A 232242-nucleotide genomic window follows, 5' to 3' on the forward strand; every position below is an offset into this window, starting at 1 on the left:
ACCAGTCAGTGTTCTGGGTTTCCTCTCCTGCTTGCCTACTCTCATTGCCTGAGCCTGGAGCTGGTCCACTTCCCTTCCGTCCCCTTCTTGCCTGTCTCCATGCTTGTATTTCCAGCTCAGGTTCCTGGCTTGGCTCCTGCTTCCCTTTGCCTAGCCCTTATCTGGTTTTCTCCCCTGGAGATCTGCTTCCCTCTGGCTGAACCTTTTCCCACAAGCAGCTCCAGAGCAGTGTGTTCCCCTGGGAAGAGAGACCGACTGCAGGGCACGATTCTGCCTCTCTGCAGCCCCCAGCTGGTAAACCGGGCAAACTGACGTCTGCAAGCCCTTCTGGCTGCTTGGTCCTGCCTTGACTGGGGATGAGACGTAAGGTGACAAGACAAAGGTTTGAGTGTAGATGATAGCATTCCCTTAGGCTGAAAAAACAGAGGTCAAAGTTTTTCCTTTCCTGGAATGGTTAGAAGGCTATGTATCAAGTCCCTGGTCCTCGAAATCCTCCTGCCTCATCCTCCCTATTGTTGGGATTAAAGAGTCCACCGCTGTACCAGGGAAAGTGAATACTTTTTCCTCTGTCAGTACTGGGATGACAGTGAGCTTTCCAGACCTTGCGAAGGTTTGTGTATGTTCGACCCGGGAGTGGCATGACTAGGAGGTGGGGCCCTGTTGGAGTGGGTGTGGTCTTGCTGGAGGAGGTGTGGCCTTGTTGGAGTGGGCATGGCACTGTAGGCGTGGGCTTTAAGACCCTCACCCTAGCTGCCTGGAAGCCAGTATTCTGCTAGCAGCCTTCAGATGGAGATGTAGAACTCTCAGCTCCTCCTGCACCATGCCTGCCTGGACCCTGCTGTGTTCTCACCTGCTGTGTTGATGATGATGATGGGCTGAACCTCTGAACTTGTAAGCCAGCCCCAATTAAATGTCCTTTCTAAGACTTGCCTTGGTCATGGTGTCTGTTCCAGCAGTAAACCTCTTAAGACAATCCTTCTTTACCACTGAGCTACATTCACAGCCCCATGGCAATTCCTTTGTAGCTGTGGTATGTGGGTGTGTGTGTGCACTTGTGGGTGCGCTCACCAGGGAGAACACTTGAGGCCAGAGGCTGATGTGAGGATGTCTCCAATTGATCTTCACAAACAGGGCTGCTCACTGAACCTGGAGCTTACAGTTCTCGATAGGCTGGCCAACCAGCTAGTTCTAGGATTCCAATGCCTGGCACCGGGGTAGAGGCACAAGGCCATGTCTGATTTTTGATGGAGGTGTGGGCAATCCAAAGACAGGTCCTCACACTTGAGCAGCAAGCGCCTTACCCACTGAGCATCTCCCCAGCCCTCAGCAACTTTGTTTATCCCTGTGCTCACTATTCTGAGCAGCCAGGGCAGGGCCATCTACACTCTGTCTGACAAACATTGAGCTGTGTACCTGTACACACTTCATAGCATGTCTCTGACCCCAGCCTGGGACCAGGGACAGACTCAGCCACACCTTGCAGACATGGGGCACATAATTTGGCAAATAAGGGAGGGTTGGGACCCCCAAGACCCTAGGGGTCTTATGGAACACATGTGGCCGGAGGTTATCTCCAAGAGTATATCAAGACACTGAAAATTCCTCCCCCCCAGGGCAGACCCTTTTCTGGGCCTAGAGGAGGGAAAGATTCCATCCACCAAGATTTCGACTCAGAGCCCCAGGGAAGTAGATTTGTGGTGAAACCAGGCAAAGGCTGCTTGCGAAAGTCAGGAAAGCAGGACCCTGTGGGCAGGCTCTAAGAAACACAGATGGTTCCGCTTTGGTCTAACTTCAGGTTGCCTGTGTACTGATTGGTTCCAGATCATGTAAAGGCCCCAGGAATGGAGATCGAGGGGCAGTTGATCAGTATGGGGCAGTAGGAAGTTGGAGTCCAGCTCTGCCCTTGTGTTACCAATTCCTCTGCACCCCGGAGCCCATCAGTAAAGCCAGCAGCTAGGGCATAGAGGAGGACCTGACAATTCTCAGTTCAGCCGCCAGGGGACTTGGTGTTCACAGCTCTGGCCAGTGAACCACCCTTGCAGGAAGGCCAGAGAAACCAGGACACACAAGCCTGTCTATACTGAAAGCAGGTACCCATCACACCTACCTCCAGGCCTCCACACCGGAGTGGAGGGGCCATGCCTAAGAGCATGCCTCTGGGTGTACTCAGGAAGTGCCACTACAGCTAAAATGCTAGCCACGGCTGGAATTCAAAGCCCAGGGTTCCATCAGATTCCAGCTGTGGCCTAGATGCACCTGGATGCCTGGTCCCTTGGCTGTGAACTCAAGTCTCCTAACTCACACCCAATAGTTCCATCCCTAGTCATGTCATACCTTAGTCGCTTGCCAGTGGGTTTCAAAGGCCACCTAGGTGTGCTCTCTGGAAGAGTGGGATGGGGAATACTTAGGGCCCCTCATAGGCAGCCCAGAGCAGGCCATATAGCTCCTGGCTGTGAAGGCCATGCACCAGATCTAAAACACCTTGTGATACCGTGGCTTTGCCCTTAAGTACTAGAGATGAAACCCAGGGTCATTTGTAGGCCAGACAGGCAGTCTATCACTAAGCCACTCCCCCAGCCTGGGACTGGTCACGTAGGTCAGCTGACTTTAGAGATCTCCCTCAAGTGCTGGGATTAAAGGCAGGTACCTGGCTTTCTTTTACTTTTAGAGGCAGGGTCTCACTATGTAGCCTTGGATGTCCCAGAACTCAATATGTAGACCAGGTTGGCTTCAAACTCAGATCCACTGTCTGGGCCTCCTACACGCTGAGATTTAAGGCACGTGCCACCATGCTCAGCTTATTTTTACTAAGAAGAAAATTCTTTTATGAGACAGTCTCTCATCAACCTGCTGTACCCATCCCTGGGTTGGTCAACTCTCTACTTCACCGCTTCCACCCACTTCCCGGTCAGGTCCTCACTGCAGACTGCTGAGCAGACAGCAGACTCCATGCGATCCTGGCTCCTTGAAGCTTTTTGTCACCACACCCACTACTGTTGTTGTAACCATTGCCCGCCCTGGACTGAACACAAGTAAGCCACACACCACTGGCAGGTTGGAGGCTGGTTTTTATACAGAGGTAACTCACAGGGTGGATCACCAGCCTGCTGCTGCAGGGCACCAGTCTGGCAGAAGTCCCATCAGGGATGGCTGTGGGAAGACGATGTTACACAGACTGCCCGGTACACAGTCACACCAGACACAAGCAAGGACCCATGGGCACTGAGCAGGATGGGATGGGTAGGACGGCAAGTCTCTGGCAGCCGATGACAACAGCGCCTTCTCAGGACATTGGATTAGGAACCAAGAAACCGAGCAGTATCGTTGGATCCTTCGAGAATATCTAATTCTCACATTTGTTGAGGGGCTAGCCTCAAACCCACGGTGTAGCTGAGATTCCAGGCATGTCTCACCATGCCGAGCTTTACCGTTTGCTTCTGAAAGCTGGGCCAGTAACCTTTACTTTCTAGAGCTGCCTGGAGGGGAAATGCCACAGAGAGCGACACTTACCAAAGTACTCAACAGAGCTGGCACATAGAGGTATCTAATTAGTAACTCTTTTTTGTTTTTGTGGAGCTGAGGACTCAGGCCTTAATTATGCTAAGTAAGCACTCTACCACAGAGCCCCAGTCAGTCCCAGCCAGTGTTACTAATTCTGAGACAGGGTCTTGTTATACATAGCCTAGGCTGGCCTTGCACTTGCTCTGGAGCCCACACAGGCCTTGACCTTTTGACATAACTCAACCCCCTACCCAGCTGGGATGACAGGCCGGCATGCCCTGGCTTCAATAAATAATTCTTAACTTCTCAGATAGGACTTTTCTCTGTCCAACATGGTGGAAGCCCCCTCTGCAGATTGGTTAGGGCATGGCTACCTTAGAAGACTCCTTGGAGCCTGTAGCCCCTGGAGTGCCCAGGACCCCGGAATACACAGAGCCAGGACAGCTGATGGGGGAGGGAGGCTGCAGCCCCTGGGAGGTCCCTGCAGATGCTGGGTACACGCTGGAGGCATTGGGGTTAGGACCAAAGTGGTTCTGCACATAACAGAGGCCAGAAGCAGGCTGGTACGGAGGTAGGCTGGGCATGTGTCCGGGAGGCCAGGAGGCCAGGTTCTGGCCACTAGCATGCTGCATCTGGGTGACAGGATGACTTGGAGTCAGATGAGTGTGGCAACCCTGTGTGGGGTAGGAGCCAGGTGGAGGGTTCAGCCTGGAAAGGAATAAGAGAGAAGACAGTGACTCTGCTAGGGACAAGGTACGCAGTGCCATTTCCTGAGATAGCATGGGTGGGATCATAGCCAGACTAGGTTTCAAGGGAGAAGAAAGACTGACTTTGGTGGTTGGGGAACAGGGTTTCATGTCGTTTAGGCTTCCTTGAATTCTCAGTGTAGAGAAAGATGACCGTGAACTGTGGCTCCTACCTGTATCCTCAGAACATTTAGATTACAGACATGGTGGGGCATTGCAGGAGAGAGCCACTGCGCCTGCAGTGCAGCGCTCAGGGTGACATCTAGGAATTCGTGCATACTGGGCACGAGTGCGCACGTCAGAGCAACGTCTAAGAATGGAGTCCTGTGAGGGTTCTCAGCGCTTGTGAGAAAATTCTGAGAAAACAAGGTCAGAGTCTTGTGACCTCAGTTTCTTCAAAACAGAACTGCTCTTGCATGTGTTTCCACGTTCCTCCTGGAAGTGCCTTTACTTCAGCAGTCGTCAGTCTCATGCCTGTGTGTAACATGCTTTCACCACGTGCGGCCTGTCCTTGTGTTGAACACCTTACTCGTGTGACTCGTCTTAACCCCCAGGGTATAAACTGATGCTCTGAATGAAGTCGACTGTGGCATGAGACTAGTCCTTCTCATCTTCAGGCGCTACTCCCCAGGTTCACATCACCAACTAGAGAGGTAAACACCCACCCACACCCACAAACAAACAAACAAAATTGAAAATACAGAAAAATTTACTTTCCCCTTGGGGCTGGAGAATGGTTCAGTGGTGAAGCATTTGCTTAGTATATGCCAAGCCCTAATTTCTACCCCAGCCCACTAGCCCAACTCCTGCTTCTGGGAGCACTTTTCTCCTTTTTTCTGGAACTCTCTATGTAGACCAGGCTAGCCTGGAACTAACAGAGATCTGTCTCCCTAAAAGATGTGTATTACAATGATATCCTCCAGCCTTTTAAAATTATTTCCCATTTGTGGTGTGTGTGTGTGTGTGTGTGTGTGTGTGTGTGTGTGTGTGTGTGTGTGTGTGTGTGTGTGTGTGTGTGTGTGTGTGTGTGTGTGTGTGTGTGTGTGTGTGTGTGTGTGTGTGTGTGTGTGTGTGTGTGTGTGTGTGTTCAGAGAACTTTCCAGGGAAGTCCCTCAGGCTCTCACACTTGGAAGCAGATGTCTTTATCCACTAAGCCATCTTGCGGGCACCTTTTCAATTTTTAATTTTTAACTGTCTCTAATTTTTATTATACAGCAAACCACTCAAACTCTAAGCCAAGCCAATCTTCTAAACAAGGTCGATTTAGACAGAACAACCCACAAGGCAGCTTCCTAAAATAAACACACATGTTCTGTTATAATGCTCTCCGGTGACTGTTCGCACACCTGAAACATCATGTTCTGTTCTGATTCCTGCAGCCAATCTTGGCAGTCACCGACCATCAGCCACGTGAGGAACACAAGGAACACTAGGCGCTATCCGGCCCACGTGTCCAGGGTCGGACCTGGGACCAGGTGACCAAGCTTCCCAGTGAGCAAGTGTAACTCAGAGTAGAACTTTCCTCTGGGTCCCAGGGCAGCTCCATTCACCAGGAGAGTGTAAGCTGGGGCTTGTGACCCTACCCCATCACTGTTCAACAAAGCTTGCTGCAGACATTGGGAACGGAGGGAAACAGCCCACAGCTAGGAGAGGGTGTAAAAGACAGAGCCCGCTCATTTCTCACAAGGGTCTTCTCTGGGAGGCAGCACAGAAGGGAAGTGCTGTAACTGTGGAGGGGGCACAGGCTGGCATAACACAAGCAGCAGAGGCAGTATGGGAAAGGGGACTTGTAGGCTGGAGACCCATGTTATCTGGGAACATGTCCTCCCTGGCCTCTTCTATAAAGGTGTGAAGCCCCATAAGTTCTGGTGGCTCGCCTATTAGTTTTTAAGGGCAAACAAGCCCAGACAGGAAAAAGTCAGCCTCACTTGCTTTTATACAGAGGCCAAGAAACTCTCCTTTCAAGTCTTCTGCCCTATCACCTACTGAGCAGACTGTTTAAACATGGCTAACTGCCACAGCCCAGTGCTACCCCACAGTGTTTGCCGACTAAGCAGTGTTAAGACTATTACCTACCCACAAATCACTCAAAATTACATACAAGTGTCTTTGGCCATATAGGCTCATCCTCTCCCCCTCCCCGCCCCCATGGGGCAGCAGCCATGTTCAGAAGATATTTGTGCAGATTTCCTTTCCTTACTTGAAGTGCTGGAACCCAGGTGTTCCTGTGAATTAGGCAGGGGCTCTGCCACTGAGCCACACCCCAAGCCCCTCCCTGGGGGATTCTAGGCAGGGGCTCTGCCACTGAGCCATGCCCCCAGTCCTTCACTGGGGGATTCTAGGCAGGGGCTCTCCCACTTAGCCACGCCCCCAGCCCCTCCCTGGGGGATTCTAGGCAGGGGCTCTCCCACTGAGCCACGCCCCCAGTCCCTCACTGGGGGATTCTAGGCAGGGGCTCTACCACTGAGCCACGCCCCCAGTCCCTCACTGGGGGATTCTAGGCAGGTGCTCTACCACTGAGCCACGCCCCCAGCCCCTCCCTGGGGGATTCTAGGCAGGGGCTCTACCACTGAGCCACGCCCCCAGTCCCTCACTGGGGGATTCTATGCTGAACTAGAACTACAACCTTTAGTTGGACAAAGCTGAGAAACTGTGTTCCCTCCCGTATCCACAGTGAACCAGCCACACCCTCACTGACTCTGTAGTTGCTCTTGGACAATTGAGAGCCTTTGTGGGATTCTACCTACAGCTTGGTATCAGAAAGGTACAGATGGGAGTTCAAAACCAACCCTGACTATCTATTACATTGAGTTACCAAAGGCAAGGGTGCCTGACACGTGTCAAAGGCCTTGGGTCCTGCCCCATCACTGAAACTGACCATGCAACCAAAAAGGGGAGGGAATCCATCACTCACCTACGGCTCTGGGCTGCTCTTCTTTCGGCAGAAGAACCTGAGATGTACTTGAACAAGGGAATCCTCCTCATAACACTGAAGGGAAACTTCTGATCAAGCTTCAGGGCTACTCGCTCAGAGAGGTCGAGGGAGTAGCAGTAGGTGAGGCCATCTGAGGTAGGTTATTAAGTAAAACTGAAGGCAGCAGGAGGGAGGGAGGCCGCTGACACCTCCCCCACCCCAGGCCCAGCCCCTGGGGGGTACAGGTGTCAGTCTCTGCAGAGTCCAACATTCCCATCCATGTACCCCACAGGGAACAATGCCATGTGGGATGTGTGTTTGAATTCACATGTACCTGAGCCTTGCAACACAGCCACCAGTCACAAGACAGTCTTAATCTAATGCACAGACTGGTACAGTCCTAGACTTTTGCTCCAGGTCAAAGGTGCCCTGCCTCAGTGTATACTTCATGTGGTCTTTTGTTGAGGGAGGAGGGAGCCTTGTCTGGCCTCAAACCCCTGAGTGCTGAGATCTGAGGGCTGCACCACCACCAAGTTTCATTGTGGCTTCTCCAGAAGCATCTTCTCAATGTGGTCATCATCTCTGCTGTGGCCGATCACTGCTTGCAGAGCTATAAAAGTACAACCGTCTCATATGCCCTTCAACAAATATTAATTACACTTCTTTTGTAAGTATGTATATGCTCATGGGTATGAGTGTGCCACAGTGTGTATGTGTTTGTGTGAGTGAGGAGGCTTGGAGAATAACTGTGCAATTGGAATTAATTCTCCTTCCACCATGAAGGTCCCAGGGATCACACTCTACAGGTAGTCAGGTCTAGCAGCAGTCACTTTTACCCACTGGGCCACCTCAGTAGCCATGCTGCACCAAACATTAAGCATCTGTCTTATGCTTGCACCAAAAGGTAAGCAAAGGTCGAATAGACTATTTCTTGTACAAAACAGTTGGGGTGAAATAGCTCAGGTCTTATGGGTTATTCGAATGCTTGCATACGCATGGCAAATTCCACAGGTTTTACCTGTGCCTCAGCAGCCTGAGATGACGTCACATGGACTCCGGGTGCATCTACTTACTCCCATTTGTACAGTCAGCTCAGGAGCAGTGTTCTGTGTCATGTTAACACATGAGGTGTTTCAGACTTTGAAGCATTCTGGATCTCGGAATTCCTCATTAGGGAGGCTCAGTCCCTAATAAATGCCAGAGAAGGCAGTGCTGGCCATGTAGCTAAGTGGGTGATGACCAGGCTGATGTACTAGAGGGCCTATGTTGGATCCCTAGTCCTGCCTAAACAGATGGTTAAGGTAATGGGCTGTAATCCCAGCTACTCCTCTGCCTCAGGCAGTTCCAGGCCCAACTAGGCTACCTTACACCTTACCTCAGAACTACAAGAGGCAAGCTGGGTGTGGTGCATATACCTGCCACTTTAATCCAGAATGCAGGAGGAGGCAGGCAGATTGATATGAGCTTCAGGACATTGTGGACTACAGAGTGAGTTTCAGGTCATCCAAGGTTACATAGCGAGACCCCCATCTCAAGAAGGAGTTACCTTTTGAGGATAGGGGATCTAAAGATGGCTCCACACTTAAAAGTGCAAATTGCCAATCTAGACGATCCAAGTTCAGTCCCCATCACCCACAGGGCAGCTCACCACCACCTGTAACTCCAAATCCAGGGGAACCTGTCACCCTTTCCTGTCCTCCTCAACTATCAGCATGCAGGTGCACATAACCATAGACTTACTCATCAATAAAAACAAGTCTTAAAACAAAGGAAAGCACACACCAGAAAGTTATAAATGGGGTGTGGCACCAGGTGTGGCAGTGAGCCAGCAATCCTGCACTCAGGAGACTGAGGTGGGTCTTGAGCTTGAGGCCTTCTAGCAAGGCCCAGTTACAGAGACTTTCCCTCGGAGCTAAAGAAAAGCAAGGGCTGAGATGTAGCTCAGTGGTAGAGTGCCTGTGACTCACACACTATGCCCGAGCTTCATGCTCCTCACCCTGCAAAGACAGAAGAGAATATCAACAAGCCCAGTCAGTTTCTTAACCCTTCCACTAACATCAAGGCGATGGGCATCTCAGATCCGTCCAACACTGTGTGTGTGGAGGCCAGCGGCCCACCTTGGTGTTCATCCTCAGAAGTATTAGGGTCTCTCACTTCATCTGGAACCCAACTAGGCTAGGCTGGTGGCCCCGTGAGCACTAGGGACACCTGTCTCTATCTCCACAGTGCAGGGATTATGGTTTAAGGTCCAGGGATATGGCTGCGTCCTCAAGTTCTCACAAGTGCCTTACTGAGGAAGCCATTTTCCTAGCCCTCTTCCAGTGAAACCTTACACTACGGTTAGTTGAGTAGATTACACCTCAGTTTACAAGGAAAAAAAAAAAAAAAAAAAACAGTCACACTGGTGCAATTAAGCCTAAACTGCTAACTAGCTGAGCTGAGGTGGCCTGGGCAGGCAGCCATATTTGTATTTTCCAGATGAGTTCTGGTCCAGAGAGCTGCCCAAGGCTCTCAGGTTTTCCAAGCTGGAGCGCAAGCCCAGGCTGCTTGTGTAGGAGCCTAAGGCTGTGTACCTGGCACCCCACAGCGTCCACGTGGGTTTGCCCTCTGCTGCAGCTCCCCTCTGCAGCTCCCTCCCAGGAAGGATACATGATAGGCCTATCAAAAGGCCAGAGACGTTACTGAGGAAGGAGGTCTGAGGGATAAGCCAGGAGGCACACAGCAGCAGCCACGGTACAAGGACAGAAGGCACCACCACACCGAACACCAGGGCCCGCCTCATGCGAGAGCGGACTGAGGTGACTCCCAGCATGGCGAAAGCTACTGGGGTGAAGCCTCTGGCATCCTCCACCTCCCCTAGCTTAGACAGCGACGACACGGACTCGAATGACAGGTAGATGATGGCGGAGAAGACGGTAAAGATCAAGGTGAAGAAGCAATGGCGAACGGTGCCCACGCTCTTCTCGAAGTTGCCAGCAAAGCGCCAGATGATGATGGCGCCACAGAGCAGGGAGACTGGGTTCTCGTAGACGAAGATGTAGGTCACCAGCCTGTAAACTGAAGATGGTCCGGTTAGTGGTCCAAGGCAGTGCTGCTCCCACCAGGGGAAGCCAGGTCCCAAGCCAGCGGGGAGGCAGCATTGACGCTGGGCTGTAGCTCAGTGGGTCAGGAGCTTGGCAGGATGCACAAAGCCCTGGCTTCCATTGCTAGCACTGCAGACACCTCGCACAGGAAGTGGTGGTGCACACTTATGCCAGCGCTTAGGAGCTAGACAGACAGGTCACAAGTTCAAGGTCGTTCTCGGCTATACTGTGAATTTAAAGCCGGCTTGGACTACCTGGAATCCTGTCTCAACAATAAAAAAACAAAAAAACACAACAGGAAAGTGTCCATGATTCAAGGCATAAGTATATAATATAGTTTCTGTTCCTTCCTGGCCCTGAAGCCCTGGCTATCAAAACCAGTTCCCATGATTCAAAGCATGAACATACGACGTCTCCATTCTTTCCCAGCCCTGGAGCGGAGGTTATGGAGACCAACGTCTATGTGTGAAAAAGATAACTTGAAAACTGGGAGTGGTTTCTGAACACGTCCAGTGCTGTATAACAACACTCTTTCAGGTTTTCTTTTAAAGATGTGTTTTGTTGTTGTGTTTTGTTGTTGTGTGTCTGTGTATACTACTTGCATGCAGGTATCTGTGGAGGCCAGACGAGGGTGTGGGATCTCCTGGAACTGGAGTTACGGGCACTGTGACCATGTGGAATGCTGAGAACCAAACTTGGGTCCTCTGCAAGAGCAGCCATCTCTCCAGCCCTCCTCCTTTGGGATTTTAATAGTGACCTACCTCACTAGGCAGTGTGAGGGCTAATTAATTGTGACAGCTTCAGGGTCTACTGAATGGGGTCTCACTTAACACTCTGAGGGCCAGTCAACTCAGCTGGGATTCTGGCTTCTCCATCCATAGAGGCTGTTCGGGAGAAAAAAGGAAGGAGGAATTTTAACGACCATAAAATTATCATTACTAATAGACATAGATTAAGTAAGTCTTCTTAGAGAGTGTTTTTCCAGCTTTACAGGTGCAGCCAAGATTTATAGGCCATAAAATAGCAAGGAAAGCCCTTCTCTCTCTCTGTAGTGAGACAAGGTCTCACTCCGCAGCCCTGTCCGGGGTATGCACTGCTGTATAAACCAGGTTGGTTCCGGCTTCCTGAGGGCTGGGATCATTTGGCCTTCCTTTAGGATGCAAGGTTTAAATGTGGAGCCCAGACCAGCTGCGAACTCACGATCCTCCTGCCTCAGCCTTTTGAGTGCTGGGACTACAAGTGTCTGCCATATTTGGTTTCCACACTCCCTTCAAATATAAGTTATTGCTAACGTACATAGTTTTTAAAAATTATGTCTATTTATTTGTGGGTATATGAGAGTACATGATCAGAGGAAAACCTTCGGAAGTTCTACCACGAAAGTTCCAGAGATCAAACCCCAGTTCTCACACTTGGCAGCAAGGTACTCGCTGAGCCACCTTCCAGGGCTCTAATTTCCTTTTTTGTTTGTTTTTTGAGACAGGGTCTTATTCTATAGCCCTGCTTGGCCTGGAACTCCCTATGGAGACCAGGCTGGCCTCAAACTCATAGAGATCTGTCCGCCCAGTGCTGGGATTAAAGGTAAATATCACCACACCTGACCCTCTCGTGTACTTATTTATTTCTGAGGGCTGGAACCCTAACATGCCAGAGGGAGATGGATGAAGTGATGGTGTCATCCTTAGGGCCGTAAGACTTAGAGTGGTGTGTGTGTGCGCGCGCATGTGTGTGTGTTGGCGTTATCATAACCAGGCTGCCTGAGTTAAGTCCAAGGTCCATGGCCTCACAGCTTTAATTTCCTAATTATAAAATAACACGGTCAGACTTGAGGCCTTCAAAGGTCCCTTATGTAACCGTATCTCTACCTGTTCATGGACACCATGCTCAGACAAATAAGGTTAAGTAAGCACGGTGATGCATGTCTCTGTTCTAGTAGTCAGAAGGGTGAGGCAGGAGGATCACAGGCTTGGAGCCACCCTGGACTGCATAATGAGTTCTGGGGTAAATAAATGGCAAGTCCTTTGTTTCAAAGTGAAAACAACACACACACACACACACACACACACACACACACACACACACACACAAAACCAGGCAGAGGTTGTGTGCCTATCTACACTGGCATTTAGCTCACCGTAAGAACTGCTTCATGCATTACAACAGGAGAGAAGTTCCAGCTTTAAGCAGGAAACCATAACACCCTTGTGAGACTAGCTCCAGTTTATTTGCTGGATACATCCCAAATTGAAATTTCATGGTAACTAGGAAAAGACTCTACATGCAACTCTGTAAGATTTAGGGAGCTGATGGGATGGCTCAACAGGTAGAAGTGCTTGCTGCCAATCCCAAAGACCTGAGTTTGATTCCCAGGACCTATATGGGAGAAGAAGAGAAAGACTCCTGCCAGGCTGTCTTCTGACCTCCACATGTGTACACACAAGCATATAAATAAATGCATACGTATCCATCTGTCTAAAGGTATGGAAATTATGCTCAAAGCCTTAGTTCTAAATCACCATACTAGAAACAAAATGCGGGGTTCCTATCTTAATATTATGATGTATTAGCTTTGCGATTCTCTGTATTCAACCACAGCTTCTGGTAAACAGGCAATTTAATATGGCCTGTCATGAAATCGCAGTGAGGATTACCTGAAATGAATGCGCAGGCCTCTGTTAACGTTAGAAAAGCAACAGGGATTTCCCAGGAAAGAATTAGGAAGAAACAAAGACTAGGAATCTTGTCTTTTACAAAAGGATAATTACAGACTTCATTGGTCTGAGAAATTTCTCTCCCCTGAGAAAACAAACACTTTACCAGGGGCTTCTTCTGTGGGCTGGAATTTAGAGTCAGGATTAAGTTAAAGACGCAGCAGAGAATTCCCGGGAGTCAAGAGGAAAAGCCATTCATTGGGGTGGCAAGAGACGAGGTTCAATTGTCACGATGAAGGTGAGAGAGGTTTGATTTGTTCCTGTGCGGCTCGGGCCTTCAGCAGATGGGGTTTGTGTTTATAAAACGTGTTTATAAAGCTCAGGAAGTGTATTCACCCTGGAGACTAAAGAATGAATGGACCTGGGGTAACACGGAAGGGGGCGATTCTGGGTAGGGAAAGAGTTGGCGGAAATGATACGGCTTTGGACAAGACATGCGGGAGCTCCAAGTGGGGAGAATGATGGTGGGCACGGATGGTGGGGTTGGCTGGCAGTGAGGCTGGAGAGCTGAGACCCGGGAGTCTGCGGGCTGAGGAAGCGCGCCATCCCCGCCCCGCCTCTGCTCACCTTGCCAGTTGCGCAGGGCCTCGGAGCGCAGAGACAGCCCCGAGGGCGCCAGAGGCGGCTGCAACAGGAACAGGCGGGGGCCCGACACCAGCAGCGAGAGCAGGGCGGTGAAGAATGTGGCGGAGGGCACCTCCGGACACGAGCACCAGAAGCGACTCGCGGGCCCCGAGGCCGCCATGGCCGCGAGACCTTCCCGCGTGCCGCCTCGGCACTCCCCGCCTTCCTCGGCAATTTCCGCCTCCTTGCGGCGGTCTCCCATGGCAACAGCGGAAGACTGGCCTCTCCTCAAACCCCGCCCTCTTGGGGGGATGCCCAATCCTGTGGAGTCATCCACCCTTACTCGCCTAAAGGAGGCCGGGAGTTGTAGTTCCAGCTCACCCACGGGGGCTGCGCAGGCTGCCTCCTCAGGAGTATTCTTGCCCAGACTTCAGCTTCTTTCTTCATCTTTAATTAAAACAAACAAACAAACAAACAAACAAACAAAACACCCCCATAACCATTTAATTACATCTATTTTTTTGTTTGCGTGTGGAGAGAGGCATGCAACGCGTGTGGAGGGTGGATGACAACTTAAGGGAGTTTGTTCTCTTCTTCCACCAGTGGCTCCAGGGTATTGGATTTGGGTAATCAGGCTTGGCAGCAAGTGCCTTTACCCACTGAGCCATTTCTCTAGCCCTTTTTAATTTTTTCGCTTTTATTTTTTAGATTTTATTGGCTTTTGCCTCAGTAAGAGAGTGTTGTAGGTGTGCACACAAGCACCTTTACTCTCAGCCTTCTCGAAGGCTCCCTTTAAAGTTTTTTTCAGTATACATTTGTAATAATAATTCATTTGTAATAATAACAATGGCTTCATTATGACATTTTCTTACATGTGTATGATGTATTTTGATCATATTTGATTACAGCTCCATTACTCTCTCTTGCCTTCCTACCTTAATTTCTCTTATGCTTCCATGTTTTTTTTTTTTTTGTTTGTTTTGTTTTGTTTTTTTTTTTTTTTCCGGAGCTGGGGATCAAACCCAGGGCCTTGCGCTTCCTAGGCAAGCGCTAACCACTGAGCTAAATCCCCACCCCCGGTGTTTTTTTTTTTTTTTTCTTTTCTTTTCTTTTTTTCAGAGCTGGGGACCAAACCCAAGGCCTTGCGCTTGCTAGGCAAGCACTCTACCGCTGAGCTAAATCCCCAACCCCCTTCTAACTTCTTTTTAAAAAAAGATTTACTTATTTATTTATTTAACGTATGTGAGTACACTGTAGCTGTCTGTAGTCACACCGGAAGAGGGCATCAGATCCCATTACAGATGGTTGTGAGCCACCATGTAGTTGCTGGGAATTGAACTCAGGACCTCTGGAAGAGCAGGCGGATGGCTCTTAACCACTGAGCCATCTAGCCCCTCTTATTTCTTTTTAATTTTTGCGACCCAGTGAGTTTCATTAAAGTCACTTGGTGGAGCACAGGTGACTACTTGGTGGAGCACCAGTAGCTACACCACTGAAGGAAATGTCTTTCCTGCCGACAACCATAAATTACTAGTAGATCCCCAGAGAGGGAGTGGGACCTTGAAAGTCTTCCTCTTGCTAAAACATTGACTCTGAACTCTGGTTCTCCACCTCCTGCAGGAATTTTTGATGCGCACCGCCTCCCTCAGGGGCTCGAACCCATGGACTCCAGCATGCTACCAACTGAATTACATTTTCTTTTTTCTTTTCTTTTCTTTTTTTCAGAGCTAGGGACCGAACCCAGGGCCTTGCGCTTGCTAGGCAAGCGCTCTACCACTGAGCTAAATCCCCAACCCCTGAATACATTTTCAGTCGATTCCTTCCCACTGTAATGATATGACGTCTTGCGGACCATGGAACCCAATTCTCAAACACACTTGTCTCTGCTATGCCAAAGAGGAGACTGAGTCTAGGAGGATCCCTAAATGGTACAAGAAAGGATTAGAACTTGGTTCTTCCTGCCTGAATTGGCCGAGAAGCCAGTTCCAGCACTTTCTGGAGCTGAATTGGACATAAAGATGAGGAAGCAGAGGAGTCTACTTTAACTACGCATGCGCTATGACTTTTTTTTTTTTTTTTTTTTTTTTTTTTTTACTAAGCTCTGCCTTAGCCTTTTGCAGTTTGAAAAGAGCTTCCGGCAGAGAAAAGGTATTTACGGTGGACAACTGGAGCACCTTTTCTGAGCTACAAGTGCTTTAGCAGGTGAGGTCGCTCGCCGACAAAGTAACGGGTGGGACGAGAGTCAGGGATTGAATCCCAGTCCGCTGGGTCCCAGGAGGCGACGACAAGATATTCCTTTTTCAATGTTTTGTTTTGGCAGTACTGGTCATTGAGCCTACAGCCAAGTGCATGGAAGGTTAAGACGTCTATCACTGAGCTACAGTCCCATTCCTCCTCCCCAGTACTTATATATGCACTGTATACATTTATACAGTATTTACATATACTCCTGAAAAATAATCATATGTAATCAAGAAGCCATCCATTTTATAAGCCCAATAAATGAATCCGCCCCCCTAAGGAACAATAGCTTTGCTCACAAAACATCTACCACTAGGGGGCAGCAGGGGTTATAGACACAAGCTAGACATAATGAGTTTTTTTTTTTTTTTTTTTTTTTTGGTTCTTTTTTCGGGCTGGGGACCGAACCCAGGGCCTTGCGCTTCCTAGGTACATACCACTGAGCTAAATCCCCAGCCCTTAATGAGTTTTAAAAAGGGAGGAATACGGGAAGGTATGCAGCTTGGGGACCTGAGTTTGACCCCATGGATCCACATGGTGGATGGGGAGAGCCAGAGAGCCGACTTCTGTAATCTGTCCTCTGACCTCCACGAAAGCACCCACATAGATGCAAAGAAATAAATGACGTAATAGAATGGAAAACCAAAAGAGAGCCGGATAGAAATAGTTTTTCTTTCAACACAAACCACAGCTCTTGTTCTGAAGAGTTTATCCCAGAGCTAAATATAGAAATGGTTTCATCAAGACCCTTGTAGGTCTTAGGGATCAAACTCAGCTCAGCAGGCTTGGCAGCAAGCTCCTTTATACCCTGGAGGACACCCCCTCCCACCGCCACCACCCTCATATGTTAATCCTGTGTTCTCTGCCTACTCTCCTGATGCATGTTCCTGGCCTGCTATTTTCAGTCGCGGTGTCGGGAAGAGAGCCTTGAAGGGTAGTCTATTCATGTTATCCTTGGGTTACCTCGTCCAACAAAGAACTTGCTTCCACAGAGGGTGGAGTAGAGTCCCATGCCAAGGTTGAGACTGTAAAGGAGTTAGAGGTAGTATGAAGAGAAGTAGGCCAGTTATCTCACTCCATTAGGTCTTCAATGAGACATCTGCTGACCCAAGGCCTTCTGGTTCCTAACTTAAGGATTTGTATCATGACCTGCAAGGCAGGTGTCATCTACTGCAAAGCTGGTGGCGCTCTATTCCTTACTTTTATTTCATTCTGTTTGTCTGTTTGTTTGGTTTTTTCCAAACAGGGTTTCTCTGTGTAGACCTGGCCTCCCTGGAATTTGTTCTGTAAAAGAGTCTGGCCTCCAACACACACAGAGATCTGCCTGCCTCTGCCTCTGGAAGGCTGGAACTTAAGGCGTGCATCACCACCGACAGGCCGTTCCTTACTTTTTTTTGATGCTGTGACAGTAACAACCTAAGGAAGGAGGAAGGGGTTTGTTTCCATTCGTGGAGTGTGGAAACACTCACAGCCCCCAGGGCAGGGGTGAAGAGGAGTAGTAGCTAAGCTGTAGCTGTCAGTTTGGGAAAGACACAGACACAACTCCTTTCAACAGGGCTCATTAGCATGAGAAGGATGCAGAGTGATGATTGGGCCTCGAGGTGGGAGGGAGAGCATTAGAAAGAAATAGCTTCACCAGGACTAAGAGAGAGAGGAGAGGGAGAGACAGACAGACAGACAGACAGACAGACAGACAGACAGACAGACACAGGTACACAGAGAGAGACAGAGACACAGACAAAGACACACACAGACGGAGACACACACATGTACAGGAAGACACAGAAACAGAAAGAAAGAGACACAGAGAGAGAGAGAGAGAGACAGATACAGACAGGCTGGCACACAGGGTGGGGCATGAGGAAAGGAGAAACCGTGGAGGTTGGAGGGGAGAGACCAGAAGAGCCTCTTCAAAGCGTAGTAGCCTTCGGAGTGATTTCCCAGCAACGCCCGTGTGCGAGTCTCTTTGGACTAATTCCCTAGACATGGGAAAGGTCTTTATAGCTTTTTAGGAGTGGCAGCAAGGAGTTGACAGTGATTTGAGTGGGTGACTGGGAGTGTGAAGAAGCCAGTTTCCTAAACTGAGAGCTGTCTCCAGAGCACAGCCTGCCTCTCACCTGTTTGAGAGAGAGGGGGTGGAGGTAGAAGGAGAGAGAGGGAGAGAGAGAGCACTGCAGGGAGGTAGGTAGGGCTTGACTCAGCCTCTGAGATCCGTGGCCTAACTTCAGATCAGAGAAGGCGTGTATGCCAAAGGTGAAGCAGTTGTCACATTACACCCCCACAGTCAGAAAGTGACGATGAAAGCTGGGCTCAGCTTGCTGTCTGACCGTGTCCACTTTTCCTTCAGTCTGGGACTCCTGGTCCATGGGATGGTGCTGCCCGCATTCAGAGTGCTCTCCCTTGCTCAGATGAGCCTTGTACACAGATGTCCCCAGAAGCGTGTCTCCTAGGCGTGACCTCCAAAGTCAGTAACTTGAAGCCAACTAAGGTACAGGTACAGGGTTACCGCAGGCCTCTCCTCTGTAATACAAATGCTTCCCTGTCTTCTGCATGCCAGACACGTAGACATTGCCTGTTTACCTTGGAGATGTAACGGCGTCCCGCTGTGGCTGTGCCGACTAGCTCCCACAGCGTCTGGGATCAGATCCTACCACGCAGTCTCCTTCCTCAGCTCCAGGGCGGCGGCATTAGGCGCCACCATTCCTGTTCTTTGTTCTCCAGGCCAGGGTTGCTTTGTGGCTCCCGAATCAACGAATCAACGCCAGTCTCTGAATTCGTGGCTCTTGCTTCTTCACTGTTCTTACTCTTGCCTCACGCCTCGTTCTCTTCTCTCTGACTCATTTCCCCGACTCTGGCACCTCTGCCCGGGATACCTCCACCTAACATCCGGGGGCTTTTTTGTGCCTCCGGCTGGTCTCAGCCTCATGCCTCTGCCGAGCTGCTGCACCCACGGCGAGGCAGTTCCTGTGGGTTCTGGAGGAGCGAGGGATCAGACCCCGTTCGGAGAAAGAACTTCTACCAAACTCCTGTGAGGTTAGCACTGGACCATGAGCAAAGCCCGTCAGCTGCGTTCAGAACACTGACGCCACGGTGCCCTTTTGTTTGTTTGTTTGGTTGGTTGGTTTGGTTTTGGATGAAATCTTTTGTAGCCCAGTATGGCCTCGAACTCACTACGTAGCCAAAGACAACCTTTGCACCCCTGACCTCTTCTCTCCGTCTTCGTGGTATTGGGATCCCAGGTGTGCCCCACCACACCCAGTTTTCCTGGTGCTGGAGGTAAAACTCAGGGCTTCTGGGTACAAAAAGACTCTGTCAACTGAGCCACATTCCCAGCCCCCCCAACTAAAAACACGGCGCACGGCGCACGCTTTAAAAAAGACTTATTTTTATTTTATGTGTATGATGTTTTGCCTGCCTGAATGTCTGTGTGCCTCGTGTGTGTCAGTGGCTCCCCTGGGAAAAGGGGCATTTGTGAGGTTCCGTGTGGTTGCTGGGAATTGACACCAGGTTCCTCTGGAAGAACACACAGTGCTCATGACCACTGAGCCATCTCTCTAGGCACTCCACAATTTTTTCCATGTGTGTGACTGTGTGTGTGCAATTGTGAGCATGTGTGTGTGTGTGTGTGTGTGCGCGCACGCGCGCACGCGTGCATACGCGTGTATGAGCATGTGTATGCATGTGAGTGCATGTGAGTGTGTGTGTGTGTAATGGGGTTTCACTGCCATCAAGCTGATTGGCCTCTAACTCTTTGGGTTAAGTGCCCCATCCTCTATGCTAGGACTACATGTATTGATTTAGATCCTTTCCCCCTTTTTTGGTGGTACTGGGATTGAACCCAGAACCTCACACGTGCTCGGCCATGCTCTACACGGAGACACACCTCTAGTCCTCAGGTTATAGTTGATATTTTTCTTAGTTAGCATTTTTTCCTTTGAGGTAAGTTCTGGCCTCGTAGTCCTGATCCTTGTCCCCAGTATCCACCCGAGTGCTGGGATTTCAAGCGCGTGCCCACCATGTCTGGCTTAAGGTTGTGTCTTGACAAGACAGTTAGTTCTCCAGCATGTTTCTGCCTCACACTACACTTCTGTCACAATCCTCATGTTCGTTTCTCTGACTCTGAGTCAGCACGTTGGGCAGGGCGCAGTTGGCCTGGCTGCTTTCTTATGTTGGCATCTCGAGGAGTCAGTCACGGATCTGCTGTCAGCTAGTGGGTGAGTGGGTGGATGGAGACCGTGGGGATAGACGGGGCTCTGCTACTTCTGTTCCACAAGGCTCCAACCTTCTTCATCAGGGAAGAGTGGAAAGAGCCAAGGTGAGAGAACTGTAACTTTAATTTATTTATTTATTTATTTATTTATTTATTTATTTTTTTTGGAGCTGGGGACCCGAACCCAGGGCCTTGGCGCTCCACCCGACGCGGCACCACTGAGCTAAATCCCCCAACCCCTTTAATTTTTTCAAATCCTATTTTTAATGATGGTTCTTTTTTTTTTTTTTTTTTTTTATATTTTTTTATTTTATGTACTGCATTCTGCCTGCATATGTGACTGCAGGCCAGAAGAGGGCACCAGATCTCATTACAGATGGTTGTGAGCCACCATGTGGTTGCTGGGAATTGAACTCCTGACCTCTGGAAGAGCAGTCAGTGCTCTTAACCACTGAGCCATCTCTCCAGCCCTTAATGATGGTTCTTAAATGCTTTAATCTTCCTTGTAATCCACCACCCACCTGAGGTAGTAGAAAAGAAAGGATACGGGGAAGTGGACCTGTTTAGAAAGATTCTTTGGAGCAACTCCAGACTGCATTGTCTGGAAATCAGCCGTTCAGTTCGCAAGTTAGCAGGCAGCAGCATGATCCACTCGAAAACATCTCCTGAAAACACCAGCAGGCGAGTTTGGTAAACTCAGGTTAGCAACAGCGGTGGCACAACCCAGCAGAGACAGCCAGGCCTCAGCCTTGGCTCGCGTCAGCAGGAGGGACCGGCAGGAACACCAGGAGAAGTTCTCAGCTGTGCCTCTCTCCGGGAAACGAAGATCAGTGAAGATTGGAGACCTACAGCACTGTACAGCGAGCTGTACCAGCAAGCCAAGCTCTGTCTCTGTTCGAGTCCTATTGACACCCTCCAAACATCACGTGTCCTCCACGTGACTTGCCTCAGGACGTGCATTCAATCAACCCAAGTCCTTGGAAGCGGCGAGAAACGGCAGCACACCGCCAGAAGATTTTTGGTGCATTTCTTTCTGTGGAGTCCCAACAAATGCAGCTCAACTACACAATGCAAGGCAGACCAATATATTCGTGCAAAGAATCCTTCACCACGCATCCTTTCACATGCTTGCTTTAGCAGAACATCCTCTCTCCTGGGTCTGCCTCAGTGAAACGTTCCTTCACGAGTCGGCCTGAACCTTTCACACCCGTGTCCACTTCAACGAAACGTTCCTTCCCGTGTTCGCCCCAGCAAAACACCATCCAACTGACTTTCCAGAGAACCCTTAGGTCTCCTCTTCAGAGGACTTTCCACACCTCCAGCTGCTGCTGTAACCATGGCAGCTTATATTCACAGGGCTCATGCTGCGTGACCATTGTTACTTACGGGCACAATCCCACAAGGGTCCTCCAGGGACCTAGCAATGGCTTATGTCATTGCCTGCCACCTGCCAGGTACAACAGGTATGGGCTGTGTATAAAAGGACTGCCCACCTCTCTCTCTCTCTCTCTCTCTCTCCTCTTCTTTTCTGTCCTTCTCTGTGCACCCCTCCTTCTCTGCCCATCTGTCTACCTGTCTACATGTCCACTCCTCTGCCTCAACCCCCTTCCCAGGCTCTCACTTCTCCCCCACCCCCATAGCCCCCTTTATACCAGACCTGTTGCATGGTGTGATTACTCAGGGCCATACCTTGGCAGCCCCCCATGCCCCAATCCCCTTAACTCATTATATTCCATAGCAGTCATTCTTCAGGATCCATGGGGATTGTTCTAGGATCCTCCAACTACCCTAACCCCAAGGTTTCATATAAAACAATGTAGCATTAGCCCAGAACCTGCCGACTTCCTCATATGCTCTCAATGTTATCCAGATTTAGTGTAACAGCTAATGGGGTGTCACTGCAGGGGAGTGGCCGTTACATAGGGTTATTAAGGGGATAATGATCAGACGAGATGGAGCAGCTGGAGGCTGACACAAGTGAGGGCTTTTGCTCTTGCCGAGGACCCTACTTCAGTTCTCAATACCACATCAGATGGCTCACGACCACATGTAATTTCAGATCTAGAGGATCCGATGCCCCTTTCTGGATTCTGTGGGCACCTGTGCTCGTATGCACATACCCAGTATGCTCACGTGTGTATGCTCGTGCACGCACACAAACACACCCATACACATACACACACACACACACACACACACACACACACACACACACACACACCACATATACCAATAAAAATAAGATCATTTTTTGTTTGTTTTTCAAGACAGGGTTTCTCTGTGTAATAACCCTGACTGTCCTGGAACTACTTTGTAAACCAGGCTGGCCTCAAACTCATTATGTAAGGATGACCTAGAAGTCCTGATTCTCCTGCTTCCACCTCCTAAGTCCTGGGATGACCGGGTACCACCAGCCTCAGTCATCACAGATAGCAAGCTAACACTGGGAAGCAGGGTGATACAGGGCTAAACCTGAATGGTGATTAAGGTTTTACTTAACAGGAAGCAAAACATGAGTCAGGAGGCATGGAGAGACCGGAAACAGACACAAGAACCTGGGCTGCTGCTGTCTGAGTCCAGGGGTGAAAAGGGGGAAGCAGGTCCCTCTTTGTGCTTGTCTACCTACTCTGTGTTCCCAGGCTACTTGTAGACACACTCAGAGAAAACATCTTCTTTGTTTTGTGTGCATGCGCACAGGAGCTCTCAAGCCACAGCACAAACGTGGAGTCAGAGGACGGCTGGCAGGAGTCAGTCCTCTCGTTCCACAGTGTGAGTCCTGGGGCTGGAACTCGGGTCCTCAGACTTGGCAGCGAGTGCCTTAACCCACTGGGCCATCTTACCAGCAAATGTGCACATGTACGTGATTGTGCATTCACACTAGTGTGCATGCACACACACACTCTGACACACACACACGCACACTCAACTTTGGTATTGTGTTTTTGTTTTTCAAGAGAGAGTTTCTTTATGTAGCCCTCGATGTCCTGGAACTAGCTCTATAGACCAGGCTGATCCTGAACTCCCAGAGATCCACCTGCTTCTGCCTTCCTAGTGCTGAGATTAAAGTGCACCACCGCTGCCCCATGGGTCTTCTTACTTTCAAAAAACCACTTTATCAGCTGAGTTATCTCCCTAGTTCATTTTCAGACAAAATTCTTTTGTATATCTCTGGCTAGCTAGCCTCAGACTTGTGGCAGTCCTCCTGCCTCTGCCCCCAGGGCTGCTGGGCCTGTGGAGGTTAGAGAACAACTTACAGGAGGCAGTGCTATCCTGGTGTGGGTCTCCAGCATGGCTTGGCGGCAAGCCCCTTTACCCAATAAGCCATCTCACCAGCCCATTGAACATAGTTTTATTATTTATATGTATAGGTGTTTTGCCTGCTTATATGTCTGTGTACCTTGTGCTTTTGGGGTCCAGAAGAGAATGTTGGATTCCTTGGAACTGGAGTTATATACAGTGTGAGTCCATCGTGTGGGTGCTGGGAATTGAACTTGGGTCCTCTGAAAGAGGAGCCAGGGCTCCTAAACACTGAGCCACAATTCATATTTGTGTCATGATGGCTTTAAGTTTACTTCCTGGAGAGTTGAAGATCACCCCCCCTGCCCTCCCCCACCCTCCACCCTATCCCCATCCCTCCATGCTCCCCCAGCCCCCAGCCCCCCCCCCCCACCCCCCCCCCCCCCCACCCCCCCCACACCCCACCTCTTTGTATCCTAGGTTTGGTTTGAACTCACTGTGTTGCCAAAGATGGCTTTGAACTCCTGATCCTCCTGCCTCAACCTCCCAGGTGCTGGAATTGTAGGTGTGTGCCACCATGCCTGGCTTCCAAAACAACTTAAAAACTTTTTTTTTTTTGAGACAGCGTCCCACTCCGTAGCTCTTGTTGGCCTGTGAGTCACTATGTAACCCAGACTGGCTTCTAACTCAGAGGGGTCCACCTGGTTCTGCTGCCTCTTGAAGTGTTTCAAAATTGTTAACCTTTTAAATTTTCTCTCTCTCTCTCTCTCTCTTTCTCTCTCTCTCTCTCTCTCTCTCTCTCTCTGTGTACCACAGCAAGTACATGGCAGTCAAAAGGCAGCTTGAGGGAGTCACTTTTCTCCTTCCATCACGAGGGTCCCAGGAGCCTTTACCCACCGACTCATTTCACTGTCCCCAGAACGAATGACTTTTGAAGAGAAGAGGCTTCTGTATGAATTGTCACAATTGCAGAGAGGGCTAAACTAGCCGTCCACTCCCAACTAAATCATCAGACAGGCACATAAACAGCAAACTGTAATAAACAAAACAAAACACAGCATGGCTAGCACCACAGCTAGCTGCTGGTGGTGGCAGTGCAGACTGGTAATCCCAGCACTTGGGAAGCCGAGGCAGGAGGATCTAGAGTTCAAGGCCAGCCTGGACAGTGAGAGCTTGTCTAAAAAGAAACATGCAAATAAACACCCAGTCACAACAAAACCCATCCAAACAAAAGGCATGGGAGGGGGCTGGGAATGGGCTGGGTTGGCAAAGTGGTCACCTAGTCTGTAGAAAGCTCTAGGTTCCATTCCCAGCCCCATATAAACTGGGCCCAGTGATGGAACTTTGTAAGCTCAGAACTCTGGAGGTAGAGACAGTGGGAGATCTCTGTGAATTCAAAACCGCTTTGGAGTACATAGAGAGTTCCAGGCCAGCAAGGGGCTTCATAGCCAGACCCTGTCTTATTAAGTTAATACATCAGTAAATCAATAAAACAAAGCCGTTTTTGGTGGTTCCTCTATAGTGCTCTATTTGAGATGGGGAAGAGGGCGGTGGGATGTGAGTTGTACCAGATGATCTGCGGCTGTAACTAATGACCACCAGATGTCACACTTCACATAGCCTGCGCTGGTTTCTCAGTTGATCCACTTTGACCCCCTCCCTGCATGTCTCTGGGTCCTCAGGGAAGTCACGGAATGACTACCAGGCCTGAGAGAATATGGAGGACAGTAGGGCTTAGATTTCTTCACTTTACTGTGGGTGCCCGGGGTGCACAAGATATCAGGACCCTATGGCGCCCCCTGGTGGTCGCAGTCTCTCCAGTCCCGGCTCCTGGAGCTAAATCTTGGACCGTTGCTGGGTCTTTACTGCCACCTAGCGGCTAACTCCTTGAGGCTCTCCCAGGCTAGAAGGACAAATGGTCCAGCCCTTCCCTGGCCCTCCTGGCCCGTGTCCAGAGATCTGCAGTGATCTTGGAACTGCTCAACGCTTGATTCCAGGGAAGCAGCAGAAAGCAGACAAGAGCACAAGAGAACAATGTGGTTATTCCTAAGAACCCCAGGAAACCGAGGTTAGGGGTCAGCTCCTGTGGAGTCAGGACCTATTGATGGTTTAGAAAGTGTGGGGGAAACAAACCCAATCAGATGTTGCTGACAGGGCTGAAATTCCATTCTTGTCTTTCCCTTCCCTGCACTTCCCCTGATGTTGCTCCTCTTTCTTTCCCTCTCCCTCTCCCTCTCCCTTTCTCTCTTTTCTCAATTTCTTTCCTTTCTCTTTTCCTTAAACTTGCTGAGGCAAATAAACTGAGGGTGACCTTGAACTCCTAGTCTTCTTGCTTCTGCGTCCCCAGTGCGTGCACCGTCACGTCCAACTGAGACAGTCTCGTTTTATAGCTGGAGTTACATGCTCTGCTTGCTATGTGGGTGCAGGGATCTGAACTCTGGTCCTCATGGTTATTCAGTCTTAACCACTGAGCCATCTCCCCATGAAGACATCTTTTATGATGCAGTTAACTGAGGAGTAAGTGGTAACGTGAGTGTGTGTGTGTGTGTGTGTGTGTGTGTGTGTGTGTTGTGTTGTGTATGCACACGCTTGCATGTAGGAATTGTCAGGAGGTTGGAAGATAACTTCAGGAAACCATCAACTTGGCCTTTTCTCTCCCTCCCTCTTTCTGTCTCTGTCTGTCTCTGTCTGTCTGTCTCTGTCTCTGTCTCTCTCTCTCTCCAATAATGTCTCACTATTTATTCCTGGCTAGCCTAGAACTCAAAATGTAGGCCAGGCTCACAGAGAGCCACTGGCTCCACTCCCAGATGCTAGGATTAAAGATGTATGCAGGCCTTGTGCTCTGAGATAGGATCTCTCACTTTGACCTGGAACAGCAGTCAGGTGACGCTGCCTGGCCAGTGAACCCAGGGATTTTCCTACACACACACCCAGTGCTGACATTATAACTGCATGTCACTATGCCAGAGCCTTTTTACGTGGGTTCTGGGGGTCAGACCCAGGTCGCCATGTGGCTTGGCAAGCACTTTGCCCTCTGAGCTTTCTCTGTAGCTGACACTTTTTTCTGAGTCACAGGAATTGCGTTTTCCTTCCTGTCCTAAGTGAGAATGTTTGTGGAGTAGCTAGGTTCATCTGAAGTTGACCAAATCTTGCCCAGAATGGAGTCTTTCGAATAGAAAATGGGGGCCTGGAAGTCACTTGCAGGACACCCTTGCCAACAAGAGAAGACCATGTGGGTTTCCCAAGGGCCCATGGGATACTCTCCAGGATAGACAGGACACATACCAACCGATGGGGAAGGATGAACATCCAAGTGTGGGCTCTGACCACAGTGGAGTAGAAATAAATAACAAGAACCTTGGGGGAATTTGTAGACATATGGAAATGAAAGAACAGGCTTCATGTGTGTGTGTATGTGTGTGTGTGTGTGTCCCCTCGTGTGCTCATGCATGTATTTGTACCTTTGTGTGTGCCTGAGAGAGAGAGAGAGAGAGAGAGAGAGAGAGAGAGTTCATGCATGTATTTGTACCCTTGTGTGTGCCTGGAGGGTGTGTGTGTGTGTGTGTGTGTGTGTGTGTGTGTGTGTGTGTGTGTCCTGCTCCTCACTGTTCCCTCCATACCAGGTCTCTCACTGAATTTGGAACTAGAATTAACCAGCAACCCAGTGAATCTCCTGCCTCTGTCCTCTCCCAGAGGTTACTGGTGCGTGTGGCTACATTCACAGTTTTTACACCAGTGTTGGGCATTTGAACATAGGCGCACATGTGAACACACACACACACACACACACACATGCACACACGCGCAGACACACACACTTAGTTCCAAAATTCAGATCTGTTTAAACAGAGTAAGAGCTTTGTAGATTAATACACAAGCCTGAGTGTTCTTTTGAGGCCATTGCATAAGTAATGAAATCCTGAGGGTTCAGATCCAGCGAATGGATTACTCAAGAGAATTAAAAGCATATGTTTGAACAGAAAGACGGACAGAAAAATGCATAGGAATTATGTCCCCCTTCATCCACCTTTAAAAATTGCTATCAGGGAGTACCAGAGATGAGGGAGTTGATTTTTTTTTTTTTTGGTTTTTTTTTTTTTTTGTTTTTTTTTTTTTTTTTAGGAGCTGAGGACCGAACCCAGGGCCTTGCACTTGCTAGGCAAGCGCTCTACCCCTGAGCTAAATCCCCAACCCCAGAGGGAGTTGATTTTTAAGAAGATGTGCTTCAGCCCACTGTTCAGAAGCTCAGAATCACCAGGGAGCGGTGTCAGAGACTTAGCTTCTGATGAGGACCCAGTGTGAGCAAGCGTTGGCACCTCTTGGGCAGTGGCTTCTTCATTCCCACACCTCCGAGCTGACAAGGTTCCCATTTCTCAGTGCACATCAATTGCCTAATCGTCGCTAGAACGCTGCGCCCTAGATGATCGTGTTTTGAAATGTCATCTGCCGCTGACCCAGGTCACTGTCCTCTATGCTTTCCAGAGAAACCTCCATCGGGTCTAGCAGCCTCCACCCACAGTGTCTAGGCAGTCTTATCTAACTTCCTCTGTCCCCTGCAAGCAAGTTCCACAGTTGTGCCTTTCCTTTTGTCAGGGGTTGAGGGTGGAGTAGCATAGGAACAAAAAAAATAAAACACACACACACACACACACACACACACACACACACACACACACGGGTTGGGGAAAGACACAGAGACACAGAGAGAGTGTGTAATGGTAACCAGAATTATAGTCTAGGCTCCTTCACTTGTCCCAGTATCCCAATTGCAGGGATAAATAATGTTGGGGTTGGGGATTTAGCTCAGTGGTAGAGCGCTTGCCTAGGAAGCGCAAGGCCCTGGGTTCGGTCCCCAGCTCCAAAAAAAAAAAGAACCAAAAGAAAATGTTGAAAACTGGAGCAAAGATTTACTCTTCATTTATTTGTGTTTGTTTATATCACATCTGAGGCAGCATGCGTGTGTGCATACATATGGAGGCTGAGGGTCCCAAGTAACTCGCCAGCGCACGTTGGTGCAGTGCCTGCAGAGGCCACAAGAGGGCATCAGATCTCCTAGCGTTGGAGGTACGGGTGGTTCTGAGCCAGCCGATGTGGCAGAGTATGGAGAGCTCTTAACCACTAAGCTGTCTCTCCAGTCCCACCATCCACCATCCATCTTAATTTATTTTTTACATATCTATCTATCTATCTATCTATCTATCTATCTATCTATCTATCTATCTATCTATCTATCTATCTATCTATCTATCTATCTATCATGACGCGTGTGTTTGTGTGTGTCTCTGTGTACTGTGCTGTGTTGCTACACACACTATTATGTGGCTATGGAGACCAGAGGACAATTTCAGGAGTAACTGCTTTCCTTCCAGGGGATGGACCTTCCATTGTCAAGCTTGATGGCCGAATTATGTTCTCAGACCACTTTAAAAAAAAAAAAAAAAGCAACATGCAAACTTTATTTAACAATGTTAACAGTTAAAGTCCGAAGCGTATTTATAAAAAAAAGAAAAACAAACTAGGGCTGAGAATATGATTCACTATCCAGAGGGCGGGGTTTCGATTCCCACGTGGTGACTCACAGCCATCTCTAACTCCAGTTCCAGGGCATCCGATACCTCTTCTGCCTCCTTAGGCGTCAGGGTCCACATGATGCACGGACGTAACCGTTACAAAACACACAATAGAATAAAATAAAGTTAAAAAAGAAGGAGTGTGTATAAGATATCTGAGAAGACAGGTGATTTGTCGACGAGAGCTGTTATTATTAACCATCTGCCCGCTTGTGACGCAGAGCGCGCTAGTTAGTGGGAGGAGCTAAAGCTGGGGCGCTCTTTGTTCATCAGAAGATCCTGCCTCGGTAAATGTTCTAATCTCCTTTCTGTCTCTGTGATAAAAAACATTCTGAACAAAAGCAACTTTAGCTGGTGTTCTCTGAAGAAACAGAACTGGTAGAATGAAGACGCGTTTAAAGAGGGATTTATTCGAGCCGCTTACAGGATGTGGTCCAGGTACAGCAGTGGCTGTCCCACCGAAAAGGCCATGAATCTGGTAGTGTCTCATTGCATGACCTTGTCCCAATCTGGTGCTGGAAGGCTGAAATCCTGACGGTGATTCTAATCCCAATGAAAGAACGACTCACCAACAGCATGGATGACTGCCAGCCAGAGTGAGGGTGAACAAGCAAACGTCCTTCTTACGTGGGCTGCCACCAGGAGGTGTTCCCCAGATTTAGGGTGGTTCTTCGTCTGATAATCAAATAATCTGATTAACAAAATCCCTCTCAGAAGTACCCAGCAGCCTGGGCCTTGGTTGATCTCAAAATGCAGTTTTAGTAATGCACGGTCAACTACAATGTAAAAATATTAAATGCGGAATTCTAGAAATAAAAATTTATAATTTAGCTGGGCAGTGATGATGCCCACTTTTAATCCCAGTCCTCGGGAGGCAGAGGCAGAGGCAGGCAGACCTCTTAGTTCAAGGCCAACCTGGTCTACAGAGAGAGTTCCAAGACAGCCAGGGCTATACAGAGAAACCCTGTCTAGAAAAACAAACAAACAAACAACAATAACAAAAGAAAACAGGCTGGGAAGGCAGTAAGGAGCAAGTCAAAAAAGCAAGCCAGGAAGCAGCACTCCTCCATGGCCTCAGAAGATTCCGGCCTCTGGTTTCCTTCCCTGCTCGAGGCCCTGCTGTGACCTTCCTCAGTGGTGGAGCATGGACTGAGGGTTACAAGGTGAAATCAACCCTTTCCTTCCCAGATGCTCTTGGTCACGGTGTTTATCCACCGAAGCCTAAGGCCGAGTCAGAGTATCCACAGTGTATATGCTATCTACCCTTTAATATTCATCTGTCTGCGACTTACAGTCTCTGTAGTAGTAACTGCTCTCATTAGCGTACAAGACACCACCGAGAGCAAGAGAGGGAGGATGCGTTCTGCCTCAGAGCTTTAGAGGTTTCAGATCGTGGTCACTTGACCTCACAGGAACGTGTGGCAGAGGGGACCTGACCAGGAGCAGAAAGGAGAATTCTGGCTTTCTCCTTCTTTTTTCTTTTCTTTTCTTTTTTTCATTTTCTTTCTTTTACATTTTAATTGTCTCATAGATACATTTTACATTTAAACTAAAAGGATTTTTTTTGAGATAAGATCTTACTTTGTAGTCCTGTCTAGCCTGGAATTTATTGTATACCAGTCTGGCCTCGAACTCACGAAGATCTGTTGGGAGTACAAGGTGCATTGTGTGAAGGTGTGTCTCTATCCTTCCTCACCTAAGGCCTTCTCTGATTGGCTTTAATAAAGAGCTGACGGCCTATAGCTAGGCAGGAGAGGGAAGGCAAGACTTCGGGCCAGAGGGTCCCTGGGAGAAGTATCAGGCAGGGGTGGGGATTCGCCAGCTCGACAGGGAAGAAGTCATTCACACCAGGACTGAGTGGGAGGTAATTAGTCACATGGCAAACATGGGTTAGAGTAAACAGGTTAATTAATTAAGTTACATGAGCTAGTTAGGAGGTAGCAAGCTACGGCCTAAACTTTCATAAAGAAATCCAAGTCTCCGTGTCATTATTTAGGAGCTAGTAGGCGGGGACAGCCAAGTGACATCGATCCTCCTGCCTCTGCCTTCTGGGATTAAAGGCGTATGCCATCATGGCTGGAGATTTTTTTTTTCTTTCTTTTTTTCGGAGCTTCGAACCCAGGGCCTTGCGCTTGCTAGACAAGCGCTCTACCACTGAGCTAAATCCCCAACCCCTGGAGATGTTTTTAAAACAGTTATTGCATTTATTTATTTTGGGTGCATATACACATGCGTGAATGTTCATATATGTGTGTGCATGTGCGCGTGCACGAGTGTGTGCATGAATGTCTGTGTATACCACAATGCACATATGGAGTTCAGAGAACCACCTTCTGGAGTCAGTTCTCCCCTTTCACCACATGGAATTGAACTCCGTTCTTCACACGTGTCTTCACGTGCCAGCACGTGTCTTCACACTCCGGGCTGCCTCACCAGCATTTCTTTCTTTAACTCTGTCCCTACTTGCAGCTGGTAGGATGAGGCCATGGGTGCTCGTGGGGTTGAGGGGGGTCTCCTCACTTCAGTCAGTTCTCTCTGGCGTCTCTCACAGACACACCGCAGGTGAGCCTCGCCAGTCTCCCGGGTGACAGAGAAGATTCACCGTCATGCTTTCGCAACTCCTGTGTTCACGTAACCTTTATGGTACTTAATGTGTCCCGAAATACCAAAGTAGTGACACCGAGCTTTATCACAATGCATTGTCATAATAATGTTTCTATTTTTGCTAATAACGTGACTGATCTCCTTCGGTGCTGAGGAAAAGAGGAAGTCAGACAGGTACTGTGCACTGTGCTAGTCAACCTGACAGCCAAGGTAAATATTAAAGAATGGCCAGTGGCTCCGGGCTCTGGTTAAGAGAACTGGCTGCTCTTTCAGGGGCTTAATTCCCAGTTCCCATACGGTGGCTCACAACCACCCGTGATGCTGGTTCCCTGGGATCTGATGCCTGATGGCTTATGCTGGCACTGCATGCCTGTGACGTGTATACATGCAGGCAAAACATACATGTAAAGTTTAAATATATATTTTAAAAAGACATGTTTTTCTTCTGGATTTGGGCTTGTTTGGTTTATTTTTTGTTTGTTTTTTTTTTGTTTTGTTTTGTTTTGCTTTGCTTTGAGACAGGGTTTCTCTGTAGCCCTGAGTATCCTGGAGCTAGCTCCATAGACCAGGCTAGCCTCCAACCTCAGAGATCGCCTGCCTCTGCCTCCTGAGTGCTTGAATTAAAGGTGTGCACCATCACCACCTCCTCCTCCACCACCACCACCAGGTGAACATTTTTAGTTTTAATAAAAAGGGTTCTTGGGCTGGAGGTGTAGCTCATTGGTTGAGTGTTTGTCCCCCACTGTTGCATAAATTAGGTGTGGCACAGTCCTGGAATCTCAGCACTCAGGTGGTTGAGGTGGGAGGCTCTGATGTCCAAGACCATCCTTGGTTATATAGCAAGGTCCAAGCTAGGCTACGCTACATGACACTCTGCCTCAAAAAGAAAGGAAGGAAGGAAGGAAGGAAGGAAGGAAGGAAGGAAGAAAGAAAGAAAGAAAGAAAGAAAGAAAGAAAGAAAGAAAGAGGGGGGTTGGGGATTTAGGCAGTGGAGGGAGCTTGCCTAGCACGAACAAAGCCCTGGGTTCGGTCCCCCAGAACAAAAAAAAAAAAAAAGAAAAAAAAAAAAAAGAAAGAAAGGAAGGAAGGAAGGAAGGAAAATGGACAAGCTCATGATAATTAAATTCAAATTCCTGTTCTTAAGTTGGTCATGGTTGTCCACATCCTTAATCCCAGCACTTGGGAGGCAGAGGCAGGAGGATCTCTGTGACTTTGAGGCCAGGACTACATAGCATTTCAGGATTATATAGAGAGACCCTGTCTTAAAAGGTGCTTTTTTGTTTGTTTGTTTGTTTGTTTGTTTGTTTTGTCTTTTAAAATCATGTTCTCTGGGCAGACAGGAGCAGCTTTACCTCAGCATTTCTTCTCTTCCCATGACCCAAGAGGTTCCCGTTTCTCTGCGATCAGATGGGTATTGTGGCTTGGAAAGTCATATTGGACTTGATAGAGAATCCACCGTGGCTCAGTGCAATTCATGACTTCCAGAGAAACAGTCCTCAGATGCTCATCCAACCACAACTTCTATGCAGCTGAATTTCACTTCCCCAAACTCTTCCTGTAACCGGGATTTAGAAGCTATTTCTACTGAAAATACTTTCAGATCTTCACTCGGATCTTCAGGTGCCTGCCTGATGGGTAACCGGAACACAAGATGCAACCGTGGCATCTCACCTCCACGTTCATACCTTCCCCTTTCCTACTTCACACTCTGGATCAGATTCCAGTGTGACTTAGGAAAAGGGAGATTTGCCTGAGTTACAGAGACATTCAAGAGCATCGGCCACTAGCGTTTGCAATGTTCACTTCAAGACCGTCAATGTGCCACGTGGAAGGCACCACCATTGCCAACACAATAAATGTGGGCCCCAGGCATTGCTCCCAAATCACCCCAGTTTATCCTGGTAACATGTTCACTTCCCTGGTCATCCAACCTGATGATTGTTCCCACTCTAGGAACCTGAACACACACGCACACACATACATACACTCACATACTCGCTCACAACTCACTCACACACTCACACGTACACGCACACACACACACATTCACACATGCACAAACTCACACTCACTTACCCTCACACTCACACTTACATGCACACACTCTCACACATACACACACTCACACACATTTACACATACACACTCACACAGAAACATAGATGCACACACCCTCATACACTCACACACTCAAACACTCACACGTTCACATACTCACACAGCATGCTCACACACACTCACTCGCACACTCACACTTATGTGCACACACTCACACACAAACACACACACATTCACACATACATGCTCACACACACTAACACTCACACACAAACACACAAACACACACACATTCACACATATACTCACATACATATACTCACACACACTCACGTGCATACACTCACACACATACATTCACTCACACATACACTCACACACACATAACACACACTCACACATACACTCACACACACATACACACACGCCCAGAAGTCATCTCCCTGGCATCGTCAAGGGTAGACTTGAGAAAGTGATCAGTCAGGGCTGGAAAAATGGCTCAGTCAATAAAGTGCCTGCCTCTCCAGCATAGAAACCCTAGTTTGATCCCCAGAACTGACATTAAGAAGTTGGGTATGAGTCAGACACAGTGGTGCTCGCCTTTAATTCCAGCACTTGGGAGACAGAGGCAGGCAGATCTCTGGTCTACATAGTGAGTTCCAGGACAGCCTGAGACCCTATCCTGAAACAAACAAAACAGGGCAAACCAATGAAAAGCTGTGTATGGGGGCGAGGGCTTGTAAGTCCAGAGCTGGGAGGCAGAGGCAGGCAAATACATTCCTGAGGCTGATTTATCAGTTAGCCTAAACGAATTGCTGAGTTCCAGGTCAGTAAGGGACCTTGGCTCAAAGAAAGAAAGAAAGAAAGAAAGAGAGAGCGAGAGAGAGAGAGAGAGAGAGAGAGAGAGAGAGAGAGAAAAAGAAAGAAAGAGAGTAAGACAGAGAAGGAAAGAGAGAGAGAGAGAGAGAGAGAGAGAGAGAGAGAGAGAGAGAGAGAGAGAGAGAGGGGGGGGATGCGTGGAGAGAGAGAGAGAGGATGCGTGGTATCTATGGTATCTAAGCTGTAATGGCCTCTGACTGGGTAGTGCACACCTTGAATCCCAGCACTTGGGAAGCAGAGGCAGGCAGATCTCTGTGAGTTCAAGGCCAACCTGGTCTACAGAGTGAGTTCCAAGACAGCTAAAGGTACACAGAGAATCCCTGTCTGGAAAAGCAAACAAGCAAAAAAGATATGATATCATGCATGCACGCATGCACACACACACACACACACACACACACACACACACACACACACACACACCACACCCCTGAGCTGGTATGAATCTGCACACACCTGCACCTATGTAGGCACATATGAGATCAGTCAGACCATGTGCTGGTGAAGACTGCTTGGGCGGGAAAGGTGGTTTGATGGGGAAGCGGTTATCATTCGAGTATAAGACCTTGTGTTTGAGTCCCCTGAACCTGTGCAGCCCAGGCTTGTGACCCTTGACCTCTCACGGTAAGATGGGAGGCAGACATAGAAGAATTCTCAGAAGCTGTCAGGCCAGCTGGTATAAGAGACCCTGCCTCAAACGAGGCAGAAGGGAGACCTGATATCAAAGGTGACCGTTTGACCTCCGCCGTAAACGTTTGACGTGTGCCTGTAAACTCACGGGACATAGGCCAAAGACGAAAAGACAGTCCGAGTGTGCTGGCTCCTTGCTTTCTAGATTCCTGTCATTCAACCCTTCTACAGATCCTCTGCCGGGAGGGCGTGGACCTGGTCCATTGGAAACCTAGGGCCAGGCACTCAGCTCCACTGGGCGATTCTACACAGTGCCACCAATCGGAGCTGTCCCCCGGCCAGGTTCTTTGTTTGTTTGTTTTTGTTTTGTTTATTTTTTGAGACGGGGTTTCTCTGTGTAGCCCTTGTCCTAGAACTTTCTCTGTAGACCAGACTGGCCTTAAACACACAAAAAATCCACCTACCTCTGTGTCTTGAGAGCCTGGGATTAAAGGTGTTCACCACAATCGCCCCAGGTCCCAGTCTTCTTTCTTCCTTCCTTCCTTCCTTCCTTCCTTCCTTCCTTCCTTCCTTCCTTCCTTCCTTTCTTTCTTTCTTTCTTTCTTCTAATGGTAAATAGACAAGAAAGCAAGCAGATTTGTTAAAGATGTATGTATGTATGTATGTATGTATGTGTATGTTGTATGTATGTGCGTATGTGTGTGTATGTATGTGTATGTATGTATGTGTGTATGTATGCGTATGTATATATGTGCGTATGTGTGTATATACGTGTGTGTATGTATGTGTGTATGGATGTATGTGTGTATGTATGTGTGTATGGATGTATGTGTGTATGGATGTGCATATGTGTGTATGTATGTATATATGTGTGTGTATATATGTGTGTATGTATGTATGTATGTATGTACATGTGTATTTATTTATTTTGTGTATGTGAGTACACTGTAGCTGTCTTCAGACACACCAGAAGAAGGCATCATATCCCATTACAGATGGTTGTGAGCTACCATGTGGTTGCTGGGATTTGAACTCAGGACCTTATGTCAGGGTGAGTTGGTCTCTACACCAACTTTTCATCTATGTTGTTAACTGTTTTGTTACGTTTCTGTGTAAACATGAGAACATCTTTTGAGAGTCAATTCTCCTTCCAGAATGTCATTCCCAGAGATGGGACTCAGGCTGTCAAGCTTGGTGACAGGTACTTTTACTTGCCAACCCCCTCTCTGGGCCCTTATCACTGTTTTCTCAGTTACAGGGGGAGCTGCACTCATGTCTCCAGCTATAATGTAGAATGTCTATTTCTCTCTCTTTTTAAAGATTAAATTTAAGCTGGGTGTGGTGGCACACACCTTTGATCTCAGCTCTTGGGAGGCAGAGGCAGGTGGATCTCTGCAAACGCAAGGCCGGTCTGGGCTACAGAGTGAGTTCTAGGACAGCTAGGGCCACACAGAGAAACCCTGTCTCAAAAACAAAAAACAAAATACTCCATCCCCCAAATTAGGTGAATGTGTGTATGTGTGTGTGTTTTGTGTGTGGTGTGTGTGTGTGGTGTGCTGTGTGTGTGTGTGGTATGTGGTGTGTGTGTGTGTGTGCGTGTGTGTGGTGTGGTGTGGTGTGGTGTGTGTGGTGTGTGTGTGTGTGTGTGTGTGTGGTGTGTGTATGTGGTGTGTGTGTGGTGTGTGTATGTGTGTCTGTGTCTGTGTATGTGTCTGTGTATGTGCATGTGTGCATGTGTGTATACCTCAGGATCCTTCTTCAAATGCTATTTTGTTGTTTTTTAAAAATTCTCTCTCTGTCTCCGTCTCCATCTCTCTGTCTCTCTCTCTGTCTCTCTCTCTGTCTCTCTCTCTGTCTCTCTCTGTCTCTCTCTCTCTCTGTCTCTCTCTCTCTCTCTCTCTCTCTCTCTCTCTGTCTCTCTCTCTTCCTTCCTTCCTTTGAAAATGGGGATGTTTGCCAGTTTATCCATCGTGTTAGGCTATCCGGACATTGAGCCCAGGGATCTACCTACTTCTGCCTCCCAGTGCTATGACTACAAGTGCGTGCCCCCATGCTCAGGAAGAAGCTGAGAGGAGGCTGGGAAGTGGTGTGAGGCTATAAACCCCAAAGCCCTCCTACTTCCCAGTGATGTTTTTGCCCCAGCAAGATTCCATCTCCTAAAGGTTCTAGAACCCTCCCAACAGGGGGATCAAGTGTTCAAATACAGGAGCCTATGAGAGATGTTTCTCATTCAAAACTCTATCATGCCTGTAGAGGAATATTGATCCAGCAACATGGCTGCTCTGGCAAGAGGTCACAACCAAAGATATGATCTAGCTGGAATACAGGTTTACCCTTAATACACACCTTGGATCCCTTTGGCTAGAAGACAGACAGGCCTTTAGTATATACCTATAACCCCAAACAGTGACATCTAATAAAGGGGCAAAGTGATGAATCAGAGAAAGATTTGACAGAATTAGTCAGAGATAGGATATGCCCAAGTCTCATGAAGACAGACAGGAAAAGGAAGGCTATTTAAGCACAGTGAGGGAGAGAGGGGTGAAATCTGTTCAGAGCTGAGCAGTTCAGTTCATGGAGTTCAGAGACTGTTCTTCCAAGCAGAACAATTCAGTCAGAAGCTGAGAGGAGCCAATTTGAACCAGTCAGCTTATAGAGGAGTTTGGGCCAGAAACGCTGAGTTGAACCAGCCAGCCAAAGTTCAGAAAGAGCTTGAAATAGTGAGTTTATTTAGCAGTTAGTCTTGGAGGCTGAAACATTCTAGGTTCAGGTTAGCAGACAGAGGCTGGAAGCTGAAATCTTCAAGGTCTAAGTTTGCAGAAGATTAGATTTTATGGAAGTTAGAAGTGTCTAGGTTTATGTCTAGGGATAGTTAGATAGAAATGCTCTGGGCTTGGCCCAAGCCATCTATTCACACATTCATCTCTGCATTTGAAGAAATAAAAGCCACATTAATCTTTTCCCTTTTCACCATGATGTGAGCAGCAGCCTCCTTCTCCACCTACTCCAACAGCCCTGGTCTGCTTTACTTCAGGCTCAGCAAAGCCTTCTGTAGCGTTAGCTCCAGTCTTAGCTTTTCTTATCTTAGAAAAGAGACACAAGCAGGGCGTCCAGTACCTCAGAGACCAGGCATGGTAGTCTCAACAATCCTGAGAAAAACGAGAATTAGGGTCAGCTTGCCCCAGAAGCAGGGTGGCCTAGAGTTGAACTGAGCCCAAGTTACAAACCAGTGAAATTGCTTTGTATGACTGTTGCCAACTGCCTATGTAATTTTCCCTATAAATCCCTTCCCCTAATTGGGCTTGGGGTCGACTCCTCTGTCTCCTGTGTGAGATACGTGTCGTCCCCAGAGCTCTGGTTCCTCAAATACACCTCTTATTCATTACATCAAGACCGGTTTCTCGTGAGTTCTTGGGGATTGCGTTGTCTCGAGATTTGAGTGGGGGTCTTCCCCACACTGGTGGTCTTTCACTGGCACTTGGGAAGTGGAGACAGGAGGATTAGAAGTTCAGGTTTGAGGACAGTTTCATGCTCACTCTGAGCAACTCTTTCCAAATCCCATTGAAGACTTCAAATCTGTAACTGGGCATCATGCTAGAAATATTGTCACCATGGGAATGGGTGAATACTACTCCCAGGAGAGCTTTCTTTATAAAGCCAGTTGGGAAACATTTATCATCACCCCACCAGCCCATTTCATCTTTCTGTCAACTAAGACCTGCCAGTAATTTTTCGCGGTGTAGTGTAAAAGTAACTCTTGTTCACCAGATGTAATTGTTGTCTCAGAGGCTCACTGCTGAATAAGCTCACCCTTTGGAGTTCTTTCTGTGCTCTGGCTGTCTGGTTTAGCTCAGCTGTTCTGACCCAAAGTCCTCTCAAAGCTGACGGATTCAAACTGGCTTCTCTCAGCTTCTGACTGAATTGCTCTGCATGGCCTCAAACTAACTCTGGCAATCTGTTCTAATCTTCTGACTCCTCCTCATTTTCTGGCTTGTTCTGTCTTCACTTGCAACCTTTCTCTGTAAAACTTTCTGGTAAAAGTCCCCCCCCCCCTCTCTCCCTCCAGGGTGCCTCTCTCTCTCTCTCTCTCTCCCTCTCTCTCTCTCTCTCTCTCTCTCTCTCTCTGTTTATTAACTTGAGTATTTCTTATTTACATTTTGATTGTTATTTCCCCTTCGCGGTTTCTGGGCCAACATCCCCCTAACCCCTCACCCTCCCCTTCTATATGGGCTTCCCCTCCCCCTCCTCCCCCCATTACCACCCTCCCCCCAACAATCACGTTCACTGAGGGTTCAGTCTTGGCAGGACCCAGGGCTTCCCCTTCCACTGGTGCTCTTACTAGGCTATTCATTGCTACCTATGAGGTTGGAGCCCAGGGTCAGTCCATGTATAGTCTTTGGGTAGTGGCTTAGTCCCTGGTGGGTGCTACTCTCTTAAGTTACCTCTCCCTCCTGTGCTGTTGTTGTGTGAGTTGGGTAAATCCTATCTGTGACTCATTCTGTCAAATCTTTCTCTGACTCATCACTTTGTCTGCCACTCAATTAACTATCACTTTCAAACATGGCTACTTCTTTCTACAAACTAACTTTACCTTCATTGTTTGGGGTTAAAGGTATGGGCTCATGGTGTGGCCTATACTATAGCTAGGGGGATTAAAAGTGTGCCATTCCAGCTAGATCTCACAGACCTAGAACATCTTTGGATGTGATCCCTTGCAAGAGAGGTCATGTTGCTGGATGAAAATTCCTCGACAGTATTGTAATTGTTTTGTGTTTCCCGACAGGGTCTCACTGACCCTCGCATTGCCTTGAACTTAGTGTGTAGCTACATATGACCTTGAACTCCTGACCATCTTGTTTCTGCTTCTAAATTGCTAGGATTATGGATACTCAAATGTTGAAGAACTTCAATGATATTCCAGTTGCTTTTGGAGCAGACAGTGTGGGGCACTGGGTGATGAAGGACACTTTCATCCTGTAATTTCCCAAATGCCTCTCTTTTCTCACCTCCTAGAAGCTCTATTCTCTAGGCTTTTCTGCCATGCCTGTCTCAAGGTACCCTGATTACCTGCTAGCTCTTGCTCATCCCTTCCTGAAGCTTCTCGGATCTCTCCCTGCTTCCAAAGAGTCCTTTGCACTTGGAGGTACATGGTACCCTAATTAATGTTTACTGCACCCAGGCATAGAGCCATGAACTTATCGAACAACAGTGTATTCTTTGCCCCTCTGGGCACCCCTCATGGATAATGATAACACCAAGTCTGGCAGACCCGGGATCCGGAGCGGCCCTGTTTGACCCTGCTGTGTAGACTTTATCAAGCGTTGCGTCCAGCGCTTATGTATGTGTTTGTTTGCCCAGTGGACCATCAAGGTCTCGCTACGGTATTGTGTCTGAAATGGGTGCTTCAGGACCAGGCTTCATGGGGAGCGCTTGCAATCCTAGCATTTAGGAGGCTGAGGTGGAGGGTTGTGAGTTCCAGGCCAGGCTGGGTTATACAATGAGACCCTGTATCAAAGATAGAAGGGAGAGGGAGGGAGGGGAAAGGAGAGGAACAGAGAGAACTGGAAGGAAGGAGAAAGGAAACAAAAGAATGAAAGCTTTTCTGTCCGCCATCTTCAGTGCAACTGCTGCTAAAAAGCAGACTTTGTGTAATGACCCCCATGAGGAAGATCGTTGTGCTCAAGGGACATTATAGAAAATGTAATGACAGAAGTCCAGGGTGAAGGAGAAATTCCTCATGAGAGTGAGGCATGGACTTTGCTTGTAAACAATTGGAAGATGACTACGCTTTGACTACAACATTCATAAGGAGCCTACCCTTCTTCATCTTGCACTGAGACTTCCTGCTAAGAAAAGGGAGAAGTGGCTGGGCAGTATGGGGCCCACTTTTAATCCCAGAACTTGGGAGCCAGAGGCAGGTGGCTCTCTGAATTCAAGGTCAGCCTGGCCTACAGAGAGAGAGAGAGAGAGAGAGAGAGAGAGAGAGAGAGAGAGAGAGAGAGAGAGAGAGAGATAAAGGAAGGGAAGGGGGAAGGGTCCGGTAAAATGACTCAACAGGTGGACCCTGATGACCTAAGTTTGATCCTCAGGATCCCAAGGATAGGAGAAGAAAATTGATTCATTGGTTCCTCTAAGTTGTCCTCTGATCTCCACATGCTTGCCAGGGAATGTGTATGTGCAAACACATGCGCATACATAAATGTAATTTAAAAATATAATGAATGAGGACTGGAGAGCACAGTGGTTAAGAGTACTGGCTGTTCTTCCAGAGGACCTGAGCTCAATTCCCAGCAACCACATGGTGGCTCACCACCATCTGTAACGGGATCTGACGCCCTCTTCTGACAGTTATGGTCTACTTACATAAAAATAAATAAAATTTTAAAAAAGAAGGAGGAGGAAGGGGAGGAAGAAGAAGAGGAGGAGGAGAAACAGAGGGAGATTGGAAGAAGTGAGGGGAAACAAAGAAATGCACCCTCATGAGAAGGCTGAGATTCTGTCCTCTGAAGCTTGAATTGCCTTCGTGGACGCCTACCAAGTGTGGGGCCAGGGAGACAGCTCACTTTGTAAACCACTTGTCATTAGAACTCAAGTCTGATCCCAGATCTATGTAGGAAATCCTGGCTGCATGAGCCACCGTGTACACCCTTGTAATCCAAGCACTGGAGAGAAGGACACAGGTACACCCCAGCAGGTAAAGGAACTTGCAGCTAAGCCTGATGACCCAAGTTCAATCACGGAGACCCACATGGTGGAAGGAGAGACCTGACTCTCATGAGTTGTTCTTCGATCCCCTCATATGCATTGTGGCATGCATTTGAGAGAGACTGCACACATTCATGCATGTGCACATATGTACACATACTCATGCACAAAGTAAATACATACATACATGCATATGTACACACACATACATGCATATGTACATACACACATACATGCATATGTACATACATACATACATACATACAGAAATTAAAACAAAACCAGGTGGATGCTCCCTGAGGCTGACCTTGATTTCTGTATCCACCCCGAAACACACATACAATCCCAAACATACAAGTACACACACATGCACAGATGGACACACGCATTGCTTTGGATTGGGCTCGCCCAGTGTTGCTCCTCCTGTCTCTAGATGACTTTGCTCTCCCCAGTTGTTTTCCTTCTCTTTCTTTGAACTTGATCTCCATAGCTCTGTTGTTTGCTTGGACCTCCAAGGAGAGATGGAATCATGATACTGAAATGAACAACAGTCCATCGGGGCTGCAGCTGTCTCTGAATAGCCTGCCTGGGCTAGGCAGTTAAAGATATCACTAAATTTGCTCGCTATCTGGGCTTCTTGTTCATGTTCAAAGTGAGCCCTTCACAATCCTCTCATAGAAAGGCCAAAGGGCAAAGCATGATAGCTGCTGCTGCCTGGGCCTCCTCCCTGCCTCTCTCTGGGGCCACGCCCCTTCCTGGATTGGGTTTGGGGTATGTGGGGTAGAAGATCATCTCCAGAGTGCCTCAGTGTGCACCCTGTGGTGAGGGTAGCTCTCACTCCATGCAGCCATTTCTGTCTAAGTCTTTACTGAGGGCCAGCCAACCTCCTGCAGGTCTTTGCAAACTCCTGAGTTTCTGCACCTTCTGGAGGAGGCCCCACCCCTTCTCCTGGACCTCTGGATCTAAGTCAAGGAGAAGGCCACTTCTGAACTTGGTGTGTAAGCTGTCACGGAGTCACTTCCAGGTAAGTGGTTTTCCCCTTGTGCCCAGTACCTTTGGAGTGTGTGTGTGTGTGTGTGTGTGTGTGTGTGTGTGTGTGCACATGTGCACGAGCTCGTGTGTTTGTCTGTCTGTCTAATAGCAAGGAAAGGATGTCACACGCTGTTGTGACACCTGCCTGTCTTCCTCCATCAGACCTCCTTCCTTCAGCCCCCGTGCCTCCTACCTCAGTCTTGATTATGTCCCTAGCACCTTCCTGTGAGTTTCTCTTACTTCAAACCCCAGATGTCCTTCCCAGCTTGGGATTGCATGCTGGGTCGAGGGACGAAAAGGGACCTGAGGATAGTGCCTAGCTGTGCTCTCTGAAGCCCGAGATCCCCATGGGGTGCCATCCTTCATGGTGAGCCTGATCCCTGCTGGTTGGTCTGGGCTTACATGTGAGTTCCTTGGCTCCTCCCACCTATGAGCTCGCACTGCCCTACTCTCTTTCTCTCTCGTTCCCTCCATTTATTCAGATGTAAGGTTAGCGCATCTGTTTGGTTTTTTTTGTTGTTGTTGTATTTGTGTTTGGGGGTGGGGTGGCAGGTTCAAGAAAGGATCTCTTTGTGTAGTCCCGGTTGTCCTGAAATTCGATCTGTAGACCAGGATGGCCTCAAACTCATAGCTCCACCTGCCTCTGCCGATGATGTGCCAGGGTTAAATGTGTGCACCACTTCTGCCTGGTTGTTTGTTTGCTTTGTTTTATTGGGTTTTTTTTTGTTTTGTTTTGTTTTTAATCGTGGATAGAGACACATACCACAGCCTGACCTCAGATTCAACAATGTAGCCTAGGATGGCCCTGAACTCCCTGCCTCCATCTCCTAAGTGTTGGAGTGACAGGTGAGCACCACCACACCCAGTGTTTGCAGTGCTGGGGAGGGAATCCAGGGCTTCTCACAGGCGAGGCAAGACCTCTACCAACCCAGCTATATTTCCACTCTGGTTATTTTGTTTGTTTGTTTTGTTTTGCTTTGAGGTAGGGTGTCTCTCACTCAGGTTATTGTCAAATTCACAGAAATCCTCTTGCTTCAATATTCCCATCCCAAACTCCCACCCCCACCCCCGAGTGCTAGGATTACAGGCATGAACCACCATACTGGAATTGCTTGCTTGTTTGTTTGTTTTGTTTTGTTTTTTTTTCAAGATAGACTTTCCCTGTTCTAGCTGTCCCAGAACTTACTTTGTAGCCAGGCTCCAACTCACAAGAGATCCTCCTGCCTCTGCCTTCATTCAGAATGCTGGGATTAAAGGCGTGGACCACCACTGGCTGGCTTTAGTTTTTTGTTTTTGAGACAGTGTTTCCCTCTGAAGCAGCGCCTAGCACCCCCAGGGCTAGGATTACAGACAGCCCTGCAGACCCTGGGTCACACTAGGTCTCTGTGCCTGGCTTGAGCAGCCGTTGAAGATCTCCTAACTCATTTCTCCTGTGTCGGCTGACATTCTGTGGATGGCACTGAGTCCATCTACTGGGCTGCCGTTATACAGGACGTCAGTGACTTCCACAGCTGCATTCATTGTCTCCTAGGCTTAGGAGCTGGAGGACGACACTGAAGTTGGATGGTTTCTTCCAAGGGCCGAATAAAGGGCTCTGCTCCAGGCCAGGCCCCTCCGATGTAAATGACCTTTTCATTTCCACATCTTCACATCTTTCTTCTATGTCTAAATCTGTCTATATGTTCCAATTCCCTCCCCCCCTTTTAAATAAGAAAACTAGTGATTAGGTTGAGTAATATAATTCAGCAGAGAGCTTGCTTAGAATCCCCTAGTGAGGAGCTGGGGGTGTGGCTCGGTGGTAGAGCTCTTGCCTAGAATCCTCCAGTGAAGGGCTGGGGGTGTGGCTCAGTGGTAGAGCCTCTGCCTAGAATCCCCCAGTGAGGGGCTGGGGGCGTGGCTCAGTGGTAGAGCCCCTGCCTAGAATCCCCCAGTGAGGGGCTGGGGGCGTGGCTCAGTGGTAGAGCCCCTGCCTAGAATCCCCCAGTGAGGGGCTGGGGGCGTGGCTCCCAATAGCTAAAGTCCTGGGTGCCAGCATTACATTTTGTGCATAGTTAGAGAAAACAGATCATTTCATTCTCAACCCATCTGTCCCTTCTTTCATTTGTCAGGACATCTAGGAACACGTTTTTATTCAGTGCGTCTCTGACCTACTGCTGGCCAAATCAGTTCCGGATTTGAGCAGTGTATACTCCTAGGAACTGAATCTTGGAACTCTTGTGTCATCTTCTTATGGGTCTTTCGTTCTAGCATAAAAAGCTATTTCAGTTCTACTTTCCCCACCGGAGGGCTGAGTTGGCTATTTCTTTTTAAAATTTTTCTCTTTTGTTTTATTTTTTGAGTCAAGGCCCGGATTGACTTGGAACTCTCTGTAACTCATGGATCTGAAAACCACTGGGGGATTCTAGGCAGGGGCTTTCCCACTGAGCCACGCCCTCAGCCCCTCACTGGGGGATTCTAGGCAGGGGCTCTACCACTGAGCCACACCCCCAGCCCCTCACTGGGGGATTCTAGGCAGGGGCTCTACCACTGAGCCACGCCCCCAGCCCCTCACTGTGGGATTCTAGGCAGGGGCTCTACCACTGAGCCACACCCCCAGCCCCTCACTGGGGGATTCTAGGCAGGGGCTCTACCACTGAGCCACGCCCCCAGCCCCTCACTGTGGGATTCTAGGCAGGGGCTCTACCACTGAGCTAGACTTCATCTTCATTTTCTTTCATAGGGTGGGGTTTGCGATAAGATTGGCCAGAGAGAATAAGAGGGCCCTGTGGCATGAAGAAGTCCACAAAGGACTCAAAAGAAGAGGGCCAGATGGGACACTGGCATATTTGTCGTCCTAGCAATCAGTAAGCTGAGGCAGGAGGATCATAAGCTGGACTGGGTATAGAGACTCCATCTCATAAAACAGAGAGAAAAAGAGAGGGAGCAGGAGAGAAGGAGACAGACGAAGAGAGGATGGTGACTGGAACTAGCATCCCAAGGACTCTGCCACAGTATCTTTTGCTAGACGCCTCCTCCTCTGCCAAGAGCCCTGCTTGTGCTCTGGGAAGGAGGAGGGGAGCTCCCCATGCTTCCCACCTTCATGGGCCATGCCAGGTTCCAACCTGATGCGACTGTTGGGTAAACGCTGGGCTACCTTGGTGACCGACCAGGGCTTTGGCTTTGGGTGTGGCCTGAATAAAGTCTTTAAGCCTTGGCTGTTTACATAAATATCTTGTTAAAAAACAACCTTAACATCCCGTCGTTTCTATTTCCTTTACAAACGCCTACAAAGATAGAGTTCGCTGTTTTATCCCTTTACAGTAAAAGTTGAGGGATGCAGTTAAAGCTTGGTGACAGAGAACTGCCCTGGGTTTACTCCCCAGCACCATTACCACCAATGGAAAGGACTTTCTTTCTTTCTTTTTTTTTTTTTTTTTTTTTTTTTTTTCCAAGCTGGGGGCGGAACCCAGGGCCTTGCGTTTGCTGGGCAAGCGCTCTACCGCTGAGCTAAATCCCCAACCTGGAAAGGACTTTCTAAAAGGGTAGGTCGAGGCCAATAAGCTGGCTTGGCAGGCAAAGGCACTTGCCACCAAGCCTGAGAACCAGAATTTAGTCCTCCAGCCCCACAAGGTAGAAGGAGAGAATTGAGGAGCTGAGCTTAGTGGCGCCCGCCTTTAATCTTAGCACTCGGGAGGCAGAGGCTGGTTATCTCTGTGTGTTTGAATCTAGCCTGGACTACAGAGTGAGCTCTGGGACAGCCAGGGCTACCAAGTGAGACCCTGTACAAACAAACAAACAAACAAACAAACGGGGGAATAAAAGGAGAGGAGAGAATTGTTTTTGTTCAGTTCTTCAAGTTGCCTTCTGAGCTCCACGCCTGTGATACGGCATGCATTGGCTCTCCCCACCCCCCTGGCACACATACAACATAAATAAATTAAATAAATAAATAAATAAATAAATAAATGAAAAAATCTCAAAAGATAAAATAGTGTATATTGAATGGAATAGTCACAAATGGTGAACATGTTATAACCATAGTCTAATTCCAGAATATTCTATCACCCCTAAAAAAAAAAAAAAAAAAACACTGCCCCCAGTTCATCCCTATGGACTTTCCTGTTCTAATTCTTCACTTGACCAAAAGGCTGAGAAGTGTGCCCTCCAATTATCTCTTTCAGATGGAATAGTGTGGCCCTCATGCCTGACTCTTGTCACTGAGGGCGATGGTCCCCAAGGCCTACCCACTGGGTAGCATCGATCGATCAGCACCTTGGGCCTTTTTGCAGCTCAGTAATATTCCGCTGCGTGTCAATCTTGCACAGTTTTTTCCTACTCCCTTTTCAGCAGTTACGAAACTGCAGCTGAGAATATTAATGTGCAAGTTTTCGGGGGAGTTCGCGTTTTGTTTTATTTGCTCGGTAGCGAGTTGGAGTAAGACTGAGTCATATCAAAACTCTATTCTTAACTTTGAGGAACTGCGAAGTGTTTCCATATTGTTATGACATTCGTATTCTAGTTCCATACTCATTGCCGGTTGGCAGTGAATGGAAGTTGCCAGTTTCCGTGACACACTTGTTATTTCCATTTTTTTTTTTTTCCGTTTAATTGTAGTCACCAAACCAAACTCCATGTAAACTTGCCTTCCGCCCAGCTCGGTAGGCTCCATACTCTCCCACTGCTCCATAACAAAGGACCTCCTACTCTCTAGAAAGCTCCCACGAGGCAAAAGGATTCCGTGTCCCCGCAAACAGCTTCCCCACCCCCAGCCCCTAACGATCAGAATTCCACTGTTGGATTATTCGCGGATATTTCACGTAAATGGAAGACTGGGGCTGTAGCTCAGGTGTAGAATCACTGAGGGACCAGTTGTTGAGTAGAGGGGTCAGCAAGATGGATCCGTAAATAAAGGTGTTGGTTGATGAGCCTGACCCACGTGGTGGAAGGACAGAATAGACACACGTTGTCCTCCACATGCACGCCATGGAGTGTGTGCGAAGAATGCCAATGCAAACTAACTAAGTAAACGTATAAAGAGCTCCAACACACTAACTAACTACATAACTAACTAACTACATAACTAACTAACTAACTAACTAACTAACTAACTAACTAAGCATTTAAAAGAAAGAATAAAGCTGGGTGTAGTGTTGTATAACTTTAATTCTGGCACTGGGATGCAGAGGCAGGGGGTTCTCTGAGTGTAAGGCCAGCCTGGTCTACAGAGTGGATTCCAGGACAGCCATGGCTACACAGTGAGACCCTGTCTTTAATAAAAACAAAAGCAAAAACCTTCAAAAAACAAAAACGAGAAAAGGTTCCAGTAGACCCTTGGGAGGTGGTGACCCAGGGACCACGGGGCCTGCTTGGAGTGAGTAGGTCTCTGCGGGCCTGCCATTCAACTGGCCTCTGACCTTCGGCCCCTCCTGTGTTCCTCTACTTGCTGATGAACATGAAGTGAGTTCCACTGCACGATTCCTCAGCCATGTTTAACCTCACCTCAGACCTAAAGCTCTGGGACCAAGAGACCATGGAGGGCAACTCCTGAATCTGTGAGCAAAGTAACCCTTCCTTTTTTTATTTGTGTGTGTGTGTGTGTGTGTGTGTGTGTGTGTGTGTGTGTGTGTGTGTGTGGCCCAGAACCTCAGGAGTTGGAATATTCTAGTTCTTTGCCAAGGTGGTAAGCACTCTTTAACTCTGAGCCGTCTTTCCAGTCGCCCTCCTGCCCCCCTATTTTTCAGAGATAGTGTCTCCCCACTGAGGCCTGGGACAGCCCAGGATTCATTCTGAAACCTAGCTGACCTCAGACTTTAATCAGTCCTCCTGCCCCGGGTGCTGACGTTACAAGCGTGAGTCACCACACCCGACTCCGTACTTGATAAAGAGAAATTTGCTTCTTACAGTTCAAGAGGCTGGGAAGCCTCAGGTCAAGGGACTACATCTCAGAAGGGCCTTCTTGCTGTACCATCCTATGGCGGAGGGCAGAAGGGAAAACAAGAGACGAGGGAGAGAGGCCAGTTCACCCTGCGTGTACGTGTGTCTGTGTGTGTACGCTTACATGCACATGTATGTGGAGGCCAGAGGACTGCCTCAGCTGTCATGCCTCAGGTGCCGGCACATATCTTCTTATCTTTATTTCTGAGATAAGAGCTCATTACCTGGAGCTCACTGTGACATCTAGGCTTGCTGTCCAGCAAGCGTTAGCCTCCTGCCTCCCTGCTTCTGGGGCTTCTGGGCTTACTCTGCACCACCCCACCAGCCTTAATTTTTATTTATATTTTTTTAGACCTAGTCTCACTATGTGATCCTAGCAAGTCTGGAATTTTTATGTAGACCAAATTAGTCTTGAACTTAGAGACCAGCCTTGCCTCTGCCTCCTGAGTGCTGGGACTAAACTAAAGATGTGTACCCCAGAGTCCAGCAAGCTGGCTTTTCTGTTTGTTTGTTTAAACGTGGGTCCTCAGGAGGCAAGCATGTTATCCACCAAACCATCAGTCCTAGTCCCATTCTGTGTCTCCCACAGCAGCTCTCATCTATCCTTCAGGGCAGGGCTCAGAAAGAGCGTAATGACTCACAAAGGTCCTATCTCTCTGTCTGTGTGCCTGTCTGTCTCGGTCTCTCTCACTGTTTCTCTTCCTCTGTATCTCTTGTTTGTTTCTCCATTTCTCTCTCTGTGGCACGTGTGTGTCTGTCTGTGTCTGTCTGTCTGTCTCTGTGTGTCTGTCTTCCCCCCGGTATGTGCGTGTGTGTCTGTCTGTCTTCCCTTATGGAGTGTGTCTGTGTCTGTCTGTCTGTCCCCCCATGGTGTGGTATGTGTCTGTCTGTCTGTCTTCCCCCATGGAGTGAGTGTGTGTCTGTCTGTCTGTCTGTCTTCCCCCCATGGAGTGAGTGCGTGTGTGTCTGTCTGTCTGTCTGTCTTCCCCCAAGGAGTGAGTGTGTGTGTCTGTCTCTCTGTCCCCCCATGGTGTGGTATGTGTCTGTCTGTCTGTCTGTCTTCCCCATGGAGTGAGTGTGTGTGTGTGTCTGTCTGTCTGTCTGTCCCCCATGGTGTGGTATGTGTCTGTCTGTCTGTCTGTCTTCCCCCATGGAGAGTGTGTGTGTGTGTGTGTGGTAGGGAGGAGAGTATGCATTCTTGTTGTTGTGTGCATGTCTAACTTTGACTTCTGTTGCTGGAACAGACATCCCAACCAAAAGCAACTTTGGAGAGAGAGGGTTTATCTGGTTCACAGTTCCCGGTTCCAGTCCATCACAGCAGGGAAGGCCAGACAGCAGGAACCAAAAGCTTCGGTCACATCATCCCTACCCACAGTCAGGAGCCAGAGCAATGAGCACACCCATGTTTGGTGCTGTCCCTATGTAAATATAGCCCAAGGCTCCAAACAAAAGAATAATGTCTCCCCTTCCAGGTCTTCTCACATCAGTTAAGACAATTAAGAAAAATCCCTCACAGTCTCTCAGTGAGACCCTTCCCAGGCGATTCTACACTGTGGCTAGTTGAGGTGACAGACCATCACAGTGCCTGTGTGGATGCTGGGGTGTGTGTGTGTGTGTGTGTGTGTGTGTGTGTGTGTGTGTGTGTGTTTGGGAGAAGGAGTGAAATGAGCCAATTCAAGTCATATTAAGGTATAAAGGCAGGTTTGGTGGTGGAAGCAGGGTATGGGGGGGTGGGGGGTGGGGACTCTCAGGCGGTTTCACTGACCTTAAAAGAACCAGTCAGTGAAGTTGACATGCAGACAGGGAGACGGAAAAAAGTGGGGGGGGGGGGTGGGGTGAGGAATTGCCCTGGGCTGGAAAGTTTAAGGTAGATGGTGGGCAGTGCTAGCCTTGCTAACAGGTAGGGACTGAGGGATGCTGGGAGAACCTGGGGGCCATGTCTGCTCACCATTCTTTTTTTTTTTTTTTTGGTTCTTTTTTTTCCGGAGCTGGGGACCGAACCCAGGGCCTTGCGCTTCCTAGGCAAGCGCTCTACCACTGAGCTAAATCCCCAACCCCATGCTCACCATTCTTTATCTAGGCTGACTGGCCAAAGAGTACTCATGGTCCCCCTGTCTCCCTATCACGCCCCCCCCCAGGAGCTGGGTTCACACACCTATGCACAGCCACACCCTTCTCCTTTTTATGTGGACACTGGCATTCATGCTTGTACTCTTAGCCATTAAGTCCAGTCCCCTGCCTCTCAACACTGTGCATTTGAGTTTATTATATTGAAACATGTTAACACTGGAACAGATTTCCCCACAGCACATGGGAATAGGATCCTGAGCAGGGCCTCTCAGATTTTGCAACTCCCTCTTCCGTGTGTTTTTCAAGGTATATTCCCTCTAGAGCAGTGGTTCTCAACCTTCCTGATTCTGGGGCCCTTTAATACAGTTCGTCAGATACCGTGAAGGTATTTTTGTTGCTACTTTATAACCATACTGTCCATACTGTTATGAGTTGTAATGTAAATTTCTGTTTTCTGGTGGCCTTAGATGGCCCTGTGAAAGGGCTGTTTAACGTCCAAAAGGGCTGCGCCACACAGGTTGAGAACCACTGCTCTAGAGAAGACAGATGGGACTTTTCTTGTCCCCATCCAAGTCTGTCCCCAACTCCTTCCCTTCACAGCTGCCCATGGATCTACTGAGTTACCAGATCACGGAGATCGGAGATCTGACCTCATTAACCCGATGTGGTTGCCTCCAATATCAAGGCCTAGTCTCACTCGTGGGAGACATTCACAGCTCATTCCACAAAGGAGCCCCACCCTTCCTGGTTGTTGCAAGCCTCCCCTCCCGCCCATCAGTAATGATGGGGATGAATGGAAATGAGCTTCTAAGGAATCTAGGAGTTTCCTAGGCAACCAGGGCTCTCCTCCAACCCTGCTTCCCCCCCAACCCCCAGTCTAAGAGCCCACATCCCTGCCTGAGTGTTCTGAGAGGTCTGAGAGCCGTCTACGACGGCCATCCTTTTGGCTTGGAATGGGTGGCTTTATTGACTCTGTGTACAAGCATAAGAGAAGAGAAAGAGGAAACACAAACTCGCCGGCAGGTGCTCAAATCATCCAGCAGAAACCAACCGGGGAAGTCCATCGAGGCAGCAGGCTGGAGTTTCCGAGCAAGAGTCCAGGGAAGAACAGAGCTTCCCATAAAGTAGAGTTTCCAGATTAGAGAACTATTAGCTGGAGCTGGAGAGATGGCTCAGTGGTTAGGACTACGAACCATCTATGTAGAGGACACGCGTTCATATCTAATCCTCCTCATGGCGGCGGCTCATGTCCTGTAACTCCAACTTCTGGGGCTCTAACGCTGTCGTCTGGCCTCATGCACTCACGGGAGCGCTCGCACATTAACACACAGTTAATTTAGAATCCAAAGACTTATGTGTGCATGCGGGGTGCCCCGCAGAATCTAAAGAGGGCATTGGACCCCACCCACCCAGACCTGGAGTTACAGATAGTTCTGAGCTGCCATGTGGGTGCTGGGGATTGAACCTGGGTCCTCTGTGAGAGCAGCCAGTGCTCTAAACCACTGAGCCATCTCTTAGAAACTGGTTGGGGAGGCCGAGGCAGTTGGACGGGCTTCCCCATTGAACTTTCTTTTCGTGGCTGAACTTCCAGATTCTGTCTCCCACTTCCGCACTTTCAGTGTGGTGTGAACATCCGTGGCCTCTGTTGGGAATGGGTCACCTTCCAGCTGTCCTCAAGAGCACAGTGTTTTCCCTTGGAGGGATGCTGAGAGAAACATGCTTGGGTCTAAAATGGGGGAAGGGAAGCCCTGCTTCCTGAGCCGGCCTTTGAGTGAGCTCTGACAGCGCATGACAGGGTAAATAAGATGTACACGGTGCCACGCCCTGCTTTTGTGGCATTGCGCCTGTCAGTGCCAGTGTCCCTCCTGTGGCTGCAATGTGAATGGCCGCACACACCTGTGCTTGAACATCCGTCCCCTTGCCGGTGGCTCTGATCTGGGAGGCTGTGAAATCTTTGGCATGGAACCTCCTATCCCCTCAGGGGTGGTAATGGATCATTAAAGGTGGGTTCTGAGGGCTCTGCTTTAGCTCTTTGCTCCTAGAAGTGCCATGTCCCTGTCAATGTGGACTGCGCCTCTCCCGCCCCCATACCTTCCTTGCCATGAAAGCTATGACCCAAAAGAAACTCTTCTTCTCTTACACTGCTTCTGTCGGATGCTGAGAAAAATTAATACAGTTCTCTTCCTGGGACATGTCTTGAGATATGATGAATTGATTTCCTTTTCTTCTCATTTCTTTCTGTTTCTTCAGTACAGGTTCATGTACATGCTAGGCAGGGGCTCTACCACTGAGCCACGCCCCCAGCCCCTCACTGGGGGTTTCTAGGCAGGGGCTCTACCACTGAGCCACGCCCCCAACCCCTCACTGGGGGATTCTAGGCAGGGGCTCTACCACTGAGCCACGCCCCCAGCCCCTCACTGGGGGATTCTAGGCAGGTGCTCTACCACTGAGCCACGCCCCCAGCCCCTCCCTGGGGGATTCTAGGCAGGGGCTCTACCACTGAGCCACGCCCCCAACCCCTCACTGGGGGATTCTAGGCAGGGGCTCTACCACTGAGCCACGCCCCCAGACCCTCCCTGGGGGATTCTAGGCAGGGGCTCTACCACTGAGCCACGCCCCCAGCCCCTCCCTGGGGGATTCTAGGCAGGTGCTCTACCACTGAGCCACGCCCCCAGACCCTCACTGGAGGATTCTAGGCAGGTGCTCTACCACTGAGCCACGCCCCAGCCCCTCACTGGAGGATTCTAGGCAGGTGCTCTACCACTGAGCCACGCCCCCAGCCCCTCACTGGAGGATTCTAGGCAGGTGCTCTACCACTGAGCCACGCCCCCAGCCCTTCACTGGAGGATTCTAGGCAGGTGCTCTACCACTGAGCCACGCCCCCAGCCCCCTCCCTGAGGGATTCTAGGCAGGGGCTCTGCCACTGAGCCAAGCCCCCAGCCCCTCACTGGGGGATTCTAGGCAGGTGCTTTACCACTGAGCCACGCCCCCAGCCCCTCACTGGGAGATTCTAAGCAGGGGCTCTACCACTGAGCCACGCCCCCAGCCTCTCACTGGGAGATTCTAGGCAGGTGCTCTACCACTGAGCCACGCCCCCAGCCCCTCACTGGGGGATTCTAGACACCGGCTTTACCTACAAGTTATACCCCAGTCCCTTATTTAAAGACTCTAGGCAGATGTTCTACTGAAAAGTCATACCCCCAGGATTGAAGTACTCCAATCCTCTTTTCTTATTTTATTTCAAGACAGAGTCACATTCAGTTGCCCAGGCTGGCCTTGAACTCATCATGTTGCCCTGTGTTGGCCTGGTACTTGTGGTTCTCCTGCCTCAGCCTCAGCTGGGTCTGTGCTACCAGACCTGGTTCAACTCACATCTGACCTTAGAGAAATCTAGCATCATCTGTGTAAGCTGTCACCTTAAGCAGAGTGTGGCAGCACACAACTGTAACCCTAGAGCTGTCCTCTGACCTCCACACATTTTCTATGGTTTGTGAACACACACATAACAGTAGTAAACAAAATTTTAAAACTTCCAACAATACAGCTGACATTTCAAGAACTATACTAGAAAAAAAAGAACAAAATAAAACAACATAAAGCAGAATAAATAAAATAAATTTAAGAATTAAATATAGGTTTCAGTTTTAGCTGACAGAACAAGGTCTATTTTGGGTACAAGGTGATGGTGTCCATTCTTTTGTGGAGAATAGTGTTTCCCACTGAGTCACACTCAGGCCCACAGAGGTGGGGAGTCTGAGCTGGACCTGAGGCTAGACCCGGGGCCCTACAGGTCTGAGATGCTTCCTCCCATACCGTCATCTGTCATCTGCCTCCTGCCCATCCCCCCTTCTAGAAGCTTCTCAGGGCCTGTTGCCTTCCTCATGCCTGCTGGCATCTATCTTCTCTTTTTTAGAACCTCCACTACTAACTGCTCTATAGCAGGGGTGAGCCTGAGCTCAAGGTCTGCCTGCCTCAGTGTCCGGGACCATGTCACACCAGGCTTCCAGCCCTCCCCTCCCCTCTCCTCCCCTCCCCTCCTCTCTTCCTCTCCCCTCCCCTCCCCTCCCCTTCCTTCCTCTTCTGTTATCTTTTCCTCACTTCTTCTCTTTTCCTCTCTCCCTTCCATCCACCGACCTCCTTGAGACGTTTCATTAAACAGCCCAGGCTGAACTGTAGCCCTCCATGTAGCCCAGGCTAGCCCTGAACTTGCCCAGGCTAGCCCTGAACTTTCAATCTTACCGTGTCAGCTTCCCAAGGCTCGATTATAAGCATGTGTCACCTGGTTCCGCTCCTCACTCTCCCTTTAAACCCTCCTCCTCTGCCTGCCACATCCCAGCCCTTCAAGAGAAAGGACACAGGTTCCCATCTGGGGAACCAGGATGACTGGCCTGGCGATGTCTTTGTTCATCTCCCTGCATAGGATTCCCATTTCCCCTTGTAACGACGGATGCAGGAGCCATCAACGCATCATCAATGCATGTGCAAGCAAGCATGAGAACCCGAGTTCAAATCCCAAGCACCCACATGTATGCTGTGTGTGGGCGGTGGCCCATCTACAATCCCAGCACTTGGGAAGTGGACACGGGGGTCCCTGAGGCAAGCTGGCCAGTGAGAATAACTGTTGAACCAGTTAGTTCCGGGTGCAGTGAGGAATCCTGCCACATAATAGAACATGGAGAGTGATTGAGGAAGGAACTCTCGGCGTCTGGCCTCCATAGACATACATGCATGCATGTACACGTGCGTGTGCATGTGTGAGTGTGTGCGCTTATGTGTGTGGGTACGCACGCATGTGCACGTGCACATGAGAACACACAGGTACAAACATAACACATTCGCACACCACACATACTCGTACAGGCAAAAACAAGCCAACAACCAGGGTTGGGAACCTCCAACCTACACCTCTTGATCAACTATAAACAGGATGGGGTGGGTGGCATTTTAAGGCCTTGGAAAACCCCCTCAAGGTGTTAGTAATCGGGGATGCACCATCCACAGCAAGGCCTCCCACTGATGACCTTTTGCCAGCCTACTCAGGTTACAACATTAGGCCCTGAGCATCCCTGCCCTGCCTTGTACTTCTCTCCCCAGACATCGCTGATTTTCCACTTCCTCTTTCTGCCGTGTGTTACTACATCAGGATCCAGAGTGACAATGGGCTTCCCCTTTAAATTGCTAAGCAGCAAAGTCTGGGGTGGACACTAGAAAATGAAATTATTTGGAGCTGTGGCTGTGGCTTTGGCTGTGGCTGTGACTGTGGCTAGGGCTGGAGCTGAGGCTGGGGCTGGAGCTGAGGCTGGGGCTGGGGCTGGGGCTGGGGCTGGGGCTGGGGCTGGGGCTGGGGCTGGGGCTGGGGCTGGGGCTAGGGCTGGGAGATAGCTTAGAAAGTAAGCACTTGCTATCCTAGCATGAAGACCAGAGTCCACCCCTGGGACCTAGACAAAGGCAGAAAGTGAGAACCAGTCCCACAGAATCCTCCTCTGACCTCTTCACCTGCATCATAGCACACAGGTTCCTCCCTCCCCCCATCACCTGCAGAATCGATCAATCTGTTTTTTAAGCTGGGCTTTAGCGATGCAGGTTTATAACCCCAGCGCTGGAACAGAGAGTAATCCCTGAAGTTCTTTGGCCAAGCAGTCTAGCCAAACCAGTGACCTCCAGGGTCTGTGAGAAACCCTGTCTCAAAAACCGAGGTGCCCTGAGATGGCTCAGCTGTGAAGAGTGCCTACTGCTCTCACCAGGGACTCTAGTTCAGTTCCAATTCTCCAAGCTCGGCAGTGCACAACTGTCTCTAACTCCACCTCCAGGCAATCTGACACCCTCTTCTGGTCTCTGTTGGTACCTGCACCTGCACACATTTAAAATAAAAATAAAATCTAAATAAATAAATGTGGAGAGAAATAAGAGAAAAAGATTCCTGACATCAGCCTTTCCAGCTTCCATACCCATAAGTACTCACTTGAATGCGTTTACATGTTCATATACACACAGGGTACCTGTAACACACACTTCACATGGTATACATTGACAGAAAGGTAATGATCAGGGAGGGGGAGATGGCTCAGTGGTTAAGAACACTGACAGCTGTTCTAGAGGTCCTGAGTTCAAATCCCAGCAACCACTTGGTGGCTCACAACCATCTGATGTCTGAAGACAGCTACAGTGTACTCATAGAAATAAATAAATCTTAAAAAAAAAAGTAATGATTAAATAGATTGTAGACACTCTAGTTACTGTCCTGCCCACTGGTCTCATGTAGTATATTCAACAAACTTTTTCCTATCCCAAAAAGAAAATGAAAGTTGACACACAGCCCTAACTAAATCACTAAGCACTAAGCAAACCTAAAACATTTTAAAGCCAAGACTGGAAAATGTCTCCGCAGGCAACAGGGCTTAGGGCTCTTCCAGAGGACCCAAGTCCAGTTCCCAGCACTCATATCAAGTGGACCTGCCTGGGACTCCGCTTCCAGTTATAATTCTAGTTCCATGGGGTCTGACGCCCTCTTGTGGCCTTCTCCGGTACTTACATGTGTGTGTGTGTGTGTGTGTGTGTATGTGTGTGTGTGTGTGTGTGTGTGTGTGTGTGTGTGTGTGTGTGTGTGTGTGTGTATGTGTGTGTGTGTGTGTGTGTGTGTGTGTGTGTGTGTGTGTGTGTGTGTGTGTGTGTGTGTGTGTGTGTGTGTGTGTGTGTGTGTGTGTGTGTGTGTGTGTGTGTGTGTGTGTGTGTGTGTGTGTGTGTGTGTGTGTGTGTGTGTGTGTGTGTGTGTGTGTGTGTGTGTGTGTGTGTGTGTGTATGTGTGTGTATGTGTGTGTGTGTGTGTGTGTGTGTGTGTGTGTGTCTTCTTTCCCTCTCACACAAATACTCTCTTTTTCTTTTCTCTCTCTCACACACACTTTCTCACTCACACTCTCTCTTTGTCTCTCATACACTCTCTTCTCACACATGCTTTCTCTTTTCTCTCTCATACTCTTTCTCTTTTACACTCATGCACACCCCCCCCACACACACACGGTTCCGAGCGTATGATGGGTATCTCTGTGACTTCCTCGTCGTGCCAGGTTTCTCCCTGCTGGCTGAGGCAGAGACGGGGTGAGGCAGGTCGGTGTGAAGACAAGGAAAGCTGACTCTTTCGCCCTCTCATGACAGGCAGTGACAGTGTGTGTCATCCCTGGGGGTGTGGCTCAGTTGGGAGAGTACTTGCCTAGCATGCATGAGGTCATGGGTTTGGTCCCCAGAGTGGAATAAAGCAAGGTGTGGTGGTGAGCCCTGTAGTTCACGTCCTGAGGAGGGGAGGCAGGAGAATCAGGAGCTCAGGTCATCTTGGGCTGCATGAGACTCGTCTTAAAACAAAGCAAAGCAAACACAACAATGATGACAACAACAACCACACCAGGGAGGACCAAGGGCAGAGAGGGGAGGACGCGCACTGAGCATCTGGATTCCTTGATGTCCATCTTGCTTTCTGGACTCGGTCTTCTGAGCTTCCGGTGCTCCTGCCCTAGCTCTGGTCATTCCAGTCACCAGTCTCTGAGATCTCTGGCCCAGAGGAAATTGTCTCTGAGCTGATCAACTTCCTATTTATTCTAAAAGGGCTGGGCACAGGACTGGGGACTCGGTGGGCTCAGAAATAAAACATGTATCTCTATATGCTTGCCCACCATGACACGTGCTTAATAAAGTTTGATGGGTGGATGACTAGTGGATGGATCCATAATGGGTAGGTGAATGGATGGATGGAGCGGTAGGTGGACAGATGGACAAGTACATGGATGAATGACACATGGACCAGTCATGGAGGTACTGGTAGTTGTCTAGAGGATTGCTGTTTGGTTACCCACATGGAGAAAGAATTGAACTTCTGGGAACTACAGAAACCCACAGAGAAAGAGAGAAAGTAAGATCACTTTATCCTTTCAGGGTATGAAGGGCCCTAAGGTTCAAAGTCCTTAAATGGATGCAGTCTTGGGTAATTCATTGGTTCCCAGAGTCCTCCTCTCCCCTCCCTCCTACTGGTCCTGCTTAGATACCTACCCCTGTGTCCTCTTACCATCTCTCATCCCTATGTCTTCTGGGAACAAGCAGCCTTCTCAGACCCCTTTAGATGGGTAGATGGATAGGCAGGTAGAGTGAGGGATGGATAGATGGATGGATGGATGGATGGATGGATGGATGGACAGATGGACAGATAGATCAATGGATGAATGGGTAAAAAGATGGAAGGACATGTAGATGTATGTATGTATGTATGTATATAATTATGTATGTATGAACAGGCAGACCAATGGGTAGATGGATAGATAGAGCAATATATGAAAGGATGGATTAATGGATAGACAGGTAGATGGACAGATAGATGGGTGAACAGATAGATGTATGTGTAGATGTATGTATACTGTATGTATAGGCAGATGAATGGATGGATGGATGGATGGATGGATGGACAGGTAGATCAATGGATGAATGAGTAGACAGAAGGCAGGCAGATAGAGAGGACCCCCTCTCATTATGCATCTACAAAACCCAAGGCTCAGGGAATCAAGTAACTGACCCAGGATCCCACACAAGGAGCCGCAGAGCCAAGTCATCTCAAACATTTTCCCTTGGCCCTAGTCCAGGCAGGATGACAGCCCTCCCCCAGCTCCCCCCCCCCCAGAGCCCCAGATAATCGCTGACTTAGCTGGATAAGAAATGGGTAACAACTTCCTCATTTTTTTGGATCACAGAATGCTCAACTATTTTCGAGGAAGTCCGTGGGGGAGAAGGCGGGAGGGACACCAGAGCTTCTAACCCCTGAGCTGTCATATAAAGGCCAGTGGGAGGGAGATTGGGGTGTCCTGAAGGGAACATCCTCATACCTCCAGGCTCTCTTTCCTGCACCCCAGCTTTGAACTCTGAGCTGTACCTGACCTCCAGGACATGGCAGGCTCCGCCACGGTCATTGCCAGCCTTCTACTCCTGATAGCCTGCACGTGCTGCATCTGCCCCACAGGTTAGACTTCTGGGCCAGCGCGAGGGCTGCTGGTAGCAAAAGCTTCTAAGTCCATGGCTGGTTTGGCCCAAGGGAGGGTGAGGGAACCAAGAAACCTGGGGCTGGGGGAGGCACTAAGTGACCTGGGTCTGACAGGCTCTGTGTCTGCAGCTAAGAGCAAGCCTATGGTAGAAAGGATGCTGACGCGGCCTTTCCCTTTTCTTTTAGGCTCTGTGACCATCCCCTCATCTTGCTGCGTGACCTTTATTTCCAAGAAGATTCCAGTAAACCGAGTGATTAGCTACCAGTTAGCCAATGGCAGCATCTGTCCCAAGGCAGGGGTCATGTGAGTATCTAATGTAAAGCTCCAGGGTTCCCGAGGAAGTCCAGTTCTAGGTATCTCTGAAGAAGGCACTAGACGTCTATGGACTTCAGCTTCCTCACCCAGGAAACTAGCAAAGCAGGGCAGGGAGGGAGGTCAGTTCATAGCGTGCTTGCTTAGGATACATGAAACCCCGGGTGGTTCCATCCCCAACATCACATAACAACTAGGACAGGATGGTATAGGCCAGTAATCCCAACACTCAGGAGGCTAAGAACATCCAGGAAGTACCAAATGTAGGCAAGACACTGTGCACGGAGGGAAATACATGATATGCCATTAGCCTAACTAGTCTTCTCAACAATTTCGTAAGACAATACAGAAAGCTTGCTTGAAATCCCCCAGTGAGGCCTGCGGACCGTGGCTCACTGGTGCAGCACCTGCCTAGAATCCCCCAGTGAGGGGCTGGGGGCGTGGCTCAGTGGTAGAGCCCCTGCCTAGAATCCCCAGTGAGGGGCTGGGGGCGTGGCTCAGTGGTAGAGCACCTGCCTAGAATCCCCCAGTGAGGGGCTGGGGGTGTGGCTCAGTGGTAGAGCCCCTGCCTAGAATCCCCCATTGAGGGGCTGGGGGCATGGCTCAGCAATAGTGTACTTTCCTAAAATGTGCAAAACCTTGGGTTTCATCCCCAGCATGGCAAAAACAATCTCACAGAGAACACAGGATTTTTTCCATTTTACTGAAGGCACTTAAGCCTCAGTAAGACCACTGGCTCACATGACCAACCAGGCCTCGATTCCACGTTGCTTTAGAGCCACCTTTTCACCTGGGGTAAAAAGCATGACCTTGTATCTTAATCTAAGCTTCACATTGGGAATGACATATTAATATCCCCCAGCTGACATCAGAGTGTCCCTGAGAGCTGGCACCGAAGTGGGCATCCCAGGCTCCCTCTCAGGTATAGCATGCCCAGGAGCCATGTTTCCATACCTAGTGTGATCTGGTGACATTTACCTTTAAAAAAAATGGGTATGTGTGTAGATGGGCTGGGCATAAGAGTGTCCGTGTCCATGTGCGTGCATGCCTGTGGAGACCAGAGGCCAGTCTTGGGTGTCACCGACTATGCTACGTACCTCCTTCAAAATAAGTCTTAAAAAAATACATTTTAGGTTTTGTATGTGTGCACGTATGTGTGCATGCCCACATGCATGCATGCCCCAGGACATGTGTGGGGGTTCTCCTATTCCATCCCGTGGGTCCCTGAAATAGAACTCAGGTTCTCAGGCTTGGCCACCAGGCTTGAGTCCTGACAACCGAACTTGGGTCTTTACAATTGGAAGGCAGACATTTTTACCAACTAAGCTGTCTTCTCGGATCTGTTTTCCTGCTACAGAGCGAGACCATTTCTCTTCCATCGCAGCCAGCATTATACTTCAAAGGCAGGGCTTCCTTGTCTCTCAGGGAGGCCACAGAATGAGTGTGGCATCCCTACACTCCACCGTCAGGTCCCCCAGTGGTAAACGCAGAAGGAGCAGAGAGAAGTCTCATGTCCGGGGCTTCCTAGCGCCAAGGGCGAGCAGCTGAGACTCGCTCATGCTCACTTCCTCATGAAGGGAAGGCTAGCCTCCACACCTTGCCAGACTTCAAACTAACCCCCTGCCCTTCCTTCCTGTAGCTTCATCACTAAAAAGGGCCATAAGATCTGTACGGATCCCAAGTTGCCGTGGGTTCAGAGGCACATAAAGAACCTGGATGCCAAGAGAAACCAGCCTTCTGAAGGTGCCAAGGCCCTGGGTCCCAAGTTCGCCGTCCAGAGACGCCGAGGCAACAGCACCAAGGTTTAGTCACCTCTCCTCTGTCCCCGAACTTGGACATAGGTATTGACGCTTTAACCGGCTGCCTTGGCCTTGCCGCACCAGCTGGGATGAGGCCTGAGTTCGTTTCCCCTTTCTCAGCATTTCTTTTAGAAAGTGTTTATTCTGTGGGAACCGGAGGGAACTCCAAGCGTGCCAGTGTTCTGGTGTTTCCTGTGCTGAGTGAGAAGGTTTCAGAAGAATGACATCTGTCCTCCTGTGTGCTCTTGTGTGTCTCCAAGGCTTCATCAGAGCCTAGGTGCATAAGACCCAAGTACCTGCAGCTGTGCCTGGCATGCAGCTGGCTTCGATGGGATTCTTGTCTTGGGGTGGGGCCTGAGGGCTGTTTGTCTGTCCACCTCTGGGTGAAGATCTGTCGGTAGTAACTTCCGAGAGTGTTGGCGGGTATTCTAGGCCGGTCCCTCCTCCAGACCTTGGAGCAAATAAAAACTCGGCTGAAATGGAGGATTTCAACGGCAGCATTTTCAAACCCTTCAGCCTTCGTAAAGCCGGGATGCAGCTCAGTTGGTGAGGTGATTGCCTAACGCGCACAGGACATTGGGTTTCAGTCACAGCACTGCAAAAACTAGGCATGATGGTGCACACCTGCAATCCTAGCACTCAGGAGGGACAGGCAGGAAGAGCAGGGTTCAGAAGGCAGAGGCAGGAGGATCTCTGTGAGTTGAATGCCACCCTGGATTACATAGAGAGACCTCCTCTCAAACGTCCGTCTCTAAGAAGCAGTTCAAGGCTACATAGCCACATAGAAAGTTTGAGGTCAGCCTGACCTCGTGTCACTCTCTTCCTGCTGCTCCCCCAGAGCCATGTCTGCCTGTGTGCTGTCATCTCCTGCCTTGACGACAATGGATTGAACCTCTGAACTGTAATCCAGCCCCAATTAAATGTTTTCCTTTATAAGAGTTGATGTGGTCATGCTGTCTCTTTATAGCAACAGAGACCCTAACTAAGACAGGTTCTGAGACTAAATTTCACAGAAAAATTCCAGCATACACATGAAAAACCAGGTATGCGTGGGAGTGCTTGTAGCCTGTGTTGGGGCCGTGGGGCATCTCGCCTGTGTGGGAGATGACTAACGAGCCAGCTATGCTAGAAGAAAGGAGACCTTTGGTACACTGAGAGAAGCTCTCTCACGGGAATAGGGTAATAAGAGAGGAGCTCGGCATGTCCTCTGACTTCTGCATAAGTCCCTAAGTGTGCACTCACAGACTCACGCGCATGCAACACACAAGCATGCACAGGCACACAGGACAGTGGAGAACAATTGAGCAACTGAGAACCACACCAGATGTTGTCTGGCTTCCGCATGCTCGCACGTGAGTGTGTGTGTGTGTGTGTGTGTGTGTGTGTGATATAAAAAATAAAGATAAAAAGAAGACTTGATAGAGCTGAAGGCAGGGTTCAATCTTCTTTTTTTTTTTTTTTTTTTTTCGGAGCTGGGGACCCAACCCAGGGCCTTCAAGCTTGCTGGGCAAGCGCTCTACCACTGAGCTAAATCCCCCCAACCCCAGGGTTCAATCTTCTAGGAATGGACTAAGGCCTACCCCTCCGAGTCAGCCCTCATTCCAACGCAGGCCAATGATCTCTGTCAGGGAAGATTGACTTTTCCCTAGTTTATAAGAAACACAAAAGTCCTGAGAAAATGAACAGGAATGTGGTTCTAAAAAAGAGAAGTACAAATGGTCAGAAAACACATGAACAAAAAAAAAAAAGTCTATCCTTACTTAACCACCAGGGAACTGAAAATCAAAACACTGAGATTCCACCTCACCCTCTCCAGAACAGTTCTCACTAGGAAAACAACGCGGGCAGGAGAGATGACTCAGCAGTTAGGAGCACAGAGGTCCTGAGTTCAATTCCCGGTACCACGAGGCAGCTCGCAACTGTCTGTAACTTCACCTCCACGGGACCCGACATCCTCATGAAGACACGCACATGTGCAGGCAAAACAATTTACAGAAAAAAAAATTAAAAGAAAAAAAGGAAGCAGGCTGAACACGGCACACTGAGCAAGCCAGTAAGTGGCACCCTCCGTGGCCTCTGCATCAGCTCCTGCCTCCAGTGTAAGGGTCCGTGATTCGCCGAAGAATGATACCCCTAGGCTCAAATAGTATTATTCCGCAGAAGTCCAGCACGCTGGGGTCTCCCATTCCCAGCATAGAGAGACAACCAAGTGTGTTAGCGGGCCTAATTTCAAGCACATTACGGCATTCCGTCTTACCCCATCTCGAGGGGCATTCCATTACCAGCGTGGGGGCTGGAAACTGTAGCAGAGGAAGTGGTTGAGGAAGTCTAGAAGCTGCTGTTGCCCCATGGCCCTTGTCTTAGGTCTGGTGGGCCAGCTTCTGAGGACTGGATTTGCCTGGACTTGCCCAGTTCTTGGAAACAGAGATTTAGACCCAGTCTTCGTAACTGCCCGTTTGAAGCCTGTCATAGAAGGGGCCTGGCCTTCTCACAGGTTCCTGCCCTTTTTTGAGTTCCTGTCTCGACTCTTCAATGGTGAACAGTGATATGGAAGTGTAAGACATTTGAACCCTTTCCCCAGCCCCCACTTGCTTTCGGTTATGGAGAGGCGAACACTTTACTGGGTGAGCCGCATCCCCAGCCTGTCGGTGCCTGCACCGACAGTGTGTGAGTATCGGGCGTAGGTCTGCGGGATTGAAATAAATCAAGTACACAGGTCATCCGTTTTCAGCAAGTGCCTCCAAGGCTTTACTGAGATCTCCTTATATACCCAAGGCAAAAGCCTTGGAAAACAACAAGGCAGGTGAAAGCCCCCAACCAGGAAAACAGGAAAAAGTCTATGTGGTGAAAGTTCCACGCCCAATCAGGGGCATAACAACTTCTTAACAACAACAAGCAGGAAGGCTCAGTGGGGAGGGAAGGGGTGCCATGCAGAATCCCAGCCCCAAATCAGGGGCTAAGAGCAGCTCCCAGAGCAGCTCCCAAGGTGTAAACAATTTCTTGCTATAGCAGGCTAAAAGGCTCAGCGAGGGGAGGGAAACACCAAGGTAGGGCCCAACAATTCCCCCTCTTTTATTTTTTTAAGTAGCGCCTGTCTTAGGATCAATCTGGGGTTCCAAAACTCTTTCCCGTCTCTGAAAATCCCTCCAGCCCCAGGATTTTCTGTCTTAGGAGAGTATGGTCCCAGAAGGTTGCCCGTCCTTGGCTAACTACTTGTCATACAAACTGAGCCTAATTTGGGCCAATGGATTATTCCTGGCCAATGAAAACCAAACCTGTTTGGTTTCAGCCTGAGACTGGATCTGTTGGTACTTTAAACAGCCCAAGGGCAGCTGCTAAGAGCGAGCAATCAAGATAAGCATTCATCCCAAACAGCCTTGCCACTATTAAGGACCTTAACAGGGGTTACACACATAAAATGATAAAAGTCAGAACAAGATATAACATGGGTTTCACAGAGGAAGTCCAATTGAGAACAGTTTGTTGGTTGAGATGAAGAATAACCGACTGAATCTGAATATTAATGCTATTCTGCACAGCCAATGACGTGGCAACTTCTCCAGAATGTATCCATAGTCCCACAGTCCCAACGACAACTGTCAACTGAGACATAGCCACACCGGCCACTGTAGCAGTAGTGGCTGAAATGGCGATGGCAGCAATGACTGTCGCAGTAATGCCAAAGTCTCTTTTATGTCTGTAGAGTACCACTGGGAATTAGCCTTTATCCAGAGGTATGGGGATCACACCAGGAATTGAACAATCCATGTAAAATCTCCTGTTCCCAGCAACTGGTCGGTAGGATAGGACCTGGAAGAACAATTGAGAATCTCCTCCCTGACACTGTCCTAGCCCCATTCAGAACCAAAAGGAAAAAGGGTGCCAAACCCAAATGGCACAGATTTTAGAAAATTTTTTCTCTGTTTAGTTGACCAATGTCTCAAATATTGAAAAGAAATATTGAATCTTTTCTGGAGCAGCAGCTACTCCCAAAAATTTAAAGCACGTTGTAAGCTTGTAGTAAAATTAAAATGTTTATATAATGAATAATACACTGAAAAATTTAAAGTCTTCTTGTATTGAAGCAGTGACAAAGAAAATTTTTATATAATGTAGGGCCAAAAGTGATTTAAGGCAAAACTTTCTAATGGTATCACTTTCATGGGCTCTCCAAAATTACAAGCAAACTCACTAAATGAAAATCTTTTACAATCACCAGGATGTAAAGAAACAGCATAAAAACAATCTCTTAAATCTATAATAATTTTATATATATTTCTCGAAATAGCAGTTTGAGTAAACAAATAGTGTCTATAGCCTCATCAACCTTTTGTAAATCTTGTTAACAATCTCTACCTGTTTGATTTTTCTTAATTACAAATATGTGTGAGTTAGAATCTTGAGCCTGTCTGTGATCAAACTGTAAACTGTAGCCAGTGTAACACTGGAAATCTTTAACCACAATCTTTAAGTTTCCCTTTAACACCAGAGCACAACCATAACTTTGGAAAACAAAACTTCAACCTCCAACAAACCATCTGTTCTCCAAAATCCAGTCTTTCCAAAACACCAAGTCCATTCCTCATGCTTTAAAGTTTGACTGCCAATTCTTGTGTATGAATGGATGATGGTGCAGGCTCTAATTCCTCAACAAAGAGACATTGCCCTAAATTTTTATAATTCTGGTTCCCAGGATAAGAATTATATTAAAATATTATTCCAATTTAGACCTGTTTCCCTGGGTTGGTTCATGCCACATGTTGTCTAAAATTACTCTATCTATTATGAGGTTTAAGTCAACTTTATGTTACCAATGTTAGAACTTTTTAACCATACTCATTAACTTAAAAGCCAGTAACCTTTAACCAAGACAATGTAGAGGTATTATACACTTAAAACCAATCAGAAACAAAAATGAAGTGGCTACACATATCTTTAATATTTAAATCAATCACCATTTTTATTTTTTCTAGATATAGTTTTAAGAGAAACACCTTGTCACCTGTTGAGTCCAATAATCCCAGTCAAAAATTTTTCTAAGAAAATTCAGTTCCATTACCATAGAAGCCAGCCGTGAAGCTCCTAGTGCCTTTAGGATCGGCTAGTGTAAACATTTAGCCAGCCCCCTGGGGAGCTTCCCCAGCGGACTTAGGCTTCTAACTACAGATGCAGGGCTCCAAAAACCAATTGAAACTTTTTATTTGTTCCTTTCTTGAAAGGAGTTAAAACTTCATCAATGGGTGAATCAACCAGCATTTAAAGTTTTTTTTTTTTTTTTTTTTTTTTTTTTTTAAACATGAAACACAAAACATTCAAGCAACGAGAAAGCAAAACCCAGACATAAATTGACATACATGGACAGCTTGGTGCACCAAGGACAAACAATAGACATAGAGGAAAAGAACTAGATGGTGTTCAAACCAAAGGGACCCAGACATCCTAAGGACCCAGAACCAGAAATAAGCACTTCTCCAAGAGGAGCCAGCAAGGAGGCAAGACGTCTCCCACCTCCTTCTGTTCCCAGGAGAGCTCCAAAAAGGCTTAAGCTCATTTCCTTCTTTTGCCAAAGCATCTGTGGAGAGTCCGGGAGGACTGTTTCTCTCAACCCCATTCTCTCTCTTGTCTAGGGTGTAAACTGTCTCTAGTCAGAGTCCAAAGACTAAAAGCATCTATGAGAATTGACTTTGCTTCTCTAGATTTTAATATAACTCTAAGAGAACACATACACAAAAAATTTTTTTACCATTATTACCTTGTCCCTTTTGACAAGGTTTACTCAGCACTACCCCAAATCTTTATCTTTGCACAAGCTTTCAATTTCTGCAGTCCTTCTGAATTCTGCTTACTGGGGCCTTTCCTGGCCCATTTTCTCCCAATTTCTCAACCTCCCTTTCCAATCCAGAATATTCAAACTGCCACTAGCTATAAACCAAGGACTGACTTGTTCTATAGTTTTAACAAGATCTTGGGCTATCTTTACCTTAATACCAGTACCTTGTTGTTTGAGTAAACTTACAAGTTTATCTCGACTAATAACGAGGAACTTGTAGTTCCCATCACTAAGACAAAACCTTTGTAGCACTACTTCCTCCCAGTTTTGCCCCATGGTCGCTTGTCCCCAATACGTTCCGCTTCCTTGCCGGCCGGCCTTTTGGAACGATCCCGTCAGTTGGTCCTCTCTTTCCCGATCTCGGTGGGACCTCCAGATGTCGGTGCCTGCACCGACAGTGTGTGAGTATCGGGCGTAGGTCTGCGGGATTGAAATAAATCAAGTACACAGGTCATCCGTTTTCAGCAAGTGCCTCCAAGGCTTTACTGAGATCTCCTTATATACCCAAGGCAAAAGCCTTGGAAAACAACAAGGCAGGTGAAAGCCCCCAACCAGGAAAACAGGAAAAGTCTATGTGGTGAAAGTTCCGGCCCAATCAGGGGCATAAACAACTTCTTAACAACAACAAGCAGGAAGGCTCAGTGGGGAGGAAGGGTGCCATGCAGAATCCCAGCCCCAAATCAGGGGCTAAGAGCAGCTCCCAGAGCAGCTCCCAAGGGTGTAAACAATTTCTTGCTATAGCAGGCTAAAAGGCTCAGCGAGGGGGGAGGGAAACACCAAGGTAGGGCCCAACACCAGCCCTAACTCCTAAGTAACTTCAAGTCCACTAGAACACACCTCTCTACTCAGGATGCCGTGGGAATTGTCCGGCTGCCATATTTGCCCAGAGAATCTTGTCTCAATAGGAATGATCTAGTGCGAGCAGGTGCGTGTCTCCTAGGCAACTGACAGCTTGTTTTCACACTGTGATGCTGTGGTCTCTGGACTCATGTTTTCCCCTTTGGGCTCTTGATAGTTAGGTTTCGTGGCCTTTGACTGTGTCTCTCCTTGTCTACTCAACTACGACTTATCCATCGCTTTGGTATCCTCCCTTAACTACGGAGCCATTTTGGATGGAGCCCGGGGAAAGCTGCTTTGAGGTTTGTTCTCCCAGTAGAAGGGGATAAGATTCTGAGATCCTTCAGATGAGACAGAGGACAGAGGACACGTTCAGCCTTAGCCCTGACCTTGGGTGGATCAGCTCCCCTCCCTTTGGATCTCCATTTTCTTAGCCCCAGAGGATACCATGGAACAAGTTCAGGAGCAAAGAGGACTCAGGTTCAAGCCCATGCACGCACATGGCTGACACAACTGTAACTTCATTCTGGGGGATCTGGTGACCCCTTTTTGGCTTCTAAGGGCACCGTATGCATCCAGTGAACAGATATGCATGCAGGCAAAACACCCATACACAGAAGATAATAAAACAATGTCAAAAATAGCAATCTCCCTCATGGAATGGAAGAGTTATAAGGACCTTGAAACAAAACCTGTCTTTAACATTTTAGAATTATTTTTATTTTGTGTATATGTCTGTAGGCACATGCATGTGTACGTCAGAACCCACAGAGGCCAGAAGAGGACTTCAGACCTCCAGAACCGGGAGGTATAGGCCATTGTAAGCTACTCCATGTGGTTGCTGGGAGCCAAAAGGGTCCTTCCATAAGAGCACCAAGCACTCTTAACTGCTGAGCCATCTCTCCAGCCCCCAAAGTCTGTCTTTAGCTAGACTCAGCGACATGTGTCTATAATCCTAACGTGTATGAGGCCGAAGTCTAATCTGGGTTACATAGTGAAACCATATTGAAAACAAGTTAAGTGTATGAACTGAGCAGCCCTTACCTCTGATCTATGCTTAAAACTACGATTCCACCCCACCCCACCCCCTGCCCTGCCCATGTATTTGAATGTAGGGTACCTGGTTGCTGGTGCTTGGGACAATTTGTAAAGTTTGTGAAGCCTTTGGGAGGTAGGGCTTAACTGCAGAGAGACGGTCAATACAGGGTGGACCTCCAGCTCATAGTGGGAGACCACTTCCCCCGTCTTTGATTTTTGATATACACAAAACATGGTTATGTTGGCCTTTCTGCTCAGATGGGAAGGTGTTCTGGGACTCGGAAGCCCGGGAACCTGAGGTGGGCTCTGAGGTGGGACAGTATCCTAAAGGAAGGGCATCCTGAGACACAGAGACCTGTAGGGAGCGGCGCAGCAGCTGTATGATAATGAGGTGAATCTGGCGCCCTCCTAACAACAGTACTGAGCATGCGTGGGGTTTTGCACCTGGCGTCAGTCTGGCTGGGGCGTTACTATGTTAATGGAGGTTCATGCAGGTTCATGCCGCGCCAATCTCTGGAGGACAAGTAGCTGGGATGGCAGTGGGGTGACTCGTGCCCGACCAACCCCTGAAAGGATATTAGCATGCTGTAGTGTATAAAAGGAGAGCGGCTTTGCACGCTCAGGGTAATACTGAGCGCTGTAATGCTGAGAGCTGTAACACTTGAGCTGTAACACTTAGGCTGGCTACTTAGGGGCCCTCCTGTATCAACAAAGAAGGTGTCCTGCAGTAAAGGTTGTTGAGAAGAATCCAACCGTGTTGCGTCTTCCTTGCCGGACGAGGTGGGCGCGACAGAGACCCAGGAACCACACGGCTCTAAGAGGAAGCCTCTTCTGCAGAGGCATTGCAGCTCCCAGAGGAGGTATCCCCAGCTGAGCTAAGAAGCGGAGGAACCTCGGTTCCTCCTTCTCTTCGCTTCCTCCCTTCTTTTCTTTATTGCTTCTTGTCTTCTTCTGATGAGAGAGTCACACCAGGCAACAAATTTCATGAAAGAGATTTGTTAGCGTGTCCACGGAGAGAAGGAGTAAAGCCAGGAGTGGCTGCCCGTGCGCCCAGGAGGGGGCAGCCAGCAGCTGGGAACCGGACAGAGTGCAGTGGGGTTCTTGTGGGCGGAGCTTTCTAGATGGAGACTTCCAGTGTGAGGATTGATGGGATCTCAGGTCCTGAGCTTGGGAGAGCTCAGGGATTGGTGGGCTCTCCTGTTCAAGGATTGGTAAGTTTCTGTGGGAAATTCAGGGATTGGTGCCTTTTGGTCAGATTTTTCACCTAATTAGCATAATCTGGGGAAGTTCCTGTTGAGGGGCATTAGTTGAATTTTGTGACAGTTACAGAGGCTGGACGGTTAGGTCTGGGGGAGGGACCTTGCTCTGCTGGATCTGGGGTGTGTGTGTGTGTGTGTGTGTGTGTGTGTGTGTGTGTGTGTGTGTGTGGTGTGTCCACATTCCAGCCTTGAGGGTTTACAAAATTTACAATGTATACAAAGTTCGCAAAGGGAGTTCAAGGCAGGGGAGCCTTCCTTGCCCCTTAGGAGGCCTGAATAACTAACAGGTTATGACCAGAGGACTCAAGTCCAGTTTCTAGAATCTACCTCAGGAGGCTTACAACTTCCTGTAATTCTCTCTCCAGGGGATCTGACTCCCACTTCTGGCCTCCACAAACAACCATGCACACGTGCACGTATACACACACACACACACACACACACACACACACACTTGTAATTAAAAATAAAAGTGAGGTTGGGGATTTAATTTAGTGGTAGAGCACTTGCCTAGCAAGCGCAAGGCCCTGGGTTCGGTCCTCAGCTCCAAAGGAAAAAAAAAATGTAAAAATAAATGAAAAGGCCAGGTGTGGTAGGGCACGCCTTTAATCCCAGCACTCAGGAGGCAGAGACAGGTGGATCTCTGTGAGTTTGAGACCAGCAAGGTCTACGTGGTAAGTTCTAGGCTAGCAAAGGCTACATAGTGAAACCGTATCTCAAAAACTAACGTGACCCTTTAAAGTTCTTGTTTCCAAATGTAGGCACACTGAGGGGTTCGTGCGTCATTACGTCATTACGTCATTACGCACATTTCAGTCTGTAACAGGAGAGCCCTAGGGAAGAGAACCCGGACAAAGGAGCTAGTCTATTCCAGTCCTGTGACCATGACAACAGAAGAATTTCAGACGGGTATCCATGGTAGCAGAAGTTCAATGGCTAGCCAGACTTTGAGGAGCACCTCAGATGGAGGAGGGTTCTTGAGCGTCCACACAAATGTAGTCAGATCGCAGCCAGCAACGTGGATGGTACGGAGCAGGGACCTGAACCGCCACAGGGGAGGGGGGCAGCTGAGAGCAGAGCGGGGCCCAGAAGGGCTGAAATGAAGGATATACTCAGAACTGGGGGTGGGGCTCGAGGCTCTGGGTTGGATCTCCTGCGCCGAGATAGGAAAATGGCAGAAAGTCTTGGGCAGAGCATTGTGAGCATCCTGAGAAGATCGCAGCAGACGCCTGTTTATGGACACAGCTCTTACTTGGAGGGATCCCAATGTTTCATACAAGAAGTATAATGGTGACTAACCGTAGAGGGAAGACAGTCCTAGACAGAACCATAGGAGAACTGTGGAACCTTGGCACGCGTGTAGCCCTAGTTCTTGAGAGGTGGAAGCAGGGAGATCGAATTTTAAAAGTCACCCCGAAAGGCAATGAGATCCTAGCTCAAAAATTCAAAGGCTGTACTGGAGAGGGCTCAGCTGGCAAAGGCACGTGCCCCCGAGGCAGATGACCCGAGTTCAATTCCCAGGGCTCACACAGCGGGAAGAAAGCACAGACTCTGTGAGTTATCCTCTGGGCCACACGCGCACTCCATACGCATGCTCACACAGCTGACGCCCCACCCCCGACAACAAACACAATAAGTGAATTATTTTTCAAATCAAATGCAGGGATATGGTTTAGTGGTAGAATGCTTGTCTAGAATTCCTCGGTGATGGACTGGGGTCGGGGTAGAGCACTTGTTCAGCCCAGTAGGGGCTGGTTAGTATGGCTGAATGGTAGAGCACAAATTGAGCCTCGGTGCATAGCTCTCCTCCTCCCTTCCTTCCTCCCCTCCCCCCCTCTTCCCCCCTCCTCCTCCTCCCCCCCCTCCTCCTCCTCCTCCTCCTCCTCCTCCTCCTCCTTCTTCTTCTTCTTCTCTCTCTCTCTCTCTCTCTCTGTCCTTCCTGACTGGATGCAATGACATCAGCCACCTCATACTTTTGCTGCTGTAGATTTCTTTTATTTTTTTTTCTTTTTCTTTTTTTCGGAGCTGGGGACCGAACCCAGGGCCTTACGCTTCCTAGGCAAGTGCTCTACCACTGAGCTAAATCCCCGCTGCTGTAGATTTATCATGGACTGTGCCCTCAAACCATGGGCGGAGATAGTCCCTCTCTGTAAGTTCCCTGTGTCAGCTCTTCCTTTACGACAACCAGGAAAGTAACACAGACACCACCTATAAAATATAGGACCTGAGCCAGGTGACAGTGGCACATACCTTTAATCCCAACACTTGTCCTCCTCTGACCTCTGCACATTCATGTCCTCATGCATGCACCCACAGACTCACATGCATGCACCCAGACTCAAATGCATGCACCCACACACTCACGCGTATGCAACACACATGCGCTTGCACATGCATGCACACACATGCACACACACCCACACACAGGCAAACATGCACACAGCTACTTTGTTTTCAACCATACATTTCTCCGTAATGTTCTTCAGGTACCACGCAGACTCAGAGAAGACAAACCAGGAGGAGCTGAGGAGCCATCTATAAAGGGCCCTGGTGAATGGACCATGAAGACCTTCTCTTTAGGTCCCATTGTTCTCCTGGCCGTCTTCCTCAGCGTCCAGCTTGGTGTTGCCACGTGTATGTAGCTGGTCCTCCTCCCCTCCCCATGAAGCTCCTGTCTCTGACAGGACCATCCCAAGGCCCTTCTTCTGCTTGTTTTTAGGTGAGAGTGAAATGCCCACGCCCTGCTGTTCCTATTTCAGCCACTACGTGATCCCGTGGCACTGGCTGTACAGCTACCAGATCACCGACAGCTCCTGCCCCAATGAGGGCGTCATGTGAGTGTTTCTCGGTCCTGCTACCCCACCCACATCATTGAGCACGGACTGGGACAATGCTCTCAGTGACGGACTGGACCTCGAGATAGGAATCTGGGAAGAGGGTGCCTGTTATACTTCTGGTCTCTGGGACAAAATACCTTGATGAAAGCAACATACAGGAGGAAATCCAGATTGTAGTCTGTTCTAGTTTGCTTCCTGTTACTATGGTAAATACTATGACCAAAAGCAACTTGGGGAGGAGAAGGTTTATTTTGGGTCGTACTCCATCACGGAGGGGGAAATCAGATCTCAAGCCAAGAGTGGAAGAAGAGAACATTAAAGAGTGCTGTTTGCAAAGGAGGCTGCTTACTGGGCTTGCTCCTGTGGTTCATGGTCTCTGCTAGCTTTCTTATATAGTTCAGGCCTAGGGATGGTGCCGCCTATAGTAGGCTGGGCCCTCCCACATCAATCATCCATAAAGACAAGTCTTCACAAACACAGCCACAGGTCAATCTTATTGAGGTAATTCTTTGAGGTTCTTTTTAGATGACTCCAGTCTAGGTCTACGTGGACAGCTAAGACTAAGACACAATCTATCATTGCTGGGGGAGGTCAAGGTAGCAAGATCTTGAAGCAGCTAGTCATATTATATTCACAATCAAGAGCACAGAACGATGAACTGATTCATTGCAATACAGCTCAGCTTGATTTCTCTACTCTTAGATAGTTCAGAGTCCCCTGCCTAAAGAATGATGCCGCCCATAGTGGACAAGTCTCTTCCACTTCAATTAATATACTCACAATAGCCCCCACAGACATGCCCATAGGCCAACCGAATCTAGTTAATCTTCTATCAAGACTTCCTTCCTAGATTATTTTAGATTTTTACATTTACAATTAAAAGTAACCACCACACTAGGTTAGAGCCCAGCCTCTGCACAAGTACATGTGCCTTTGAGACAGAGTCTGACTTCCACACCATATAGTAGGCCCTACTTTAAGAGCTGGGTATAAAATCAAGAGCACAGTCAAGTGATGGTGGCACACATCTGTGATCCCAGCACTCGGGGAGGCAGATGCAGGCAAATCTCTGAGTTCGAGGCCAGTCTACTAACCTAGTTCCATGACAGCCATTGGTACGAGAAACCCTGTCTTGATGATGATGATGATGATGATGATGATGATGATGATGATGATGATGATGATACCAAGAGCTGAATATTTTGGTATGAACTTGTAGCCTCTGTGGTCAGCAGGCTGAGGTGGAGGATCATGAGTGTGAGGTGTGATATGGCTACATGGTAAGACCTTGTTTATAAAAAGGAGGGGCCTGGTGGAATTGTGAATTTGATGAGATGGTTCAGTAGATAAAAGTACCTTGTACCAAGCCTAATCACTCGAGTTTGATCTCTTGATTCCACGTGGTGAAGAGAAGAAGCTGATTCCCTGCAAACTTTTCTGTCCCTCCCTCTACAATAAAGAAATAACACATAATTTAAATGTATAAAAAGAGAACTATGTGACATATTACTGTGGGTTCTTTCTGTCCTCTAAAATTTATTGTGCAGAACTGTTGTGTAATTCAGTGGTAAAGCATTTATTAAGCAATATGAAGTCCTGGGTTATGCTGCCAGCATACACACATGTAAAAGATTAAAATGGCTTGGGCAACAGTTCTCTAATATATAAATATACTGAAGTCTATTAACCAAATACTAATTTTAGAGTTTATTTTTCTATTCGCATTATTAGGAATTGAACCTAGAGCTTTCTATAGGTTAGACAAATGTACTACCACTGAGCCACGCCCCCAGCCTCTCACTGAGGTATTCTAGGCAGGGGCTCTACCACTGAGACACGCCCCCAGCCCCTCACTGGGGGATTCTAGACAGGTGCTCTACCACTGAGCCATGCCCCCAGCCCCTCACTGGGGATTCTAGGCAGGGGCTCTACCACTGAACCACACCCCCAGCCCCTCACTGGGGATTCTAGGTAGGGGCTCTACCACTGAGCCACGGCCCCAGCCCCTCCCTGGGGGATTCTAGGCAGGTGCTCTACCACTGAACCACACCCCCAGCCTCTCACTGGGGGATTCTAGGCAGGGGCTCTACCACTGAGCCACGTCCCCAGCCCCTCACTGGGGGATTCTAGGCTCTACTGCTGAGCCATAGTATCACCATCCCTAATCAGTCAAATATGTGCTCCACAGAGTGGGTGAATTATAATAAATAATAAAGCTGTTTTATTGAAACAAAAGCCTCGCAATACAGATTGCTGCCTGGCAACTAGACCCTTCTGAGGCATGATTCCTGGGGAATGTGGGTCTGAGGGTGTGTGGATTCTGGGGGAGATGGGAAGGAGAAGCAGGCTTAGCGGGGGATGTGACAGGAAAGGGTTGTGGCATTTGCGTTGGATAGGTGACAACCCAAGTCTACCCACCCTCCTCTTCCTACGCCATGGATGTCAAAATTCACTTTGTATCTCTTTTCTACAGATTCACCACAAAAAGTGGTAGGCGATACTGTGTCCAGCCAGGGGACAAGTGGGTGCAGAGATACATTGCCATGTTGAACGCCAAGAAGCATTGGTGACCCCGCCGAATTTTCGGCCCGAGGACCATTCAATGCAGCTCTCGGCTCCTTTGCGCTCATGGAACCTGGTGCATTGCTTTAAAGACTTCGCAGCCCTGCTGGAAGGAGAGCGTGGTTTTCATTGCAGATTTTTAAATAAAGATTTGATTTCAATAGGTCTAGCTCGGTGGTCAAAGGCGCCCCGGGACCCCCGGGAGCCACATGGTATAACCGGACTTTGGCTACTTTATTCGGTTGTTATATCTACCACCCTTCTCCACCACAACCCGTTCCAACTCCCCAATACCAGGTAGATGAGAAAGATTAGAGGGAAAGGTGGACACAGACCTCTTTAGACTACTTCCTGCTGGTTAGGGGTGTTGAGTACCCAAGGCGGGGGCGGGACCAATTTTCATTGTCAGGATATCTCTAACCAGCAATCCAGCCAACCAATCAGCAAACGGCAAAAGCAGCGGGAGGAGCCAGCGGGAGCAGGAGCAGCGGCAGCAGCACAGCCGCTGTCATGTGTGTTCTGGCATTTATACACTCTCAAGAGTCCCCAGTATTCCAGACATGAACGATCTTCAGCTGTCAGAACCACGCCCCTGCCAGAGCGCCAGACCAATCACAGTCAGCTGCTGTGGAGAGTCTGAAGCGGCCCGGTTTCCCACACCTGGGATTAAAACAAAAACATTTTCACATAACGTAACTGGTGTTTTTTTTTTCTTTTTCTTTTCTTTTTTTTTTTTTTTTTTTTTTCGAGCTGGGGACCCAACCCAGGGTCCTTGCGGTTTGCTAGGCAAGCGCTCTACCACTGAGCCAAATCCCCAACCCCGTAACTGGTGTTTTAAAGGAACCAAAATTCTCACTACAACATGATGGAACGGGAACCAGCTCCTGAAAGTTGCCCTCTGACCTCCATGTGTGCCCCGGAAAGCAGAGACAGGAAGATCTCTCTGAGTTTGAGGGCAGTCTGGTTTATATAGTGAGTTCTGGGCCTGCCAAGACTACAAAATGATGCCCTATTTCAAAATAATAATAATAATAATAACAATAATAATATAATTGATGATGATGATAATAAATAATAATAATAAAACAATATGATGATGATTTGAAGACTGAAATGGGAAGATACATTTTTGTCCTCCAGATGTGCACACCCAGGTACACATACAACATACACATAGATCTCTCAATCAAATCCAGAGTTTACCAATATGGTTTACTCTGGGATCCCCTACATACATCTTCTGTGCCTGGAATCCTAGGCAGGCCATCCAGCAGAACACCAAGCGTGTGAGCATTTTCATAGCGTCAGTCCCTCGAACCAATGAGCATTAGACATCTTTCTGTTTGTGTTTTCTTCCGTTTCCTTTGAATCCTAGCTGAATGAATCGTGGCTATTCTCACTAGGCCATAAGAAAGTGCTCACTGGGGGTTGGGGATTTAGCTTAGTGGTAGAGCGCTTACCTAGGAAGCTCAAGGCCCTGGGTTCGGTCCCCAGCTCCGAAAAAAAAAACCAAAAAAAAAAAAAAAGAAAGTGCTCACTGGCCAAGGATCGTAGATCTCACCTGAGGTACTTGAGCTTCTCTGGAAACAGGTACTGTTCCCATTTTGGAATTGATCCGGAAGAAAGCAGTTGGAGGTAGGGAGGCGAGACAGGCTGGGAAAAGAAATAATAAATGTGTGTGAATGAGCAAGCTGTGAGAGCATCAGGAGTTCAAAGTTACATCACCACCCTAGACCCAGTGTCAAACACCCAAACCCAAACCAAGCCAAAAAAAAAAAAAAGCATGGCTGAGAAGATGGCTCTCCTGGTAGATTGCTTGGCCAGCATGCAGGAAGCCCTGTCATATCCCCCATATCCCCAAATTGAATACCGTGGACATGGTGACTGGTGTACCTAGGGAGGCAGAGGCAGGAGGATCAAGAGTTCAAGGCCTGGCTGGAGAGATGGCTCAGTGGTTAAGAGCACTGACTACTCTTCCAGAGGTCCTGAGTTCGAACCCCAGCAACCACATGGTGGCTCACAACCGTCTGTAATGAGCTGATGCCCTCTTCTGGTGTGTCTGAGGACAGCTACAGTGTACTTATATATAATAATAAATAAATCTTTAAAAAAAAAAAAGAAGAGGGCTGGAGAGATGGCTCAGTGGTTAAGAGCACCCGACTACTCTTCCAGAGGTCCTGAGTTCAATTCCCAGCAACCACATGGTGGCTCACAACCATCTGTAAAGAGATCTGATGCCCTCTTCTGGTGTATCTGAAGACAGCTACAGTGTACTTATATAATATAATAAATGAATAAATCTTAAAAAAAAAAAAGAGTTCAAGGCCATGGGACCTGGAGAGATGGCTTAGGGATTAAGAGAACTTGCTTTTGGAGAGGCCCTCTCAGTGCCCACATGGTGGCTCACAATCATCTGGAACTCCAGTTCCAGGGGATCTGATCTCTGCAGGCATCAGGCATGCGAATGGCAAACATACATAGATCATACAAGCAAAACGATCGTATAAATAATTAAACTGATATAGGAAAATGTTCATACAGAGTCTGAGGCTGTCCCAAGCTGCATGCTGTCCTAAGTGGACAACTGGATTGCTATAGAAACTTTTAATCCCAATCTCGGATTTCTACTCCTACTTTGACCATTTAATTTATACATAAAGACACATATAACCTTTATATTTACAATAAGTCTTAAACAGCTCAAGAGCTGGGCAGATATCTGCCCTCTATGCCACTAGCATCTACTTTCCTATCGATGACCCCCAAGTTATTACTATGTTTCATCTGGGCTACTCTTTTTTGTTTTGTTTTTTTTTGTTTTGTTTTTGTTTTTTAAGATTTATTTGTTGGGGCTGGAGAGATGGCTCAGCAGTTAAGAGCACCCGACTGCTCTTCCAGAGGTCATGAGTTCAATTCCCAGCAACCACATGGTGGCTCACAACCATCTGTAAAGAGATCCGATGCCCTCTTCTGGTGTGTCTGAAGACAGCTACAGTGTACTTATATATAATAAATAAATAAATCTTTAAAAAAAAAAGATTTATTTGTTTTATTTATATAAGTACACTGTAGCTGTCTCCAGACACTAGAAGAGGGTGCCAGATCTCATTAGAGATGGTGTGAGTCACCATGTAGTTGCTGGGATTTGAACTCAGGTCCTCTGGAAGAGCAGTCAGTGCTCTTAACCCCTGAGCCACCTCTCCAGCCTCCATCATCCAGGATGCTCTTAATTCCAATTGGCCAATCCTCAGGGCCATGTTTCCTTAACTCCTAACCTGTGATAGCTTCTCTCTCCTCCTTTGCCTTCTCCTTGGGGTTCTCCTCCGACCCCAAGCCTGGGATTCTCAAACCCACCCATGTCTCTTCTGCTCAGCTATTAGTCATCAGCCTCTTTATTTACCAATCAGAAACAATTTGGGGGAAAGGTCACATAGTGTCCCGTGTGGACTCCAAGTCTTGAGAACCCACACTTAGCATCACAATACACAGCAAGACCAAACCTCGACACCGAATAGATAAGAGGACCCGGAACTGTGGCTCATCAGTTCAAAACACTCATTGCTCTTCCGGGGAACCTGAGTTCAGGTTCCAGCACCCACATCAGGAGGCTCACAGCTCCCCATAACTGCTGCTTTTACCAACACCCTCTTCTGGCCTCTGAAGGCCCCTGCACTCACATGCACACAGGCACATAAATGAAAACAAAACTTAAAAAATTTACAGGACATACCCAGAGAGCACTTATACCGACTAGAAGCTTCCTCTCTGTTGGGCTGGCTTCGTAGCACTGGAATGCTCTGCGTGCGTAGCCTGCTGGGAAGGAAACATTATCCCAGCTTACCGAGGTTTGAGCCTCCTGAGAAATAATGCTGTCCCAGCAGGGTAGGATACACCCATGGGTGCAATCGTGGCATAAATGTTGTGGAGGTAACCAATCACTGCTTAGATTTAAAGCCTACCGCACTGTGAGAAACACATCCCTGGTACTGTTGACCTGGTTGAGCTCACAGGCCCCAGAGGTAAAGCTACTCTCGTTCTGCTAAATGGACGGAATCTCAAACCGCCTTCTAAATCTCTCTCATACTAGAGACATTTCTTTGTGCAACGGAAGGCGGTTAATGCCAAAACTCACAACTGGTCAAAGCCCAGAGTCCAAAGTCCAGGCATCAGAGGAGTCAGTGACCGGCCATAAACGGGGCCTCTATATCACACCCCTCCCCCCTTCCCAAAGGTCGGGGACCATTGTGGAAGAGCCCGAGAAGAGAGATTTTAGAGCCCGAGCCAGGGAGGAGCATGTCCTAGGTCTGGCACTCCTCTCCAGGCACTTCTGGGCTCATAGCACAGCGGCTGTGGTAGCCCGCACAAGATCACTTAAGCATAAAATGGGGAGAGGTACAGAAGCCCCTACCCACCACTGGGGAGAAAATGGGTGGTTGATGGTTTATTGATTATATTGTGTTAGGTCTCACAGAAACCTGGGTCAAAGTTTCGCTCTTCCCTGTGGCTCCTTCCAAAAGCTTCTCACCCCACCCCCTATTCTGAACCTTTCCCTCCCAGGGGCTGGGCTTCCTTCTCTCCCCCAACCTTCTCTTTTTTTTTTTTTCCGGAGCTGGGGACTGAACCCAGGGCCTTGCGCTTGCTAGGCAAGCGCTCTACCACTGAGCTAAATCCCCAACCCCACTTCTCTCCCATGACCTTCTCTTTCCTATAGAAACTCAGCCACTGCTGCTACATAGTCTTTTGGCCTCCTGGTTCCTGTTTGGTTCCACTCCTGGATCTCTCTCGATCTGCTCCCCCCCCACCCCCACCCCTCATCTCTCCACCTCTCTCTCTCCTCTCACAACCCTCAACTATTCCGGATGCCTCTCGCTGGCTTCTACCTCACATCTACAATAAACGTTCTCAAACATACCTCGGATCAGTGCATATCGTATATGGAAATGCCGTTAAAAGCTACTTTTGCTGGTATGCCCATCACCCCATGTTACAGGATGAATCTGAAATGTTCCCCCTGTGGACTTTGTGATCAGCAGCCCCAGACCCACAATGATGGAGTCTTGCCCAGAACTTTAAGATAAAAAAACCCTTCCTTCCTTCCGTACGGGGGTTTTTACAGCTATTTTTGTTAAAGTCAGGAGAAAAGTAAGAAAGAAGTTTCTCAACAAAATGGCCGAAGCTGGGAAATGAGGTACCCAATTGGATAGATGAACCCAGGCCTCAGTATTCACAGCATGCCCAGAATACCAGAGAGAGAGTTAGTTCCAGTTCTAAGAGCCAAGAATTGGTGCTGGGCAGAGTGCTGGATACTTGAAATCCCAGCACGTGGGCAGTAGAGGCAGGAAGATCAAAAGTTCAAGGTCATCCTCGGCTACGTAGTGAATTTGAGACCAGCCTGGCTGTCTGAGACCCCTTCCCACCCCAAACCCAAACATGGGCTGAATCTGGGTAGTCTCCTGGAGAAACTGATCAATCTACCTTTCTGTCCCCCACCCCCGCCCCCGGCTCCATTTGGTAATGGCACCGTCTCCTCCATTAGGAATCCATTAGTTCAGCTGAGGCTGGGATGAGGCGTCCATTAAGGCTCCCCTGGGTGTAGCCAGGCGTCTATCCAGTGCATTAGAGTGGAGACAGGGCTGGCCTGGAGGCCCTTTGGGCTGGCGCAGCAGCTGCTTTCCCAGGATGAGGTGTGTTGCTGCCTCATCGATTTCAACCAGCAAAGTCTGGCGAACCCAGGGGACTTGACTGAGGGAGTCTCTACATCTGCGCGGCCCGATTCTACTGTCTGTGCGCTGTGAAACGGTTTTGTCCATGGATAAGTAGCTTCCCATGTCTTTGGTTTGGGGGTTTATTTATTTTTTAAATGTTTGACTCTGTAGCCCCGACCGACATATAATCCACCATAGAGGCTAGGTTAGATTCCAACACGCTAAAATCCTCCTGCCTCTAGCTCCCCAGTCCTGAGATTGTAGGTATATGCCACCACACCTAGTTCACGTGGTCCTGGGGGTGAAACCTTTCATATATGTGAGGCAATCATGTACCAACTAATGCTCCGGCCCTGGGGTTTGTGTGTGTGTGTGTGTGTATGTGTGTGCACACACATGCATGCATGCACATGCAAACATGCATGCACACGCAGACACATACACACACACAGAGACAAGTCCATGTACACCCACACACCCACCCCACCCCCACACACACACGTGCGCGCACATGTAAACACAAACATGACCCTGAAGGATGTTGGGTGTCCTGCTCCACCACTATCTTGTTGCTTGAGACAGGGTCTCTCGTTGAACTGGAAGCCAGGCTGGCTGGTTGCAAACCCTAGCAACCTTCTTGTCTCTGTCTTCCATAATGCTGAAATTACACGGGTAATTTCACACACATAAAAAAGCTGGAGCAGGGGTTGGGGATTTAGCCCAGTGGTAGAGCGCTTGCCTAGAAAGCGCAAGGCCCTGGGTTCGTTCCCCAACTCCGAAAAAAAGAAAAAGGGAAAAAAAAAAAAAAAAAAAAAAAAGCTGGAGCAGCAATGTCTGTTATCATTACCCGGAAGGAGGTAGAGACAGGAGGATCATGGGACTTTCTGTTGAGACAGTCCAGCCAAATCAGCAAGTCCTATGTTGAGTAGAAACCCTCTCTTAAACAAAACTAAGGTGGAAGGGACAGAGAAAGATGGCCAAGTTTGACCCCTTGTTTCTACACACACACACACACACACACACACACACACACACACACACACACCAAAAAAAACCAAAAAAAAAAAATCCAAAAACTGGGCTGGGGATTTAGCTCAAGCGGTAGAGAGCACTTGCCTAGGCGCAAGGCCCTGGGTTTGGTCCCCAGCTCAAAAAAAAAAAAAAAAAAAAACCAAAAACCTGGGTCTGCACAAGACCGGACTTGTCAATAGTCATGGATGGGAGAGAACTTATGGGGATCCTTTCCCTCCATGCTAACCTATTGACTACTGATGAATTCTGGGGCACGGATGGGTGTGTGTGTGTGTGTGTGTGTGTGTGTGTGTAAATGAGACGGAAGAGCCTCCCTGAGTGAGCAGGTAGCACTATTTCATGGCCTGGGATCCCAGGAATGAACAAAAGGGAGAAAGGAGCCGGAAGTGGTGGTGCGCACCTTGAATCCCAGCACCCACGGAGCAGAGGCAGGCAGATCTCCATGACAAGTTCCAGGCCAGCCAGGGCACACGTTGAGAGCCTGTCTGTCTCCAAATGGGGGAGCGTTGAGAGTCTGTCTCCAAATGGGGGAGAGGGCTAGGGATGGTGTCTCACGTCTCACTTGGGAAGTAGAGGTAGAAGGAAGGGAGTTCAAGTTCGTTCTTGGCTAGCCAGTTTGAGGCCAACAGTAGAGAGGACATCTTGTGTGTTATATGAAGGCATCACCTGTCAATTAAAAAGCCTATGGCTTAAACAGGAAATAGAAGGCGGGACATCCGGGAGGAGAAAGGATTCTGGTAGGGAGCTAGGCGGAGATTCGCCTCAGAGATTGACATACGGTACCTGAGTGCAGATAACCAGCCAAGTGGCAGAATGTAGATTAAAATAAATGGGATGATTTAAGTTAGGATCTAATAAGAGAAAAGCCGATCTATATGGCCAAGGTATTTGTAAATATAGTTTAAGTCTGAGTCTTATTTCTGGGAGCATGGAGCTGGGAGGAAGGACAGGCCTAACTTAACAGCAACTAGAACCCAAGCTTACAGCTTAAGAATGGCCAGGTGAAAGTCGAGGAAAAGTCAGGCTAGCTGGAAGAGGCCTGGACAATTTAAAAAAGAACAAAAGCCAACAGAAGTCAAAGTTCTCTAAAACATCCCTCCATGGCCTCTGTATCAGCTCCTGCTTCCTGACCTGTGTGAGTTCCAGTCCTGACTTCCTTTGGTGATGAACAGCAATGTGGAATAAGCTGAATAAACCCTTCCCTCCCCAACTTGTTTCTTGGTCATGATGTTTGTGCAGGAATAGAAACCCTGACTAAGACAACCGGCTAATGCAGAATGCTAAACCCTCTATTGAAACAACTCTGAAGCTGACAGGGTCATATAAACGTCTCCAGACAGAACTTCAGCTAACATGACCAATAAATCTCATTGGCTACAGAATTCTCATACTTATGATTACATACCATCATTTCAGATGAATGGAGACTTATCCTGCAGTTGGATTATCTGATCAAACTTCTAAAGAAAGACAGTTGTCTCTCACCTACTCAAAGAGCAGGAAATCGTCCTTAATTGATCTGTGTACTTACATATTCCGTACTGATGTCTTCATATATCGTTATATATTGCTTGAAATGTTTGCACATTGCAGAGTAAAATGCCAAGGAAATAACCCTGACATGATCGACCCTTGAAGATGCTGAGATCTGCTGTTCAGCTCCCTGCTTGATCCTCCTTCAACTGCACGAAGCTGTTTCCTCTAAAGGCTTGCTTCCAGAACAGCTTCAGGAAGGGCTTCTGCCACAGACAACCTTCGTTCATCCAGCCTTTCAGACCATTCCAGTCAGGGCTTCAAGTTAAGCCCTGAACTTTCTCAGCACGTGCAGACTGGACAGTAAATGATCACACCAAGCTTCTTAAGACCAGACGTTTTTCTCATTTTCCTGCCTCCCACCCAGAGGAAATCTTCCACCCCAGTTCAGCAGGAGGCAATTACAAGAAGACCATTGTTCCAGTCTCTTAAGTTGGGGTGGATGGTTTGGGTCATTTTAGGAGTTAGAGATGTGTTGTGATTTCAGAGGATGCTTTGCAAATGGTTATAGTCTTGGGCAGGGAAGAAAGGAAACAGGGGATAAGCTTAGACTTAGGGGTCAGCTAAGTCATCTCTTAGACTCGGGGATTTCGATCCTTCCTCTTCTCTATTCTTTGTGTCTAAGCAAGGGTAAGGGAGTTGAAAGAAAAGGGGGGAATATAGAAATATTATAGGAAATTAGACAAATAGGGAAGATTATTGAATTTACTCTTTTTAAGATTTATTTATTTATTATATAGAGGGCATCAGATTCCATTACAGATGGTTGTGAGACACCATGTGGTTGCTGGGATTTGAACTCAGGACCTTGGGAAGAGCAGTCAGTGCTCCTAACCACTGAGCCATCTCTCCAGTCCCTTGAATTTACTCTTAAACAAACAAACAAAAAAAATAACAAAACCCTATTTAATAACCATAATCTTACATCGGTAAAGATGTTTATATTTTGATACAAAATTGAGGTTATATTTTGTTACAGATTTTTTTTTATATATTTGGTACAGATTTTTGTGTATTGATACAAATTTAAGGTTATTTGTGATACACATACGTATATATGTTTTCAGTGTTTGTTTGAGGTATTGTACTTACATAATTCTTAAAGAGAGAAAAGCCTAGCCATGTGGTCAAGGCATTTGTAAATATATTTTGAGTCTGAGTCTTATTTCTGGGAGCATGGGGCTGGGAGGAAGAACTTCAACAGCCAGCCTAGGTTACGTGAGACTCTACCTCAAAATATACAAATACAAGTAAGAAGAAGAAAAGATAGGGGTTGGGGATTTAGCTCAGTGGTAGAGCGCTTGCCTAGTGAGCGTAAGGCCTGGGTTCGGTCCCCAGCTCCAAAAAAAAAAAAAAAAAAAAAAGCCTACTGCCTCGGGGTTCCAGCACATACGGAAGCTAAGATAACCATCCTATGGACTGAGCAACTATGGGATTCTTAGACTTTCCACCGGGAGACAGCCATTGTTGGACAAGCTGGATCACAGTTTGGAAGCCACTCTAATAAATCCTGTGTGTATTATGATATATGTGCGTGTGCGTGTGCGTGTGCGTGTGCGTGTAATTTCTGTTGAGGTTTGGTATTGTAATGCTAGATTCTGTATCCCAAGGTCAAATTGCCTCAAACCGAGGAAATTCTCACATATACCAGCTTTTGTTGGGTAAACCTTGGCCTCAAGTTATTTGCGATTGGTTAATAAAGATGCCTACATCTCTTTGCTTCCAGACCTCCGCCATCATGGGTTGCATGCGCGCTCCCGGGAAGGGCGGGTCCCAGTCGGCTCTGCCCTACCGCCGTAGCGTGCCCACGTGGCTGAAGTCGATGTCTGACGACGTGAAGGAACAAATTTACAAGTTGGCCAAGAAAGGCCTGACTCCCTCCCAGATAGGTGAGATCCTGAGGGACTCGCACGGTGCGGCACAGGTCCGTTTTGTGACCGGAAATAAGATCTTGAGAATCCTTAAGTCCAAAGGCCTTGCCCCTGATCTTCCTGAGGATCTCTACCATTTGATTAAGAAAGCAGTTGCTGTCTGGAAGCACCTTGAGAGGAACAGAAATGATAAGGATGCTAAATTCCGCCTGAGTCTAATAGAGAGCAGAATTCACCGGCTGGCTCGATACAGTAAGACTAAGCGGGTGCTCCCACCCAACTGGAAACTGGAGTCGTCCACAGCCTCTGCTCTCGGGGCATAAATGCTATTGTGTATACAAGCAATAAAATCACTGAGTAAAAGAAAGAAAGAAAGAAAGAAAGAAAGAAAGAAAGAAAGAAAGAAAGAAAGAAAGAAAGAAAGGAAGGAAGGAAGGAAGGAAGGAAGGAAGGAAGGAAGGAAGGAAGAAAGAAAGAAAGAAAGAAAGAAAGAAAGAAAGAAAGAAAGAAAGAAAGATAGATAGATGCCTACAGCCTGGGCTGGGCAGAAGTGGTAGGTGGGGCTTTGGTTCCCGGGGTTGGAGTCTGAGACAGAGAGATCAAGATGGAGGAGAGAGGAAGAAGCAAGAAGCATGGGGGAGGTAGACTGTGAGCTCATGGCCATGAGGGTGAGCCATCTGGAGTAGGAGCAGCCCAGGAGGAACATGGCAAGTGATACCTCAGGGTTCTTGACAGGGAAGTAGACAAAATAGCACAGAGTGTTGATAACGGCCCAGCTCCAGTGCTTAACGCTTATTATAAATGTTGACAGGAGCCAGATATAGGTGTCTCCTGAGAGGCTGTGCCAGAGCCCCTGCTGATACATAGCCCCTACAGCTAACCATTGGATTGAACAAGGGTCCCCAATGGAGGAGTTAGAGAAAGGACTGAAGGAGCGGAAGGGGTTTGCAGCCCCATAGGAAGAACAACAATATTAACCAACCAGACCCCACCAGAGCTCCCAGGGACTAAACCACCAACCAATGAGTACACATGGAGGGACCCACGGCTCCAGCCACTTATGTGGCAGAGGATGGCATTGTCCACCATCAATAGGAGGAAAAGCCCTGCAAAGGCTCCTTTCCCCAATGTAGGGTAATGTCAGGGTGTTGAGGTTGGAGTGGGGGCATTTTCATAGGGGGAGGGAGTATGGGAGAGGGGAGAAAGGGGATAACATTTGAAATGTAAATACATAAAATTTCCAAGAAAAATAAAATTATTTAAAATAAATAAATATAAATGTTTTGTGTCTTTGATTTGGGAACTAAACAGTTCGAGGTGGGGTAGAAACCCCCAAATATTATTTAGCACACACACTTCCTCACGTTGCTTTTGTTAGTTACAGCAAGAGAACAGTTACAAATCTAGAAAGCAATCCAGGGCAGATGAGGTCATAAGGAGGGACTCCCCACTGTGGTATTAGCGTCTTCCTAAGAAGAGAAAAGAGGTTTGAACTAGCATGCTCCCTGCTTCTCAGTGTGGTGCCACTGGCTGTGCTGTAACAGATCAAGAAGACCCTCTTCAGGGATAGCACTCTATAGCAGACTTCCCAGCCTCTAAACTTATGAGACATAAATTTTGCTTTATCTATTCCACAGCCTCTGGTACTCTATGAAAATACAGTAAGATAGATCCATGATAACATCATTTCCTTCAATCTACTTGGTGACGGAAGTGGTAATGGGCTAAATACCTGTTTCGCAAATGAGAAAGTAGAGGGTCATGGATGTTATATACACAGACATGATTCTAACATTGCAGCCCAGGTTAGCCCATTCCAAAGTCTGTGCTGTCCCCATATGTACAGCCCCACTCCTCTGAGGAACGTATGGCCAGCTGCCCAGTGCACTCTGGGAAAGCTTCAAACCTGACATCTTCCGTGTCTGTACCAAAGCCCGAAGCTCCTTTAAGAAAAGACAAAACTAATCAAGCATGGTGATGCATATCCATGAAGCTGAGGCAGGAGGACTGAGAGTTCAAAAGCAACTTGGACAACCGAGAAGCAAGCACATCTTTCTAATCCATGGGCCGTGGTGACACCAGACGTAGCTCTTTACTGCCACCTACTGGCCACTTTTATAAGAACTGTTAAGAATTTGTGTGTTGTTGCTTTTGCCTGCAATCCCAGTTACTTAGGAGGCTGAGGCAGGAGGATACTGAGTTTGAGGCCATTTTGGACTAGGCACCTAATGCCAGGCCAACCTGGGATAAATAGAAAGACCTTGCCAAAAACCATGGAAAGAAAGAAGGAGGGATGAGAAGGAAGGAAGGGAAATTTAGAACATTTATTTGAGATATGATCTTACTCTTTTGCCTAGCCTGGCCTGGAACTTTTGATCCTCTTGACTCTACTTTCTGGCCACTGGAATATAGGCACGTGCCATCATGTCTAACTAATTCTCTATCGCAGGGACCAGTGCCACAATATTACTAGCTTCTTTGCAACAGCCACTCAGACAACATGATCTACCACTGAGCCATGCCCCCAGCCCCTCATTGGGGGATTCTGGGCAGGGGCTCTACCACTGAGCCACGCCCCCAGCCCCTCACTGAGGGATTCTGAGCAGTTCTCCAACTCTGAGCTACATTCCTACACATCATTTTATGTTTTTTATTGACAGAGTCACTAAGTTGCCCAGGATGGCTTTGAACTTACTTTCTAGCCCAGCTTCTCAACTATACCACCTCCTATCTCATCTGTATGGGTACCTGGTGTGGTATATCTGGACCACAAAGACTATTTTCTGGATATAGTCTGTCTCTCTCTTTCTCTCTCTCTCTCTCTCTCTCTCTCTCTCTCTCTCTCTCTCTCCATCTTCCTTCCTTTCTTTTTTTTCTAATTGCATTACTGGCCAGGAGAGTGGCTCACACCTTTAATCCTAGCACTAGGGAGCCCGAGGCACTTGGATCTCTGTGAATTCGAGGCCAGTCTCATTTACAGAGAGTTTCAGGACAGCCAGCGTCTACACAGAGAAACCTATCTTGAACACTCCTCCCCACAAGCTACTGTTAAGGGACAGAGGATGTCCCAAAACAATGCCCAAGATGCGCAGGTGCAGAGGATGGGGGCTTTCTAAACAACCCACAGAGTTAGTCTCTCTAGGAACAGCAAATGCTTGTGGGTTTAGCACAGTTTTTCATTCACTGGAATGCTGAATGTGCTTTGTTATGACACAGCCTGTCTTGGTCCTGTTGGGAGCTGAGGAAGACGCTGTACGTTAGCCAATGTTGTCTTAAGATTATTACTAATTCTGTGAAGTTCATTTCATGATGATTTCTGCTTAAGCTATTTCATCTCTCGTTTCGAAATCCTTCCCTTTTATGGAGAAAATGGGGCATTGTGGGAATGCTCGTAAGGAAGCCCCTTTTCTTTTAAATGACAAGTCCTGGTGATGAAGGCTGCAAATTTTTATTTTTTGCTTTGTTTTCGATGAACATTTGTCTTTCAGAATAGGACTGCATAATATGTTTAAATGGGAAAAACCCATCGTGATTTTGTACAATTAACAAAGCTACTGCGAGAAAAAAAATATAAAACTTTTCTTGGTTTAAAAAGGAAGAAGAAGGGGCTGGAGAGATGGCTCAGCGGTTAAGAGCACTGACTGCTCTTCTAGAAGTTCTGAGTTCAATTCCCAGCAACCACATGGTGGCTTACAACCATCTGTGATGGGATCTGATGCCTTCTTCTGGTGTGTCTGAAGAGAGGGACATTGTACTCCTATAAATAAAAATTAATTTAAAAAAAAGAAAGAAAGAAAAAAGAAAAAGACCCAGGGCCATTTAACTTCTGTTTTTTCCCCCTAGCTTGCTGGCCCCTCCCCTTCTACTACATGTCTGTCTTTTCTTTTTTTTTTTTTTATTTTTCAATTTTTTTAAAAAAAGATTTATTTATTTATTATATATAGGTGCACTGTCGCTCTCTTCAGACACACCAGAAGAAGGCATCAGATCCATCACAGATGGTTGTGAGCCACCATGTGGTTGCTGGGAATTGAACTCAGGACCTCTGGAAGAGCAGTCAGTGCTCTTAACCGCTGAGCCATCTCTCCAGCCCCCAATGCCTGTCTTTCTTTGGTCTCTGTTTCTCCTGCTCTCCAGATGACCCTGGTTCAGTTGCTTTGGGCTGCAAGAACCTGGCTATCCCAACCAGGGCTCTGCAGACCCCAACTGAGACCTGTAGATATCCTCAAACCAGGTCTATCTATGCTAAATAGATCTGAACAATTTGGGACACGCTTTGCCCGTTACGTGCTTACATAGGTACCCTGGGAGCCAGAAAGGGGTATCCGGTCCCTTGGAGTTGGAGTTAATGATGGTTATAAACTGCTTGACACCAGCACTGGGAACTTAACTCTGAACAGCAACTGAATTCTCTCCAAACTTGCAGTGTGTGTGTGTGTGTGTGTGTGTGTGTGTGTGTGTGTGTGTGTGTGTGTATTTACCCATGTGGAGGTTAGAGGACAACTTGCAAGAGTCAGTTTTCTTGTTCTTCCATAAGGATCCCAGGAATGGGGATTGGGGATTTAGCTCAGGGGTAGAGCGCTTGCCTAGGAAGTGCAAGGCCCTGGGTTCAGTCCCCAGCTCCAAAAAAAAGAACCAAAAAAAAAAAAAGGGAGCCCAGGAATCGAACTCACATTGCCAAGTTGGATTGCAGGTGCCTATTAGCTGCTGAGCCACCTCACTGCCCTTGTCTTATTATTTCGGGCTGGTCTCGTGTAGCTGAGGCTGCTCCGGAACTTGCTATGTAGCCAAGGAGGACCCTGAACGTTTGAGCCTCCTGCCCCTGTTTTCTGAGGACCGGGATGACAGACACAAGCCAGCAAACTGTGCCCGGTTTAGGCAGTGCTGAGGATGGGATCCAGGGCTTCCTGGAAGCTTAGAGAAGCACATTGACAAGTGAACTGTATCCCCCACCCCCAGCCCTGGGTCCTTCTTTTTTGACCTGTTCTATCTCACAGGAAAACTAGCTGTCTTGAATCTTTCCCTGCCCGGTGCCTCCGAACCACAAATTCCTCCTTCCCACTCTGGTTTACTCTAATAAGAACTGGGCTGATCCCTTAATCCTTGTTTAAAAGGCTGGTGTTTATTGATGCCATAAAATCTGAACAAGGAGGCCTAAATCTGTCCTTAGCTGAGCCCAGAGCATAAGACCAGTGTGGAACTCAGAATGGCCACACCAGGGTCAGAGTGTGAGAGGCACTGTCTGTTCCACTGGTGTTCTTCGTTGAAATCATTCCCTTGGGTACCGGGGGTGGTAGATCATTGACAAAGTACTTCTCTTACAAGCACAAGGATTTTGAGTTGATTCCTTGAATCCACGTCAGACACACAAGAACATGCATGATACACACCCGCATACGCACACCACCACCACCACCACCACCACCACCACCACCACCACCACCACCACCAAGACAAAATAGACCTGGTGGGTTTTGTTTTATTTTTTTAATATTTATTTATTTATTTTATGTATAAGTACACCAGAACTGTCTTCAGACACACCAGAAGAGGGCATCAGATCTCATTACAGATGGTTGTGAGCCACCATGTGGTTGCTGGGATTTGAACTCAGGACCTCGGGAAGAGCACTCAGTGCTCTTAACCACTGAGCCATCTCTCCAGCCCCCACCTGGTAGGTTTTGCTTGTAATCCAAGAAGCAGAGGTGGGGGGGGGATCCCTAAGGCTTGTTAGCGTATTTAGTGAGCTCAAGGCCAGAAAGAAACCCTGTCTCAAAAAAAACAAAAAAAACCAAACAAAAACAAAAACAAAAACAAAAAAACCAAAACAAACAAACAAAAAAAACACACAATGTAAGGGGTTGGAGAGATGACATGGAGGTTAAGAGTGCTGGCTGTCCTTCCAGAGGTCCTGAGTTCAATTCTTGGCAACCACATGGTGGCTCACAAGCGTCTATAATGGGATCCGATGCCCTCTTCTGGTGTGCAGGCATACATGCAGGCAAAACACTGTATACACAATAAAGAAATGTTAACATACACACACACACACACACACACACACACACACACACACACACACACACACACACACACACAGAGCTGTCCCTGAACTCAGTCTATAGACCAGGCTGGCCTTGAACTCAGCGATCCATCTGCCTCTGCCTCCTGAGTGTTGTGACTAAAGCTGTGGGCCGCCACCACCTGTCTTGGAACACTGTCTTTAAAGCGTCCCACTGGTGTGATCGCTCAGGTGAGTTGCTACTAAGCCTACGACCCACGTCAGCTCTCTGGGGTCCACATGGTAGGGGACGGAATCTTGTTTGCTTTCTGACCTCCACGGGTGCACTGCCGCGTGAGCACAGTCCCACACATACACACAGGTACATAATTCACACACATTAACAAAAGCCAAGCATCGTGGTCCACGGGGATTCGAGGGACTCGGCTATATAATGAGTTTGATGCTGTCATTCATTAATCAAAACATTGCCTAGTACAAGTGACACTTGTACTGGGTTCTTGAACAGATAGATGAATAGCATCATCAATTTTTTTTTTAATTCTTAACGGTGCCACTGGTTCTGTTAGTAGAGAACGTGTAACATTTTCTTTGCTGAGGAGCACACGTCCCAGTCTGTAGATGCTCCCAGAACAGGATGGGAGGAGTGGACCCTGCTATAGATAAACAAGGAGCATCTGTTGGGGTTTCTACCAAGGTAAGGGAAAGCTCTGGGGAGATACCCGCAGTCAAAGTCCAGTACTTGGGGACCCGGGTCGGCGATCCTCCAGAACTGGCAGATATTCGGAATGCACGGGGAGGAGACTTCGAGAGCCACTAAGGCCGCCATCGCCGGACCACACTGACGCGGAGTTCCCCGGCAAGCCTGGTGAAAGCCGTGCAGCCATGCTTCCCTTGATCTGCCTTTCCGTCCCCCTCGGGAACTCGTGGCGCCGGCTGGACCGCAGCTCTTCGAGCTCAGCAACCCGCAGCAGAGAAGGGCCCAGGAGGTGGCGCTTCGAGATAGGGTGGAGTCTCAAGGGCTGGTCTGTAGCAGCCAGGCCCTGCCCCATTAAGATGACGGACAAGCCTTCAGAGCAATCATGATGCTCTTTTGGTCCTGGAGGGTGGGAACAAAGGAGGAGTGACGGATGTAGGGTGGAGCAGCAAAAAAATGGTGAGGGCAGCCCACGAAGCCAGCCCTGCTGTGTTGACAGATAAGTCTTCAGACCAATGACAGTGCATTTCTAGGCCTGGAAGGCGGTGTAGCGATCATGGGGCGGAGCCTCGGGGAGGGAGCAAGAGCCCACCAGGTCCTGCCCACAGAAGATAATGGACAAACCTTCAGACCAGTCATAGCATGCGGACCGCCCTGAGGCGGGCCAGCCGGTGAAGTGAGCGGAGCGCCTCCGAAGTGGGAAAAGGGATGTGGGGAAAAGCCTCTTGGAGAGATGGGGTGGGTCCTGAGGGAGATGGACAGCGCTGTCAACCAATGGAAGACGGAATCTGTCCCCGTTAGCGCCGGATCCCCGCGGGTAGGGAGGGGCGGGAGGCGCCGCGGGGATCCCGGGGCGGCCGAGGGCCCCTGACTCTGTTCACCCAGACAACATGGACCGGATGGCCAGCTCCATGAAGCAGGTACCCAACCCGCTGCCCAAAGTGTTGAGCCGGCGCGGGGTTGGTGCTGGGATGGAGGCTGCGGAGCGCGAGAGCTTCGAGCGGACTCAGGTGAGATTCGAGAACCCTGGGGCATCCCTGGGGGCACCTGGAGTGATGCAGGGTGCTAGAGAGGCTTGGAACGGAGCGAGTCTTGCAGTCCCGGGAGGGAATTAGGCAAGAATCATTTCGGGGTGCGGAACTAGGCGAGTCCCAGGGAGGTCCGGGACCTGGGCATCCCTACTGGCACGGGGGTCGGGGTGTACTCCGGGGAACTGCAGATTCCTGCAACTGAGAGAATTGCGTCGGCGAACACCATCAGAGGTCACCAGGGAGGCCAAAGGGAGTCGAAAAGGGACTGGTGGAAGGGGTGCTCCTGGGTAGGGGAAGCACTTGGAAGTCACTCGGTTTTTGCAAGTGTGGGGACACCAACGTAGAGGTGTAAAGGGTGGCTCTGATCGCTTTACTTTAGTATTGACTTCTTCCTTCATTCCCCAGCATCTCGTTCAACGGTGCCTCTAACTTGGCTCTCAGCAGCCCCAGCTGTTGGCCTCAGAGGCTGCGCCAGAGGGGTCTGAGTGATGGGAGGGACGGTAGGAAATTCGAAGTGTGGTCCAACTTGGAAAATGACCCCCGGGGGTTTGGAGAAATGGGGACGCCTGTAGGAATTGCGACGCTTGGACTGTCAGACCCTCGCGTGTCGGGTTAAGCTCTCCAGTGATACACAGAATCCTGATTTGCGGTTTCCCTTTCACCCTCCAAAATATGCCTGACAGCTACTAAGCAGACCGCCTGCCTTATTTGTCTGGTCTGACCAGGGCAGATGGCCAAAATTCCACCGCGGTTATCAACAAAAAGCCACTATCCACTTTTATCTCAAGCTTTTATGCATGCTGTATCGATCGGACCGAGTCAAGTAAGAGGCGCTGGGTGTGTAGTTACCAATTCATCTGTATGTAAAATCTGAGAGTACAACCCTTCGGATCCCACTGCGGAAGCTGGGCCCGTAGATTTCTGGTTCTCCTCTGACGCTCCAAGTTCTACTTTGAAGATCGAGTTGACTTCAGCCAGAGGCAGCTCCCCTGTGGTGTCCTGTGAGTAGGAAAGGTGGAAGAGATAGGAGGGCCCGTGCGGTCTATAAATGGACCGAGCACGGAAGACAGCCTTTTCACCCCAGGGGACTTTAATCCACCTCTTGTTTCTGAGACTCCTGGATTCACTTCTTGTGTCTGGGGGGGAAAAGGGGTAGTTGTACCCGGGGAGGAAGAGAACCAGCATTCACTTACCTCTCAATGTCTAAGGGTTTGGAGCTTTTTTAATTTCTCAGATCTTCTGAACTTTGGGCGTTGCTGCCAAAAGGAAAAAGAAAGTTTTCATCTTCTCCCCGCTACAAACCTCTTTTATTTTTAAACTGAAAGAGGAAAATAAGCCGGAGCTATTTTGTGACATCCAACCGTCTGAGAATCTCTGATAACTTAAAACTGGAGCAGTAAGTTAGACATAAAAGTTGGAGCTTGGGGTTGGGGATTTAGCTCAGTGGTAGAGCGCTTGCCTAGCAAGCGCAAGGCCCTGGGTTCAGTCCTCAGCTCCAAAATAACAAAAACAAAACAAAACAAAAGTTTGAGCTTTAGGGCCAGTGGAGCTGGCTAAGGGACCACCTGCGTTTCATGCCAGGGAAGGAGCAATGTTGCCCTCTGACTTCAGTTTTGAGCTGCGCCATGAACACCCCTCCATACACACACACCCAAAATTACACTAAGAGTGTTTTTGAAAGTTCGAAATTAATAGACAGTGATAGAAATTAGGCATTTGAAATGTTTCCAGCCACAACTAACATTTTTCCTAGTTACCCAGGGAATATTCAACAGGAAGACTGGTAGGTCAGTGTCTAATTTTACCTCCGTAGAACACTTGTTATTAGTCAGATTTGGTGTGTGTGTGTGTGTGTGTGTGTGTGTGTGTGTGTGTGTGTGTGTGTGTATGTGTGTGCATGTGCACACACGCATTGAGATATACTACAGCAGAGTTTTTCAGTTATGGAAACTCCTCCCTCCCCTTTTTTTTCTTTTCTTTTTGATTTTTCCAGAAAGGGTTTCCCTGTATAACAGCTCTGGCTGACCTGGAACTCACTTTGTAGATCAGGCTAGCCTCAGACTCACAATGGTCTGCCTGCCTCTGCCTCCCAAGTGCTGAGGGTTTTTTAAAATTTTTTGTTTGTTTTGTCGTTGTTGCTTTTGTTTTATTTGAGTGAGGATCTTACTGTGTTGCTCAGGCTAGCCTGGAACTCAGCTATGTAGACCAGGCTGGCCCTCAAACTTTCATCTCCCTGCCTTAGCCTCCCTAGTGCTCAGATTGGCATGAGGCAGCACAATCCAACTCAGTTGTTGAAATTCTCTCAAGCTGGCAGGCCTGGTGGGACACTTTGACAATCCCAGCACTCAGGAGGCAGAGGCAGGAGGATCCTTGCGGGGCTGAAACCAGTGTGGTCTCCATAGCAGATTCCAGGCTAACCATGGCTATACATAGCGAGACCCTCTCTGCAAAGGAATGTCAATAACCCAAAAGTTACAAAATATAAGCAAAATAAACCAACAAAACCACTGGTATCTTCAGAGACCAAGAGAATCAGCAAGGGTTTTTATAATAATTGTAGCTAATGACTGCGTTTGGAGGCCCACTAAATACCGTGGCCTATTTGCTTTCTTTAATCTTCTCAAGAGCTGATGGAGTGGTTACCAACCCCAGTTTGCTTAGAGGAAATTGAGGCCTACCAAAGTTAAATAACTTGTTGGGTAAACACAGTTGGAAGCGGTCCCAACCTTTAACCACTGCCTTGTTACCTCGGAGTCCTGAGCAGCCCTGGAAGATGATTGAGTTCTGTTCGTTTCTTTTCGTCTTGAGACAGGGTGTCTTGTAGTTCTGCTGTTCTCCAACTAGCTATGAAGACAAAGATGGTCTTGAACCCCTGATCCTCCTACCTCCACCCGAGTGCTGGGATTGCAGGGGTGCCCCCGACCAAGGCTGGTTTTAGGCAACACTAGCGATGGAACCCTGAGCTTCATGCATGCTAGGCAAGCCCTCTCCCAAGCGAGCTGTCACTATGCCACAGCAGACAGCTCCGTTTTGGGGCCGAGCACTCGGTGATGTGCTTTGATGGAATTATGTGCCCTCGGGTCTAACTTTCCTAATCCTCAGTTTCCCAACTGTAAACTACAGATAGCACGGGGCCGGCTGGGGAGGTGGCTCAGTGATTATGCCTGGTGTGCCATCTTGGGGACCTGGGTTCAGATCCCCAGAATCCACATTAAAAGAAAATGAAACAGGTGTAACTCCTGTGTTATCCAAATCAGTGAGATTCAAGGTCAATGAACCATCTCCAAAAAAAAAATGTGGAAGGAAATAGAGGAAGACAGCCAGTGTAGACCTCTGGCCTGTACATGTGCACACACAGAGACGTATGCCTCTGTGCACATAAGTATACAACACACATATATAAAATAAACATGATAGGGGCTGGAGAGATGGCTCAGGAGCTCTTCCAGAGGTCCTGAGTTCAAATCCCAGCAACCACATGGTGGCTCACAACCCTCTTCTGGTATGTCTGAAGACAGCTACAATGTACTCGTATAAATCAATCAATCAATAAAAACATATTATTTAACCTTGCAGTGTATGGAGAGGTGTTCTTGGCACAGCGTGAGGATGGAGGTCAGAGGACAGCTTGGTGTGCAATACATTAAGTATTAAATGACAGCATTTTGCAAATTATGGGCCACTATTGTGGGGTTTTTTTCTGTGTCGCAAGAGTAGCCTCTTCCAGGCAATCTGTCCTTCTTAGCACTTGACACTGTTTTCAGAATATCACTGTCCTTTCCAGAATGGGGACCACTGACCAGCCAAGACTGTACCCCACCATCACCTCATTCCCGGTTCACCTCAGCACAAGCATTAGTTGGGTGTTAGGGACAAGACTAGTGGTTTATTTTTTGACATACTTATTTTCAATCTTGCTTACTGAGTTGATCCTGTATTTGCTAGGACTTAATGTGTAAAAGGGAGAGGGCTGGGACAATGGCTCAGTGGCTGCTTCACAAGTGCAAGGGGCCTGAGTTCAAATCCCTAGACCCCATGTAAGACTGAACCTGGGAGCAGGCGTCTGTAACCCCAGTGCTCTGTATAGCAAGATGGAGTCGGAGACAGGAGCAGCCCTGGAAACTTGCAGGCCAGCTAGCTTGGGGTGTGGGGTGAAAAACAAGAGAGCTTATCTCAAACAAGGGGGAAGTCGACTGGCACCTGAGGTGACTTTATGACCTCCACCATGTTTGTAGCATGACATGTGCATACACTCATGCACTCTCACGAGCACACGGAAGAGGGAAGCGTGTGTATTGCTAACCCATTTATGGATGGATAAAGATGGTAATAGAGTTGTTTCTTCAATGACAGGAAGAGTCCAAGTAAGAAAAAAGCAAAGCCTTTGCAAAAAGGTTTCCCATCCCTTCTTCTGTTTTGTTTTCTTGGTTTGTGTTTTGTTTTGCTTTGTAGACCAGGCTGGACTTAAACCTGATATATGGTGGAGGCTGGCCCTGAACTCTTGGTCCTCCTGCCTACACGTCCCTAATACTGGAACTGTACACATGCTCTACCATATCTGGCTAGGCTTCCCGTGTGTTAGGCAAGCACATCAGAATCAGATTGCATCCCCAGCCTTTGATTCAGTTTCAAGTTTAGGGACTGGAAAGTGGTGGAGAGCACTTCCTGCTCTTCCAGAGAGCATCCAGTGGCCTCGCAACCACCTATAACTGTAATCCCAGGAAATGCACAGGCACACACATACACACATATAGAAATGAACCATACATTTTAGTTTGAGGCAGTGTCTCAGTAAATCACAGCAGCTGACCCTATACTCGCTGTATAGCCCCAGGCTGGCCTCAAGTCTGTAGTTCTCCTGCCTGGGGCCTCCCAAGTAACTGGCTTGACTTACTTCATCGGCTGACAGTATTCTAATATTGTTTTATTTTATTTGTTTGCTTTTAGGTCAGGGTCTTATGTAGTCCAGGCTGTCCTTGAACTCACTATGTAGCCAAGAATGACCTTGGACTCTTGAGTTCCTGTAGGATCCAAAAAACAGTTTTCCCCTTCCTAAAAGCTACCGTGACTCTGGGGAGGATTTAGCTCACTGTAAAGGTTGCCTGGCCAGCACAAAGACCTGGCGTAGTCTACCGAGGGGGGTTGGGGTAAAGCTGCTATGATACCTCGTTTGGGAAGCACTTTACAGTTTATAAGAATGATGATGGGGGTTGGGGATTTAGCTCAGTGTTAGAGCACTTGCCTAGTAAGTGCAAGGCCCTGGGTTCGGTCCCCAGCTCCGGAAAAAAAAAAAAAAAAAGAAGTAAGAATGATGATGAATGGTCAGCCTGGTCAGCCAGTGAGTGAGTGAAAGGGGGAAGATCCAAAGCCAGGGCACAGGCTCCCCATGTTAGGCCCCACCCACCATGGTGCCCTCCAGTCAGACATGACGATATTTCTAGTAGGAGTCGGGGGAGGGAGGAATGTTACCAGTCAGATGAGGAAAAGATCTTGATCCAAATTTTCGTTTAGCCTTGTTTGTTTGTTTGTTGTTTGTTTTGTGTATGCGTGTGACGGTTGCATAGAGAGATCAGAGGACATCTTGCAGGACTTGGTTCTGGCCCCCCACAGTGGGCCCTGGTGGTCAAACTGAGGTTGTTGATCTTGGCAGCAGGTGTCCCATTTCTCGTTTATAAGACAGGGTCGCACTACATAGCTCTCTTTGAATATATGATCCTCCTCCCTCTGCCATTGGCATGCCAGGATTAAAGCGTACCCATCATGCTTGACCCTCTGGCTATATCCTTAGCCAAAAAAAGCTTTCCTCTGTGGGCTGTTTATTCTTTTAATATTATTTCGGGGAACACATACCATGGAGTGAACGCAGTCATGAGTAAGATCGAGATTAGCCCCGGAGGATCTGTGAGTCAGCAGAGGGAGGGACTCTGTTGTGGTCAGAGGAACAAAGTAGCAGTCTTTTAAGGGTGTTAAAACCAAAGGCTCTGGGTGTGTGTGTGGGGTGGGAGAGTAGAGGGACTGGGAGGTGGATAGTGGGGAAGGGAAGGGGGAGACTGAAAGCTTAGCTCAGCTCAGCTTTAGAGCGCTTGATCAGAACAACCCGGTGAGGGGCTACAGGTGTGACTCACGGGTCCAGGAGGGACACACTCCATCATGGTGGGGAAGGCATGGCGGCGGGAGTAGGAGGCACGCACCGTCCACAGTCAGGAAGCAGGGAGAGATGGATGCTGGTGTTCAGTGTACTGTCGCCTTTTATTATGCAGTGCAGGACCCCAGCCTGTAGGACACTAAAGTTTACCGAAAGCCCATATTTAGGATGGGTCTGCCCAGCCCAGTCTAGATGCCCCTTATACGCATGCTCACACATTTGTCTCCCAAGTGATTGAACGCCGTACCTGTTGACAGTGTTAGCCATCTTTGATCCTGCCTAATTCCTGCTTGCTTTCTTCCTCCTTCCTTCCCCTCCTCTTTGGGGTCCCCACAAGGCTGACCTCACACCACTTCCCTTTTACACCTGTCCACTTCCTCGGCTCTCACCTCAACAGTTTCTAGTCTCACCACCATGACGTCACCGCCCCACATCCCCTTCCTGACTTCCTGCCCTGTGGACCGTCTCTGAAGACATCTGCACCCCCTTCCATGCCCTGTGGCCCAGCCATTGGTCCTTCTGTGTCCCTGGCCCGGCCTCTTTCCTTCCTCTTGAACACACCGCTTGTGTTCTGATGTCTCCATGCTGTGATGGTCCTGTGCCCAGTTCTCCTTAGTTCCTCATGGTGCCTGCCCTCCTGACTATTTTCTTTCTTTTTCTCACCTCTCTCTTTTCCTTCCTTCCTTCCTTCCTTCCTTTCTTTTGTGACAGGGCTTCTCTGTGTAGCCCTGGCTATGCTGGAACTCACTCTGAAGACCAGGCTGGCCTCCTAGATCTCTGAGATCCTCTGGCCTCTGCCTCCTGAGTGCTGGAATTAAAGGTGTGCACCACCATCTGGCTTTTCTTCCTTTACCAGACCCTTTTGTCAGGAACCTTGGTTAGAGGCTGAGACGATGCAGCTCAGTTGGTAGAATGCTTGCCTAGGTCAAAGCCTGGCTCCAGCATCACACAAACCAGGCCTGTTAGTGTGTGTCTGTCATCCTAGAACTCAGGAGGTGAAGGCAGGAGGATCGGGAGTTCAAGGATGAGGGTGGAGACGGCTCAGTGGCTGGGAGTGCACCCTGCTCTTGCAGAGGCTCTGAGTTCAGGTCCCAGCAGCCGTATAAGGCACAACCACCTGTAACTCCAGCTCCAGAGGATTGGATAGCCTCTTGGGTCCTCCATAGGCATACACGTACCCCCACCCATTACATACAGATAATCAAAATTAATAACTCAGGCTGGAGAGATGCTCAGTGGTTAAGTATGCTGGAAGCTACTGAAGAGGACATAGGTTCAAATCCCAGCCCTCACATTAGGGGGCCTTACAGCTACCTGCAACTCCAGTGCCAGGGAACCCAACACCCTATTCTGGCTCCTGCAGACACCCGCACACATGCGGTGCACATATATACACTCAGGAATGAATCTTAAAAAAAAACAAAACAGGGGTTGGGGATTTAGCTCAGTGGTAGAGCGCTTGCCTAGAAAGCGCAAGGCCCTGGGCTCGGTCCCCAGCTCCGAAAAAAAGAAAAAAAAAGCAGATGTGGTGATGCACACCTTTAATCCTATCGCTGAGGAGGCAGAGGCAGGTGGATCTCCATGAGTTTGACACTAGCCTGGTCTACATATGGTGTTCCAGGCAAGCTGAGGCTTCATAGTTAGACTTTCTCAGAAACAAAGTTTCAGGGTCATCCCCAGATTCTGTGTGACATGATACCACCATGGTCCCTCGTCCTTGCCCTCACATAACACACACATGCACAGGTTGTCCCTTGTGGTCTGGTTGTACTTGGGTTATCCATTCCAGTGAGTCTGAACCCGCTGGGCTATAGTATATTATCACACTTATGCAAGCACAGATCGTGGCTTCCTGTGTTGATAGTTCCCTCTTGGACATGGCTGTGAGTCTCATTGTCCATGAGGGGACCCTTGTAGAAGGTAGGTGCTGGTGTGTCCATTGGCCAGACATAAATAAGGGAGGTAGAGACAAGAGAGGTATTGGTTTGTATCTGTATTCCCAGGTACTCAGGGAGGTGAGGCAGGAGGATTGAATGAAGCCAGGAGTTCATGGCCGGCATGGGCAACATATCAAGACTCTGTCTAAAATAAAATAAAATAAAAACCAAGGGCTGGAAAAGAGGTCCTGAGTTCAAAACAAACCAAGGTGGCTCACAACCATCTGTAATGATGTTGTGTTTGAAGCTACAGTGTACTTTATATATAATGAATAAATAAACCTTTTAAAAAAATATAAAACCAAAACCAAGTATGATGTTCTCATTGCTTTGACAAAATCCGTGACCAGAGCAACTGAAGGGAGAAAGGGCTTACTGTGGCTTACAGTTCAAGGGTGCAGTCCATTACAGCAGGGGAGGCATGGCAGTGGGAGCATGAGGCGGCTGTTACACGGCATCCACAGTCAGGAAGCAGAGAGCCATGGATGCTGGTGCTCAGCTTGCTGTCTCCTTTTAGTATGCAGTCCAGGACCCCAGCCTAGGGAATGGTGCCGCCCACCTTCAGGCTGGGTCTCCCTCTTCTCAGGTCAATGCTCTGAAAGCACTGGCCTAGATGAGCCCACAGGGATGCCTCCTAAGTGACTCAAAGAGTCTCAAGCTCTAATGTGAGCTGGCTAAGCTACTCTGCTTAGATGATTGTAAATATCAAGGTGACAATCAAGGTTAACCATGGGGAGCTGAAGAAATTGCACTTGATGCTCTTAGAGAGGACCAGAGTTTGGTCCCTAGCACACACCTTAGACTGTTCACAACCTTCTATGATTCCAGCTCCAGGGGATCCAGTGACCTCTTTGATGTCCTTGGGCATTGTACATCATACACAGAGATGCACAAACAGGCACATAAAATCAAAATCTTAAAAAAACAATTCGCCATTAGACCTGGTGTCTGTAGCATACACTTCCAATCCCAGCCGCTTAGGGGACTGAGGCATAGAATCAAGGGGTCCAGGCTAGCCTGGGCTACAAGAAGGACTCTGTCTCTAAGAACCAAAGCAGCACAAGTCAGTCAGTTGTGTGCTTGTCTCACGAACATGAGAAACTGAGTTCAGTCTACTAGAACCCAGGTAAAGGGAATCTAGTGTACACACTTATAATTTCAGTGCTTGGGTGGGAGACAGAGAGAGACAGATCCCCGGGACTTACTGGCTGGCCAGCCTAGTCTGCTGTATAAGTTCCAGGCAAATTAGAGACCCCCACTCTCCTGGCGGTATGGAAAGGTGGGTGGTTTACACCTGAGGTTGTCTTCTGGCTTTTCCATGCACATACATAATGTGCCTGCTCATCTACATACACACACACACACACACACACACACACACACACACACACACACACACGAAAATTTATTCAAAATGTATAAAATTACCTCCCTCCGGCTACGTGTATTAGGTATGAAGCAACTAAATGTTGTATTTAGATTCAACTCTAACCCCTGAAATATCTTAAATGTCTAAAATATGAAAAACTGTTCAGAATCTGAAAGTGTTCTTGTCCCAAGCGAAAATGCTGGTTTCAGTTTTTCTAGTGCTAGAGGCGAAACCCAGAGCTTTGCAATCTACCACTGAGCCACGCCCCCAGCCCCTCCCTGGGGGATTCTAGGCAGGGGCTCTACCACTGAGCCACACCCCCAGGCATTCTGAACAATCGATTAAGGAATCCCTCACATTTAGATAGCGTGAGCCAGCTCTTCTGAGATAAAGTCTAACCACGCTAGTGTGCTGCTTGCAAAACAAGAGACTGGAGGCCATTGCAGGAGGTCCTTCTTGCTCCAGACTCAGGAACCTGTAAGGAGGCTTCACATTCTAAAGACACTCATTTCTGGGTCTCATTGTTTTCTATCCTCTTCTTTTTTGGAGACAAAGCCTTACAAAGTCTTATGTGGCCTCAGATCCCTAATCCTCCTACCTCTACCTCCCAACTTCTGAAATTACAGGCATATGTGCTGGTCTGTTCCTAGTGTGTGTGTGTGTGTGTGTGTGTGTGTGTGTGTGTGTGTGTGCTGTGTGTGTGTGTGTGTGTGTGTGTGTGTGTGTGTGTCCAGCAATACTGCTTGTACAGAGGTCAGAGGACAACTTATGGGAGTCAGTTCTCCTCCCACCATGTGGGTCCTGAGGATCAAACTCAGGATGTCAGGTTTGGCTGCAAGTACCTTTTCCTGATGAGCCCTTTTGCTGGCCCTTAATTTATATATTTCTAGCAGTCACTAAGATGCTGTGCTGGATGGTTCTCTCACTGGGGAATAGTGAGCAGGGATTAGAGCCATGGGGCACCCAGAACCTTCAGGAGCACTGGGACTCAAAGAGCTGATCCCTTGACCCTCTCAGGCACCCCAAAATGTTCCTTACTTGGCTAGTCTTCAGTGGGGGCCGCATTGCGCACCCCAGTCATTGGCTTGCAAATTCTATTCCCCCCCGAGGTGAGGTGCCCTGTAGGAGATGTGGGTGTGGCAGGAGCGGGCCGGTGGCCAGTCTGTCTGCCACTGCTTCAGAAGCTCTGATGGCCTGGAATATTGCCCACCTAACCAAAGGGAGTCTGTCAGTTCCACCTCCCGACAGGGTGGAGGCTGCTTCCTGTTTTTCCTGCCTGGGCGGGCAGGGAGGAACCTTGTTCCCAGCTCAGTGCCAGGAAGTGCAGTCTGATACTAGTGAGGGCAGAGGGGCCTGTGGTTGAGACGGAGGGAGAGAGAGAAGCATTTATTTCTTGGACAGACTCACAGCCTCTACCGCTGCTAATGCGTTAGTGAGACAGTTCAGGAAGCCGGGGTGCACCATCCGGGCGTTCGGTGCCGCCTGCGATTCAGTGCCGGCTAACGCTGCGTCCAAAGTCACATTTCCCTTGAACCTCTTTTGCGCCACCGACTGAAAGATGCATCTCCACATAATCCTTGGTCCTGGTCGTTTTCCCAGTACAGACATGAAAACTCAGGGAGGGTCAGAGATTTGCCTATGAGTGCACAGGAAAGCTCCGGACCTGGCACAGGTCTGATCGCAGAGGTTACTCGTTTTATTTTGTTTGAGACCTTGTCTCACTTTCTCCAACTTTCCACATAGCTGTGGATGACCTTGAGCTCCTGCCTCCGCCTCCCCAAGGGTGGGGTAGTCAACACCATGTCTGCCTTTACATTTTTCAAAACATGAATTTGAGCCTTTGAAGGTGAAAGAGCACTTCTTACCTTCTACCATATAGGTGCCAGGATCTAACTCCGGTCATTAGGTGTGGCAGCAGTCGCCTCCACTGAGCCATCTCTCTGTACCCCCATCCCCCAACCCCCTTTAAAAATCTCCTTTTTTTTTTTTCTTTTTTTTCCGGAGCTGGGGACTGAACCCAGGGTCTACCACTGAGCTAAATCCCCAAACCCCCCCCTTTTTTTTTTAAAGATTTATTTATTTATATGTAAGTACACTGTAGCTGTCTTCAGACACACCAGTAGAGGGCATCAGATCTCATTACAGATGGTTGTGAGCCACCATGTGGTTGCTGGGATTTGAACTCAGGACCTCTGGAAGAGCAGACAATGCTCTTAACCACTGAACCATCTCTCCAGCCCTAAAAATCTCCTTCAAACCTAGTCTGTGGCTGGTAACTAAACAAACAAACAAAAACACTAAACCAACCAACAACAACCAAAACAGTTGACACAGATTTGATCTTTCCAGACATACTTAGATATCTTAAATTCCTTCCAGAAAAAAAAAAATGGCGTATGTACACCCTCCTTGGATGTAAGCGGTCTGTTGGTTAATGCTGTCAACTTGACAGCCTCTAGAATCACCTGGGAGAGGGGCCTTTGGACACAACTTTGAGAAACTATCTAGAGTAAGGTCAGCCTCTGAGAGTGACTTGACGAGGAGAGACCCCTGGTGACTGTGGGCAGAACCATTCCCTTGGCAGGGGATCCCAGACCATATAAAACAGAGACAGTGAACTGAGCCGCAGCATGTACGCCTTAGCTCATCACTCTGCGACTCACTGTGGATACAGTGTGGAAAGTGTGTGGAAAGTGCTCTCACCACTGTGCCATCCCTCTGGGATGAATCTGTGAGCCAGGGTAAGCCCTTAGGTTGTTTTCTCAGAATGTTTTATCCCAGCACCAGGAAAGGAAACTGAGACTAGTGAGGTGTGCCTGAGTCCCAGTACTCAGGGGCAGAGGCAGGAAGTGTGCTCAAAGCCATGAGTTCAAGGCCAGCGGGGACAATGTCATGGGGAAGGAGAGACACAGACTGTGCCAGCATTGGAAAGGCTAAGATAGGAGAATAGCTTGAGCTCAGGAGTCACCGACCAGCAGGAGTGACATGGCAAGATCTCTATATTAATATTAAAAAAAAAAAAGTCAAACACAAGTTAATGTATTTTTATTATATTTTGTTTTGTTTTGAGACAGGGGTAGCCTCCGACTTGCAATCCTCTTTCCTCTGCCTTCTTTGCTGGGGTTTCTGGGCAGAAGGGAATCAGTGCCCAGAGCCCTTTGCTCAGATAGTAAAGCTAGAGAAAAGTTGGAATCAATTGCAGTGAAAGCTGCCCTGGGAGGGGGGTTGGCGGGGGGGAGTGGTTGGAAACACCAGCCATCTGCCTCCGTTAGCCCATTAGCCTGCGTTTACTGTTCCATGAAGTCTTCTATACTTAAATCATTCTCTCTTTCTTTGATTTGAGATAAGGTCTCTTTATGTGTTCCAACCTGTTCTTGAGGACTCTTTACCTTAGTGTGTGTGTGTGTGTGTGTGTGTGTGTGTGTGTTGTTAGGGGGTTGTGTTAGGGTATGTGTGGGTGTGTGTGCACATGCGCACGCTCAGAAATGTGAGTACAGGTGCCCAAAGAGTCCCGAAAAGGGCGTCAGATGGACCCGAGCCGCAGTTACAGGTGGTGTGAGACAATCAATGTGGGTGCTGGGAACTGAACTCGGGTCTTCTGAAAGAGCAGTATGAGCTCTTTTTTCTTTAAAATATTATTTATTTTATGTATATGAGTACACTGTCACTCTTCAGATCCGAAGAGGGCATCAGATCCCATTACAGATGGTTGTGAGCCACCATGTGGTTGCTGGGAATTGAACTCAGGACCTCTGGAAGAGCAGGCAGTGCTCTTAACCGCTGAGCCATCTCTCCAGCCCCAGTATGAGCTCTTAACCACTGACCCAATTCTCTACCCCCTTCTCCTTTTTGTCCATGTATGCATGTGCTCCTGTGTGTACAGGTATGGCACATGGACAACCTTGGGTGTTTTTCCTTAGGTGCCATTTATTTATTTATTTATTTATTTATTTATTTATTTATTTATTTATTTATTTAGTGTGTGTGTGTGTGTGTGTGTGTGTGTGTGTGTGTGTGTGTGTGTTCTCATGCACCATGGCAGGCATGAAAAGGCACAGGGAAACTTGTGGGAGTCCGTTCTCTCCTTTCCCCATGTAGGTCCCAGGGATTGAGTTTCAGTCATCAGGACTAGCAACAAGCACCTCTACTCACTGAGCTACCTTGCCTGCTCCTCCCACCTTCTTCTTGGAGACAGCGTCTCTGATCAGGTCGTTAATGAGCCCCCCTAAGAATCCATCTGCCTGCCTCTGCCTCCCCATTGCTGGGATTCCAAGTGTATACCACTACGTTTGGCTCTTTTTAACATGGATTCTTGGGCTGAACTTAAGTCCTCATGCTTGCAAGACAAGGACTTTACTAACTGAGCTACCTCGCCAGCCCTGTCTTTGAATTCTCTATTAGCCCAGGCTGTACTCAAACACGCTCCAGGCAACCTTGAATGCGGATCCTTCCTCTGGCTTTCAGGTACTGGAATTGCAGGTGCGTACCACAAACACAGCTGCGTTTATGGTCTATCTCAACACTACCACAAACACAGCTGCATTTATGGTCTATCTCAACACTACCACAAACACAGCTGCGTTTATGGTCTATCTCAACACGCAGAAGATTGAAACAACCCAAAACACAGCTCTTCCCAGGGAGAAGGCAGTGTGTGTAGGGGCTTGCCCATTGTCCGTCCACACGTGCTTTACGTTGTGTCCCAAACTCAGCCTTCCCAAAAGCATGCTCAAAGGCGTCTGGGAACATGAGCAAGTGGTTGACCTATGAGTCATGTACCTGCTTGCTGCCTCCCAGCATGGCATAGCTTGTAGCCAGGAAGTAGAGACCGTCATTAATCCACACGTTGCCTGCGGTCTCTGGCTTCTGTTCATTGTGTTTTCTTCCATAGATGCCAAGGACCCGTAAGTTCCTTGCTTAGCATTTTAGTGTGGTGGCAGCAGAGGGAGGGCTTTAACCAGTTGAGCGCCAGTGCCGATGACATGTAGACCGATCAGGTGGGTAGTGGAGTTTTCAAAAGGAGGAGAGGAGACCATGGATGTGTGTAAAGAAAATGCAAGGTCTGGGGACGGACTCATTCGGCATGGACCGCAGGCATAGCTCATGCTCCCAAGGGGAGCTCGGTTGCAAAGAACTGGGCTGTAGAGGGACCGTGGGAGAGCCTCCGGGAGCATCTGGGAGATGACCCTTGGGAATCTACACACAGAATGACTTTGTTACAAGGGTGCTTTGAGTTTTGGGATTGTTCATTTGTGTTTTCTGTCTACTTTCCACAGAGGCCAAGGACCTGCTAGTTTCTCATTTATTTTTTAAGTGTGTTGGTCCAGCACTTAGCAGAGAAGCTTAGAGCACAGTATCAGTGAAGTGTACCTTCCAGACAAACCCTCGTGGGTGTCTTTGTTTCTTTGTTCCCTTCCTTTCTCTTTGTTTCATTTCCTTCCTTATTACATTTATTTACTCATTTTTAAAGTTTTATTTATTTTTATGTAAAGTGTGTGCGTGTACATGTGCATGCGTGTGTGTGTGTGTGTGTGTGTGTGTGTGTGTGTGTGTGTGTATCTGCAGGGGCCCGAGCAGTCCAGAAAGAAGATGGTAGATCTCCTGGATAGAACTGGGTTACAGGCAGTTGTAAGTCACTAGATGTGGGTGCTGGGAACTGAACTCTGGTCCTCTGCAAGATCAGTACACACCCTTACTGAGTGCCATGGTGAATGTGTAGACATCAGAAGACAACTTTTAGGAGTCAGTTCTCCCTTTTCACCAGGTGGGTCCCAAGGATCAATCATCAGACTTGGCAGCAAGCACCTTTACCCACTGAGCCATCTTGCCAGCCCACACAGCGTGCTGGCTTGTGTTTGAACCATGTGAGCTCCAAGGCCATGTTTGGTGGAGATCTTGTGCCATGTACTTTTGGTATCCGTTGGCTGTGGCTTAACTGGGGCAATATTTCCTATTTATTTTGTTTCGTCTCTGCTTATTATGCATGTGGGGGTGTGGTCATGTGCATGCCAAGGACATGGAGGTCTGAGGGCTATTTTTAGGCATTGGTTCTCTCCATCCGCTGTGGGTCCTGAGGACTGAATTCAGCTTGTGGGTTTTCACAAGAAGTACTTTTACCCTCTGAGTCATCTTGTCCACCCTGGGGCCATATTCTTGTTGTTCCTGAGCTGGTATCCAGTGATGTATGCACGCCAATCACGTGTTCTGTGCTGAGCCGTTCTTATTTCTCAAAACAAAGAATAACAAAGAGGCCTGGGAATGTGGCTTTTTGGTAGAGCTAGAGCCTAGATTCCCCCAGTGAGGGGCTGGGGGTGTGGCTCAGTGGTAGAGTCCCTGCCTAGAATCCCCCAGTGAGGGGCGGGGGGCGTGGCTCAGTGGTAGAGCCCCTGCCTAGAATCCCCCAGGGAGGGGCTGGGGGGCGTGGCTCAGTGGTAGAGCCCCTGCCTAGAATCCCCCAGGGAGGGGCTGGGGGTGTGGCTCAGTGGTAGAGTGTTTTCCTAACACACACTATGTCCTGAGTTCTGTTCTCAGTACTACATACACATTCACACACACACACACACACACACACACACACACACACACACACAGACTAATAGCGTCTTATATTTTCCAAGTGAGCTCAGTGCAGCCACTCCATCTATAGGCAAAGAACTTTCCCTAAGTTTGTAAGCACAAAGGAGAGTCCAAGCACCTGGAGATTTCACATGTTAGAATATTCGCATATGCATAACATTGGCATGTGCGTAATGAGACCTCTTGGGGCCGAGATCTCCTGTGCATCTAATGCATAGCGCTAGAGGGCAGCACTCGTGGGCAAGGACCAGAGGAAGGCTTCTAGTGCACTAAGGGCTGCCCTTGGTAACTTCATCATGGACACAGGGACCTCTGGCCTAGGACTACAAGGAGTTGAATTGTACCTGAGTTTGGAAGCAGATTCCTCTATGTCTCTAGTAAGGAGGACACCTTGATTTTTAGCTCATTGGAAGAAGCTGTACTGAGCTAATTTGCAGCGCTACAAGACTAGAAATGGGTGCCATTGTCAGTGTTCTCCAGAGGCGTAGCGAGAAGGATCATGAGTCTGAGGTCAGAGCTACATGGTGAGAAGTTCTGTCAAAAACAAAAAATAAAACCCAAAAAACAAACAAACACCTCACTAACTGCATTAACTGGGGACTGGAGAGATGGCTCAGTGGTTAAGAACACTGACTGCTCTTCCAGAGGTCCTGAGTTCAAATCCCAGCAAGCACATGGTGGCTCACAAGCATCTGTAATGGGATCCTATGCCCTCTTCTGGTGTGTCTGAAGACAGCAACAGTGCACCTATATATAATAAATAAATAAATCTTTTTTTTTTTTTAATTGCTAACTAGGATGGGAAGGTGGCTCAGTGGGTAAAGCATTTTACCCAAGCCCATTGCCCAAGCCTAGGACCTGAGTTCCAGATGCTTAGATTCACATACGCCAGGACCACAGCCAAGTGTCTAATCCCAGAGTTCTCACAGGGAGTTGGGAGGTGGGGACAGGAGGCCTCCTGGGCTGGCTAGCCTGTCTTCTGACCTCAGATGCCCTGTGGTCCATGTATACCACAGTCACACTCACACACACTAAGATGTCAGACAGACAGACAGACAGACATCTTAGCCATGGATGTTTTATGTTGTCGAGTTTGTAGCCATTTGTTTGTGATGGAACCTGAACAAGCCTGGGCCAGCAAGATGACCTGAGTTTAATCCCAGGGACCCACACGGGAGAAGGAGAGAACTGACTTCAGAACATTGTCCTCTACTGTCACAGGGGCCCCCACCCAAATACACAAATAAATGTAATTCAGAAGGTGGGGAGGAGTGGGGTGGGACAAAGTTAATGGGTAAGCCATGCTCCCAGGCAAGATTCTAAGCATCTCCCAGACCTGACTTCACAGACAGACAAACCACCATGCTGGGCCCCACGGGACCTATGCTATTTGATGTATGCCTTTCGGGGCTGTAGATCAGACACTGGAATTCCACAGTTGGCACCCGTTCCCAGAAGTTTATCCTGAAAGGACAATTCAACAGTCCGTTCAGAACACATTTTTTTTCCCCTGCTGGGCCACCAAGTTCTTTGATACAATTCCAGGTTGGAGATCTCAGATCTAATTTACTGAACTTGTAAAAGAGAGAAAATTTTTTAATGAAGCTGTGCTATTTTTGAAAAGTGGGTGGGAAACTCCGATGCTGAGACAGAAGTGGATGGGATGTCTGTGAAGAAGAAAGCAGGCCCAGAGACAGGAAGCAGAGGGGGATCCAGGAGTGAGGCCCAGGCAGCAGAGGGGGGATCCAGGAGTGAGGCCCAGGCAGCAGAGGGGGGATCCAGGAGTGAGGCCCAGGCAGCAGAGGGGGGGTCCAGGATTGAGGCCCAGGCAGCAGAGGGGGGAGCGGGGAGTGAGGCCCAGGCAGCAGAGGGGGATCCAGGAGTGAGGCCCAGGGCAGAGGGGGGATCCAGGAGTGAGGCCCAGGCAGGAGAGGGGGGATCCAGGGAGTGAGGCCCCAGGCAGCAGAGGGGGGGGATCCAGGAGTGAGGCCCAGGCAGCAGAGGGGGATCCAGGAGTGAGCCCCAGGAAGCAGAGGGGGATCCAGGGAGGAGGCCCAGGAAGCAGAGGGGGGATCCAGGAGTGAGGCCCAGGCAGCAGAGGGGGATCCAGGAGTGAGGCCCAGAGACAGGAAGCAGAGGGGGATCCAGGAGTGAGGCCCAGGCAGCAGGGGGGGGATCCAGGAGTGAGGCCCAGAGACAGGAAGCAGAGGGGGATCCAGGAGTGAGGCCCAGGCAGCAGAGGGGGATCCAGGAGTGAGGCCCAGGCAGCAGAGGGGGATCCAGGAGTGAGGCCCAGGCAGCAGAGGGGGATCCAGGAGTGGCCCAGGCAGCAGAGGGGGATCCAGGAGTGAGACCCAGAGACAGGAAGCAGAGGGGGATCCAGGAGTGAGGCCCAGGCAGCAGAGGGGGGATCCAGGAGTGAGGCCCAGGCAGCAGAGGGGGGATCCAGGAGTGAGGCCCAGGCAGCAGAGGGGGGATCCAGGGAGGCCCAGGCAGAGAGGGGATCCAGGAGTGAGGCCCAGGCAGAGGGGGGGATCCAGGAGTGAGGCCCAGAGACAGGAAGCAGAGGGGATCCAGGGAGTGAGGCCAGGCAGCAGAGGGGGATCAGGAGTGAGGCCCAGGCAGCAGAGGGGGATCCAGGAGGAGGCCCAGGCAGCAGAGGGGGATCCAGGAGGAGGCCCAGGCAGCAGAGGGGATCCAGGAGTGAGGCCCAGGCAGCAGAGGGGGGATCCAGGAGTGAGGCCCAGGCAGCAGAGGGGGATCCAGGAGTGAGGCCCAGGGAGCAGAGGGGGATCCAGGAGGAGCCCCAGGAAGCAGAGGGGATCAGGAGGAGCCCCAGGAAGCAGAGGGGGATCCAGGAGGAGCCCCAGGCAGCAGAGGGGGATCCAGGAGTGAGGCCAGGCAGCAGAGGGGGATCCAGGGTGAGGCCCAGGCAGAGGGGGGATCCAGGAGTGAGGCCCAGGCAGCAGAGGGGGGATCCAGGAGTGAGGCCCAGGCAGCAGAGGGGGATCCAGGAGTGAGGCCCAGGGAAGCAGAGGGGGATCCAGGAGTGAGGCCAGGAAGAGGGGGGATCAGGAGTGAGGCCCAGGGGGGGGGATCCAGGAGTGAGGCCCAGGCAGCAGGGGGGGGATCCAGGAGTGAGGCCCAGGCAGGAGGGGATCCAGGAGTGAGCCCCAGGAAGCAGAGAGGGATCCAGGAGTGAGCCCAGGCAGCAGATGGGGGATCAGGGAGTGAGCCCCAGGCAGCAGAGGGGGGATCCAGGAGTAAGGCCCAGGCAGCAGAGGGGGGATCCAGGAGTGAGGCCCAGGCAGCAGAGGGGGGGTCCGAGAGGAGGCCCAGGATCGCGCTGTGCCCTATGCTGGACTTCCAGGCTTGTGCTGGAGCCTGAAGGTTCTGGGTTGTTCCTGGGCTTGTGCTGAGATCTGGAAGTTCTGCTGTTCCTGGGCTTAACTATAGAGGAAGCATGCACTTGTGGAATACTGACTTCAGACTTAGGAAGCCTGAGCCATAAAGACGCTCACTTCCAACCCTCCAGACCCGACTGCCCAACCACCTGATCCCTGGAACCCATGTGGAGGAAAGGGAGCATCGATACCCTGGAAGTTATCCTGACCATACAACACATACACACACACACACACACACACACACACACACATACACATGCCACCACATATATACACACACAACCACACACACACACACACACATATATCACACAACCACATACACACACCACATAAGCAGCTACATACACGCATATACATATAATACACATACAACCACACAGACCAAATAAACAGCTACACACATACCACACACACCCAGATACACCACACACACACACATAAACAGCCTTTCACATACCACCCCCACCACACACCACATGCACACAGACATACACACATATACATCACACACACCACATGAACAGCCACACACATACCACATACAACCACACAAACAGCCACACACAAACCACACACAACCACATGTACACACCACATACACACACACACACAAACACCACACACAAACCACACACAACTGCACACACACACACACACTCCACAAACACAACCACACACACACATACAAACAGACACATATACGCACCCGTACATACGTAGAAGATGCATGCAGACTTCTGATCAGGACTCTTCAGAAGTGCTGAGGTCTAGAGGTCTAGGAGGGGTTGGAGGAACAGTCAGGTGGGAGGATGCTAAGATGAGGTGCGGTCCGGTTTGCCTCTTGGAACAGGAAGAGCACAGTGCTGGTGAACTCAGCGGCAGTCAGTAGCACAGCCGGCAGTGTGAAAGCCAGGGAGTATCATGGTCGTGTTTGCAGAAGATGTTGGCTAATGCAGAAGGGAGCTGGATAAAGTGCATGGGCAGCTTCAGCAGCCCTTCTGGAGATCTAAGAGGATCCCAAACCGAATGCTCAGCAGAATAAATGGGACGGCATGGTGTGTACTGAATCAGCGAGGGCCGAGTGGGCATGTGGTTCCTTTCCACTATGGCATCTTTACCCCTGGGACAGCAGACGGGGTGGCGGTGCCTCTGCTCTCCGCTCTTTCTTCCTCCTGTCTTCAGCAGGGTTTCAAACTCGCTCAGGATGTCTGGGAACTCATGACCCTCCTGCCCCTACCTCCCAAATGCCAGAGTTATAGTTGTGTAACACTAAACCCACATCATGGGATGCTGAGGACTGAACCGGGGCTTCGCGTGCTCTTCCAGTGGAGCTAAGGCCTAGGATCCTATTATAACTGAGCACTAACATGTGCGGCTTACATCTTTGTTTCTATTCAGCCCCTCATGGTCGCCTAGATGCGTTGACACTGGGCCCTTCGAATGAACTAAACAGGAGTGGCCACAGCAGTAGCCCGTGCTGGCTGTTGTCCCTGTCCCCTGGTACTGAAGTTTTCCTTCCTGACCCCAGTAGACATGCTCCCATCTCCCAGGTTCCCTTCACCTTCTGCCTCTCCCAGGACTTTGTAGGGATGGCATCCTGTGGCTTGTGAGTTGCGTCTGTCTGGTGTTCCTTAGGTGACAGGGTTGTGCATATAGGACTACTAAAGAAATGTGTTTTGTTAAGGAATAACTGACTGAGCGGATGAGAGGGTGGGTTTAGCAAATGAATGGGTGAAGGATTGAACGGCTGACTAAAACAATACGATCAGTAAATGAAAGTAAAAGAAATAAATATGATGATAAACACAATAAATAAGTTGAATGGTGCGTAAATCAGTGGTGGAGTGATTGGGTAAATAACTCATGTCTGGATGAGTCACTGAGTGAATGAATGAATGAATGAATGAATGGTGATGAATGGTTAGTGTGTAAGTGAGTGTGCAAATGACTGAACGATTGTGTGAATGAGCAGTGGAGCTCAATCGGGAGTGAACCAGTGTGTGGTCAGTTGGATGACTGAGTGAGGGAATTAATGAATGAGTAAGTACAGTTTCTTCCCACCCGCTAGAGGGTTGTCCGAATCGTGGCTTCTCACGTGGCCACCCTACAGCAAGCCATTCTCCACTGTGACTCTGAAAAGGCCCCTAAGGCTTCATTATTTTCTCCGCAGTCTTGGACGGCAGTCACCTATCTAGAAGAAGCCATTCGCCCGCCAGTGTTTTCACACTGCTCCAACATCTCTGGCCTCCAAGCAGGCTGCCAGGGCCCGGGAGCCCTCCTGGCCTCTCCTGTCGCTGAGAACTTGCCACAGGAAATCAGGCTTATTTTGAGGGCCAAATAGTCTCTAAAAATAGCTTCCTGGCGCAGATATTTAAAGAACGGTGCCGATGGTGTTATGTCTGCACAGAGAAGGGAAAAGACAACTTCACGATCCCCTGTGAGGGAGAGTGGAGCCACACCAGGTTTTCTTGGGAGCAGAGCCAGGACCAGGTGTCAAGGTTTTAATTACAGAGGTCCCAGGTGCTTGTCCAAGGCCTGTGGCCAGCCCAGGGCTCGAAGTTTACATTTCTGTTTCCAGGCAATCATTTCACGATCGCTCCTGCTGTCTCTGTTTAAAAATACCTCAAGAGCCGGGCATGGGTGTGACCGATCCCAGCACTCAAAAGCCTGATGCAGGAGGATCACGGGTTCAATGCTAGCCTGGGCTATATAGGCTACTCGATCTCAAACAAAAGGCCTAAAACACAAAACCCCACTCCTGTCTGGAATGTGGTAACCCAGGCATCCTCCCCGTCCCTGTCTAACTCAGGGGAGCCATGACCTGGGAGGTGTCCCCTATAGCCTCAGGGCTCACAGGCAGCGCAAGGAGGGAGCTTGCCTTGAATAATCCCTTTGCCAACTTCTCTCCCCTTCTCCATCCCTCTTCCTCCCTCCTTCCCTCCATCTACCGCACTCTCCAGGACTGGTGACAGTCAGCAAGTGGTGAGGGTCGGGGCCCTGGAATCTTTCTGGGGAAAAAGGGAAATTGCCAAGTGTAGAAAGCAAGGAACAATCAGTTCATGCCAGAGTGGGGGGGGGGGGGACAGAGACAGAGACAGACAGAGACAGAGAGATAGACACACAGAGAGTGAGACAGAGAGACAGAGACAGAGAGAGACAGACAGAGAAAGTCAGAGAGACAGTGACAGAGAGACAGAGACAGAGAGAGACAGACAGAGACAGAGACACAGAGAGTGAGACAGAGACAGACAGAGACAGAGACACAGAGAGTGAGACAGAGACAGATGGAGAGAGATAGAGACAGAGAGACAGAGAGAGAGAGAGAGACAGAGAAAGTCAGAGAGACAGTGACAGAGAGAGACACAGAGAGAGAAAGAGATGGAGAGTTCAGCCCTGAAATTCCACTCATGCATGGTAGCCTGGGGCCTCCCCTCCCGGCAGACAGCCCCCAGCTGCTCTCTCTCCTCCAGGCTTCATTGGGGCTGTTGGACAGAATGACCTTCATTAGGGCTATTGGGCAGACAGAATGACCTTCATTAGGGCTATTGGGCAGACAGAATGACCTTCAATAGGGCTGTTGGACAGACAGAATGACCTTAAGGAAGTCTGACCTTTTTAGGCCAATGTTTTTGTATCTCAAGTGCTCTAAACTAAAAATAGAACTATCAGAGAGGGGGGAGTTTTAAACCTCTTTGGGGGCTGAATTTATGTCTCTGTTGGGAAGAAAATCAAAACAAGTACCTTTTTCTGTACCAAGTGCTGACATAGTGAACATTCTTGTCTGTGTTTGTAGCTTACATTTCTCCGGCTTTCCCTCTGTGGTGGTCAAGAGACTGGTGTATGTTCCTCTTCTCATGCCCGTGAGAAAATGCCTGGCAAAAGCAACTTCAGAAGGAAAGGCTTTGCTGAATGGGGTGGTGCAAACCTTTAATCCCAGAACTAACAGAGTTAGAGGCAGGTGGATCTTTGTGAGTTCAAGGCTAGCCTGGTCTACATAGCGAGCTTTAGCACAGCCAGGAATACTAATGGAGAAACCCTGTTTCCAAGAAGAGGAAGAGGAGGCCGAAGGAAAGAAAAGGAAGGAAGGAAGGAAGGCCTCCAGCCTAGGGAATGGTGCCGCTCACATTAGGATGGGTCTTGTCACTTCATTTACCCAATCTAAAACCACCACAGCATAAAAGCAGAAATAGTTTTTGTCTCTTGTGAGTTTTGTTTGTTTGTTTGTTTTAGAGACATGTTCACACAGTTCACACACTCTTTATTTGTTTGAGACAGGATTTCCCTGTGTAGCTATCCTGGAACTTACTCTGTAGATGAGGCTGGCCTCAAACTCAGAGAAGAGATCTGCCTCTGCCTCCCAAATGTTGGGATTAAAGGAATGCACCACTACTGCCTGGAAAGTTCTCACACTCAACATTCTTTTGGCTTGAAATTCACTATTCTAGCCCAGACTGACCTCACATTTATAATGATCCTCCTGCCTCAGCTTCCTGAGTGCTAAGATTATAAGTGTGCACAACATGGCTCCAAAAAATTTAATAAAAATTGTTGGCATTTTAAAAATTTATTCAAAAGAAACACAAACATAACAACAATGACCCCCCCCAAAAAAAACAACAAATACCTATCCATGCTGGAGCAGCAAGATGGCAGTAGAGCCCCTGCCTAGAATCCCCAGTGAGGGGCTGGGGGCGTGGCTCAGTGGTAGAGCCCCTGCCTAGAATCCCCCAGTGAGGGGCTGGGGGAGTGGCTCAGTGGTGGAGCCCCTGCCCAGAATCCCCAGTGAGGGGCTGGGGACTTGGCTCCAGTGGTAGAGCCCCTGCCTAGAATCCCCCAGTGAGGGGCTGGGGGCGTGGCTCAGTGGTAGAGCCTGCCTAGAATCCCCCAGTGAGGGGCTGGGGAGTGGCTCAGTGGTGGAGCACCTGCCTAGAATCCCCCAGTGAGGGGGCTGGGGGTGTGGCTCAGTGGTAGAGCCCCTGCTAGAATCCCCCATGAGGGGCTGGGGGCGTGACTCAGTAGTAGAGCCTCTGCCTAGAATCCCCCAGTGAGGGGCTGGGGGCGTGGCTCAGTAGTAGAGCCCCTGCCTAGAATCCCCCAGTGAGGGGCTGGGGGCATGGCTCAGTTCTTGGTACCATGTTCTTTCTTTTTTTTTTTTTTTTTTTTTTTTTGGAGCTGGGGACCAAACCCAGGGCCTTGCGCTTGCTAGGCAAGTGCTCTACCACTGAGCTAAATCCCAACCCTTGGTACCATGTTCTAATCACCATGGTAGTCAATCAGCAGATGACATTTCTTTCAGGGCTTGCTGTGCCAGGCATAAAATGAGATGCTCCACTCATGGAGTCTCTGTCTGGTCCCTTGAGAGCGGAACCTGTTATCTTTGCTAGTTCTCCTGAGGTCCATTGGGGTTGGAATGAGTGAGGTCTTTGGAATGTCAACATTCCCTCCCCAGCGCTCGCCATTGAGTCAGATAGGCCTGGGTGCCCGGATGAAACACACTTGATTTCAGAGTTCAAGTTACTTTTAGAACGAGAGAGAGAGAGAGAGAGAGAGAGAGAGAGAGAGAGAGAGAGAGAGAGAGAGAGAGAGAGGAGGCTGAGTGGTCAAGGCTCAGCCTTCTGTAACCACAACAGCAAGAGATGCCTAAAAATGGTAGGAAGATCCCGGGAAAGTGGGTTTAATCATCTCCAGCTGCTTGTGAGAGTGCTTGGAGCTGTACAGCGCTTTTCAGCTTCACAGAGGCCACAGGGAGCCAGCAGTGGGGCAGGTGGGATTGGAGGACCAGGATAGAGCTAAGGAGAAGCTGGCAGAGAGACCATGCCACCACAGAAGTCCCAGACTGGCGTCCCGGAGGCTGGAACGCTTTGTGGCTTTGTCTTGATTGGCTCACACAGTGCTTTCTTTTTGTTTTGTTTTGTTTTAAACTGGAATTTAAATGGCTTTATATGGAGGGCTCAACTACATCCCTCACCCTAGTCCTTACCCTCCCATTTGACCCTGACCTTTTGTGCACTGAGTGACAGAGCGCAGACCTTCTTGTGTTCAATGGAACCCCACAATGCATGGGGGGGAAGTCTGAGCTTTAATGAGCAAGGTCACTGTAAGGAATACAAGTGGTGGGACCCAGGTGTGGAAAGGTCAGAAATATAGATGAAGATGCAGTGTCGGCCATCTTGAAAGTGTACCAGAAATAGAGGGCGTGGTATGGTGCTCCACAGTTGTGATCCCGGAACCTAACGGCACAACAGTTCCATCTCCAGGCCCCAAGGAAAAGAGCCAGCTCCTGCAAGTTACACGTGCATACGCACACACACACACACACACATACATACATACACACATCACACACACACATAACACACATGCACACACATACCACACACACACACACACACATACCACACACACACACACACACACACCACACACACACACACACACACCACACACACCACACACACACACACACACACACCCACACACACACACACACACACACACACACCACCCACACACACACACACACACACACACACACACACACACACACACACACACACACACACACACACACACACACACACATACACACACCACACACACACACACCACACACACACACACACACACACACACACACACACACACACACACACACACACACACACACACACACACCCCACATGTGTGCCTGGTACCCACAGAGGTCAGAAGTGAGCATTGGGTCCTCTGAAACAGGCTTTACAAATGGTTGTGAGCCGCCATCTTGCTGAGGATCCCTGATTCCTCTGGGAGAGCAGCCAGTGCTCTTAATGCTGAGCCATCTCCAGCTCGATACACTATTTTAGATATTTTAATTTGTGGGTGCACAGTGCACCTGTGGAGGTTTGAGAACAACTGTGTGAGATTGACTCTCTTTCCACCTTTGCCTGGGGTCTGAATATTGACCTCAAGACACCAGTCTTACGTGGTAAGAACCTTGGCCTCCTAAGCCATCTTGCCAGCCCTCCAGAACACGTTTTTAAAAAGATCTTTCCTTTCTTGTTAGACTTATTTTTATTTATTTTAAGTATCTGGGTGTTCTGTCTGCATGTACACCTGCGTGCCACAAGAGGGCATCAGATCCCATTATAGATGGTTGTGACCAAGTCCCCTCAGTCACAGCTTCTCCAGAGAGGGAGCTAGGATTAAAAAGAAACAGACAATTAGACAACCCTGAGGTGTGACCCTGCCAGTTCTGAGAATGAGGCCGGTTTATTTTTCCCCAGTCTGCTTTTTTTTTTTTTTTTTTTTTTCCTTCTTTTTTTTTCGAGCTGGGGACCAACCCAGGGCCTTTGCAGTTGTTAGGGCAAGTGCTCTACCACTAAGCTAAATCCCCAACCCCCTCCCCAGTCTGCTTTGATACCATTTTAACCACATGCAAACAATAAGGTCAGTTCTAGTTTAAGGAACAAGCAAGGTAATCAACAAAGTCCCCCATCACTGTTTCTAAGGGCCTATGAGGATGACCAAGATACCCGAGCCTACTTCCCTGTCCTGGCCCAAAGTCAAATTCCTGCCAAGTTTCTAGAAGCAGCCCCAAGAACTCTCCGATTGCTGGGAATTGAACTCAGGACCTCTGGAAGAGCAGCCAGTGCTCTTAACCACTGAGCCATCTCTCCACCCCCCACCCCTACCCCACCCCCACTCCCCAGAACACATTTTTAATGAAGCTGTCCTCAGTCACACCGGAAGAGGGCATCAGATCTCATCACAGATGGTTGTGAGCCACCATGTGGTTGTTGGGATTTGAACTCAGGACCTCTGGAAGAGCAGTCAGTGCTCTTTAACCCCTCAGGCCATCTCTCCAGTCCCTGATGCCCCTTCAAAGAAACTATATATCTGTATATGTGTCTGATATATAAATATATACATAATGTATATATATAAATAATATAAAAAAAAAAAAAAAAAAAACAAACATTGAAATAGAGGCTAGGCATTTGGGGCACAAAACCTTTAATGCCAACACCCAGGAGGCAGAGGCAGGCAGATATCTCTGTGAGTTTGAGGCCAGCCTGGTCTACAGAGCTAGTTCTCGGACAGCTAGGGCTACATAAAAAAATCTTGTCTTGAAAAATTTCAACAACAACAAAATCAAAAACCAGAACCCCTCCCCCACCAAAGCATTGAAATAGAATTACGTATTTTCTCCATCCCTTTAACTCTTTCTAGCTCCTCCCTGTCACACCTCTTCCATGTCCTTACTCTAGTTGATAGACCCTTTTCTTTACTATTGTTACATGCGTACATATGTGTGTATACGTGTGTGCGCACACATATGTAAGTACAACCAGCCGAGTCCATTTTTGTGGCTTGTGTATAAATGTTTTTTTTTTTTTTTTGTTTTTTTTTTTTTTTTTTTTTTTTTTTTTTTTTTTTTTTTGTTTTTGTTTTTTTTTTTTTTTTTTTTTTTTTTTTTTTTTTTTTTTTTTTTTTTTTTTTTCCGGAGCTGGGGACCGAACCCAGGGCCTTGCACTTGCTAGGCAAGCGCTCTACCACTGAGCTAAATCCCCAGCCCCAGAGCAAATGGTTTTAAGGCTGACCTTGCTGCCCCAAACACCAATAAGGGGGCTCGCACCTGGGAGAGGCTAATTCTCCTCTTATGTCCTTAGTTGCCCATAGTTCTTTGAGGTTTTTTGTTGTGTTTGTTTGTTTGTTTTGTGACAGACTCTCACTATGTAGCCCAGGCTGGCCCAGAGCTTAGTCTTTTTTCTTCCTCAGCTTTCCAGAGTGCTGCTGGAGGGACCATATTTTTTTTTTTTTTTTTCAGTCTAGTTGTTGTTGTTGTTGTTGTTGTTGTTGTTGTTGTTGTTGTTTCTTCTTCTTCTTCTTCTTCTTCTTCTTCTTCTTCCTCCTCCCTCCTCCCTCCTCCCTCCTCCCTCCTCCTCCCTCCTCCTCCTCCCTCCTCCCCTCCTCCCACCTCCTCCTCCTCCACCACCTCCTCCTCCTCCACCACCTCCTCCTTCTTCTTCGACTGGGGATTGAACTCAGGGCTTCTCAGATGCTGAGCAAGTGCTTTTACCATTGAGCAACATCCCCAGCCCTTTCCATCTTTTGAAGTATAACAGAGGACTTCGGGAGCTGAACTAGATTGGCCACACACATGCATACCACACATACACGCATGCACACCACACTTACGTAAACTCATACCCGGTACAAACAGAGACACCACATCCAAGCCCAGGCACTCCGGTGTAGCTTCTCAGCTGAGCACCAACAGGCAGGCCATTATGTTGCAGCTGTGGACCTGGCTGGAGAAACTGGCTGGTGCTTATCTCTAATCAACCTGGAGACGCCATGTTGGCAGAGGGTAAGACACAGCAGGTGCTGAAAACAAGGGAATTAACTGGAATTCTGGAACTTTCTCTCCATCCAGACAAACCAAATGTGAGCTGTCTGTCATCTGCCTCCCAGGCAGAAGTTTCTGGAGAAACCTTAGGTGTCAGAGTTGGGAGCCTCTGAGGAGAGGTTTGGCTCATTGCCCACTTCCTCGAAAATTAACTTATCCATAAATGAGCCCACCACTATGCATGCGTTTCTAATAAACCTTTAAAAATTGTGTCTTATTTTCTAATTATGGGTGCATAGGTGCCCACCGTGTGTGCAGTGCCCACAGAAGCCAGAAGAGGGCATCAGATCCCCGGAACTGGATGACAGCCGATTGTGAGCCACAGGATGTGGGGGCTGGGAACTGAACTCAGGTCCTCTGCAAGGACAGAATGCTGCCCTAACCACTGAGCAAATTTTTTGCACTTCACCGATCACATAAACACTTTCCCAGGGTTCCACTTTCATCATGGAATCAAAAGAACTCAAAGAAAACACAAGGAAAAAAAGAGGAAAGCTGGAGAAACCAAAATAGTATCCTAGCGCTCAAGAGCTCAGCATGTGGAAAGTGAGCCAGTGAGAGCCATGGAGAAATCCGGTCCCACCAGACTGCTAGAGTGACAGAGGGGAGTCACAGGCACCACACAAACAAAAGATTGCCTTGGTTAGAGAACAGGATTAAAGGGGGACACAGGCCTGTCATCCCAGCACTTGGGAAGATGAGGCAGAAGGACCAGGACCTCAAGGTCATCCTTGATTCTTAGAAAGTCTGAGGCCAGCTAAGCTGTGTGAGACTCCGAACAAGAGGAAGAGACGGCTCCGTGGGTAAAACAGCCTGTGGCTGTGTGCCGTACAAGCCCGAGGACCTGGGACTCGGGTAAAATGATGGCTTCCGAGTCTGGAGAGATGGATGGGTCAGCTCTCATGAAGGATTTTGACATTGTATTCTGACTTCCACCCATTGCCTCCAGGCACCCATTATACACACACAAGCTAGCATGCAAGCACATGCATACATACATACACACACATACATACACACACATATACATACACACACATACACACACACATATATAAACACACACATGCATACACATACATACACATACACACACACATACCCATACATACACATACACACACACCATACCACACATACACATGCAAACATACACCACACACACATACACACACCTACACATACATATACACATATATACACACATACATATACACACATATATAAATACATACATACATACACACACACCTACACATACATACACACATATATACACACATACATATACACACATATATAAATACATACATACACACACCTACACATACATACACACATACACACACCTACATACACACACATACACATACATACATATATATACACATACATATACACACATATATAAATACATACACACATACATACATACACACATACATATATACACACATATATAAATACATACACACATACATACATACACACACCTACACACACATACACACACATACATACACACACCTACACACACACATACACACATACACACACATACATACACACACCTACACACACATACATACACACATACATACACACATACACACACATACATTCATAAAGCAGCAACAATGGCTGGCAGGCTATTCAAACCACAGCATGTACTTTTAGCATCTGAGGAAAATGATCCCTCACCCAGCCAAACAGAATGTGGACACAGAGCAAAGGTATTTTCAGAGTCTGTAGGAAGGAAAAATAATCTCCATGGGGCTGGAGGTGGCGTTAGTTAAGAGCACTTACTGCTCTTGCAGAGAACCCAGTGGAACCCAGTGCTCTTCCTGGCACCCACGTGGCAGCTCAGAAGCGCCTGTATTAATTCCAGCACAGAGCTGATCTCCTTGGTGGTACCATCTCCATAACGATTCCAGTCTCTCTCTCTCCCTCTGCACCTGCCTTGGCACTAGGACAGCCAGGCTGGTTGGCCAGCACGCCCCAGGCATCCTCCTGTCTCTGCCTCGCCAGTGCTGGAATTGCAAGTCTGCTGCATTCCTGGCTGTTTATATAGGTGCTAGGAACACAAATTCACATCTTCATGCTTACGTGGCAGGCAGTTTACCAATGGAGCCATCTCCCCAGCCTCAGCCTAAAAGTTGATCATTGCCACGCAGTGCTGGCACACGCCTTTAATCCTAGCACTTGAGAGGCAGAGGCAGGGCTGGAGAGATGGCTCAGTGGCTAAGAGCACTGATTGCTCTTGCCAAGGTCCTGAGTTCAATTCCCAGCAACCACATGGTGGCTCTCAAACATCTGTAATGAGATTGGATGCCCTTTCCTGGTGTGTCTAAAGACAGTGACAGTGTATTCATATACATACAATTAAAATAAAAATTAGACAGAGAGAGACAGAGAGAGAGAGAGAGAGAGAGAGAGGCAGGGCAGGTGGATCTCTGAATTTGAGGCCAGCCTGGTCTATAGAGTGAATTCCTGGACACCCAGGGTTATACAAAGACCCTGTCCGAAAAACTAAAGCCACACCCACCCCACCCCACCCCCAAAAGAAAGAAAACCAAGAGCTGACAACTAGCCATTTTTCACAGGAATGTTTAGTGACCTCTCTGTATTCTGACCTGGTCTGGCCTAGGCGTTAGCACGTCCTCCAGGGTACACATACAGCCATTCTCCTGTCTTAGTCTCCCGAGTGCTGGGATGGCAGGCTGTGGGCTTCAGTGTGTGTTTCAGGGACAACCCTCAGCTTTGTTTTTTGTGATTTCTTTGTGGAAGCGCAGAGGTGGTCACAGAGGTGGTCACTAACCAAGCTCCACTACCCCAGAAGGCCAAGACAGCCTGAATGTGCATTCATTGCTATGTAGAGAGATGCACACATTGCTATATAGAGTGATTTCTGTGGGTGCACGAATATACCTGTTATGTATGAGTGTGTGTGCATGTACATGCGTGATGTGTGTGGTGTGTGCATGTGTGTTCACATGCATGCTCACATGCATGCATGTGTGTGAATGTATATACATGCATGTGTGTGTGCATGTGTGTATGTGTGTGTGTCTGTGATGTGTGTTTGTATGTATGTTAACCTGTGTGCCTGTGTGTGGTGTATGTGTGTGCACGTGTGTTCACATGTGTGCATGTGGGGGTGGGCATGTGTGTCAATGTGTATACGTGTGTGTGTGTGCCTGTGTGTGGTGTATATGTGTATGCATGTGTGTTCACATGTGTGCGTGTGGGTGTGTGTGTGCATGTGTGTGAATGTGTATACATGTGTGTGTGTGGGGTGTGCCTGTGTGTGTGTAGTGTGCATATCTGCTTTTATGGTGAGGCAGACGTGTGACCCTTTACTCTTTGGGAATTTGCCTTGCGTGTCTGTTTCCCATCATCCCGCTGAGATTATCTGCGGGCTGCTCACAATGAAGACAGGGCTCTCCAGCATGGCTGCCATGTGAAATTAAGCCAGGGGACTTCAGGGAGAACAAAGGGGACCTTGAAAAGAGTCCCAGCCAGCTGGTTGGCAGATGACAGCACCTGTTCTCCGTTTGTCATCCGAGTCAGGCACCATGAGGTCACTGGACGAGGCTTCCTGCTACCAGTTCTAGGGCACACCTGTGAGCTGGAGGTTGCTGCTGGGACTGGAGCTGGAGGCATGGGATCTGGTGATAAATTCTTGTCCACTGAGGACTTGGTTCAGCTGTCTCTGGGTGAGGACCAGAGGCCACTGAACAAGGCAGCTGTTGTTGGGCTGCAGGGCCAGACCCATGACAACAAGGTCAAGGTTTATTTCCATGGAAGTCCTGATGGGTGGAAATTTGTGTTCCCAGTACCCTCATCCAGAGGGACATCCGAAAGCAGATTTCTCCTAAACGTGGCTTCCTCTTGTCCAGGAAGTCACCCTGCCCAGGCTGAACTAGGGCCCTTCTAGTTCTATGGCTAGAACTAGATGCAGCTTTAGGGGCTCCAAGTGATGTCTGCTTCTTCTGGGTAGATTCTGGGAACCGAGAGCTTTCTGGCCATTTAATGCAACCAGGGTGTCTACTTCTCCCCACGATAAGCTGTCTTGCAGAGGGTGGCTCTGCAGGGGACATTTCCTCTCCTGGATTGTGCAGACCATTGGGCACTTGTATTGTGGGAAGGTGACTTAGTGGGGTCAGAAACTGACAGCAAGCCCGGTCTCTGCTCACTGTTTAGTGGAGAGAGATTCAGGGACAATTAGTGGCCTTGTGGAAGTGTGGAGGGGACAGTATGGGACCTTAACAGTGTGTGTGTGTGTGTGTGTGTGTGTGTGTGTGTGTGTGTGTGTGACTTGTGTGGTGGTCAGGTCTAAGGCCCTGAAGACTCTTTCTCATTGAGGAAGATAAGCCCTGATATCAAAAGATTTTCACAGCCCAGAGCCAAGAAGAGAAGAGCTTAGGAGGGAAACATCCTGCAGATGCTCAGAGCCAGGAAGGAGAGCCCCGAGCTGAGCACCGTGAGAGCTAGGGGATCAAGGTGGAGAAGAGAGGAAGTCACAGGGAAACGGATCCCAGAGGAGGGTGGGCAAGGCCGGACTGTGTGCACCCAGAGATTATTTATTTATTTAGATATTTAGTGATTGATTGGCTGATTGATTGATAGGGTCTCACTATGTAGCCTTGACCTGAACTCTATGCAGACAAGGTTGGCCTAAAAGTCTACTCACTGAGTGCTGAGATAAGAGGGGTGCTCCCCAATGCCCGGATATTTTAAAGGTGTACAGGGAGCCGAAGAGCTTTGCGTTTATGAAAACTAGATTCCTCTCCCTACCCCCGCAGCAAGATAAAGAGAAAGGGGCTGGAGAGGTCGCTCAGCGGTTAAGAGTACTTGCTACTCCTACAAAGGAGCCTCGTTTGGTTCCCTGTGCGCACATAGCTACTCACCACTGTCTGAAGCTCTGAACTGAAGGGATCCTACGCCCTCTTCTGGCCCCTTATGGTACTGCATGCATGTGGTGCAGGCACAACTCGTATACGTAAATAAATATATGTTTTTAAAACATAAAGGAAAGATATGGGCACACAGATCCAGAGACATCATTTGGATGTTATGAAAAGTGTAGGGCTGAGGGTATTGCCCAATGGGTAGAGCACTTGCCCAGCATGGTACACAAAGCCTTACATTCAGTCCTCCGCACAGCGTAAACCATACACACGTGCTGCTCTCCCAGAGCTCCGGAATTCAGTTCCCAGTCCCCCTCTCAGGAGGCTCACAACTACGTGTAACTTTTTTAAAAAGATTTATTTACTTATTCTATATAAGTACTGTCTTCAGACACACCAGAAGAGGGCACCAGATCTCATTCCAGATGGTTGTGAGCCACCCTGTGGTTGCTGGGATTTGCTCAGGACCTCTGGAAGAGCAGTCAGTGCTCTTAACCACTGAGCCATCTCTCCAGCCCCTACTTGTAGCTTTAGCTACCGGAGGCTTCTGCAACACTCATGTGCACAAACTACATTCACACCTATACACATAGCGGGGAGCGAGCCGCAGAAATGGCACTTCCATTTATATGTAGTTGGGAAATATAAAAACCAGTGGGATTGGTCTGGACGCACGCATTGGATACGCGGTATAAAACGTGGGGAGGAATGATAAAACACTCAAGGTCACAGCTGGCTGTGGCGGCACACACCTGTAATGCCAGCTCTCGCGGCACCTGCGGTCAGAGGGTCACGAGTTGAAACCAGTTTGTGCCACAGATTGAGACCTTCTCTCAAGGCGCAAAAGGAAACCGCAGAAAGATACCGCCCGTTGCGGTGTTAACATAACAGTAAAGAGTCAGAGTGTGGGGGGGGGTGGTTGGGGATTTAGCTCAGTGGTAGAGCGCTTGCCTAGTGCGCAAGGCCCTGGGTTCAGTCCCCAGCTCCAAAAAAGAACCAAAAAAAAAAAAAAAAAAAAAAAAAAAAGAGTCAGAGCGGGGTTCACGGATAGCTCAGCTCTACCAAGTGGGGCAGTGGGGCAGGATCTTAAATTTGGTTTAGTTTGAGATTTTATTTTATTTTAAACTACGTGTCTGCATCTCTCTGAGTGTACGTGTGCACATGATCGCAGGTGACCCATGGAGACCAGAGGCGGGCTTTGTCACTCCTGGAGCTGGAGTGACAGGCAGTTGTGAGCTGTGTGATAAGAGGGTAGGGACCTGAATTCAGGTCCTTCACAAGCACAGTGCTGCTCTTAACCTCTGAGCCACCTCCCCATCCCGGGATGTTAAGAGTTGATGCTAATCCTTGGGGTGAGAGATTTGGCTCAGATGGCGGTGTCTGAAGTCCCAGCGTCATCCCTGGCGCCACATAACCAGCTGTGCTAGGGTGAGCCTGTGATTCCCGCAGAGCCAGGCGGATCAGAAGTTCAAGGTTATCCTTGGCTACTTGATATTGGAAAAGGAAAAGGAAAGTAACAAAGAAAGAAAGAAAAGGGGGTTGGGGATTTAGCTCAGTGGTAGAGCGCTTGCCTAGCAAGTACAAGGCCCTGGGTTCAGTCCCCAGCTCCGGAAAAAAAAAAAAAGAGAGAAAGAAAGAAAATTAAACTTAAGGAAGAAGAGTAGCTGGAGCAGAGGATTGAGATGCAGGAAGGCTGAAGGATGAAGTTACAGGGTCTGGAATCATTTTTAAAAATTATCACATTTTTATTTAATTTTTGGTGCATGGATGGAGTGGAGCTCTTTTTGTTGTCATTAAGATTTATTGATTTATTTATTCTATAGTACACTATAGCTGTCTTCAGACACACCAGAAGAGGGCATCGGATCTCATTACAGATGGCTGTGAGCCACCATGTGGTTGCTGGGATTTGAACTCAGGACCTCTGGGAGTGCAGTCAGTGCTCTTAACCTCTGAGCCATCTCTCCAGCCCTAGAATGGAGCTCTTACATGCCACTGTCCAGCACGTAGGTACTGGGACTGAACTCAGGTCGTCAGGTCTGGCAGCAGGCCCTTTTACCTGACTGGAATTGTTTTTAAAAGCTTTGACGTCTGCCGGGTGTAAGGACACATGCCTTTCATCCCAGCACTCAGCAGGTAGAAGACAGGGGATTGTTTTGTGTTCGAGGCCATCCTGGTCTACATGGCAAGTTGTAGGACAGCCAGAGTTAGTAGAGAGACGCTGTCTCAAAATAAGCCAAGCCAAGCAAGCAAGCAAGCTCTGACAGAGTGTTGGGATTCAGAAGGAGACGTGTGTGCATGTACACAATCAGGAGTGTCTTTCTATTGTGTTTCTATTACACATGGCCAGGAAAGACTTGAGGCGGTCTCTCCTCTCAGCTCATTCTCTTAGAGATTCTGCAAACCGCACACCGCCAGCTGCACATTGAAGGTTTCTGCCCAACCCACACGCAGAGCTCTGCAAAGCATAGGAAGGAGATTTATAGTTCTAGAAGACTCAGGGAACCTGGGTCTAATCATTAGCCGACTGCTAGGGTAATGAAGCATGGACGTCACTAGCTATGCTTGACCCGCAACCCAGGCTATCCTTAATGACCGGGAAAGTCATTAAGGAAATGGCACCTGAAATATGAAGAACTTCCCAGAGGGCAGAGCTTGGTTTCAGGGTCGCTTAGTGCAATGCCTGGGTTTTAACAGAAAGTACGAGCCACGCAGAGAAGACCACAGGAGAGGGGCAGAAACTGTCGGGCAGTGAGATAGCTCAGCAGGTAAATGTGCTCGCTTCATGACATAGCTCCATGCAAAGAACTCATGTAAAGGGGAGAGGAGAGAACTGATCCCTGAAAGTTGTCCTCTGACCTCCACGTGTGTACCATGGCACATACATGATTGTACACGTGTACACACATGCACACTCAAAGTTATTTAAAACACACTGTCCCCGATGAAGCCTAAAAGTTCAAGTGACTGGACAACTACTTTAAATTGGCGGTTTAATTAAGGGATTGCTTGGTTTTGAGACAGTGTCTCATGTAGCCCAGGCTAGCCTGGAGCACATTAGGTAGCTAAAGATGACCTTGAGTTGCTGATCATCCTGCCTCTGCCTCAGGACTGGAATTACTCGATACACATGTGTGTGTGTGTGTGTGTGTGTGTGTGTAATCCCCAGTTTATGCAATGTTGGGGATAGAGCCCAGGGCATCAGGCATGCCCCCAAATTTGCATTTTTGTTGTCTCTTTGGACAGGGTTGCCATATGTAATGTAGATTAGGCTGGCCTAGAATTCCAACATCTCTCCCCCTTTGGCCTGTTGAGTGCTGAGATTAAAAGGTGAGAGTGTGCCATTTCATCTGACCCCAAGTGGACTATTTAAGATATTTAAAATATGTCTATCTTATGAAATCAAACCGACTGAGTCGACTAGAATTGGTGTTGTATTTTTCCGACCACGATTTAACTGTGACTTGGGACGGCGCCAAGGCATTTGCCACGCGTGAGGCAGACTCAGCACGGTCTAAATGATTGGTTAGAGTCTTTGCTTTTACACTCTCTCTGACAAAGTGGATTTTGTTGTTTCTTTTTTTAAAAAAAAAAAAGATCTATTTATTTATTATCTATAAATACACTGTAGCTGTCTTCAGACACAACAGAAGAGGGCATCAGATCTCATTACAGATGGTTGTGAGCCACCATGTGGTTGCTGGGAATTGAACTCGGGACCTCTGGAAGAGCAGACAGTGCTCTTAACCACTGAGCCATCTCTCCAGCCCTTGTTTTTTCTTTTTTGTTTTTTTTTTAAGTATGTGAGTGTATGTGTATACACATATAAAGTATATATTATATATATTTATATATTATACTATGTACCCACTATGCATATATACATATATACATGTATATACATTCATACATACATACATTCTCTCCTTCCATCATGTGGATACAGAGATTGAACCCAGGTCATCATGCTTGGTGGCAAACACCTTTACTTGGTGAGCCATCTCGATGGCCCAAATTGTTTTGTTTCCATCCTGGCATTTATGCCCGGAGCTAGAGGGGTCCTGGTGGTTAGCCCTTCCCTAAGTAGCCTGAACGCACGCCCCAGAGCCCTCCCACCATTATCTGTGAGTTCAGTAGAAAGCTTTGGCTTTATTCCAGAGTAGGCTGGCAAGACACCGTTGTTGCCAGAAAGTCTATTTTATAGCCTGCCTTTGATACGTGCCCATTCCTGTGTCTATTTAAATAGTGTTTTCCCATTAATCATATTAATTTTAGAAAAGCTATTTCAGAAGCAGTTTCAAAGATTGCCACGGTTACCAGTTTAAAGCCATCCTCTCCAGCATCTGCCTATAAATACCCCGCCTATAGATACAGCTGCACTCATGAATATGCAGGGACGTATATATTTATACCGTTTTATGAGATTGTACTCACGCTCTATAAATGGTCTCTCGTCTGCTTCCTCACCTCCTGAGGTATTGTGAGGCTCAGAATAGCATAACGGTGAATGTTAATTGGGCCTTGGAGCCAGAGTGCAACACCCTGTTCATGGCGTGCCTCGGGAATTATTAAACCCCTTTGTAGCTGGGTGGTTTTTTTTCCCTGATCCTAGCAGATCTCTGCTTGTTCTCCCCACCCCACCCCCGCCCCCATCCATTTTTTTTCCCTATCTCTATGTGTATGGGGGAAGGGGTCCATGTTGGGTATAGAGGCCAAAGGACAACTTAGGGAGTTGGTTCTCTCCTTCTGTCATGTGGGTTCCGGATATAAAACTCAGGTCCTCAGGCTTAGTGGCAAGCCACTTTTGCTCCCTGAGTATTCTCGATGACCCCTGTGACCTCTGCCCTTAGGGTCAGGAACTGCTCTTTGATATTTCTCCCACAGGCCAATGGGAGTCTTTGTCTTTGAATTATCTTTTCCTTCTTTGTTTCTCCCTTTCTTTCCTCCTCCTTCTCCTCTTCCTCATCCTCTTCTCCTCTTCCTCCTCCTCACTATGTAGATTCTCTCTCTCTGTCTCTCTCTGTCTCTGTCTCTCTCTGTTTCTCTGTCTCTCTGTCTCTCTGTCTCTCTCTCTCCAAAAACTAAAACCAAACTAACTACCACATGACAGACCATCAAGATGGTTCACATAAAAGTCACCTGTCGGGATTGGGGATTTAGCTCAGTGGTAGAGCGCTTGCCTAGCAAGCTCGAGGCTCTGGGTTGGTCCCCAGCTCCAAAAAAAAAAAAAAAAAGAAAAGAAAGAAAGAAAAAAAAAAAAAAGTCACCTGTCACCTGCAGTTATGAGGGAAGGAGAGAGCCAGCTCCTTCCACAGAGTTGACCTCTGACCTCCACTCGAGTGCTATGCTCCCATGAGCTCAAGCACTCGCACACACACACCTAAAAACGTCCATTTTTTGGACCAACTATAACAAGGCTGTTGGTGGGTTAAGTTGGAAGAAAGGGAGGAAGTTCCAGGAATAGGTTGGGATCAAGTTCACTCCCCTTTTCTGCACGTGTGGATCTCTGGATGTGGCGTGGTGTCAGATGCTGATAGGACCAGGCAGTTTTTGCAAAACTAACAGTGCGGAAATGAGAGTAAAATGAAGCAATGGCAGCCCTCATCTGGGTCAGACTTGTTGGTCCCAGCTGGTTTTGAGTGGTCTCAGGTTTTTACCACTTGAGCAGTCACATGATGCTGCCCTACCTATCTTGATGTAGGGCACTGATTGGCACAGCCTGGAGTCACCAAGCCACTTCCCCACTATGACAGAGTAGCCTACTTCTCATCGATCACCCACTCCTTGCTATCTGTGATGATTAGTAAATCGGTAGAACCTAGGCCCGTACATGGGCCTCTGGATATGCCTGTTGATTGCAGAAATTGGGATGGGAAGACTGGCCCACTCTGGGCGGTGCCATTCCCTAAGCTGGGATCCTTGACTGTATAAATCAACAAAGGAACTGAGCGGTGGTGTATGCATTCAGCACTCTCTGAGAATGTGCTTCAAGCCCTGCCACCTTGACACTGCTCCTACCATGGACTGTGCCCGGAACACTAGCTTAAAAAATTTCTCCCACAGTCACTTTTTTGGGTGATCTTTTCGCTCGGGTCTTCCTTCCTTCTTCATTCCCCCTCCTGCTTCTTGGTAGAGATTGGAAAAAGGAGACCGTCCAATGGGAGCCTCCCCTCCCTTTCTGACTTACATAGCTAGAAATTTAGGGGGAAAAAAAATCCCTGTTACTCCTGGAGCCTCCAAGGGCTAGGCTCAGCTGCCTTCCCAGACCAACAATTAAATATCTGGAGGTAAAAAGCAGAGAGAAGATCCTCAGTCGGTGTATAGTAGAAAGAGGAGCAGATAAAAGGGTCCATTGGCCAATGAGCTCCAGATGGCCGGCTTTCTCTACCCACCCAGCTCCAGAGTTACAGATGTGTCCAGCTTTTAAATGTTTGCTGGGTCCTGGTGCCTTCAAGGCAAGCACGTCACCTACTAACTGAACCGTCTCTCCAGCCCCCAGCACTGGAGTAACGACTGAGTTCCTGTTATAATCCATGGCTCCATGATGTCATTACCCAATCCTCTCTGAGTCCCCTTCTCCCCCTAAGCCTGGGTCCCCTCCTCCCTCTCTCCTCAGAGCCCTCTTTCTGTCACCCACTCCCCACACCCAGGTCCACTCCTCCGAGGGCCTCCACCCACTCCCACATGCAAATCTTCCCTGCTTTAGAAGCCCTGCTGCCTGCTCTGGAATTTTCCATCTCCTGAGGAGCTTCCTGTGGTTCTCCACCCATCTCCTCCATCACTCATCCCGGGGAGGTGAACAAAACTTACAGTGTTTTTCCTCCCTCCCTCCCTGACTTCTTGTGCTTCAGGGTGTGACCAACACCTCCCTACCGTAGGGCTGTCCGTCCCATAAATATGTCTTAAATATGTCAGATGCTGGAAGTTTGAATCGACATCTACCAGGAGACACCCTGGTATATGCAGAGACCCCCCACACTCTACTATGAGCTATAATCCCAACCTCCCCACCATAGTCTACCTTTTCCTCTCCTGCATCCCCCCACCCCCATGCTTTCTGTATTTGGAGCAAACGTAATCCACCAGGCCGATACTACAGGATCCCCCTTTAAGCAACCAATATCCCATTCATAAAACTCTCCTGTTTGCGGGCAGAAATAAGAGAAAAGAATCTTTCAGTGTGATGCTGGGGATGTGGCTCATTGGTCTTACTTAGCTTGTGAAAAGCTCTTGGTTTTTTTTTTTTAATATTCTAATATTTTATTTATTTATTATAAGTACACTGTTGCTGTCTTCAGACCAGAAGAGGGTGTCGGATCCCATTACAGATGGTTGTGAGCCACCATGTGCTTGCTGGGATTTGAACTCAGGACCTCTGAAGAGCAGTCAGTGCTCCTAACCGCTGAGCCATCTCTCCAGCCCCAAGCTCTTGATTTTTACCGCACCCCTGGACCCTACCTTAAATGGAATAAAAAACATTCTGGGGCAATTAATGGAGCCTGAGGGAGGGGGAGACATCTTCTCTTATAGTGTGGCCACCCCACTAATTAGGTTCCCGTGCAGAGAACCCTTCGCCCATGCTCCTATGAGCAACCAGAGTTAAAGAAGTCATCGGAGCAGCAAAAGAAGCAGGGGAGGGGAGAGCGGCTTGGGGTGGGGTGAGGAGGAAGGCATTCAGGTATAAGGAGAAGGGTGGTTAGTTTAGAAGAGGAAGGGGGAGGGGTCAAGAGAGGGCTATGGGGGTGAATAGGACCAGGGTACATTAGACAGGTATAAGATAATAGCATAACGAACCCCATTGCCACGGGCTGTGACAGCTCACCGGCAAGTGGCTCTCTCTCAGTCTGTGGCCAGTCTGGTCTAAATAGAGAGTTGCAGGGCAGCCCAGGCTGCGCTGTGTGAGCTACACTCTATCTCACACAGACAAGCAGGGCCTGAGAAAGGTCTCTGGTTAAGGGCACTCGCTTGCTTTTCTTCCAGAGGACTCAGGTTCTATTCCCAGCACCCACAGGGCAGCTCGCAAGCATCTGCAATTCTAGTTTCAGGGGATCTGATATCCGCTTCTGGCCTGTGAGTGCATGAGGCACGTATGTGGTATACAAACACACAGGCAAAACCTCATATATATCAAGTGAGTAAAATCATAACTGGGCGCGGGGGGCGGGCACCTTTGATTCCAGTGCTCCGGGAGCAGAGGCAGGTGGATCTCATTGAGGTCAGAAGTCAGAGGTCAGAGGTCAGCCTCTCTACAGACTGAGTTCCAGACTAGCTGGAGATCTGCATAGTGAAACACTGTATGAGAGAGAGAGGGGCGGGGGAGGGAGAAAGAGAGAGAGAGAAAGGGAGAGACAGAGAAAGAGACACAGAGAGAGACGGAGACAGAGAGAGACACAGAGACACAGACAGAGAGAGAGACAGAGAAAGAGACACACACAGAGAGACAGAGAGACAGAGAGAGGAAAAACGGCAAACAAAATAAACCCATTATTATAAATAATTAGTATATGCTCATAAAACACCTTAAAAGGGGGTTGGGATTAGCCCTTTACAGATGAACGGTGAAGACATTGGGCGCTCTTCCATTGTAGTTGTAATCCTTGCTGATTTTAGCTAATTTCATGTCTTTTCTACCCCAGGCCTTTCATGGCCTTTATTTTCACATTGTACCCAACTCCACTTTTTAAGAATATTTATCTTTAAGCGCATTTATGTTTTGCCTGCATGTGCGCCTCTGGAACTGGAGTTACAGACGGTTGTGAGCCGCCATGTGGGTGCTGGGAATTGAACCCAGGTCCTCCGGAAAAAGCAGCCCGTGCCCCCGCTCTGCCTGGCTCCCGGTACTTTTTTTTTTTTTGTCACAGTTTAGAAGCTCGAACTCAGGACCTCTTGGGTGCAAGGCGAACAAGGGTGCCAACTGAGCTACCCGCCCCAGTCCTCAGTGAATCCGGGGGCTAGAGACGCGGAGCCCGTGCTGCTCTTACAGAGGACCCGAGTTTGGTTTTTGGCACCGGTGTGGGGTTGCTCACCACTGCCTTTCACTCCAGCACTAGGGGAACAGACAGACACCTCTGGCGTTAGCGGGCACATGCACCCCGCGTGTGCATACCTCTCCCACCTACAATTAAAAATAATAAAAATAAATCTTGGCGATATCACTGGCTGTGCTAATTAGCGTATGTGGTGTTTAATTAAAAAAGTCAGCCAGCTTCTGAAACTCTAACTTCATTAGGGAGCTTTGTGAGTACCTAACACTCATTAACTCCTTCAGTCTCAAAACAGCCCTCAGGGGTAGCTATCACTGTTAACCGTTTGGGGGAGAGGGAGGGGGAGGGGGGGAAGGGAGGGGAGGGGAAAGGAGAGAGAGACTGAGGTGGCATGTGAACTCAGGGCTTCTAGTTTTTGTTTGTTTAACATGTATGGGTATTTTCCTTGCATGCGTGTCTGTGCATCACATACGTGTGCGGTGCCCACAGGGGTCAGAAGAGCGCATTAGACCTCTAGGAACTGGAGTTACTGATGGTTCTTAGCCACTGTGAGGACGCTGGGAAATCGGGTCCTCTCGATGAAGCGCCTGTGCTCTTAACCACTGAGCCATCTCTCCAGCTCCAGGGGCTTCTGGTTTAGAGTCTTCTCGGTCTTTGAAGCCATAGGATGTATTTCTTGCATGTGGTTTTTAAAGACCCTATTACCTTTTCTTTCTTTCTTTTTTTTTTTTTTAAGTAAGATATATTTATTTTTTGAGTGGTGCTCTACCTGTATATACACCTGCAGGCCAGAAGAGGGCACCAGATCTCATTACAGATGGTTGTGAGCAATCATGTGGTTGCTGGGAATTGAACTCAGGACCTCTGAAGAGGAGCCAGTGCTCCTAACCACTGAGCCATCTCTCTCTCTCTCTCTCTCTCTCTCTCTCTCTCTCTCTCTCTCTCTCTCTCTCTCTTTCTTTCTTTCTTTCCAAGACAGGCTCTCATATAGCCCAGGCTAGCCTAGAACTAGCTATGTACTTGGGGTCAACCTTGAGCTCTTAATCGTTAAACCCCCACCTCCCAAGTGTTGGGATCACAGGTGTGCACCACACCAGATTTCTCCTTTTGAGACAAGAAGGTCTTGCTGTATAGCCTCAGCTAGATTCAAACCCAGCTCTCCTCCTGCCTCAGCCTCTGACTGCTGGAATGAGAGCCAAGCACCACTATACCTCTTCCCCTCCTCCTTTTCGTGCTGGCCTGTGCTCGCGGGTGCTTCCACCACTGTCTACCTGCGCGAACAGCCGCATCTTGCTAAGTGGTTTCTGTACAGACTCTGTGTTGAAACTCTAAAAAAAAAAAAAAAGCCCAGGGGCTGAACTCAAGCTAAAAATAACCTAGGATCAATTTAGGGATGGGGCCTGTCTTCTTTCTATTCTCTCTCCCCCAGGGCCTGTAAATTGCTATTGTTTTGACAGCCGGGCTGGGCTGGCCTCCTGTAACCCTATAATAATCTGGAATTACCCTGGCTGCTAACCTCCCCAGGGCAAGGATGCTGGTATGCTCACCACAGGGGCTGGAACCTTTGTCCTCTTTTTGTACACCTCTATCTCAGGTGTAACTGAGGCTGCTGTTATGGTCTACACTATCAGCCTAGCATGCATGAGTCTGAGGCAGGAGGATCGCCGGTTCCAGGCCAGCCTGGGCTAAATATTCACACCCTCTAAACAGATGAGCTAGCTGGACAGAAGTATGATCCTAGACTTTGCCTCCTAGGGAAGAGCCCTGGAAACACTCTTGACCTCTTAGAGGACTCAGCTCATGCTTCTGGGCTGGGCACCCAAGGAGTTTCAGAGTTGCTGCCAGCCTGGAGGACCCCACCCAGGCTGATGAGCAGGCTGGACCAAGAAGCACCAGCAGATTTGGGTCCTTGGCGGTGACTTCCAGGCTGGTTGCTGACTAGGGAGTGGCTTGAGTGGCTCCCAGATGTCTCTGTGTGTGTTTAATAAGTCCCTTCACCACTGCCGGCCACCCACATCACACACAAGAAGACTTTCAAAATCCCTTTCTTTTTACATCATGGAACCTGATGGTGTTAAATAACATCAGGAGAACAGGCCTGTGTTCTTCCCTGTGAGGTCTGTCTTGCAGGACTCTTCAGGGGACGGAAAGGGCCTTTCCCAATAGCTCAGCCATTTGGGAATTGTCCCCAAAGACTTTGGCCACCTATGCTTGGCATTATAAAGGTGTGAAAAAGATCTCTATGGGACAAAGGGTTTAGAGATCTCCATTAACAGCTTACACACAGTCTGTGATTAATGGATAGAAAATTCCAGGGGGAAACTTGGAAATTCCCGTTCTAGGAGAAGCTGGAAAGGAAGTTCCACACATCCTCCTCTCCTGTACCCATTGGCTTCAGCCAAGACCAGGTTAGCTTCCCGAGTCCTAGCTCTAATTATTGGGTTGTTCATTGTGTGAGCTTTCAGTACTGGGGGCGTGGCTCAGTGGTAGAGCCCCTGCCTAGAATCCCCCAGTGAGGGGCTGGGGGCGTGGCTCAGTGGTAGAGCCCTTGACAGACATGAATTCACTAATATAGGGCTGGACTTTTATTCTTAGCACTGGAGAGAGAGAGAGAGAGAGAGAGAGAGAGGGAGAGAGAGAGAGAGAGAGAGAGAGAGAGAGAGAGAAGGAGGAGGAGGAGGAGGAGGAGGAAGGAGGAGGAGGAGGAGGAGGAGGAGGGGGAGGAGAACGAACATCCAAGAAAGAAAGCCACAATGTCCTGGAGTAGCTCTAAAATACGGGTGCCTAGTCTGTCCAGAAATAGGTGACATCAGAAACCCTAGGGTAGGACCAGTTTCTCAAAAGACTGCAATGTGGAGGCCAACTTTTTTCGTCAGGACTGGGATCCAGAGTTATCTTGAATGCATTTCCTCTGACCTTTGGATTTACTGAAGCCTGGAAGCTAAGTGGCGTAGGCTTTATGAGCCAAGCATGGGGAAGGTGGACACAAGCAGATGCCTGGAGCTTGCTGGCCAGACAGTCTAGCATCTTACAAACCTCCGGCCAGTGAGAGACCCTATCTCAAAAATTAAGGTGGGGTCTGGCAGGGCAGCTTGTACCTCCAGTTGCAGCATTCAGGAGGCATGTGGCAGAGCTCTCTGTGAGTTCCAGGCCAGTTGGGGATGCATAGTGAAACCCGTGTCGCTATATAGAGACAGAAAACAAAAACAAGGTGGGCAGTTGTCTTAGGGTTTCTATTGCGATGAAACACCACGACCAAAGCAACCTGGGGAGGAAAGGGTCGATTGGGTTCACACTTCCAGATCACTGTTCACCAAAGGAAGTCAGGACAGGAACTCATACAGGGCCGGAATCTGGAGGCAGGAGCTGGTGCAGAGGCCATGGAGGGCACTGCTTACTGGCTTGCCCAGCCTGCTTTCTTATAGAACCCAGGACCTCCAGTCCAAGGATGGCACCACCCACAATGGGTTAGGCCCTCTCCCATTGATCGCTAATTAAGAAAATGCCCCACAGCTGGAACTTATGAAGGCTTTTTTTTTTTCTCAGTTGAGGCTCTCTCCTCTCTGATCACCCTAGCGTATGTCAAGTTGACATAAAACTGGCCAGTACAACAGTACTTGAGGAACAACACACAAGGTTAACTTCTGGCCTCCATATGCATGAACGATATACAACACCCTCTTGTCCCCTCCCCAACCATACAGACAAGAAAATATAAGGCCGAGTGCTCTGGGTCCTTCTATACACTCTACTGGGGACCAGAAGATAGACACTTGGAACGCCTCAGCTGCCCCTCTTGGGAGCCAAGCAGCCCTTTGCCAGACCAGGAGGCCATACTTCCAGGCACAGTATGTCAGCGACTGTGCCACTGGGGCTCATGGAGGCCCCAGACTGACCTTCAACATGATAGCTGGAGAACGCTTAACCTTTGCTGGCTCCGAGGGATGCTCAGTCCTCTTCTCATTACTCGTTGTTGCTAAAGCCCTCAGCCTTTCCCAGGGACAGCTCTGCCATCCCCTGCTGGTACCCAGAGAGCGCCCCAGGGCAGACCTGTCTTTGCTGATGGCCTCACTCCCAAAGGACAGACAGACTGACAGCAGAAAGCGATGGGAGGCTTTGCTGGCCCGAGCTGACCAGCAGAGACATGATCAAAGGTTCAGGGCGGGGGGAGCAGAAATTACTAATGGTGGGTTTGATAGAGGCACCGTCTTGACTGTGGCTCAGTGTCTGGGCTATGAATGCGGCAGGGTGATAGGTAGGCCACTCGGATACACCCTGGCGTGCCACCGTGAGGGAGCATCCTGATCCCGTGACAGAGTACAGCTACACACAGCTTACTAGTTTGAGCACAGGCTCAGACAGCTGTAAGTAGGTTTCTTTCTTTAACTGTTGCTGTTCTGTATGTACACGTGCAGATATCACACACATGTCTAGAGGTCAGAGGTCAATGTCAGGCTGCTAATCTCAGCCCTCAGAGGGATCTCTATGGTTTTAAGTTCAGTTTGGGCTACATATCAAGTTCCAGGGTGTGTGTGTGTGTGTGTGTGTGTGTCTGTCTGTCTCTGTGTAGGTGGGTGTATATGTGTGTGTACATGTGCACACTCCCATGCTCCAGTGCTTTTGCGAGTGGGTTCTGTCCCTTCACCATGTGGGACCTGGGGATCAAATTCAGGCCATCAGGCTTGGCAGCAAATGACTTCACCCACTGAATGGTCTCCTGCCCTTCACCTTGCTTTTTTTTTTTTTTTTTTTTGGTTCTTTTTTTCGGGGCTGGGGACCGAACCCAGGGCCTTGCGCTTCCTTGGCAAGCGCTCTACCCCTGAGCTAAATCCCCAACCCTCACCTTGCTTTTTGAAGCAGAGTCTCTCACTGAACTCAGAGCTTCCTGAGTAGGCGGGGCTGGCAGTCCACTGAGCCCCAGGAACCTCCTGTACCCCCCTGCACCCTCCTGTACCCCCTGCATGTCAAGCTTGGCATGCCATGCTGGGCCTTCTCACCGGGTACCAAGGATTGAACACGTCCTCATATTTATGCAGCAAGAACTTGACCGACTGAGCCATCTCTCTCTACCTGTTTTTGGACACTGGGTCTCATACAGACCAGGCTGGTCTCTCGCTCACACTAGCTAAGAGATGACTTTGACTTCTTCATCCTCCTGCCTCCAAATCTCGAATGCTCTGCTTATGGGCATTTGCTATGATGCCCTGTTTATGTGGTGCCCAGCATGGAACCTGGAGCCTCATGCTTGCTGGGCAAGCGCTTTATCAATCGAGCCACACCCTCAGCCTTGGAACTAGGCCTCTATTGAGCCGCCCTTGCCAGTACTTGGGTGCCACCATGCCGATGCCCTTGAGGGAGATTGTGGAGTTTGCAGTCTCTTCTCCTGTTTGGTCCATCAGGCAAACATAACACATATGGGGCTGTCCTTCTGTCAGATGATTGCTTGTGGCAGGTCACCAGGGACCTGAGGCCCAGCACCTGCCGTGGGGTCGGCTCAGGACTCCGGTCAGAACTACTGACTAGTGTCGGTTTTTTCAGGACCACAGAGGGTGACAAGACTGGGGAGAGCCATGGATGGGCATTCCGAATGCTAAATCTGTCATTCTGAGTATGAGTCCAAGAAATCCAGGGACCAGCTGCCCCCAGAGTTGCTTAGCTCCAGCCTCTTGCTGCCATATGTGGGGATTAACCTTAATGGTCTACTTGATGAGATTTAGAATCTGAGGTCTTGGGTCAGCCAGCAGGATGGCTGGGCTGGTAAAGGTGTTAGACACCAAGGCTGACAACCTGAAATTGACCCCCGGGACACTCCACATAGTCTCTCTTCCCGCTCCCTTTCTCTCTCTGACATGCGCTGCACTCAGACACATACATTCCCCTCCATGCGCACACACACACACACACACACACACACACACACACACACACACACACACACACGTGAAGTAAAATCTGCCAGGTGTGGTAGCGCACACCTCTAATTCCCCAGCACATGGGAGGTAGAGGCAAGCTGATCTCTGAGTTTGAAGGGCTACATAGTGAGACCCTGTTTCTAAGTGAATGAATGAATGAATAGAAATGTCAAGGTGTTTGCAGAAATATTTAACTAGGGAGGAAAGACCCACCCTGAATGTGGGCAGTAATATTTCAAGGGCTGGGGGTCTCAGATGATTAAAAAAGGAGAAAATAGGGGGTTGGGGATTTAGCTCAGTGGTAGAGCGCTTGCCTAGCAAGCGCAAGGCCCTGGGTTTGGTCCCCAGCTCCGGAAAAAAAAAAGAGAGAGAGAAAATAGGGCCAGGTGGTGGTAGTTCACGCCTTTAATCCCGGCACTTGGGCTGGCAGATCTCGGTGAGGCCAGCCTGGTCTACAGAGCTAGTTCCAGGACAGCCAGGACCACACAGAGAAACCCTGTTTCAACAAACAAACAAACAAGAAAGAAAGAAAAAGGAAAAGAAACAAACAAAGAAAAAAGAGAAAGGAAACGGGATGCAAATCAGTGGAATATTTGCCTGGTATGCCCAAAGCTCTGAGTTCTGTCCTTGGCACCACACAAACTGGGCATGGGGGGAGGGGCCTGTCACCCCAGCCCTCGGGAGGTAGAGGTTAAAGGTTAGCCTCAAGTACATGCCAATTTTGAGAGTAGCCTAAGCAACATGAGATGGCTGTTTCAAAGAGAAGTAAGTCCCACCCAGTGACTTCCTCCAGCTGGGCCCCACTGTAGCTTTGGCCACCTCCAAAATGGAGTATTATGAATGCATTAAATAATGAATCCACTAATTAGGTCAGAGCCCTCAGGATCTGTCCCTGGAGGCACCTCATAGAAACACCCAGAGAGATGCTTAACCAATCCATAGGGTTCATTCTCTTATTCTTTCTTTTTTTTTCTTTCATTTTCTTTCTTTTTTTAAGACAGGGTCTCTCTGTGTAGCTCTGGCTGTCCTAGAACTCACTCTGTAGACTAGGCTGGCCTCAAACTCACAGAGATCCGTACACCACTAAGCCCAGCCCTTTTCTTAAAAGATTTATTTTATAGCCCGGTGTGCTGGCCCACGCCTGTACGGGAAGGAGAGACAGCTTTGAAGCAGGACATCCAGGGCTACACAGAGAGAGCTTGTCTCTACAAGCAAACAGCACAAAGACTTACCGTTTTATTTTATTTGTGTGTGTCTGTGCCACACATGTGTGTGTAGAGCGTGCAGGCGTTCACAGAGGCCCGAAGCGGGCACAAATCCCTCGGAGCTGGAGTCAGTGGTATTTGTGACTCAGCTGTTGTAGATGCTCCGTCCTCCAAACTCCAGCCCTCTGACAGAGCAGCAGTGAATGCCTTTAACCGCTGAGCTGTCTCTCTGCCTCTCTTTTTTTTAAAAAATGGTTAGTCTTAAAAAAAATTTTTATTAATTTTTATTTACATGAGCACACTGTGGCTGTCCTTAGACACACCAGAAGGGGGTATCAGATCCCATTACATGGTTGTGAGCCACCATGTGGTTGCTGGGATTTGAACTCAGAACCTCTGGAAGAGCAGTCAGTGCTCTTAACCACTGAGCCATCTCTCCAGCCCTCACTACTCTTCTCTTACCCCTTCCTTTATATCACCATCTCTTCCCTTTTTCCTGATTTTTCTATTTATTTATTTATTTATTTTTTTCTCTATGTATTTAACGTACTCTTGTGTGCGCACATATATGCTGTGTACACATGTGAAGGTCAGAGGACGACATCACAGAGTCTGTTCTCTCCTTTTTACATACACATGGCCCCAGGGTTCAAATTCAGTTTGCCAAGCCTTCCCAGGTAAGAGCGTTTGTCTGATGGGCTATCTCTCCAACCCCATGTTGGATGTTTTGAAAAAGTATCTCTTGTAACCCAGGCTGGACTTAAACTCACTCCATAGCCCAAGATGATCTTGAATTCCTAATCCCCTGCCTCTGCCTCCTGAGGACTGGGATTGCAGGTTCGTTCTACCAGGCTGGATTTATGTGACATCAGAATGGAACTCAGAACTTCATGCGTGCGAGGCGAGCACGCTACCCACGGAGCCACAACCTGTTCCCATCTATTCAAAGCATAGTACACAAAGTGGAAGGAACTTGTGGGTGCTGGAGGTAGGTCAGGGACTGGAGAGATGGTGACTCTGTGTTTCAGAGTACTGCCTGCTATTCTAGAGGACCTGGGTTTGATTCTTAGCACCCACAGGGAGGCTCAGAACCACAAATAAACAGTTGAAAAAATACAAAAAAACAAATCCGGGAACCCCTGGCTTATCCCTGCTTATCCCCAGGTCCCATGGTCACTGTTCCTTGCAACGCTGGCAGCAAGTATCCATGTAGTCAGAAAGCTGCCTTCCGCCCCAGCCTACCTGATGCTCATAGGGATTGATTGAGACACTAGACCAAAAGGTATTTTGTAAGCACCACAGTCCCGTAGAGAGCCTTAGTTTTAAAAATAATAACATGAGGGCTGGAGAGATGGCTCAGTGGTGAAGAGCACTGACTGCTCTTCCAAAGGTCCTGAGTTCAAATCCCAGCAACCACATGGTGGCTCACAGCCATCTATAATGAGATCTGGGGTCATCTTCTGGCCTTTAGGCACACATTCAGACAGAAAGCTGTATGATGTATACATAATAAATAAATATTAAAAAAATAATAATAACATGAAAACTAAGGCTACATACAAGCCCTTTGACAAGCATTGTTCAATTACTAATAAGTAATCATTTAACTAGGAATTACTGAAATTTATCAGCTCTACAGCACGATACTCTCTAACAAGGCTCTGCCTTGGCTTGGCACCCAAGGCCATGGGTGTGGAATGTGTAGGGCTAAGCTGCACCATTCTGGTCACCAGTAGGTGTCAGCCTCCCACCAGGACACATCCAATGGTCTGTAGGCTGGTCAAAGAATGGCATCCTTCTCCCCTATTTCAGTAAAACTTTCTTTTTAATGTTAAAAAAGAAAAGATTTATTTATTTATTATATATGAGTACACTGTGACTGTCTTCAGTCACACCAGAAGAGGGCATCAAATCTCATTACAGATGGTTGTGAGCCACCATGTGGTTGCTGGGATTTGAACTCAGGACCTCTGGAAGAGCAGTCAGTGCTCATAAACACTGAACTATCTCTCCAGACCAAAACTTTATTTTATGTGTGGTACTGAGGGTTTCACAACTGCTAGGAAAGCACTGTCACTGAGCCACGCCCCCCAGCCCCTCACTGGGGGATTCTAGGCAGGGGCTCTACCACTGAGCCACACCCCCAACCTTTTTTTTTTTTTTAACTTTGAGACAGAATCTCACTTAAATTGCTACAGATGAGAATTCTGGTGAAGTGGGAGGGTTGGGAGGCTAGGAGAAGGTAGACTGATACAAGGGCGGGAGAGGAGACCAAAGCATTAAAGGTCTTGGTACAAAATAAACCAATCTAAGATCTGCTTTTTATTTGAGGTAGGCCAATGGGAAATCACTGTAGGAAGAATGAGAGAGGAGGAGATTACAGGCAAACATGCAGATCAATTGAGAGGATGTTCTTGTTTCACAATTTGTATTATATTTATTTACTGACTTATTTATATGTTTATTCACTTATCGATGGGGCCCACACATGTCCCAGATGTGCCACAGTCCTTGTGTGGAGATCAGACGACAGCTTCCAGGAATCAGTTGACGCCTTGTACCATGTGTGTCCCAGGGATCGAACTGAGATCTTTAGGCTTGTGAGCAAGTGTCTTTATGAGCTGAGCCAGCTTACCAGCCCCCAGAGGCTGTTTTCCAAGGCATGGGCCCTGCCCAGGTAAATGGAGCAAATCACATTCTTGTCCTTGGCTAACTAGTCCTCTTTTGTTACAGCTTCAGGGTGAGTTGACATTATAGAAAACAGCACAACCTGAGGGTGGTTTAGGCAAGCTTCACTTGCTGGCCTGTGAGCAGTGCGAGCATTTCCAGTAACTGCTGTTAACAAAGTTGACCACAAGCTCAGTAGTTAAAACAACAGAAGTCTGGGACCAATGGCATGGCTCAGTGGGTAAGGGTACTTGCCACCAAACCCAATGACCAAAGTTCAGATCTTCATGGTGGATTCCTGCAAGTACACACACACACACACACACACACACACACACACACACACACACACACACACACACACACACACACACACACACACACGACGCCTTACGCAAGACGCCTTGCACACACACACGAGTGCAAATAAATGTAATAAAAACAGAAACAGTATCTTGCCTCCTCATCTTCCCTTGGCTCTGGATCTCAGGAACTGGAAATTTATGTTACTAGGTCACAATCAAAGGTTTTGAATGAGAAAAAAAAAATAGACAGGAAAGGACGTGACTCCTAGGTGTGGTGGAGGAGAAGGTTTATTGTAGATAAAAGGGAGAGCACAGCTAGAGGCAGGGACACTTCACAGGAATCAGTTGGGAGAGTCCAGCGTGGTCATGCCCCTTAGCCACGGGAGGAGAGGGGAAAGTAGCGATTCGAGCCAGGTACAGTAACTAGGAGGCCCAAAGAGAGAAAACCCTGAGGACTGGATTAGAAAGGGAAGGGCAGCTGGGGGAAGGGCAGCACAGCCCCTGCTAGAAGAGTTTCAGGGTGATGGTGGGGGTAGTGATGAGGGGTGCAGGGAGACCCTGGTGGCCAGTGTGCCCTTTGATATGTTAAGTAGGCACCTCAGCCATTTGTCCCAGGTTTGAAACTTTGTGTTGACAAGGGCTAAGCAAATGACTCAGTGGGTTAAGAGTGCTTGTTTCGGGGTTGGGGATTTAGCTCAGTGGTAGAGCGCTTGCCTAGCAAGCACAAGGCTCTGGGTTCGGTCCTCAGCTCCGGGGGGAAAAGAAAAGACTTAAAGTTCAAATCCTCAGTGCCTGAAAAGGTATTGATGCAGACCGTGTATCATCCCAGCCCTCTGGAGGCTTTGGCAGGAGACCCAGATTGATGTGAGTTCAAGGCCAACCTGGGCGATATGGAATTCCAGGGCGGGGGAGGGGAGAGTGAGCACCCCCAGATAGGTGTGGCAGTGCACACCTTTAATCCTATCAACCGGGGTTGGGGATTTAGCTCAGTGGTAGAGGGCTTGCCTAGCAAGCTCAAGGCCCTGGGTTCTGTCCCTAGCTCCGAGAAAAAAAAAAAATCCTATCAACCAAGGGGGCGGTTCCAGGCTAAGTTCTAGGTCAGCCAGGGCAGTGTGGTGCCTGTCTCAAAAATAAATAAAAAATTAAAGGCATCATCTAAACTACAGGCGTTTACAGCTGGACCCGAAAACACATGCCTTTAATCTCGGCACTCTGGAGGCACTGATTTGGGGATCAAGGTGATTTTGAGGCTAGCCTGGTCTACATGGTGCGTTCCAAACCAGTCAGGGTTACACAGTGAGAACAAAACCAACTCAGCACTTGTAAGAAAGAGACAGGAGGGGCTGGAGAGACGGCTCAGTGGTTAAGAGCACTGACTGCTCTTCCAGAGGTCCTGAGTTCAAAGCAACCACATGGTGGCTCACAACCATCTGTAAAGAGATCTGATGCTCTTTTCTGGTGTGTCTGAAGATACCTACAGTGTACTTATATAAAATAAGTAAACAAATCTTAAAAAAAAAAGAAAGAAAGAGACAGGAGACACAGCGTGTATGAAAACAACAACAGAAGTCCACACTCAAATATAAAAACAACTGCTGGGGTTGGGGATTTAGCTCAGTGGTAGAGCGCTTGCCTAGCACACGCAAGGCCCTGGGTTCGGTTCCCAGCTCCGAAAAAAAGAAAAGAAAAAAACAAAACAAACAAAACAAAACAACTGTTAGGAATCCTTGATCTGTCAACGGATTCTAGGATTCTAGGCTTAATGGCTCACAAACATTGTTACCATCCTTGAGCAGTGTCTTGCTATTGTAGCTCCTGGCTGTGCAGCCCAGGCTACTCTGGAAACCCTAGCCTGGAGTGCTAGGATTCAGGACAGGAGCCACCACCACACCTAGCTCCGAGCGTAACTTCCTCCTTTAGATTACTCTGATTTTGTGCTCGTCCCCACCCACCAGGAGGCTTGTGGAAAACCAGCCCCAGTGTTATAGATAAGAACTCTGATTCCAGGCGAGTGGGTGCTGCATGCCTGCCTGCCTTGCAGGCTCCTTCCCCTAGGTACAAAGAGACCCGGGGGGTCTGCATCTGGGTAGTGGGTGGAGCCTATCCCTTCTTCCTTTGAAATTCTTGTCAAGCTTACCCTCGGCTACACAGTATGCTTGAGGCCAGCCCTGGCTCTAAACAGGGAGAGTCTGTTAGGGCTATCGGAGGCCTTTGGTTCCAGCACTAGGGAGGTAGAGGTAAGCAGACCTCTATGGGTTTGGGGCCAGCCTGGTTTATATAGAGACCTACAGGCCAGCTCGGGCTACATAGTGCAAGCACCTCAAAAAACAAAAATGAACCAGAGAGAGAGAGAGAGAGAGAGAGAGAGAGAGAGAGAGAGAGAGAGAGAGAGAGAGAGAAACACCAAGGATTAGGGAGATGGCTCAGAAGCTAAGAGCACTGGCTGCTCTTGCAGAGGACCTTGGTTTAGTTCCTGGAAAACACACTGTGGTTCAGGATAAAAGGAGGGAATCCTGTGTCAACTTCTGACCCATACATACATCAAGCAAGCACATGGTACACATGCATGCAGGCAAAACACACACATAAAATAACCTTGTTAAGCCACTGAAGGGGTTGGCGGTGGTTTCGGGGATATGACGTGATCAGTAAACAGCTGACCATGTAAAAAAAAAGAACACTTGGGCTGGGGATTTAGCTCAGTGGTGATCTAGGAAGCAAACAGTTGGTCCCCAGCTCGGAAAAAAAAAAAAAAAAAAAAAAAAAAAAAAAAAAAAAAAAAAGAACACTTGAGTTCAGAATCCCAGAACCCATGTGAAGCTGGGCAGTGTCTATGACCCTTATGTTGGGGAAGGCAGATTCCTGGGACTCACTGTCCTAGCAGACTAGCTAAACAAGAAGTCAGAGACAGCCAGTGGTGGTGCACGCCTTTAATCCCAGCACTTGGGAGGCAGAGGCAGGCTGATCTCTGTGAGTTCAAGGCCAGCGTGGTCTGCAGCTCAAGTCCCAGAACAGCCTGTTATCCAAGACGCTTGATGGAAGGAGAGATCTGACTCTCGAAATTGCCCTCGGACCACCACACTTGTGTGAAGGCACACACTGTGCCTTCACGTGCACAGATACTAAAAAAAAAAAGAAATGCTGGAGAGGGATTGAAGAAGACATGACCTCTGGCCTCCTGTCTTACTTCCCTCTTGGTGCTCCGTACACATAAAAAATACAAAGCTTCTTAAAGCAGTATGCTCAAAGTGGGGCACCTCTGGAAGCGCTTTGGGATTTGGGTAGCACTGTCCATATTGAGGTTTATTCCCAGGGGTTAGTTCATTCTCCTCTGGGCCTGTTTCCTCCCAGTATAATTGAAGAGATAAGAGGGCTCTCAGATCCCTGGTGTCTTAACTACACCCCAAACCGCACTGCCTCTGATTTGGGAGGAATAAGATGGCAAAGCTTTTGTCTCCTGGGAAACCTGACACCAAAGGAGCCTTCGATAGGAATCCTGTGCCTTGCAGAGCCAGGAGCCGGCCGCGGGAGTCTCTAAGGAATGGGAAGCTATGGGCAGAGGGGCTGGTTTGTGAAGGTAGAGGTTCTGAGAGGGTATAGACACTCAATTTAGAAGCCAGCCCATTCAATCTCTTCTCCAGAAAAGGCCAAGCTTTTGGTCTTTTGAGAGCAGGGCATGTCCCTAGAACGCTGGAGGGAGGGATAGCTGGTACCATCATTCCCATTCGCCCATCTGTTTAGAGCCCCCTAGCCCGGTATTGAAGGCCCCTGGGGATTAGCCTCAGGAGGCCAACCGCAGCCTCTCAATTACCTCATTGTCCACGGGGGGCGTGAGGGGAGGGACAGGGGTGGACCCTGCCCTCGTTGGAATGTGCTTGCGGGTGGTTAAAGGGGCATCTCTCCCGCCCCTCTGCCACCTCCCCCGCGCACTTCCTGAGTCCCACCAGCCCTTCACAGAAACGCGCGCTCACACACACACACACACACACACACACACACACACACACACACACACACACACACACACACACACACACACACACACACACACACACACACACACACACACACACACACACACACACACACACACACACACACACACACACACTTCCTGACGGTCTCCAGCTCCTCGCTCTCCAGTGATCCTGTCCCATCCGCCTGGACAGCTGCCGAAAGAGACCTTTTGTTATTCAAATCACACCCTCCTCCCCCTGAGCTCCCAGGGACCTCAGGGTCCCGGAATCCATCGCTGGGTGTCCTCACCTCTTGCGGCGGATCTCGGGGTTTCCCGGGCCCTCCCCTCAACCGCACATTCTCCAGCTCCACCGAGGGACCGCGCCTCCCCCGCCGGCGCCCTTCCCTCCCCCCTCCTCTCCCTTCCATCCCTCCCTCCCCTGCCCCGCCCCCGCCGTGCTCCGTCCAGCCGCGGTGCCGCCGGCCACCACCAGGGCCCCCGTCGGCCGCTGTTGCCAGCAAGCAGCATGGCACCCCCGGGGCTGCAGTAGTCGCCACCAGCCTTCACTGGGAGGGGGTACCCGGTATCTCCCGGGGTGTGGGGAGGACACCCTATCGCTTCGGCCATGGATGTGAACAAGATGGTAAGTGAGAGCTTTGGAAGCTCTATCTCCGAGCTCCCTGCCCCCACCCGGCTCGCATCCCATCTCTCCCCCTCCCCCCCTAGGCTGCAGCGTGATCCATTGAAAGTTTTCTGGATTGTTGATTCTTCCTGCCTGTTGGCCCCGCTCCGCAGAGCGCTGGGAGAAAGGGAGAACCCGGCCAAGGATCTGGAGGCGGCTGGCCCGCGGGGCTGGGGCTCCCGGTTTCCCGCCGCGCCAGCTGCCAGGGCTGCCCTGGGCCGGGCTCCCTTTCCTAAATTAGTCAACCTGTGAGGCGGCGGAGGGAGGGCAGCGCTGCAGGAAGGGGCTTCTGATCCCTTCGGAGCCCTCTGCTAGCCCAGTGCTGGGGATCTACTTGGAAGGTTTGTGGGCTGGGAGGTACAGGTGTCCCTGGGAGGGCTAGTGAGGAGAAACCCTGGCTTTGGCCAAAGTGAGGGGGCGGGAACGAGACCCCCCTTCCACATCGGAGCCTCGCGCGCGGGCTCTCAGAGGGGCCATGCGCCTAGATTGGTCACTTACAAGCCTCAGACTTGGTGGGCTTGGGCAGCAGCGACTCCTTTCTAGGCTCGTTAAAGTATCTAATCTTTGGGTCCCTTTAGAATAGAGGGGTGGGTCTGTGATCTGCCCCAAGAGCAACCCCGCCCCCACCCCAAATACTGCGGGAGATGCCAAGATTGTTGCTCATTGATTGAGAGCAAGGAAGGAGCATCTCAGCGGGAATCAGGATGTCATTTGGGAGATCCTGGGTGGATGGAGGGTGTCTCTGGAGGGCACTGTAGATTTTCCCAGAGGGATCACTACCACGCTGGCTGACTTTAGACCTGGTTTCTTCATTTTTGCCGTTCCCCTCAGTGGTGGGCTATGACGTTGAGAGTCCCAAGGAGGCAGGGGAAAGAGAGAGACTTGGAATCTGACCATGTGTGACTGTAGTCGACTTGGGGAACCTGTAGCTTACAGAGAAGAAGGATTGAGGTTAATTTTCTCTAGAGGGTGCATTTTTAGGGTGCAAGCATACGCTAGAGTAGACAAGTCCATTCTGGTCCCTGCACACATAATCTTTGGCGCTATTTCTAAGTTCTGGCTCAAAGCTGGGTGACAGGTGTGATTTCCCCCCAGCCCCTGCAGGAGGCCCTTTCCAAAAGTCTTGAATCCAGCACACACACACACACACACACACACACACACCTGTACCTGTACCTGTGAGGGGTGAGGACAGGGTGAGGGATCTCTTGCATTTTTGTCTTTCTGTGAAGACAAGGCTTATCTATGGTGGGACAGTGCCAAGGGGCTAAACCCTGCCCCCATCCCCTGTGTTTGTACTGCAGACAACTTAGAAGCCCTCTTGAGGGCGAGAGAGATTGGTCACTATGGTCTGTAAGGTGCAAGTGTGAAAACCAGAGATTAATCCCCAGAGCCCTGTGAAAACAGACCCGGGTGTGGCAGCACACGCTTGCAATCCGGGCTCTGGGGTGGTGGAGATGGGTGGAGCCCTTTGGGCTTGCTGGGAGGCCCGGGGAGCTTCATTCGCAAGGCTCAGGCCAAGTGAAAAGTCCTGTGTCAAATTATGTGGGTACCTGAGGAACATCTGCCCCCCACACACACACAGAGCCAACTCCATGAAGTTGTCCCTTGACCTCTACATAGCATTTACATACACACAGATGATGATGATGATGATGGTGGTGGTGGTGATGATGATGATGGTGGTGGTAAAAACTTAGGGCCGATGAAGTCGGTAGAGAGACTCGTCTCGAAGCCTGATCAAGTTCCTGATCAAAGCGTGAGTTTGATTCCTGGGACCCACGTGGTGGAAGGAGAGAACGACTCCTGTAAATTGTCCCCTCCACAGCTGAAGAAGTGGCCTGGTGGAAGCTTGATTGGCTGGTTCTTTCCTGCAGGTGTCAGAGCCACACACAAGAGTCACCTGACTGAGCGTTAGTTGAGGGTCCTATGGCTGCTACCCAGATGGCCCTGAGCCTCCTTCATTCAAGTTCCATCCAACCTGCCGGGGTCAGGGACTTCTGCCTTTAAGTTATTAAAAAATAAATCCCCATTTATGTATGTATGCCTAGATACACATACCAGGGAGCATATGTGACAGTTGGAGGGCAATTTACAGGAGTTGGCTCCCTATCATCTCCATCCCGGGATTGAACTTGGGTCTTTAGGCTTAGCAGCAGGCACCTGGACCCAATGAGCCATCTTGCCTCCCAGCTTATCCCTGTCTTTAGTTAGTCACATTACTCCTGGCGCTTCGCCTTGCTCCAATCCTTCCTGTATTCCTGGTATTTATTTATTTCCTAGCATTGTGGTACCAAGTGCTGGAGAGTGAAGGGCAAAGAGAAATAGGGCCCAAGGTCTCCTGCTCCCTGGGACCAGCGGGCCAGGCAGCAGGCAGCCGTCTGGGCAGGCTCTGAGCAGTAGGCGGAAGGGCCATGGAGACTCAAATACAGAGTTCAGATGCTGTGTGAGAAAGGGGGTGGGGGGCAGAGGGCAAACAGTTGTAATCTAAGCATTGCAAAGGTGGGGACAGGCAGATCCCTGGGGGTTTCTGGCCAGCCGAGCTGAGTCAGGGAGCTCCAGGCCAGAGGGAGATCATAAGCTGGAAGCTTGGGATATGGTTCAGTGGGTAAAGTGCTGGGTGCACAGATGTGAACCTTCAAGCTTCGATCCCCACCGCTCACTGAAAAGCACGGTGGCGTATGTTTGTGACCCGAGGGCTTGAGGCAGACAGACCCCAGAAGCTGGCTGGCTAGGCCAGTCTACCAAATCAGTGAGCACTGGTTACCGTGAGAAATCACGTTTCCAAAAGGATTGTAGAGATAAGTATGGTCTTGCACACCTTTAATCCCAGCTCTCAGGAGGCAGAAGCAGGTGGAAGTCTGTGAGTTCGAAACCAGGCAGGGCTACATAGTGAGACCCTACTTTTAAAAAACACCAAAAGTGGAGAGTGAATGAGGAATATGTCCTGATGTCAATCAAGCTCTGGCCTTTGAATGCATTCACATGGGTGAGCACACATGTGTGTAACACACACACACACACACACACACACACAAAGCATGCACAAACACAACATCCAAGGTGGCCCTCGTACACATACATGTGCCCATGCACACAGTAATAAAATTAAAAGCCCTGGCTGTCTCTGGAGGGCTGGGTGGGGTTGGTTCTTCTAGAGCAGTGAAGAATAGTGCCCATTGGCAGAGTAATGGGCAGAGCCCACTGGGTGAGGCTGGGCACAGAGATTGGAGATCAGGAAATAACTGACCGGTTAGTGGTGCGCAGGCCAGAAAAGCCTTAAATACCAATTATGGTGCTCAGCCTGCAGGGACTGGAGACGCTTTTGGGAACTGTAAGCAGAGGCTGTGTATTGATGGCCTCTCTCCCCATTTAGCTTGGAGTCTAAACAAAAGTGATATTTGATTCTCATTAATCATTGAGCAGCCCAGTGCCCAGCCCAGAAGCCATTGTCCCCGATTCTTTGTGAAGAACACAGACCCTGGGTTGTGTCGCTAAGAGAACCTTTCCAACCCCGGGCACTTGGCGCCTGCTTCCCGTTCCCACAGGAGGCCTAGGTTGCATTCTTTTCCGATGGAAGGCCGACCTCCATCTTTGGTATGAAGCCTCGCTATGGTGGCCTAGAGTTTCTGGGTTGCCCACCGCCCCCCAACCCCTTATTCCAGCCCTATTTCCTGACAGGATTCATCATTACTACCCTTGAGGGTTTGAACCCTGTGATGGTCTTTGTTGAATGAGAAAAGCCAGGTTAAAGCTCACCTGATACCCTGCATGATTGTTAAAAAAAAAAAAATTAATCACATTTGCATATATATTTGCACACATATACATATATCTATATATAGGGTGGAGAGAAAAACTTGCAAGAGTCAGTAACCTCTCTTTTACCATGTGGGTCCCAAGGGGACTCAGGTTGTCACACACAGAGGCAAGCACGTTGTACATGTTCTTAACAATTGTACTTGGATTACATCCAAAGATTACTCTTGCTGCGATGAACCACCATGACCAAAGCAACTTGGGGGGAAAGGGCTTATTGAGCTCACACTTCCACATCACTGTTCATCGTCAAAGGAAGTCAGGACAGGAACTCACACAGGGCAGGAACCTGGAAGCAGGAGCTGATGCAGAGGCCATGGAGAAGGCTGCTTACTGACTTGGTCCTCATGGCTTGTTCAGCCTGGTTTCTTATAGAACCCAGGACCACCAGCCCAGGGATGGCACCACCCACCATAGGCTGTGACCTTCCTATCAATCATTACTAATGCCCCACAGGCTTGCCTGATGTTATAGAGACATTTTCTCAACTGAGGCTCCCTCTCTGATGACCCCTAGCTTGTTGTCAAGGGACAGGAAACCAATCAGCACAGATTACTCCTGAGATTTTGCTAAGAATCAGGTAACTGGGTATGGCGGTTCACACCTTTAATCCCAGCACTGGGGAGGCAGTGCGGGTGGATCTCTGTAAGTTGAAAGGCAGCCTGGTCTAGTCAGTGAGTTCTTGGACAGCCAGAGCTACACAGCAAGACCTTGTCTCAAACGAAACAAGGCAAAAAAGGAGAAGCAATAAAATAAAATAAAAAACAGTCGACCATCATTGGGAATCATTTTTTTGATTTACTATTTTGCAATGCCAGGGGGTGGAACTCAGAACCCTGCAAATGCTAAACAAATGTAGCTTGGACTCGTTCCAAGTCCCTCACTGGGGGATTCTAGGCACAGGCTCTACCGCTGAGTCATGTCTGCAGCTTCTCACTGGGCTATGCCCTCAGTCTTTTTTTTTTTTTTTTAATTTAGATTATCACTTTATAGTTGAGACCGACTTGGAACTCCCAGCCCTCCTTCCTCCACTTCCCAAGTGCTATGGGCATGTGCCACCATGCCAACGTACACCTGTAATAGAAAATAGCTTCACACAGTGGTTATTGCAACAATATGATACCCAAAGCCTGGACCCTGAGGTGACTAATTCTCCCCATAACCCTTTCGCTCCTTAATTGGCCTGAAGAGCAGAGCCTCATCTGTGCCTTTAGTTGACAGCTCTGGGAACCAATTTCCCCAGGTCTCGTTATCTCTCTGAATGATTGGGGACGGGGATTCACCATCTGACGCCGCTAGTGAATATTTGATGACATGGGATGTCTGCCTTCGGGGAAGCCACTGAATGCTGAACTTGGGGGTGGAGTCCAGATGCTATTCAGAAGGGCAGATGATGGAGCGCGCCTTGGCTATGCGGAGAGCAAGCTGAGTGCTGGCATTTGAGGAGCAGACAAGAGTATCCATTCTCACAAGAGCGTGGATGCGTGGAACAGTTTGTGTTTGCACAAATGCTCCACAGTGCACGAAGCACTTTCTGCCCCGCCACGGAGGCAGGAAGTGAGCACTCAAGGAAGTGAGCACTCAAGGAAGTGAGGCTGAGGTGATCCTAGGTGAAGGGCAAAATCGGGTCTTCTACCCAACATGTGCACACACACACACGCACACACACACACACACACACACACACACACACACACACACACACAGAATCAGGTCTTTACCCAACATACACATACATGCACACACGCACACACACACAGGTAGAATCAGGTCTTTTACCCAACACACACACACACACACACACACACACACACACACACATATAACACATACACACACACACATACATGCACACACACATACGCACAGGCACACATACACACACGCACACAGAATCAAGTCTTTTACCCAACATACACATACATGCACACACGCACACACACACAGGTAGAATCAGGTCTTTTACCCAACACACACACACACACACACACACACACACACACACACACATGCACACACACACACACACACACACACACATACACACACACACATGCACACACATATACACACATGCACACACCCACACCCACACACACACACACACACACACACACACACACACACATGCACATTCTTTCTCCCTCTTTTCCTTCCCTCTTTTCAACCCCCACCCCTACTCCCGGTGTCTCCTTTAGACTAGATCTCAGTCACTCTGGCTAGCCTGGAACTTGATATGTAGTCTGGCCTCATTCACTGAGATCTGCCTCCTAAGTGCTGGGATTAAAGGCATGTGCCACCACACCTGGCACACCCGTTAAAAAACAAAACAAAACAAAACAAACTGAAAACATGATTTATTATTGTGTGGGTAAAACCTTTGTGTGGAATAGTGGTTCCAATGTATGGGTTGCATCCCCTTTGGGGGTTGAATGACCCTTTCACAGTGTCACCTAAGGCCATCAGAAATATCAGATATTTACACTATGATTCATAACAGTGGCAAAATTAGTTATGACGTAGCAATGAAAATGACTTTCTAACTGGGGGTCACCATGACATGAGGATTGCAGCATTAGGAAGGTTGAGAACCGCTGGTGTGGAGGGTGTTCATGCCTTGGTGTGCATGTGGAGGTCAGAGGAGAACTTGTGAGATGAGACTCCTCCCCCACCTTTTTTTTTTTTTTTTTGGAACTGGGGACGGAACCCAGGGCCTTGCGTTTGCTTGGCAAGCACTCTACCACTGAGCTAAATCCCCAACCCCTCCCCCAACCTTTTTCATGGCTTCTAGGGATCAAAGTCATCAGGCTGCACAGCCAGCGCTGTTACCTGCAGAGCCATCCTGCCCACCCTTGTTTCTTTGCTTGTTTTTGAGAAAGGGTCCTGTTGTGTAACCAAGGCTGGCCTCAAACTCCCTGGAGAGCCAAGGATGACTATGAACTCTTGATCCTCTGCCTATAATTCTCAAGCACTGAGCCTTCTCTGTTGTGTTTCTAGGACTGATTAGTCCACTTACCAGAATCTGTAAAGCCATTTAAATCAATGCCTGGCACAAAGCAGGTACTTGGTAAAAAGTTAGAGGCTTATCCATCTGGTGATAGGACATCATCCTGTCCTGCGTCTTCTGCGAGCACACGTCCCACTATTGCTGTGGGGTTGTCGTGCACATGTCAGAGACAGTTTATCCATTTACTGCTTCTTAAGACAGGGTCTCACTGGATAGCTCAGGCTCCCTGGGTAGCTCAGGCTCCCTGGGTAGCTCAGGCTGGCATCAAACTGGAGCTCCTCCTACCTCAGCCCCTTCAGTGCTGGAATTACAGATATGTGCTACCATGCACAGTTACAATTCACGTCTTTATATTTTTTTTTCTTTTTTTTTCGGAGCTGGGGACCGAACCCAGGGCCTTGCGCTTGCTAGGCAAGCGCTCTACCACTGAGCTAAATCCCCAACCCCACGTCTTTATATTTTAAGGGCTTGGGCCATAATGTTTCAGCTTGAATGTGTGTGTGCACACGCATGTATGTATATGTATGTGTGTATGTGCGCACATGTGCGTGTGTATCTACGTGTCAGTGCATTCAAGGTGGAGTAGGGGAGACCTCGGATGTCTCTTGCCTTATTACTTTCTGATACATTACCCAAGCCTTTCTCCCTGAATCTGGAGCTAACCTGTTCCAATTTGGCTGGCTGAGGAGCAAGTCTTAACTATCCTCTTGGTTCCTTGTCCTCTCCCTTCTTCTTGTCTCTGTCCCCTGCCCTGGAGTTGCTGGTGTGCACATAGGTGCACACATCTTTTCCCTTTTTCTTTCGTTATGTAGGTGCAGGAGGCCGGAACTTAAGTCCTCATGATTGCCCAGCAAGCACGCTTCCCCACTGAAGCAAGGTTTCAGCTTCTCAGAATTCTTTTAATTGGGGGATGGAAAGGTGGTAGCTCAAACGTTAAGAGCGCTGGTTACTCTTCCTAAGGCCCTGGGTTCAGTTCCCAGCACCCACTTGGTGGCTCCCGATCACCTGCAACTCCTGTTCCCAGGGTCCAGTGTCCTCATCTGGCCTCGCATACATACATGCAAACGCTCACACATATACAAGAAATAAAATACATACATCTTTTAAAGGCGTGGGAGGCAGGTGTGGTAGTGAGATCCTGTCTCAAAAAATAAACAGTTCTTTTCATTGGGCTAGGGAGATGGTTCAGTGGGGAAGATACTTGTCACTAAGCCCGACCACCTAAGTCATGTTCTGGAGACCCACGTGGTGGAGGTAGAGAATTCCTTTCCCTAGGTTGTCCTTTGGCCTCCATTGCTGCGGTTTTTGCCACGCACATACCAAATAAATAAATAGAACACAAGAATTATTTTTATTGATCCCTCTTGAGCTGGGTAGGGAAGGCACTGTGCTTTGCCTGGTAACCTTATAAACTAGGCTTTCTCCTATTGTTAGTCCACTCCTGGTACTATGACAAAACGCTCAAGGTGGATTGATTTATAAGTCATAGAAGGTCCCCTTTTGCAGTTATAGAGGCTGAGTAAGTCTAAGATCACAGAGGCAGAAGATAGGGTGTCTAGTAGGGACCCATTCTATATCTGGTATTTTCCCAGGGCATCCCCAATCACTGGAAAAGAGAGATGTGTGCTGTGTCTGAAGGCCTCTTCTGTAAGGGTGTCTATCCCATGTACAAGGGCAGAGCTTTCGTGACTTCATTACTTACTGAAAGATCTTGCCTCTTATTCCTACCACATGATGAGTTCAAGGCTAGCCTGGGCTACATGCGATGCTGTCTGAAAAAGTCCAGATTTGCAAAGGGTTAAGGAGAGCTAGTTAGACAGCTTGGTGGTCCAGTGCCAGTATGTGCAGGGCCATTGTTTCAGATTCCAGTATTAAAACAAAACAAAACGATATTGTACAGGCTGGGAATCAAACCTTCAATTGAGGGCCTGTCAGGGGCACTTAATCAAGCCATAACATGTGCTACTGTTGGAACAGTGCTCACATGTTTTATAATTATGCCTTTATTTATTTTGTGCACATGTGTGTGGGTGTGCCCAGAGGTCTAAGGACAACTTAGAGGAGTCAGTTCTCTCCTTCCATCATGTGGGTCCTGGGGATCAAACTCATGTCGTCAAGATTTGGCTGCAATCCCCTTTCCCCATTGAGCCATCTTGCCAGACTATGCCTTAGTAAGGTAAGACAGTTCTAAGCTGGGCACATGGCGTGGTTGGTACAATGGTTGGTTGCTTGGCCAGTGTGTATGAGGCCATGAGTTCTGTCCCTAACACCGCATGAAACTGGACAGGGTGGTGCATGGAAAGTGTCAGGCGAGTTTGAGGCCAGCGTGAGCTATGTGAGACTCTGAGAAACAGGGAGGCAGGGGAGGAGAGAGGGTGAAAGATGATCTGGTGAGGTTGCCACCCAGAGCTGATAGCCAGCAGACCACCCTCTGGGAAGTCCGGGTGGGGTTGCCCTGCCCAGGCACTGTGGAGTGCCCACCTCATCCCTACCCTTCTCCTGGCTATTAGTCTCCCCTCCCCTAAGGGCCCTGAAGACACAGAAGTGAGAGTTCTTGGTGGCTTTGCTTTGAGGAAGTCAAATCTCAACCCTGAAACTGATGAAATCCGTCTCCAAAATTAGCAACCCCTAACCCCAAGGAAATTCTAGAACGTTCTCCCCAGCTTACCCTCTCTGTGGTCAGAACAGGGAGGATGCACTCCGCTCTTGCACTGTTGGTGTGACAGTCTGTCACCTGCTGAGGATGACCGTGCCCTCTATTACTGGGTCACTCTTTCTCCTCTGTGTACATGAGTTTGTAAGACTGTGGATCCTCTGGCGCATGTGTGTGGAAGCCAGAGGACAACTCAGGTGACATTCCTCAGGCGTGATCCACCCCGCTTCCTTGAGACGTGGTCTTTCACTAGGCTTGAGCTCTCTAAACTAGCTGACTTGGGAAGGTCTAGTCTTCCCACCTCAATTAACCAATCTAGATCTTCCCTCACGGGCATGCCCAGAGGTGCGATTCATCCTGATTTAAAATCTAATTGTGGGACCCTTTTCCTCCTGCTGGGTTGCCTTATCCAGCCATGTGCTGGCATATGCCTGGTTTTCTTGTAGCTTGGTATGCTGTGTTTGGTTGATGTCCCTGGGAGGACTGTTTTTCTCTGAGGAAAGGAGTGGGGTGGAGGACTGGGGGAGAGGAGAGGTGCAGGGGGCAGGGAGGCTGGGGAGAGGGGAGGTGCAGGGGGCAGGGAGGCTGGGGAGAGGGGAGGGAGGGGAAATTGTGGTTAGGATGTAATATAGAAAGAAGAATAAGAAAAATTAGAGCCGGGCGTGTTGGCATGCACCTGTAATCTCGGTACTTGGGCGGCAGCACTTGAGGCTAGCCTGGTCTACCAAGTGAGTCTGGGACAGCAAGGACTCTGTTACACAGAGAAATCCTGCCTTGGAAAACCAACCAACCAACCAACCAAACAAACAAACAAATAATTTTTTAAAAAAGTACAAAAGGGGTTGGGGATTTAGCTCAGCAGTAGAGCACTTGCCTAGCAAGCGCAAGGCCCTGGGTTCGGTCCCCAGCTCCGAAAAAAAGAAAAAAGAAAGAAAAAAAAAGTACAGAAATAGAATTCAGTCAAGTCAGCAAAGAAGATTAACCCTCATACCAGATATGGTGACCAACCTGAAAGGTTACTGACCCATTCTGGGCCTCAGTTTCCCCATCCGTTCATCAGAGTTAGACCCAATGTTGGTATAAATGCTAAGTGAACTAATGTGTAAGCTTGAATCCAGAATCCATTACACGCAGATTGTGTGTGTGCTGGGAATCAAACCAGGACCTCATACATGCTAGGCAAGCGTACACTCTCTGCCGGCCAGTCCCCCTCCCCCAACCCCCCACTGTAGAACTGTCTTCCCGTCTTCCCCAAAGCAAGCCGCAGCCAGTTTTGTCTCTCTTTTGCAGTGGCTTTTTGGCCTGCACATATGTATGTATGTATGTATATATGTATGTATGTATGTATGCATGCATGTGTGACGTATGTGTGACATGCATGCCTAGTTCCTGTGGAGGTCAAAAGAGTGGACACTGGCTCCTCTGGAACTGGAAGTACAGATGGTTGGGGACTCTGGAAGAGCAACCAGCATTCTTAACCACTGAGCCATCTCTTTAGCCCCGTGGCTCAAAGAGGAGGAAGAGTGCCAAAGGGACTGAATATGCTCTAGTATTGATCCGTCTGGCCTGAGCATTTTAAAAGCTAAACAGGGAGTAAAGGAGAGGGAGAGAAGTTGACTAGAGGGAAAACACAAGGCTAGGGGAGGAACAGAACAGGGAGGCAGGAAGGGGGCGGGGCTCAGGCCGATGTCGCTTTCTCCATCCATTGGCACCTGCACAGGACTCTCAGGAGCTCTTTGTGCTTCCTGATTCCTCCCCATACTCCCCCCACCCCCACTCCCAACCTCGCTTCCTCTTTACCCTAGGAGATCTAGTCAGTACCTTGAAAGCTTGCCCGGTCATTACTGTCTGGACCACCCGTGCCCATCCGGTAGACCTGGTGAGTCTGAAATGTGCAAACTCATTGTCATCAGTCTGTTTGAAACAAGCCAGTTTGACCACCACTCCTTTCCAGCTGGATCCCCCAGCTCTGCCTCATGAAAACAACAGAAGTACTGCTAAGACTTAGCGAGCTGCCTGCCCTTCCCCTCTTCCCATCTTTCATGGCTCAGAGAGGGACCATTCAGTCCTCCCAAGGGAACCCAAGGAGCCCTAGTCACGTTCACTCTGTCTTTATGCAGCAAGGTCAGTTTTCAGCTCCGCCCCCAACAAGGTCTCTCCATGTAGACCAGGTTGGCCTGAAACAGGGCATTTGCCTCTGCCCCTTTTCCTCCAGCGCTGTAATGAAATCCGTGTGCCACACCCAGCTCTTGTTTTTAGTTTTTGATATCCTTGGCCACTCACTTGAGGATTCTAGATGCTGTGATAAAATGCTATGACCTTAAGCAACTTGGGGAGGAAAGGGTTTACTTCATCTGACAACTTTCTGCTCCATCACTAAATTAGGGAAGAACTCAAGCCAAGACAGTAGCTCAAGGCAGGAACTGAAGCAGGGGCTGTAGAGGAACTCTGCTTCCTGGCTTGCTCCACATGGTTTGCTCAGCCTGTTTTCCTATACATCCATAATTGTCTGGCCCCTCCCACATCCTCACTAAGAAAATGCTACACAGGCTTGCCTGCAACTCAGTCTTATGGATGCATTTTCCCAATTGTGGTTCCCTCAGATAACTTTAGCTTGTGTTAAGTTGATAACAACAAAAGACAGTTGACGTGCAATCGTTTATATCATCTTGACACACACAAATGCATCACTATTCAGCTACAACCTTTCTCTTTATCCTCAAGCTCTCATTCATAATGGTATTAAAATATACAACATAAGTAACTTTAAAAGTCATATAGCCGGGCTGGAGAGATGGCTCAGTGGTTAAGAGCACTGGCTGCTCTTCCAGAGGTCCTGAGTTCAGTTCCCAACAGATCTAGTGCCCCTTCTGGCCTGCAGCTGTACATGTAGGCAAACACTGTATGTGTGTGTATATGTGTATATATATATATATATATATATATATATATATATATATATATATATATATAATCTTTTTTGAAAAAGTCCTATAGTCTTTAAAAATTTAAAATCTTTAAAAGTTCAGTCTCTTTAAAACATCCAAAGTCTCTTATAAAGTTCAAAGCTTTTCTGAAATTCCAAAGTCTCACAACTGTGGGCTCCTGTAAAATAAAAGAACGAGTTGTTTCAAAAAGGAAGATCCAGGGACAGTTATAGATAAAGCAGAGCAAAACAGAAGCCCAGCAGAGTGTAGCTCGGTGTTGGGCTTCTGGGACTCACTCCTGATCTTCTGGGCTCCAACCTGCTTGAGCAGTTCTGCCTTTCTAGCTCTGCCTGCACAGCCTATTTAACTTGTCTGGTGGGATCATACCAGCTCCACAGTACCTGCTGATGTCCTGGGTGGTCATCCCCTGGTACTGGCATCTCCAAAATACTGGAGTCTCTGCTACAGCTGGGCTGCATTCTCACCAGTAGCCTTTCCTGAGCTCTCTTCTGATCCTGTCACACTGTACCAAGCCTCAAGGTCTATCCATGACCCTTTCAATCCTGGGGCTTCTACTTCAGCTGGGGCTGAATTCACCGTTGAATCCTTTTAACCTCTTGACCTCTCATAGTACCAAATCTCAGGTGGTCTTCACGGCTTCTCCGTGTGTTCAAAACAAGTACACACTGGGAGATGTTTACACATTTCCAAGTTTGGCTACCAGCATGAGAGCCTGGCCCCACTGGACCACAGCTTCTGTGTGGTAACTCTGAGGAAATATTCCCAGGAGATTTCACCTTAGCGATGCTGGTCTTCTCTTAATCCCAGCTGATTCTTCAGCCCTGGCTGCCCAGTATCAATTGTCCAAGCAAAGCAAAGTTTTCACTTAATGGTTCCTTGTTGGTTCCACCTGATCAGAGTGGCTGATTCTTCACAGTCTTAGTAGAGTCTTTAAGGGACTCTCAAGGTTCCCTTTGAAACTTCAAAAGCCAGGCCACCCTCATTTGCATTGCTCTCAACATTGTCTTCTACATTCCACAGTGGTTCATTTATGTCTGAACACCCAATGGCTTTTCTAGCTCAAAGTTCCAGAGTTCCTCTATAACCCTTCCAAAACACAATCAGGTCTGTGACAGGAATACCCCATTCCTGGTACCAATTTCTGTCTTAGTGTTTCTGTTGCTGTGATTAAAAACATCACAACCAAAAGCAACTTGGGGATGAAAATATTTCTTCTTTTAACTCTCAGGTCATACTCCATCACAGAGGGAAACCAGGGTAGGAACTCAAGGGAGAAACTGAGGCAGAATTCATGGAGGAACACTGCTTATTGGCTTGATCATCTACCTCAGGATGGCACTGTTCACAGTGTTCTGAGCCCTCCTACACAATCCCTAATGAAGTAAATGCCCCACAGGCTTGCCTAAAAGCCAGTCTCTTTTTTAAAAAAGATTTATTTATTTATTTATTTATTTATTTATTTATTTATTTATTTATTTATCGTGCACTGTCACTCTCTTTAGACACACCAGAAGAGGGCATTGGACCCCAGTACAGATGGTTTCGAGCCACCATGTGGCTGCTGAGAATTGAACACAGGACCTCTGGAAGAGCTGTCAATGCTCTTACCAGCTCAACCATCTGTCCAGCCCCTACTCCCCTATAGGGCAGTCTTATGGAGATATTTTTTTAATTATCCTATCAGAAGACTCTAGATTGTGTCAAATTGATAAAAAACCCATAAAGGACACTAATCAGGTGCTCTCATTGAGCCACGCCTCCAGCCCCTCACTGGTGGATTCTAGGCAGGGACTCTACCACTCAGCCATGCCCCCAGCCCCTCACTGGGGCATTCTGGGAAAATGCTCTACCATTGATTCATATCCCCAGCCCCCCTGGAATTCTTCTACCTTCCCTACATGGCCCAGCCTACCTGTTCATTTCTCCATTTGTAACAAAGAAATCCTGAGCTAGGAATGTGGGTCAGTTGGTAGCATGTTTGCCTAGTTTGCTCATTTATAGTGCCGTGTGCACATCTGATAGGAGGCTTTTATTGAACATGCCTGAAAACAAGCTCCCATGTCCTCAAACAAACTTTTCCCACCATTCTCTCCATCGCATTCATTTAATTTTGGGAATGGGTCTCACTATGTTGCATAGACTGACCCCACCCTTTCTGTGTAGCTCATGCTAGCATTGAATTTGAGATTCTCCTGCCATAGGCCCTTGAGCGTTGGAATTCCACACCTAAGCCACCACGCCTATCTCTGAGAAGTAATCTGGTCCCTCTGTTTCCTCTAGAAGATACCCACTGTGTCATTTTTGACTCCTTCCTCCTTCTTAGCTAAAATCCATGGAGGAACATCCAATGTCAGTTCTACCTTAAAATAAATTCTAGACTGAGAAGACAGCTCGACCTGTAAAATGCTTGCTGAGGAAGCCTGGTAATCAACGTTTGGTTCTCCCAGGTACAAGGTAAAATCCTGTAAGCCCAGCCTGGTGAAGGCAGAGGCAGGATTTCTGGAGCAAAGCTGGCCAGCCAGATGAGGAACCATATTGCCAAGTTCTGGGTTCAGAAAGACCTTGTGTCAAAATACAAAGTGGAGGGAGTGTGACTGAGGGAGATAATCGAATATCTCACAAGCACACGCGTGTGTGAAAAGGCACCCATATACACAGGCACACTATATCCACACGTAAAAATAAATTCCAACCCCATTTGCAGAATCCCGGGGTTCAGCCCCTGGTGCTGAAAGAGAGGGCAGGTGAGGAAATAAACTGTGAACCCCAGCACACGTCATCACGTCTCCTGCTGCCTCCCTTGCCTCAGCCACCCTCATTTGGTCCCTGCTTAAGAGCTTGGCGCAAAGAACAAATGAAAGAAAAGCAAGTCCAATTGTGTTACCTCTGTGCTCAAAACCTTTAAATAGTCAGTTATGGTGACATACGGTACGCCTTTCCTGCCACCACTCGGGAAACTGAACCAGGAGGAACGAATGGTCTAGCCTGGGCTACATAGTTAGCTCATATCCATGTTTCATGACCCTATCTCAAAGAAGCAAAGATAAACATTGCAGGTATTAAAGAAATGTGTGCAGAATGCAGAAAGAATTTGGAACTGTTTCTCCAAGTTTGGGGGAGACCAGACACTTGGCGTAGCTCCTAAAGGCTTACCGAGAGACTTGGTTCTTAAAGAACCACTGAGCTACTGAGATTGGGGTTTTTGGTTTTTTTTGTATTGGGTGAGGGTGGTGCCCAGTACCTTCTGGCAGGCAGGTGGCCGTCTGTGCTGGGCTGGTTCTATAGTTAGAGGCTACATGGGAAGGAAGCTCTTTCTGAGCATTATGTAACAGATGTGGCTTTGTGTAAATCACACTTCTGTAAACACAGCCCAGTTTTAAATGTACTAACAGAGATCGCTGTTTAAAGGCATGTGATGCTGGTCTCTTGTACCATGAATAAGTAATCTCTTCATTAGCGCTCCATGCATGTCAACTCCTGTTCTCCATGAAGAAGTGTGGCATTTACTTAAAAAGGAAGACGGGCTGGAGAGATGGCTCAGTGGTTAAGGGCACTGATTGCTCTTCTAGAGGTCCCAAGTTCAAATCCCAGGGACCACATGGTGGCTCGCAACCATCTGTAATGGGATCCGATGCCCTCTTCTGGTGTGTCTGAAGACAGCGACAGTGTACTCACAAACACAAAATAAGTCTTTAAAGCCATTAAGTTTCGCCCACCAGTCATCAAATTGTATTTCTCCCTCTTCGCCCTCTTTCCTCTTGCTTCCTGTCATCCTTTTTTATTTATTTTCATTTTTCCCCCAAGACAGGGTTTCTCTGTGTAGCCCTGGCTGGCCTGGAACTCACCCTGTAGACCAGGATGGCCTGGAACTCTGTCTCCCGAGTGCTGGGATTAAAGGCATGCCACAGCACCGCCCGGCTACTTCCTGCCATTCTTTTGCTAAGTTCTTTCCTCATGTATGGGATGTGCTTTTGTGGTGTGGTGGTATGTACTTGTAACCCCAACTAGTGTAGTGTTCGAGGCAGGAGAAACAAGGGTTCCAGACTACGTGCCGGCAGTGTGGGGCAGTTGGTAGAGCCCCTGTCCGGCATGCATTGCTCCGAATTTGGTCTGAAGTACTGCTGGGAGCCAAGCATGAGGGCACGTGCTAATAATCCCAGTTACTCGGGAGGTAGAGGGATTTGGAGGCTCAAGAGGTCAGGCCGTTCTCGGCATTAACAGGTACCAGGGAGGAGAGGCTGAACTACATAGTAGTGTCAAGGGCAGAAAAAAAATAATAAAATATAGTATGACGTGTGCGGTGTCCCCTTCTCAGACCAGGGGAAGGTGGGGAGCAGAGTCAAGTTCCAGGGAAGATCCAGTGCTTGGGACTAGCAACCAAAGTGACGACTAAGTTCTAGTTGCACACGTGACATACTGTCTTAGTTTTGCCTCACGGTGATCAAAATACTACAGAGAAACAACTTATGAGAGGAAAAGTATGTTTTGAGCCATGGTTTAAAAGGGTTTCAGTCCATCATGTCAGTGTCCACGTCAGTGTGGCTCTTTACATCCTGGCTGGCCCGGAAGCAGATAGGCTGTGAGTGGGGGAGGAGCGAGGAAGGGGGCGTGGCTACAACCCCAAAGACTTGCCAGTAAATTCTGCTTCCCTCAGCTAGACCTCAAAATAGTCTCCCAAGATAACATCATCAGCAGGGGGTGGGGGTGAGCAAGTTCAAATCAGGAGCCAATGGGGGGCATTTCAGATTTAAATCCTGACACACATTCTTGTGCTTTTTGCACCAATGAGACATAGGAGCAAGTGCTTTGTGGGATGTGACTGGTACAGCACAGGACAAGACTACCTGATGTGGATACAGAAGGGTGGGGAATGGAGGTTAGGGCTCTGGAATGTCCCCTCCCTGCATGTCCCTTGTCCTACTAATACCTTAAATGGGAGCCAGGTCACCTGGCTACTACCTGATGGTGTTTTGTTGGGACTTCCTAAACAGTGGCTGCTTGCCACGAATGCAACCTCTCTTTGCACCACACTGGGGTAGGTCTGTGTGTGCGAGGGCCTGTTCTTACAGCGGACACTCAACTATAAAACCCAGGGGCAGATGTTATGTGAGTAACTAGTAGACTGTTTTCGTGGGACAATAGGTCAAGTCGTTAGGAACCTCTTCAGGTTTACTTCGTCCTCCCTGGGTTCTCATTCTTGGTTGTCTAACAAACTTTGTCCTTTCCACTCTTACGGGGTCAAAGTTGGTTAACTGTCTGCTCATAGGAAAAGTTAGATTTTTCCTTTATATGTAGAACTAAGAGTGGAACCCTGGGCCTGGCCCATACCAAGCAAATGCTCTACTCCCAAGTCACACTCCAGTCCCTCACTGAGGGATTCTAGGCGGGGCTCTACCACTGAGCCACGCCCCCAGCCTCTCACTGGGGGATTCTAGGCAGGGGCTCTACCACTGAGCCACGCCCCCAGCCCCTCACTGGGGGATTCTAGGCAGGGGCTCTACCACTGAGCCACGCCCCCAGCCCCTCACTGGGGGATTCTAGGCAGGGGCTCTACCACTGAGCCACGCCCCGAGCCCCTCACTGGGGGATTCTAGGCAGGGGCTCTGCCACTGAGCCAAGCCCCCAGCTCCTCACTGGGGAAGTCTACAGCAGAGTTAAGCCCCCATCCTTAGGAATTTTATTTACTCTTAATGTTTTATTAAGAACTGTGTGGGCAGAGGTTCTATGGTAATATGGGTGTGAGGTAGAAGTGCCTATTGTGGAATTAGAACAAGAGTTAGGAAGGCAGGGGATGTTTGGGAAGGAGAAGCAATGGGCCTTAGCATTGCTGGGCTTGCAGCAATTACTTCCTGCCTCAGTCATGGGACAGACGGGTCACTCATGAATCAGTTCCGTGACAGATCCGGATACTGCCCATCTCAGCCCTCTTTTGTTTTGTGAGATCATTGGTGTGGTGCTGCCATGGGCCCTTACTGGAGGAGAGAAGGAGAACTCCCAGCAGCTGTGGAAATGGGGCGTGGCAGAGATCATGAAGAGGATCCAGAGCCGTTGGGCAACATGGTGATTTGAGGGCAAACTCGGCCCAGCCCTGTCATCGGAACATTTCCCACAGGAGCCCTGGCAAGGGATGGATACTGCTGGCAGTATGGAAAACTTTATCTTGGGCCGTGCCTTACCTGTCTGCCACTGTCACCAACTCCCAGACATGTACCTTAAGGGCGGGATGGTTCCCTTTAGCTCACAGTTTGAGAAGTTAGTCAAACCTTGATGGGAGGGCATAACTGAGTTCACAATGGCAGGAACTTGTGGTCAAGATTCTGTTTCTCTGTGGAGCAGGAAGCAGAGGTCAGACGGAAAGCAGAGTCAGGCTATTTCCTCAAGGTTTGCTCCCCCCTCCCTCCCCATGCAGTGACCCACTTCCTCCAGGAAGACATTGTCTTTCTGCATTCAAACTGCTTTGGGAAGGAGAATGGTTTGCTGCAGTTTGTTTGTTTGTTTTTTAAAGAATCAAACAAAAGCAACTTAGAGGAGAAAGCATTTATTCTAACACGTTCCATCATGGCGGAAAACCCCTGGCCAGCAGTCAGGGGGGGCTTGAGGGGAGCAGAAGCCCTGCTCTACACCTTGTATTCAATCAGAAACCAAATGGAGCTGAGCTAGAAAGGCTCAAGGCCGCCCCCACTGACTCTCTTTCTCCAGAGAGGCTCCACCTCCCCAAGGTCCCACAACCTTCCCAGACAGTGCCACCAGCTGGGGACCAGCGCTTTCACACCTAAGCCCTGTGGGGGACGTTTTTCATAGCACAGCAGACTGTGATGGGCCCGCCAGCAGAAGGCCTTCTGGGAAGTAGTGAGGGTAATGATGACGGGGAAATTGCAGTACCTGTTCCAGATAGATGGTGTGAGGGCTCTAATACTGTCAAGAGGATCTACAGTCACCCAGAAGGAGAGCTTCCTTCCGGCCTGTCTCTGAGGCCTGGAGTGTCTAGGTTAGATTAATTGCAGTGGGGCTTGAAGACCTGCCCTGAATATACGCGGCACCATCCTGCGGGATTCTTCAGAAGCATCCTGCTTACTACATACTGCCACACTAGCTCACACCTTTTGTTCATCTCTAGCTGGACTCCTGTTTTGCCCGGCTGTGGAGTTACTGAGTATTTCCTGTTAAAAAAGAAGCAAGCACGGGAAATGAGAGCAGGAAGTGGGAGAGGAAACAAAAAATTGAAAAGGAAGTGGAAAAAAACCAAAAAAGTTAAAAGAGGCACAAATAGTTTCTTTTTATGTGTGTGGTGTTTTGCCTGTGTACATGTCTGTGTACCATGATGTGTGTGCCTGATGCTTGCAGAGACCAGAAGAGGGCGTTAGGGTCCCCTGGAACTGGTGTTTCAGACAATCGTGAGCCACCATGTAGATGCTGATGGAAGAGCAAGCAGGCTCTTGTCCACCGAGCCTCTCTCCAGCTCCTCTTTTTATTTTTGTGTGAAATGAAAATAGAACTGAGGGTCTTAGTTATGCAAGACAGGCACTGGGCCACTGAGCCACACCCCTAGCCCCTCACTGGGGGATTCTGGACAGGGGCTCTACCGTTGAGCCACGCCCCCAGCCCCTCACTTGGGATTCTAGGCAGAGGCTCTACCTCTGAGCCACACCCCCAGCCCCTCACTGGTGGATTCTAGGCAGGGGCTCTACACTGAGCCACGCCCCCATCCCCTCACTGGGGGATTCTAGGCAGGGGCTCTACCGCTGAGCCACGCCCCCAGTCCCTCACTGGGGGATTCTAGGCAGGGGCTCTACCACTGAGCCACGCCCCCAGTCCCTTACTGGGGGATTCTAGGCAGGGGCTCTACCACTGAGCCACGCCCCCACCCCACACTGGGGAATTCTAGGCAGGGGCTCTACCACTGAGCCACGCCCCCAGCCCCTCACTGGGGGATTCTAGGCAGGTGCTGTACAACTGAGCCAAACCCCCAGCCCCTCACTTGGGATTCTAGGCAGGGGCTCTACCACTGAGCCACGCCCCCAGCCCCTCACTGGTGGATTCTAGGCAGGGGCTCTACCGCTGAGCCTGGCTCCCAGCCCCTTATTGGGGAATCTAGGTGGGGACTCTACCACAGGGCCAGCTCCTGTTTTTGTATGTCTTCTACTTTGTTTCTTAATCCCCTTCTTCCCTGCCCTTTTCTTGGGTGTTCTTTCTGGCCTCAGCAGGTGGTCTTCGTTGGCCCCCTTCCCCCCAGGGCTACATCCCAAGCCTCTCTGTCCTACTCCTGCTATGGAACCTTTACATACTATCCTTGGTAGCCCAAAATCTGGGCTGCAGCCCAGAGCTGCGTGCGTGACTTGATGATGTCCAGTTGCTCCGCAAGCCAGCCCAGGCTCCACTGCCTGCTCTACCCAGTAGCAAGGCCTGGAAACTTCTCATTGGTCACATCCAGGCTGATCTGCCTGGAAGGAGTCTGTAAATAGGGAGGACTGGAGGGGGAGGAAGAGAAGTGGAGAGAGAAAGCCTCCCTTCCTTCAGTGCCTGCTGATAATTGGCTCTCGGGGACCAGCTGGGGACACAGGGGCCAGCTGGGCCAGGAAGTGCTGTACAATGCTCTTCTTTGAGGAGAGCCACTGCTGCCCGTAGGTCCCGTGTGACTGACTCCAGCGGAATAAAGAGAACAGAGTGTTCTCAAAGGATGTTCTCGAACCTAGACCCCCCTCCAAAGGTGAGACACAGAGCCCCCAATTTCCACCCTCTGCCCTGGGAGCACCCCCACCCTCCACTCGCATTTGCACCCGCCTGCAGAACTGGATCTGTCCAGACTGAATGATTTCCCTCTGAGTCTGGGCAGCTACTGAGTGGTATGCGGGAGCAGGCAGCATCGAGGCCTGGGGGACTCTGTCCTGTCCTGCTTTAGAGGGTATAGGGCCATCTAGAAGGACAAATCAGAGCTTATAATCTGGATGTGTGTCAAATGTTCATGCTGCTATGTGCGTGTGTGCGTGTGCGTATGTGCGTGTGCGTGCGCGTTTGTGTGTGTGTGCGCGCGCACGCGCACGCACGTACGTGAGGGTTGGGGGGTGTATAGACATGTCTGTGCATGTGTGTGATGTATAGGCGTGTCTTTGCGTGTCTGTGTGTGTGATGTATAGAAGTGTCTGTGTGTGTGCACGAGTGTGAGTGTGTGATGGATGTGTGTCTGTGTGTGATATATAGATATGTCTGTGTGCGTGCGTGCGTGCGTGCGTGTGTGTGATAGACATGTCTCTGTGTATCTGTGTGTGATGTATAGGCTTGCCTCTGTGCGCATGCGTGTGTGTGTGCATGTGCCTGTGCACACACGCATGTGTCACACTTCAGGTACCTTCCTTGCTTGTTCTCCAACTTGCTCTCCTCCAGACAGGGTCTTTCCCTGAGCCCAGGCTCATCTGACCAGGGAGCCCCAGGGATCTGCCTGTCTCTGCCTCTGTGTTGTGCCCCCCAGATCGAATCACATAGTTATGTGCACCACACCTGGATTTTATGTGGGTGCTATGGGTTGAACTTGGGGTTCGTGCTTGTATGGCAGGAACTTTACTGAGAGCGATTCCTTCCTCGGCCCCTTTTACTCCTTCTTCTTCTTCTTCTTCAGTTTTCCTGGACAGGGTTTCTCTGTGTGGCCGTGGCTGTCCTGGAACTTGCTCTGTAGACCAGGCTGACCTTGAACACTGAGATCCGCCTGCTTCTCTCGAGTGCTGGGATTAAAGTCATGTGCCTTCACCTCCTGGCTTGGATTTTAGTCTTTATGGGAGAAAGGCAATTGCTAAGTATATACAGCCAATGCTCTTAACTACCGAGCCATCTTTCCAGCTGCAATGAAAACATTTCGTCTACGTCCTCTTGCTCCTGGAAATCTACCCCTTAGAAATAAAAACATCAGTTACTACAAAATGGGTGGAGCTAGACCTAGTGGTCCATACCTGTCATTCCGTCTGCTCCAGGAGGCTGAGACGGAGGGGGTGGGGGCGGGGTGGGCGTCTTACATCAATCTGTCTGGGGTAGAGCGGTCATTAGTAAGATCTAACAGTTAAGCCCCTGGTGGTGGTGGTGAACACCTTTAATCCCTGAGCGCAGAAGGCCAAGGCAGGCAGATCAATTAAAAGAACAAGAGGATACGGTCCACCTTCATGATGTACAAAATAAGTAAATGTAATAATAATGATAATAATAATAGTAATAGTAATAATAATAGTAATAAACTTTTCAGAAAAAACATACAGTAGAGTTTTGGGGGCTGTTCTTGTAGAGTACCTGAGTTCAGTTTCCAGCGCCCACATCAGGAGGCTCACAACTCTGGCTCCAATTCCCCTGGCCTCTGGCACCCACACTAAAGTGGGCATACCCACAATCACCCATGCCTACGTAAAAGTTTAAAAAGATAATAAATCTCTTAAAAAATTTTCAACAACAGCGAAATAGCCAAGATGTTATGATTAGCGTTCACGCACATTACTCACGTGTCAATATTAAAGTTAGCAGGGGAGTCTTGACGTTTGAAAACAACAGGAAAGGCATAGTCGGTTTCATGGTTTTCTGGGTAATTAAGAAAGGAGAAGGGATTTGCCCTCGAGTTGGAAGTTGGCCAAGAACGGATGTCGAGTCAGAGAAACCCAGTAGAAGTTTTGTTTTGTTTATTATTTGGGGGGGGGGGAAGTACTTGCCGCAGCTCTTGTGTGAAGGTCAGGGGACATCTTTGTGGCTTGGTCTGTGTGTGTGTCCCACTGCATCTTCACGGGGGTCCTGGGAAGGGCACTCCAGTTGTCAGGTTTGCTGGGCCAGCACCTTTATTCGCCAGTCCATCGCGCCAGCCCCAGGTGGGAAGGGTTTAGAAGTGGCAGAGGGGTGGCTGCTGGGCTCAGGCCGCCGTGGCTCCCTGACATCAGCATCTCTTCCTCTTGTATTCTGAGGACTAATGTTTCCCCAGGGGTGAAGAAGTCTTTCCTTTGTGTGGCCCCTTAATTACCACACTGTTGTGCCAAGCCAGCGAGTAGCAGGCGGGTACAGCAGCTGGGCACAGCCAATGCCAGGCAACAAAGCCTGCTCCCTTGGGACAGCTTGGGACAGCTGGTCTGGGAGTGCTGCCCACCTCTGCGCTACCCCCTCCCCCAAGCGGGGTACTCGAGAGGACCCAGAGGGCCCTTGGATGGTCTCTTGGCCCTCGTCAATACCAAGGGTCATTGGAGGAGTGGGGTGCCAAGGAGGAGGAAGGGGGAGGGCTGTTGGAAGGGTCTCAGTAACTCTCAGAGCCTTATTTATTTCCTCCTCTTCCCCTCCCCCATCTTGTTTTTGCAGACGGTCAGCGTCAATAAGGCCATTAATACGCAGGAAGTGGCCGTGAAGGAAAAACATGCCAGGAATATCCTTTTGGACTGGATCCTCGGGAGGCCGACCCTGGAGGGGGGTCAAATGGTGGGAACTGAGGTCAGGAGGAGGCTTCTGGCTCAGCAACTGGGAAAGCAGCCCTTGCCAGGGACAGGAGCCTGCGGGATGGAAGCCACTTCTGGTATAGCTACGGACTCAGAGAGCACAAGTCTCAGACACCCCAGCCTGGCCGTGTCCAAGGGTCCTAGAAGGCCAGCAAGCCATGACTTTACTTTCTTAAGATTTATTTATTTATTATATGTATATAAGTATTCTATCTGCATGTACATAAGTATTCTCTTCTGCAGGCCAGAAGAGGGCATCAGATCCCATTACAGATGGTTGTAAACTACCATGCGATTGCTGGGAATTGAACTCAGGACCTCTGGAAGAGCCCACCGCTCTTAACCATTGAGCCATCTCTCCAGCCCCCAGTTCAGGCCTTTTCTACTTATTTAGTTAGTTAAATTTATTTGGAGACACAGGCTTATGTAGCCCAGACTAGCCTCAGATTCACTGTGTAGCTGAGGGTAACCTTGAACTCCTGACTTCTAGAAGGCTGGGATTACAGTGCTCACTTTTTAATGCAGTGTTGGGATGAAACCCAGGGCTTCATGCGTACGAGGCAAGTTCTTCAGCAACCGAGCTGCATTTAGATTTGACGTGCTTGTTTATTTTATCTTGTTTATTTTATCTTACTTATTATGTGAATGGGTGTTTTGCCTGCATGCATGTCTATATATGCTTGCAGTGCACATAGTGGCCAGAAGAGGGCATCAGATCCTCTGGAACTGGAGCTACAGACAGTGGTGAGCGGTTATGTGGGTGCTGGGAACTGAACAAGAGTCGGTGAAGAGAAGCTGGTGTTCTTAACCACTGAGCCCTCTCTACCTCTACTTCTTTATTAATGGGTTTCGACGGTGGTTTTGAGACAGCGCTTCATTGTGTCTGCCAGGTCGGCCCCAAGATTGAGATTCTCCTGCCTCATGCTTTCACTGGGGTTAGAGGTGCGCGTCACCACGCCCAGCTTCTAACGTCACTTTAATAATGTCTAGGAATGCCTCCTGAGCTGCCTCAGCAGGCAAAGGCACGTTCTCCAACATCCAGGCATGTGCTGCAACTCACTGACAGTCACACAGGCATGGCACATGCATGAACAGACATCAGATCATAGGCACTGCACACATGTGCACAGTGGTCATAACCAAGACAAAAGTCAAAGAGGAGCCAGGTGTGGTGGCGCTCAGCTTTAATCCCGGCACTCGGGAGGGAGAAGCAGGAGGATCTCTGTGAGTTTGAGGCCAGCCTGGACTACAGAGCGAGTTCTGAAACAGCCAGGGCTATACAGAGAAGCCCTGTCACAAAAAAAAAAAAGCGATATAGGAAACACATGTTAAAAGGTTGGCATTGGTCTCGAGAGTGAATCCCATCCTGCATCTGGCTGGGCCAGAGATGAGAAGCCAAGAGCAACCCTGGTTCAGGGTCACATGTTTAGATTACAGGTGACACATGCCTGTAATCTCAGCCACTGGGAAGAAGCAGGGTGAGTCCTGTGAGTTGGAGGCCAGCCTGGGCTACTGAGTGAGCCTATTTCATTAACACCAAAAACCAGGCTGGGGTCTGGGGGTGTGGCTTGCCTGACAGACACAGAGCTATTAGTCCCAGACCAACTATCACATAAACAAGGTGTGGGCCTGCACTTCTGTAATCCCAGAAGTCTGGAGGTAGAGATCAAAGGATCAGAAGTTACGTATTAAATTCTAGGATAACCTGGGCTACTTCAATGTTGACCTGTCTCAAAAAGATGGGTGGGGGCTGGTAAGATGGCTCAGCAGATATAAAGGAGCTTGCCTTCAAACCTGACGACCTGGATTCAATCTTGGAGACCCCAATAAATTGGGGTTTCCCCACTTGTACATGCGTACACGCACACACACACATTAATGATCCATAAATACATTTAAAGTGTAATTAAAAAGAAAGAAAATCCCTTTTCACGGGAAACTGTTATAAAACAGGGAACGAGGTATTTTATACGCCCAGTCTCCAAGCTGCCATGCAAACCCGTAGAACTCTGGGGTCTTAGCAGTGAGCAGTGCCCCGCCCCCCCTTTACCCAGCTCCACCCACCAAGCTTTTGTCTTCCTTGACTCCTCCCACCGTGTATTCTGGGCACCCACCATGAGAAAGGGGCGCAGACCTTCTGGTCTGTGGTCAACCGACTGCCTCTCTCCAGCAACGCCATGCTGTGCTGGAAGTTCTGCCACGTGTTCCACAAACTCCTTCGAGACGGACATCCGAACGTGAGTCTCTGGGGCGGAAGGGGAGGCCAATGGCACAGGTGGGGAATGTGACACTTGAGTTCTGCTCCTGCTGCCTGGTTCAGATGCCCCGCGAGCAGAGGCGGGAATCGAAGCTTTAAAGATATGTTTTTATTTATATGTGTGCACGCGTGTGTGTGTGTGTGTGTGTGTGTGTGTGTGTGTGTGTGTGTGTGTGTGTGTGTCACATGTGTCCAGTTGCCTGATGAGGCCAAAAGCGGAAGTCAGATCCCCTGGGTCTGGAATTACAGGATGTTGGGAGCCACCCAGTGTAGGTACAGGGAAAGATACTCAGGCTCTCTGACAGAGCTGCAAACACCCGTAACTGCTGAGCCATCCTCCAACCCCCGAATTGAATCTTTAAAACTATTTTTTTACTCAGAGAGCTAGCAATTAGAGATCCTGTCTCCTAGCTCATCTTAAGTCAGCAGATTATATAGGGATGAGGGGGCGGAGACAAAGACTTGTCAATCATTTCGGGATTCAGGCTTGCCCCTTTGGCCAGGCGCTCAGCCATATTTCTGACCATAAAATTCCACTCTCGATATTTGTGCCTCTTTTATTATCATCTCCTGCAATCTGCTCTCGTTTTGTGGATCTCTGGGCTCAAATGCTTATTGAAACATTGAGCCGCGTTCGTGTCTGCCGGTATCAGCCTGTCCCAGAGGCACCTGGGCTGGGAGGCAAACAATCGAAGCAAACCGTGGTGGTGCTAAGCCAGTTACATCGTGTATGTACTGATTACTTCTAACAATATGGAGCACGTGTATTATAGTATAGAATATAGATGTCCCCCCGGCCCCCCTTCATATCTCCTGGCCCTTATCACTAGTAATTGTCAGTCCAGCATAGCAGTCGCTGGAACTGAGATTTCTGAATATTGTCCACTCATCTCCTCCACATGTGTGCTCTGGCACCCGTGCATGTGTGTGTGCACGTGTGTGTGCATGTGCGATTTCCCATAGGAGGTGGGTGCATTCCTTCTGATGGGTCTCTTCCCTACCCCAGCCCCAGATAGGTGGCTCTCTGGCCACCCCATCTCCCCTCAGGTTCTCTTCTCTTCTAGGTGCTAAAAGATTCTCTCAGATACAAAAATGAGTTAAGCGACATGAGCAGGATGTGGGTGAGTATGGAAATGTACCCGGGGACCCCCCTCTACTTCTCTTCCTCACACAGCCAGACACTGAGCATGGGATATAGCAAGTTATCCTGGCCTGGCCACAGCTCACCATGTAGCCAAGGTTGACCTAGAACCCATGATCCTCCTGTCTTCTCTTCCTGTGTGCACTATGTACAAGTGTGCATAGCCAATGAATTCAGTGTAGAGCGGGGAGGGGGGGGATAGCACTCTGCCCCACTGGACCACGTTTCAGCCGCTCTCTTGATTGAATTCTTCAATGAGTCTTAGAGGTGCACTAAAGATGCCTCCACATGCACCGTCTTGCCCGAAGTCCCTAAAGCTACAGGAAAACTCTGGGTAGCCCAGGCTAGCCTAGAACGTGTACTCTTCCTATTTAGCCTCCTGGACGCTGGGATTATAGGATGCAGTGGGGGGAGAGGGTGGTGAGGGTTCGAGTCTATGCACTTGGGTGTGAAGGCCAGTTGTCAGCCTCAGGTGTGTTCCTCAGCTGTCCATCCTCTTGGGTTTTGTTCTTGACTGATTTTCACTTTTTTAAGACAGGATCTCTATATGACCCCGGCTGTCCTGAATTCACCAGGTACACCAGGCTGGCCTCTTATTCACTGAGATCCCCCCGCCTCTGCCTCCCACATGCTGGGCTGTAAGGTGGGCCACCACGCCACTCCAAGTTCCCCACCTTGATTTTTTTTTTTTAAGATTTATTTATTTTATTTATATAAGTACACTGTGGCTGTCTTCATGAACACCAGAAGAGGGCATCGGATCCCATTTACAGATGGTTGTGAGCCGCCATGTGGGTGCTGGGAATCGATCTCAGGACCTCTGGAAGAGCAGTTAACGCTCTTAACCACTGAGCCATCTCTCCAGCCCCCCAACCTTGATTTTTAAGACAGGAGCTCCTTGGACCTGCAGCTCACCAATTAGGTTAAGCTGGTAGACCAATGAGCCCTGGGATCCTCCTGCATCCATCTTCCCAACTCTGGGAGTGCAGCCGTGCCCCATAAGTCCTGAGAGTGTAGCTCAGGTCCCTGGCACCCCTTTACCAGCCAAGCCTCTCCCCAGCCCCGTTTTTCTTTTTCTCTCGTCCCTCCTTTCTTTACAGATCGATTGGGCCTCACTTTGTAACTCGGGCTGGTATTATAGAGCCTTCTACCTCAGTTTCCCCAGTGCTGGGACTGCAAATGTACAAGGCCAGACCTGGATTCCTTTAAAATATCTTTTTTTTAAATTTTTATTTGTCTGCGTGTGTGTATGGGAGTGACGGGGTACTGACATAGGTCTGAAGTGGTTGTCACATTCGCTGGGGCTGGAGTTACAGGCAGTTGTCTACTCAGGTCCTCTGTTAGTGCTGCATGCACTCTTGACAGCTGAGCCATGTCTCCAGCCCCTCTTCACAAGAGCTTTGCCTTGCAAATATTTTATGGCCATATTGATGGTTCCCGTGCCATGCATTGCTTTTTATAATCCCTTTATCCGTCCTTGGAGCTCTGTTTGGCCATCTGGCATTTCTGGTGAATTTTAGTTATTCTGCACATTTTCCTTTTGTGCTTTTTGATTCCCCGCTGGGAACACAATTCTTTGAAGTCGGTAACGAAGACAGGTTCCTCCAGAGAGAACCTGTGTTTGCCTCCATAGAGATCGCTCTCAATTAAACGCTTCGCTGCATGTTTATGAGTTCTGGGGAGGTCTCCCTGGGGAGTGTCGGCTGGGTCTCCTTCCCAACACTGGAATTCACTTCTTTTTATCACAGAACTGAGTGGAGGAAATCAAAATGGACTGTCCTCAAGGATCCCCTCCATAATTTTTAGGTTGCACGCGCGTATGTGTATATGTGCGCGTGTGCGCGCGCGCGCGCATGTGCGTGGAAAGGAGGTCCATGCATGCCAACAAGCATGGCTGCCGGAGTCCATGTTTCCCCTCCACCATGTGGGACCCTGAGGTTATCAGGCATGGTAGAAAACAGCTTTACCCTCTGGGCCATTTTTCTGCCTCATCCTTTAAATAACATGTATTATATGTTGCGGTAAGCAGGGCACCCGAGTGGCTAACACTCCTGGAAAAGTCAGACAATGCCTTGTCTGTGGTACTAAGTCCTCTCCTTCCACCAGGCAGGTCCGAGGGATTCTTGTTGTACCTGGCAGCGAAAGCTCTTGCTCACCCACTGAGCAATCAGCCCACCCAAGGAAAAGATGTAAGAGGCACCTTGCCTCGATGCTGATGCACCTTCCTCTCTTCTTCCCCGAAGGGCCACCTGAGCGAGGGGTATGGACAGCTCTGCAGCATCTACCTCAAACTGCTGAGAACAAGGATGGAGTACCACACCAAAGTGAGCATCTGTCTGCCATTCTCCATGGCTCCGTTCCTAACCCCCACTGCTTCTTTAAGCCCCGCCTCCCTCCCCCACAGCTCCTACAAGCCCCGCCCCCCACTGCTCCCACAAGCCCCACCTGTCTCCAGCCTCACTCCTTCAAGCCTCGCCTCCCTCCCCCTCCTCTCCTTCAAGCCCCCCCCCCCTCCCCCACTGCTCCTAAGGCCCCCCCCCCACTGCTCCTACAAGCCCCGCCTCTTTCCAGCTGCACTCCTTCAAGCCCTGCCTCCCTCTAGCCGGTCCTTGGTCTTTATTAGCACTTTGAGAAACAGCCTGGGACCTCCGGAAGTGGGGATGCTATAGCCCATCTCTATGAGGGGAAATCAATGGATAGAATAGCTCTATGAAGGAACTGGGAATGGGTTGTTCTGTTCCTCATTTCACAAATAGGAAAACGGCCAACATCTAGTGGGAGTTGTTCCCTGAGGGAAATTGCAAACATTTATCTATCTAGATCTAGATACAGATATATAGATATAGATATAGAGAAAGATAAATAAACACACACATATGGAGACAAACAGACAGAGAAAGAGAGAGACAAAGAGTTTGTGTGTTGTCTACATATATGTATGTGCACCATGTGCATGCAGTGCCCATGGAGGCCAGAAGAGGGCGCAGGCAGCAGGTCCTCTGGAAGGAGAGTTATAGACAGTTCTGAGGTTCCCTCGTGGTGCTGGGACTTCACCTACCTCCTGTGAAGGAGCAGCAAGTGCTGTTAACGGCTGCCCATCCCTCTTGGCCTGTTGGTTTGGATTGTTCGTTTATTGGTTTATTGGTAGCTCAGCGGCCATCATGTGAGAGTCAGCTCTCTCAGGGCTGGGAAGCCGGCTCAGAGATTAAGAGCACACAGGCTACTTTTAAAGGAGGAGTAGGCCCAGTTCCCAGCGCCCACACTGCAACAGCCATCTGTCATTGCAGTAGGGGACCCACTGCTCTTTTCTACACTCTGAGCACCAAGCATGCATGGTGTATATTCATCCGTGCGAGCAAAACACTCACGCACGTAAGTAAAAATAAATCTTAAAAACACTCTTTTAGAGCCAGACCGTGGTAGCACACACCTTTAGTCTCAGCATTTGGGAGGTAGAGGCAGGTAGATCTCTGGGAGTTGGAGGCCAGCCTGGTCTATAGAGCGAGTTCCAGGACAACTCAGGCTACACAGAAAAACCCTGTCTTGAACCACCCCCCTCCAGAAGAGTGATAAAGCAAAAATGGACGGAGCCTCATCTTGTTCTAGCTCCAGGTCAAAGCGTTTACTCTGGAATTTAGAAGCCGCTTGCTGCAATGGCCACCTGCCTCTCTATAATCTGCTCACGTGTCCTATGGTGTCCAGCAGCCGAGGCAGAAGGATCACTTGAATTCAGGAGGAGATGTAGCTAAATGGACAGACTTCTTGCCTAGCATACCTGAGGCCCAGCACTGCGTAAACCTAGTAGAGTGGGTGTATAACCTGTATCCCCAACACTCAGGCTATAGCGACAGGAGGATCAAAAAGTTCAACGAAGGGGTTGGGGATTTAGCTCAGTGGTAGAGCACTTGCCTAGCAAACACAAGGCCCTGGGTTCGGTCCCCAGCTCCGAAAAAAAAAAAAAAAAAAAAAAAAAGTTCAACGATTCCCTTAGCTACATAGTATGTTTCAGTTCAGCCTCGGCTAACTGGGACCCTGCCTCAAAACAAATAAAACGAAACAAAACAAAACACAGAAACTGCTTGAATCCACTGCCCGGTGTCTCCTGGGCTCACATGAGCTCACAGAAGCAGCTGTGGTAAACTGCAAGGCTGAGGAGATTGATTGGGAATCAGAAGGGACGGTGATAAGTGAGTGGGAGCTGCCCAGGGATTCCAGAGGATTGGTACATGTAGGTCTCGTTGTTCCTTGGGAGAGCATGCTTAGAATGTTCCCGGGCTCATGTCGTAAGGGAGGAAGGAGCCTTCCGCTCCAAGGGAGGAGCCTTCAGCTCCAATGATGGGTATTGCTTACTACGTGTTCTTTCCTGGGAGCATTAAAGGATCTGTCTGTGTTTTTGAGGTCATATAGACTGATCTTGTCTTCCTCAAAAGAGTGTAGCTGACACGGGACATGCTACCTGCGTAATGTAGGCAGCTTGTGTCCACGATTGTCTCTTTGGGCTACATAGGAGCTCTTTTTTCTTTTTTTCTGAGGTAGCAGGGATTGAACCCACGTCTTTGTGCTTGCTAGGGAGCCACTGTACCTCTAATAGTACTCGCTCCCCTCTGAGCTACATCCTCAGCCCTCACGTGCTTCCTTCTGTCTTCCTCCACTCGAATCCCTTACAGAATCCCAGGTTCCCAGGTAACCTCCAGATGAGCGACCGGCAGCTGGATGAAGCTGGGGAAAGTGATGTTAACAACTTGTAAGTGGCCATCTTTCTGCTCCAGGCCCAGTAGGGAAGTAAACTTTTGTGATTTTTTTTTTTACCCCCCTGGTCAAGGTGAGAGGGTCTGATGGAAGGAGACAGAGGCTGGAGTGACCAGTAAGCCCCCTGGGTAACTTGTCCTTGGGGCCAGTTACCACTAGTGCTGATTCTATCTGGAATGCGGACCAGGTGTATTTCACCGTGGCTTCTTTGTCTTAGACTCCACTTTCTAACCTAAAACTAAGCACTGTCGTCTCTCTTTTTCCCCTATGGAACATTGAGAGGCTTAGTCTTTTAAGTAATGTTCATAGTACATGCTTAGGAGGAAACTGTGATGTGTGCATATGCAGGAATACACAAGAACACACCTGTGTGCACATGGGAACCCTCAGCGTAGGAAAGTAGGACAGAGAATGGGGGTGGTAAAAAAAAAAAACTTGGCTTTGGTGGCTGGGGGTGTAGCCCAGTGGTACCACCTGCCTAGAATCCCCCAGTGAGGGGCTGGGGGCATGGCTCAGTGGTAGAGCCCCTGACTAGAATCCCCCAGTGAGGGGACTGGAGTTATAGCTTATCTGTATCCTTAGCATGTGCCATGTCATGGGTTTCATTCCCAGCATTGGGTTGGGCCATTGAGGGAGAGTCAGGCCTATAGACTTTAATTGCTGTTTCTTCTTGTGTTAGTTTCCAGCTCACAGTGGAGATGTTTGATTACCTGGAGTGCGAACTGAACCTCTTCCAAACTGGTAAGTCTCTTCCCTCTTACCTGAGGCAGGTTGTCATGGGAATCAATCTCCTGATTCCCAACCTGATTGGGCTTGGTCCAGTTGGTCCAGCCCCTTCGTTGTTGGTCTTTTTGGTTTTGTAATGAAGAAAATCTTTGTAGCCCAGGCTGGCCTTATACTCACAGCTGTCCTCCTAGCCCAGCCATCTGAGCATTGGGAATGCAGACTTGCACTGCCCCATCCTTCTGACCGAGCCCTGTTGGTCATTGCAGAGAAGCTCGAAGTAGACCTGTCACACTAGGCTCTCTCCTTGCAGGCAGGGGGGGACGTTTTTGTACTTTTCTTTAGATCCATGTGCCTCTGGCTCCAGAGTGCTAGGACTAAAGGCATGCGTGCCGGGTTGCTCCTGCACATTATTGAGGGAAGTTACTTCCTTCCAGAAGCCCCCAGAGATTATTTTCCCCTTTTGTCAGCCATTGGATAGTGGCCACAGTCCCAGCTGGTCCTGTCTGGGAATGGAGCTGGTCTTTTCTAGAGTGCTTGCCTACCATGCACACAGCCCTGGGTGTGTATATAAGACTGGATTTGCTGGCATATACCTGTAATCCAACACTTGGGATTATAAGTTCAGGGACATCCTAAACTCCTAATAGGATGGGGATCAGCATGGCTATGTCAAAAGAGTATCTCAGAATGACAGCAGGATTTACAAGCCGTCCACAAGAATTGCAAGTCGGGAGGCAGAGACGGGGAAATCAATAAGTCTTGTTGGCTAGCCAGCTTAGCCATCCTGGTGAGCTCCAGGACAGTAAGAGACCCCAACATCCATCCCTTCTCTACCACACCTCACTTAAATTTGTTCTGTTTTCTTTCCTTGAGACATGATCTCACTAGGTAGCTCTGGCTGTTCTGGAACTAGCTCTGTAGAACAGGCTGGCCTCGAACTCACAGAGATTTCCCTGTCCTACCTCTTGAATGCCGGGATTAAAGGCATGCACCACCACTGCCCAGCTAGATTTTTTTAATCATATATGCGTGTGTGTCTGTGTGGGAGTATATACACATGAATGCTGTTGCTTGCAGAGGCCAAAAGAGGGCATCAGATCCCCTGGAGCTAAAGTTACAGATAGTTGTAAGGTACTCTGCCCTGTGCTTACTCAGGCCCCTAGTAAACTCCACACACGTGGAGGCTACAGGGAGGTCCTGCGTGACTGCATCATGTAGTCCTAAGTTCAAATCCTATGTAAACCATTCATGGTGGCACATATTCTCCCAACCCTGAGGTGGTAGCAGCAGCAGGAAAAAAAAAAATGGAAATATGTTGAGTGTTTCTGATCAGCTTGTGAACAGTCTTTTGGTTTTCTGAAACATGGCTGTCCTGAAACTTGCTCTGTAGATGAGGGTGGCCTTGAACTCAGAGATCCACCTGCCTCTGCCTCCCAAGTTCTGGGAGGCACAGTAAGTCTGGTTATGTATGATGGTCCTGCTTCTGCCCTACTGTGGAGATTCCTACCTCACTGTGGTCTCTCTCCCCATCTTCCTCCACAGTGTTCAACTCCTTGGACATGTCCCGCTCGGTGTCCGTGACCACAGCTGGCCAGTGCCGCCTCGCCCCGCTCATCCAGGTCATCCTGGACTGCAGTCACCTCTATGACTACACTGTCAAGCTGCTCTTCAAGCTCCACTCCTGTGAGTATGACAGTCTCAGCCGTTCGTATCAGGCTAGGCACAGGGTCCCCAGCCTCAGCAAGTTCTCTGAGGTCTGCAGGCAGTGCCCTCGGTTCCCTTGGCCTTTTGCTCTGGTCAAAAGGACCTTTAGCTCCCAGTTATCTCAGAGTGAAAGGGAGCAAGCCAAACTTTAGATTCCCCTGCCCAGCTCTCATCCTTGCAGTCCGTGTGTCTTAGGATGGTTCTCTTTGTCTACCTCCACCTCCAGCTCGACCATTCTCCAAAGATATGGGGTATTCTTAGACACACGTGCAGTGGCTAATATAGTGACCTCCAAATCATCTAGCATCAGGGCTAGTGTACTAGCTCAGTGGTAGAAAATTTGCTGGGAAGTCCCTAGCTGAGGGTATGGTTTATGGTACAGCATTTGATAGAATCCCCCAGTGAGGGGCTGGGGGCGTGGCTCAGTGGTAGAGCCCCTGCCTAGAATCCCCCAGGGAGGGGCTGGGGGCGTGGCTCAGTGGTAGAGCCCCTGCCTAGAATCCTCCAGTGAGGGGCTGGGGGTGTGGCTCAGTGGTAGAGCACCTGCCTAGAATCCCCCAGTGAGGGGCTGGGGGCGTGGCTCAGTGGTAGAGCGCCTGCCTAGAATCCCCAGGGAGGGGCTGGGGGCGTGTCTTAGTTGTTGAGCTCTTAACTAGCAAGCATAATGCCGTGAGTTCAATCCCCACAGTGCAGAATGATGAAATACGGGTGGATATGGCGGCATATGCCTACAGTCCCAGCAGGAGGCAAAGGCAGAAGGTTCTCTGCCAGTTCAAGGCCAGCCTGAGCTACATAGTACATTCTTGGCCAGCCTTGTTTACACAGTAAACTTTCTTAAACACAAGATACTCTCTTAATAAACAGATCACAGTTGATCCAAGACAGGAAGGCAGGGAGGACTCTGCCTAGCAGCAGATCCTCTGCACCTTAACAAAGCATAGTCCGAGAGCTGCTGGTTTGCAGAAATGCTTATCCTAATTAACTTCTCTTTAAAATTTGGGGCAATGGGGCAGACTGGCAGGGGGTTAAATGCAGGGTGGTATGGAATAGAGGTCAGCTGGCTAGGGCTAGAGGTGTGCAGGATGGTGGCACCGGGGAAAGGCACTTGCCACCAAGCCTGCTGACCTGAGTTCTCTTTCCAGAGCCTACGTCATGGAAGGAGCACGAGTTGGTCTTTGACTTTCACACATGCGTGTGGATACAGGCGCACGCCCATCGACCAATCCCTTGCTTTTAAATTTGGAGGAGCAGGCTGCTCTAGGGCCATCTTGGATCACTGCCTCACACCATTCAGAATTCCCCAAGCGAGGCTGTTATAAACCCTCACTGGCAGCTTTTAGTCAAGTGTCCTACCAGTGAGTCATGCTCTCGGGCCCCTCATTGTCAGATGCCAAGGTGGCCAACCTGAAGAATGCCCACAGCATGGTGGGAAACCTAAAACCTTGTAGATATGAATGGACGCTATTCAGGTTTCATAGCCCAGAACGGACAGTGGTGTGCGGCTGAGCTGTGGCTTTAAGTACCATAGTCCCAGAATCCTGAAGATTCAAGAAGAAGGGAAATTTATTGTTAACCAGGGCTGTTATTGTTAACGTGGTGACTCCAAGGCCTGCCTAGTTAACGTAGCAAATCCCTGTCTCCAGGGGGAAAAGATAAAATTAAACTTAAAACTGTGTGCACATACAACAGACAGACAGACAGACAGACAGACACACACACACACACACACACACACACACAAAACGCCTGCATACCCATATCCACGTGGAACAAGCAATATTTCATAACAGTTGACTTACAAGTAAACAACCTGGTTGTGTTTTGTTTTTTTTAACATTTATTTATTTATTTATATGTTTATTCATGTGTTTGTTTTGGATCATGCTTGAGTGTTCGTACACGTGTGTAGAATTCAGGAGACAGTTTACAGGAGTCAGTTCTCTCCTCCTGTCATATGGGTCCCAGCCAGGAAGCTCAGGTCTTCAGGCTTGGCAGCAAGTGCCTCTACCTGGAGCCGCTCCCCAGCCACACCTGGTTATTTGAAACTGGATGAGAGAAGCAATCACTGATTAATCTGGGGTCATTTCCCTCGAGGGTGCCTGCAATTTGCTCTTCCAAGATTAGAAGCGCCTGGGGCCCTAGGGTTTACCTCCAGGAAGCAGAGAGGGTGGACCAAATCCCAAGAGCCTGTTGCTTAGAAACATCATCAGTTACCAGCAGGAGCTAAGCCCTCTTGGGCAGGGCTTTCCTTTCTGGCAGGTGTGGAAACCTCCTCCCCCGCCCCTCCCCCAACCACATGACCAGGGCTTGTGACCCACACCTATAATCTCAGCCCTTGAGATGTAGAGGCAGGAGAATCAGATCAGCCTGGATTACGTGTCAAAATATAAATATAAATATAATATAAAATATAAATATAAAATATAAATAGATATAGATATGTGCTGGAGAGACAGACAGCTCAGCCATCAGTAGAACTGACTGCTTTTTCTGAGGATCTGGGTTTGACTCCCAACATCCACACAGTGGCTCAGGACCATCTCTAACTCCAGTTCTTGTGGACCCAACATCCTCTTCGGACTCCCGAGAGCATTTCATTCACACTGTTCACAAACATAGGTGAAGGTTAAAGACTCATATGAACAAAAATCGATTTTAACGTAGTTAAATAAAAATAAGTACCAGGGTTGGGGATTTAGCTCAGCGGTAGAGCGCTTGCCTAGCAAGCACAAGGCCCTGGGTTCGGTCCCCAGCTCCGGAAAAAAAAAAAAGAAAAAGAAAAAAAAAAGAAGTACCAAGTATAGGTGAACTTATTTTTACTTATGTAGTTTTGTTTTGTTTTGTTTATTTGAGAGTTTTTGTATATACCAGGTTTGCCTTGAACTCAAAATGTAGCTCAGGATAACCTAACACTCCTACCTGCTCCCATACAATGGGATTACAGGCATAAGCCACCAAGCCACCTTCTGTTGTTAATGTATTAGCGTGACATCTGTCAGTTTAACGTTTGTCAGTTATTAGCTGTATTGATACTTATTTGTGTGCTGTAAAGGAACATATACATATACTAGGCAAGCACTTTACTGCTGAGCCACGCCCCCAGCCCCTCACTGGGGGATTCTAGGCAGGGCCTCTACCACTGAGCCACGCCCCCCAGCCCCTCCCGGGGATTCTAGGCAGGTGGTTTACCTCTGAGCCACGCCCCCAGCCCCTCACTGGGGGATTCTAGGCAGGGGCTCTACCACTGAGCCACGCCCCCAGCTCCTGACTGGGGGATTCTAGGCAGGGGCTCTACCACTGAGCCACGCCCCCCAGCCCCTCCCGGGGATTCTAGGCAGGTGGTTTACCTCTGAGCACTTTATAACATTTTCAGCTAAAGTTAGTATTTCACTCAGTTATTCATAATTCTTACCCAGTTTCCGTTTTTCTAAGATGGGATCCCATAACTCTTAGTCACTGCTTCTTCTTAGGCACATTGTAGCTGTGACAGCTTGTCAGACTTCCTTTGTTTTTGATGGCCTTGACAGGTTTGAGTTCCGGTCATGTTTTTTTAATGGAATCTTCCTCAATTCAGCTTTTACTGGTTTTGTTCTCTATAGAACTGAGATTAGGGTTTTTGGAATTAAGTCCAGTTTCTACCCTGGGTCTAATTGTATCCTTTTGGTTTGTTTTTGAAACAATGTAGTCCTGGCAGACCTTCAGGTCGCTATCTGCCTGCCTCAAGGTCCTCACTTCTCCCTGCCCCATACCCCACCCCCAGACAGAGTTTCTCTGTAATAGAGCCCTGTTCGAGATCACGCTGGCCTCGAACTATGACGATTCGCCTTCTCTTGTCTCCTGAGTATTGGTATTAAAGCCGTGTCCCACCATGCCTGGCACGTTCAATACCTTCACAAATGAGATTTATACATGAAATTTGTGACTATAGCACTCCTTCAAAAACAATTAAAAACAAAGCTTGTTGGAATTTATCTATAATCACAGACAAGAGGATAGTCAGAAGTTCCAGGCCAGCCTGGCCTGTGTCCTAAGTTCCAGAACAGTCAGGGCTACGGTGTGAGACTGCGTCTCAAACAAGTCAAGAGAAAACACAGTATGGTGGCAGGGTTTGTTGTTCTGGGTAGAAGAGTTGCTGAGGCAGGAGTACGGCTTATGTCCAGGAGTTCAGGGCTAGCCTGGGTAACATACTAGATTCATGTGTCAGAAAGAAAAAGGAGGAGCTAAAGGGAGGGAAGGAAACAGGGGGAAAGGGCAGGGGACCTCAAATTGGTAATAAATCAAATCAAGCCAGGTATGTAGCCCGTTGCTCATAATCCCAGCACAGAGAAGGAAGCAGGAGGCTCATGAATTCAAAGCCAGCTTGGGCTACAGCAAGACCTTCTCTCAAAATTAAATCCAATGACCCATAGTTGAAATTTGCAGCCTCTCGTGGTCTTCGACTTGAAGGGACCTCAGAAAAGCAACTCCTTAGTCAGGCATTGACCCTGAGGGACCAGTTCTTGTGCAGTCTCACAGAATTAGCCACAACCTATAGCCTAGGATGCATCCCACTTCTGAGAGAGAACCCCGCTCCCACTTGCCCTCCTCAGTACTACAGTTGATGGAGACACGGCTTCCCCAGGGATGTGAGCTCTATCCTGTTCAGAACAGTAAAGTGGGAGAATGCAGAAGCTAAGCATCCTGCTATTCCTGTGGGGTTTCCTCAAGGGCATCTCGGGAGAGCCAGCCTAGGAAGGCTGGCTCCTCCCTCAGCCCTGGCGCGACTCCACTTCCGCGCTCCCGGTCTCCATGCTCCATGCTCCTACTGTTTTCCTCCAGGTCTTCCAGCTGACACCCTGCAGGGCCACCGAGACCGCTTCATGGAGCAGTTCACAAAGTAAGTGGCCTTCGGGAAGGGAACGAAATCCAAGTAAAACACATCATCCGGGGCTGGGGTAAAGTGCCAGCAGTCTAAGCGTGGGGACCTGAGTTCAGATTCCTAGAACTCATGGAAAAAGCCAGGTGCGGCTGAGCACCTCCGTAATGTGGGAGACAAAGCCAGTGGGACCCGTGAGGCTCAGTGGCCAGCCATACTAGCCGAGCGTCGAGTTCTAAGCTCAGTGACAGACCTTGTCTTAAAATCAAGTGGAGAGTGAGAGGAAGACATCTGGCACTGAATTTACCTCAGCATGCATGTGGCATATACATGCCTGTGGTCGTCTATACACAGACACACACAAATACAAACACATGCATACTGTGATGGTTTATATATGTTTAGCCCAGGGAGTGGCACTGTTAGAAGGTGTGGCCTCGTTGGAGTAGGTGTGTCACTGTGGGGGTGGGCTTTAAGACCCTTCTCCTAGTTACCTGGAAGTCAGTATTCTGCTAGCAGCCTTCAAATGAAGATCAGAACTCTCAGCTCCATCTCTAATGCTGTGCCTGCCTGGATGCTGCCATGCTCCTGCCTTGATGATAATGGACTGAAACTCTGAACCTGTAAGCCCGTCCCAGCTAAATGTTGTCCTCATAAGAGTGGCCTTGGTCATGGTGTCTGTTCACAGCAGGAGAACCCTAACTTTGACACCAACAAACATATACACTCAGAGGTCTTCCCTCCTCAGTTAAACCTCTGTGGAGAACCTGGAGGTGTAGTGGTACACATCTTTAGTCCCAGCCTTTCAGATCTCTGTGAGTTAGTGACCAGTGTGGTCTGCATGGTGAGTTCCAGGAGAACCAGGCCTGTGTAGATAAGACCCTGACTCAAAAAAGCAAAGCCAGACAAACAAAATCTCTGTGGCCACAACCCCACAGACACGGCCTGGGTGTGTCTCTTACGTAATTTTAATTCCAGGGAAGTGAGCAATGCAGATCACACCCCCACCCAACCCTCACCCCCCCGCCATATCTCTTGCTTTTTCTTCCTTCCCCTTCTCCATTGACTCCTCCCAACCATATACCACCCTTCTACTTAGATGTTCAATGTCTATAAATATTTAAATCTAGAGCCTGTGTAGTAGAAGAAATATGTAAATACTTGGCTGACTCTGGTTTATTTCACTTAGATTAATAACATCCAGTTCCCTGCACCTGACATCCTTTTAAAAATGATCACATTTATGTATTCTGTGCGTGAGTGTGTATGCGTGTGTGTGCATGTTCACGTGCACACACGTGCACATGATTCCATGGAGCATGCATGAAGGCCAGAGAACAATTTTAGTCAGTTCTCTCCTACTATGTGAGACGCAAGGATCTAATTTAGGTCTTACGCTTGGTGGCAAATTTTTTAACCCACCGAGCCATCTGTCGATGGACATATAAAACCACTTCTGTGTCTTAGCTACTGTGAATGGCACCACAGTACACGTGTGTGTGCAGGTATATCCTTGCTGGGTGTTGAATTAACATTCCTTCAAGCATATACCAAGCCTTGTTACAGACGGACCATAGTCTTTTGAGATCCTTTGAGTTCCACTGTGGCTATACCACTCTCTCTACAAAGAATCTTTGTATTAGGATTCTTTTTTTTTTTTTTTTTTTTTTTTAGATTTATTTATTTTATATACAGCGTTCTGCCTGCATATGTGACTGCAGGCCAGAAGAGGGCACCAGATCTCATTACCGATGGTTGTGAGCCACCATGTGGTAGCTGGGAATTGAACTCAGCACCTCTGGAAGAGCAGTCAGTGCTCTTAACCTCTGAGCCATCTCTCCAGCCCCCTGTATTAGGATTCTTTTTTTTTTTTTTTTTTTCCGAGCTGGGGATCGAACCCGGGGCTTTGCGCTTGCTAGGCAAGTGCTCTACCACTGAGCTAAGTCCCCAACCCCTGTATTAGGATTCTTAACCCACATTCTCACCCCCATGTTTGTTTTCTTGAGAGAAAACCTCTCAGTGTGGTTTTAATTTGCATTTTTTTGGTAGCTGAAAAAGATTATTGAGTCATATATATGTATGTGTGTATGTATCTATGCACGTACACATATGTGTATATGTGAATACATTGGTGTCTTAGTTTCATGTCTGTTGTCATAAGATACCCCCGCATAAGGCAACTTAAGGGCAAAAGGGTTTCTTTGATGGAGAGCTCCAGGTTATAGTCTGTTCTTTCAGGGAAGTCAAGGCAGGAACTTGTGGCATCGACACACATCTCTCCATGCGGAGAGAGCATGGACGCATGCATGCTTGTTGCTCAGCTGGCTTTATCTACTCCAAGGCCCCAAACTAGGGAATGGTGCTGCCCACAGTGGGCTAGGTCATTCCACATCAAGTAAGACAAATCAAGACAATCCCCCACAGTCAACTTCATATAGACAGTCCCACGATGAGCCTCTTTCCAGATGATTCTAAACCTTTCGTATTTCCTCTTTTGTGAATTGTTTGTGTGTGAGGCAGCCATCTTGACTTAGTTTGTTTTCCCTGTTCACGTCTTCATCCTTGACCATGGCTTCTAAATCCCTAGCTGGTGCTTCACTTGCTCATCCCCTCAGGAGAAGTCCAAGGACAAACACAGGGTCGAACTAACCCCCGAGTTTCCTTGTTCCACGGAGAAGCCTGGTGCACGTCCTATGATGAATGACTTACTAAATCCTGGGAGACAGACCCTGAGGCTGGTTTCCTGGAATGTGAAATTCCAGTAGCTTGCAAAAGCACTAAGTTCTATTACTGTTGGCACCAACCCAGAGAGCCGGGACGTGTGGTCATCTCATTTAATTCCTTCCACTTCCTACCCCCCGGCACCCCCCCAGCTTATGAAAGCGTCTTCTGTGAGCAGCTGCTTCATTTTCTCTTCCACGCAGAGGCGAATGTTCTGGAAGATCTCGCTGTCCTGGAGTTCAGGGATAGGTGTAGCAATATTACAGGGACACTTTAGTCTTGGGGTCTGATAGGCTGTGGTGAGACCCTGCCCTAGTCGACGGTTGAACAAACAGAAGGTCTGAAGGTCTACGTTGCAGCCAAAGTCTCCTGGAGCTTCAGCTCCTCCTTTCTGCCGGCTTTCTTGGTCTATGTTTTTACTGAGATTAGAGACTTGGCAAGGAGAGAAGTGCTTTCTGGGGCTTGGCGTTTGACTCAGTCGCACAGAGCATGCGTGAAGCCCTGGGTTCGAACCTGTGGCCCTGTGGAGTAGCCTGGGAGAGTGAAGGGGAATGGGATAGGGATGAGTAGAGAAAGAAATAGAACACAATAGAGAAGAAAGGAAGGCACAGGAGAATAGAGAACTATGGGATGGAATGGAATGAATAGATTAGAATGTTACTTTTCCAGATGCTATAATAAAATGCATGGCAAGGCAGCCTAAGAGAGTTTGAGGGTGCAGTCATCATGGTGTGAAAATACTGGTGTGTTTTAGTTAGGGTTTTGTTGCTATGAAGAGACACCATAACCAAGGCAACTGGTATAAAGGAAATCACTTCATTGGGGCTGGATTACAGTTTCAGAAGTTGAGTCCATTAGCATCCTGGTGGGAAGCATGGCAGCATGGAGTCAGACCGGGTACAGGGGGAGCTGAGAGTTCTCCATCTGGATCCCCAGGCGGCAGGAAGAGGGTGTGAGTCACTAGGCCTAGTGTGAGCTTCTAAGACCTCAAAGCCCTACTCCTAGTGATGCACCTACTCCAACAAGGCCACACCTACTCCAAGGCCACGCCTACTCTGACAAAGCCACACCCACTCCAACAAGGCCAGACCTCTCACAGTGCCACTCCTTATGTGCCTAGAGAGCCAGTGTCTGCCATAGGGAAGCAGGGGAGAAATGAATGCTCTTATTCAGTTCACTTTTTCCTTTTTATTGATCACTTAGTTATTTTATCTATCTATCTATCTATCTATCTATCTATCTAGTTAGTTAGTTAATTAGTTATTGGGTTGGTTTTTTTTTTTTCTTTTCTTTTTTTCGGAGCTAGGGACTGAACCCAGGGCCTTGCGCTTGCTAGGCAAGCGCTCTACCACTGAGCTAAATCCCCAACCCCTAGTTATTGGGTTTTTTTAAACAGGTTTTCTTTGCATAGCCCTAGCTGTCCTGGAACTTGCTCTATAGCCCAGGTTGGACTCGAACTCACAGAGATCCGCCTGCCTCTGCTCTGGAGTGCTAAGATTAAAGGCATGCACCATCACCACCCAGCTTCAATTTCTCTCTCTCTTTTTTTATTCAGTCCATGATCCCAGCCCATGTGGTGATACTATCCACATTGAGGGTGGATATTCCCACCTAAGTTAACCCAATCTAGAAACACCATCGCAGGCATGTCCAGATGTTTGTTTCCATGGTAACTCAATCCTATGAAGCTAACCATCAAAATTAACTCTTGTGAACAGGACAGCATAGTATAGGATAGACTCAAAGGCTGGAGAGATGGCTCAGTAGTTAAGAGCATTTGTTGCTGTTGCAGGAAACCCACGTTTAGTTTCTGTCTCCTGCATCAGGTGGCTCACAACTTCCTGTAACTCAGCGTCATGCAGATCCATGGCCTCTGGGTCACCTGTCCTCATGTGCACATACCTACACACATGCACATACCTATATATGCACACGCGCATACACACACACACACATCTACACACATCATGCACACACACATACCTACACACAGGCACACACAACCTCACACACACACACATCTACACACATGCACATTCACATATACCTACACACAGGCACACACACTCACACACACATCTACATACATCATGCACACACACATATACCTGCACACAAGCACACACACATAAACACATACCTACACACACTCACACACACACATACATACATACATACACACATACATACATACACACACATACACCTACACACACACGCACACACACACACACATATACCTGCACACAAGCACACACACATACACACACATACATACATACACACACACATACCTATACACACTCAGACACATACATACATACATACATACATACACACACATACCTATACACACTCAGAAACATACATACATACATACACACACACATACCTACACACACATATAAACCTACATACATACACACACACACACACACACACACACACACACACACACCGGATCCTGGAGGCAGCGGGTAGGTTTCTGTGAGTTTGACGCCAACCTGGTCTGCAGAGTGAGTTGGAACCAGCCAGAGCTACACCATAAGACTCTGTCTCAAAAACAAAAAAGAGAAACAGAGGAATAGAATAGAACTAAACTGAGGTATGTAGGCTAGAAGAAGAATATTAATCTCTGCCTGGCTCTATTTATCCAGGGTTACGGCTTGGTACGGGCAGGCCATGCCTCTGTCTCGAGGGTTTGAGTGGCTCCCTGATGCCTGGAACCTGGCTGACTACTTGGAGTTTCTGTTCTAACCTGGTGACGAGGAGTTCAGGAGCGACAGGGGGCTCCGCATTAGTCAGTAAACTTCTCTCCCTGTGGCTCGCTGCCTCTCAAATTTGGAGAAAAATCACCTCCCTTTAATTTCCTCTAAATGAACTCCTCTTCCACAGAAGAGCAGTGTGATATTCCACAGCTGTGAGGAAATGAGTTTGGGGGTTTGGGCTTGTCATTGTGACGAAATGCCTCCCAGCAGTGACTTAGGGCAGCAAGGGTTTTCTGTGGCTCACAGTCTGAGGAGGTCACAGTCCATCACAATGGGGAAGGTGTGGTGGCAGGAGCTTGGGCCAGTCGGTCATGGTGCAACTGCAGTCAGGAAGCACATGTGTGTGTAGACCAGAGGACAACTTGAGGGAATCAGTTTTCTCCTTCCACTTTGTGGGCCCACCCTGTGGAAATGCCCTCTTAGACACACCCAGAAGAGTGTCCCCATGGTGACTCCAAACCCCGTCAAGTTTTCTTTAAGATTGGCCATCTCTGAGACTGTCGAGTCTTCGACAAGTTACTATTTCCTCACCACTGGTGACTGAGAATTCACTATAAAAGACTGCAGTCGGTGCCAGCATGGTGGCGCAAGCCACTGGTCTCAGCACTCCGCAGAGGCAGGCGGGTCTCTGAGTTCAAGGCCAGCCTGGTCTACAGAGAAAGTTCTAGGAGAGGGAACCCTATTTCAAAAAACAAAACAGAACAAACTAACAAGACTTCAATCTGTTACATCATTTTTGAGATTTTATTTTCATTTATATATGTGGGTGGTGTGGGGGGAGAGAGAGAGAGAGAGAGAGAGAGAGAGAGAGAGAGAGAGAGAGAGAGAGAGAGAGAGAGATGGGGGAGGGTTGTGTATGCTATAGGAGCGTGTATGTGAGGTCAGAGGGCAGCTTCATGGAGCCAATTCTATCTTTCCACTTTACGTGGGTCCCAGGATCAAACTCAAGTCCCCAGGCTTGCTCCATGACATGACAGAGTGCCTTTACCTTACCCACTGAGCCATCCCCCTGCCTCTGTAGTATCATAATCGAATTCTGGCATTACGGAGGCCAAACCACCAACAGTTTGGGCCTTTAAGGTGACAGAGGGTGGGGATACTAAGGAGGTACAGCCAGCCATATTCAGCAGCCCTGAATTCCTTCTGCACTCCCAGGTTGAAAGATCTGTTTCAGCGCTCCAGCAACCTTCAGTACTTCAAGCGGCTCATTCAGATCCCCCAGTTGCCTGAGGTGAGTGTGCCCATTGGCTGTGCATGGCCTCCGCGAGGCCGCTGAGCGTCCTTTAAAGTCTCCTCTCGTTTCTCCAGAATCCACCCAACTTCCTACGAGCCTCGGCCCTGTCCGAGCACATCAGTCCTGTGGTGGTGATCCCGGCTGAGGTGTCGTCTCCAGACAGTGAGCCCGTCCTGGAGAAGGATGACCTCATGGACATGGACGCCTCCCAGCAGGTAGAGACCCCGTGTGACAAGGAACTTGGCCCTTCCGGAACAGCAGCAGCTCCTAGATTAGATGTATCTGCTCAGATTAGGTCTGCTCAAACTTTATTATTTGGAAATGGTGTTTCACTATGATGTCCCTGCTGGTCTCAAACTCCTGAGCTCTGGAAATCCTCCTGCCTCTCCTCTAAGATGGGTGCAGCTACTTGTGCATGCCCCAAGAGCTTAACCAAGCTCATAACCAAGCAGGAGCTTAGACTGAGCCCCCTGCACTTGGGCTCCTGGAGTCCTAGGTCTTCGGTCAAATCAACATAGCGATTCTTGGTACCAGTGTGGTCATTCATGCTGCAAATCACAGACCTTGGGAGATAGAAGCATCAGAAGAGGAGTTCAAGGCCAGCTTCAGTCATGTAACAAGTGAGACCCTGTCCCAAAAATACAAAGGGCTAGAGGCTCTTGTAGGGGACCTGGGTTTGATTCCCAGCATCCACAAAACAGCTCATGACCATCTTTTTTTTTTCCTGTTTGTTTATTTTTTGTTTTGTTTTTGGAGAAGGGTTTCTCTGTATAGCCCTAGCTATCCTGAAACTCACTCTGTAGACCAGGCTAATCTCAAACTCACAGAGATCTGCCTGCCTCTGCCTCCCAAGGGCTGGGATTAAAGGCGTGTGCCACCACCAACTGGCTTCATGGCCATCTTTGATTCTGGTCCTAGAAGAGCCCACACACATCCTCTTCTAACCTCCGTGAACACCAGACACAACACTGCATGCAGACAAAACACTCATATGTATAAACATAAATAAATCTTTTAAAACATTTTATTTCATAACAAGGAAAGAAAAACAGGAAGAAATGAACCAAGCAAGGCAGCATACACTTGAATTCCAGTATTCAGGAGGTCGAAGCAAGTGGGTATTTCTATGAGGTTGAGGCCAGTTTGGTCCATATAGCGAGTTCCAGGCCAGCCAGAGCTAAGTAGGGTAAAGTAAACTGTGGAGTATAAAGTAAAGTAATAAATTATGTGCACCTCCCCTGCACCTCTCCGTTGCCCATAGAACTTTCTAGGTCTCTGACTTGTGCTTCCCCCTTCCCCCACCCCACCAATCCCTGCAGAGTTTGTTTGACAACAAGTTTGATGACATCTTCGGCAGCTCGTTGAGCAGTGACCCCTTCAATTTCAACAATCAAAATGGCGTGAACAAGGATGAGAAGTGAGTCCAGGCTGGGTGGAAGCACGTGGTCGAGAAACGAAGTTAAGCTGCCCCAAGAGGAAGGAATTCTGTGTGTGTGTGTGTGTGTGTGTGTGTGTGTGTGTGTGTGTGTGTGTGTGTGCGCGAGTGTGTGCGTGTGTGTGTGTGTGTGTGTGCACGCGAGTGTGTGTGTCTGTGTGTGTGCACACGCGTGTGTGTGTGTGTGTGTGTGTGTGTGTGTGTGTGTGTGCGTGTTCTCTTTTAAACCCCTTTAAATTTTGTTCTGGGATGGAGTTGCTGCACGCATGCTGTGCCATTAGTGTCTAAACGAGAGGAGAACTTGCAGAAGTCAGTTCTCTCCTTCTACCGCACGGGTTCCAGGGATCTAAGGAAGACTGTCAGGCTCAATGACAAACATCTTTATCTTCTGAGCCATCGCTCCAGCCTTGTTTTTCTGTGAGTTAAGAAATAATGACAGAGGGGCTGGAGAGATGGCTCAGTGGTTAAGAGCACTGACTGCTCTTCCAGAGGTCCTGAGTTCAATTCCCAGCAACCACATAGTGGCTCACAACCATCTGTAATGGGATCCGATGCCCTCTTCTGGTGTGTCTGAAGATACCAACAGTGTACTCACAGACATAAAATAAATAAATAAATCTTTAAAAAAAAAAAAGGAAATAATGACAGAAACAAAAGTCCACCTGTGGTCAATAGAGATGCAATTTTTTTCTCCCCAAATATTTTCCGTCAGCAGTCAGTTGAATGCACAGATACAAAACCGCAGAGGAGAAAAGCTGACGGTAAAATTTACACTGCAAAAAATTACTATTATTATTCATGGGTCTCGAGATGTGGCTTCATTAGTAGCATGTCTGTTTGGCATGGGGGATACCCCAGGACTAAATAAAGCAGGTAGGTACAGTAGCACATGTTTATAATTCTAGAAGCCCATAGGAAGGGAGAGAAGGGTGGTGTAGGGGATGGGGAATAGGCACAATCTTCCTCCAATGAGTATCTTTTACCAAGAAAAGTTTGTTTTTGTTTTCTTAAGAGAATGGTCCCAATTAACACCAGCTTTGACCTCCAGTCTCCCGACTTACATGGAGGAAAAACATAGGAATACCAAGCCTGTATTTCTTTCCTCAGGGACCACTTGATTGAACGCCTCTACAGAGAGATCAGTGGACTGACAGGACAGCTGGACAACATGAAGATTGAGGTGACTCTAGGATCCTTCTGTGCTTGGGTTTCACCAACGTGCGGCACATGGCATTATTGTGGTCTCATATTGGGTGGACCCCATGCTAAGACGGGCTGATTAATAGACGTGCTGTCTTAGTCAGGGTTTCTATTCCTGCACAAAACATCAGGACCAAGAAGCAAGTTGGGGAGGAAAGGGTTTATTCAGCTTACACTTCCACATTGCTGTTTATTACCAAAGGAAGTCAGGACTGGAACCACACAGGTCAGGAAGCAGGAGCTGATGCAGAGGCCATAAGGGATGTTACTCACTGGCTTGCTTCCCCTGGCTTGCTCAGCTTGCTCTCTTATAGAACCCAAGACCACCAGCCCAGGGATGGCACCACCCACAAGGGGCTGAGTTCTCCCACCTTGATCACTAGTTGAGAAAATGCCTTACAGCTGGGTCTCCTGAAGGCATTTCCACAACTGATAACTGTGATAACTCCAGCTTGTGTCATGTTTACACACAAAACCAGCCAGCACCCATGCCTTGCTGGGTGTGACGGAGGCAAAGGCAGGTGGATTTCCGAGTTTGAGGACAGCCTGGTCTACAAAGTGAGTTCCAGGACAGCCAGGATTGTTACACAGAGGAAAACCTGCCGCTCCAAACAAAACCACCACCACCAACAAAATAGAGAGATTTCACAGTCAATGAGTTTGGTCATCTCAAGGTCTCACTTAGAATTTGTTGTCATAACCTGTGACTTTAGGATGGCAGTTAAGCTTGGGTAACAGGGTCCCCATGAACCACGACTATGGCTTGGCCATCCGTGATGACAAAGACCACTTCTTTAGAAAGTTTGGTTTAGGAGCTGGGGTTGTAGCTCAGTGATAGTTCACTTGCCTAAATCTCAGAGGGGCTGAGAGTGTGACAGAGCGCCTGCCTAGAATCCCCCAGTGAAGGGGATGGGGTGTCACGTGACTCTGGTCACGTGAGCAAGACCCTAGGCTCCCGACCCAGAGCACCAAAGCAACAACAGTTTTCTGTCTGAGGTTGATTGAATCTGTGGGTCAGGAAATGTGACGATTCAGAGATCAACCCATGGGGCAAGCCTGGCAGGAGCGAGCTCCTCACCACGAGTTCCTGACAGAGCCAGCGGGCCATGCTGCAGCTGAAGGGTCGCGTGAGTGAGCTGGAGGCAGAGCTGGCGGAGCAGCAGCACCTGGGACGCCAGGCTACGGATGACTGCGAGTTCCTGCGCACGGAGCTGGATGAACTGAAGAGGCAGCGAGAGGACACGGAGAAGGCGCAGCGCAGCCTGACTGAGATAGAAAGTGAGGGGCGGGGCTGGGACTGAGGGTGTGGGCAAGCAGCAAGGCAGATCACCCCTTCTTCGTGGAAGTAAAGGCGGGGTGCTGACTCTTGTCCTCAGAGGTAGAAACAGGCTTGGTGGCACTGCTGGGCTCAGTGATAGCTTGAGTCCCTATCCTGGAGGAGGGAACTTCTAGGAGAGGAAGCTGCACAACCACTTAAGGGGGCGGGGCAGGGGGAGGGAGGGTGTAAGGGGGAGGGGCGGGGGGCGCCAAGTATGAAGCCTAAAGCCCTGATGATATGGATGCTGTGTTTGTAGGCATCGGTCTGCAGAGGAATTTGAATCAGGGGAACGTTTGCCAGAAGGAAGACAACCTTTTATGTCCCATGTAGTGGTGTTCACGTGTAACCTCAGAACTCAGGAAGCTAAGGCAGGAGATTACCATAATGCAAGCTTGGGTTATATAGCAAAACCTTGTTTCCAGAAAAACCCCAATTAGTGACTTAGATAACCTCGAGCAGAGTGTGGTGGTATGCGCCTGTAGTCCCAGCGCACAGGATCAGAGGTTCAAGGTCATGTTGGCTACGTAACCTGAGCCACCGGAGACCATATCTTAAAAAAAAAAGATGAATATCTTTAGCGCCGCTATCTTACGGAGGGAGGATGGGGGCTGTCCCAGCTGGGGGAGAGGCCTCACCTTGATCTTTCCAATGTAGAAAAGGCCCAGGCCAATGAACAGCGGTATAGCAAGTTAAAAGAGAAGTACAGTGAACTGGTGCAGAACCATGCTGATCTGCTGCGGAAGGTAGGCACTGAGGCCCCTTCTAGGCCTCCCATATACTCCACGTTACAGGAGAAACAGTGCAAGCCTGGGCGGGGCAGGGGGTCTCCAAGCTGCCCTTATGTATGTGTGCAGTCGTCCGTCCTCCATATGTCTGTATGCTTGTGTATGTGCATGTGCATGCAGTTGCTTGAGGAGGCCAGTAGAGGACATCAGACCTCTGAAGCTGAAGTTCGAGGCAAATTGTGAGCCTAGCGTGGGTGCTGGGAACCCGACTTGGTTGCTTTGAAAGAGTAGCACGTGCTCTTAACAACTGAGCCATCTCTCCAGCCCCACACTCTTAAGCCCAGCTTTTTTTTTTTTTTTTTTTTTTTTTTTTTGGAGCTGGGGACCGAACCTAAGATTTTTATATATATATAGAAGAGGGCATCCGATCTCATTACAGATGGTTGTGAGCCACCATGTGGTTACTGGGATTTGAACTCAGGACCTTTGGAAGAGCAGTCAGTGCTCTTAACCACTGAGCCAGAAGAGGGCATCCGATCTCATTACAGATGGTTGTGAGCCACCATGTGGTTACTGGGATTTGAACTCAGGACCTTTGGAAGAGCAGTCAGTGCTCTTAACCACTGAGCCATCGCTCCAGCCCTAAGCCCAGCTTTTTAAGACTTCTTGAGTTCTGTTTTGTGTGCCCTCCACACTTAGAATTACCCTTCATTTGAGCTAGGCATAGTGGGACACACCTAAGAAGGTGGAGGCAAGATACTGTCTCAAAAAATAGATAGCCAGGTGTAGTGGCATGTGACTTTAAACCCAACACTGGCGACCAGGCGGGACTAAATAGTCAGATCCTATCTCAAAAAATAAACAAGTAGGCATACTAGCCCACACCTGAATCCCCAAATTTCGGAAGCAGAGGCAAGAGGATTGCTGTGAGTCTGAGGCTAGCCTGTGTTACATAGTGAATTCTAAGCCAACCTGGACAAATACTATACCAGACAACCCTCCCCTTCCCCCCTCAGTGTATTTTTGCAAACGCCTATAAGTGTAATGTCTATCTGAGGGTCATAGCTTGATTCTGGCTTCCTTCTGGGTAGGAAAATACTTCTCCCGTGTCTGCCTCCTTCTTACTCACAGTCTAGATCATGTTGTTAGAGGGAAGATGGGCTTTGAGCCTGAGTGATCTCAGCTAAAGACACTCTCCTCCTCTTTCAGAATGCAGAGGTGACCAAACAGGTGTCCGTGGCCCGGCAAGCCCAGGTGGATTTGGAAAGAGAGAAAAAAGAACTAGCGGATTCCTTTGCACATGTAAGCGAGCAGGCCCAGCGGAAGGTAAGTAGGAACGGCACTCGGGGATGTAGAAGGGAGGCGTGTGTGCGTGCGTGCATGCGTGCATGCATGCATGTGTGTGTGTGTTTGTGCCTGCAATATCATGCGTGTTGAAGTGGGTTTAGATTTAGTTTCTCTTTTGGTGCCATGCAGGTCTGGGGGACCAGATCATCGAGCTCAGCCCCAAAGCCCCTGTGAACGCAGGGACGAGGCTCAAGGGCTTCTTCATACACTCCATGGGTAGTTTTCAGGGGGCCGATGCTGGGGTCTGAGCATGTCGCTCAGCTGGTAGAGTTCTTATCTAGCAGGCTCACCTAGGAGGTCCTGGGGCCCATCTGTGTTGCCACAGGAGCCAGGCATGGTAGTGCAAGTCTGCAATCGCAGCACTTGGGAGGAACAGAGCAAGAGGAACAGAGGCTCAGGGTCATCCTTGGCTATATAGCAAATTCAAGGCCAGCCTGGGCTACTTGAAACCCTGTCTCAAGGAAGGTTGGGGGGACCGGGCAAAGGAAAAGGGGGCCGGGCAGTGGTGGTGCAAGCCTTTTTGAACCCAGGCAGAGGCAAATGGATCTCTGAATTTGAGGCCAGCCTAGTCTGCAGAGTTCTAGGACAGCCAGGGCTACACAGAGAAACCGTGCCTCAAAAAAAAGGAAAGAAAGGAAAGAAGGAAAGATATATATATATATATATATATATATATATATATATATATATATATATATATATATATATATAAAATCAATTATTATTTATTATATTTTTATCAGTAATTAATATTGTTGACATTAATAGTATCAATTGTGATCTAATATGTCATTCATTAATAATAATATGTAATATAGCAAATGATATAATTGATGTTTCAATATTAATTTATTATATTAAAATTATCAATCCTAATTAATATTGGTATTGATTACCTTTATTAATTATTACTATAGTGGTAATCAGTTATTAGTAGTAAGTACACGTTAGTCCTGAATTCTTACTAACGGCTAATAAACTAACCTTCAAAAGTTACTACTGGGAAAGCAAAGCAAAACTGTTGGTGAGGACTGGGATATCAGCTTCCCGCAGCCTGCCTGTTACCCACACACCTCTATAGACCTAGCGTGCAGTCCCGGTCAATATCGTGGAAAATGCATGCGTGTTCCTTCTTGTGAGTCCCCATTTCATGGCGCTTCTATTTTGCCTGTTTTAGACTCAAGAGCAACAGGATGTTCTAGAGACCCTGAAGCGTGAACTGGCCACCAGCAGGCAAGAGCTGCAGGTCCTCCACAGCAACCTGGAAACCTCTGCCCAGGTGAGCCCTCCCCTGAGACCCTGGCTCCTCCCCGGCCCCTCCCCCTAGACACCTGGCCCCGCCCCCGAGCCCTCCAGCCCCAGCTGTGATGCACACATGTATAATCATGTAGACACATATTACCACCTCCTGCCAGGAGCCAGGGCCTGGGCCTGGAGTCCCAGGGAGAGGACTGTTTAATTGCCTCAGTTTCTCCCTGTTTCCACATGGTGACCTCTCCAGTCTGAGGCGAAATGGCTGACGCAGATCGCGGAGCTGGAGAAGGAACAAGGCAGTTTGGTGACAGCCGCCGCTCAGAGAGAGGAAGAGTTCTCAGCCCTCCGAGACCAGCTGGAAAGCACCCAGCTCAAACTGGCTGGTGCCCAGGCAAGTGACATATAGCCACTGGGGACACTATGGAGGCCAGAAATGTGCTATGAAGGGTTCGAAGGCATTTGGCCTGATTGCCAAGGTCTCCCGTGGACACAGTTCTAAAGCCAAACGCCTCTATTCTGTATATGAAGAGAAGTGGTGGGCTGGGTACCTCAGTGGGCAGAGCACTTGTCCAGCACGCACAAGGCCCCGAGTGCAGCCTCCAGACCACATCGACTGAATCTCCTGGCACACAGCTGTGATCCCCAACTCAGGAAATAGAGACGAGGGGAATCAGGAGTTCCAGCTATCCTCAGCTCTCTAATACTGAGTTCGAGGCCCGCCTAAGATCTATGAGTCCCTGACTAATAAAATAAATAAAATAACTTGGGGCCTGGAGAGACGGCTCAGTGGCTTAGTGCTGTGACATGTTGGGTTCTAACTATCTCTAGAAACACCCTCACAGACAGAGCCAGAGTCTGCTTCATTAATCTGGGCTTATCTTAATCAAGAGGACCAAGTTAGCAATCCTCAGGAAGTAATTTGACTTCCCTGGTCATGGAAGTGGGGGACTGGCCCATCCGAGATTGAATGCCTGTGGATGGAGGAGGTCGGGTATTGGTTTCTGCATGGAAGTGACCAGCATTAGTGCCCCAGTGAGAGGCTGGGAATCCATGTGGTCCCAGATATATACCGCTTCGGGCTCATTGTAGTGTACCTGGCTGACGCTCACTTCCTTGGGTTTTTCCCAGGATTCCATGTGTCAGCAGATAAAGGACCAGAGGAGAATCCTCTTGGCAGGGGCCAGGAAGGCTGCGGAGCGCGAGATACAGGAGGCCCTGGGCCAGCTTGAAGAGCCTGCCCTCCTCATCAGCTGTGCAGGAGCCACAGGTAGACTCCTGGCTGCCCACCTGCTGGGCCCGGCTGCCCTGCACTTCCGGTTGGTGTCGAGTCCCCAGAAATTGTGACTTAAGGGGCACTGTGGTTCACAGTTTCAGAAAGTTCCAGTCCTCAGTGACGAGGAAAGCATGGAAGAACAGCTCCGTGTACTGAGCTGAGAGAGTGGAGAGCAAGACAGGAAATAGGCAGGGAGAACAGACTCCCAAGATCTTCTCCCTGTGACCTGTTTCCTTAATACGCTCTGCCTCCAACACGGCCATAGCCTCCCAGGTTTTGTGAGTTCCGGGACAAACAGAGCTGTATTGTGAGACCCTGTCTTAATAATAATAATAATAATAATAATAATAATAATAATAATAATAATAATGACATGATGACCTTGTAAGAGACACTTAAGAGTCAATCCTTGCAGTGTGCTATGGACCCTGAGATAATGTAAGGTGAGAGACAGGGCCGGGGACAGGGCCCAGCCGTTACAGTGCTTGTGTAGCGTGTACGAAGCCCTCGGTTCGAATCCTAGTACCGCATACACTGGCTAGAATAGCACAGGTCTGTTATCCCACCACTTCAGGGAGGGAGGCAGGAAGATCAGAAGTTCAATGCCATCCTTGGCCATGTAGTGAGTTCAAAGCCAGCCTGTCAAAAAGAAAGAAGGAACCAAAAGCGATCTACAAATTCAATGCAATCCCCATCCAAGAAAAAAAAAAGAAAAAAGAAAGAAAGAAAGAACGAAAAACAAATAGATAATGGGCGTCTCATCAGAACCAGCACAGCCAGCCACCCTCTGCCTTCCCTCTCTACTTCCCTCCTGTTGTAAGGAAAAGCCTGTGGGGCAGGGCCTCTCCGTAGATCAGCCGGCCCACCAGCTGCTTACGGAGAGCGAATTATGTGAACCCTTGATCTGATGTTACCCTGTCTTCCCCAGATCATCTTCTCTCCAAAGTCAACTCCGTTTCCAGCTGCCTCGAGCAACTGGAAAAGAGCCGCAGCCAGTATCTGGCCTGCCCAGAAGGTAAGAGGAACAGGGGACATGGGCTCTGTCAGCAGGGGCAACCAGGCCAGGTTCAAAGATGTACAAAAGGGAGCTGGAGATACGGCCTAGTGGTTAAGAGCACCCGCTAGTTAAGAGGATCAGGATTCAAGTCCCAGGACCCATCTCGCCTCAGAGTTTACAGCTGCCTGAAACTCCGGCTAAATGGATTTGGCGCCCTCTGCTGGCCTCCAGGGGTATCTGCATTCAGACATCCCCTCACAGACATATATTAAGTAAAATAAAACTAAAAAGACCATAAAGGAAAAAAAGCGGCACCCACCGCTAGGCCTGACGTTTTACTTCCTGTGCCCTGCAGAGATCAGTGAGCTTCTGCACTCAATAACCCTGCTTGGCCACTTGACCAGTGACACCATCATTCAGGGGACTGCCACCAGCCTCCGGGCCCCACCGGAGCCAGCCGACTGTGAGTACCAGAGTAGAGGGGGGGCGCCCCTGAGAGCAAGGAAAACAGACGGCGATTAAACATCTGTCTCTCCTGTCTCCAGCTCTGACGGAGGCCTGTAGGCAGTATGGCAGAGAAACTCTGGCCTATCTGTCCTCCCTAGAGGAAGAGGGGGCCATGGAAAAAGCTGACACCACAGCCATAGCGAACTGCCTCGGCAAGATCAAGACCATTGGCGAGGTTAGCGATGTCACTTGCTTTTTGTTGTGTGGTTGTCTCACAAAGGGTCTCATGTAGCCCAGGCTAGCCTCAAATTCTCTTTGAAGCTAAGGATGACCCTGAACTTTTCTTCTTGCCTCCGTCCATATTCTGCATGCTGGGTTTCAGGCCTATACCCTATTCGTGAGGAGGTGGAACCCAGGCTTTATCCATGTTTTATGCAGTCTGCTGAGCCACATCCCCTGCCCTGTTTGGTTTTCTGTTTTTGAGATGGTCTCTTATAGACCAGGCTAGCCTCAAACTTGCCATGTAGCCAAGTCTGAATGACTGATCCTCCTGCATCCACTTCCCACATGCACACATCATCGTGCCTATCCAGAAAGTATTTATATGTGTGTGTCTGTCTGTCTGTCTATTCATCCATCTGTCTGTCTACATGAGTGCATGTGCACATATATATATCAGTGTGCATATGTCAATGTGCACATGCATGCCAGAAGAGGGCATCAAATGTCCTCTGTGATGTTCTCTCTTCCGATGCTGGGTCTCTCCCTGCACCAGACACTCAAGCTCTCAAGTTTTCTCTGCTAAACTGAAAGCCAGCCACGCCCACAGACCCGCTATCTCTGCCCCACTCAGGCTCTTTATGCCGGTGCTGGGATCCGAACTTCAGAACCGATGATTGCACGGCAAGCCCTCTTACCCACTGAGCCAGCTCTGGGTCAGCTTATTCCAAGTACAAGTGCTGTTGCATTACCTGGGAATCGGTTTATGCTCCCACCCCCAGGCCTTTCTGTGAATCCACCTTGATTCTAGAAAGAGTTAGGACTGAGAGCAACTGACATCCTTGTTGTGTTTTGAGACAGGGTCTCACAAAACTGCCGCCTCAACCTCTCTCGTGCCAACACACGCAGCAAGTCCCACCTCAGAAGGACTTGGCAGCCATGTTAGATTCACTGGCCTGGCACAGGCACTGTGCTACGTCATTGTCCGAAGGGGGAATAAACAGTTACCTGTCTCTAAGTATGGTTGCTGGCTTGGCAGGTAACACCTGAAACAGACAAGGACGCCAGATTGTGAGAGTTCCAACCCTAGGGAGATAGAAACAGTGTTTGCCCCCGCTTCCCTCTAAGGCCCCAATGACAAAGCAAAGTTCTGTTCCCCTGAAGCTTGTCCTGGGGAACCAGTGGGTTTATTGTGTTTCCTCACAGAGTAGGTGAGGGGCCACAGACAGGAACCTCACTACAGCATCTTCACCCAGTGTGGATGATGGCTTCCCCATGACCGCAGCCTTTCTCTCACCCCTCCTTGAGACCCTGAGGATTCTGTGCAGTTGTTGTAGAGAATAATTAATCTCAATCCAATGCTTCCAACCCCAATCACCACAAGAGCTGGGCAGGTCTCCACCCCCTATGCTGTTATGTCTAATTCCCAGCCAGCAACCCCATTAGATAATCTGCCTATGTTTCATCCGGGCTGTTCTTAACTCCAATTAGCCAACCAACATGGCCGTTATTTTTATTCTTATCCCATGGCACCTTCTTGTCTCTTTGCCTTTTTTCCCACTTCATGGTTCTCCTCGAACCCCAAGCCCAGGAACCCAAAACCCCACCTATGTCTCTTCCGCCCAGCTACTTGCTGTGGGCAACTTTAATCACCAATCAGGGATAACTTGGGGGTCAAGGTCCCATAGCATCACCTGGGTCTAAGTGAGGTCACTTCGAGCATCCAAGATTGACATAGCAAAAGACCAACCCTCAACATGCAATTCGGGTAGAGCTTGACCCCTATTCAAAATGGAAGTTTTATTCAAAATGGCTTCAGTTTAGTTCCTTCTCACCATGGTTCTGAGAATATGCCAAGGAGGGATGAACAGGAGGGTTGAACTTTCACATTGTGGAAAGTTCCAGGTGGTATCTATGACAGGCCCTGCCTACGATGCCTTATAGACGGTTCCTATGATAGGACCTAGAACAAAAGCAAAGAGAAAGACCAATTGTCCCTTTAACCTCTGCGTCACCGCTCACAGGAACTGCTGCCCAGGGGCTTGGACATCAAGCAGGAAGAGCTGGGTGACCTGGTGGACAAGGAGATGGCAGCCACTTCGGCTGCCATTGAAGCTGCCACCACCCGGATAGAGGTAAGAGAATTCCATAGGCTTCCCACAGTGACACTTCCGTGGCTTCCCTAGAGCAGTGCTGTGCCCTCAGGAGTGTCTTGGTTTCCCTGTTAAAGAAGCCAGAACTGCCCAGTGTGATGGTGCATGTCTGTGATCTCAGCCCTTGGGAGGTGAAGGCAGGAGGTTCAGGAATTCCAGGTTGTCCTCAGCTATATAGTAAATTTGAAGTCAGCCTGGGCTACATGAGATATTATGGAGAGAAAGAGAGAGAGAGAGAGAGAGAGAGAGAGAGAGAGAGGGAGAGAGAGAGAGAGAGAATTTTTAAAAAACAACAAAATAGCATTTAAAGAAGGATCCCTAAGGTACATACACACACACAGATCGAGCCAGCCAGTTGTGGTGGTGCACACCTTTAATCCCAGCACTTGAGAGGCTGAGGCAGGTGGATCTTTGAGTTCGAGGCCAGCCTGGTCTAAAGAGTGAGTTGCAGGACAGCCAGGGCTACACAGAGAAAAATTCCTGTTTCCAAAAAAATTAAAACAAGACAAAACAAACAAACAAACAAACAAACAAAAAAAAAGGAAGGAAGACGAAAAGAATACAAAATCAAAACCTGAGGTCATTGCATCAGAGAGGAGAAGAAAACAAGGTCGTTATGAAGAAAGATATTTGATGTCAGGTCACCTGACATTCCATTTCCAGGCCAGCTGGTAATAATTACAAAAATGTGAGTGACATTCACCCGGCTGGGACAGTCACCGGTTCAGTTTCGTTTCTGTTACTGTGATAATAAAAAGCATCTTAACAAAGCAACTTAGGAGAGAAGGATTTATTTTTGCTTACCGTTTCAGGATACTTTCCTGAAGTCATTGTGGCCAGATCTTGAAGCAGCTTTTCACATCCCATCCGCAATTGAGAGCAGAGAGCAGCAATGCATACACATCCTCTCTCTCGCCTGCTTGCTTGTGCTCAGCTTGTTTTCTCTACTCTTGCACAGTTCAGGACTCATTGCATAAGGAATGGTGCTACCCACAGTGGGCTGGGTCTTCCCACATCCCTCCCACAGACGTGCCCACCAGCCGACACAATGGAGACAGTCTCTCATTCAGACTCACTTGCTGAGTGAATCTAGGTCATTGAGTTGACAGTTAAAGCTACCCATCGCTGTCAGAATAAATGCTAGGGGGAGCCTCATAGGTATAAAAAAGTAAATAGAAGCTGAACGAGACTGGTGGAAAGGTCTCATATGGCTCCTTTGGTGGAAGGCTCACTCGCTACTCTGAGGTGTGTTTCGTGTACATCAGCCTAAGTACCAAGGTCAGGACTGTTGCTGGCTAGAATGGTCGGCTCCAGCTTGCTGTCTACTATCCCGACAGATGAAAGGTCTGGAATTTTTCTAACTCGAAAGGATAGAGGGGAAAATATCTAGGTTCTGTTTTCTGTGCCACACAGCTTGTTGGATCCAGGCTGTATCAAGACAGAGGTGGTTGTTGAGGTTCATGGTACATTCAGGGACTGTGCTTGTAAGGATGGGGGTGTAGGTCAGTGCTTGTACGGATCCCCCAGTGAGGGACTGAGGTTATGGCTTAGCAGAGCACATGCCCAGCATGTAAGAAGCCTAAGCTCAAGTCCCAGTGATAGACACAGAGAAAAGAAAGGAAACCAGCCCTACTTCTTTTTAACAGGAAATTCTCAGTAAGTCCCGAGCAGGAGACACGGGAGTCAAGTTGGAGGTGAACGAGAGGTCAGTGTGAGCCTTGGGGGTCACAGGAGGTAAGCAAGGTGCTGCTTGTAAGCCAGGCCAGCAGGGAGGTGCCACTCACCAGCCTCCTCCAAGGCACCAAGCGGTCCCAACACCTTTCCTGCCCCTCCGTCCTACTCAAGGTTTTCCTGGTTTAGGAAAAGTCGGCCACTTTCTCCTTAGCGTCCGCGTCACCAACCGTCTCTTCTTACTAGGATCCTTGGCTCCTGTACCAGCCTGATGCAGGCTATCAAGGTGCTTGTTGTGGCCTCCAAGGACCTCCAGAAGGAGATAGTGGAAAGCGGCAGGGTAAGCGGGGCTGTGGTGTCAGCCCTTTCTCTCCCCACCTGCGCTGCCGTCTGGTTTGCTCTGGGCTCCAACTGTACTCCCATCACGGGGGACCTGCCATTTCTAAGGAAACTCACAGACGCTCTGGGAAGTTGAGGGTGCCTGGTGCTGCCTCTGTGAGTACTAGCCCAGCTCCCGGAGGCCACACAGAGCTGTTGTGGAAACAGCACTGACATTGCAAGTCTAGGTCTTCCGGGAATGACTGAGGACTTTGGGAAACTGGGCAGATCGCAGGAATAAACCTGGTAGTGTCGTCCCTCAGACATGCGAGACTGGTCCCTATAGATTCCCAGACCTGCAGATGCTTAACCCTTTAATCCAAGTGCTTATAACGCCGATGAAGATCTCAAGTTTGACTTCAGCCAGGGGTGCATAGCTGGTCCTTCTCTCAAAACTCCCTTCATGAGTTGGGGATGTAGCTCAGTTGGTAGAGTCCCTGCCAGATGTCTATAAAACCAGGAATTCCATCCCAGACTCTGCATAAAATCATATATTGCCCCCAGCAATGGGAGGCACAGACAAGCATATCTCTGTGAGTTCAAGGCCAGCCTGGTCTATACATACAGACCCCAAGAGCTTTACGGGCTGGAGAAATGGCTCAGTGGTCAAGAGTGCTGGTCTTCTGAGGGACTTGTAGTTTAGTTCCCAGTGCACCCAGCAGGTTCACAACTACCATAGCTTCAGCCCCAGAGGATCTGTGCTCTGTCATCACCGCGCAAAGTTTAAAATGAATCATTTTTTCTTTTTAATTTTATTTATTTATGTTCTAGCCGTTGCCCCCTCCCAGTCTCTTCTCCCAAAAATGAATCTTTTGTAAAGCGGGGGGCTCACTTTAATTCGTTACCCCCATAGCCCTTTGCCTGTTTGCGTCTTCACTGTCTTATACCTAAGGGGAGAATTAAGACACTTAGCCCTCGGTAGACATTCTATAAAATTAGCTGTTATTAGCTGGGTACTGGGCCAGCGAGGTGGCTCGGCAGGTGAAGGTGCCTGCCACTATGCCTGACAAGATGAGTTTGGTCTCCAGGTCATACATGGTGGAAAGAGAGCCAGATCCTTCCAAGCCCTGCTCTGACCTTCATACATGCACCATGACATGGACATATCCAGCACACATATACATACCAAATATATAAAGAAATTTGGGGGCGGGGCACGGGTCCTCGTGCTCCCAGAGAGGCACTTAGAGAGCCAGAAATGTTAATCATTGAGGAATATTCCACCTACACAGCTGGGATTGGATTTTGTTAATGACCTGGTGACCTTTCTGCTACCTCTGGAGACAGACCTTACCCATACTCTCCAGAGTTATCTCAGACTCCTTCCTGCCTAGACCTTTACCCATCCTTAGAGGAGACGCCACATGTACATTATGGCCTGCTGACCTCTACGTTCAGTCAGAGACCACACTAGACTCCAGGCCTCTTAGCTATAGAACCCACCCTCGGGATCACGTGTACTTTGTAGAAGAGTTTCTATGTAGTCGCACCTTAAGGTTTTCTGTGCCTCTGGAATTGGACTGATCAGACTGGTTGTTGCCTGGAAACCTTTTCCCAAATTATACTGTGTTTTAAACATGCTGGCAGTGAACCACCTGGCTTAGACTCCCTGCAGTCTGATCCAGGCGACGAAGTCAATCTGCCCTGGGTTTTCATCCTTACCTCTTCAAGTGCTTCACTTCCTGTCTGACACCTGCAGAAACCCCCTCAATAAATGTAATTAAAAAAAATAATCTAGGTATGTTGCTACGTGCTTATAATGCTGGCACTTGGGAGGCTAAGGCAGGCAGACCATGAGTTGGAGGGTAGTTTAAGCTGTGTCCTAAACCCTCTCTTAAAACCAATACTGTGGGCTGGAGAGATGGCTCGGCGGTTAAGAGCACTGACTGCTCTCCCAGAGGTCCTGAGTTCAAATCCCAGCAACCACATGGTGGCTCACAATCATCTGTAATAGGATCCAATACCCTCTTCTGGTGGGTCTGAAGACAGCAGCAGTGTACTCATATACTAAATAAATAAATAAATCTTTAAAAAAAAAAAAAAAAACAATACTGCAGGCTGGAGAAGTGGTGTATTAGTTAAGAGAACACTGTTCTTTTTGCAGAGGACCAAGGGTCAGTCCCAGGACGGAAATGGTAGCTCGCAATCATTTGGAACTCCAGATCCGAGGGATTTGTCTGTGTACACGTGGCACATGTACATGCAGACAAAATACTCATGAGAAATCTGTTTACATATTCAAGTAAGGCAGAGCAGTGGTGGTGCACATCTCTAATCCAGCTCTTGGCAGGAAGAGGCAAGGTGGATCTCTGAGTTTGAGGCCAGCCTGATTGACAGAGCAAGTTCCAGGACAGCCGGGTTACCCAGAGATACCCTGTCTTTAAAATAAAATAAAATAAAATAAAATAAAATAAAATAAAATAAAAGCTAATGAAACTTATATTTTTGCTTCTGTAGGGTACCGCATCCCCTAAAGAATTTTACGCCAAGAATTCTCGGTGGACAGAAGGGCTCATATCTGCCTCCAAAGCTGTTGGTTGGGGAGCTACCATCATGGTGTAAGTGTCTGGCCCCAAGGCTCCCCATGTCCCTTTTCCCCATTCCCTTAATCCACCCCAGACAGTTGCTAAGAGATAAAGGATCATTCTCATAGCAGGATAGTGGTACCCGCCTGTAGTCCCAGCACTTGGGGGTAGGATAGCATGGTAGAGGCCACCCTGGGCTATCCAGTTCCCTGTGTAATGAATACTAGCAGTATAAAGTATGCTGGGCTAGATCAATGGTCGAGCATCTGCTGAGCTTGTGTCCAACCCCCAACTGTTCCAAAATAAGCATTGGTCTTGGGCCGGTCTGTTTTGGTTTTTAAGACAGGGTCTCTCATAGCCCTAGAACTAGCCTGGAACTTACTACGTAGACCAGGCTGGCCTTGAAGAGATCCACTAGCCTCTGTCTCCCAAGTGCTGGTATCAAAGGCCATCTAGAAACACATGGTTGGTTTAAATGCGGCTGGCCATTCATGGTATACGCGAGCACCTCAGCTCAGTCCCTGGCTCCCACATAAAAAGCCATTTGCTATGTCGAGCATTGCTAATCCCAGGGCTGGGGAGGCAGAGGCAGGAGGATGCCTGCAGTTCACTGGCCAGCCAGCCTAGGTCTAATCTGCCAGCTCCAAGTCCCATTAAGAGACAACACCTCAGCCAGGCATAGTGGCCTGTAATCCCAAGCACTCTGGAGCCAGAGACAGGCGGATCTCTGTGGGTTCGAGGCCAGCTGTGTCTGCAGAGTGAGTTCCAGGACAGACAGCAGTGTTACATAGTAAGAACTTGTCTCAAAAAAACAGAACAAAAAAGATATGGGACAAATCTCAAAAAATAAACCGGAGGCAGGCATGGGGTAGAGGCAGGCCTGGGGTGGGGGCAGCACACGGGGTAGAGGCAGGCTCGGGGTATATACCTTAAATCCTAGCAGGTGGAAGACAAAGACAGTTGGTGCTCTGAGCTTGTGGCTATCTAGGTTTATATACTGAGACCCTATCTCAAAAAAGAAAAGAAAATTTTAAATAAATAAGGTAAATTGCACCTGTGGAAAGACATCTGCGTTGGCCCTGCGGCTTCCATAGGCTCTCTCTCTCTCACACACACACACACACACATAGCTATTATCCATCCACAAATAAATACAAAAAGGAGTGAGTAGTTCTGGAAGTTTAAAGAGACCCAGGGTCTCCCAGGACAAGATGGGGGGCAGGGTAAGCAGGGGGCCCTCCGCCTGGCCAGGGACTTAGGCTTGGCCATGATGCTTTCTGCTCTCTGTAACTTCATCCTTCTTGTCTCATCTGGGTTCTCAGGGATGCTGCTGACCTTGTGGTCCAAGGCAAAGGGAAGTTCGAGGAGCTGATGGTGTGCTCGCATGAGATTGCCGCTAGCACAGCCCAGCTTGTGGCTGCATCCAAGGTAGGGCCGGCTGGTGCTGGACGTGAGCCTCGAAACTGAGCTGAGGGACAGGTGATATTCCACAGCTCTGCTTGGAGTTGTCCTTAGTAAAAAGTTCTGCCTCTCAGGGCTTTCACAGCACCCTCTTTTAATAACCTAATGTGTGCCTATAGTCTATAGGTGGGTATAGTCTAAGTCCCTAGAAAAGGTTCTTGAGAAAAGGGACTGGTAAAGAAAGAAAAGGGAGAGTAGAATGGTGATGGGGCACACATTTAATCCCTGTACTCAGAGGTAGAGGCAGAGGACTCTGAGTTCAAGCCCAGCTTAATCCACAGACTGAGTTCCAGGGCAGCTAGGGCTACACAGAGAAACAGTTGAAAAGCCAACTAAACAAAACAGCCTAATATGTGCCAGCAGGTAGCCCCTCCCCCAGCTCATCACATGCATGGCTTGCTGCTCTCGTCACTCTTGTCAGTAGATTTCGAGGGTTCCAGGCATACCAACTTCCAAGTACCAGTGCCAACAAGGAGCATTCGGGTGGACCAGGTGACATGGGCTGGTCATCCCAGCTACTTCGGAAGATGAGGCAGGAGAATTAAAAGTTAAAGGCAAGCCTGGGCTTGAAGTGAATTTAAGGCCAACCTGAGCAATCTCACAAGACTTTGGCTCAGAATAAAAATTTTAAACAGGGGCCAGTGAGATGGCTCAGTCAGGAAAAGGAACTTGCTAGCAAACCTGATGATCCGAGCTTGATCACTGGGACCTACATGGAGAATGAAAGGACTCCAGTTGTTCTCTGACTTCCACATGCACACCTGCACATAAGCACCACATAAATAAAATAGTAAAAAGTAATTTAAAAATGTCTCAGGGGACAGTTTAGTGTCAAAGTACTTGCCTTGGGTCTGCTGGTAAGAGCCAGGGGTAGAGCCCCTGCCTAGAATCCTCCAGTGAGGGGCTGGGGGTGTGGCTCAGTGGTAGAGCCCCTGCCTAGAATCCCCCAGTGAGGGGCTGGGGGCGTGGCTCAGTGGTAGAGCCCCTGCCTAGAATCCCCCAGTGAGGGGCTGGGGGCGTGGCTCAGTGGTAGAGCCCCTGCCTAGAATCCCCCAATGAGGGGCTGGGGGCGTGGCTCAGTGTTAGAGCCCCTGCCTAGAATCCCCCAGTGAGGGGCTGGGGGTGTGGCTCAGTGGCAGAGCCCCTGACTAGAATCCCCCAGTGAGGGACTGGGGGCGTGGCTCAGTGGTAGAGCCCCTGACTAGAATCCCCCAGTGAGGGGCTGGGGGCGTGGCTCAGTGGTAGAGCCCATGCCTAGAATCCCAAATGAGGGGCTGGGGGCGTGGCTCAGTGTTAGAGCCCCTGCCTAGAATCCCCCAGTGAGGGGCTGGGGGCGTAGCTCCATGGTAGAGCCCCTGCCTAGAATCCCCAGTGAGGGGCTGGGGGCGTGGCTCCATGGTAGAGCACCTGCCTAGCAAGCACATGGCTTTGGGTTCCATTCCTGGTATCCAAAATTAAACCAGCGTCTGTTCACCAGTCATGGTGGTACATGTACTTAATCTCAACACTCAAGAAGAAGAGACAGGCAGATTTCTGTGAGTTCAAATACATCTAGGGCTGCGAGGTTAGACCCTGTTTCAAGAAAAAGGTATCTGGGGGCTGGAGAGATGGCTCAGCAGTTAAGAGCCCTGGTTGCTCTTCCAGAGGAACTGGGTTCAATTCCCAGCACCCACATGGCAGCTCACAACTGTCTTTAACTCCTGGTCTAGGGATCCTGCACCCTCACAAGGACATACATGCAGTCAAAACACCAATGTACATAAAAATAAAAGTAAATAAGTTTTAAAAAGAAAAACAAAAGGGTATCTATTAGTCAGGCATGTTGGCCCACCCCTTTGATCTCAGCAGTCAGGACGCAATGGTGTGTGAACCTCTGTGGGTTTGAGGTCAGTCTGGTCTATAAAGCAAGTTCCAGTCCCACCAAAGCTGCTACATAGTGAGACTCTGTCCCAAAAAACAAAGTATCCGGTAATGGAACTGCTTAGCCATCTATCAGTCACCTGACTTAGCCCTTGGAATCCATATAACCAATGTCTGCTCCTCCTTTGTCTCTGAACTGAAGCACCAAAGCGTTTAATGCTCCTGGGAAGCCATTGGTGGGCTCTTTCACCACTGGGCCAGAACTTCACCCAGGAATAGTCTTTATTCCTCCCTTATTACTTAGGATCCCAAGGCCTTTGTCCCATACATGGACTAGTTCATGCAGATAACTATGCAAGCTAGAGCATAGGGTAACCCAACCTGTATTCCAGGGGTCGTTTTTACTCGAGGTAGATCCCGGGCCGGTACCTTGGGCAACACTGTTTTTGAGAGCTGACAACAGATGGTGTTTGCTAAGCACCATCGGGCCAGCTGTTTGGTCCCATCTTGCTGCGCCTGATGTCAAGTGAACGTAAATGTCCTTTGTCCCGGCAGGTGAAAGCGAACAAGGGCAGCCTCAATCTGACCCAGCTGCAGCAGGCCTCTCGGGGAGTGAACCAGGCCACGGCCGCTGTGGTGGCCTCAACCATTTCCGGCAAATCTCAAATTGAGGAAACAGGTAGCCTTTCGCACTCTGCATCTCTGACCCATGATCTCAATTAGTTCTGTATTTTTAATTGTTTGTTTGTTTGTTTGTTTTGTTTTGTTTTTAATGTGTGGTGTGTGTGTGTAAGCATATATGACTTTACTAATGTGTACAGGTCTCTGCTACTTTGATTCTCTCTACACACACGTGTGTGTGTGTGTGTGTGTGTGTGTGTGTGTGTGTGTGTGTGTGTGTGTGTGTGTGTGTGTTTAAGACAGAACCTCATGGGCTGGAGAGATGATGGCTCAAAGGTTTAGAGAACTGATTGTTTTTCCAGAGGTTCTGAGTTCAATTCCTAGCACCCACATGGTGGCTCACAACCATCTGTAATGGGATCTGATGCCCTCTTCTGGTGTGTCTGAGGAGCAATGGTGTACTCATATACATAAAATAAATAATTCTTTAAAAAAAAAAAAAAAGATAGGACCTCACTATGTATCCCAGGCTGACCTTGAACTCAGAGATCTGCTTGCCTCTGCCTTCTGAGTGCGGGGATTAATGGTGTGCACCACCTCACCCAGCTGTTTGTAGACACACTCTTAGGCAGGATATAGGCGCTGGGGATGTTTCTCAGTCTGCAGAGTGTTTCCCTGGTGTGTGCGAGGTCTGGTTGGCCTTTTGGTCTTCTTAGATCCATATCGATCTCCTAAGGCAGATCACAAAACCATGGTTTTTAATTCCCACAGTGCCAGGCTATTAAGCAGATTTTCCCCCTTACGCTACTTCTCTGAAGTCAGAGAAAAGTCTAGAGGTGGCTGTCACACTCCATCTGCAGTCAGGAAGTGGAGAGAAAGGAATACAGGTGCTCAGCTCCCCACTTTCTCGCTTGCTCTCCTGTCTGTCTGTCTTTTGTTGAAATGGGTTCTCTATGTAAGCCTGGCTGGTCTGGAACAAGATATGTAATCAGGCTGTCCTCAAACTCACAGTGATCCTCCTGCCTCTGCTCCTGGAGTGCTGGCTGTTCAGGTGATCACCCCTAGTTTCTACTTTCCCCTTTTAATTCAGACCAGGACCCAACTCGTGGAAAACCCCCTGCCCACATCTAGGGTGGGTTTTCCCACCTCAATCAACCTATTCTAGAAACTCCCTAACACACGCCCCAAGGCATGTTTCCACGGTGATGACACTCATGTAGGTGCTGGTGAAATGTCTCACTGGGCAAGGGAGCTCGTCACTAGGGTTGACCTCAGTTGGAGGCAGGAGCGTGAGGCAGTTCACTAAGGTCGTTGCTATGCAAACACGATTCCCAGAAAAGCCAGGCCTGGTGGTACATCCATGTAATCTCAGTTCTGGGGAGGCGGAGACAGGTGGATGCCTGAAACTCACTGGTCAGCCAGCCTACCCAACTCGGTAAGCTCTAGGCCTATGAGAGATCCTAAGAAAAAAACAAGGTGGAAAAAAATATATATAAATAAAATAAGAAAAGGTACAATGGTCTGCTCCTGAGGATGCCCTTTGGCCTCCCCTTTTGTATACACACGCGTGCACCATACATACAAACATACATGACCTCCCCTGTGCACACTAGTATGCACAGACAGAAAGCCAGGCCTCTAGGGAGCTACTTCTGTCAGCCAGGTCCAACCATCTAAACATTCCACAGCCTCCCAACGCATCACCAACAGCTGGGAAACAGGCTCTCCAAACGTGCACCTGCGGGGACAGTTCAGCTTGCAACCCATATGGTGCCAAAGGCAGGCCACGCAGTGCCGTGGGGAATTTCCGTTGTCCTCATAGGTGAGTGACAGCCACAGACCTTATTTGACTGGATCTCCCTTTGTCCGTCCTTGCAGACAGTATGGACTTCTCAAGCATGACACTGACCCAGATCAAGCGCCAGGAGATGGATTCCCAGGTAAGAACACCATTGCCCTATCTAAGGTCGGGCTGTCCCCATTGCCTGCACATCAGCCTCGAGGAAACTCCCCACAGGGAGAAGCCAGGTGTGGGTAGGTATGTAATAATCCCAGCACTTGGGAAACTGAGGCAGGAGGACTGCTATGAGTTTAAGGCCAGTGTGGGCTATAGCAAGACCTGTTAGAAAGAACAACAGAGGTGGGAGTACTTGCCCATAGCAACCTGTGTCTCCAGTTCTAAAGGATCCAATAACTTTTGGCCTCAGTGGACTCCTCTACTCACTTGTATATGTGTCCCCCCCACCCCACAAAAAAACAAAACCCTGACACACACATAGATACATATTAAAGAAAGACTAAATGTCACATCGTATACCTGTAATCCTGGCTCTAGGGAGGTGGGGAAACAAGGGGTCAGGGCTGTCTGTCTGTGTTACATGTAACCCTGTCTCAGAAGAGAATTCAAACTAAGAACTGGGCTGTAAATTGAAAAGGCTCATCTCAGGCTGGGGAGATGGTTCAGTCAAGAAGGTGGATTTGAGCAAAGTGTGGAAATAGGAAGGATATGATAGGAGGAACCTGAGACACAGAGGGACCAGGTGAAATCTGAAGAAAACAAGTCCCAGAGAAGTGGTCCAAAGGAACATTATAAGGGCAGGGTGTCATTTGGTCTTAGAGCACTTGCTTAGAATCTGCCACTAATATGCTGGGGGTGACTCTGCAGTTCAGCACTTAGCTATCTTGAATCCCCAGTGAGAGGCTGAGGTGCGGCTTGCTAGAGCACCTGCCTAGAATCCCCCAATGAGGGACTGGGGGGTGTGGCTCAGTAGTAGAGCCCCTGCCTAGAATCCCCCAGTGAAGGGCTAGGGGCGTGGCTCAGTGGTAGAGCCCCTGCCTAGAATCCCCCAGCGAGGGGCTGGGGGCGTGGCTCAGTGGTAAGAGCATCTACCTACCTTACATGAGACCCTGGATTCAACCCCCACTATGTCAAGGAGAAACAGAGACTGAGAGATACAAAGGAAAAGTACAGTGGTGGGAACATAGCTCATCCATAGAACATTCAGCATGAGTTTGAGTCTAGCTTCAATCCCCACGTTTGGTTTGGCTTGGTTTGGTTTGGTTAACTAAATTAAACCAAAGAAATGTAAGACCCTCCCATTCCCCTCTTCCAACAGGTTAGGGTGCTGGAGCTGGAAAATGACCTGCAGAAGGAGCGTCAGAAACTAGGAGAGCTTCGGAAGAAACACTACGAGCTGGCTGGTGTTGCTGAGGGCTGGGAAGAAGGTGAGCGCCCCTGTTGGGCACTTACAGTGCTTTCTCCCCTGATAGAATGGGACCCTGTCCCTTCCTCTCCTCTTTTTGCTCCTAAATCACCTTTCAGCCTAAAACTTGGGTATACATCGTAGAGAATTAAAAAGGATTTGGGTTGGGGTTGAGGATTTAGCTCAGTGGTAGAGCGCTTGCCTAGCAAGCCCAAGGCCCTGGGTTCGGTCCCCAGCTCTGAAAAAAAGAAAAAAGAAAAAAAGAAAAAAGGTTTTGTTGTTACCCCTCAAATCCTCAGCCACTCGCCTAGGTGGTGCACACCTGTGAACCTAACATGTGGGAGGCAGAGGCAGGAGGATTAGGAATTGGAGGCTACCCCAGATTACATAGCCAAAAACAAACAAAAATATGAATATTATAAAACCCTCCACATTGATAAGTAAACTGTGCCTCAGTCCCTACAGTGCCCTCCTGAGTTACTGGGGTTTTTTTGGGGTTCTTTGGTTTGTTTGGTTTTAAAATTTTTAAAAATTTTCTGGGTGCGGGCCCAGTTGTGAGCTGACACGTGGTTCTGGAACTGGAACTTGGATCCTCTGGACGAGCAGACAGGACTCCTAACCGTGAACTGCCACTACGTTCAACATGCACATAGACATGCACGCCTACACATGCGCACACACACACACACACATACACACTCACACCCAAGGCCACACTGGCCAAAAAGTGAACAGGCTTCACTGGAGAAATGGGATTCGAGAATACTCAGACCGGCCCCGGAGTAGGTCGGGTGGCGCATGCCGCTGCTCCCAACTATTCCGGAGTCTAAGACAGAAAAATCGAAAGTTCGGTGTGAACTTCATTTCTGCCTAACAACTTAAACTCTTTCAAAACTGGAAAGTGAAAAAGAGGCTTAGGGATATTGCTGGGCTGTGGGAATGCTGGCTCCGAATTCTCCACTCGAGAGCTGCTGGCACGCGGCTCAGCGGTCGAGCACTTGACTAGAATATTCCAGTGAATTCTGATCGCCTGTCTGATCCGTGAACCTAAGGTGGAAGGGAGAACTGACTGTTGAGAGTTACCCTCTGTCCCAACCCAGGACCTGCCATTGCCTACTGCCACGTGTGGCTTCCTGCATGGCCAAAGTGGTTAGGTCCATCACGGGCAAGATGGTTGTTGGTTATAGAATTTGACCGAGGATATATTCATCATTTCGATCCCTAGGTTACTCTTGGGCAGGGTTAATGATGCCGTTCTATGGCGGTCATGAGCTTGAGCGTGTCACGTGCCGACAGTGGGTTGGCGTGACCCATTCGTGTACGCACGAGGTTCCGTGTGATGTGTTTGGGTTTTTTTTTTTTTTTTCTAGGGACAGAAGCATCACCTTCTGCTGTTCAAGAAGCGGTGCCGGACAAAGAGTAGAGCCAAGCCAGCGCCCCACTCATCAGAATGTAAATCCTTGTTTCCCTCCTGTGACACTCCCCACCGTGGCACACCGGGTCCTTGTAGGCCTCTCCAGTGACAAAAGCTGAAGGCCATCGATCGGGTGTCCTTGTGACGCCACCTATGTTTGCATGCATGATGAGTTCTTCCCCTATGTCCCTGGCATACAAGGCAGACCAGGGTCAGCCATGAGTAAGCTCAGGTTCACAGAAAAAAACAGCGACATGGCCAACCTGTCTTGCCCAGTATCCGCCTCCTCACCGGTCGCGTCCTTAGGGAGGCGTCTTGTCTCACTGGGAGCTTGGAGAGGGGACATCTTACGTCTGTTCTTTCTCCGCCTCCTCAGCCCTTTGCATTTTGTCCTTTCCACAAACTTGTGAGCATCCGAACTCCGCTGGACCCCAAACCAAGACGGCCGGTCTGAATCCACTGTTGGGAGGGACACGAAGGAAGGCCGGCCTCCACGCCACGCTTTTGACAGCTCCATGGGTCCCCCTTACCCCGAACGATGGCTCGTTTGGGTCTTTTGGTTTCCTGTTTTTAAAGTTTCACACAGCCAACTTTCCCAAAAAAAAAAAAAAAAAAAAAAAGGGTTCCCCCCCCACCCCAGCCCTACCCTGAGCTCTGAGCCTTCTGAGAGGAAGCCCCGCTCTCACGCCACAGGCCCGGTATGGCTCAGGCTTCGCTTTGGTGCTTCAGCTCAGCGTTTCCGTCGGCCAGGGCTACTCCCCGGGGTGCCAGCTCTCCTCGGAAGTCGGAAGCTGAGCCAGTGCCTTTACTTTCAGACCTGGATGCCAGCCCCGAGGCCTCTGTCCGCCTTCACAAGCCAGGGAGCACCAGAGTTGAAAGAAAAGAAAATGGTGCCAGGGGCCCAGCTGTTCAGGGGACGTTTTTCTTAGGAGCTCCCGTCACCAGGTTCACCCCCTGTCACATGCTGGAATGGAGCCAGTGTGAACAGCAACATTACATCCCCAGAGTGAATTTGCCGGGCCATGTCACTTGGGGTCACCTCCTGTCCAACCTAGGCAAGGCCCCGAGAGGGCTGAATATAAAGGAACTAAAAGTGGTTCCTCCTCCGTCTGCCTCCTTCTGCATCCTACTGAACCAGAAAAAGATGGTTCCGTGTGCTACTTAACCCAACAGGCCCGCAAGTTCAGCTCCACTTGCTCCCATCGGGAAACAAACTCGGCTTGGTGTAAGACTTCATATTTATTACTAACAATCCTTACGCAGCAATCAAGGGTAACTGACTGGGAGTGCTCTCTGCCATCAGTCTTCACAGATCACAGAGCTGACGTGACTGCCATCCCTGGGCATTCCCAGGCTTGGATTCCAAAGCAGGCAGGTTCCTTAAAAGCATTGAGGAACAGGGCAAAGGAGAAAGGGGACTGGCTATTGGCACAGAACCTATCACCATCCACCCACTCTTGCTCCCAGGCAGACAGGATGGGGACAGAGGGCATCCTGTCTCTGTCTAGACACAAGCAGCCGGACAGCACTTTGCAACTCCCAAATGGACCCCTTATTTATGTGACCTTGTGATCTGTAGGGAGGTGGGCAGGGAGGTGGCGGCTTCTTTGCAGTGACACAGGTGGCAGCCAGCGAGCACCACTTTGAGCCTCTCCCGAAAGGGATGCAGCTCAGCCTTGCTGGGTAATGGGTTGTGAGACTAATGTTTGATCACTGTGAATCAACTTCCTTCTTCCTGCTCCCCTCAACCCCACTCAGCCCCCAGTGGGCACTCCCAGAGACCCAGATGACCGCTGTGACACGTGACATCCACACTGGGCTAAAGGAGTTACCTGCAGTAGGAATGGGCCCATTTTGGTGCCAGAAGAATGTTTCTTGGCATTGTTGGCTTGTTTGTGCCAACGCAGCCAGTTCATGAGTTCCCTGTCAGCAGGTTTTTCCAGCGGTGGTCATATGGTCCATGCTTCTAGAGTCACACCCATGTGTCCTGGCAAGAGGACATCAAACACACAGCAATAGATGGGGGTTCTCTGAATAAATGACACACCTCTCTGAAAAGCCACTGTCATTTAAAAAAAAAAAAATCAACCCATTAAACTCTGTCCGGGTATCGAAAAAGTGGGGAACCCCAGCACGAGGTAAGTCGGCAACACGGAAGGATCCCTACCTGCTGCTTGTCACATCAGGACTTTGTGGCAGCTCAAGTCAGAAGCTGCCTTTCGCTAGCCAACTGGCTGGTACATGCCTGCAACCTTGGCGCTCAGAAGACGGGGGCAGGAAGACCCTGAACTTACATACCTTGTCTCAAAAAAAAAAAAATTAAACAGGTTATATACGTTTGTGTATAGAGATTTGTATAACTGGTTTTTGGAGATAGGGTCTTACTGCATAGTCCTGGCTGGCCTTGAACTAGCTATGTGCATCTCATTGTCCTTGAAGCCACTGAGATTCCCCTTCCTATGTCTCCCAAATTCTGGAGTCAAAGGTGTGGGCCATCTCGTGTAGTCTAGACTAAATCTTTTGGCTTTGCTGCTACCTAATAACCTGGGGGCCGGTCAAACCAAACTGGAAATTCTTACAGCTCAAAAGAGACTTGGCCAGCCTCCCCACCACACCCCAGCAACCCCCAAGACTTCTTGGACTGAAGTCTGCTGTGTTGAGTGTAGATAGATGCTCAAGTCAGGGAACTGAGGCTGGAGCGGTAGCTCCATAGGTAAGACTACTTCCCTCTTCCAGAGGACAAAAGTTCAGTTCCCGGCACCCACACCATGTGGCTCCCAACCACCTTTAACTCCAGCTCCAAGGGATCCAGTGCCCTCTGCTGTACGTGCTCACACAGAAGTGCCCACCTACTTTTAAGTAAAAATAACTCCTGAGAAAATAACTTGCTCGAGACAGAAAGATGATAAAAATAATGGGTCAGGGTGGGGTGAGACAGAGGCTCCAATCCAGCTGTGTCTCATATGTAACTTGGCAATGCAGTTTCCTGGTGCCTCAAGATGAATCCTAGGTGTGTGATCTACTTCTCTTGGCTTAGGTCATGGCTCAGCAAGAGATATCAGTGATTATACCAAGTTTGTCAGTACACAACTCTGATCCCAGAGAATCAGAAGCAGGGGGACGGAGTGGCCTGGGCTATTTACTAAGACCTTATCTCAAAAACAAAAACCAGGCTATCCTTTAAATGGCTTATTGGCTGTACTGCCCACAACACTTCCCAGAATCCTATGTGCATAGCCCAGTAGCCGAGAGAATCAAACACATCCCGGGCATCCTGTCTCAGAACTGGTGTGGCTGCAGAGTCAGACACCGGGGTTTATACCAGGTAACCCAGGGTCATCAGCACTTGTCATTCTGGTCACATTAGGGTGCTATGGCCTCTCTCATCTTAGGAGGTGTTAGTCCTCATCTTGCGTCTGAGGGAGGTTTTACTTCTTGGTCAGGGATTAGGTTGTAGAAGGATCTCTGTCACTGATCCTAACTTTTCATAGCTGGCAAATGTGCTACTCTGTTGCCTTTCCATATCTCTGGGGACCTTGCTAGAAAAGCAAGTCTTTGGGCCCAACATTGACCAGCCTCGCCATCTTGGATCACTTGTATTAGCCTTCCAAACAGAGTAGGCTTTGCTTCGTCTCCACCATCTTTGATCAGCCTCCAAGTTGGCATCCAACAAGGATGAGTTTTGCCTGCTCTTCATCCTGGTGGTATCTGCACTCTGCCCTTCCAACCAGAGCAGCTTTCCTCTCTCCGCCATCTTGGATCCTCCGTATTGGCCTTTCAGGTTCTCAGAGACCACACTGTAACATTAGGAACCACCATGACAGCACTTGTCAGCCATCGACAGTGACCCAGAAGAGCTATTTGACTCCCAGGTCCAGCCCAAACACAGGACCAGCAAACTCGGTGATGGAGTGCTTCCTCTCCCAGGAGCCGAAACCAGGAATGGTTGGTTAGACATGACTGGATCCAGCTGTGAGGATAGAACCTTCCAGAAATGTGTTTCAGGTGACCCTCAACTACCTCAGGTTTGAAGACCCTAAGTTAAAATTCGATTGCCACACTAGGGACAAACCGAGGGATGTGGTTAAATCTTGGTGATAACCTAAATGTCTCAAGCTTATAACAAACTCAAACCGCGCAGGGGTGGGGTTGGTTTTTGTTTGCTTATGCCCGCCCCTTCTGTTTTTAACCCTTTCCACCGTTTTCCATTAGAGTAGTCCCTGTAAGCAAATCTCACTTTTCACCGAGTGCCTACCTTCCCGGGGCAGGTAGCCACTGGCTCTTGTCTCCCCCCCCCCCCCAGGACTTTTATTATGGAATGAAGACCTTTCTTTGTGTAATGCATTGCATCTGTGGTTTCATTTTTTTTTTTCCCAATAAATATGTCAGCCTGACTGTGGAGAACACTGGCGAAACAGGGCGGACCAGAGTGCCCTTGAGGATTGGGTTCCGGTTTTTTGTTTCTGTTTTGAGATACATGGGATCCAAGTGACACTTCACAGTCTTTCATTCCAGTACTGGGGTATCTGACAACCTCTTCTGACCTCAGGCCCCTGCATACATGTGATATGCACACATGAACCCATTAGATGCATTTATAAGGTTTCTCTGTGGGGCCCTGGGTGCCCGAAACCGACTCTGTAAACCAGCGTGGCCTTGGACTCAAGAGATTCTCCTGCTTCTGCCTTCTTTCTTTTAAGCAATTAAAAAAAAAAATACACAGAGTGGCTGGAGAGAAGGTTGGCACTTACAACTTTCTGCTCTTCCAGGGGACCTGCGTTCAGTTCCCAGCACCCACAGCAAGCATCTGCCCCCTGCCTGTAAGTCCAGCTCTGGAGTTTGGAACATTGGCTTCTGTGGATGCCTGCCCACACCTGGTGTATATTCAGACGAGTATGTGTACAAGTTTAAAAAGGACTAATTTTTAATTGGTTAGAGAAACACTGGTTTGTAAGCTGGAGGTGTAGGTCCGTGGTAGAGCGCTTGCCTACTGAGCACACAGCTGTGGGTTCTACCTGTAGCATTGCAAACCATAGGCATGTCGAGGAGGGAGGGCCATAGTCATGCACACCTGTGATCCCAGCATTAGGAAGCGTGGGCAGGAGGATTATACATTTGAGAGTAGTCTGGGCTACACAGTAGTACTCCGTTTCAGTGTCCTTAGAAAAAGGCGTAGCATTGTTGAAACAGTCCAAGAAGCTCGAAGCCTCATCACAAGAGGGATGGAGGATCCATCTAAAGTCTGATGTACAAGGGCAGCAGCAGTAAAAGACACACTTTCTGGGGAAGATGGAGCAGCACACACTGGCTGTCTGGCTTCTTCCTCCTGTTTTTCCTCTCCATTCCACTGGCCAGTCTGCCTAACTGAAGGCTAGGAAGGGGGGTGGGAATAAAGGACAGGAAAGAGAAGCGGGGAGGGATACGAGGAGGGAAAGTTAGGAGAAGGGAATGAAGGAGGAAGAAAAAGAAAGTAAATGAGAAAGAGGAAAGAAAAAAATAAACTACTCACAAGACTCAAACCACGTGCGTGCATCTCCTTTTCCCGCTTTCAGCCAAACGCTGGCCGTTGATTGGGAGCGGCTGCCTTGTTGCCTGGCAACCGACTGCCATTGGCGCTTCTCTGGTAAGAGCTGCTCTGTAGTGATGTAAGAGGCATGTAGTGCGTGTTGGGACCATGAGGTCTCTTTCTCCCTCGGCCTTCGCGCTGCTTAGAGCTACAGGCTGCTCTGGCGAGAGGTGACTGGCACAAGTCCCAGGCTGAAGGCCGGCAGCCGTGACTGGACCACTGTCCATGTGAACCTGCCTGGACTTGGTATGGTCTGGTAAGTCCCAGCTGCAGTCCGCCGGCCATCTAAGGCTTCTCAGTCTGTCAGGTTCAGCTGCGGGGAGCAACAGTCCACGTAGATGCCTTGATAGATTGCAAGCGTTATGTAAGGTTTTGTAACGAACCGTAATAAGAAGGCAGATCCAAGTAAGACCCGGGTAGTATAGTGGTGCCCACATTTAACTCTAGCACTTGGGAGATGGAGACAGTGGGATCAAGTTCAAGGCCAAGGGGTTGGGGATTTAGCTCAGTGGTAGAGCACTTGCCTAAGCGCAAGGCCCTGGGTTCGGTCCCCAGCTCCGAAAAAAAAAAAAAAAAAAAAAGTTCAAGGCCAGCTTGGGATACCTGAGACCCTGAGGGGAGAATTTGGTCTGAGAGTGGTCCCAGGACTTGGAAGTGGACACAGTATCAGAAATTCAAGTGCAGCTTGAACTGCATAGGTAGTTTGAGACAACATGAGACCCTGGCTCCAAAAAAATGGGACCATTGCAGTTGACCTAAATTTGATCCCAGAACCCAAGTGAGGAGGCTCACACGCTCCCATAACTCCGTATGTAGGGAATTGGACACTCACTTTTGGATGTCTTCAGGCACCTTTACTCAAATGCGCGCGCACGCGCACACACACACACACACACACACACACACACAAACTTTAAAGCAAGCAAAATAATAAACAAATAACAAATGGTAGGTATGGTGGTACAGGCCTATAATCTCAGCACTGGGGATGCCAAGGCAGAAGGTTCTGAAGTTCAAAGCTGACCTTGGCTAAATAGTAAAGCTATCTGGAAAAACAACTTTGAAAACCGCTGGAGGAGTTGTGGTGGTGAACACCTTTAATCTTAACACTCAGAGGCAGAAGCAGACAGTGCCCTGTGAGTTCAGAGCCAGCCTGTTTTACACAGTGAGTGCCAGGAGAGTCTCTATAGAGAGACCCCGTCTCACTCTCCCCTATATAAGATATGATCTGACACCAAAGTATCTTAGCCCATAATTTCCTTTGCCCATTTGTCTTTACTTCAAAACGTGGACATTTGGGCCTGGAGAGATGGCTCACCCACTAAGAACAGTTGCTGCCCCTGCAGAGAATCCTGGTTCAGTTCCCAGAACCCACATGGCTGCTCATGACCTCGTGTAACTTCAGTTCCAGGAGTTTTGACACCCTCTTCTGGAATCAGGGCTACTGTGCACACATATGATATATATATATGCTTTCAGGAAAAGCATTCATACACATTATAAATAAATAAGAGTTTTTTGTTTTGTTTGAAGATGGTGCTCATGTGAGCATGGTGGCCTGCACCTTTAATCCCAGCACCTAGGAGACAGAGACAGGCAGCTCTCTGTGAGTTCAAGGCCAGCCGGTCTACAGAGCAAGTTCCGGGACAGTTAGGGATATGCAGAGAAAGCCTGTCTCAACAAAAAGACACTCATGCTGGACAAGGTGACGCACACCTTTATTCCCAGGACTCAGCAGGCAGAGGCAGATGGATCTTTCTTTGTGAGTTCTTAATGAACCTTACCTACTTAGCAAGTTTCAGGTTGGTGAGGGCTACAGATAGTTAAGAACTTGTCTCAAAAAAATAATAATTCAAAGTAACGTAGTAAGAGTTGAAGAATGATCTGAGCCGCTTAGAGCATGTGGTTGCTCTTGGCAGCAGACTGGATTCCTATCACTGTATGGTAGCTCGCAATGTTGTCTGTAATGTCAAGGCTCAGAGGAATCTGAAGGCCTCTCCTGATCCTTTCAGGGCGCCACCAGGCACGTCTGTGGTGGACGTGTGTATATATGCATGGATGCAGAACAACCCCGCTGACATGTAAAGTTATAAACTTTAAACCTATACTGAAAGAAAAATAAATAAAACCTACCAAAAGGAAGCGAAGAACAAAGGAAAAGAGTTACCATCTGTCCCTGGCGTTGGAAAGTACTGGGAATGAAAATGGCTTTATAGAGTTTCCATGGTTTTGCAGGAAGAAATAAACACTAAAGGACAAAGCAGGGGGCTGGGGAGATGGCTCCGTGCTCATGAGCCTTTGCTGCTCTTTTAGAGGACCTGGGTTCAGTTCCCAGCACCTGAGTGGTGCCTCGCAACTGTGCAGTTCCAGGAGACCCAGTGCCCTCTTCTGACCTCTTCATGACGGGGCATGTATGTGGCGTGGATATACATACGTGGAAAACACTGGAAATAAATCTAAAATACATAAATGACAGACTGCTCAACTCTTTATAGTTGCCACGGAGGCGGGAGAGCGCTGGTTGGCAGCATATGTTTGTAATGCAGCAGCCAGGAGTCAGGCAGGGAAAATTCCAACCCAGTTTAGGAGGGATAGATGGCAGGGAAGAGTATTTTTGATCTCCCAGGAAGATATTTCTCACAGTCCTGCAGCTTGTCAGATGACATTGCAGAGGAGACTGAAGATAATTCTGGGAAGGACCGCATTTTAACGCAGGCGGCTTTGTTACTTCTTGGTATATTAAAGGCTCAGCCAGACTGGAGAGATGTCTCAGCAGTTAAGAGCACAGACTGCTCTTCCAGAGGTCCTGAGTTCAATTCCCAGCAACCACATGGTGGCTCACAATCATCTGTAATGAGATCTGATGCCCTCTTCTGGTGTGTCTGAAGACAGCTACAGTGTACTTATATATAATAAATGAATAAATCTTTTAAAAAAAAAAAAGGCTCAGCCTAGACATGCGATGCACACCTTTCATCCCAGCGTTTGGGAGGCAGAGGCAGGCAGATCTCTGAGTTTGAGCCTGTTCTACAGAGCGAGTTCCAAGACAACCCAGGCTGTGCAGAAGAAAAACTCTTGTCTCGAAAAACCACATATTGGAGTGTAAACGAATTTCTTTACTTTTAAATGCTGTTAGAAAGGGGGAGAGAGGGCTGCAGAGATGGCTCAGCGGTTAAGAGAACCGACTACTCTTCCTGAGGTCCCGAGTTCAAATCCCAGCAACCACATGGTGGCTCACAGCCATCTGTAATGAGATCTGATGCCTTCTTCTGGTGTGTCTTAAAAAAAAAAAAAAAAAGAAAGAAAGAAAGAAAGTGGGAGAGATAAAAGGGTCTAGTGATCTTAGTTCATGTTTAGGGCCCAGGAGTAGAGGACTATGTGTAATTAAAAGTAGGGTGGGTCTGGTTCATCACTGCCTGAGTTTTGCTTCTGCCAAATGGCCTGAAGAAATCCTTATCACTTGACAGGACAAGCAGGTTCTCAGGAGAGGACGGTGCCTGCTCCAGAAGCCACCTCTGTAGTGAACCAGTGTCCCCCGGTGGCGAGCAATGGCTCTGTCCTTGGATGCTCCTAGTGGTTTCTAGTTTAGAATAACTGGTGACTTTAGGAATCTTTCAGGCGTCTGAAAAAGACGTAAAAAGCTGA

General features: G+C 48.8%; 5 protein-coding genes across 6 annotated transcripts; 4 read left to right on the forward strand and 1 right to left on the reverse strand.

The window, feature by feature from the left end:
• Positions 1–3048: 3048 nt before the first annotated feature.
• Rhbdd2 (rhomboid domain containing 2) lies at positions 3049–13750 on the reverse strand. Of its 2 annotated transcripts, none has more exons than XM_032886784.1 (4): positions 13523–13750; positions 9811–10218; positions 7162–7312; positions 3049–4209 (listed from the first exon to the last, which is right to left on the reverse strand). In XM_032886784.1, the coding sequence occupies exons 1-4, from the start codon at positions 13698–13700 to the stop codon at positions 3861–3863; spliced, it is 1086 nt and encodes a 361-aa protein (XP_032742675.1). In that variant the 5' UTR covers positions 13701–13750; the 3' UTR covers positions 3049–3860. The 2 variants fall into 2 exon arrangements, with proteins under 2 accessions (XP_032742675.1, XP_032742676.1); XM_032886785.1 differs by having other exon boundaries at positions 9811–10211; positions 13523–13746.
• Positions 13751–59582: 45832 nt separating this feature from the next.
• Positions 59583–61805, forward strand: Ccl24 (C-C motif chemokine ligand 24). The gene is made up of 3 exons (XM_032887161.1): positions 59583–59663; positions 59871–59988; positions 61637–61805. The coding sequence occupies exons 1-3, from the start codon at positions 59591–59593 to the stop codon at positions 61803–61805; spliced, it is 360 nt and encodes a 119-aa protein (XP_032743052.1). The 5' UTR covers positions 59583–59590.
• Positions 61806–73261: 11456 nt separating this feature from the next.
• Positions 73262–76328, forward strand: Ccl26 (C-C motif chemokine ligand 26). Its single transcript, XM_032886319.1, has 3 exons — positions 73262–73394; positions 73480–73594; positions 76071–76328. Exons 1-3 carry the CDS (start codon positions 73322–73324, stop codon positions 76165–76167), a joined length of 285 nt encoding a protein of 94 aa, XP_032742210.1. The 5' UTR covers positions 73262–73321; the 3' UTR covers positions 76168–76328.
• Positions 76329–86167: 9839 nt separating this feature from the next.
• On the forward strand, positions 86168–86623 carry LOC116885616 (40S ribosomal protein S13-like). Its single transcript, XM_032886915.1, has one exon. It carries the CDS (start codon positions 86168–86170, stop codon positions 86621–86623), a length of 456 nt encoding a protein of 151 aa, XP_032742806.1.
• Positions 86624–93855: 7232 nt separating this feature from the next.
• Positions 93856–224128, forward strand: Hip1 (huntingtin interacting protein 1). Its single transcript, XM_032886775.1, has 31 exons — positions 93856–94029; positions 175242–175305; positions 177470–177612; positions 178697–178753; positions 181017–181097; positions 183441–183517; positions 184202–184263; positions 185791–185931; positions 190771–190828; positions 197452–197527; positions 197605–197745; positions 198850–198947; positions 200073–200145; positions 201260–201443; positions 202138–202226; positions 203418–203534; positions 204733–204834; positions 205057–205200; positions 205938–206076; positions 207011–207097; positions 207435–207542; positions 207625–207761; positions 209770–209880; positions 211545–211603; positions 211816–211909; positions 214405–214505; positions 215795–215900; positions 218349–218472; positions 220293–220354; positions 221531–221639; positions 222988–224128. The coding sequence occupies exons 1-31, from the start codon at positions 93910–93912 to the stop codon at positions 223038–223040; spliced, it is 3117 nt and encodes a 1038-aa protein (XP_032742666.1). The 5' UTR covers positions 93856–93909; the 3' UTR covers positions 223041–224128.
• The last annotated feature ends 8114 nt before the right edge of the window (positions 224129–232242 follow it).

Source organism: Rattus rattus, chromosome 16, assembly GCF_011064425.1.
Source record: "Rattus rattus isolate New Zealand chromosome 16, Rrattus_CSIRO_v1, whole genome shotgun sequence".
Classification (NCBI taxonomy): domain Eukaryota; kingdom Metazoa; phylum Chordata; class Mammalia; order Rodentia; family Muridae; genus Rattus; species Rattus rattus.

Coding starts and splice junctions, on each gene's coding strand:
- Hip1 (XM_032886775.1), top strand. CDS start 93,910: ATGGACCGGATGGCCAGCTCCATGAAGCAGGTACCCAACCCGCTGCCC. Junction 197,746..198,849: donor ACATGGACGCCTCCCAGCAG/GTAGAGACCCCG, acceptor CAATCCCTGCAG/AGTTTGTTTGACAACAAGTT. Junction 203,535..204,732: donor GCGAGCAGGCCCAGCGGAAG/GTAAGTAGGAAC, acceptor TGCCTGTTTTAG/ACTCAAGAGCAACAGGATGT.
- Rhbdd2 (XM_032886784.1), bottom strand. CDS start 13,700: ATGGCGGCCTCGGGGCCCGCGAGTCGCTTCTGGTGCTCGTGTCCGGAG. Junction 7,313..9,810: donor CCTTTTGATAGGCCTATCAT/GTATCCTTCCTG, acceptor AACCTACCTCAG/ATGGCCTCACCTACTGCTAC. Junction 4,210..7,161: donor AGAGCAGCCCAGAGCCGTAG/GTGAGTGATGGA, acceptor ATTCCTTTCCAG/GCTGAACCCTCCACCTGGCT.
- Ccl24 (XM_032887161.1), top strand. CDS start 59,591: ATGGCAGGCTCCGCCACGGTCATTGCCAGCCTTCTACTCCTGATAGCC. Junction 59,664..59,870: donor GTGCTGCATCTGCCCCACAG/GTTAGACTTCTG, acceptor CTTTTCTTTTAG/GCTCTGTGACCATCCCCTCA. Junction 59,989..61,636: donor TGTCCCAAGGCAGGGGTCAT/GTGAGTATCTAA, acceptor TCCTTCCTGTAG/CTTCATCACTAAAAAGGGCC.
- Ccl26 (XM_032886319.1), top strand. CDS start 73,322: ATGAAGACCTTCTCTTTAGGTCCCATTGTTCTCCTGGCCGTCTTCCTC. Junction 73,395..73,479: donor CCAGCTTGGTGTTGCCACGT/GTATGTAGCTGG, acceptor GCTTGTTTTTAG/GTGAGAGTGAAATGCCCACG. Junction 73,595..76,070: donor TGCCCCAATGAGGGCGTCAT/GTGAGTGTTTCT, acceptor TCTTTTCTACAG/ATTCACCACAAAAAGTGGTA.
- LOC116885616 (XM_032886915.1), top strand. CDS start 86,168: ATGGGTTGCATGCGCGCTCCCGGGAAGGGCGGGTCCCAGTCGGCTCTG.